The sequence below is a fragment of the Sceloporus occidentalis genome, unplaced genomic scaffold (genome assembly GCF_023333645.1).
Source record: "Sceloporus occidentalis isolate IW3139 unplaced genomic scaffold, rSceOcc1.0.p SCAF_2, whole genome shotgun sequence".
Lineage (NCBI taxonomy): Eukaryota > Metazoa > Chordata > Lepidosauria > Squamata > Phrynosomatidae > Sceloporus > Sceloporus occidentalis.
This window is the reverse complement of record NW_028316982.1, coordinates 29,347,070-29,633,106: the sequence shown is the minus strand read 5'-3', so window position 1 is coordinate 29,633,106 and position 286,037 is coordinate 29,347,070. Positions and strand designations below refer to the sequence as shown.

Sequence of the window (286,037 nt, the reverse complement as noted above, 5' to 3'; positions counted from 1 at the left end):
CGTACAACATTTGCTTTGGTATTACTTTTTAGAAACAGTGCCTGCAACATTTTGCAAACCTTTCCTCTCTCCCACCTCCTGTTTTAATTCTACTAAGAAATTATCACACAATGGAGGCTTTTTTGTCTGCAGTGCATCATTAAAGGGAGCTGTTAGGCCAGGTTAAAAGTGTTTCAGGATTTATGGGTGAGCATCTATCTTGGCACTATGCCCTGAGTGTACACAGGGGAAATGTGCTGACAGTACTATATAACCTCCAGAGGCATCATTCTTTTTCTTCACCTCAAATGCACCCAGCAATTTGATATTAGTTCTTGATAACAGTAGAACCTCGGCAAAGGACAGCACCAACTCCGGCTTGGTATCATGTCTCCAAGAACATATTGGGAGAGGGATACTAAGTTTGAAAATGCATGTAAACAACTTTTTGAGGTCTCTTTCCCTGCCTTAGTGCTATTTCCCTTTTTCTAAGGATTTGCTATCCCTTTGCAAAACATAGGACCCCACACTCAACCTACTAGTATTTCCTTCCTCAACTGTTGGACTGTATTCTTCCTTCTGTACTCTGCACTATTTTAATCATATAAGGAGTTGCAGTGGCACTCACTGAACTTAATTTTCTGTTCACACATACAACTGGGATATTCAAATTTGTTCCAATATGGATTGCCTGCTATTCAGATTTTCCATATTTTATTCCTCTTTTCTGGTTTTACAATCCTTTCCCCTGAACAGTCTATCCTTAGTGAGCATTCTCAAACCTAGATCTCTGAAAAGGTACTTTTGGGACAATGTTACAACTGATGTATGATGATGATGGTGATGATCGATGGTGGTGATGATGATGATATCCCACCTTTCTCCCAAAATAGAAACTCAAGGCAGCTAACAAATTTAAAACAGTACAATTTAAAAACAATACAAAAACCTTAAAAAGTATAAATATGAAGCTTAAAACAATTAAAGAATTTTATAAGTTAAAACAATTACACATTAAAGCAATCAAAAACTGTTACTATATACAAACATTAGAGTTTGACTTCCACAGCATTTGAAAACCCAACCCTTGTCAGTTTAAAAAGCCTGATGGCACAAAAAGTTTTTTATTTGCTGCTGAAAGGAAAGCAGGGATGCAGCCATCCTAGCCTCTCTAGGGAGGGAGTTCCAGAGCTTCGGAGCAGCCTCTGAGAAAGCCCTCTTCTTGTTCCCTCCAAACAAGCCTGAGAAGGTGGCGGGACAAAGAGAGAAGAACCTCTACGGGCAATCTTAATGTTCCAGTGGGCTCATAAAGGGCATTGTTGTTGTTGTTGTTGTTGTGTGCTTTCAAGTCATTTCCAGCTTATGGCAACCCTAAGGTGACCCTAAGGTATCATGGAGTTTTATTGGCAAGTTTCTTCAGAGGGGGTTTGCCATTGCCATCCTTTGTGGTGCAGCAGAGCCCTGGTAGCACAGTGATTAAATGCCAGTACTGCACCCAAAACATTGTGAGTTTGATCTTGCGGGACTCCAGGTTTACTCAGCCTTCCGTCCTTTCCTAGGTCAGTAAAATGAGTAACCAGCTTGTTGGGGGCAATTGGCTAACACATTTGTAAATTGCTTAGAGAGTGCTTAGCACTATAAAGTGATACAGAAATGTAAGTGCTATCTCTATTGCTATTGTTATCTTCTGAGGCTGAGAGAGTGTGACTTGCCCAAGATCACTCAGTAGGTTTCCATGGCCGAACCGGCATTTAAACTCTGGTGTCCCAAGTGTTAGTCCAAGGCCCAAACCACTGCACCACTCTGGCTCTCCCTAAAAGGAGACACAGGCCTTCAAATAACTTGGACAGAAGTTGTATAGATATATCTACCGAATCTGCTTTATCACCTTAAAAAAAATAAAGGGAACATCCTGAGGCTTATTTATTGTTTGTTTGTTTAAAGTGAGGCTTATTTAATCCTGCCTACCTTGGGGTTCTTTTAAGTCTGTGAATGCTTTCTTCATATGCAGAGACAGGTGTAAGTTTGGATGCATAAGGAAAAACACTTGTGTATTGCTTGGGCAAATAAGATGGCTTACCTCTTCCAGCTTCAATTCTGGATCCAGGATGTTCCCAGATGTTATCATACCTAAATCATCACTGATCTAGCTGAGATGCCACCATCCGGAGGCATCCCGGGTCGAAGCCTCGCTCAGGCAGGCAATTTTTGAAGTTGGAAACTCCCCAACGACAAAAAAAGTCCTGGTTGAGTGAGGCTTTGACCCGGAATGCACCTGGATGGCAGCATCTCAGGTAGATCGGTGGCAATTTAGGAATGATAACATCCGGGGGCATCACGGATCCAGAATTGAAGCCGGCTTATTTGCCCAAGCGATAAGCTCCTTGGAGAACTAAGGGTGTTGCTCTTTCTCTGTGCTTGTGTGCATGTATATACACACACAAAAGACAAGTTTATTTTTTTTATTATTTGTTTAGGTTTTGTTTACTTATTTTTTTTAACCTTTCGGTATTTACTGTGAAAACTTCCTTTAAGGATAGGCTATACATATCGTAAACAGATACACTAACTCAAATGCATAATTTTTCTGCAACTAATATGCCTGAATTATTCCATCACTAGAGAGAAATTTGTAGAACTATTCCCTCTCAAAGTAGATGCAATTTACACCTTGGAAGTAACTCAATTTTGAAGGAAATATCATTGGGGGACATTTTTATCTGGGGGACAATGTCCCCATTTTTCCCAAGAAGAACTGGGAGACCTCTGTATCTCCTTTTATAGTTTGCTGCATTTTCAATATTGGATTTCCTTCCTCTGGCAGCCCTCTTGATCTCTATTCTGTGCACAGCAGGGAATGGGTTGGGGAGATTCCAAGCCAAAGCTATCAGGGTAGTACTTAAATACAAGACTGTAGTAAGCCACACATCCAGAATTTAAATTTACATCTGATCTGTGTGTGCAGATGAAGGGATTATGCAGGGTTCCCCTGGAATCTAAGCAGTTACTGGAGGTCCATTAAAACTAAGACCTAGACAAGCTTTGTAGAGGGCTAGTACTTAGGGGTCAAATGACACATAGAAAGAGAATGTTTACAGTAGCCCCTCCCATTCATTGGTTTCCCTTTTGTAATTTCAATGATTTGCAGATTTCATTAATATAGTCTCTCTAAGGAAGCTGATTATAGATTCACTCTGGAGGACTTAAGGCCTCGACAGATGAGCGGCTCAACACCGCCCATTTTTGCTGCAGAAGGAGGCCGTGGCAACTACACACTGTGGCCTCCAGAGAGATGAAAAAGAACCTGCTTCTGGGTAGCTTCTTTTTGTGTTCTGGAAGGGGTACAATAGGCGCACTCACGTGCTATAATGATGCCTCTTGTGCGCAGCGCCTTTTAAGCATTGCGCACAGTGTGCGTCATCATGTCATGAGCCATGTAGACAAGCACATGCCAAGATGGTGCCCAGGTGGCATAACAAGGGCTCGGAGCATCTGTACGCTAAGCCCTAGTGAGCACGCAGGCCAGCACAAAGTGCTGGTCAGTACTGCCCTCTAGAGAGTCCTAAAAGAACATATTAATCAAATATGAATAATCAAATTTGTCAAAGGCTGACCATTGAATAGTGCTCTAGAGATACCTAGAGATTCCTGTGACTGTGGGGAGCTGTCTGTATTCCCTAAAATAAGCTGTTTTCCCTCCCACAATGGGATTTCCTCAGAGATTTCTGCCTCACCAGGAAAAGATCATATTCCAATTTAATTGCTACAGTCCATTCAGACAGAATCGAGTGTTAACTAATATAATCAACAAATATGAAAATAAAACAATGGCCAATGGAAATGATAATCCTCATTCACATAAAAGGAGACACAAAAGGCTGGAGCAACTATGGGACCACAGCATTAATTTCCCACACAAGCAAAACTATCCTCAAAATTTTGCAACATAGACTCCAGTCATACATGGAAAGAGAAATCCCAGAGGTGCAAGTGGTCAGGCAGGATGACATTCTATCATCCTTCTTCAACTTGTATGCAGAAAATACCATACCAACAGCAGGTGTAGACTCAGAAGAAGGAGGAGTGAAGATAGGAGGGAGGAATATCAGCAATCTAAAATATACAGAGGACATCATACTACTGGCAAAAAACATCACAGACTTGGAACAATTATTAAAGAAATTCAAAGAAGAAAGTGCCATGGCAAGATTACTGCTGAAAATAAAGAAAACAAAATAATGATCACAGAGGATCTACATAACTTTAGCCTAGACAATGAGGAAATCAAAAGAGTTAAAAGAGTTCCCAAACCTTGGATCAAACATCAATCACAACTGAGACTGCAGTCAAGAAATCAGGAGAAGACTAGGAATGGGAAGGGCAGCTATTAAAGAACTTGAAAAGATCCTACAGAGTAAAGATATGCAATTGAGCGTAGATATATGTCAGTGAATACTAAATTTAGAATTGTACAAGCCATTGTATTCTCCATCACCATGTACAGACGGGACAGCTGGACAGTAAAGAAAGTGGGTACGAAGAAAATCAATTCATTTGAGCTGTGGTGCCAGAGAAGAGTGCTGAACATATCATGGACAACCAAAATGACAAACATACGGGTCCTTGAGGAGATCAAGCCTGAAATCTCTAGAAGCAAAGATGATCAAATGGAGCTGTCAAACTTTGTCCACAATATGGCATGAGCGTTAGAAAAGACAATAATGCTAGGAAAAGTAGAAGGCAGTAGAAAGGGAGATCACATGTCAGATAGCTAGACTCAATCAGGGACGTCATGGTCTGAACATACAGAGCAGTGGGCAACAGAGGTCTTGGAGGTGTCTGCCATGAGTCGAGGTCCTCTGGAATGCAGTTCACAACAAATCTTCCTCAGCAGACAGTCTTTCAAATTTAGACTATGTTCACCTTTTAAATCGCCAAACAATTGGTAAATGCAAGATATACAGAAGAGCAAAATCATATACTGTGACAAACAGATGACTTGTGGGAAGAATCTTGAAGGTAGCATCTCTGAATGACAAAACCAATCAAAACAAAATGAACCACAACCCCATTCTAAATACAAACACTAAATGTGTCCCCTAGTTTGATTCATGGTCTAGCAGAGGTAAAACAGAACAATTACCAAGCCATTTATACGACAACTTTTTCTCCACTGTTGTCTTTTAGTGGAACAACATTAATTTGGTTACACTTGAGCAGAATAGAGCACAGCTGGCCATCATCATTGTGACAGACAATAAAGAAGATTGGGGCAATTCTTCAGGAAACTGGCTGCTTGAACAATAGGTATGTGCCTATTATCAATAAACCCTTAATCCTGACTCCCACCCCATCTCAATTTTAACAAGAAATTCACTCATTGTTTTCTCTCCAAAGAGTCTGCGTTGCAGCTGATTGCATTGGCCTTTCTGCGAAGCACAGAAATTCCACTGGGAGCTCCGGTACAACACACCGTAAATTGCTGTAATAATCAACTGAGTGGCTTTAATGAGCTTACTCTAGTTCTCTAATTCCATGGGCCATCAAGAGATTTATCTAGTAGCACTGCTGTTTGTTCCACAGTGTGATGTTCAGCCAAGGATCCATGCGGTTAATGACATGACAGCTAGTTTTCCCTCCCTTTCTACCCATGTGAATGGCTGTTATTATAAAGTGTAGGCAATGTCCTAGAAAATATTTCACTTGAAACAGCAGTATCAGCTTGTGGGAGGACCTGCTCCAGTTTTAACAAGGATCTGTGGCTGTCAAGATTTTAGGCTACTCTTTAATCTATAGCTATGGGAAAGGCAGTAAATGTAAGGCAAAATAAACTGAGAATCACAGCTGCACAGGGATAGCTCTGTTAGCAAAGAATGCCTCCTCCCACTCCCAAATACCATATAGGCAATGTAGTATTAAACTCTCCAGTGAACAAAAACAGTAATTCCAAGGACCTGATACAGAAAATTGCCTCAACTCACTGTATGATTCATGTAACACTGATCCCCTCACTGTCTCTTCAGATCTGGAGGGGAAATGTTCCTGTAGTTATTAGAAACCAAATCCAGGCATGAAGTATAACTGAAAAGTATCATTCAAAGGGTATAGAACTATGATACCTTCTTTGGCTCCTTAATTCTGGGCCGGGGCAACTGGTAGCTCCCATGACAGTGGGATGGTGAATTCAGGTTTTACACCAGAATTGAAAGGAACCATCAAAGATGCTGAGCCTATTTGGAGGATAGGATTCAGCATTTTGGATAGCTGCCTTAAAGTCTGACTATGGACATACATTTATATGAACTGATGGGACACTGTCAGGAATCTGGCAGATCCTGTCATAAAAGTGGTTTGCTATTGTGTGCTCTTTTCTCTTTCCTTGTGGGTGCTATACTCTATAGAGATGTTGACTTTGAATAGAATATGCTGGCAGTATCACAAAGCTGATATAAGAAAGAGTAGTTTGATGATGAAGCTAATGGGATTTGTAGTGTCTATACACAGAAAAATAATTGCCTGGCTGGGTAATGAAGAGATGTGTGAGGCCAGGGGAGAATGCTGGTATTGATATTCACCAAGGCCAGGCTTGTAGGAAGCCTGGAAAAATGGTGTGTGAGAGGGGTGGGAGGTAAATAAGATGAAGACAAAAATGTTTTGGTTTATGGGAGAATGAAATAAAAGCTTGTGCACCTACAATTGCTTACTATATGTTTGTAACTGGGGATTATGGTAGTCTGTCTACAGATGTCATGCTGCTAACTTCTTTGGTTACAGAAATAAGGTTTTGTTGTTAAAATACTGAAGACTAATTTGCTGAACTGAAGTGAGTGGGCAGATTGTGACAGACATAGGAAATGGCTATTTTAATTGCTCAGCTGCTGCTGTTGTTTTAATTGTTCCAAATAACAATGAGATAATGTGTCCACATTTGGATTTGTAGACAAACACTTTATCTTCTTCCAACTGAAAGATGCCACAATGCAAAAATATATATGTTAGGAAGTAGCATTGAGAAATATGGGCCACATTACATGGATCTGAGCAGTAAGAAACACTCAAGTCTTGCACCAAATAAACTCCCAGGCTGGCTGAAGATACATGGCTCATAAGCTCAACCAAACAAATGTTGAAAGCCCTCTAAGAAGAGAAGGACTAAACCCTTAAGTAAGGAGCATTGGCCTTCTCTCCTTCATCCTATGCGACACCACTTTAGGATTATTTTTAGTGACCAACTCAAAGATGCCCAAAATGAGCTTTCAGACTGATGACTGGAAAAGTAAATCATTCTTTAGAAAATGCCTCACCAGTACCTTCCCATGCCAGGAAATGAGTCAGGCTTGAGGTCAGTTTGATATATATCAAGCTTTTCATTTATAAATGTCTTGATCTAAACTAGACTCTGCAAATTAGTGAAGGGAGTTTATTTAATGGCCTCATGAACATAAATAAAGTGATAAATTGTACACTTGAGAAACTGCAGGAACTGTGAGGTGGTCTAGTGTGAAAACAGCATTGCAGTTCCTTTCTGGGCTGACGTAAAATTGTTCTCCTCTTCAGTGCCAATAATTCTGTATCCACCAGCAAGAGATCAACACTTGGTCATTGAAAGAAATCCTATAGATTACCATTGACATCAGAATGTGTCCCCAGTGGATTGTATTCTAATTATTTATTTAAGACCACTGGTTTGTTCTGTACAATAAAAATTCACCATGGGTGCTAACTAGCTCTGTTTTTCGACTCCAGTCCTAAGCATGTTATACAGAATAACTTTTACTCACTTTGGTGGGGTTTATGGACCAAGTAAAGATGTTAGACATCAGCTTAATTTAAATTTAAAGAACCAGACAACAAAATATTGACATGCTCTTGTGTGCCACTACCACAGTCTTCCCCATCTTCTGTATCACTGTCTCCACTCCATGCATAATTACATATGCCTCTATCTTGTCCCTCCTTATTTGACCTCCCCCCCCCACTAAAGCCCCCAAGATCTCCAAATTATATATTTCCACACAGTTGCTTCTCCTTCTTGATCATTTCGCTTGGCCTTTTCTGCATCTTTTCCAGCTCAACAATGGCTGAGATTGTGGACTGCACAGTCAAAACGATGAAATGTTTTCCCTCTCAGATTGTTTCCAAAAGGTCTTCCAGGATGATGTCAGTGCTGTGCATCTGGCTCTAGTAACGTAGCTGGCTGCTTTTCTGCCACTCCCCCACTCTCCCTCAGTCTATAAAATGCCATTTCTGGAGGGCTGCAGAAGTTCAAATGCAGATGGAGGGGGTTGGTTGGTTGCTGCACAAGGGCGGTAAAGAATTTCAACCTCATTAATGATTAAAAATGCTTTATACAGAGATAAGTTTGATTTCCCTCTTCTAAATCACTAACAGGATGCCATTCAACATCTTTTTTGAGATGTGGTCCCCAGAATAGCATCATCATCATCATCATCATCATCATCATCATCATCATCTAATGTGAAGCTATGTGAAGTCGAGGGCTTTTCCAGCAGATAATGATCACCAATTAGCAGACACTAATCCTCTTTTGCATTAGCCTCCCAGCCTGAGGCCTGCCATAAGTACAGACCAATACACATGCACATCACTCCTGCATTCCCAGGCTCACACAGTATAGTATATATATACCCACTTTTTCCAGGCAAGCATTCTCTGAAGATGCCAGCCACAGATGCTGGCGAAACATCAGGAAGAAACTCTTCTAGAACATGGCCACACAGCCGGAAAAACCCACAAAAAATTACATCAGCTATTTAGTTATGTATGCATAATACATACATGTATGCGTGTCAGTAATGTCTCTTGTCTGATCCCTTGCATCTGAACAGCCAGCAGGCGGACTGGGCATAGAAGGTCTGTTGAGCTAGTGATCAGAGTGCAAGGAGGATGTGCTTTCCAACCCTATCTAGCAAGTGAGGGTGTGACAAGGAATGTTCTGAGTGTGCGGGGCAGATTATGTAGGGAGAGGTGTTCCCGCAAGTAACTCGGGCCCAAGCCATGTAGGGCTTTAAAGGTAATAACCAACATCTTGTACTGCACCCAGAAGCTGATTATGTATGTCATGATGGTGGTCCCTGTGTGGATGGGAGGCCGCCATTATGGTGCCGCCATTATGTGCTAGGGTTCGGGAGCGTGTGGTAACTGTGAGCTCCCAAACTCTAGTTTCGGCCCGAGGATGGTGCTTCCTGCAGGTCTGTACTGGGCCACAGTTTGGGAGCAACATGTATCCAGACAGCATGGGGTTTTAGCTGGAGTTAGAATTGGAGGAACCTGCTATCTCACCATTAACACCAGTTATATTGTTAATTTTCTCCCCAATAAATTTAAAGAAAGAATTAGAGAAAGAGCTAAGGAATCAAGAAATATATAGGATAAAAGAATGGATGAAGATAATGAAGAAGAAAGGAAAGATAAAGGAGAAATTGCAAAGATTAAAATAAACCTGGTTTAATTGTATTCAATTGGAAAAATGGACAAAAAATTGGGACAGAAAAATTATAGAGTTTAGAGAATACATGAAATCTGAACAATTGATTAGGCAAAGAAATAGTATGGAGGCAAATGAAACTTTGAAAGGTGTTACAAGTGAAATATATAAATTATTATTAAAATATAATGAGAAAGAAGAATATCTTAGGGCAAGATGGGAGGAGGATTTAGCACAAACAATAAATGTTCATGAATGGGGGAAAATTTGGAATCCACGTCATTTAAAAAATTTATCTTATCTATATGGATAAAGGAGAATTATTACAAAATAATCTGGAAATGGTATTTAATGCCAGTAAGGTTAAATCACATAAGTAAGAATTATTCAAAGCTATGTTGGAGGGGGTGCCAAGAAATTGATAATTATATTCATATGTGGTGGGCTTGTAGATCCATAAAGAAATTTTGGCAAGTAGTACTTAAAGAGATAAAATAAATAAATAAATAAATAATAATAATAAATAAAAGCTTTATTTCTAGCCCGCCTTTCCAGAGATCAAGGCGGGTTACAATGGTGGATTTTGCAATCCAACAACATACAATTTACAATAAAAACATTGTCAGAAATTTACAATTACATTATATAAAACATTATATAAAACAACAACAATAACAATTCCAAGCTAGCAGTAATTGTAACAACGGTGAGGGAGAGAGAGATCACAACAGGGCTATTGGGGGCATGCCTGTTTGAAAAGATACGTTTTCAGCCGTTTTTTAAATTGGGCTAGGGAGGGGGGTCAAGCGGAGCTCATCAGGGATCGAGTTCCAGAGCTTAGGGGCCGAGGTGGAAAAGGCCCTTTGTGTAGTGATGGCTCGTCTAGCATCTGGAACTCTTAGGAGATGTTTATCACCCGATCTGAGAGTGCGGAGCGGATTATATGGAGAGAGGCGGTCCTCTAAGTACCCTGGGCCCAAGCCATTTAGGGCTTTATACGTGATAACCAACACCTTGTATTGCACCCGGAAGCGAACAGGCAGCCAATGTAGATCTTTAAGTACCGGTGTTATATGGCTGGCCCTGGAAGATCCAGTGACCAGCCTTGCTGCCATATTCTGGACCAGTTGAAGCTTCTGGGTTTGGTACAAGGGTTGCCCCATGTAAAGCACATTGCAGAAATCCAAACGAGAGGTTACCAGAGCGTGTACCACTGTTTCAAGGTCCCCCTGGCCCAGGTAGGGTCGCAGCTGGCATATCAACCGAAGCTGATAACAAGTACTCCTGACCGTCGCATCCACCTGAGATGTAAGGTGAAGCGACGAGTCCAGGAGCACCCCCAGACTGCGAACAGAGTCCTTCAGGGGAAGCGTGACCCCGTCTAGGACAGGTGGACAAATCTCCAAACCTGGACCTGGGGAACCTATCACAAGTACTTCCGTTTTCTCTGGATTCAGTCTGAGTCTGTTTTCCCTCATCCTCATAATCCCTCATAATAGAGATTGATTTAGAATTTTGTCCAAAGATAGCATTACTTTCTATATATGACAAGATTAATTGCACCCAGGTTATAAAGGATCTAATTACAAATCTATTAACAGCAGCAAGATTAATTATAGCAAAAAAGTGGAAAGATCAGGGAGATCTACAAATACAAGATTGGTACAAAGAGATATGGCAAATAGCAATTAATGGTGGGATACAGACCGCCAAAATGTAGCATGGCGGCGGTGACAGTAGGGTTAGGGAGCGCGCACCATTCAGACTCTCCCTAACCCTAGTACATATTAGGGTTAGCCTAGTACATACTGGCGGCAGCAAAATGGCGGCGCCCTATCTACATGGGCACTGCCATTTTGATGTGATGGACACTTAGCGTCCGCACGTCCTGGCACGTCTGTGACACCGCAAGTGCGCCATTGGCGCATTGCAGCATCACAAACGCACCGCAAGAAGAACCCGGTTTTTAAGAATTCTGTTTGCTCCACGAGGAAGCTCCACGGCCTGGAGACTGAGGCTTCCCCGCGGAGCAAACCAGGGCGACAGGAGACTGTCCTTTTTGGGCGGTCTGTATCCCACCAATGATAAGTTAACTTGCGGAATTAAGGTAAAAAAAGGAATAATGAGAAATGACTTTGAAGCAATATTGAAAATATCTGTACAAAAGGCTTTAGTAAAAGAAGGAGGTGTTTTAACCCCACAGGAAGAGTTACAATTTGGAGGGTAGAGTAATAAAAAGATGAATTAGTAATATAATTAATAGTATCATACCTTTGTGTAACTATGAAAAGTATATGGTGAAAAGAAGAATGAAGATATTAATAACAATTTTATGTGTGTTTTTTAAAATTAAAAGGTTTAATATGAATAGATTTAGATAAGGTAGTAAAGAATGAATAATATACCATATATATGTGGAGTATTTATTTATTTATTTATGGAGTATTATGTAAAAGTTTTCTTATATTATTGTTTGTAGGTTATAATACTAATAAAGATTTACTAAAAAGAATTGGAGGCATCTCTTCATCTATGAAGAATCTGATGCTGGATAAATGGCCACACTGCCTGCATAAACAAAATGAATTTCAACTGGGAAAAATGTAAGACACTTAGGCAGAAAAATGAAATGCACAGATCTAGGATAGGGGCACCTGGCTTGACAACAGCACATGTGAAAGGGATCTAAGATCATGAGTCAACAGTGTGATGCAGCAGCTAAAAAGCCAATGCAATTCTAGGCTATAACAATAGGAGTTTAGTGTCTAGATCATGGGATGTAATAGTACCACATGAGAGCCATTGTAGTATAGTGGTTTGAGCATTGTACTATGACTCTGGAGATAAGGGTTCAATTCCCCATGGAAACCCACTAGGTGACCTTGAGCAAGTCATATACTCTCAGCCCAGAAAACACTATAATAGATTCACCTTAGGGTTGCCGTAAGTTGGAAAAAACATGAAGGCACATAACAACAACAACAGTAACAACAACACAGTAACATTCTATATTGCTTTGGCCAGACTTTACATTGAATACTGTGTCCAGTTCTGGGCACCACAATTCAAGAAAAATGTTGACAGCCTGGAACATGTCTGGAGGAGGACAACTAAAATGGTAAAAGATCTGAAAACGATTCCCTTTGAGGAGCGGCTTAGGGACCTACTAGGTGTGCTTAGCCTGGGAAAGAGTAGGTTAAGAGGTGACTTGATAGCCATGTTTAAATATTTGAAAGGATATCATATTGAAGAAAACTCAAGCTTTTTATCTGCTGTTTCAGAGACTAGGACATGGAGCAATAGATTCAAACTACAGGAAAAAAGATTCCACCTCAACATTACGGAGAACTTCCTGACTGTAAGAGCTGTTCAATAGTGGAATGTGCTGCACTGAGAGTGGTGAAGTCTCTTTTTTTGGAGGTTTTTAAAGAGAAGCTGGATGGCCATCTGTCGGGAGTGCTTTGATTGTGTATTCCTGAATGGCAAGTGGTTGGCTTAGATACAGTATATTTACATATTTATATGCCACCTTTCTCCCATGATGGGACCCTAGGCACAGAAGAAATCAGTAAAAACCTTACAATGCAGCTTTAAAAACTGATGAAATCATCTCATTTAAAACTGTATAAAATTATTTTTAAAGGATACAATTTAAAAAAAAAATAACATGGCTCTTGTGGTCTCTTTCGACTCTATGATTTTTATAAAGAGCTGCCTCACTTCCAATATTCTCTGAGTATATGGTTGTGGGTACACAGGTATGACAAAAGGCATTACTGATCTCCAGTGCTTTCACTTTATAAGAAAATACAATTCTGTAAAGCAGAAGTGGGCAAATGTGGAAGGCATTAGCCCCAAGAAGGCCTTCGAGGGTTGCATCTCTCCACCACACTTGCTCCTGCCAAAGACATTTAAAAAAATCTTTTGGTTCCAAATGCACTCTAGCGAGTATGGGGGCATTTTCTTAATGTTTTGAGGCCTTCCAGGTTTATTTTAAGTCCAGAAGGGGCTTTCTTTTAAAAACAAAAGGATGTAAACAGAAACATTTTTTCCACTTTGTAAACTATTTAAACTTTTTTAAAAAACTTTTTTACTTCCATCACAAAATGTGGTGGAAATACATCCACAGTTTGTACAAAGCATTTGGGGTCATTTGTCAGGGGGGAAAAGATACTTTTTTCTGTGAAAATCTTTGCAAAAAAATTGTTTTTGCATCCAGGGGGTCTACAGACATGGTAGAAATGCCCTCGAAACCCCTAATGGTGCCATAAAGAGACCACCTTCTGAATTTCCTATCTCTTTTCGAACTAGGGTAAGACATCTCTTTTTTATAACACTAAACAAACTAGCCAACAAATCAATTGTTAGCCAATTATGAATGTGTCATTGGAATTCTAGCAAGGAGGGGTGACAGGAAAAGACTAACTTTTTTGTCCCGATTGCTGGAAGATGACTACAGACAGATGCGGTCTGTTTAGCTTACTCAACACTGCTTGTAGCAAGAAAAATACAGGTGTCTGATTTTCCCAAGGGAAAGGGAAAATACTTGTTCAAGCTGTCATAGTTAATAGCTGGTGCTCCTTTGGGACTGAGGCGGCAACACCAGCGCCCTGTTTGTTTCACCTTAACACTGGAACATACCACATTCTTCCCATCACCTGTGTTGTCTGTCCATATTATTATTTATGTTCTTCTGTAATAGTGGAAATCATAGGGGGGCATGGGAAGAAAGAAAAATGAATAGCTTATTATACTGAGCTTTGAATGGGCCGAATTCCTGGGTACTTTGTTTTTTGCTATAGCAAATGGACTTTGCTCCATCTGTATCACTGTCATTGAGGCAGCTTCTACTCTTGTTTATTCAGAATAACTGCTTATGATCTTGCTGTCATGGTTACTACCATGCTTTTGACAGGTTGGGTTTGTGTGGTGTAATTCCAGAGCTGCTACCCCAACCAGCTGCATTGCACGTAATCCCTTACTCACTATAGAACTGTTGCTTTGTTGCCAAAAAAATGGCTCTCTTCAGCAATTGAGTCCCTTGTGCCACCAAGCAGATTCCAGAACAGAAGTGAGCAGGCAGACCTTGAGCCCTCCATGTCTAGGCAAGGGAGGCCACCTTCCTCTTTCAAATGATCTGGCAAAACTGTACCATTAAGCAGTGGCATCACTAGTGAAGTGCTGGGGGTACAGATTGCACCGGATGACACTGAAGAGGTGGGTGTCATGTGGTGGGGTGGTATATTGGCATGGCTACCGGGCAAGCTGAAAAGAGCACTTTCCTAGCAGCCACACCAGACCCTAAATGGGACCTCCAAAGGCCACACCATTGCCTTTCCCAGTAGCAGCAGCTTTCAGAGTCCTGTGTGCACAGCAACTACCATGCAGGACTCTGAAGGCTGGGGGTGGTGGTGCAGAGGAGCCTTCAGACTCCCACACAACTGCGGATCCCAGATACCCTAAACAGCATTGCTGGGGATAAAGAATGCTGGAAGTTGCAGTCCAATGACTTCAGGAGCAGCCACATTATTCCTGTTGTACTACAACACACTAGCTCATTCAGTACCATACCAACCAACATTTCACAGATGAAAAGCGGGACACGTGGGGCCAAAAAATATCAGAATATGGTCAAGATGGCAAAAGTTATTATTGAGGAAGAACACACAAACTATGAAAGGTTATTACAGTTTGCTTTTGCCTCAGTGTGCAGTGAAGGGCAAGATTCCCCCTCCTCTCTTCTCCCCATGCTGAATTAATTGAATGCAAACTACTTTTGCTCTTTGAATTCAGTCTGGAGCAGTTGAAGTAAGCTGAGGATGAATCAGGAAAGTGAGAGGAGGAGAGAGAAAGTGGGACATTTTAAAAGCAGGGAGATCAGTCTCAGATCAATCTGTTACCTAATTGTAGGGGGTCCCAAGAGGGCACCCACTTTATTGTATCCAAAAGGGAAATTACTATAGCTCAATTGGGAGCAGTAAGAGGGATATGGTAATGATAGCTGAGATCTTAGCCTAGGTATAAAGGTTCTTGACTCAGAACTCCAGAGGTGAATTCCTAATTATTTAGTTTTATTTATAAACAACAAGGGGAAATCAATTTTTACTCCCAAACATTCACAGATATTCACTCATAAATACAACCAAGAACTAACGATCTTAAAGGTGGGAGCTTGATAGCAATTCAGAGGCTAAGGCATTACGTAACAGATTCAGAGGCCACACGGTTCAATTGTGTGTGTGTGTGTGTGTGGGCAGAGGTTGCAGAATGAGCAACCTGGAAATGGGGTGGCTTATTAATAATAAGGAGTCTAGGTGAAATCTGACAGAATGTCCGCCCGGTTTCAACTGAGACTGACTAGAATGGCCCAAACTGCAGTTTATATAAGTTGGTGCCCCGTATCCATGGATTTTAGCATCCATGGCTTGAAAATATTCACCAGAATATTTAAATTCTAATAAGCAAATCTAGATTTTGCCATTTTATATAAGAGGCACCATTTTACTGTGCCATTGTATATAATGGTACTAGAGCACCCTAGGATTTTGTTATCCAGGGGGGGGATCCTGGAACCAAACCCCAGCGGATACCAAGGGCCACTGCAGTGTAAAACATGACCAAAATTCAGATATTTTGAACAAATCTTTCCAGGAGGAAGAAAAGATAGAGAGATGGAAATGGCTGCACAATAAATGTAAGCATCCTAAACAAAGAGATGACAACTCCAGATGGCAATGTCCCTTTGATTTCCAGCTTTCTGACAAATGCCAGATGCACCTTCCCCATCATCAAACTCCCAATAATAAAAGGATTGTATTCAATTGCAAATGCCGTATCCTTCTGCCTATGTGCCTCTAGTGCTTCCCAGTTAAGTCTCCTGGATCTCTGTATGGGCAGACAATTTCCTCCCACTGGGGCACCCTTTCTGGGTTTGCATGACAAGGCATGCCTTTTAATACGGAGACTGATATCAAAGATTGACATGGGGAGATGCTTGGGTAGTAACAAATCAGTGTACTATCCAATTTGACTCACATTCCACTGCTTGTTAAGGGGAATGACATATTCTTTTGTTTTGTGTTAACTAGTGCTTTGAAGTAATTAGTTACAAATAACTACAGTAGTGGCCCAATTTGTGTTTTGTTTGTTTTGTAGATTGTATGCCATCTGGCAGGTTTTATGTTTATTTTATCTCCTTTTGTAAAGCACTGTGAAAAATTTTACAGCGCTATATAAATAAATGATAATAATAATAATGTAGTGGGTATTGTTGTCATTAAGACAAAGATGAGGAAAGATGAAATCAAAATATAATTTATAAATCAATATTACAAAGTTACATCATGACAGTAACTTAACAAGAGGGCAGTAACTGTAATTTAGAGGCATTTTAAAAAATAGCTGTAGGGTGCTAGCATCACTTCATAGTTGAGGGTGAATATCACATGATTCAAATGCTGGTTCATACTGGTACATCATGCTCTGGTTGGCCGGTTGTTAATGTCTTCCTTGTGTTTGTACCTTTTATATTGTCAGTATTTTGTTATATGATCCCTTAATTTTTAACTTTGTTTGTTTTGTAGATTGTATGCCATCTGGCAGGTTTTATGTTTATTTTATCTCCTTTTGTAAAGCACTGTGAAAAATTTTACAGCGCTATATAAATAATTGATAATAATAATAATGTAGTGGGTATTGTTGTAACCATAAAATGATGAGGGAGAGTATGTTTTTTTACCAGATGCCAGTGGCTGGTAGCATTTTAATTTTTTTAAAAAAAGGATTAACTAAAAAGTAATTATATTAGTTATTTTGGGGAGAGATGGGGGGGGGAGTGAAAAGGCTGCCTTTGCTTGTTTAATGGTAGGGTGAGTCATGTGTCCTTACCTTTGGCAGAGAATGCTATTTCTTGACAGTACTGCAACGAGATTCACACATTCCAGTTATCTGGATTTTGCAGGGATAGTGTTGAAAAATCCACTTGCTTAACTGCTCTAAAAATGTTTCACTTTCTCTGTCCTCCTCCCACTTTCTCCATTTCAACTGCTTCAGTTGCTGCAAACTGAGTGCAGAAGTAGTTTGCACTGAATTAACTCTGCAGCAGGGAGAGGAGAGGAGGGGATCTTGCCTAGTCCAGTAGGCTCAGTCAAAAACAAACTGCTGCAGCTTGCCCTAGCTTGTGTGCTCTCCCTATCTGTAACTTTCGCCATTCTCACCACACTCTGATGCTGCTTGGCCATACGTGTCCCAGTTTTAATCTGTGAAATGTTGGAGGATATGTAGAATCAATTTCCATTCTAGTTGGCTTCAGTATCCACAGTAAAATTTATGGCTGCAATGGCTGCTAGCCCAGGAGCTACACTGGTTGCAGTTACCAAAACAGCCATGCCAAAATTGTCAACTAGTTTTAAGAAGAGCAAGTAGTTTTCAACTTGAGATGTCAACTGGAGTGTTTTTATGTCTCTGTGCCAGCAGAGGGCCAGATAATCCTGAAGAAACTATTTCTCAGTCTGCATGACACATGCAGGGACATATTTCAAAGTACCCAAATCATCTTGGTTTGGATATCTATGTATTTACAACCAGTACTTTATTTGCATTCTTAGATGGGCCATATTTATAACTGGTGGAGAATCATAAATCTTAGATGAGGAAATGGTTTCAAAAAGGAGCACCAGATGTCATCAAACTGTTGACTGTGAGAAGGAGGCTATTAAAGCACCGAACTAATTTGTGTCTCACAGGGAAAGAGTGAGACTTCAAATGTCTTAGGAAGCATTTTACAGTTATGAGTTGTTTATTATTAAGTGTGAAAATCATAGAAAGTTGCACATTGTTGCTTTGTTTAAGTGGACTTTTAGCAGAGCTTGGAAAAATTGCTTTCTTTGGACAACAGCATGCCAGTGAGAGTGGTAGTCCAGAAAATAACTTTTTCAGAATCTGGCTTTTAGAGTTAATGGATAGCAGCAAGCTTGATGCAGTCTTAAAATGTGGCAAGGATAAGAGGTAATAAGAGGTAAGATGAGAGTCAGTTCACAACATAGTTCCACTGTAATTAAGGTCCTTGAGATTGTGTAACCAGACAACTACAAATACTGCATGACTTCTACAGTACAGTGATGCACCCTAGGTCTCTTCAGACATTATCAATCAGAAGTGTATCAAATGGTCAGGCACCTGCACACACACAAATATTAACACATCTCTTGTAGCTGCACCTTTCCATGGATAACAAAGACTCCATGCCATCTATCCCATACACACTGAACACATTATAGGACTTATAAGGGCATATTGTGCTTTGTATTTGTCTTTGTATTTAAGGATGTTTCATTGATAATGGATGGGAACAGTAATTTGCCCTCTTCCTGCAAGTAATAGCAACCTGCCTGGCAATGCTGAACTCCCCAATTAGAACAATTCTGGTGTTCCTCACTCATTTTTAATACTTCCACAGCAAGTAGATACCACAGGATCCTTTCTATACTAGGAACAGCTTGGACCTGCTGTTGTTAATGTATTGAAGTTAAAAATGTTCAGATGTGGCAATGGTTGCAGAAGCCTAAATTGGCTACAGCTGGAGTCCAGAGCAGCAGCTGGATGCTCAAGGTCAACTGAGCTGGACTAAATGTAAATATGCTATGTCTTCAGTCTCAAGAGGGATTGGTGTCTATGGTGCATAGCAACTTGTATAGGAGGAGGCTGGGCTTAGTGGTCACCTCATAGTAATACTGTATAGAAGCAAAAACGATGTGCTGTGGGATTTTGAGATAGTGTGGTGTGTTGGTTGGTAAGAGATTTTTGTATAGTGGTGATTAGCACGTGTTATTTGAAACAAAGCAATAAAGCCCTCTTAGGAGTGAACTGCTGGAGAGTGATTCTTTGATCTAGCAGCTGTTTCTCCAGGCACTCTTCCAAGCAAGCCGAAAGCTTGTGTTTGGAGCTTTGCTCTGTTCCTGTGTTGGCGAGATAGCCGACATCTTCATCCATTTGCCACCGGACCGGAATCACTGGCAAGATTCATCACCCAAATATCAACATGCTAAATTTAACCAGTGCAGATCACTGAGAATTTCATTTATTCTTAAAATTAGAATTTACAATATTCACAAGTTTATCCATAAATTAAACAAAAAGAATCTGGGATTTGACAAAATGAAGGCAGGAGAAAATAAAACTGTCAGATCATCATAAATACAGTCAACACTGGGCCCTTAGTATCAGAAGGTTTCTTATCCATGGATCTGAGTATCCATGAATTGCTACACCCAATATTCATTTTTGGTGCATGTACACAGATGTGCTGACAGGGGTGTATGAACGTTGCTATCCATTGGATAATATGAGACCTGAGCATCTGCATTTTTTCTGGATCTCAGAACTGAATCTCAGCAGATGGAAAGGACCCACTGTGCATAAATATGCCTCTTGCCTTTCTTTCAAATATGAATGATATCTAGAAAAATCCCATCAATTTTTGGTTTCCTTTCTTTCTCATAGGCAGCCAAATTCCCAATGAGATATCCTTACCAGTAGAGGGCAACGTATACATTACTTTCTCAAGTATTTCTCTGACAAAACCCCTAACAAATGACTCTGATAGCAAAGCAAAGCAAAACAAGCACAGCTGTTGTTTGTTCTGGGCCAATGCAAGTATTCACTCTGTTGTGTCAGATTATGCATAAACTTGGGGTTGATGAAACAGCATTGCCTCCATGAGAATGCAAAAGGGAGAGGATTCATGGATTGTACTTGCCAACTTAAAATACACATATCAAACTAGAAAAATAAGGTCTGGCTAAATCCAAGGCAGAGAACTTTAGCTCTTTTCCCCTTTAGACTCCAAGTAGTTTTTCTATGATAGGGCTTATACAGACAGGCCAAAATAAAGCTGCTTCGGGTCACTTTGGAGGTATGCTGTTTTAATGATGCATGCATCCTAAGAGGCTGGAAGCTGCACCAAAGCTATTCTGCACTACTTTGGATCGGAGTGTGGCTTTGGCGTGGCTTCCGGCCTCTTAGGATGCATACATCATTAAAACAGCATATCTCCAAAGTGACTTAAGCAGCTTTATTTTGGACTGTCTGTATGGGGCCTAAGATATTATTTTGGGCTCATGGAAGAAAGGGTGCTTCAGGAGGAGGAGGGGAAAGTAAAGGTGTACATTTCCCCATTTTCTTACCCTCCTAAAATCTTCTTCTCCACTTTGCTATATACTGGAATAGTAATCAGTCTAATTCTAATTTTGGTACTGTATTGTGGTCAGTTCAATTGGGAGTGGTACAAGGATGCCAGCCACAGATGCTGGCGAAACGTCAGGAAGAAACTCTTCTAGAACATGACCACATAGCCCGAAAAACCCATAAAAAACTATGGTACAAGGACATTTCTCAGGTTGCTGCCACACTACAAAAATAAAGCAGTCTAATACCACTTTGACTGCCATGACTCAATGCTATGGAATTCTGGGATTTGTAGTTTTGTGAGCTACTGAGCCATCCCTGTCAGGGCGCTCTGGTGCCCCACCAAAAAAAAAAAAAAAATCCCAGAATCACATAGCACTGAGCCATGGAAGTGAAAATGCTTTATTTCTGCAGTGTGGCAGCCCCAGTCATTACGCCCACTTCTCTCTCTCTCTCTCTCTCTCTCTCTCTATATATATATATATATATATATATATATAAAGATATAGCCATGTTAGTCTGTAGAATCAATATGTAGAGCGATCTTGTAGCACCTTTGGGACTAACTGAAAGAAAGACATTGGCAGCATAAGCTTTTGTAGGCTTAAGTCTCCTCCCTCAGATGCATTTGGGACCAAACACATCTGAGGAGGTAGACTTATGGGCCCTAAGGACTGGAGTGCAACTTTGGAGCAGCTTCTGGCCTCTTAAGATGTGTGTATCATTTAAACCACATACCTCCAAAATCCAAAGCAACTTTATTTTGGCCTGTCTGTTCAGGCCCTTAAGTCTATGAAAGTTCATGCTGCCAACTTCTTTCAGTTAGTCTCTAGGTGCTACAAGACCTCTCTACATACTTTTTTGCTTCATTTACACAGTAAATTGGGATCAGGCAACAATCTTTAAGCGGAAAATATACCCAAGCAACTGGTATCATGGTCTCCCAGAAAATTCTGTTCTAAAAGTACTGTATGAATTTTGAGGAATTAAAAATGGCTAATATCATAAAATTGTTTACCCTCCAACTGTCTTGATTTAGCAGGAATCATTCTGGCACCTCACTTTTTCAGTTGCTTTTAAGATGTCCCAGTCTCTCTCTCTCTTTCTCCCACTTTCTCTCCTAATCCTCAGCTTTCTTCAGTTGCTGCAAAAGGCAAAAGTGGTCTGCCCTTAATTAACTCAGTGAGGAGAAGAGGAGGTGGAAACTTGCCTTTCCCCATAGATTCAGGCAAAAACCATGTTGCTGCAGCATTTCCTAGCTTATGTGCTAGTCCCAGTTAATACCTTTATCATTTTGACCATACTCTGATTTTGCTTGGCCACATATATCCCAGTTTTTATCTAAAATGTTGGAAAGTATGAAAATAACTACCTCATTTCCTATTCAGTCACTATAGACCATCATTATAGGGCACAGTGGCTGACAATGTTCAGAAAAACACACATTTCTACAAAGTGAGAAGACTGGTCCTACAGCAGCTCATACATTTTAAGAAAGGCAACATTAATAATTAAATACCCATCCAAAGAAAGGGCAGTAACTGAACAGGCTTGTTAGAAACAAAGTCACTGTGCCTTTCCATGTAAATCCTGTTTTTAAATCTGAACTGTAAGAAAAACAATTGTAGTGCTGATATTTTTTTAATTTTAAAAAATGTTTTAAAATTTACACCCTTCAAAAGAGGAACCAAAGTTTTAAATGCTTACTCATATTAGGTTTTTAGTTTGCTTGTAGTAAACAGGAGCTCTCTGTTTAAGAGGTAAGCTTAGATTGTAATAGTATCTAACCTCTCATTTTTGAGCAGATGTGGTTTTCCTTGTAAATCCAGCTAGCACTGGTTGTGAGAAGGTAATCTGTTTGTATGTGTAGGCTGTCCCTGCTGAGCATATACAGTATGTTAAAATAAAGTTTTGAAGGCATCCTGTTTACTCTTCATTGCTGATCTCTTCCTCCATTCTCCAAAGAAGGTGGGAAGCAAATGCTACAGAGGCAATGCAATGTTTGCCTAAGCAAAGGTAAGCATTGAGTTCTTCACCCTTCAAAATGCTGAACAGTCAGCCAAATGATGGAGAGAAACCAAACTATGGAGGAGCCATTTCATAAACCTACATACATATCTCACTTAACAAAGCCTCTGATAACTAAGCTCTTTTTACAAAGGCTTTTTATGACCCTAAGGCCCCCTCCTCGTCCTCTGTATTTTGTTGTTAACTGCCCTCCAATCGAGCCCAACTTATGGCAGTCATGTGGATGAGACATCTTCAAGACCTCCTGTCCTTCACTGCTTTGCTCAGGTCTTGCAGGTTCAGGCCCATGGCCTCCCTGATTTGAGTCCAACCATCTAACATGTGGTCTCCCTCTCTTTTTACTGCCCTCTACTTTTCGTATAATTATTGTCTTTTCCAATGATTCCTAGATTCTCATGATGAAGCCAAAGTATGACAGTTATTTTGGCTTCCAGGGAGTGTTAAGACTTGATCTGTGCTAGGACTCACTTGTTTGTCTTCTTGGCTGTCCACAGTAGTCTAAGCACTTTTCTCCAGAACCACATCTCAAATGAGTTTATATAGCAGGATGTTATTCAACAGTACTGACACTGGGGTGGTGGTGAAGCAGGGCTGGACAAGTACAGACCCTCATTGTCAGGTTGCCGCACCATAACTGCAGTAAACAATGCAATGAAGCTAGGAAAGAATGGAAATATTAGCTGATCCTACTGTAGCTATGTTGTCTACAGGCAAGGTAAACAGCAGCTGCCTTCAAAATTCCTCACTGAGCACATGTGGACAGCAAAACAGAGACAAAGGGAAAGAGCAGACATGTTGGGGGTAGATGATGAAGCAGGCATATCATAAAATCATTGATCTATAAATTTGGCCACTAAAAGTGGGGCCTGGAGAAATAAAAAGCCATTTTTGGATGCATTTTGAAATAGGCCTTCTAGTAGTCTCTTGAAAATTAACTTTTCTGTTTTGTTATGCAAGGCATAAGTGATCTGACTCTTTCATTTCATATGTGCATATACTTAGTTTTGAATAAAGGTTTGCTGAAACATATTTAACTGCTTTCCTTCCTTCCTTCCTTCCTTCCTGGTGTCAGAGAATATCTCTATTCTTTTCATATTATATCTGCCTCCGGTACCAAATTTTCTGTAAAAGAAGTAATGCCCAGAAACACATCTACTTCACTAACTGAGGTAAAACTACGGCGGGTTACAAACGGCCCTCAAGGGGCCATTTTCCCGCCGCCGCCATTCGCTGTGTAGGGAAGCCCCAGCGGCCAGACCGCAAGGCTTCCCCGCGCAGTGAAAAAGGAGCACCAAAAAGGCGCTCCTTTTCGAAATGCGGAAGTGGCGCTGCGAGGGGCGGAGCGCGCCCTCGCAGCATCACTTCCGCTGCGACACATCTGGACACACAGCATCCAAGACGTCAAAATGGCGGTGCCCAAGTGGATGGGCGCCGCCATTTATGACGCGCTCCATGCGTACTGGGAGGAAGGGCCGTGAGGAAGGTAAGAACCTTCCTAACCCTAATATGGCCCTTCCTAACCGTAGTATGCACGGAGCGCATACTTTATGGGGTTTTGTAACCCACCTATATTTCCCTGGCTACTGCCACACTGCAGAATTAATGCAGTTTGACAGTGCTTTAACTGTCAGTGTCAGTTAAACAACCCCATGCTAGGGAATCCTGAGATTTGTAGTTTGTTGTGGCACTAGAGCACTCTCATAGAGAAGACTAAATATCTCACAAAACTACAAATCCCAGAATTCCATAGCATTGAGCCATGGCAGTTAAGCAGTGTCAAACTGCATTAATTCTGCAGTGTAGATACAGCCAATTTCATGGTGTTTGGGTGGCATTCAGAGATAATGGCCCATTAGATTTGCCTTTTCTCACAACTGGTTTTTAAAATCTCCCTGCCTCCCCAGCCATTCATGAACAAATTTCCCAGTTTGGGACATTTTCATCAAACCAATAATATCCTTACCAGGCAAACTCAATAGAAAGAAGCATAGAGGGGGAAATGTTGTACTTGTTTTCACATAGCTGTTTTCAAGAGTTGTTCAGAAAAAAGCTCAACACAGTCCCATTCACTCTTATGATTTTGTACCAAGGAGATGCAGGGTCTCATCGGCAATGCCATCCTGAATCGATCGGGTTCATAGTTCTCACTATGTTTGCCATGATTGAATTTTTTTTTTGCCCGTTCACACTTGCAGTCTGAACGGGCCCCATTCGTCCCCTTGGTGGGTAAGGGCTGAAAGGTCTGTGGGAGGGCTCCTTCTTGTTGTTATTGTTGTTGTTGTTGTTGTGTGCCTTCAAGTCATTCCTGAATTGGGTGACGAACTTATCATGGTTTTTTTTTGGCAAGTTTCTTCAGAGGGGGTTTACCATTGCTATCCTTTTGAGGCTGAGAGAGTGTGACTTGCCCAAGGTCACCCACTGGGTTTACATGGGCCAAGCCAGGATTCAAACCCTGGTCTCCAGAGTCATAGCTTGACACTCAAACCACTGCACCATGCTGTCTTTCTGGAGGAGGAAGACTGGGGGAGGAAGAAGGAGGAGGAAACTGTTCACACCATCCAGATTGATCTGGTAGTGCATTCTCACTACCGAAGATCCAGATGGTTGGGGGACCCAAAAAAAGAAGTGGTAAGGGACCCAGTGCCAAATGCATTGGGTTAAATAGGTATTCCCCCCCCCCCCCCCAATAAACTGCACCAAGTGCAGTTCGGGCCAATATGACCTCCAACAAAATAACCCGGGTTCCAGATACTAGGTTATTTCACATTGTGAATGGCCCCATGATTCTTTACAGTTCAGACCAGAAGAGAGCTTCTTAATCTCAGAGCATGCAGTTCCACAATCTAATGATCTGCTCTCTGTAAAATTTTCTACTTATCTTCCATATATAAACTACAGAGCTGCCCCTACATTAGGCAAAGTAGGGCAATTGCTCTAGGCAGCTATTTCTAGGAGGAGGCATAAAGCTGTTGGATGAGGGAACTCTGTGCTGTGAAGCTTATCCTTCACCCCCTAAACTAGCTTCTCCTATGAGGTATGGTAAGGGATGTTTTCCCATTGCCATTGTTAAAGAAAAATTCCACTGCAAGTCTAGTTGACTTTGGCATATGGGATAGGAAAGTGCACCATCTTGTCCTTCCCTTGAACAGCAACTTTCTTGGGTGGCCCTAATAACATAACATAAAAATAAATAAAAACCAAATGAGAGCTATTCATCAAGAATGTAGAGATTTTTTTATTTCTTTTGTTTTGTTTTGTTTTGGGCTTACATAATTTGGCCATAGCCGATAGACTGGCTGGGAGTAAACTGAACTGGTTATAGAAATACAGCAGAATTATTTTCTGATCAATATTTAAAGATCACTGGGTTGCTATTCTGGTAGCAAAGTCATTCTTTGTGCCTCAGTTCTACATTTTTCATTGGCTGGTTTGGGATTACCTGATCTGGCTGAAAGGGTATTGTCACCTGAATGATTATGCATCTGTGTGATAGTGTTACCAACCTAAATAGATGTATTAAGGGAACATCCACCATGACAATGACCTATTACAATGAGAACAAATAATGGATTAAATTATCTGTGCATTCTTACAGTACTTCCTTAACAATTTAAAGTGTTATCCTAACACCTGCTGAAGTCTTGGGGGGGGGGGGGGGAAGAGTATGGGGTGGAAGACTCCTTCTGCTGTCTAGATGACCTCTTTGTCCTCATGACTTCAGTATGTCTACAGAGATGACTGGAGAACCCTGACAGGCTTTCTCACGGAGGTAGAGGCCCAATGGGAGCATTTCAAGTATATACTGGGACAGATGGGTATGGCCTTGGATCTGCTGAATTCCAAGCTTCCTTTCATATCTAAAAGATCAGAAGATCAGCCTGGAGATGGAATGGTTATGAGTTTCATTGGGGAGTGGGGTTAAAAATATCACTGATGTGCCAGATGCTCCAATTATACATTCAAGGGTATGTCAGGGATGGTGGGAGTTGTAGCTCTTCACCTCTGGCTCGAACTCACCACCTTGTTACGCACCGGCGCTGACCAGTTTTGGCCAGTGGTTAAAGCTTTGTTCTAAAGCAGCAGAGTTACAGAGAATAGGCTGAAGACCCTGACAAACTCTCCAAGCCTTCTCACTCTTGCTTCCACAGAAGTCTTCACACTTCTTCAGGATCCAGCTGGCTCTTGTATCTTCACTCAAGACACCAGACAACTCAGTAGTCTTATACAAAAGATCTACTTTATTCTACTATATACAACTCCAACAATACTCCTCACTACTATCCACTACTACTACCCACAAAATACATTGGGATTCATAGCCATTATTATAGCCATTGGAAAACACCACCCACTCTTGTCAGTTTCCACCCAGTGGGCGTGTACATCCATTTTCATTGGTTCTCTTGTTTCAACCCACAATTAATGATTTCATCATTTCACCTTGTCCACTTTAACAATTCTCAGGTGTGTTCAATTATCCACTTTGCATTTCTGTCCTTGGCATTTAGGACTTGCTAATTACATTACCTTTTACACCTGTGTGGTTTCTAATTGCTTTTGCTGAGTCATCCTGACTCTCACATACATGTTTTATTTCTTACACTGTATATCCCATGTTGCATTTTCCTTAACATAACTGACTTCCCCACTCACCTCCACTTCCTAGCCTGCCAATCATTTGGAACTTTACTTCCTAGATGTGCAAAAACACACATACACACACATCTCTATTACAATCTTACCCTCATTCTCCCTGTCTGATCTGCATTTGGAAGCTAGCTATAGCTGCAGTTCTATACAAACTTACCTTGCATTTAAGGCCTATCCACACTAGAGAATTAAAGGAGTTTGACACCATTTAACTGCCATGACTCTGTCCTACAGAATCCTGGGATTTGTGGTTTGGACAGAAACAGTTTGGACAGAGACCAGTGTGGATGCACTCTCAGGAGCTTATCACATGCACATTTAACCCAACTGCACCCTAATGGTATGCAGTCAGGATGTGGGATGCAGGCGGGAATTATCTCACGTAATTCACCGCCGATTCTGCTGGCCAAGTAAAGCCTGCCTACATCCTGGCTCCCAGGTGTGCTTCGGCAGCCACTTTTCCAAGTTGGAATGCTTCCAGCTTTGAAAAGTGGCCTCTGAAGTGTGCCTGGGAGCCAGGATGCAGCTGGACAGTACTCAGCTGGTGGAATCGGTGGCAAATTACATGCAATAATTCCTGCCTTAAAAATACCTATCGGACATAATAGGAGTTATCTTAAAAACACACAGGTAGGAATAATGGGAATTGGTAACATATGTTTAGCCTGGAGAAGAGAAGGTTAAGAGGTGATAGGATACCCCTGTTTAAATACTTGACGGGATGTCATATTGAGGAGGGAGCAAGCTTGTTTTCTGCTGCTCCAGAGACTAGGACCCAGAGCAATGGATGCAAACTCCAGGAAAGGAGATTCCATCTCAACATCAGGAGGAACTTCCTGACAGTAAGTTCAACAGTGGAACAAACTCCCTCGGAGTGTAGTGGAGTCTCCTTCCTTAGAGGTCTTTAAACAGAGGCTGGATGGGCATCTGTTGGGGATGCTTTGATTTAGATTTCCTGCATGGCAGGGGGTTGGACTGGATGGCCTTTGCGGTCTCTTCCAACTCTATGATTCTATGCTCAAATAAATTCCTTCTATGACTGTGTATGTCACCCAAAGGATTTTAGCTCATGTTGTCAGTTTTCCATGTTTCAATTAGCACCTGACTGATAGAGCAAGAGGCACATTCCTTTGTTTTCAAAACTTTGAAATCAATAAGTCGACTGATACACAAACATTATTTATTCCCTATTTTTATTTCCATCATAAATGCTATTCTTGAATTTGACTATATTTGGATTGACCCAACAAATGTATTTAGAAACTGTCCAGCTGATGGCATCGGTCTCACCACCTCAATTTATACCCTGTTTTCTCCCAAAGTAAGACACAATATGCTTCCAATCTGTGTTGGGCCAGACTGCATGTGTATTTTTAAAAAGTTTATGGAAGTGGAAAAATCCCATTGGATTGCATTGATTTTTCAGTTATATTGACATAACCACCCTTCATGCATAAATTTCCACTCACATAATTTCCATTTATATGCAAATATAAGCAATGAGAATTATGTTGAAAATAATGACTTTTTAAAAAACAACTCATTGAAATCTATGGCCAGAACAATAAGTATGGCCCTAGAAAGCTCATGTTGCACTGAGAAATTATATCCAGTTTTTGACACAGGGAGAGAGGTGTGTTACTAAGAAGGACTGGAAAACTGAATTTGGACATTCACCTCTTCTTTTAATTCTTGTCAGTTAACTAAATGTCTGTGTGCAAAAGGATCTTGTAGCACCTTTGAGATTAACTGAGGTCCCATCGGCATAGAAATAATGTAGTTTGACACCACTTTAACTGTCGTGGCTCCTGCTATGGAATCCTGGGATTTGTAATTTATTGTGGCACCAGAGCTCTCTGACTGAGAAAACTAAATGTTTTACAAAACTATAAATCTCAGAATTCCACACCATTGAGCCATGGCTGTTAAAAGTGGTGTCAAGCTGCATTAATTCTGGAGTAAAGATGCAATCTGAGAGAAAGAAATAAGTTGGTAGTATAAGCTTTCAATGCATCTGAGAAAGCAGACTTAAGTCTACAAAAGCTCATACTATCAGCTTCTTTCTTTCAGTTAGTTTCAAAGGGGCTACAACATCCCTTTGCATGCAGGTCCAGACATACAGATCCATGGTTACGTCTTTTGAATTCTGCCAAATATCCTATGTGGGTTTTTTTTAACGTCCAGCTGTCAGATCTAGAAGTACTGAAATATTTAAATTCTCTATGCACCTTTAATGAAAACTCATTCAGTTTTAGAAAGGGGCTGGAAACCTGAATTGTTCTTATGCATTCTTAATGTATAGTTACAGATGTGTAACTGCTCTGTATGCTCTGTAGTCACAATTGTAAATAACTCACTTTAAACTCAAGGGACCTACTCCATATGGTGGAGATCTAAGATACAGGTGGCGGGGGTATTTCAGAGTAACATGGCCAGCCCCCTTCTGTCCCTGAGCGGCAGTGTAACTCCAGCAATGGGGGTTCCCAACTATCAGGCTACCTGTTTTTCAATCTGGGAATGAATATTTATGAACATTCTTTTCATCCCTATTGTGGTGTGACATTCTTGAAGTAAGAGAATATGTTACGTAGAGATGTCAGCAACACTGATCTCTTCTTAAGATCTGTTCTGTTTTTCCTGCTTCCTGTCTGACATAAAACGTAATAAAACTCTAATAGTACAATCCCAGTCCCTCACACAGAATGAAATGCTGGGTTAATTTATCTGTTGAATAAATAAAGCAAACTTGCATATTTCCCCCCACCTTTTGCTTTCAAATTTAGAATGTTTTGATATTTTTTGCAATGGGTCCTTTCACACTACACAATTATAGATCTATATCTATCTTTAAATTATAGATCCCATGGAATCTTGGGATGTGCAGTTTCGAGGGTGGTATTAAGAATTCACAGCCAAATAGTTCCAGTTCCTCCCCAGACTGCAGGTTCCATAGGCGTCATAGTAGTAGTCATAGTAGCTAAAGTGGGATCATAATACTATAATTGTGTACTTTGAAAGGGCCACTAGTTTCAATTTGTCTCCAGGCTCACTTGTTTCAGAATCCAGTTTCCTCCCCACAGCTGTGAACACTAGCCATGTGCCAGTGAGCATGTTCAGAATGCGTTCTTTCACCTCAACATAGAAAAGTCACATCCCGCTCTGCTTAGTATTATCAGCAGTTCCAAAACCCCTTCTCTTTTTAAAAATAAAAAGCACTGATACAGTCAAGCACATCCAAAAGTAGAAAGCGGCAACCAGATGTGCCTACTATGGAAAGGTTTCAGCTCTGCTTTCTACTTTAAGCCCTGTAGACGTGTATCTGATTACAGCTTTGTGACCAGGATAAGGTTGTAGAAGGATAAAAGTGCCAGCTGGGGAAAAAAAAATCAGTTTAGATGACTTTGGGCCAGAGACTTCAATGGTGTGTGCTTTTTGGACAGGTAAAGCACCGTGATGCTTGCCGCCCGCACAGGTGGGACAGTGAGGACCAAAACTCCAGAGTTAAAGAAGCCACCAAACTTTCCAAAGGTCTCCTCAGAAAAAGAGAAGCGACACAGCACCTTAGCTCAGATGAAGCAGAAGGCCCAAAGGCAGTTCCTTCTGCGCGAACTGGAAATGAACTGGTACCTCATGTCATGTGAATTATCGTACGAATACACTGTAGCCTATGTGACTGGCATGCCACACAGGTAAGCACTTTAAATATCTCCTTTGCATGCAACAAATACTGGAAATAATGACTTTCGAATCCACAAATGAATCATTGTTGTTATGTTCTGCAGTGATTTCTTAACACTTTCATGTTAGAAATGTTTAGGTTTTGCCTGGTATTACAGCTAGGTAATGGATCTTGTATTATTCATTAGCTTTGTTGGCTATTAATGTGACAGGGGGACTGTTCCTTCCCCAGTGTGATTGTGAGTGCTGCTAATTGGCCTGTGTGATTTGCAGAGACTACAATCCTATGCAAATTTACCTGAGAGTAAGGCCCACTGAACTCAAGATTTATTTCCGAGTACATGTATAGGACAGCCGTGTCAGAGAGGGTTCTAATATATGAGGGATCTGCAAACAATACAAACATATCGGCTTATGGGATTTGCTTTGCCCTTGTCATCATATTTTGAAGGAACTGGATGTTTTCATTTCTGGTTGCCTTTAAAATGCCAGGGCAACATATAGTCTATAGAGTTCCCAGTCTTTTTCATATGCCCCTCCAAAGGTCTAGGGCAGAGGTGGGGAAACTTTAGACTACCAGATCTTCTTGCCTACCGTTCTCTTTATTATTAGTTCTGCTGGCTAGGGATTCTGGGAGTTGAAGTTCAAAACATCTGGAGGTCCAGGGGCTGCTGAATTTTCTGCCCAGCAAAATTTCACCTTCCTCCCACAATACTGTACAAGCAGCAGCTACTCTACTATTCTAAATGTATCCTATGTTTTTAAACTGAATAGAAGTGCAGAGGATTGTGCTTAACAAATGGTATGGGCATCAGAGGTGCAATAAAAACTGATGGGTACCTAGCAAGCTTGACCTATGGATTTGTCCCACATAAGTCAGATAAGCATTGAATAGATTTAAAAAAAACCTGGGTCAACTGACTAGTCAGATATTTAAGGCACTAGTATATTAGAGCAGTAATAAGGAAGAGGATTGATAATAATTACCATTATTACTGTTAGCTAGTTCATCAGTGTGGCATAGTGGTTTAAGTGTTGGACTGTGACTCTGGAGACCAGGGTTCGATTCCCTGCTAGGCCACGAAATCCACTGGGTGAACTTGATCACCCTCTGAACTTGGTGGTCAGATGTCCTAACCACAAAGGAGGACAAGGCAATGTAGGCCATTCAAGAAAATGTAGGGCATTGCCAAAGAAAAGCTAAAAACATTCATATAAATGTAAATTCATGCTTCTTAATCATGCTCAAAATGGAGGACATTTTGAAATTCCTCCAGTACAGAAGGCTGAAATGTAGGGTATGTCCTAGAAAAGGAGGATGTTTGGTCACCCTGCCTCTGAAGAAATCTTGCCAAGACACCAACTTGAAGGCAACATTAACAACAACAACAACATTATTAACCATTATGAAACCAATTTCTAAATCAATGTAATTAGTTATTATCCATACTACCTATATTGTGCAAATATAAATGATGAAAATTATATTGAAAATAATGTTTTTTTTTAAAAAAAAAAATCATTGAAATCTATGGCCAGAACAATAAGTAGGCCATCTAGGCATTGCCCTAGAAAGCTCAGTTGGTATTAATGTTGCCACTCTGAAAAGTAGAGAAGGCCTCTGTCACTTACCAAGTGTATAGAAGAGAGAATTTCAGCAGGTGATGCATGTCATGAAACCAGGTAACAAGTGAAAATGGTGAAATTCCTTTTTATGTCCTACTCTTAAAGGTACAGAAAACCTTTCCAGTTTTCACTTTGGCAATCCTAACTGGCATAGCTGTCCTTTCTGCAATATCCTGTTTGTAGTGGTGTGTGCACACATATGTGTGAAAAGAAATGTATTCAGTGTGCATCAGAATTGGCCATTGGTCCTCAAAAGCCAAACCCTTCTCATTACCCCAACATACCTAAAAATTCTTAAAACTACATCATCTTCCCACAATCTCTCACCTATTGGAGTGTCCCTCCCCCAGCCAAGAAAAGCCAGCAAGATTGGCGGTGTGACAATTGTTCTGTCATTCAGTCTTGCTCTCCCCATATTCACGCCCACACATGGAAGAAGGACATTGTTCTGCTCTTCATCTCTATACTTCATTTTATTTCATTCATGCTTATGCTGAAAAAAGTCCTTTATCATGCATATTAGCACAAGGGCCAATCTAGAGTTTAAATTCCTGTTTTGCACTGATTAAACCAAAATTTAAGCTTTGCAGCAGAAAATAAAAGGAAACCAGAAGATTCACATGATGCCCAAGCACACTGCTTTGTCATGGAAGTTATTCTCCATTAGATGGTATCTAAAGCAGTCTGAAGAGCAGCTATTGACAGACTGCACACTTTTTGGGGTTTTGTTGTTGTTTTTACATCAACTGAGATCCGTGTACACTACTTGCAAAAACATCCTAGGAGCATGCAGCATTGTTCAAAAATAACATTTATTCCACATTTTGTCTGGTAACAAAAGGCAACTCCATTCATTTACAGAAAGCATATTTGTAGCAAACATGCAGGGATTTCTCCTCCCATGTTCACATTTCACTATCCTTAAAAAAAGAAATGGGGGAAAGGAGAAATTTCTCTTGCTAAATTATAAACTTGGAAACAATGGCTGTGGCCAAGAAATGCTTTGATCTTTCTATTGCTGTGGAATCCAGTTTAATCAAATATGGACATTAGAATGGTAGAATGGTGTTCTGATATCCACAGATCATTATAACCAACCTCTGCTAGAAAAGCAAGAATAATCCAAACATGCCTGGCAGAAATGACTTTCTCTCTCTGCTACACAGAATTATAATCTCTTTCAAAACATGTTTCTCTTTGGGAGATCAATCTTGACTGATCAGCTTTTGAAAGATTTAAGGATTAGGTGAGCCCATGAGACATCATCAAATTACTTGATTATCTAATCACATTCTGTTTGATGGATTAGTAACTGAAAGAAAGATTTAGGGTTAGGAACGGTTTGATTATTACCACAAAGCTTTCCAGAACTATCAGTTCTTGGAGTGAGGTTATTATAATACGTCTGTTTGGCTGTGCCTAGTGAAGAGAAGGGCATTAAAATATCCAATGTAATGTGAAGTCGAAGGCTTTCATGGCCAGCATCCATAGTTTTTTGTGGGTTTTTCAGGCTATGTGGCCATGTTCTGTCTTCTAGAACATGGCCACATAGCCCGAAAAACCCATAAAAAGCTATCCAATGTAATGTTTTTGCAGGGAGAAAGCTAGCTTAAAGTTATCTTAATAATAAAAGGGATACCAATGACCAGATATGGGATGCTTTATCCTAACATTTTTGATATAACTTAGGAGGTTTGCCATAGCAGGGTGTCCTTATTTCAAATAAAGAAAATTGCTTCTAAAAATGTCTGACAAATGGATGCAAGCATTTTGAAAATGCCAGAGAACCATTATATACACACTGTTACATTGTATCAGATTCTCTTGTAATTGGTGAAAGACAGCTCTTTGCATTTTAGTTATTTCAATATATATATAATGAGGCAGGAAGCTGCCTTATATAGAATCAGACCACTGGTTCTCTAGCACACTACAGACATGGCTCAGTTAAAATAGCTTCTGACAACATAGCTCTTTTTAACAAAGTCTTATTACAAATGCCCAGTCCTCCTCCTCTTTCCTGGAATTTTATTTTATTTTTTAACAGAATCAGCATTGGGAACATGATGAAGGAGGATTGGAGAAATACAGTCTTTTAGTGTAAGACTGCTTTAGAATATCTGCAGTAAACAATGCAATAAAACTTGAGCTGGGAAAGAGTGGGATTTTACTCTAGCTCATCCTACTGTAGGTGTATGTACCTTCCTACAACAGGCATCAAAATCCTTTACTAAGTATGTATGACCAACAAAAGGAGAGAAATGGGGAGAGCAGATAAGCTTGACTCACCAGCTACCAGAGCATGTTAATATCTTTATCTATTATAAAACAAACACATACACAGACAGAGAGATCTATAGGTTTGGCCACCAAAATGGAAATCATAAGAACAGTGAAGGCTAGTTAAAGAAAAATGCATTCGGAAGAAGCCTTGCATTCTCCGAAAGGTTCAACATGCTTTTGTTTACTAATGTAATGTTTATGGAGCTTATCACACAAGGCCAGCAATGTGCCAGATTAACAACATAACCACACATTTGAACCCCCCCCCCCCCGCATGACATTGTTGCCATTCTATTGTTGCACCATGGGAGACTGTAATAAACATGAGTCTTTTTACTTTTAGAAAATTGTTGCTTATAGCAAGGCATGTGTGCTAACAACTTTGTGAAATGATTGTGCTTGGTCCCTCATATCTTGGTAGGAGCCCTGGTGGTGCAGTGGTTAAATGCCTGTACTGCAGCCACTCACTCAAAACCATAAGGTTGTGAGTTCAATACCAGCAAAAGGCTGACTCTCGACTCAGGCTTGCATCCTTCTGAGGTCGCTAAAATGAGTACCCAGATTGTTGGTGGTAATTAGCTTACAGTTGTAAACCGCTGCTAGATCGGTATGAAGCTGTTTGTTTTGGTTTGCTTATACTTATTTGAGGGGTTTGCTCTGCAGCTCTAGTGTTTGAAGCATACAACAATCCTCTGATATTATTGCTTTTCAACTGATCACTGCACAACAATGTTTATTCTCAGAGTTCATGGGATCCTGAACTAAGAAACTTCAAGATGGGGAAATCTGAAAGTTTTACTCTCCTCCCCTTCCACATTTAGATTTTTCTTAAATTTCAAGTTCCTTATATCTTTAATACACAGTTTGGGAACATTAGTAAATTCATTAAAAACATACTTAAAACTCTCACTCATTTGCACCTGTCAAACTCAAGAGGTACTGCTGTTTGCTGCATGGAGAAAACCATGTTGAACCTGTCTAATATATGGATGTTAATGATAAGGAGACTTTCATGAAAAACAAAATCAATTCAGCATTATCATGATTGAATACACAGGAATGGAAGCTCAGATTTTCAGTAGCTAAAAGCCCCAAGCCTAAATGGATGCATTTGTCAATTTCTATTTCTATTACATTCAGGGTTGTTGTTTTTTTTTTTAAAAAAATCAAGACAATTTCTCTGGGGGGGGGGGAGGATAGAAACACATTGGCAATGAAAGATGAATGTTCTTTTCCTATGCAGCTGCTAACACTTTCTACTTTTTTGACATCAAACCTGTAGGTTGAAAATGACTCAGCAGGCACTTTTCTTCTAATTTTAAGCCTCTTAGGAGAACTATATGTTTTAGAATGTCATTTCAGAAGTGTAAATTTTAGCTCCCCACTGCCGCCCCAGCATCCACATCACTGCTTTTGTTTTTCTCACTAATTAGACAAATTAAACAAAAGGTTATTATGCCTTGGTCAGCTATCAGTACTTTATGAGGAATTGATTTTTTCTGTAATTGATAGCAGTTTTCTTAAAGCAATAAATTTCATAGGCACCCACACTGTGACCAAACAGTAGGACATTAAGTGATAAATATCAAATATATACATATATGTATCAATAAAGAGGCAGTTCTTGAGGGATTGTTAATTATCACAGCGCTGCCTTTTCTGGCACTAGACCTCTCTAACCAATATTGACATTGTAACCAGATCTGTATGCTGTTACTTTGCAACTGTCTGTGACACTGAATATTCAACGCAGCACCAAAACTTGTATTTCAGGGTTGAAGGTGCAAGCTTTGCACCACATGGTAGATTTCAGAAAAAGAAGGACATTCACCAATTCACTCAGCATTCCAACTTGCAGATCATGGCAGTGAGTAATGTGAGCTCAAGTACCAAGTACCAGCTACGAGGCCTGTTTTTCTTTTCTAGAGGCCCACACAGTTTTCCCAGGATTTTATATGGAGTGGGAAGGCAAGGCAACCAGTGTTTGCTTGGCTAGCTAGCAGGGAGTGGGACTCAGGGTTGAGTGGCAGGCAGCTCTATTCAAGTCCACTTCTAGTCCATAAGAGCAGCTTTCCCTCATAACACCAAAAGTCTTCAATTGTCCCAATTTAGAAAGGACAGTCCTGATTAATCTCTCATCCTACTTTTCCCAGCTGCTTTTAAAATGTCCCAGTTTCTCAGACCACAACAGCTCTGTATTTGAATCACTCACTTTTCCTCTGTGGGAACATTATGCAAATATAGGCTGTGCAAGTTGTTTATATCTATCAGCTAGAAGGCTTCCTTGTATTGTTGAACTTAAGTTGAAAGGGTAAATTTAAATGGTGGATGTGGCACCATATGCAACAGGTCTCCTTGCTCATGGTCTCTTCAATTCCTCCATGTCCCTCTGCCTTTGCAGCATTACACCAGGGGTAGGAAATAGATCTTCATGGACTGCCTCCAAGCTCCCTGTACTGAGGTACAGTTCTCACTGGTCCTGGTATAACTGGATCAGTGATAACTGCAAATGTTGGTTGTGTCTTCAGGCCAGTTGTAAAAAAAACACAGCTGGCATGATGCCATTCTACCTGATGTACCCCAGGCAAAAGCAAACATCTGTAGCCTTTTGACATCTTAATTACTCTGTTGTTGCTTGATGACACACATCCTATTTTTCATCTGTGAAATGTTGGAGGTTATGCAATTCCGGGGGGGGGGGGCAGTGTGGTGTAGTAGTTTGAGTGTTGGACTATGACTCTCGAGACCAGGGTTTGAATCCCTGCTTGAAAACAAACAGGATGGCCTTGGGCAAGTCATGCTCTCTCAGCCTCAGAGGAAGGCAATGGCAAACCCCCTCTGAAGAAACCTTGCCTTGGAAAATCTCATAATATGTTTGCCTTAAGGTTGCCATAAGTCAGAAATGACTTGAAGGTACACAACAACATACAGTTCCTCCAGCTCCATAAAATGCTAGACAGAAGGTGAGATACTTACAGATTCAACTGAATCTACAATCCCAGAAAAATGGGTAGAGTTAGATCCTGCATCCAACAAGAAGAGGAAAATATATAGTAATGATGGTGATGGCAGTCTGAATACTGCATGTGAAAAGGACTTGTCCTTCCCGTAATCACAAAGGCACAGCAATGGAGGAATGGGGAGATGGAATATTGTGTTTTGAACATACTGATGGAAGAGAAACAAGAAATCCAACAGATCTGAAACAGAAATCATTGTTAAAGTGAAAAGTTCTTTCCCCAAAAAGAGTTGTTATTCTGTGCTTCAGAATTTGTTGCCAAGGAAAATGAGAAATTTCAGAAATGTGTTTCTTGCCTCCCTCCCCAAGTCTTCCTACCTTGCAAGACATCATGCTAATACAAATTGTAATTGCTGCCAAGGAAACAGACTCCAAATGTAATAAAGAAAAATGAAAGGGAATAAGATTTGCTTTTGAGAAAATGTCATTGTGTGGTTGTTGCTTTTTCCAGGTTTATAATAGTTTTATACAGCAGTGTATTGGTTTTCATATTTATTTATTAGTTATTTTTGTATCACAGCTTTCTTCCACTATAGGCAGTGTACATAGTCCTCCTCCATCCTATCTTATCTTCATAACAATGTTGTGAAGCAGGTCAGGAGTAGTAGTAGTAGCAGTATATGTATGGATATGAGAGCTAGACAGTGAAAAAAGCAGATAAAAAGAAAACTCATTTGACACGTGGTGCTGGAGAAGAGTGCTGAGGATAACGTGGACAGCCAAAAAGGCAAGCACATGGGTCCTTGAACAGATCAAGCCTGAACTCTCTCCGAAAGCCAAGATGACTAAACAGAGGCTGTCATATTTTGGCCACATCACGAGAAGGCATAAGTCATTAGAATAGACAATAATGCTAGGAAAGGTTAAAGGTAGTAGAGAGGAAGACTGCATATCAGATGGCTAGATGCAATTAGTGAGGCCACAGGCATGAATCTACAAGACTTAAGCAAAGCAGTTGAAGAAAGGGGGTCTTGGAGATGTCTCATCCACACAGCTGAGGTCAACTCAAGGGCAATTATCAACAACAACAGTAGTAGTTATGATGCTTTACACCAGAGAATTAAGTTCTCTGGTTATCTCAGTAGTGGCTGATGGGCTCCATGTAAGCAGGTGGTGAATTCACTCCAGATTTTAATGTGAACCTGAACTTTCCAAGCAATCACCAAAATAGGTATTTAATAGTTTTTTGTGGGGTTTTCAGGCTATGTGGCCATGTTCTGGAAGACTTTATTCCTGATGTTTCATCAGCATCAGAGGATGCTGGCATGGGAGTGAGTGGGGTATATACTGTGTGACCCTTGGTTGAGATGAAGTGATTTACATGCTAATCTCTGTGTTGATATTTTGTTGAATGGCAAGGCCTCAGGGTGTCTATTTAATTAATCATCCATTGACTGCTGGGAAACATCAGGAATAAACTGTTCCAGAACACAGCCACATAGCCTAAAAACCTCACGAAAAATCATGGATTCCGGCCATGAAAGCCTTCACATAGGTCCTTTAAAATTCAGTCTAAAGCTGACTCCGGAGAAAATCAGTAAAATGTTTAATAATGGTAATAACTTATGTTGGAAATGCGAAAAAGTTCAGGGTTCACTTTTCCACATGTGGTGGACATGTGAAAAGGCAATACAATTTTGGAAGATGATATATTTTGAAATCAAAAAAATTGCAAATATCAAGCTCAAGTTTTCTCCTGATGTATTTCTACTTAATGTAATAGACTTTGAGTTGGAAAAAAAATGTGGTAAAATACTCTTTTACACGTTATCAGCTGCAAGAATAATATATGCCCAGAACTGGAAATCGAAGATAATCCCCTCCAAAGAAGAATGGATCTATAAACTCTTAGATATGATGGAGATGGACAAGCTTTCAAGAGGTCTTAAAAATGAAATACACAACATATTTAAAGAAGACTGGATTGATGTCATCAACTTCCTTAAAAAGGAATGGGGGAGAGATGTAGTGGTGGGAATAGAACCCCTGTAAGCATTGACTGTATTTGATATCTCTGTTAATCAATCATTGCCCGATTAGAACAAAAACTAGACTAACTCCGACGTCATTTTTGTTTAATTTTTAAGTGGGATCGACTGGCCTGGTGTACCCAAAAACAAAAGCTGTATAGAACTTGCTGGAGGTTAAGCATGGGTATAAACCCTTATTTTTTGCGTATTTGTTTAAAAGGTAATGTAAGATTCAAAAAGTGTATGATTAAAAATGGACTGCTAGCTAGGAAGTAATGAAGGAGGAAGGTAGGTATATCTTTAATGCATCAAGCATCTTAAGTTTGGAAACTGAATAATTATTTTTGCTTTTATTATATGTGTATATATGTTTTTATCTTTAAAAAACTCAATAAAGACTATATTAAAAACATAAAATTCAGTCTAAAGCTCAGTCAATTCCCTGCCTTACTGTTACAGAAACCAACCAGTCACCACTGTTTTAGGATTTCAACAGAAAAGAGCTTATTACCTGTTTGCACTGTAGCTGATTTATACAGCATGGAGAACCAGAGGTGGCTGTTGTCCTTTCTGCTAAAGGCAGAAGACAAGTCTGTTTCAAACAACAATTCTGCATGTAGGCATGCTTCTTGTCATTCTGCTCACAGTCTGTCACCTAGTGGGTGGATTCCCCTAGATGAGCTCCAATACAAAAGTGATCTGGAAGGGTAAAAATGCTTGGAGTAGCACTTTTAACCTTGCTGTTGTTTTGTTGTTAACTGCCCTCAAGTCGATCTTGACTCATGGTGACTCTATGGATGAGACATCTCCAAGACCCTCTGTCACCTACTGCTCTGCTTAATTCCTGCAACCTTATACCTGTGACTCCTTAATAGAGTCCATCCGTCTAGCATGTGGCCTTCCCCTCTTCCTACTTCTCTCCACCTTTCCCAGCATTATTGTCTTTTCCAATGAGTCCTTCCTTCTCATGATGTGTCCAAAATATGACAACCTCAGTTTGGCCATCTTGGCTTCCAGGGAGGTTTTTGTCTTGATCTGCTCTAGGACCCATTTGTTTGTGCTTTTGGCTGTCCATGTGATCCTCAGCATTCTTCTCCAGCACCACATCTCAAATGAATTGATTTTTTTTACTATCTTCTTTCTTAACTGTACAGCTCTCGCATCCATACTTGGTAATAGGGAATACAATGGTTTGTATGATTCTAACTTTTGTGTTAGAATTTTAGAATCTTTTCTAGTTCTTTCATAGCCACCCTCCCCATTCTTAATCTTCTTCTCATTTCCTGACTCCAGTCCCCATTTCTATCAATGTTTGATCCCAAGTATGGGGATTCTTTTACTATTTCTATTTCTTCATTGTCTAGGTTGAATTTGTGAAGATCCTCGGTGGTTATTATTTTCGTTTTCTTTATGTTCAACATTAAGCCTGCCTTTACACTTTCTTCTTTGAACTTCCTTAGTAGGTGTTCCAGATCTGTGAGATTTTCTGCTAGTACTATGGTGCCATCTACATATCTTAGATTGTTGATATTCTTTCCTCCTAGTTTCACTCCTCCTTCTTCTGCATCCAAGCCTTCTTTCCTTATCATATGTTCTGCATACAAGTTTAACAGATAGGGTGAAAGGATACAGCCTTGTTTGACTCCTTTGCCATTTGGGAACCATTGTGTTGCTCTGTGTTCTATTCTGACAGTAACCTCTTGTCCTGAGTACAGATTCCTCATCAGGACTATCAGATGTGTTGGCACTCCCATGTCTTTAAGGGCATTCCATAGCCTTTCATGATCTATACAATCAAAGGCTTTGCTATAATCTATAAAGCACATGCTGATGTTCTTTTGGAATTCCCTGGTGAGCTCCATTAGCCACCATATGTTTGCAATGTGGTCCCTAGTGCCTCTTCCTTTCCTGAATCCCACTTGAACATCTGGAATTTCTCTCCATGTATGGTTGGAGTCTATGCTGCAGAATTTTAAGCATGATTTTGCTTGCATGGGAGATCAGTGCTATGGTCCTATAGTTGCTGCAGTCTCTTGCGTCTCCCTTTTTGTGGATGGGGATGTGTATTGATCGCTTCCAATCTGTTGGGTTTAACCTGCCAGACCTGAATTATCACTGAAAGAAAAGAGCTAAAAGGTTTAAGGAGGCTGGAAAAGTTCAGCTGCTGCTTTTATGTCTCATCTCTTGGTTGTGATTGTTAAGTGTTTTATATTGCCTTATTATGATTTTATTGATTGCCTGGGTTTTATGGAGGATTTCATTTCCTATATATGCTGTAAGCTTCCTTCTGGGTCCTACAGGGTCCAAAGGTGTATTCAAGAGTGGCAGAAGGAGTTTTATGGAGTTATTTATTCTAGACCGCATTTAGTGAATGTTAGTGTATGTGCTTTAACTCAGGTTTTGTCTGCTGCTGCTTGTTTCATCTGCTGCATTTTTTCTAATTTTAATAATGTATATATGGAATAAAAACCCAAACCCAGTCAGAGTGGTTATTTAGAAAGAAGAAAAGAGTGCATGAAGGATTAGGGTTAAGACCATCAGTCTTAAGAGTCTGAATTAGCTAGGTATGGAATGTATAACAGAGTGAGTTGTGTTTTAAATGTATTAAATAATTATTCTGATTTGTTATGTTTGACTTGTGTTAATAAAGTACTATTTTTGTATTGATATGAATTTGACATCCTGAAACACTATATATTATAAAGCTTGGATTTAGACAAGATGTCTATGGTGGCAGCAATGAGTAAAGAAGGTTGGTAGCATAATATCTCACACATGTACCTTGAGGACATCTAGAAGTTCCCTGCACTTGGTGGATGCAGCAGTAGGACTGGAGGAAGTCTTCCTTATATTGGTAGCAGAGTTGAGACAAGGAAAACCCTTATTCTTGGTGGTAACCTTATGATTTGTGGAAGTCTTCACATCTGGTGGCAGGAGCAGTTTAAGCAGAGTCTCACGCCTGGTGAAAAAGTGTGAGTTAAGTTGTAACTCCACACAGTAGACAGCTTTCCTAATATGGAAATTATTTCTGGGTAGGGAAAAATGGCATCTTCACAGGGATCACTCATGCACAAACAGCAGTATACCTGAGAACAGCTTGGTTTTTATTCAGCAGTATTTCATCCTGCTATCTGAATTGCTTTAATAAAGTGAATTTACCAGGCTGCTATCTGAGACTCCCCATAGACTTTTAAATTAGTATAACTGGAGGACTGAATGCTTCCACATTATTATCTGCTCCAGGGTTGTCTCTTTTGTGATGATGTTTAATCCTTGCAAATTGACACATGGAAAGGCACAAAGATTTTTAAAAATATTAAATACTTACTCATCTTCTTTGCCAACCATCAGGTATACAAGTTTACCTTAATGTTTGTATTTCTGTTGTTGGAATAAATGCTAGGGAGGTTTGGCGTCAAATCTCAGCAAAAGTTGGATGAAGTGGCTGCAACCCAAATAATGACTCCTATGTTATAAATATTTTAATGCAGTCTAATCTTAAATAAAAATGAGGAGCATATTTATACTCAACATTACCAAACAAAGAAGAGCTTCTCAGATATATGATAATGTGGAGGGAGGCAGAGTAATCAAGCATATTCAGTCTCCATATATTAATTATTCCTGGAAATAACCAAAACCATAGCAATTTGTACCAATGGGGGTGGCAGTAGGCAGATTGCATTTGGTATTTTCCTCATTTGTCTATTTAGATCTATGTGTACACTGTTTTGCTTAATCTTTATTTCTTTCTTTTCTGAGGCCACAACCTGTTTCTTCTTCCCCCTACAAGAGAGGGGTAGACAGCACATAGAGAACTTTATTGCATTGGCCCTGGAACGTGCCTGTAGCATTCCAAAACGGAACGTTCTTGGGACGGGAGGAGGCAGGGAACACATTTTACTACACAGCGAGAATGCCACCACCACCAATCATCCCCATCCCGTTCCAGATGTGTTCCCCAGGGGGTGATTTCTGGGAACGCTTCTCAAGTGTTCCCGGAAATCACCCCCTCTGGGACACATCTGGAACGGGATGGGGATGCTCAGCGGTAGTGACAGTGTTCTCACTGTGCAATAAAATGTGTTCCCCGCTGCCTCCCATGCCCAGAACGTTCCGTTTGGGGATGCTACAGGCCCATTCCAGGGCCAATGCAATAAAGTTCATAGTGGTTTATCATACCGGCCTAAGAGGGCTTGTATGCACAGAAGCTGGCTGTAGGAACTTCTGTGACCAAATCCAGGTTCTATCTTATCTTTGGTGCCATTCCAGAAACAACACAAGTAGTCTTTCCTGTTTATTTCTTTGTTTACTTAACTGTAAACACACAGAGTAGTTACTTCTGTTTAACTGGCCATGAACCCATAGCACTACCCTAGTACTTGCATAAATACCAGTTAATCTTCCATTTTAGTGCCTGCAAGAGCCAACATATGAAGAATTCCACATGTTGGAGACTCATTATGAAGTATTGGGTAATGATGGCTCTTACAGCTGTTTTTGACCTACAATTCCCAGCAGCCATAGCCAGTGTATATATGTAATCGTGAGGAATTATGGGAGCAATGGAGGAGCAATTTTCCTTACCTCTGCTTATGCACGAAGAGGGACTATGCATGTGGTTATTCACTTGAAGCTCTTTCCATATCTTTCAACTATTCAAATATGACAGTCCCAATCAATCATCTGTCCTCCCAATTTTTCAGCTGTTTTTAAAATGTCCCAGTTGCTCTCTCCATTTCCCACTTTCCCCCTTTGACCTCAGTTGACCTCAGTTGCTGCAAACTGAGTTCAAAGTGCAAAAGTAGGTTGCATTCAATTAACTCAGCCAAGAAGGGGGTGTTGTCTTTCCCAACTGACAGACAAATGCAAACTGCTGCATCTTCTAGCTTGTGTGTCCTTCCTCATTTTGCCCTCTTACCACACTCTGATGTTGCTTGGCCACATATCTCCCAATTCTCATCTGTGAAATGAAGAATCACAAGCTTTAGTGAGACTTCTTACCCCCAGTGTGAGAACAAGAGCAAGGAGCCTCTCTCTCTCTCTCTTCTGGTCAAGGCTTCTGTAATTTGTGCAAGAATATCTTTGTGCAAAACTACTTTTCCCTTTGTGATGTAGGTCACACACACTGCAGAAAGCACTAGAAAGATTGAATAATTGAGAAAAAACATACAAACAGCCCCTCCAATGTTTCTGATTTTTTAAAAAAAGTTGAAACAATAAATGTTTTTGTCGCTGCTGCCGCTGTTGCTGTTAGCTTCCATCAAGGAGTATATATCACACTGAGCTTTTTGAAGATTTTCCGGCTCAGTTCTGATGTGACTGCACTTCCAACAATGCGCATTCATGTCGTAAAGTGAATGTGTTATCAGACGCCATTCCTTTCTATGGGAGCTCCTTGCGAGGTGCTTCCGCAGTGATTCCGAAGTGACCCCTCATTTTGGTAAAACTGAAAAAAAGTGACTTCACAGAATTCGCTTCCAGGCTCACTTCAATTGCACTGCGAATTGGTCTGGTGTGGAAAACCACTCCGATGTCACCCCCCTTGGCCCCCTGCGTCCTGCTCTGTCATCCCCCTCCTCCTCCTTCATGCCATCTCACCCCCTCTGCCACCCTGCAATCCATCCCATCATTCCCATCATCCCCTGCCTTCTCCTGCATCCCCAGGGACCCCCAGCGAGCTATCCCATCATCCCCTGCCTTCTCCTGCCTCCCAATCCTGGCCCCAGGGAGCCCAGAGAGCTATCACATCATCCCCTGCCTTCTCCTGCATCCCGATCCTGGCCCCAGTGACCCCCAGTGACCTATCCCATCATCCCCTGCCTTCTCCTGCATCCCGATCCTGGCCTCAGGGACCCCAGCGAGCTATCCCATCATCCCCTGCCTTCTCCTGCATCCCGATCCTGGCCCCAGGGACCCCAGTGAGCTATCCTATCATCCCCTGCCTTCTCCTGCATCCTGATCCTGGCCCCAGGGACCCCCAGAAAGCTATCCCATAATCCCCTCACTGCTTCTTCACCCCATGAAGGATGACAGCTAAGGAGGCGGCAGGGAAGGAGGACAGCATCCAGAGCCCCACTGAGCACGTGCAAGGGTGCCGATTTGAATCGGTGAACCCTCCGGTGTGGTAATACAATGTGCACTCACTCTGCTTTGCTTGAATCCGCATCACGTGGCTTGCTTGGAATAGAACTGACTTCGCTTCCCCCTCAATTTGGAAGGACAACAGAAAGGCAACCAGGTGTGGTAAAACATCACGTTTTAACATTAATTTGCATTGCTAGACAGGAGTGACTCTGGATCTAGTGTGAAAAAATATCACGCTTTGCACTGCTAGAACAGAAGTGACTGCGGATATGAGTCTTGCAGGCTCTGGGTCTTGGTTTCTTTGACTTAGATTATCCATTTGGAATGCAGTCTTCCTCTTTTCCTGCTGCCTTCTACCTTTCTAGTGAATCGTGTCTTCTCATGATATGGCCAAAGTATGCCAGTATCAGTTAAGTCATCTTGGCTTCTATGGAGCATTCAGGCTGGATTTGCTATAGGACCCATTGATTTGTTGTTGTTTTGCAGTTCATGGTATCTATAGAATTATTTTCCATAAGCAAATTTCAAATGAGTTTTCTTCCTGACAGCTTTCTTCTCATTCCATCTTTCACAACCATACACAGACAATGGCATGGGCACATCTAACTTTAATACTCAGTGATATATCTTTACACATCTGTATCTTGTCTAGCTCCTTCATAGCAGCTCTTCCAAGCCCTAGTTTTCTGATTTCTTGATTGCAGTCTCCATTATGATCAATGACTGAGTATTATTTATTGCTAGTTATGGACAGTCTTGAATTATTTCAATGTCATTATTATTTACCTTGATGCTATGTAAATCATTTGTGGTCATTATTTTTGTTTTCTTAAGCATTGTACTTTTGTGAAATTGCATTATAGTGCAATTTGTTGGCTCCCTTCTATGTACTGCAGGTGTGCAGTGACAAAAACAAACTAGGCCCAAACAGAGGAGCCAACATTCAGCACTGTCTGAGGTGCTTGACCTCAACAGCAGCTCACAAACAGCAGAGTGCAGAAGCACAATCCAGTGTGCAGTATTTGGCAACCAGGCACTGATCAACCTGAAATAAGGCACAGACATGGTTGACTTCTTTCAAAGTCTTTGGAGGCTTTTCCAGTTGCAATATGTACAACAAAAGCTCTGACATATACTGTCTGTTATATCTACAATCCACATTATCCAAACTCACCAAACCAACTCCAGTCTCCAATCCACTATCCTCAACCCACACCTGCTCTGGGTTTCAGGATTGGCAACTGGTGTTTCCCCCCACTTATAGCCATATAATTATTTTTATATTTCCTTAATGGGACATTTAATCTAACACAATTTGTGCAAGAATCACACTCATGAATTTTGTGAACTCTTGTAAAAAAGGAGAAGAAATATCTTGCCATCTCACAGACAAGGGGCAGGAGGGAGAAATCTGGTTTTTGATTCTTGAACACAAAATTGAGACAAGCAAGGATTTGTATCCCAACAAATAACAAATGTGTGATTAATCTTGCTCCCCATCCATGCTTGATTAATTAAATCTTAGCTGTTGAGCAATCCCGTGTGTGCCCATCTGCGCTACAAATTGTACTGTTACAATCCACAAGGATTCTAGATGTTGTGCTTCTTAAAGTAAACTGTTTCATCTGTTCTGTTTTGAGCTTGTGAGCCATCTATCTTTGGCACAGCAGGAGTGTTCTCCAACTCAACTGTTACTGTCAAGAGTACCCACCCCTCTCTACACTGCATAATCTTTGTAGAGTTCAGGGTCAATAGCTGAGCTGTTTTTGTGGCTGATAGCCAAAAATTTTGGGTTGGGAAATACACAATAAAAAGAACTTTAAAACATTTTAAAACAATTCAAAATAATCAAAACACTACAAAACAGCAGACTAAATGCAACAGGTCACAAAACCCAAAAAGTGTTATTGGATACTAGGTTTTAACTTGGTAATGAAAAGAAGCCTGACTTGTTGCCAGTTAGACCACCAAGAGAAGGATATCCTGCAACTGGAGTACCACAGCAGAGATTACATAGAGGAAATATTTTTCTAAGCCACTCCCTAAGAGAACAGGCTTCCATTATTTACTGTATATACTTGACTATAGGTTGACTTCATGTATAAATTGAGGGCAGATTTTGGAGCCCAAATTACAGATTTTGATATGACCCATGGGTAAGTCAAGGGTAAAACCTAGGGGACATGGGACAAAGGGTGTGAAGGACATAAAAGGGGAAACAATGCCAAAGAACTTACAAAATTCCAGCAGACATGACAGAGTAGACAGAAATCAGTGCTTCTAGGACAGATAATATTATCATCAGAGGATGGTTCCTTTTTTTAAAAAAAAGAGTTAATGTACAGTACTTACATTGACCCATGGATAAGTTGGCTCAAGTTTTTTGGGCCAAATTTTGACTAAAAATTCTAGAATTATACTCGAGTATATATAGTATATACTCGACTTCTGCACATATATCCCCATGCTCGTCCAATTATTTATTTGTTTGTTTATTTAATATCTTCCTGCCAACACAGAGGTTGAGGTGGTTTACAGGACAGATTAAAACTGCCTCGTAACCAAGGAAGGCTTCTGGGATCATCCAAATCCAGTTTTAAAACTGAACATGCAGATGATTTCTTTTTAAAAAGATCTGTGTGCAGTATAACTTAAAACATTACTTTTAATAGCTGCTCATTCCTGATAGGAAGTCTGGCAGAGAACTGTTCTTTGGAGATAATGTTTGCCATGCATTTTCTTTTTGATTCCCACCAATTCATATTATGCTCAAGAAAATGTAAATTTCATGGAACAATTTCAGCAATCTTCTGTAGTTCACATAACATTACATTAAAAGGCATTTCTTGAGGACTGTTTGTACTACATAACCATGTTCTTGAGGACATTTTGTTGCCTGTGGCAGAAGCATTAAATTGCACCCTCTCAAGTGAAAGTACACTTCACTTCAGTCTAACCAAGGTCTCCTTCAGATGACGCAAATACGTCAGGAGATTGTGACACTTGTTGCTGTAGATCTCTTGCTCTCACTTTCTCCCCCTCTTCCTGTAAATATCCAAAAATTTCTGTTGCCCTGGACTATTTTCTGGCAGAGTGTAATTCAAGAAGATTTGAGCAGACATTCCAAACATTGTTTTCTTCAGAGGATCTAGCGATTGTGAAGAAAGGAGACTGATTTAACATCATTACACTTGTTACACCAAACCAGCCTTGCAGACATTACAGCAGTTGTGGTTGTACAGCTGTACAGGTGCATTTGTTTGTTAAAAAAAAAGTCCATTCCTATTATTCTTAGCTGTGCGACTGTGGAGGTGTGCATTTAAAAATAGCATTAATTATGAATGGCTCACTATCCAGCTTGTTCTTCAGCACTCAAAAAATGGGGGACAGACATTTATTTTCTACCCACCGAGCTGCTTGCCCTCCTCTCTGTCCCATATGGAAGAAGAGAAGAAACGTTTTCAAACTTATGCTGCTGCAGTCTAAAGCTGCTCCCATTTGTTCCTGAAATCACTACTGCAGGGATATCACAATAAACAAAACAATTTGCAGGAGAAATTTCAGAACTACACTTGGTGAGTGTATCATACAGTATGCAAGTGAACCATATGCTGCAATATATGTGAGGGGTGGATGGGTGAAGGATACCCTTCCCTCAAATCAAGTCCTCAAGACAGTCATCTCACGTAATAGCAGGGCTGGGCTACATTTGTGTAGGTACAGCAAAAACTCCTTGATTTAAACTGAACTCAGCTACAATCTCTCTTCTGGCCTTTCTGTTTAATGTAGAGTGGTCAGGTGGTGAAGGGGCCACTCTTACAGTTTTGAATGGCAATGTTGTTGGAAAATATGACAGAGAGTACTAGATATCTCAAGCAGAGTAATCAAACTGACAAGGCAAAAGCTGAACAACAACCAGTCCTACACCCACATTCCCACACAGTGTCTAGCAGAGAAGAAGCAAGCTTAATCTTTGTTGGAAAAGATATACAAGTAGCTATACTTACAAAAATATTCATAATCAAATACATGGCCTTATGGAGGAGAGAGGCACAAGAGAAAAATGGCTGAGAGAGGCGGGTTATAGACCGCCGAAAAGCGGCGGTCTGGCTCCGCCGCCGCTTGCAGCGTCCGGGAGATGCAGCCTTTAAACGGCGCGACTCCTGGACGCTGCAGAGAAGGAGCACGGAAATCGCGCTCCTTCTCGGGCCCCGGAAGAGGCGCTGCAAATGCCAAAGGGCACACTCGCGGCGTCACTTCCGGTGCGCCACGTGCGGACGCAGAGCGTCCATTACGTCAATATGGCGGCCCCCATGTGGAAGGGGTGCTGCCATATTGTACGTATTCTATATGTACTAGGGTTAGGGGGGTGCGGAAGCACCGCCCCTTCCTAACCCTAATACATATGGAATACGTATTTTTTGGTGGTGTGTAACCCGCCTGAATAACCATTTTAAGTTCCAAGCCTGGGGGTGAGGGAGTGGGATGTAAATAATCCTCTCGATTGGATTTCTGTAATGCACTCTACATGGGGCAACCCTTGTACCAAACCCGGAAGCTGCAGATAGTGCAAAACATGGCAGCGAGTTTGGTCGCTGGTGGTTCCAGGTCAGACCATATAACACCTATTTTGAAATATCTCCATTGGCTGCCTATTTGCTTCCGAGCACAATACAAGGTGTTGGTTATTACCTATAAAGCCCTAAATGGCTTGGGCCCAGGGTACTTGGAGGACAGCCTCTCCCCATATAATCCGCCTCGCACACTCAGGTCTGCAGGGAAAAACTTGCTGGAGGTCCCAACTATGCATTATGTGAGGACCTCGCAATGGGCCTTTTCAATCTCGGCCCCGAGAATATGGAATAATCTCCCTGATGAGCTCCACTCCACCACATCTTTGGACTTGTTTAAGAAGAATCTCAAGACCTTCTTCTTTTCCCAAGCTTTCCCCCCATGAGATGTGACTTTGGTTTTCCCCCTCTATTTGGTAACGACTCTGGCTATGTTTTTCTGGATTCCCCTACTCAGCTACTCGAGTATTAGTTTTATATGCTGTTTTATATCTTGTTTTATCTGTTTTATTGATTATTGTAATTTTATCTGGATTTGTACGCTGCTTTGATCTGAATTGGAAAAGCGGGATAGAAATAAACTATTATTATTATTATTATTATTATTATTATAAATATAACAAATAAATAACAAAACACATAAAACGCAAAGTCCATAAGTAAGAAATAAACATACATGTTTTACCACTTGGGGGCATACCTCTGCAAAAACTCATTAAACCTATCATTGTGCCTGCCCCTGAGAAACAGAAAGATACCAGCAATGCTTGCATGCACCTTGAATGATGTAAAAGTACCATCTTTTAAAAAAGACAAAGCAGCTCAAATGAAAACATGCTAGTGGTGGCTGCATGTGTTCAGTGGCTTTGAGATGTCAGGATGTCAGTCAGAAAAGAAAATTGGAGCAAAGTGTGAATTAGCCTGCATCAGAACTTTGAAGCTTATAGTATCAGGTGAAGAACTGGCTGTTTTGAACCTCAAACAAGGGCATTTTGTTTAGGATACAGGGATACATTGCGATATTTTATTGCTGAGCCTACTTTTTAACATACAGCCCGCCCCATGGTGTAGATTTATTTTGCAGCAATATATCCCAGATTAAGTATGTCAGTCATGACTATGGTACAGTAGCAGAAACACTATCCATGGGATGTTACCAATGTTCCACAATAGCTTCTATTCTGGGAATGCTATGATTCTTTTTTTATATTGCTGCTGGCCTTGTATTGGTCCTGTAGAGCTTTATCATTCCAGCAGCAGGACTTGTGCTTTGAACACTGAAGTGCTAGCTCAGTAGGAATGCAAGAATTAGGTTATGACACTTGTTCCTCTGGCAGCATGGTATGTGAACTCTCTTTGTTATTTTCCATAAGCTTTTTTTGGCTTCCAGTAGAAAGAGGCAGAAATAACCATGAATTATTATCTTGAGTTAATTGTCCTCATTTATTTTTCTTTTGACTAACGCAGTGACTGCAGGTATAACATGGCATTAAAATATGTGTTAATAAATCATTACAACCATTTATTTATTCATTTAATCAGTAAATCATTCATTTAAAACATTTACATCATTTATTTTTATTATGTTTTTAAATGATTTTACATGTTTACAGTTTAATGTTGTATAAATATGATAAATTGTTTAATTGCATTTTAACTTTTTTTATCAGGTTTCTAGCTCCATCTTGTTCACCTTATGGAGTTTTCAATATTCACTGTTAATTTATAAAACAAGGTTCTATAAAATAACCATCTCTTTTGCTATTAATTTATTATTTATTATTCCTTGCCCCCAGTACAAAATGTGGCTATAACAACAAAGGCAACTTACGTTTAGTCAGACCATGAATGAGATAATGCTGCGACTGAAGGCTTGATGTGCCACGCAGCATAACAAATCATGATGTTCTGGTTTATGTTGTAGTTTCTGCAGTGATCAATTTGTTCAATTTATGCTTTTAATTAATTTTAAGCATCTGGTAGCCTTGAAACTGTGAAGTATCAGATGAGCAATAGCAAAAGACACTAATGGATGTTTCCTATATCTATCTAACAGGATTCTTAATTTCTTCATGCGTTTACTATAGCAGATGCTATTGTTCTGTTACAGGATGTAATTAGGATGCATGACAGATTTAATAAATTTGAAGTATGATCTGCACATATGATCAATAGCCATGAAATCCAAAAGTGTTTTCATGTATGATTTTTTTTTTTTTAAAAAAAAACAGCTTTGAAACATTCTTATACTAATTGGCCTAAATCCAATTGCTAGTCACAACTAGAGCAGGCCCACTTAGTCAGTAGGTTTTGCTGTTCAGCAATTGATTCAGTCAGTTTTCTGTAGCTAGAACTAGCAATTGGATTTAGGCTTTTGAGAGTCTTTTTAATACAGAACAGACAGCAAAAGAAAGGCACTTTTTGTCTTAACTGCATCAACAGCAGGAGGTGGTAGGCCAAGCTGCACACTGTATGCACTCACCATGATACGTTCACCTTAAGATTGCCAAAAGTTGGAAACAACTTGAAGACACACAACAATAACAAGCATATTTTCTCCATTTCCCATTTCCTTTTTTAAAACACACAAATAAAAAAAAAGCAACCTTTGAGGCTGCACATTTCAACAAAGCAATTATGACAGTGTGTATGTCACCCCATGAGCTAATTGGTTTAGCCCACTGGATGTAGAATCTTTAAAGAAGAGCTTGTTCTTGTAAAATTTTGTTAAAGAATGAGAGTGAAATAGGGCTAGAGCAAGAGTAATATGGAACAGCTGCTCCCCTAGGAGCTGGAATTTAGGCCTTTATCACTTTGATGTAGCAATGAAAATTCAATTTTATGTGTGGGGAATGAAATGGAAGAAGACACATTATTTGTAGTACTATTATGCTCTAATTTTTAATATTTTGTTTCAGGATGTTGAGGTTGTTTAAATCCTGTTGAAGTTGCTGTGCTTTGTATTGTGTTAGGCTCTTAAAGAAAAGGTTATGTGAGACAGAAATGTTTTGAAATGGATTATCTTACTTTGGGGAGACTTTGTAGGATGTGTCCTCAAGTGACTCCTGCACTAGGGTCTTGTTGGTACACCATATCCACATTCAATACATTGTGTTAAACATCACTAAACACGACCAGGGAAGCAGTGGCCCCAAGGTGGACAGGGAAATAGTGCCAAAGCAGTATTGGCCAGTCTGTCCATCTAGACAGCAAGGTGGCTTCATATCACTTTCATGCCAGGACTTGTGGTGTTTACAGAGTGAATCTGTGGCAGCTCTGGTGCAGAATACTTTGGACTACACCCAGATTATTTTGGTAGGTTTAGATGTACATTTAGGGGCTGTACAGACAGACAGCCCCTAAGGGCTAGCTGGATGCCACCCCTTTTCTAGCCAAGTTGAGGCTGCGGCAACCGCACACTGTGGCTCTGACCTGGCCTTTTTGTGCTGGAGAAAGGGCACCATAGCTGCTGGCACCGCAACTTTTCGGTGCTCCTTTGGTGCCGTGCATGTACATGCTGTGCCAAGGGAATGCTGTGTGGTGGGGTGCACAGCGTCACGTCGGCATGGGGCATGGGAGTGGAGTTGGGGATGCACAGCATGCAGCTCCCACACCCCCACTCCGCCCAATGCCAGCGTTTACCACCAGTCTGTACAGCCGCTTAGTTACCCAAATGCACAGTACTATGTGAGCAATAAATGCAGTAAAGGAGTACAGAGAGTTTATTTTCAGCTCACCCAAAATAATGATATATAAAACCCCTAAATAAAATAAATAAAAATTAGATGGCAAATGTCAAAAGACTCATAATCTCTCCGTGCCACCCAGAAAGACTCTGACAATTTCCATACAAGTCAAGAGGTGGTGATGAGGGAAATATTGGCCTTTGGGCCTAAAGAGTCTGATATTATGAAGTTACCTTGCCTGCATGAAAGCTGCATGAAAACATTTAGCTGAGCAAACAAATCACCTCTCTCCACCCCACCTCAAGTGTCGGTCCAGGCAAGGCTTCAGCCTTTTCTTATAACTACGTTGAGACAAACCAGCCGGAACAGAATCGTGTGATGCATTGTCTCCAAATCTAATCCTTCTCCTGAGCCCCCCCCCCTTTTTTATTGAATCTGGTATAGAGAGAATTATCCCACCACCTAAGAAATTCTAATGACCCAAAACAATTAACTCATTTAATTATGGAGGTTAACTTCAGTGTTAATCAAGAAATCTATGGATTTTGTCCACATTAGGGGAAATCTTATTATCAAGTTACTTTCAAGCTCTAACTAAAAAGTCCAATTTACCTTGATGAGAGTTAAATAATGAACATTTTGCCTGTATGGGATTGCACTGGTAGAATTTAAATCTGCTGTGATTATTGGTTAGTGTGGTTTCGGTCTGCAAGGCATCTCAGCTGAAAATATTCAGATTTCACATTGATGGATATACATTTTTCAATCCTTCCCTCAGTATTTATAATCCTGAATCAATCTGGTTAAAAATGCAGCCTAAAACAAGTCAAAACCTCTTGCAATGTTTCATCGTGTTAGCTACTTTGAAACATTAAAATGAAGTTCAGCTGCCTTTTCCCCCCTAGTTGACTTGTCAGCATTTTCCTCCTCTTTTTAGTTCTTCCATAGCACCAGGTGGTGATCTGTTTTGTGCCTATTATAATTTTAAAGTTTTCAATCTGCTTGTCACATCAAACATAGACACCCCTATTAGGGCTGCCAGTTACCAGTCCTTAAAGAGCATAGAGGAAACACCCCAAGGGCAAAAACAGAAAGTAAGGAACTTATTGCATGGCTTAATAAACCGATTTATCTCTACCTGTCTTAAATCTTAATTTGGGCAGCATCATGATATTATTGCAAGATTTTTGTTGCCTAATTTGCTGCCTGAATACAACTTGGATCCATCCCTGATCCAGGATAGCTCCAGCGGCCATTTTCTTAACTCAGAAAACTCCTGGATCTGAAAAGAGCAGTGAGGCATGCTCCTGGAAGCGGGGATGGACCCAGGATGTATTTGGGTGGCAAAAACCTTGTGATAATATCAGGATGCTACCTGAATTAAGATTTAAACCAGGTAGAGGCAAATCAATTTATTAAACCATGTGATAAGCTCCTAAATTTGTCTCTAGTGCTGTATATCAAAATAACATGATGTTGTGACATTTTTACTGATCTGCAGGAGGATTAAAGCACAAAGGTGCATTCTGCCACCCTCTCCCATCAAGACAACCACAAAATACATAACAGAGCCAGCGTGGTATAGTGCTTATACTATCAGACAAGACCTGGAGAGGCCCAGGTTCAGAACTCTGCAGGCTGGTGGGCTTGGGTTTGGCATAGATTCATAAAAATACAAAATTGGAACAGACCACAAATGTCGACCAGTCTCCTGACCAAACCTTCTTTAAAAAACTCACCTAGTGTGGTGTTCAGCACCTTCTCATGTAGCATAGTCCTTTGCTGAGTAGCTGTCATACTTTGGTCACATCATTGGAAAAGTCAATAATGCTGAGAAATATTGAGGGCAGAAGAAAGAGAGGAAGACCATACACCAGATGGCTAGATTTAACTAAGGAGCCCTGGTGGCACAGTGTTTAAATGCCAGTACTGCAGTCACTCACTCTCTGTCACAAGGTTGTGAGTTCGATACCAACCAGGGGCTTCAGGGTTGACTCAGCCTGGCATCCTTCCAAGGTCGCTAAAACAAGTATCCAGCTTGTTGGGGGCAATTAGCTTACACTTTGTAAAATGCTTAGAGACTGTTTAGCTCAGTATGAAGCGGTACAGAAATAGCTGCTATTGCTATTGCTAAACTAAGGGGGCTATGGGCATGAGTCTGCAAAACTTAAGCAAGGCATTAGAATAGCAATAGCAATAGCAAGTACATTTCTATACCACTTATCTATGAACTAGCACTCCCTAAGTGGTTTATAATGCATAAGCCAATTGCCCCCAACAAGCTGGGAACCTTGGAGATGTCGTAACCACAGGGTCAACATGAGTTGAGGTTACCTTAAGAGCAGCTAAGAACAACAATAAATGATTTAAATATCTTTGTCTGGTGAAGAAGCCAGTGAAGCTCTGAAAGGTTGCCTGATGAATCATTAGTTCTTAACTCTGATCTTCTGCTGTTGTGTGAACCAAACAATGAATAAATAGAACAAACAACCCAGATTGTGGCAGAAGACATGTTAGACTACACTTGTGTCTAGTACTCTATCAATTGCAGGCACAATCCTGACCTTGTCATAGAATTGCCTTGCAGCTGATTTACAAACAATTATAGTGCAACATAGATGTAAATATTCTACTATTTCTTCATTAATGCAAGGATGAATAAATTCCATAGTTTTCTTTCCACTGCAGGGGAAAATGAATATTTATGTGCAGTTCACACCAAGTGTTTGCTGGTCTCAAAGTGTTTTGAGAAATTATCCTGAATACAATACACATATGGATTGTTTATGTAAAAATAATGTGTGTATGTGTGTGCATGCAAAAACAGGTATTCCGACAAAACCTCCACAATTTTTGCACAAAACTCCCACATATATTTGTTCAGAACAGTTTCCGGAACCACTTCAGGACCTGAGAATTCCAGATGAAAAATAGGCAGAATTCTTCCCAACCTGGTTTCTGATGCATCAGGAAAACTGGTGTTTTTTTTAATTGAGGAAACAAAAAAATTAAAAATGTTCTTTCCATCTCTAATGCAATGTGCCTTCATCTAAGATACAGAGATATCCAATTTAGATGAATTTCAAACTGCACAGAATGAAACTATCTTCTTAATAAAATCAGACACAGAAAATCTTTCCTTCAACAGCCAAGAAAGTGGTTCAAATGTAGTCCTGTTTCATGTTAAGTTTAGCTGAGATAGTGGTATTATGATCACAATAACATGTTTAGCACAAAGTTTTAATTGTATACAGAATTTCAAAATGAGAATGTTATTTGCATGACTGAGATGTCAATGGTGAAGCAACAGTATAGCAGAACAACAAAATGTTGCTTGTGGACTTTGGAGGGTTACAGACCGCCGAAAAGCGGCGGTCTGCTGCCGCCGGCAGTTGCAGTGTCTGGGAACCGCAGCAGCCAAACGGCGCAGTTCCTGGATGCTGCAAAGAAGGAGCACGAAAATTGCACTCCTTCCTGTGCCCCGGAAGAGATGCAGCAAGTGCTGAAGCACGCACTCGTGGCATCATTTCTGGGGCGCGACGTGCGGACGCAGTGCGTCAGCTACGTCAAGATGGTGGCGGCTGTGTGGAACGGCCACCGCCATTTCGTATGGACTCAGTCCGTACTAGGGTTAGGGGGATCTGGAAGAGTGGCCCCTTTCTAACCCTAGTACGTGCTGAGCATGTACTTTCCTGCCCGTTTGTAACGGGCCTTTCTGTCTTAATGACCAGCTAATAACTACAAACAAATGGTAATGGTCAAGTCACAGTCAACAACTTTTCATTTAATACAGTTGCAGTTTATAGTTCTTTTCATAGACAGATGAACAATTGGACAAACAATTGAATGTGGAGGGAGGGAGAAAGGTAACTCCTATGTCCACCCTTAGCAAAGAACAGATCTAGAAAAAGTTACTTGTGGAAGCACAAGTGCCCCCAAAATTCCCTAGACAGCAGGGTCAGTAGCTTTTCCAAGCTTTGGTAAAGAATGCATTGCTTCTTTCTCTAAGTCTATTCCTTTGGATGCAAGAAGATGAAATTAAACTAACCTTTCTCACATGCCAGGCAGTGTTCCAAGACATAATGTGAGAAAACACTGTTTCTTCCTGCTTACAATCAAAAGGGCATGTAATCTCTTCAAGTTACAGTATTTACAGTTTGCTTGATCAACTGAGGAGTGGTATTAGTCACTGCTGGATCCTGGCTTTTCTTCTGAGGCTGTGCAGATATGCATTACCCCTTATTCAGGTGGAAGGAACCAATATGTCAGGAGATGGCTGGACCATACAGAGATAAATAACTTCGAATGCTTGAAGGTTAGCATGTGAACATTTCTCGGGGATTCAGTGCAACATTTTCAATTCTAGTTGTCAATCTATCAGTGTGCCAGTTCTCATTATCTTCTGCTACAGCAACTGTTATTGCACAACGGGTCACAATTTTCTGAAAGTACTACAATGGGCCCTCTATGTTTGTGGCTTTGACATTTGCAGATTTGGTTAATTGTGGATTTGATTAATCTGTTCTCTCTAGGTCCTCCAGTGCAACTCTGCCAGAAGTTGGCCATGGAGTTGTGCGGGAGAACCTAGAAGTTCCTAGAGAAAACACTTCTCTAGGCATTTGTAGAGCATGATCTGTCATCAACTTCTGGCAGACGTTGAACATAGGCTTTCACTGGAGGACCTGGAGATTCCTAGAGATGTGTTCTCTCAGGCAAAAAGAACAGTGTTTTTTTCATTTGCAGGTTTTCAACATTCATGGGGATCCTTCACGGCTAACCCTAGTGAATATGGAGGGACCACTGTATTTGAAGATCAAGTATACCTGGATGGTTAAGAAGATAAATTGTACACATCTGGCCTCTTACACGAAACAATTTTAGCACTGATTCCACTTTAAACATCATGGTTCCTGTCTATGGAATCCTGAGACCTGTCATTTAGGGAGGGGGATTTAGGATTCTTAGCCTAAGAGTACTAGTGTCTCGCCAAATTACAAACAGCGTGATTCTAAAACAGAGTTGAAATTATCTCTGAAGGTTTCTGTGGGCTTCCCCTTTCTCCTCTTGCCTTTTCCACCCCTGGGACTCAAGGCAGTTTATGAGTGTTGAACAAACATAGCTAAAAGTACATATCATGCAAAATTAAAAAATATAATTAAACTATCAAAAGAATTAAAAGCAATTAAATACCCATTAAAAAGAAGAAACAACAAATATAGACAACACTGTGCATCATTAAAGGCCCTTTCCCACAAGCAAAGACCTATCAAAACAAAACAAAAAAAAACACCTACCTACTAAAGGGTAACAACTAGAGTGTCAATCTAGTCTCTATAGGAAAATGATTATTTTTAGAGTAAATTTCTTTTCATAACAAAGACTCAGGGGTCCTCTGGCAACCACATTGGAGACTAGTGATTCCCACCCGTTTAAAATTTCTCCTTTGAGCCTACCTTATAGGGTTGAAGTAAGGAGTAATACATACTTTACAAAGCATTCAGTTCTCTCTTTTAGCATGCTTTATAAGAGCTAGGTTTAGTGTTACTGCCCCACTCAGTTGCTCACTCATGAGTAGTTCCAGTCTGAGAAACATCCTATTGTACTATATTCTTAGAAGCCACCTGCTGCATAGTTGCCTCTTAATAACTGTATTTTCTGCTTAGTATGTGTTGTTTATCTAAAGAACCTTGTTTGTTTTTGTTCATGCTGCCAAATCTGAACAGAGGATAAACTGAATTAAAAGCATGTAGAGTCAATTGTCATCATGAGTAATGTAATATTCATGTAAAAGTCATTTTGACATAAAAAGACTAGCAATTTTATTAAACAGCAATGATAAATTTCCTTTCACAGCATGTTTTGTTTACTACTTCAGATGTATCTTACTAACTATCAGATATAATGCCTGCTTGCTGAAGATCAGAGCTGGGAATTATGCAGCCCTCCAGCTATTCTTAAACTGAGGACAAAGGGTGAATGTGGGAAGAGAAGAGAAAAACTGGAACTTTTTAATAGCAAGGAGAGAAAAAGAGAGAGAGGCCAAAGGATTAATTGGGACTGTCCCTGCCATATTAGCACAGCTGGATTTTGTGGTATCAAGTCTAGAGCAAACCCAAACCAAATCAGAATGATGGAAGATAAGGCATGCAAGCATACATGAAGCCCAGGGGATCCACGTTCCAATTCTATCTGCTAGATGCAACTGCTATTAAATTGAGTGCAACCATTTAAATGGTAAGCTATGCCAAATATGGAATGTGTCATGAAGATGCTGGTTTAGAGTAACTTGTCTTTTCATATCGTGATGTCACCACTATGTAATGGCTTTTCAGTTTGGCAGTGAAAGTCAGAACTTGGACACATTTCTAAAAGTAATTAATTTCTATTATTCCTTACAACAGTTGATGAGTAACTTCTTGTCATTACTTGCTGTAGGGCTGAATTTTTTTCTTTCTTGCTTGTTGCAAGGCAGAGGGAGGCTTAAGAACAAAAAGGAAATGGCATAAAACATGGGGGGGAGAACTTCTCAGAAATGCATCTAAAATGCATTATAATGCCCATTAAAATATGTTTGTGAGTAACAAGTAAACATTACTTGTTATACCAGTGGTATAGTTCTCCTCCTACTCTTTATGTTACTTTTAAAATGTGACTTTATCACATTCTTGTTGCCAAAAAGTAAATAGCTACAGGTAAACTGTGTAATGGATTTACCCAGTATGATGTAGTATTTCGAGTGCTAGACTAAGGCTGCTGCCACACTGCAACTGAACAGGATGCCCATGAAGATAGCTGCTGCAGCATGGGAACAGAGGGCTTCCAGATCTTACCTCTTCTATGGATGATCCAGAGAAGAGATACGTTTTTAAAAACTGTTTGAAGAATGTTATTCTCTAGTTCTAGTGTGGTTCATGTGTGGTGCAAATCTGGATTAGGTCTGGTTCTAGTGTGGTACAGATCTTCCTGGATGATCCAGTGAAGAAGTACGTTTTTAAAAACTGTTTTAAGGGTGTTATCCCCTGACACATGCCAAACATTGTCTGGACTGCTTGCACCAGAACCAGGGTTTGGGACATGTGTTTTCTTTCTGAACAGGATGACACCAGAATGGGGTTGGAGGATGTACCTTTTGGCCCATACAAATTGGGGCCCAGTCTAAAACATTGAATCTTCACAGCCTCTGATTCTAAATCTGCGGATATAATTATTTCTCTCTATAACTGGTTTTTTTCAAGTGAATGCTATTTAAATTCTTTATTACTCAAATAAAGGGACAGGAGGGTTAGGGAAAATGGCAAAGGAAACATGAACAAATCTTAAGCTGAAACTCGCTGTCTGAAAAGCTCAATTCATGGATGAGTTGTTTGTGTCTTTAAGCACTGCAGGTGGTTTTGAGATCCTGCTTTGACTTAACATACAGTAAGCTGCATTTTCAAGGATCCATGGATGTCTGTAGCCAAGGGTGCAACAATTTACTTGTTTCTTTTAAGACATTCTTGCTCTGGTGAGCCTGAATTAGATGATTTTCATGTGAATAGTTGGGGGCATGTTGAGAGGAAGAGGGATTAGTGGTGCAGGCATAATCTTAGGAAAATGAGGTCTGTATCTGAATTTCATCACGCTACATGCACTCAGAAAAGCATGTGTAGCATAGTGTGCCTTCCTTAAGATTTATAGGTTTATTAAAGATAATTGTATGTTTGGGATCAAGATGTATTGTATCTCAATTGCAAAGGTGTATATATACATTGCCCATTTTTCATGAAAACATCACAGACTTTCTACTAAGAAAGATCAAGGAGCTAATTGCAAAGGCAGACTTATTGTTGAACATAAAGAAAACAAAAATAATGACCACAGATAATTTACACAGATTCAACCTAGACAATGAGGAAATAGAAGTAGTAAAAGAATTTTCACATGTGGGATCAAATACAGTCGGCCCTTCTTATACACGGATTTGTTATACACGGATTCAAGCATACACGGTTTGAAAATGTTTAAAAAAGTATAAGTTTCCAATATCAAACCTTGATTTTCCATTTTTTATTAGGGACACCATTTTGCTTTGTCATTATGTCTTATGGGACTTGAGCATACACGGATTTTGTTATACACAGGGGATCTTGGAACCAAACCCCAGCGTATAACAAGGGTCCACTGTATTGATCAGAGCAGTGACTGCAGTCAAGAAATCATAAAAAGTCTAAGAATGGGGAGGGCAACTATGAAAGGACTAGAAAATACCCTAAAATGTAAAGGCATACAACTGAGTACGAAGTTAGAATCATACAACCCATTGTATTCCCTATTACCATGTTTGGATGTGAGAGCTGAATAGTTAAGAAAGCAGATAGGAAGATAATTAATTCATTTGAGATGTGATGCTGGAGAAGAGTGCTGAGTTTACCATGGACAGCCAAGAAGTCAAACAAGTGGGTCCTAGAGCAGATTAAACCAGAAATCTCTCTGGAAGTCAAGAAGACAAGACTGAGGCTGTCGTACTTTGACCACATCAGGAGGAGGCACGACTCTCTGGAACAAACAATAATGCTAGGAAAGGTAGAAGGAAGCAGAAAGAGAGGAAGGCCATGTGCTAGATGGATGAACTCTATTAAGTAGGTCATGGGTATGAATTTGCAGGACCTGAGCAGAGCAGTGGAGAATAGGGAGTCCTGGAGATGTCTTATCTACAGGGTCGCTGTGGGTTGAGACTCGAGGGTGGATAACAACAACAACAAAAAAATTTAATGTTGGATAAACTGAATTTATGTTTAAAAACAGTACACTGCATTCAGTCTATGGTAATGATCTTTGAAGCATTCTGTGTTTCTCTGAATATCATGTCTCTTAGTTACACTTTTAAAGATTTAGAAGGACATGTGATTATCACATCTAGTTCATAATGCAGTGTCCCAACCAGCCCTTTTGGTTTAGTGACCCCAGACACTGAAAAGGGAGATTTCTGAATAATAATAATAGTAATAATAATAATAATGCAACTGCAGGGGGGAAATATACAGTAGAATGTGGTACTATGATTCAGAATCACAGCTCAACCCCCCCCCCCGACCCACCCACCCACTTAGCTTTTAAAATCAAATCTCTAATGCCTAAAGCCGTGACACTATGTAAGAAAAGTCTGGTGAAAGTTTTGAAGCAAGAGATTTGTCATTTAGGATTTCCAGTGGGGAAATGTTCAGTGACTTGCATTGCTCTTTCCTCCATGATCAGAAAGTCAGTAAGTGATATAAAATGTAAATCTCCTTGTAATTTGCATAATAAACACAGGTTGTAGATTTCTTGTTCTTTCCTTTCTGCCATGCATCTAATCTTTTTTCTAGCTTTAAAAATTTCACCAAAGTGCTGATATACAGTCCTAGCCTTAAGGACTATTGAAACTTGTCATCCTATAAGTTGTGTGTGTGTGTGTGTGCAAGTATGTTAAAGTTGCCTGTTGACCTACAGTAACCTCATTAATTTCATAGGGTTTTCTAAGGCAAGAGGTGGTTTTGCCAGATCCTACCACTGAAATAGAGCACCTGGTATTAATTGGCAGTCTCCCATCCAAGTATTAGCCAAGGCTGCCCTTCCTTTGCTTCCAAGATCAGACATGTTCTGGTGCCTTTAGGATATTTAGGTCCTGCTCACCACAGGTTATCTTACAGTATTTTAATTTAAAAAGCACAAATCACACATACAACAGTCATTTAGGAGCCAGACATATTCTGAGCCTGCCTGTTCCAGTGCCCATTAGCACTTCTTTCAGTGATCTTTCTGTTTTGTCCTCCAAGTCCTTCTGCACATTTGCCTTTTTTCATTTATGACCTTTTCCTGCAATTATTTGCAGGATGGAGGAAAACCAGACAAGCGGTATAGTCATACCCCAGAGGGTAGGACAGGAGACATCACACTTCCTTTTTGGCAGTCAAGATGACACACTCCTTTTGTTTATTTCCCAGCATGAACTGTAGTTTTTTTTAATGCCACAGTAAACCCAACAATTTAAAAGAAAATTGCTTGGTGCAGTGCCCTTCATTGGTGTGCCAGTTCCTGTTGACAACATGATGGCATGGCAACTCCCAGCCTTAAAACATGTGACTTTCAACTGACTAAATCTGTGACCATAGCACCACCTGAGATATAATACAGATGATGCAGCAGAAAACTAATGAAGAAATGGGTTCTTCCAGATCAATTTGTTTGGTGGCAATAATGTGACTGGAAAATCATGAATCAAAACTTTGAAATGTGAATGTAGAGTAAGGACTGAATATGAGTTGTTGTTGTTGTTGTTGTTGTTGGTAGTGCTGTGTGCCTTCAAGTCATTTCTGACTTATAGTGATTGTAAGATAATTCGCTTAGTTACTCTGAGTCCCGGTTCTGGGAAAAGAGCAGAATATTACTACTACACCTACTACTAATACTAATAATAAACAATGCTATTGTCATCATAAGAGGGTGACCTGTGTTGCAGAGCAGTTTCGGGAATACTGAAGTTTAGAAGGAGCCTGTCTAGGAACCAGTTGCACACATTACTCCTCCACTCCAGGAGTACCTGCCATTTCCTTTCCTACAACTGAAGGTGCATCTACACTGTAGAAATAATGCAGTTTGATGTCACATTAACTGCTGTGGCCCAGTCTTACAGAATCCTAGGATTTGTAGTTTTGTGAGACACCAGCACTCTTTGCCAGAGAATGCTAAAGACCTTGCAAAACTACCCATCCCAGGATTCCAAAGAATGGAGCTACAGAACTTAAAGTGGTGTCAAACTGCATTATTTCTACAGTAGATGCACCCTTAGATCTAGCAATCCACTACAAAGCTTGTTGTGAACTTCAGCAATTGCTCTGAGCAGTGTGAACTATAGGAAGTGCTCTTATCCTGTCATAGCATATCTTAAAATGCCACCAATCTTGAAAGTGTTCAAGAAGAATGACAAGCTCTTTATCCAAATACCTTTTCTATCTGTCTGTCTGTCTGTCTGTCAAAAAGCAATTTAGTGTCTGTTCACAGATTGTGGTGTGGATATGTTCTCTGCCTTTGGCCGGTTAACATGTGCTTTTCACACACCATAGCGAGCATGTGAGGTGCATTGGGAATAGGGAGCAGGGGCATTGGCAGTGGTGTACCAGAAGCTTAATCCTGGTCACAGTGGGAGCTGCATGTGAACATCAAAAAGCCAGTGCATGCTGAGTTTTCCCATGCTCTCCCTGCAAGCTCCCATGTGCTCAACTGTCACACAAATCGGCACCTAATTTACCAGTCTTGTCCCAATCCTTTGGGATTATCTGTTTTTGCTGCCAGTTGTGCAATTTAGATCAAAGGGCATGCCCGGGGTATCTATTTTAACTGGGCACGAATTTCTGCTGGGAAGAGATTAACCCTGGTGCAACTGCTGGCAACACATCGGTTTCAGGCAGGGTCTTAGTATGCCAGATGCAAGGGATTAATGAGTTAATTCGCCTGCGCACAGATGGATAGTAATGCTCTTCCCCGCCCACAACACATCAAGACGTTAGCATGCTTTCACATCCATTTGTTCAAGTCAGGTGGAGGGGCTCTTACTAGGCACTGAGAAGGGCTGTCACTGATTCAGGCAGTCCAACTCCCTTGAAAGTCTCTGCCTTTAGACTGCACACAAAGGAAAGAATGCCAGCCAACCTCTCTCGCTTTCTGCAAGCTTCTTAAAGGGGTCTCTTCACATTCCAGCAACACAGCTGCATCTCCGGTACCCTCAGTGCATCAGAGTCTATAGCTTCTCCTCCTTCACCGGGCTTTTGAGCTGTCAGGGAGAAAGCCAGGGGGATCCTGATGAAGTGCAGTGTTGTGCAGGAGCTGACAAAGAGCTAGATGGATATCCTTGGTCTCCTGAGATTTGCCTGTGATTAGATGTTCCTTGAGCTCCCCAGCTTTTCATCATCAGCATTTCATGGTCCAGGGGGTGCTCCAGACGCATCTTGCAGTATGCCTGCATTGATTTAAATCCAGCAACTAGAGGCAAGCCAGCACTGAAACGGAGTGGATACTGCTGCTTTGGGTTAACCATGAAGATGCAGGCTCAGTATTTCTGAAAGCAACTGACCTCATGGAGAGTTCTTTGTAAGCACTAGGAAATTTCTTTGCAGAAGAAGGGGAAAAATTGGGGAAACAGGCTTCCATTCTTTTCATTAATACTAGAGCAACTTCAGACCTTGGCTTGACTCCTGGCATATCAGAGGCAGCTGTGCTCACTTCCAACCTGCATCGAGATCCAGGTACTTGAGTTGGAGTGCACCTTTAAGGACTCCTGGGCTAAGAACTGACATCTTCAGCTCCTTGTGGTTCTCCTTTCTGGTCCAAAGGAAGTTTTCTCTGTTCTATAAAGGAAACCTTGGCAAGGCAGAAATGCAAGTCTCCATAGCATGCACAGAGCACAACCTCAAGAACCGGAATGGGGAGGACAGACTCATCAGCAAACAGAACACCAGTAACCCAAATGCTGTCAATGCTGCCCGGGCAAAATTCCGGACAGTGGCAATCATTGCTCGCAGTTTGGGAACCTTTACCCCTCAGCACCATATATCTTTAAAAGAGTCCACTGCCAAGCAGACTGGCATGAAATATAGGTATGGACATACTATTTATTCTCTATCATGTTTTGGTGTCTCTCTTGACTCTCCCCCTGCATGCCTTTGAAAGTTCAGCTGCTGACAAAGTTCCCCTTTGCTAAAGTCTCATCCAAATCTAAACGTTTGAACCCTTTAGAAAGAAATGTGAGTGTGAAAGGTTGCACTGGGGGGAGGGGGTATTCCAAGTTTTGCTATTCATGTGAGTCTTGCTAAACAAGTATTTGTATTAGCATTTAGAAAAGATCCAGTTGTATTCAGGATTTTGAATTAATAGATGACACTTCAGGCTCTGCTTGGGATAAAGTTTGCTTCTCAAAGCACCTGCTTGGGAGAAGAAGATGAAGAAGAAGAAGAAGAAACAAAGGAGTTTATCAGACAAGGGAAACTGGAAGTATAATCCAATGGCAATCTGAACGCAATCATGGGGTTTAATGTTATTGCATGATAACCCACTACACGCAAATTTGGGCAATGGGAAGTCAATCCGCATGCAATCATGTGGTTTCACATTATTGCGTGATAGACTGCCACACGCAAATTCAGGCAATGGCATGCTATTTTCGGGCAATGGGAAGCCAGTTCGAACGCAATGCGCATTCATGTAATTGTGCTAAACTAGCAACTTTAAGTGAATACGTTCTGGCCCCACTTTCTTTTCATTCGAATTTAAGAGAAATTCCTCCTGTTTGATAAACTCCAAATCCAGCATCTGGCAGCCTTAGTTAGATACTCTTTTGTATTCTAATTACTATTCAAAGGCCTGTGATTGACTTGCTATCTAAGGACAGGGAGGAATTTGCTTCGAGTGAAAGGCAGCATGTGATGCAGACAAAATAATAAGCACACTGCTAGAAAATATCATGTGTTAAATAATTATTTCCTTCACCAAGGAGAATGAGGCAGAATAACAACGATCCTTGCTAATGTCTCATTCAGAGTTTATTTATGTTAAGAAAGTATTTAAGAGGATGTTTTGTTTGATAAATCAGTCAATTACAATTAATTTCAAGCACTCCATGTATAATTTATCAGTTCTGTCAAACATTGGACATCTCATGTGATTCATGTCAGAATGGCTTTTTCTCTTAAAGAGGAGATGGTAAGAGACACATTCTGGTACTTTTACAAGCAAGAATTGCAATGGACTCATCAACTAAGCTGCTCAATTTGCTGCAGCAATGTAGTGGGAAATTGTTGTATTTTAGACCCAAGAGGCATGGGTTAAAATTTCAGGGCTCATGTAAGTATTTAGGAAATCCATTCCTGTAGTGCATTCCCATATGTTTGTGTGTGCTTAGAACTAAATCTCACTTTCTTCAATGGGGCTCACTCCCAAGTTATATTGCAGCTGTGATCTCAGTCAACTCTCAGGTATTGCTACCTGAGAGGATGGCCATTGCTGTTGATGAACAAGATAAAGATAGTGAAAGCATTTTCTTTGCTTAAAATGTGACTTTTGTTAGTAGGTTTCCTATGGGTGGTGAATGCTAAAATGTGCCATCAAGGTTTGTGGCAGCTTGGAGCTTTCCATAGATATGTCATGAGTGTCACATTAAGCGGTCTTAGAGGTAAACCTTATTCTTGTTCTCATTCTTGTTATTAAAATATTCATGTCCCACCCTTCACCACGGGATTTCAGGGTGGCAGAAACTTAAAGCAACAGACAGTGTAAAACAATTCTGAATTCAAATAATAAATAGGATAAAGCTTATTGAGCATGACAAGTTAATTCTTCTTACAAGTAAAATATGTACATGTACAGTTAAATTAAATTAAAACCCCAAAGCCAGATCTTGATTTGGCACCAGAAAGAAACCAGCATAAAATCAAAACTCTAATGGGAAGGAGTTCCACAACTGGGGTGCAACAGCCAAAAAAGTAGAATGCTGATCATGACAGGTAGGTAATTCATTAGGTTCACATTTCATTACACATATCCACTTAATCCTCCTTGAGACTAGCAACAGAGCCAGGTGCATCTTGCCTTGACTATATAAATATTTTCCAGACTTGTGATGCATTTTGACAAAAAAAAAGGGGGGGCGATATATATAACCACGTGTATATTTGTAGTTACAGCTACAAATGCATACTGTATATACCAGTGGTGACAAGCCTATGGCACGAGTGCCAGAAGTGGCACTCAGAGCCCTCTCTGTGGGCACACATGCCATCACCTCAGCACAGAGTTCCCCAGAGTTTGTTACTAGAAAGTCAGAGGGACATGGCACTTTGCAATAAATAAGTGGGTTTTGGGTCGCAGTTTGGGCACTCAGTCTCTAAAACGTTTGCCATCACTGGTATATACTCATGTATAGGTCTAGAAATTTTAGTCAAAAAATTTACCCCAAAAAGCTGGATTGACTTATCCACAGGTCAATGTAAGTACTATACTCCAAGTCTTATATATATTAAAAAAGAACCATCCACTTTCTCTGAATAGAGTGATGAAAGGCGAGAGCTTAGTCCATCCCGGGAGCTCCAAAAAGAAGCATGGATCCCCTCTACTTTATCATCCATTCAGCCTTTAGGATAAGCACAAACACTTATGCCTGCCAGAGTTTTCTAAGTTCTCTGGCATCATTTTCCTTTGCATCATCCTTTACAGCAGTTGTTACATGCCCCTAAGTTTTACTCTCGACTTATCCATAATTTTGGCCCCCAAACCTACCCATGAGGTAGACAAATAGTCGGTATATTTGAAAAATGTCCACAACCATACTTTAGATAATTGGGAAAAGTATGCATGTATTTCCATGTGGAAAGGGAAAAAAAGGCAATCTTGGAACCCAATAAATAGATTTAACAGGACAGGAATGCCAGATTCTGAGAAAAGCAACAAAAATGTATGGAAAGAGTTTCACTCCCTAACCCGAGAACATATTATCAGAATTGGGAGAAAAAGATAATGTCTATGGAACAGCAAAGAATACTTTAGCTTGGAAATTTTACTTTTTTGGGAATTCATTTCCCAGAATCCCCTGCTTATCATGGTCAATGAATAGGATAGGAGGCAACAGTGTTAAACTTTTATAGCAGAAATGGTCTAGGAGTCCACCATTGGAAGTAAGGGCTAAACCAATACCCTTCCATGGATGGAAGAACATTTTGCTTTCCTCCAACACTTTAACCAATTTGAATCCATTTACTTTATCCTTAGAACTCAGTGGGAGATGTTGAAAACTCAACTTGCCACAGTTTGCAGAGGTCTGACTCTTCAGCTGTCTAGTACTGCTCAGGACTATATTTGCAGCATAGACAGATGTTAAGAAGTCTCTGTGTGTATATGTGTATAACACAGACTGTATTGGATATCACTTTAATTTTAATAAATTTCTTGCTAAGGGCGGCCTGGCTAGCCCCATTTCCCTTGATAACCCTCTTGCAACAGGCAAAATATTTTACTACAGTGGGTCTTTTTATTACATTGGTGCCCCTTATACAAAATGGAAAATCATGGTTTACTATTTGGAATTTTTACTTTTTAAAAATATTTGCAAGCCATGGATGCTTGAATCCATGGATAAAAAAATCTGTGGATAAGGAGGGCCAAATGTATTTCATTACTAATATGTATTCCAAACAAGAACTATCATTTGTCATATGGTTAACAACAACAAAGTCAATGCCAGAAAGATTTTAAAAGGTGATTTGTTTAAAAAGTGATCAGAATGTAGGTCCAAATAAACCAAAGCAGCAACTACTAGTATTAAAATGGTAGAGGTAATGGTACCTGCAAAAATTAAAAGTTCCTGCACGTGCATGAAAGGACTGCAACAAATATGCCAGGTAAAACTCTCTGAGGATACCCAGCACTTGGGAAACTTTAAGTTTTATGAATTATGGTTCTCAGAACCCCTAGCTATCATGGCTTCCACTGTCCAAAAAGGTAACTTTCCCAGACTTTGGGGCTAGTTGGACTTTGGCTCCCTTGCTGTTTTTAAATATCTTCAAATTGGTTTAATCTGGCAGACTTTTAAAATGTTAAACACCTAAATATAAATTGTATTGATATCTTGCTTTATTATATTTTCAAAATTTTATTTTTATTGCTACTTTATTGTGATTTATTCCATTTTTATATTGTTTATGCTACTTTTCTTAGCTGTCTTCAGCACCATTTGGTTGAAAAACTGGACAGAAATTAAACAGGGAAAAATAGAATGAGAATATACACTTGGTTATACAACTGGTCTCTGTAGAAACTGCAGAGCCAGACAATTTTTAATCGATACCTTGCAAAGAAAAGAATGCATAGCTGACCAGGGGCTGTGGTGAGTTTGTTTGGCTCTGCAAGGAAACTGCGGGGGCAGACAGGCTAACTGGGGTATAGAGACTGCAAAGTATCAAAGATTCAAAATACTCAATTCTTTCATTCTGTTCACCTATCCACCTACCATCTTAGGTTGTTGTTGTGTGCCTTCATTTCTGACTTATGGCGACCTAAGGGTTTTATCACAGGATTTTGTTGGCAAGATTTGTTCAGAAGAGGTTTGCCTTTTCCTTCCTTTGAAGCTGAGAGAGTGTAACTTGCCCAAGGTCACCCAGTGGGTTTCTATGACTGAGTGAGGATTCACATTCCTTATGTTGCCTTGTCTTATCCTAAGCAGCCTATATGTATTTAAATCTCTTTCCTGGCTTTGGCTAAAATAGGTATAGCACTCTGGATTATATTTCTGGTGGAGTGAATAACAGGACAGAAGGAGATTTGCTCTCTCCAAGGGTAAAGCACCCATTGATATCGTGCATACTAGTAATTAAATTTCCTGATGGCCAGAGAAGATACCAAGGCACACAGAGATGGGGGGTCAGTTCCGAGAAGTAGGGAAACCAGTCAAATGCTTGTAAAGTGGAGAGAGACCTTTGGCAACCAGCAGATGGTGGAAAGCAAAGGGTAGGCTGGTTATGCTTAGGTACATTCAGAAGGGACCTCTTATTAGAGCAGGAGAACTATGCCAGAGACTGGCTTTTCTCAATGAACTCATATCATGTAGCAATGTCGTTGAGATACAATAGCACGATTCTACCCACGATTCTTCTCAGAGACAGTCCCTGTCTGTATGATAGTGGCCACCATTTGCATTTAGTGAATTGAGTCATGCAGTATGAAGCATGAGTGTAAGAAAATACTACCTCTTCAGCACAGACCTTGGACAAATGACAGCCATTCTGGCAGAGGGAGTCTGAGAGCTGTCATCCAAAACAAGCCAACAAATGAAAAAGGAACTTTATCAGCCTCTGCTTCGTCAAGGGGTAGAGGCTTATAACTGCTATTGCCCCAAGTCTAGGGAATACATTTCCTGGTGGACTGAGCACAGCCCTTTCTTTCACGAGGCATTCCCATTTTGAAGAGGATTTGATTATTGCCTTTCGAGGATTATTGTGAACATCTTGCTCCTAGGGTTCACTGCATTCAGTTTGCCTTCTGAAGTCTATTCTTTCTTTTTGTAAGCTGCTTCAGGGATTTGAGAAGAGGGTAAACGTATTTCAAATAAATCTCCAATGGAAGGATTTGTTTACAGTGTTGTCTCTAGGCTTTTGCTATGGCTTTTGTCTCTATGCATGTGTCTTTTGTATATGGTCCTATGCCAGTTGGTTTCAACAGGTACCACTGAGGGCAGAGTGAACTAGAGGAATCTTGGTCACTTAAAGTTTCTGGAGTTGTAAGCCAGCTGGGGCTTTGCCTCTCCTACAGCTACTTAGCAAATCAAGGATTCGATCACTTTATGTGTTTGGATTTTCTCTGCAATATGCTGCATCAGTGTCAGCCTTGTGCTATAGAATGTGTAACAGTTACAATAACATATTTACAGAGCTGAAAGTATAATTTAAAACAAAAAGAAAAAGAAAACCCTCTTGATCTTTCCAAAGACCAATTTCATTTGGCTGCAAATGCATCACTGATGATTCTCTTACTCCAGCTGTAACTGACAGTGACATGACATTTGCTCTTTGAAGGTCATCTCTGAGTGTTTTGTCATGTTCCCCCTATAAATTCCCAATACCTGGGGGGAGGGGATTTCCATTCTTTCTTAGAAAAATAGATATCAACTTCTGCCAGTGACTTCCTTTTACCAAATGATTAAAAACAGATGAGTACTGAAGTATTGTTATCATTCTGTATTCTTTTCTGGTGTTGTGTACATCCATACAGAAAACATTACCATAACTTAAACCTCTGTTGTTCAGTGACCAGATATCTGGCTCTAGATGAGAAGAGATCTGTCCATTTCACTTTTTACTGCATTCATTTTTTTTAATTCTAAGGACTTTTCATCCTGAATACAAAGATATCTGTGAATTTTGGTAAATTCTTCAAAAACAGATTGAAGCAAAATGAGTCACAATTTGAACTGGTCCAGCTTAACAAGTGCAGCTCTTCTCAGCATGAATAGGATCATGTTGTACCAGTCTGTCATCCAGATTTTAGGAGTAAGGAGCTTCTCTGAAAAAGAAGTGCCAGTTTAGTATCAGTGTGGGAATTATGTTATTTATTTATTTAGAACATTTATACCCTGCCCTTTAGCCAAAAAGCCCCCAAGACCAACTTACAAATTGTTGTATAATAAAACATACATGAAGAAAACCAGGTTCCTCTTAGGAATGTAGTACTGCAGGTGGATGATGAACCAGCCAAGGAAGGAGCTTACTTAAAATTAAAAAATACTGTACCATTCATCTTGGGAGTATCCTCCCAAGAAAAGCATGGACACGCCAGAGCTTGTCATTTGTAAAAGGAACCACTTTATTGATTACAGCAAAGTTTTTATAAATTTCATTCAGTATGAGATCATAGTCATCAACAGTACATGATTATGAAAAGTTTTTGATTGACAATCAGTATGACTACAGTCAGTATTCTGGTCAGCAGAAAGAACAGAAAAGCAAGCTAGAAATGTTGCAGTTTTCAACAGTGAGGTTCTGTAGAACTAGTATATGGGAAGGCAACAAGGCAAGAAACACCTGCCTCCTGCAAAACGTATTCTTTTTGTCTCAGGGTTTTAGGTAGAGAAGCAGGGAGGGAATGTGGATGAGGGCAATCTTAGAGATAGCTACACTATAGTCCATCAAGCCCTGCTTGGGTTTGGATGTAAATACTGTAAAACAAATTTAAAGTAAACAAGTAGATTTAACTCTAGATTTCATTTTTGCTGTCCAGGGTTCTGATTTATGGCCATTGATTAACATGAGAAGAAACTGACTCAGCTCTCCTTTCTGTTCGTCTCCCTTTGCCATTCACAACATGTTGTAAGTGTAATAATTTTTAAAGCACTTTAACAATTAAAGACAAATTAGAGAGTGACAGTGATAGGGCTATGTATCCACTTATCCTAATCTTTCTAGGATATAATCTGATACTATTAGGCTTCTTTCACCTCTTCTCTTCCTGCTCCCTTAGTCTCTTTGTTCTATCAGAAGTGGCTTAATTCAGAATTAACTTATTCTTTTATACAGTCATCCTATCTTTAATGGAGTTCTTACAATAAAGGCTTTATTTCTTTAGCCATTGATGTCTTTGCTCCTTAATCACAATTGCTAGCCATTGAACACAGGCACTCTTCAGACTTTTAAGGGATTTAAACCCAGGCTTTGAAGAGTAAAACACCAAAAGTCCTCTATCTAGGTGGGCCAATCTATTAGTTATCAGAAGAAACTGGAAAGAAATTCTCACCTATACCCGGTTGAGTCCTCAGGTGTAAGAAAGAGCTCCATACTCACACTAGGCTTACTGACTTCATCTGTGACAAATACAGTTACCCGTACCATTCCCAAATGTGTTCCTCCAGCTTAGCAGTAGACTGGTAGGCATCTCTGATGTAATACCACCGGGGTGAGGATTGTGTGGCTTTCCAGAAATTGTTGGACTACTGTCCCACCATCCTTCATCATTGTTTATGTTGGCTAAGACTGATGAGAGTTGCAGTCCAACAATATCAGGAGGTCTGCACAATTCCTATCTCTCCATTTCAAAGATGTGTGAAGGTGGGAAAGGATCCCATTATAAAGGAGCATTCTGAAATCCTTAGGCGTCCTTAACGTGTAGAAATATGGCTTAGTAGCAGAGCTCAGAAGTTCCTTTTGGGGCCACACTGGCTGAGGTATCCTGGGAGTTGTAGTACAAAAAGTACATTTTAAATATCTGCTTAGGAATAGGGCATACAAGAAGTTCAGTCTATTTGATCTGTAGTTTAAAGGGTATCTTGACTAGGGCTGAAGCTGCTTCCAGTCAGAATAGAAGTTAGACGATCGATTGTCTGGATCAGTATATGACAAATTCTTATGCTTGTATGGAATCATTGTTGATACCTCTAATAGTAATTTTGTTACCTCTTAACAGAAATGGCCCTTAGGCAGAAATGGCCTTTCTCACTGGTGGAATCCAGTGGGAAGTTGAGGAACACAATTCCTTGTATCGTGGCATACCATCTAACTGTCCCAAAGACAGACCTGATTAATCTTCTGTCTTCCCACTATTTCAGCTGTTTCTAAAATGTCCCCATTTCTCTCTTCCTATCCCACTTCCCCCTTTTGTCCTCAGCTTACTTCAGTTGCTGCAAACTGAGTTCAAAGTGCAAATATAGTTTGCACTCAGTTAATGCAGTAGGGGGGAGGATAGGAGGGGGCATAATTATGCTTCCCTGTAGACTCAGGCAAAAGAAAATGGATGCAGCCTCTCCTAGCTTGTCTGTTCTTCCTCATTTATGATTTTTATCATCTTGACCACACCAGGGCATGTTGTTTGGCCATACATGCCCTGGTTTTCATCTGTGAAAGTTGGAGGACAAGGCATGGAAAAATCCATAGGAATCTAATTCACATGATCTGATGTATTCTTACCCAAGGTATAAATGGTAACATGCAAACATCTCCCCATCTTAAGTCTTCCAATACTCCAAAGAGCTAATAGGAACTAAGATGGGCTTCATACAGGAGTGTGTATATAGGGCAGTGTACTGTAATGGTTAGAATACTGGACATAATAATAATAATAATAATAATAATAATAATAATAATAATAGGATTTATTTATATACCGCCCAATCACTGGGAATCCAAGCGGTTTACAACAGAGGGGATAATAGACGGTTCCCTGCCCTCAGACTTACAATCTAAAAAACTGCAGAGATCCCACTTCTTACAGAGGCACAACAATCATTAGGTAATCTTGGTCCGGTTGTTGTCCCTCAGCCTAACCTACATTAGTGCAAGCAAAAAAGAAAAGAAAAGGGGGGGGGGGTGTTCTGTACTTCCAAGAGCTCTTTAAATAACTTTTTAAAAGTAAAGAATAATAAACACATGCAAATTTGGCTTAGAGATTACAATTTGATATTCTAACAGTCTCATTTAAAGATAAAATAATGTTTCAATCCCTTAAGATTGTGGTGATTGTGTTGGAAGTGTGTAGCCTGTCACTTGTGAATTATCAGCAGTCTAGAAGGAGATGGAGCTTGAATAGACTTCAAGGTGGTCAAGAGTGAGGGGCCTTATGTATCTTACACAATTCAACTAGCAAAAGATGAATAAATTATGCAGAATATACAAAAATAAATCATGGAGTCAGTGGAGGTTCTGATGTGTACTGTGTTCAAATAAACAAGGTACAGGTTTTAGATTCTTCCATCCTTTGATATTGAAAGTTCTTGCTAATCCTGTATTTTCTCTTCAAGGTTTGTGTTGTCACTACCTACATGATGTATGTGCTATTTAGAGTAATGTCTTACAGACTGGGTCTTTTGGTTCCTGCTAACGATAAAACCCTACTTCTCCTCTTAAAAGTCTTTGCATACCTCCTGTATTATTATTATTATTATTATTATTATTATTAACCTTTATTTATGAAGCGCTGTAAATTTACACAGCGCTGTACATACAATCTTTTTAATTAGACAGTTCCCTGCCCTCGGGCTTACAATCTAAAAAGACATGACACAAAAGGAGAAGGGAGTGGTGGAGGGAAAGGGGATGAGGTCCAGCAGTTCCTCTCTACCTCCGAGGCCTAGACCAAGGCAGATGGACTAGAGGGAGGGCTGCTGTATAATATCTAGGTAAAGCTGCCATTAATAAAAATCTTTTATTGCTTTATTATTTTTATCTTTCATTTTCTTGCACAGTACTTTGCCTCCTACAGCAGTAGGAGCTTTTGAACTGTTTCAGCTGAAAGGAGCAGCCCTGTCAGTAGTTTTATATAAAGGCACTGGGAGGGAATTAAAGTGTGATGCAAAGCTTTGAGTAGAGATGGAAAGTAGGGACAGAAAGCATCATGTGTATAACAAATTTGGGGGAATTGTTCCAGACCATAGATCAGGTTCAGATGCAAAAGAGAAAAGATATCACTAATAAGAAGGGGCACAGTTCCAACTCCACTGAAGTAAATGGCAAATCATTTGTAGATTTTAATAGATTTGGACTGGGCCATTGGTTTATTCAACTTCCTCAAGCATATTTCTTCTCTTGTAGAATACCAGATGTTTACTTACCATTGGAAATATGCACCTGAGAGCTCATGAATTTGCAAGCCACATTATGTGGCTGTGTGCTCTTGGTTAGAGGGGGAAAGCCAGTGGGGAAAGGGTCAAACATACATGTAGGGTATAAAGACAACCTAAGGACATTGGAAACTCTTTTAAAATGTGTCCATAGCCACAGATTATGAAATCTGTGCAATTCTAGGAGAGTGATAACACTTTTAGGGGATTGCAATGGTAGCCAATGGCATTCTGAGTGGTGCTGCATCCTGGGATCTTTTGTGGTGTCTTAGAAGATTGTGTACCCAGCCCTTGGAAAGCATGATACAGCAAACGATCTGATCTTCCCTTATGCTATTACAAAGATATCCTGGGATGTGCTTCTTGTATTGTGAACTGTAGCTATTTGGGGCATGAGAATATCTTGTACAACCCCTCTCTGCAGAGGTAAATACTATGTGGGAACTGGCTCACAGGCTCCTTTCTTGGACAGGTGCACTCACTTCTTGGCTGCACAGACAGATTGAGCTAGAGAGTAAATCAGTTCTGTGCACAGTTGCTTTCTCTAAGAGCACCACATGTTACCTTGTTGAAAGTGGCATGAAAGTCTGCAGGAGCCAATTTCTCTCTGTGTGAGATGGCAGCAATCCGATAAGCTAGTGAAAATATTTCCAGTCCTTCTGGCTCTCTGCATAGTATGGTTCATTAATTCAGTGGCCCATAAATGGTCCATATGCTCAAGTGCTGTTCTACCAAGTGCTGGAAATCTTTGGAAAGATTTTCATTGAAATGCTTGGCTGGGAGGGAAAAGTCTCTAATCGTCTACTTTAAATGGGGTGGGGTTAACAATGAATTCAGTATTTTCCTTCCTTAAACCATTCCCAGCATCTATGTCCAATTAACTTTTCATTTCATAAACTCATATGCTTGGAGGGGACTCTTTTCTCAGCTTGACCTATTTCATGGGATTGTTGTAAGGGTCAAGTTGGGAGAAGTGATGTATGCTAGTTTGATTTCATTGGGGAAAAGGTGAAGTATAAATCAAAGTAATAAATAACAGTGCTGGAAGAGACCATAAGGACCATCTACATTAAGAGGCTAGCAGTGAAGGAACCCACCATTAAAGCATCCCTGACAGGTGGTTGTCTTACCTGTGTTGAAAGCTCGCCAGTGGAGTCGACCATCTTCCAAGGGAGTCTATTCCAGTGTTGAACAATTCTTATCACCACACGGTTTCCCCATATGTTTTGTCATAATTTTCTTTTCTGTAATTTGAATCCATTGGTTCAGCTCATGTAGAGCAGCAGAAAATGACTTTACTCCATCTTCTTTGCAACAGACAATTATTTAGATATTTGAAGATGGCTATCACATCTCCTTGCTGTCTTCTTTTTTCTACATGAAATATATCGAGCTCTCCCAATTGTTCCTCATCAAGTTTGGCTTCCAGATCCCTTACCATCTTGGTCACTCTTTTCTGGACCTGGTCCATATTGTCAATATGCTTCCTAAACAGTGGTGCCCAAAAATGGGCACAGTATTCCAGGTGAGTTTTAATGAAAGCAGAATAAAGCACTACTATTATCTTCCTTAATGTATGCACACTGCACTTTTATTCTTTTATCCTAGAAATAATAAGGCCCATGATGAGAAATTCAACTGCTTTATCCTAGGAGGAATAATATCCTCATAGGATATTAAGCATTCTACTGAGGTAGATGAAAGCCTAGCAGCGCCAAATCTAATAGTTAGAGTGAGGCTGCATACACTGCATGGAGTACAAGCAGCAATGGGACATTGGAGAGATTCAGAGAAAGACATACTGAGACTGTCAACTTTCAAAAATACCATAGCATTAGATAAAATGTGTGTTATTCTAATTGAAAGGTAAAGGAAAATCTAAATAATAAACAGAAAATCTAAAAATTAAACATTGTTTCAATATAAATGAAATTCCAGGGTTCCCTCTCGGGTGACAGCCAGCCTTCCCTTCATTTGTCTTCCTTTCGGTTTCTTCCTGAAGAGAAGACAATTGAAGAGAAGGTCGGCCATTTGGGAGAGAGCCATGGCCTATTCGGGGGGGGGGGGGGGATTTGTGCACGTATGTGTATGTGTGAATGCAGTGTGCTTCCACGTGCCCGTACATACAGTATATGCATGGAGAAGAAGAAATGCAAAGCAATCATTCACGTGAGGCTAGCATTCATGTGAAACAGAAACCAGGAAGTGGGCCCATTCTTCACCTTGGAAGTGCAAAGTTTCACAATGCATTCAGAGCCCCACTGAGCATGTGCAAGGGTGCCAGTTCAAATTGGTGAATCTGCATGGTATGTACTGTTGTGATAATTTATTTTGCACTCGCTCCACTTTGCCTTTGGAATGACCACAATTTTGCTCTTCAAGTGTGATAATTAATCACATGTATTGGGTCTACTTTCCCTTTCCTTCAGGATGGGGGTATATTTCTCTTGTATGATAACAGACTATGTAGGCAGGCCAGTCCCCCTTCTGGCCATTTACTGGGAGAGAAAGCATTTTAAAATCCAGGAAATAAAATTGAAATTCCACTTACAAAACAAAAAAGATACTTCCTTTGAGATCCAGAATTCCCCTTTCCTTTGTGAGGCTACGAATCCCTTTGTTAGGTAGAGCACACTGAATTTCTCAAGCAGCACCCCTGGCCTGTCCCAGTATCTATGTAGGCAAGCCATTCTGCCTTCTGGCTATGTGGTGCTGGAACTGACAACTCAGAGATCATGGATATCTCTTTAAATTATTTTCTTCTTCTCAAATACCTTCCAAGACTTATTGAACACAGATTCTCTTCTCTCTTTTATGTTCTCCAGAATTTATGGGAAACGGCTTGTATTCCTGGTACTCTTGTCCTATGTTGCACACGCTGAACAGCTGGGAAATAGCTGTGTCATATGTTAATGCCAAAGGTGGAAGCCTAGAACATGAACTAGTGTGTACCACTATTGTGTAGCATCTGCTGTAGCTGTCTTTATTTCATTGTATGGGAATTGCAAAGTACTTGGGGAAATCATTGGCTGGCATCATCAGATCTAAAAGGTACAAATAAGTAATTCAAATGATGTGTCATGGGAATAATATGTGTGTTTTTCTGATTCTTCTAAATCAGAATTACTGTTTGCAAGAGTTTGTCAGGTCTAATTTTAGAGGAGTCTTTGCCTCTTTGGACCAACTAAAAAGGCATTAGAATCAGCTAGCAGTATTAGAAATGAACGACCAATCCACTCCTCAGCTCCAAAGTATTACATTTTGAGTTGTTGTTTGCTTCAGACTGAGCTGCATCTACAAAGCTTGTAACACTGAATATATCTTGGGTTCAGAGTACATTCTGCATAGTGAAGTCAAAGGCTTTCAGGGCTGGTGTTCATAGTTTTCTGTGGATTTTCTGGGCTATGTGGCTGAATTCTGGAAGAGTTTATTCCTGACGTTTCGCCTGTATCTTTGACTCTCTGAAGACGCCAGCCACAAATGCAGGTGAAACTTCAGGAATAGTCTTCCACAAGCCTGGAAACCCCACAGAAAACTACATTCTGCATATTTTGTATGTTCAGTGTGCTTATCGGCATCAAGTTTTTACTCTCTCTTGCATATGTGCTGATGTAGCTCAATATGACAAGTCCTTTTGTCACATTGCATCCAAAACAAACACAACCAAAACCTGGGGTTACAAGATTTCTACTCCCTGGAGACACAAGACCAGCTGGCATCATAACCAAATCTTTTAAAAGAGAAACACCCCATCAAAGAGGCTGGAATGTTATTATTTTTATGCAATGGCTGGAGACAGTTATTTGTGCTTTTGTCCAAAGTAGTATTGTTTCTCACTAGATGTTTCCTAGAAGCAGCTTTTTACAGTGTCACTTTCCTCCCATTCCATCCCATACCCACACTAAGTCAAAATACAGAGTAGAATCATAGAATTGTAGAGTTGGAAGAGACCACAAGGGCCATCCAGTCCAACCCCATTCTGCCATGCAGGAACTCTCAATCAAAGCAACCCCGACAGATGGCCATTCAGCCTCTGTTTAAAGATCTCCAAGGAGGGAGACTCCACTACACTCCAAGGGAGAGTGTTCCACTGTCGAACAGACCTTACTGTCAGAAAGTTCCTCCTAATACTGAAGTGGAATCTCTTTTCCTGTAGCTTGCATCCATTGTTCCGGGTCCTGTTCTCTGGAGCAGCAGAAAACAAGCTTGCTCCCTCCTCAATATGACATCCCTTCAAATATTTAAACAGGGCTATCATATCACCTCTTAACCTTCTCTTCTCCAGGTTAAACATCCCCAGTTCCTTAAGTCATTCTTCATAGGACATGTTTCCAGACCCTTCACCATGTTACTCGCCCTCCTTTGGACATGCTCCAATTTCTCAATGTCCTTTTTGAATTGTGGTGCCCAGAACTGGACACAATATTCCAGGTGGGCCTGATCAAAGCAGGAATACAGTGGCACTATTACTTCTCTTGATCTAGACACTATACTTTTATTGATGCAGCCTAAAATTGCATTGACCTTTTTAGATGCCGCATCGCACTGTTGACTCATGTTCAACTTGTAGTCTACTTGGACTCCCAGATCCCTTTCACACACAGTTTCATTCAGCCAGGTGTCCCCCATCCTATATTGGTTCATTTTATGTTTCTGCCCTATGTCCACTACCTTACATTTCTCCATGTTGAATTTCATTTTGTTAGCTTTGGCCCAGCTTTCTAATCTATTAAGCTAAATTTTGAATGTTCATCCTGTCCTCTGGGGTATTAGCTTCTCCTCCTAATTTGGTGTCATCTGCAAATTTGATGAGTATGCCCCAATTCTGTCATCCTGGTCACTGATAAAAATGTTGAATAGCACTGGGCCCAGGACAGAGCCCTGTGGGACCCCACTGCTCTCTAGGATGAAAAGGAGCCATTGTTGAGCACCCTTTGGCTTTGGCCAGTCAACCAATTACAAATCCATGGCGGGATACAAACGGGCAGGGGAAGACGTCTTGGAGGTGTATTCTGCTGAATACGGAGCCTCCAGACCGCCCACCCCAGGGGCGTGGCTCAGGTGATGGGGCTTCCACATGGGGGGCAGTGAAGACGCCTCACCTGGGGCCGTTTCTGACTCGCAGTTTCTAAACCGCCACCTCGGAGGACGCTGCAAAGAGAGAGGCAGCTTCCTCACGGGCGGCCAAAAACGGGGCTTTTTTTTTTCCTTTGCCGGCTGGCGGATGCGCAGCTGCAGCGCTAAGCAGCGGCGGCAGAAAGCCTATGGGCACATTTAAAGTGCCCAAGCCCCTTTAAAACTTTTTTCCCCACTCTGCCCAAGAACAATGGTGGTCTCCTGCCAGCTGGTGATCAGCTGGTGTTGGCATCCTTGCCCGCTTGCACTTTGCCAGTGTCACCAGCATCATGGATGCCTCCTCTCCTTTGGTCCCCGCGCTCTTGCTGAATCTGCAATGCACAGCCACAGCTGTCGCCGCTGCCACCGCTGTCCCCCTGCCATCCCCCATCAACTCCCTTGTACATATGTAAATATTTACAGTTTTAGCGGTTTTTATTGTTAGGTGAAAATGGCACAGGAATGTGTGTAGGGGCTCACTTTAAAGTCCAAACTTTCCAAGCAGCGCATGCGTACATGTTGCTCTAGGGTTAGGGTTAGGGTTAGGGTTAGGGTTAGGGTTACGAGTCTTAAAATGCGCTGCAGCTGTGCTGCAGCTTCCACACCTGCATGGCAGCTGACGCTGCAATTAAAGCCTGACTGCAAACTGCGCATGTTCCAGGACCCCGACTCATTATGCGACGCAGCAGACACGGAGCTTTTAAATGGGCAACTTAAATTAGTGGCGTAGCAATTCTGGCGTACTGGTGCAGCAGCTTACAGACGGAGCTGCGCAGCTGCGCATCAAACGGAAAAGAAGCGGAGAAAAGCAGCACCTTTTTAATGCCGCCTCTTCCCGCTTGGGGCATGCGGGGGGCGTGTTCATGGCGGTATTCAGGTAAGGCCCGTCTGAAGGTTCTACCTTCATGACGTCATGAATACACCCCTTTTTGCCTGTCTGTATCCCGCCCATGTAACAGTTGCCTTGTCTAGCCCACATTTTACAAGCTTGTTTGCAAGAATGTCATGGGAAATCTTGTCAAAGGCCCTGCTGAAATCAAGATATACTATATCCACAGCATTCCCTTCATCTACCAAGTTGGTAATTTTATCAAAGAAAGAGATAAGATTTGTCTGCCATGACTTGTTTCTCTGAAACCCATGTTGACTTTTTCTGATTATGGAATTGCCATCTAGATGTTCACAGAGTGTCTGTTTAATGATCTGCTCCAGAATCTTTCCTAGTATTGAAGTCAGACTAACTGGACGATCATTGTTGGGATCCTCTTTTTTTCCCCTTTTTGAAGATGGGAACGTTTGCCCTCCTCCAGTCTGCTAGGACTTCTCCTGTTCTCTAGGAGTTCCCAAAGATTAGTGCCAATGGCTCCAATATTACATTTGCCAATTCTTTTAATACTCTTGGATGTAGTTCATCTGGTCCTGGAGACTTAAATTCATTTAGATTAACAAGGTATTCCTGCACTATCTCTTTACTTATTCTGTACTGAAATTCCCCTAATCTGTCCTCTGCGCCATTATCCTCATGTTGAGCACCCTTTTACTTTTCTGAGAAGACTGAGGCAAAGAAGATGTTGAGTAATTCTGCCTTTTCTCTGTCTTCTGTTAGCATTTTGCCATCTTCTCCATGTAGTGGCCCTACCATTTCCTTCTTCTTCCTTTTGCTGCAGACATATCCAAAAAAGCCCTTTTTATTGTTTTTAACCTCTCTAGCAAGTCTGAGTTCATTCTGCGCTTTAGCTTTTCTGACTTTACCCCTACACATGCCTGCTATTTCTTTGAATTTTTTTGTGATTTCCCCCCTTTTCCATTTCTTATACATATTCTGTTTCAAACTTAGCTCAGTTGAAAGTTCCTTAGTCATCCATCCTGGTTTCTTGAGACACCTCCTATTTTTCTTTCTCACTGGAACTGTTTGAAATTGTGCCTTCAGTATCTCCCTTTTGAGAAAGTCCCATCCGTCCTGAACTCCTTTATCTTTTAGTATTTCTGACCATGGAATCGCCCTCAATACTTCTCTAAGTTTACTGAAATCCGCTCTCCTAAAGTCTAGAATGCGTGTCTGACTATGCCTGGCTTCTCTTTTCCATTGTATAACAAACTCCAGGAGAACATGGTCACTTCCACCTAATGATCCCCCACTTGCACCCCATTAACCAAGTCATCCTTGTTGATTAGCATCAGATCTAAAATAGCTGACCCACTTGTTGCCTCTTCCACCTTTTGGACCATGAAATTGTCTTTGAGGCAAGTGAGGAATTTGCTAGACCTTGAGGATTTGGCTGAGTTTGAATTCCAGCAAATATGAGGATAGTTGAAGTCACCCATCACTACTACATTTCTCTTTTCTGACTGTGTGGTCATCTGTTCTAGAAAGCCATAATCTAACTCCTCCATCTGACTGGGGGGTCTGCAGTAGACTCCCACCATAATATCCTTGTTGTTTCCCTCTCCTTTCATTTTTATCCAGATGCTCTCCACCTGGCTTCCAGGATTGATGTCGTGGATCTCTTCACTGGTGTAAATATCTCTGACATATAGTGCTATTCCTCTCCTTTCCTGTTTGGCCTGTTTCTCTTGAAAAGGTTATACCCCTGTATTCCTACATTCCAATTATGAGACTCATCCCACCAGGTTTCAGTGATGCCTATTATATCATATTTGCTTTATTGTACTAGGAGTTCAAGTTCATCTTTCTTATTTCCCATGCTCTGTGCATTAGTGTAGAGACATCACAGACCAAAGGTCCCCTTTACTTGCTGCCTGTGCAAGATATTTTGCCTCCCACTGCTGGGTCCTTGAACTATTTGTCTTGTTTCCTCTATGTCGGTTTGACTATTTTCGCCATCCCTTTCGCCTTCCTTAATATTGTCTCTCCTCCACGAAACTCAGTTTAACCCTCTTGATCAAATTCTTGAGACTGTTGGCAAAAACATTTCTTCCAACTGGTGTGAGATGCAAACTGTCCCTTGCAAGAACTCCCTCCTCATGGAACCACAGCCCATGATCAAAGAATCCAAATTGTTCTTGGCAGCACCATCTGCGGAAAAGAGTTGTTCACATCCGCTATTTTCCTCTCCCCTCCTGGACTGTGCCCTTCAACTGGCAGAAGAGACGACAACTTGACATCCATTTCTTTCAGCTTCCTACCAAGAGCCTCGTAATCCCTTCTGATGTTCTGAAGGCTGTGTCTTGCAGTATCATTGGTTCCCATGTGGACCAAAAGGAAGGGGGTATTGGTCAGTAGGCTTGACCAGTCTTGTCAGCCTCTCTGTCACATCATGGATCTTTGCCCCAGGGAGAAAACACACCTCTCAAGACATCTTGTCAGGCCTACGAATCACTGCTTCTGTACCCCTCAGCAAGGAGTCCCCCACTACGACCACATGCCTGCTCCAAGGCTTAGCAGTGACTGTTCTCTTGGGTGGGACTCTCAGGCTTGCCTGCTCTGTCCCTGAAGTCTGTCCATGCTGCTCTTCCTCATCCTCCTTGATAAGGGAAAGAGCTTTGAATCGATTCTCTAGCTGCAAGCTCCCAGAACAATCCCTTCTTGGCCTACTTCTCTGTGTGACATGGCCTTCTACTTGGCCTACTTCTCTGAGTACCCAAGGCCAACCATGTTATCCTGGCATCAGAAACAGAAAATCTCACAGACACTACTACTTGTCCTTGGCAGTAACTATAGAACAGGGATGGGCAACTTATGCTCCTCCAGATCTTGTTGGACTATGACTTCCAGCATTGGTTGGCTAGGTCTGATGGGTGTTGTAGTGTGGTTCAATTTTGCCCATTGTCCCAATATACAATAATAGTGCATTTCCAAAAACAAAGCACAACCATTTTCAGTTGTATTACATGTAAAGTACTATACATCCATGGTGCTATCTGAATAAATGAACAACAGCAACAACAATAACAACACAAAAGCCTGGCGAGTGACCCAGTCAGCTTCATGGCAGAGCAGAATTTGGGTCTTCCTGTTCCTAATCCAAGACACTAATCTCTATACCACATTGTCTCATGTTTCTTTCAGCCTGAATTGGCTCTCAGCAACTCTTTTGAAGCCCCTGTTGTCTTACATCATTGCCTGTTATTACAGGCTAAACACAATGAGGGTAGTTCAATATTTGATGGATGAGACCTATGTTCTGACCTGCCAAGGAAAGCAGTGCCTCAGCACATTAAAAGAAGAAGCTTTACTCATGCCTTCCAGATGAGATGCAAACAAGAGATCTCCCTGCCCACTTGCAATATTGAGTGCTCCCCTGGGCACTTCTTTTGTGTCAGCAGAGATGTAAAAGCTGTAGGTTTGGCTAGTTTCCAACCTTGATAATTAGATTCTTTTGCCTCCTTATATTACACTGATGCTTTAAATGACTACTGTCTCCTTTCTTCATTGCTTGCCCTTAACTGTTGGACAACTCCAATGTTATCCTCTAAACAGATGCTTCGTTCTACCTCACAGTCAGCTGCATCTTGCTAATGGCTGGAAACAATTTCTCTGTGAGGTTTCATGAAGTATTTTGGCTTCATTGGCTTTGTAACTATCCCAATGCACCTGTTTTATACAAAAAAGTGGCCTTAGAAACTGGGTTCAGAGGGACAGAGAAAAATCAGGCAGTGAGAACGGATGCTTATTCCACTTTGGTGTACTAAATAAAATATTCATATTTTATTCAAAATATTCATCAGCACAATATAATGATATTAACACAATTATAACTGCATGTAGTAAAACCACTTCTCAAGCATGCCTCTGCCAGCCTGGAGAGTGAAAGTGTGCCTCTGCCACTGACACACCACAAGCCTCAGAAAGGTATGGTTTTTTGAGGGAAGATACAATTTTATTCTGTTGCTTGTCTTGGAATGTTCAAAATAGATATTTCCATATAGAAATGCAAACCCAACAGATTTCTTTTTCATCTGTGCTTAAAAGTAAATCCCACTGAGTTCAAAGAGTCAGTAAGCAGAGGATTGCAGCCTTAAAGAAGGAAGGGCACAGTTCTTACTTCTAGGTCATGCAATTATTATAATTTAAAAAAACCAGGGAAACGTGTCGTGCATATGATGAAGAGGGATCTGGATTAGATGGATTCTGGAAGTGATGAATTATGGTGTCATTGTGTTGGTCAATATATGTAAAACAAAGATTATATAAAAATACAGCAAGATGTTCAGCATCTCACTGAAATCAAATAAATATTCTATGTCTTGGGGATTTGTTTTGTTTTTGTTATAAATTAGGTCTTTCTTGTCTGGTTTGACATAAATCATTATTGTTCCTCCACTGGTAATGGCATTGTTTTTATGATTCTGGGAAAGGAATTGGCTTTATTGGCCTCATAGTTTTGCAGATACCTCAAATATCCTTTAATGCTGATTTGTTTTCCATATTGTTATTACTAGGCCATGTGTATGGCTTGTTCTCATTCACTGATTTATGGGGGGAGCTTACTTGGCTGGCATCCTGTTAGTGATATACACATGCATATGCCATGCTGTGTATGCAGGGTGAATTATTCACCTAGTGTAGTGGTTCTCAAACTGTGGGGTAGGATCCTTGAGGGGGCATTAGACTTGGAGTCAGTGCTGCCCTCCATCCTCCTTCTCCTCCTTCCATACTTTTTTTTTCCTGGAGGAGGAAGAGAAAGGTGAGGAGAGTACTTGGAGCAGCCACCTCTGCCTTAAGGAAGAGGAAGAGTAGAGCAGGAAAGCTCATTGGTCTTTGGCTGGGCCCATTCTGAGCCACAACTACTTCTTCCCCCACCCATGAATGTGTGAATTAAAATACACACATTAAACAAACAAAATACTTGTATACATATATTACATTGAGCAGGGTGGCACAACATCAGCATGTAGATGTAAAGGGGGTCACAAGGATAAAAAGCTTGACATGCAACTGATGTATTTTGCTGATGGCAGTAGAAGTGGAATTCTGATTCCAGCAACAATGTGCATAGCAGTTGCACATTGTGAATTCCACGGGTGCATAGCAAATTGCATTTTATGTGTTGTGCAGTGTACTCCAGCATCCAATTAGTGTTGCACAGTGTTGTTCTTCTGCATGTGAATTGTGTAGTGTTGGCATAGTGCCTCTCTGCATGTGGATATTTGCACCACTCTGGGGGATGGGTGTTCAGTTGCAGTCTTTGTCTGAAAATGAATCAGGGATCATGGCACATGAGAATCTTTGCTTTCTTTCCTTCTTAATTTTCTTTATTTTATTTTCTTTCTAAATGCAACTTCCTCAACAAAATTATGGACCTAAAAAAATTAAAACAGTAAAGGACACATGAAAGTAACTATTTGTAGAATAGAAACACTGCATCTTTAGAATTTTTGTACGTACTGGCTCTCAGATAATTTCTTGCCATTTTTTGACATATTAAATGTTTACTTGGAATTAAGCCCCACTTACATTCACCAAGAGCTGCAGGCCTATGAGAATTTGCTTGAGAACAAGAAAAAAAATACTTACTTAAGCTCACATACTTGAGCTCACTGCATGCATGCATAGGATTACATCCAGGAATATGGAATGGCTATGGAATGGAATATACTGGAAAAGGGCACTGCTGGCCAGCTGGAATAACAAACACGGAGAATTTCAAACTATAACATTTTGTTTCAGGTATGTAAAGGGGGGGGGGGGGATAAGAAGAAAAAAGGAAGAAAGAAGGCACACCTTGGATTGCAGAACTTGGTCTCTCAAGTGGATGATGGAGAGTGGGATCCCCAGCCCTGCTTTGGAGACCCAGCAACTGCTGGCCGGGTGAAAACTTCTCTTCGGGCAAGGAATGAATACTCAGAGGTGATTTTGCCAGTTTCTTACTCTGAAGAATATAGCTACACCACCCAGGGACATAGCCAGGATTTTAGGAAAGGGGGGTCCAGACTAAGTGCCACCATTATATTGGGGCTTGGGTGCGGCGGTGCAGCAGCACGCACCATTCATTTTTCTAACGGAAGGGGGCTCCGGACACCAAGAACCCCCCCCCCCCCTTTGGCTATGTCCCTGCACCACCTGGTATTTGTTGGCCATCTTTCATCCAAGTACTAACCAGGGCTAACCCTGCTTTGGTTCCAAGATCAGAGGAAATCTAGTACCTTTAAAGTACCTACCTGCAGTGGAACCCTCCTCAGGAAAAGAGAACCAGTCACAGTTTCAACTGCCTCTACAGTCGACGCCATCCTCCCTGCCTTCAGTGGAACCTTCCTCAGAAGGAAAGAGTCAGCAATAGCTTCAAAAGCTGCTTCAACAACTTAGAAAAAGAAAACCAGCTACAGCTTTTTCTTTTTTCTTTTCTGTTTTTGTCATTGTCACATCTTCTCCTGTTGATCACTGGGTAGTGAATCCATTCCTTCCCATGGTCCCACACATTTCTCCTAACATCATCCCCATTTGGCCTCTTCCTATCTTCCAGCTTCCATTCTTCTGTTCATTCTGGAACTGTCGCTCTGCTGCCCCTAAAGCAGCGGCAATTTACAACCTTTTTCTCCCTAGATCATTTAATCTTCTTGCTCTTACTGAAACCTGGCTCCAGGCCCATGATACTGCTACCTTTCTTTTGGTGGTCTCTCTTTCACCCACACTAGCTGCCCTGAGGGTCGAGGAGGGGGGGGTTGATATCTTATTGTATAATTCCTGCCAATTTCAAGTTCTGTCTCCCACCCCCACCCCCACCCATTGTTTCTCTTCGTTTGAGTTTCATTCTATTAGACTATTTTTTTCCTTTACAGCTCTGGGTTGCAGTAATCTATCACCCTCCTGGTTCTGCTACCCAATTCCTCTCAGACTTTGAGTCATGGCTGACATTTTTTCTTTCAGATTCAGTCCCTACTTTGATCCTGGGTGACTTTAATATTCACTTTGGGGATTCCAAGAATCCTATAACATCTCACTTTAGGTCTCTCTTAGCTTCTTTTGGCATTCAGTCACATTCCAACTCTTCAACTCATTCTCTCAGTCATAGAATCATAGAATCATAGAGTTGGAAGAGACCGCAAGGGCCATCCAGTCCAATCCCCTGCCATGCAGGAAATCCAAATCAAAGCATCCCCGACAGATGGCCATCCAGCCTCTGTTTGAAGACCTCCAAGGAGGGAGGCTCCACTACACTCCGAGGGAGTGTGTTCCACTGTCGAACAGCCCTTACTGTCAGGACGTTCCTCCTAATGTTGAGGTGGAATCTCTTTTCCTGCAGCTTGCAACCATTGCTCCGGGTCCTAGTCTCTGGAGCAGCAGAAAACAAGCTTGCTCCCTCCTCAATATGACATCCCTTCAAATATTTAAACAGGGCTATCATATCACCTCTTAACCTTCTTTTCTCCAGGCTAAACATACCCAGCTCCCTAAGGCGTTCCTCATAGGGCATGGTTTCCAGACCCTTCACAATTTTAGTTGCCCTCCTTTGGACACGCTCCAGTTTCTCTGTGACCTTTTTGAATTGTGGCGCCCAGAACTGGACACAATATTCCAGGTGGGGCCTGGCCAGAGCAGAATATAGTGGCATTATTACTTCCCTTGATCTAGACACTATACTTATATTGATGCAGCCTAAAATCGCATTGGCCTTGTTAGCTGCCGCATCGCACTGTTGACTCATGTTCAACTTGTGGTCTACTTGGACTCCTAGATCCCTTTCACATGTTGTCTCCTTAAGTCAGGTGTCCCCCATCCTATATCTGTGCATTTCATTTTTCCGCCCTAAGTGCAGTACCTTACATTTCTCCCTGTTGAAGTTCATTTTGTTAGCTGTGGCCCAGTTTTCTAGTCTGTTCAGGTCATTTTGAATCTTGATACTGTCCTCTGGGTTATTAGCTACTACTCCTAATTTGGTGTCATCTGCAAATTTGATAAGTATACCCCCAATTTTGTCCTCCAAGTCACTGATAAAGATGTTGAACAGTACTGGCCCTAGGACAGAGCCCTGTGGGACCCCACTGGTCACTTCTCTCCAGGATGAAAAGGTGCCATTGTATTTTATTGTTTGTATGTACAGCGCTGTGTAAATCTACAATGCTATATAAATAAAGCATAATGATAAATATAATAACTTTGCCCAATGGGCACTTTGGCCTCCCCAGGAGCTGAATCCTGGTGGGATCCCCATAAGAGACATCTGTTTTTCTATGTTTTTTTCCTCTCAGAATGTGCATAAATTAGTGTCATGATAGTCATCTTACTGAAAATTTCTGGACAATTTTTGAGAAATGTGAATGTGATGGGGTGGTCATGTAGAAGGAAGGTATAAAATGAATATTGATTGCTTTGTTCATTTACCCCTCTCCTGGCACAGGCTTGACTTTGTGCTAGTGTGGAGCAAACAAAGAGGAGACATGTTCCACGTGCTAAAAGATGGTCAACTGTTTATTAGTGTTTAGAGATATCTCTATAGAGATATCTATGGTCCTGTATTTTGGAGAGTGTTGACAACTCCAGTGAATTCTTTTGAAGGCACCTGAGGAAGGCCTAGTGTGGCCGAAACACACTGGGCTTTTTAAACATTAATTCAGTGGACCCTTGTTATATGCTGGGGTTTGGTTCCAAGATCCCCTGTGTATAATAATAATAATAATAATAATAATAATAGAGTTTATTTATATTTCCCGCCTCTCCAAAGATCGAGGCGGGATTACAATAAAATAATACAAGGTAATAAGAACAATACAGAATACTAATACAATCAATAAAACACTAATATTGAATTTTCCATTTCCTATTAGGTCTCTAAAATCAGTTTATCAGTAGTCAGTGATCGCAGTCGAGAGTGGGATACTGTCATCAGCTTTTATATAACAAAATCTGTGTATGCTGAAGTCCCATTAAATATTATGACATAGCAAAATGGTGTCCCTTATAAAAAATGGAAAATCAAGGTTTGATATTTGAAATTTATACTTTTTTGGAACATTTTCAAACCGTGGATGCTTGAATCTGTGTATAAAAAATCCATATATAAGAAGGGCGACTGTAAACAGTTGACCATCTTTGAACATGTAGAGCTTGTCTCCTTTTTGTTTGCTACTTGGCTATATGCTTTCAGTTCCTTAACTATTCTGTGCTGGTGTGGACCACAAACATGTAATAAAGCTTTGGCTTTGTCCAATCTTGCACTGTGTCCTGAGTCTTGTTGGGGTCCCACCAGAATATCTTGGGGAAATCATAGAGGCCATTGGGCATCAGAGAAGGTGTAGCTTCTTTCTTCATTTTCCTTCTCCCTACATGCAGTTTTATTTCTCCTGGAGCATCTTTTAAAATCAGCAGCTTTATCGTGGCAGAAGATTTTTGTGGGCGAGAGCTGACTCCATCAGGTGCATGAAGTGTTGCAGAGTGACGCATAGATGCATTCTCAGATGTGAACTCTTTATTGGAAGTTTTTCTCTGAGCTGAATATAGGCATCTGTGTGGTGTTTGTCCTTTCGTTGAATAAAGCATTTGCAATGACAACCCAGCTGGGAATAGGGTGAAGGATGTTGCAATGCATCTCTTTGTGCTTGCACTTTCTTAAGATGAAGATCTTGGGATAGAAAGCAAGGGAGACTCGTGTAAGTGCATTTTATTTAGCTTTAAGAGGCAAATTGTGGCATTATTCATCCTTCTGCAACTCCCACACCTTTCAAATCACAGCCTAGGCCCTGCTGCCACTCATCAGCTGTGTATACGTGACACATCCCATGGTACTTAGGAGCATTTAGAATATTCTGAGCCAAAAGATTTCCAGCAGATTAGGCTTTTGCAATACCTCTGCCAAACTAGTTTAACTATATAGTCCCAGGATGTGATAATCTTCAAGGTAATATAGAACAGTGTTAAGCGATACAATTAATATTAAGCATGTACTATGCAAAGGCAGGATTAATTCTGCACATAAAGAAAACAAAAATTATGACCAAAGAAGAGATACATAAATTCAATCTAGACAATGAGGAAATCAAAATAGTTAAAGAATTTCCATACTTAGGATCAAATAGTTACCAAAATAGTGACTGCAGAAGATTAGAAGAAGATTATGAATAGGAAAGGCAGCTATGAAAGAACTAGAAAAGCTGCTGAAAAATAAAGATATACAACTGAGCACAAAAGTTAGAATCGTCCAAGACATCGTATTCCCCATCACCATGTATGGATGTAAGAGTTGGACAGTAAAGGAAGCAGACAGAAGGAAAATCAACTCATTTGAGATGTGGAGAAGAGTGCTTAGGATACTGTGGAAAGCCAAAAATACAAACATATGGGTCTTGTAACAGATCAAGCCAGGGTTCTCCTTAGAAGCCAAGATGATTAAATTGAGGCTGATGTACTTTGGCCATATAATGAGAAGGCATGGATTACTAGAAAAGACAATAATACGCGGCAAGGTAGAGGGTAGGAGAAGGAGACAAAGACCACATTCCAGATGGATGGACTTGGGGGTGGGGGGACACAGACATGGGCTTGCAGGAACTAAGCAGAGAAGATAGGGGTTCTTGGAGGTGTCTCATGTGCAGAGTCGCTATGAGTTGAGATCAACTCGAAGACAGATAACAAAAACAAATATCAGAAGGTTAGGGTGGGTTTTTTATATCTGCCAGAGCATCCAGAACTTCAGAAAATGGAAGGCAATATTAGAAGAGAAATTTGTAAACTATTTCTAGGAAGGTCATGGCTCCATCCCTGCTGTCCTTCTGGTGGCAAGTAAGGATGTTTCTATGCCACCAGGCTTTCGCATGACATGGATGCTGTTTTGTTTTGTTTTTTGTTTTACAGAGTTTTAAACTTTAAATTTTAATAATGTAATGTTTTTAATTGTTTGTATTGTTTAATTGTTTTTTAAACTTGTATTTTGTATATTTATAGTGTTTTAACTGGGCCTATTTTAGATTTAATAATAATAATAATAATAATAATAATAATAATAATATTTATTTGTATTCTGATTAATCTCAGGGAATCCAAGCAGATTACAGCAGTAAAATAAGATACAAAATAGAAATTATTAAAAATTCAAAAAGTATAAAATAAATAAAGTGTGAAGCATATTTTTGTATGAAGAATGTGCTATAATTTGTATTGTAAAATTTAAAAATGCTAATAATTTTTTTCCAAAATCCCCAACCCTCCCCTCTAACATAAAACATAAATGAGTCCTAAAAAAAGATTAAACCAAAAAAAGAAAAATTAGAAACATTAGTATACAAACACACCAAAATGATATATGAATTTCAAGCGAAGTCCAGGTAGGGTAAAAGATAAAAGATGGAGGATGAAGGGAGAAAGGGGGGAGGCAGGTCAGCAAGTGTGTTCTAGTCTGGTAAGGCCTGGAAATATTCGTAAGCCACCTTGAGTCCCCCATACTGGGAGGAAGGTGGGGTATAAATAAACATAATAATAATACTAATAATTTTCTGGCTTCTGCTAGGATCAGACAGCATTTTAGTGCATTGCTGGGGAGCTGGTTGAACTTACTTGATGCTATAGTTTTGTTGAAGTTCTTCTTACTTGTAAACTGCAGAGGAACTAAGTGATGTTATGTCACATCCATTAAATTGCATAAAATATGAGCTCCATTTAAACAAACAAGATGGGAATAAAACAGTTTTTTAAAAAAAAATTAATGCTGGTATATTGGATAAATATGGATCTTTCGCTCTTGGTGGTTGAACTGAGTGGCTAGATTTTGTTTAGACAGAATACTTAAACAGGTATAAGTAAGTTTCTTTTACAGCTATTTTACCAGTTGGTGTTGTTTTATATGGTGATATGTTTTGTATTTGATTTGTTTTTGTTCTTATTCATTATTGTAGGCTACCCTTTGAGGGTGTGCACCCTAAAGAGTGAAGTATTACATTAAAAATAAATAAGTAACATGCATGCCTCCACTTCATAGCCTCAGCACCATCCCTGTCTATGATGTGGAGTAATGATAATAGATTTCCTTATGGGTTTATTGTAAGAGTTACTGAGTTAATGTGAATAAAGTGCTTCGATCAATTTGGAAGCCTACTATGTATGCATCCTGGAGTGGGAGTGGGAGTGCAGGCCATTGAAAGGGATCAGGAAGCCTGCTGACTGAAAAAAGGTTCCACACTCCCTAGGTCTTACGATTTTATGATAAATTGCTCAGAGGTTTCCAGGATTTTCTTGCATCTATTATGGATGGCTGCATGGTGAACAGCACAATTATTCCTAAATTGTGCTCTGTACCTGACATTAGAACAAGCTCCAAGGAGGGGTGGTCTAAATAACTGCATTGCACCTCAATTTTCTTGTACTTGGGTCAGAACTCATGCAGGCTTCTTCTCAGCCTGGCTCAGAAATCTCAGCATACTAAACCTAGCTGTGTGTGTGTGTATTGCTTTATGCTTACTGCACAGCTTTGCCTTCTTTCTTGAGTCACCAGCTGCTTCTGGGTCTTAATCAGATATTTGGATTGTTCTCCACGTCTCCATGTTACTTAGTGACATTAATGCTTCATGTAGCAGACCTCAGGAGTAACTTATTTTTAAAAGCTAGTTGCTTATAATGAAGGTGTTTTCCAAATAAAATTACACTTGTAATTGTTTGGCAGTACAATATTAGCAATGTAACATTTTAGTTAAGTTTGTAGCTACTTTAGATTTAGGACGTACTTGTGATCTTAGAAAGCCAACGTGGTATATTGATCTGAGTGCTGGTTTAGGACTCTGGGAAACCAGGGTTCAAATCCTCACTCAGCCATGGAAACCCACTGGATGATCTTGGGCAACACACTCTCTCCATTCACGAGGTAGAGTGGCAAACTTCCTCTGAATAAATCTTGCCAAGAAAATCCTAGGATAGAGTCACCATAAGTCAGAGTTGACATGAACACAACAACAATGTGATCTTTACTTATGATCTGCTTGAATACTGGAATACTGAAATATGCTTCTAAAGGCACTCAGACCATTTGAATCATTGTCCTCTGCAATATAGAGGTAGAACAGTTGGATGCACCTGTAAAGGAGCTTTTTTTGTTACTGTGGATCAGTCATGGTCATCATCATGACCATCACCAAAGCAGTTGCTACTACAGGCAGGGGGGTAAATTTTGGATGCTCTCACAATTTGCTGCCCAAGCTTGCTCCTGAGTAAGCACATCCTTTTTACTCATGATCAAATTGTATGAGATTAATTATTGCACTTTGCTGAGTTTCACTGTTTCTTCTGAATACAGTATACATGCAAAGAAATTGTCGGCAACATGTTTTTGATGTGCTATTTTGGTACAGTGCCTCACTTTTGAATAAAATATAAAAGATTGCCAAAAAAAGACCACCTAGGAATAACAAAAACAATAAGAGTAGTAATAATGTCTTGAGTATTCTTGCTTGAAGGTCTAGGGCAAGTCTAGGCATAGGGCAACACCATTTTCTTCTTAACAGAATGGGTTCCCCTCCTTCCCGGGGCCAAACTCTCCTCTACAATGAGGAGGACGTACTCCATCGTTGCCCCGACCCTTTGGAACACGCTGCCCACAGAGTTCCGCTCGGCCACCTCCCTGGCCCAGTTTAGAAGGGATTTAAAAACCCTTCTATTTCAAACTGCATTCCCCGAGTGAAGTCCTAGATGGCCTCCCTCTCCCTGCTGACGGCAAGACGGATGGCTGACCGGGGGTTTTTATATTGTTTTTAACTTGATTAATGTATGTATCGTATTTACTATGTTGTTCACCGCCCTGATCAATGGAAGGGCGGTATATAAATAAAAGTTTTATTTATTATTATTATTTATTCCTTTTAAAAAAGTAAAACTATCCTCTGACCATTCTTATTGGGAAATTCTAGGAATTAGCCTTTTCCAAACTGTTCTGCAGCTCCCCCAGAGCTCTGTTCTGATCAGTCAATACCGAGAGAAATAAATAAATTGAAACACTGCTGTATGAATTCATTGCCACATTCCCCTGTCCCTCCAAGTTTTCTCATTACATAAATTATAATCTGGATTGGTTAGGCCCAGCTTGCTTCAGATGTTTTAATAAAAGGTAAAATGCCTGAATGACTTGGTTGAGCATTTTTAATAGGTCAATTTTTTACCAAAAAAAAATTAAATAAAAATAAATCTATTTTCCAATTAACTCTTAATTCAATTTAAAGGTCAAGCTAGAACCTTTTGCTTCTCTCTCTTTCTGCTCTCTCTTTCCTGGTTTATGCCTCTTGAACAAAAAGGCTTTAATTTCACACTACAATGCTAAGAGCCATTCATTAACTCTTTGTCCTTATTTCCCAAGAAGTCTGGAGTAGCATACTTACACTTTTCTAAATAATTTTTTTTTATCAAAGTGCTGTTTAGTTCCCAGATCAGTTTTGGGTCAGAATCAGAACTACCCAAAATACCTCCAGATTGTTCAGCCATAAAGTGTCAGAACCGAGGCTCAAACCAGGCTAAATCAATCAAGAGATGACTAAGTACAGAACTTGAAAAAATTAGTGCTAGTACCTTACTTCTTTCTTATTTGCTGCTGCATCTGGATTGAGGTGGGGAATGACAGATTAAAATACAGCAACAAATAGGCACACAACACAGTTAAAAACATGAACACCAATTAAAAATACATAATCAGTTAAAAGAGCATTAACATCAGTTTTAAAAGCATACATATGAAAAACAATCCATTCATAATTTTAAAACTTTTAAATTTAGATAGCATACCCAGCTGTCTAATCTCTTGTGGCAGGTCATTCCACAGTTTGTGGGTGGCTGAAGAAAAAAATCACCTGGTTAGCAATTGCCGGCCTAGTTCTGGCTTTTCAGACCACAGCTACCAGAATTGGAGATTCTGGAAGCTGTGCTCCAAAACCAACTTTTCCAAGATCTGACTAGAAGACAGCATACAAGTACAGTCCCTGAGCACAGTTCACACAGTGGTAAATAAGATGTGAAACTCTAGTACTGTTGTGTCCCCCCCCAAAAAACAACAACAAAAAAAAAAACAACAACTATGAGACAGTGGGAGGAGAGGAGTCAAAGGGATAAGCTTGTTGGTTGCTATAAGGACACCCTAGCCTTTTTTGCTATAGTTGTTGGAGACAGTGGGCCCATTGACACTAAACAAATATAGTTATATTTCAACAGCCATGGCAAAATCCTATGGATTCCTGCGTCTGTAGTTTGGTGAGTTCCATTGCTGAGAATTCTACTATCCCCAACTTAAGTTGTCCCTTCATTAGGATTCCATGGGATGTTGCCATGGCAGCTATAGTGGAATACAGTGGTACAACTGTGTGGTGTGGATAGGGTTGCCATATCCCGCTGGGGGGGCGGGACAATCCCAGTTTGGGCGGTGCCAACCCGGTCCCGGTCCGGTTTGGTGCCCAAACCGGGACGACCCCGGCCACCGCGCCCACCTCAGGCCCTGCGGCGGCTCCAAGGCCTTGCTGAGGCCTGGGAAGGCTCTCCGCGGTTGGAGCTCCAGCTGCGGAGACGCTCCCTCCCGGGCCCCAGCGAGGCCTTGGAGGCGGCTCCGCGGTCGGAGCTCCGGCCGCGGGGTCCTCAAGGCCTCCACGAGGCCAAGGAGGAGGAGGAGGCCGCTTCCCACCATGGCGATCGCCGCGATGAGGAGTGGCCCCTGCCTCTTTCCCGGCCTGGGAGCCTGCTGAGGCTTCCTCCCAGACCGGGAGGAGGAGGAGGATGCTTCCCTCCGCGGCGATCGCCGCGATGAGGGGCGGCCCCCGCCTCCTTCCCGGCCTGGGAGCCGGCCTAGGCTCCCTCCCAGGCTGGGAGGAGGAGGAGGAAGCCTGGCACCGCAGCGATCGCCGCGATGCCAAGCTTCCCCCCGCCCTTCCCGGCCTGGGAGCCGGCCTAGGCTCCCTCCCAGGCCGGGAGGAGGAGGACAAGGTTTAAAAATCTAGGACTTTTTTTTTAATTTCCTAGCCAGGAAATTTAAAAAAAAAATGTCCTACATTTTCAAACCTTGTCCTACATTTGTCCCGGTTTGGAGGTCCTCCATTATGGCAACCCTAGGTGTGGATAGATCTGGTAGCAGGACCTGGTTCCTTTGTGGATGAAACTGTCTTAAACACGTTGGGCACAATTTTATATTATGATCTAGACTGGATAGCTTTACACATACTTGAACTCTTATAGTGAATTGAAAAGTGTGTGGAATGTATAGTAGAGAAAAGAAATTAACATTCTCTTCTGTAAGAGATAGGAAACTAGCTTTACTTATAAGCATTTCGTATTTAAACACATGGTCTAATGGAGGTCTGTGAGGAAAGAAAATAATGACTGCAGACTAGGGTAAACTAGGAAAACAGAAAGTGTGGGCAAGCAAACCAAGAGGAAGTCACTATAAACATATGCTTTCTTTAACTCCTGTAAATTATAAACAAACTCCTATAAAGTAGTATGCACATTAATAAGTAGTGAGTACAGGCATGCAAAGTTGCTAACTCTAATGTTTATAGTGAGTCACTTTTGCCAAATTCTGCTGTGGAAAAGCAACACAACAGATTTCCCTATTAGAAAAATTATGTGGTAGGTAGGGATTCTGGAAGCTGTAGTATAGCAATAGCAAGTACATTTCTATACCACTTATCAGTGCACCTAAGCACTCCCTAAACGGTTTACAATGTGTAAGCTAATTGCCCCCAACAAGCTGGGTACTCATTTTAGCGATCTTGAAGGATGCCAGGCTGAGTCAACCCTGGAGCCCCTGGCTGGTATTGAACTCACAACCTTGTGGTTTGTGAGTGAATGGCTGTAATACAGGCATTAACCACTACATCACCAGGATAAAAAAAGTTTTCCCAAACTCTGCTTGTTCCTGTGGCCCCCAACCAATAGCAGTACATTGCTAAAGAATTAAATTTGCTGCATGCAAAAACAGTCTCGGATAGATAAAATAATAGAATCTTAGAGTTGGAAGGGGCTGCAAAGGCCATTTAATCCAATCCTCTGCCATGTAGGAATAAAGTACTCCTGAAAGATGCCCTTTCAACCTCTGCTAAAGACACTCAGACCATTTGAATCACTGTCCTCTGTGATATAGAGATAGAACCGTTGGATGACTTTTTTTTGTTACTGTGGATCAGTCATGGTCATCATCATGAACATCACCAAAGCAGCTGCTACTACAGGGGGGTAAATTTTGGATGCTCTCACAATTTGCTGCCAAAAGGAGGAGAGTGCACCACCCTCTAAGGCAGTTGACTGCACTGTCAAACACTTTTAATCATAAGAGGTTCGTCTTGATGCTTAGGTGGAATCTCCTTTCTTGTACAGTGCACCCGTGCTATACGCGGCTTTGAGCTTATGTGCAAAGCTGTTTAGAGCCATGCAGGAGTGCACGGGGCGCAAGGGGTGGTGCACGCGCACCACCACCATGCCACCGCATGCACAAACCCCATTCACTTGAATGGGGCTCGAGCATATGCGATATTTGGCTTATGCGGGGGGGGGGGGGGGTCCGGAACGGATCCCCCGAGTAAGCCAAGGGTGCACTGTAATTAGATTCCATTGATTTCTATTCCAGGAACAGCAGAAAACAAGCTCATTCTTTCATCTACATGACATCTCTTCAAATATTTAAAGATAGCTGCCATGTCACCTCTCAGTCTTTTCTTCTACAAGTTAAATTTATTCAGCTCCCTAAGTCATTCCTCATAAGGCTTGTTTCCACGCCTTTGATGATCTTGATCACTCTTCTCTGGACACATTCCAACCTATCAGTATCCTTCTTGAACTGTGGTGCCGAGAGATCACATAGTATTCCAGATGAAGTTTGACCAAAACAAAACAGAGTGGCACTCCCACTTCCCTTGATTTGAACACTATGCCCCTCTTGATGCACCCTAGAATTGCATTGGCTTTTTTGCTTCACATCTCACTACTGATTTACATTTTGTTTGTGGTCTACTAAGTCCCCTAGATCTTTTTTAGATGTGCTGATTTCAACTCAGCTGCCACCCATCCTGTATTTGTGCATCTCATGTTTCTTGCCTAGATAACTGGAACAATTAATACATCAGTCTTAACTAACTGACATTGCTGAGAATAATTTTATATTTGTTGCAATAGCACTTCAGTTAAATAATGTTTTGGGCAGAAGCCTTAAGATTTCAAGAATACATGCCCACGTATATGCTTTTCAGCTTCCCAGTTGCTTATCATTTGGTAAATGACCATCTGTACCTTAGTTACTCATGCCTAAGCCTGAAGCTGAAATGCTTGGTAAAATGTGTGGTGAAAGTGGAAGCATTTTTCTAAAACTGCATGGTTATACAAGTTGCTAAAAATTCCCAGTTCAAGGCTAATCTCTTCCTTAATTCTCTGTTTTATACCTGATTATCTTTCTTCCTTCTGAGTTTACGGCTGCAGCAATACAACTTTATTTGAAATGCTTAAATAAGTGGAAACTCTGCTAATTTGATAACTGGAGCAGTCACAGTTTTTGGTATATGCCAAGTATATTTTTGCTCTATTAACACATCTGCTCATGCCTCCATTTTGTGCACATTAATTTCCCCCCACTGGCAGCTGGCGCCATTTAAACAAATTAAAAAGCAATTCTGGGAAGGTAAGATTAATATTTTGCAGGGAGGGTAATAGTCTGATGTGAAACTTCAGATGAGGCCCCCATACACTTTGCTTGTAAAAGAGCAGAACATATTGTATAGAGTATTGAAAGTAAGGTATTATCCCCCTATTCCATTTTGTAAAAGGTGAACTGTAGTTCTTGATCTTCAGAAGCATGCATCCTCTTATGGGTTAAATCAAGGGTGCCAAATTTCACAGTTCTGAGGGCCTCATTTATGCCTTGAGACCCTCCAACAGCTGCATGGATTGCCAACCCCCCCCCCCAAAAAAAACCCCTCCATATCCAGTTCTCAAAAATGAGTGTTCTATAAATATATTAAACAGTATAGAGAGGCTTTGTTAAATATTTAGAAATTAGATTGCAGCACCTGTAAGCTTCCAGGAACAGCAAATCACCCTTTTCTTTTGGCCAGAAAAACGTCATTCTGGGAATTCTGGAGATGCGGATGGCCACAAAAACATCTTTGAAGGCTGCATGTGGCCCCAGGGCCACACTTTGTCCACCCTGACATTATTTTTCCTTTCTTGCTTGGATTTTGAAAATTATATTTTGTTTTACTTTTTGTTTTGTTTTTAAAAAATAAATTTTGATACAATGTATGCAAAAGGGGGGGCATCCTTTGGAATTCAAAGAAAACCTTATGTCACTTCTTCAAGTGAGATTCCAGCTTCTACCTATGTGTAGGGTTGCCATAAGTGAGGACCTCCAAACCGGGACAAATGTAGGACAAATGCAGGACAATATTTTCAAATGTAGGACACATTTTATAAAAATGGAGGACACGCAAAAAAATTGAGGCTTTTTTAGAAATGTTCATATAAATGCATGTTTCTTAGGCATGATCAAAATGGAGGACATTTTGACATTATTCGTAGACAGATCACGGAAATGTACTTCCCTTTCTGGCCACCCCCCTCTCCCCATTCCAAACAGCACATTTGGGCATTGAACATGGCTTTATTTTAACATTGCCTCTTGCATATTTCAGAGGCTTATTCCACAACCAAACCCTTTGGTCAAGGGACTTTGGTTTTTCTTCCTTTTGACTTGTTTTGTCTGTATTCCTCCCCACTAAATAAAGGAGACATGAAATGGAGTTAATGGGTACAAGTTGTTAAACAAAAAAGTCTTGTGAGACTCTGTAGGCAAGAGGTGCACCATGTTAAGAACTGCATTAAGCACACTTAGGCTGCTGCCACACTGCTTTCACTCTCATCACTCCATCCTATGGAATCCTGGGATTTGTAGTTTGTTGTGGTGCCAAGGCTGGGCTTTGAAATCTCAGGCATAAGAGAGGCAAAAGGCTTGGGCTGCATCTACACTGGAGAAATAATCTGGTTTGAGACCACATTAACTGTCTTGGCTGAATGCTATGGAATTCTGGGAATGGTGGTTTGTTCCAGCACCACAGCAGAATGGCAGTTAACCCCTGGAAAGCTCTCTGACCAAGGTGACCAATGCCCTCACCCCAAAATGTAGGGCACCCAAGCAAAAAAATGTAAATAAAAGCTAAAAACACCCATGTAATTATAAATCCATGCTTCTTAGCCATGATCCAAATGGAGGACATTTTGAAATTTGACAGAAGAGGACATGTCCTGGAAAAGGAGGAGGATGCCTGGTCACCTTGTCTCTGGTCCAAAATACACTGCAGAAATAAAACATAGCTGGACTGAAATGCCCAGAGTTCCTCACCAAAGCTGCATCCACACTGAGGAAATAATCCAGTTTGAGAGTGACTTAACTGTCCTGGGTTAGTGCTGGGGAATGCTGGGAACTGTAGTACATTGTGGCCCCAGAGCTATCTCTGACAGGGAGTCCCATAACCCTCCAAACGTAGTTGAACTGCAGTGCCCAGAATTCCTCCCCAGGTTCATCCACACTGAGGAAATGGTCCAGTTTGAGACTGCTCAGTGCTGGGGAATCCTGGGAATTGTAGTCTATTGTGGCCTCAGAGCCATGACTGACAGAGAAGTCTCAATGTCTCCCAAACACTCGCATTCCCAGGATTCCCTAGCAGTGGGTTATTATTCCTGCAGTGTGTGTGAGAGATATAAAAGCTAGGGACTGGATTCATTTGGAGGATCTCTGTGTCCAAAACACACTGCTTGGACTGCCAGGGCTCAGTGCTATGGAATCCTGGGAATTGTAGTTTATTGTGGCACCAGAGCTCTCTGACAGAGAAGGCCAAATGCCTCACAGACCCCAGAATTCCAGAGCATTGAGCTTTGGCAGTTAAAGGGGTCTCAAAGTGCAGAGGGGGGGGGGGGGGGAGAGAAAAGCCAGGGAGTGTGAATGAGCTCTGAGAGGAGGAGGAGGAGGAGGAGGGAGGGAGCCAAGGGAAGTGGCCAGGACCACCAGAGGAGCCCCTGCTTTTCCTCATCATCGCAGCCTTCTCACTGCTGGCAAGAGGCTCTGCCCCCAGGCAACGCCTCCTCTGTGGACCATTCAACTTCCTTTTGTCAAAAGAGCTCTGGTGCCACAAGAAACTACAATTCCCAGAATCCCATAGCACTGAGCCATGGATGTTTAAGGGGGGGGGTCAAACTATTTCTGCAGCCTTTTGCTACCCCAAAGCCTTCTATTATTTACCAGCAACTTGCAAGGCAAAATCTCTTCCTTCCAAGCCCTTGAAAACCAACCCAAGGGGAGGGCTGATTGCTTCTTTCCCATTGGTCAGCTTCGGGAGAAATTTGCATATTACAAGGAAAGGTGTTTAGGGCCTCAAAAACGATCCTGTGATAAAGAATTACAACAATACTGAGTGGTAGACATTTAAAAGATGAGGCATTTAGACTCCCAGGGAAACAGGAACGATTGATGGCCTTTTTTTCTTTGCTCACTGTAACCTGAAAGTAATGCCTTTTGCAGGGTATATATACCAAGTGGGCTGGCAATAGCTTTGAGTGGCAGATGTCTTTAAGACCTGCTCTCTAGGCTTAAGTCAGGCAGGGAGGCGGGGAGGGTGGCACACAGCCATGGGGAGGGCTGGAGCTGCCTCCAGGGCCTTGCTGGGGGGGGAGGTCCTGGGGGAGGGGCCAAACTGGGGTGGGACTGTGTGGCCCCGCCCCAAACCAGGAAAGTCCCGCCCCCAGGCGGGATATGGCAAGCCTTCCTATGTGCTAAAAGTGGTAGTAAAAGCAGCTCATATACCTATGAGCCCACCTGAGTTTTGAGATCCATGAAGGAAAGCTTTTTTCTTGATCCCACCAATTGGTTCGTAGAACAGCCTGAACTGTGCCTGGATGCCATGATGACTAAATTTGAGGCTGTCATACATCAGACAATGATGCTGGGAATGGTAGAGCACAGTAGAAAGAGAGGAAGACTGATGGATAGACTCAATCAGGGAGATTATGGGCCTGAGCCTACAGGACCTGAGCAGGGAGGTAGAGGACAGGGGTGCTTGGAGGTGTCTCATTCACAGGATCACCATGAGTGAAAGTCAACTCAAAGACAGCTAACAACAACAAACCGTTGTCAAACATGAAGACATGTGAGAGGACCTAGTAGGTGGCTGCTCCCAGGCTGTGGAACTCTCATGCTCTGGAGCCTAGGCCATATCCCTGTCTCTATTCTTCTTCTACTACCAGGCAAAGAACTTTTGAAGTCTTAACAAGCTAGTCTATTCACTGGTTTTTAAACTGTTTCTTCAGTACTGTATTACAATTGTTTTTTAGCTGTATTTTGCTCCAGTCTATGCTATGAGTTGCAGGAGGTCATAGTTCCAGATGAAAAATAGAGGCAGAAAGTAACTTTCCTTAGTATTTGTTTGGGAATTTCTCTTTTTCCAAGTCACTGAAGTTGCTCCAGCTAAATCAAGTAGCCAAGCAAAAGTGGTGTGGCAGCATACACCAACATGCTTGCTCAAGAAGGATAAAACTAGGATTCTTCAGATTTACCATTGTCAGTAAATGTGGTAAATGACACATAATTTCTGTGCATAAATTAAAGCCACAATACATAATTACTAATAGTAAATGACACAATAGTAAATGACACAATCTTCTGACCCAGTGTGTTTAATATTGGACTATAAAAGGGTATGGTTCTTTATGGACTTCTTTAAAAAATTAGAATTGCTATATCTGTTGGGAGTTCATAGTCGTTACAACTGCCCTCCTGTAAGACTTAGGCCTCATTCCCACTTACTGAAAGATCCGAATCTCAATCCGGCTCTGCTCCACTATGCCAAATCGATTTCAAAACGTCCCTCGTCCACATATGAATGGGGACCTTTTGGCACAGTCCTTCGGCCCCACCTGCTCCCCAGCTTGGTCTTGGCCCCTTCCCTGGCCTCTGTGCTCCTTCCCCCCAGCCTGCTCATGGCCCTTTCTGCACTTGCCTTGGCTCCTTCCCCAGTTGGGTCTAAGGCTGAGAGGGTGTGACTTGCCCAAGGGAGGTGGGTGGCTCAGAGGAGGATGAGTCGCCCTGGAGGGCAGAGATGGCACCCGCCACCAGCTCTCCCGGTCCTTCCCTCCATTCCTCCCCCTAACGGAGAGGAAAAAGAGGAGGAGGAGGATGGAGGCAAGGCCAGGTGGGAGGAGTATGGACATCAGGGAATGGAGCGGGGGAGGGGGAGGAGGATGGGGAGATTGGGTTTTTTAAAAAAAAACTAATTGCAAAATCTCTAGAATGGCTTAGCAGCTACTTAATAATAATAATAATAATAATAATAATAATAATTTATTATTTCTGTTTCCTGCCTCTCCCTACAGATTGAGGTGGGATTAGAACCGCAAGTAGTTGCTTTATCAATCTATTGCTTTTGCACTTAGTTGATTTTTTTAAAAAAAATACCCAAAAAAGTGGTACGCGTTTGCCCCACGTTTTTTCCACTGGAATTGATCCAATGAGGATTGGGATCGATTTCCAGTGGGAACTAGGAGCATATACATCGAATCAGGATTCGAAGCTTTTCCTAGTGGGAACAACCCCTTAGTTTAGCATAGTGGTTTGAGGGCTGGGCAGTAATTTTGGAGACCAGGGTTTGATTCACAGCTTGGCCATGAAACCCAATGGGTGACCTCAGCCTCAAAGAATGCCAAAGGCAAACCTGCACTGAACAAATCTTGCCAAGAAAAACCCATAAAAAGTTTGCCTTAGGGTTGCCATAAGTCAGAAAGACAGCGCATGGCTTACTTACATGGGAGTAATCCCCAATAAAGAGAGCCAGCATGCTGCAGTGGTTTAAGCATTGGACTACAACTCTGGAGACCAGGGCGGGGTACAGACGGGCAGGGGAAGACGTCTTGGAGGTGTATTCTGCTGAATACGGAGCCTCCAGACCGCCCGCCCCGGGGGCGTGGCTCAGGTGTATGGGGTTCCACATGGGGGGCAGTGAAGACGCCTCACCTGGGGCCGTTTCTGAATCGCAGTTTCCATACCGCCGCCTCGGAGGACGCTGCAAAGAGAGAGGCAGCTTCTGCACGGGCGGCCAAAAACGGGGCTTTTTTTTTCTTTTGCCGGCTGGCGGATGCGCAGCTGCGGCGGTCAGCACCGGCGGCAGAAAGCCTATGTGCACATTTAAAGCACCCAGGCCCCTTTAAACTTTTTCCCTCGCCCTGCCCAAGAACAATGGTGGTCTCCTGCCAGCTGGTGATCAGCTGGTGTTGGCATCCTTGTCCGCTTGCACGTTGGTAGTGTCACCAGCATCATGGATGCCTCCTCTCCTTTGGTCCCCACACTCTTACTGAATCTGCAATGCACAGCCACAGTTGTCGCCGCTGCCACCGCTGTCCCCCTGCCATCCCCCATCACCTCCCTTGTACATATGTAAATATTTAAAGTTTTAGGGGTTTTTTATTGTTAGGTGAAAATGGCACAGGAATGTGTGTAGGGGTTCACTTTAAATTCCAAACTTTCCCCAATTCTAGCAGCGCATGCGTACATGTTGCTCTAGGGTTAGGGTTAGGGTTAGGGTTTGGGTTACGAGCATTAAAATAGAGTGCAGCTGTACTGCAGCTTCCACATCTGCATGGCATCTGACGCTCTAATTAGAGCCTCGGTGCAAACTGCGCATGTTCCAGGACCCCGACTCATTATGAGACGCAGCAGATACGGAGCTTTTAAATGGGCAACTTAAATTAGCGGCGTAACAATTCTGGCGTACCAGTGCAGCAGCTTATAGACGGAGCTGCGCAGTTGCGCAGTATATAGAAAAGAAGCGGGGAAAAGCAGCACCTTTTTAATGCCGCTTCTTCCCACTTGGGGCGTGCGGGCGGCGTGTTCATGGCGGCATTCAGGTAAGGGCCGTCTGAAGGCTATACCTTCATGACATCATGAACACACCCCTTTTTGCCCGTCTGTATCCCGCCCAGGATTCTAATCCCCACTCAAGCACAAACACCTTGGGGAAATCACCCTTTATCAGCCTCAGTTGATGGCAATGGCAAACCCCCTCTGAAGAAACCTGCCAAGAAAACGCTATCATAGGTTTGCCTTAGAGTCATCAAAATTAAAAAATGACTTGCAGGTACACAACAATAAAGCTCCAGTAAATATGCTACGTCTTGTTTCTGTGAGTAAAAAGCCCATAGGATCAAGCTATACTTATTTCCCACAAAGAACCTAGACAACCTATGTGTTTGTCTAGTTTGTTGCCATGAGAACAAAAAGAACTTAATTTGGGGGTTCTTTCTTGAAAGGCAAACTTTAAATATGCATGCATCCTGCTGTGAGGTGTCGTTTTTTAGATTACTTGACAGTTTCTTTTGTATTAAAGTGACAGACCTATTGATTAAAGAATAAAGTATGGCAATTATTTGCCTGCCTTTTAACCAAAAGACTGAGCAGGATTTGGGTTTGAAAGTCTTCTTGTGAAACAACACATATTCCAGTGATCCTTAATAGATGAAGGTATTTACCCAAAATCAGATATCTCAGGAATCTGAGGGATATTTCTAGTTTCCAGAAATGTGGAAATATGGCAAAGTGTTCATTGCTCTGTCAAGAATTCAGAAAACTACTTTGTTTAAATAAAAAAGGGATAGAGTTTAAATAAAAGGGAGATAGTAACTGAACTGTGACTTGATTTGTGTAGTTCCAGTGCTGTCTGGATGTTTCTATCCAAATTTTCAACATGCAGCTGGTCCTGATGGTGTGAAAATTACATATCAAATAGGTTATAGGGCTGTCCTCTTTGGATAGCATCCTGTTGCCAGATATGGAGGGAGAAGTAGTATATGGCATTTGGAATCTTTCATTACACAACATCTGTATCTAATGGATGAGAATGGAAGTAGAACACATAATAATAAGAATCTGGCAGGCTGTATGTTACCTGCAATGGGCCACTGCTCATTCTGTAATGAGGCATGTTGCCCTACCGAAAAGGATGCAGATGCCCAGTGTGAAGCATAAAATTTGATGCATCATATTGGGCATTACAATTGCACAAAGATGTGTCATCCAAAACCTGAGACAAGTCCCTCAGAGTGAGAATTCATGCCCTGCACGCTAGGGATTACATGCCGAGAGAGTGTCTTCATGGCACTTTATTGAATCTTGCAAGATTGAGTACATGCAGCTTGGTGGTAATTCACATGCTCCCCCACCCGACAACTGCTGGTGAGCCCAGTATTCTTACTGTTGTTGCTGTGTGCCTTCAAATCATTTCCAACTTATAGTGACCCTAAAGTGAACCAATCATGGGGTTTTCTTGGCAAGATTTGTTCAGAGGAGGTTTGCCCTTGTTTTTCTTTGAGACTGAGAGTATGTGATTTGCCCAATTTACAATTATATCTATGACATCAGAATAAGCAGAGATTGGAAATCTGTATTCTACATACAAACATAGCCTAAGCAATGAACACTGAATGGTTTACTAACTCTTGATTGCTCAAGTTTCACTTACTACATCACATATGTTTTTTTGCTTCTGCATAGCAAAACTGAATTCATCTATTGTCTATTCACCCCTCAGTAACAAGTTGTCTATTGTACCAGTGCTCCCTTCAGTTCCCAGGGGAAGGAATATTAGTTTGCCGCTTTAAAGAACCAATCCTCAAGGCTAAACCCTGCTTGCTTTCCAAAATCATACTGTGAGGCTTGGAGTCTACTTTCTGTCCAGGCTTAGGTCCTTTGGCTGTTAGTGGTGTCAAGCCATGCACATGTCCAATGATCCATATAAATTGCACTATGGTGGTATCCAGTCCAGGGGTTGTGTAACTTAAATGAATTGTAACCCCACTGTTATGTTTGCTACTGTGTGGGCTGTTCACCTTTCTCACCACTGCCACCAACTGTGAGGGCTTCCTTTGTCCCACCAATATGGAGATTATTGCACAGGACTTGGATGCAAGTGTCCCCAATGAGATAGGCGTGTGTTTAACCCTCAGTGACGGATTTTACCGCATTCTCCCGTGGTCGGGCCATAGGCAGCCAGTATGCAATCTGGGCTTATCTCATAGCTTTTCAAGAACGAGAAAATTCTAAAACTAATCTCTGTCTCTGATCCTGTCTATTCTAACATCTCTTCTCATATTCCTTACAGTCCTACACACCAGCTTTTAAAAATCCTATTCAAACACTTGGCCAGCATTCCATACTCTGTCTCTTCCCAATAGATCACTTCTCTTACTACATATACTATGCATTACATAAAATACGTAGCCACACCTTATTCGAATTTCTCTAATAAACACAACATTGTTTATGTAAATCCAGAGCATCACAGCTATACTGCAGCAATGTAGGATCTTGGTTCTAGTGTTCTAGTATTGCAATGCCTGTTCCCCCAGTGTCTCTCCTCATTCCCCATCAAAGACTCCAAAGGTGGGGGTGGCGAAAATATGTGATGTAAGGAGGAAACAAGGTCAGTGATATGGCTCACATACAGCCTCCAAAGCTGTTCTTGCCACCCCCACTGCTTCCATTTATGGCTGCGAGCACTAAAGCTAAAGTGTTGAACTTGACAACACTGCTGCCACCACCAATAAACTGCATTGCTGAAAACGGGCAAAACCATGACAGGAAAAAAGATAATTGAAACTACAAGTTTTTGTCTTTGCTTCCAGAAAGAAAAGAGAAACTCAGCCCTACAAACTGGCAGGGCTCTGTGGTATACGAAGCTGACCAGGCACCATAGATAGTCATTGTAGTTTCCATTGAACTTTGATAGCAACTACAGTCACAGGAGCAAATGAATTGGCAATGTGGGCTGCAGGGAGTTCTGGGGGGAGATCTAATACTACTTCTAGTGCCAGAAAGTTGTCCACATTTACATGAGACATTGCAGAGGATGGGGAAAGAGTATAGGATAGCCATTTTTGTCAGCAAGTTTATAGAGCTGGGCAGCTTAAAATTGTGATAGGATGTCCATTGTGTTCTCACTTGTATAGACATGATTGACTAAATGTACTGAAGGATAGTTTCCTCCATAGTCGTTCTGTCCCTCCATAACCACAATGCTAATATTCCTTGGAAATACCAAACTCACTTTTGGCAGATTGTCAAAATCTCGACTGAAAATTTATTGAACAGTTGCTTCAGAAAAGTAAAGGCCAGTCGCTATGAAATGCTATTTTCTTGGCTATTCTTAGAGAGCAATGGTATGCTTTCATTTTGATCTGTCCCCAAGAGATACTTCTGTTTAGCTTTCTGCTCCTTCTATAGAACTTTTATTTAGTACTTGTTAAGTGCTATAAAAATAACTTAATCCCTGACAGAGAGGGCTTGCAGGCTACAGGATTTTGCATACAATTTTAATGTCCCCTTTCTCCTTGTGTTAACAAGTACAAAATACATGAATCCATACAGTGGAAAAGTCAGAGATAAATGTCATCAAGTGTGCATTTGCAATAGAAACATGGGCAATCCACATCTGCATTTATCTAAGTAAGAAAACAACAACCCATGAGTACATTTTTGGAAATGTGTGTAGCTGCTGCTATTATCTGGCATAACATTTATTTCTGTATGGCCCTGTTCATTGATCATGAAACCTTTTGTTAAACTCTTCCAAGCATTTCAGTGATGACTTGCAGCCATAATATTTGTTTTCATGGCACCGATGTGACACATGTTTCTAAAAGTTTGCAAATTTTCATGATATTTGTAATTGACAAATTAGCCTCATGGAGGCTGATGAGCTTTCCATCTTGATAACCTACTTTTTCTTAGCCTGCCTTCACTGTTCCATTTGAGCTATTCTCCAGTGTTCATAAAATCTTGGTTCCCTAAAATCTTTTCAAATTGGTTACTCATTTCTTCAGTTTCTGCCATAATATCTGCCCTAAAAATGTCTGCATTTCAAAATGTCTACCTTCAAAAGCACCAATGCAGACATATTGAATTGTCTTGCATGTATTCAGAGATTTGCATGTATACTTGATTTTTGTTGTTGTTGTGTTAATGTGCTTCTGTTATGTAACCCACCAGCTTTCCAGGATTTTCAGTTTCTTACAGAAACAAATGCATCCCAGATCTTCAGAGATTAAACTCAAAGAGAGTTTATGAGTTTAGATTATTTTTGTATCTGTATTGAACAAATTACACAAAGGTCAAACAGTATGAATCAGTACCCTGCATAGGGAGCTAACTAGTAGTTTAATGTTGGTGCTGCTGACAGTTTAATACTTGCACAGAAATAGAAAACGTAGTTGCCGCAGCAACCAAACTAATCAGCAATCTCCAGTGAAAATCTAATGATCTTACAAATCTTTCATGGATATCTACTTTTCAAGACGTTTCTATGACACCACTGGGAGGTCCCTCTTGTGTGGCACACTGAGAACTGAGTTCTTTTGCAAATATTCTGTTTCCTAGATCTTAATTAAAACCTTCATTACAGAGAAGTTGGGAAGATCAAAACAAAGCCACAGTTTGAAAACATTGCTTTTGTGGACTACAACCCTAAGAACCCCTGAAAGGGTTTGCTGGCTGGGGTAGCTGTGCTCCACAAAAGTAATTCTTACCAAATCTGACTTTGGTAAGAAGTTATACAAGTTGACCTCACCCAGTCTGGAAACAGTGTCTGCTTTCATGAAGAACAACCGGGAAGTTTTATATATCTAACAAGCTCTGTTCAGTTGATGGACAGTATTTACATTCTGTCATAAAACTGGCTTCTTTGTAAATGGCTCCAGTCAATGACATAAAGTATATGTACAGAGTTGCCTTCCACTGAAATAACAAAAACACAATCTTAAATGAATAAGGGCGGTCCACCCAAGGTGACCAAATGTTCTCCTTTTCCAGGACATATTTTACGGTACATTTCAACCTTCTGTCTAGGAGGAATTTCAAAATGTCCTCCATTTTGAGCATGAGAAGAAGCATGAATTTACATTTATATGGGTGTTTTTAGCTTTTATTTGGTAATGTCCTACATTTTCCTTGAATGTCCTATTTTTTACAGTGCCTTATCCTCCTTTGCAGTTATGACATCTGGTCACCCTGGTTCCACCTCAAGCAAAACAGCTAAAGAATTTTGTGAGCAGTTCCAAAGCATTTAAAATTAAATGGTATATAATTTTAATTGTCAGTATTGTAATGCCCTTATACAAATGTGTGGGGCAACAATACTGAGAACACTGTGTACAGTTCTGATTGTCCCATCATAAAAAAGGGATATTGCACAGCTGGAAAAAGTAAAGCAGAATAGGGCAGTGAGAATGACCAGGGCATTGGGACATCTTTCCTGATAGGAAATAGTTTAAGTATTTTTATATTTTATTTTAAGAAAAAAGATGACTGTGTTGCTTGGCAGGCATGTTATAAAATTGTGCATGATGTGAAGAAAGTGAATACCAGATGTTTCCCCCCCTCTTTCTCATAACACTAGAAACTGAGGCCATTTGATCAAATTGATTGGCAATATATTCAAGACAGATAGACCTAATTACTTTTTCAAACAATGCATAATTCCTTTATGGAATTTTTTGCCAAAAGTTATGATGTCTCAGATGGTTTTAAGCAAGATGAGAAAAATAAATGGAAAAAACTATCAATCCATAGCCATTAGCCATAATGATTATAGCTATATATCTCCTCTATGGTCAGAGCCACTATACTTCTAAATACCAATTTCTCATGAGCATCAGTCGGAGAAAGTTATTTCTTCCTTCCCTCTTGTGGGCTTCTTGATGGCATCTGTTTAGCTACTGTAAAAAGCAGATTTCTGGACTACAGTATATGGATCTTTGGTCTGATCCATCAGGGCTCTTTTTGTGTTCTTACAACAAAATGTGAAAACTGCAATAATATCAGGTAGTTGTGGCTATGAAAACATTTGAGGAATGGCTAATAGTCACGACTCTATGCTCCTTCTAGCAGCAAACCCACAATTTTTCTGAATGCTGGTTTCTGGAAAAAGGCGCTATTTTGTTTGTGAGCTTCCTGTAGGCATTTGATTGATTACTGTGAGAACAGAACAGTTCACTATGCAGTGTTTTAGCCTGATCTGGCTATGTGTCCAGCTTACGTCTACTGAGGGCAGCACAGCAGGGGAATATACCAATGAATAGTCCAGAGTCCAGTCCAAAGATCACACAATACCAGTCAGTCAGTCACAGCAAAATCATAGAATCATAGAATCGTAGAGTTGGAAGAGACCACAAGGGCCATCCAATCCAACCCCTGCCATTCAGGAATTCTCAATCAAAGCATAACTGACAGATGGCCATCCAGCCTCTGCTTAAAGACTTCCAAGGAGGGAGATTCTACCTCACTCCGAGGGAGTGTGTTCCACTGTCGAACAGCCCTTACTGTCAGGAAGTTCCTCCTAATGTTGAGGTGGAATCTCTTTTCCTGGAGCTTGCAAACATTGCTCCAGGTCCTGTTCTCTGGAGCAGCAGACTAGCTCCCTCATCAATATGACATCCCTTGAAATATTTAAACATGGCTATCATATCACCTCTTAACATTCTCTTCTCCAGGCTAAACATCACCAGCAGAAGCAAGAGCAAAGTCAGATAACCAAAGAACTACAAAGCTGGTTGTTGGCTGCAAAGAACCTCTGCAGCTTTTAAAAGGCCTCTGCTTCTCTCAGCTGAAACCTATTAGCTGTCCTCTTGGCTTCTAGCCTGAAAGAACACCTCAAAGACTCCTTGACCTTTCTTGGCCTGTTACAGACTGCCAAAATAAAGCTGCTTCGGGTCTCTTTGGAGATATGCTATTTAAATTATGCATGGGTCCTAAGAGTCTGGAGGTCGCACCAAAGCCACACTCCATTCCTAAGCACTGGAGTGCAGCTTTGGTGCAGCTTCCAGATTCTTAGGACCCATGCATAATTTAAATAGCATATCTCCAAAGAGATCCGAAGCAGCTTTATTTTGGCAGTCTGTAACAGGCCTTTGCTTCACAGGTCCTAGCACCTGCAGCCTAAAGTCCATAGAGTGTTTCCTCTGCAGCTTCCTGAGCCTGCTCTTGGACTGCTGATCCAGGCAGCCCCAGATCTGACCCTGTCTCTGCTTCCTACATGTCTTCCGAGTCTGAGTCTTCTGACTGTGCCTCTAAGTCAGGCCCAGGGCAGTCCATGACACTGGATCCTGCTGATATTCTTAGGAATTTTAAAAGAAGTGAACAGAATTCTGGTAAGGCTATTTTGTAATTTTCTTGTTGTGTGCCTCCAAGTCATTTCCAAGTTATTTCAACTCTACAGTGGGGTTTTCTTGGCAATATTTTTTCCTAGGAGGTTTGTCTTTGCCTTCCTCTGAGGCTGTGAGAATGTTATTTGCCCAAGGTCACCCAGTGGGTTTGCATGTCTGAGGAGGGATTTGAACCCTGGCCTCCCAGAACCATATCCCTGGAATGCTCCAGCATCACTGCTGAGACCGGCTCTGATGCTTAGGTGGAACACTATACCAGCAGCATCATAAGCAGTTATTTGAAGAGTATGTCAACAGCATCCTGGTTTGGTCACTTGGTCCCATCACCAAGTACAAACCATAAAACTGGTGCAAGGATTGATAGGTTTCCTTGTGAGGGGGACAGAATCATTATGGAAGCCAGGGACACCCCTAAGGGAATTTTTCAAGTTTTATGCCATTCTCTGATCAGCCTCAAGCCAAATCATCATCATCATCATCATCATCATCATCATCATCATGGCTCCAGCTATTCCCCAAAATTGGGATTGAAGGTGGTTTATAAATTAAAACAAGTAAATATATAGCTAAAAACATTCAGAATATGGTTCTGGTCAAGGCTATCTGTCGGATAATATTTTCCTGTATCAGCTGGCCAGGGCTCTGAAATCATCAGTACAAGCCCTTCTCTCAATCCCACCACCATCACAAACACAATAGATGGGGACATGAGCAAGAGCCTTCTTGGTGGCTCTCCTTAGACTCTAGAACTTTCTTCCCTGGCTATGACATCACCAGTGTAACTTACCTGACAGGGTTGTTGTAAGGTTAATAATGCCAGGTAGGGCCATGTATATTATTATTATTATTATTATTATTATTATTATTATTATTAACCTTTATTTATAAAGCGCTGTAAATTTACACAGCACTGTACATACAATCTTTTTAATTGGACGGTTCCCTGCCCTCAGGCTTACAATCTAAAAAGACACGACACAAAGGGAGTGATGGTGGGGAAGGGGCCTCTCTAGTAGGATAATACATATAAAATACATAGCAATATAGGAAATGATTCAATAAAACAGGCAACAAAAGAACATCAAATAGCAAGTGACAATTATGCAATGCCTGGGAACGCTGCCCTGAAAAAGGATGGTCTTCAACTCCGTTTTGAAGCTGGTTAAAGAAGTGATGGCTCTTGCTCGCGGGGGAAGAAGGTTCCAGGAGTGAGGGGCAGCGAGTGAAAGGGGGCGAATCCAAGATGGGGCAGAGGAAATCCTGGGCTGGGACAGCAGACCTTGACTACCAGAATGGAGGGCCCTAGTAGGAAGGTGAGGAGAAAGAAGGTCTGATAAGTAGGGAGGGGCCAGTCCATGGAGGGCTTTAAACGTCGACAGCAGGAGCTTATACTGAATGCGGAAAGGGAGGGGGAGCCAGTGAAGGGATGCCAACACAGGAGAGATATGGTCATATGTATATGCCATTGAGCCCTTCAGAGAAAAGGCAGATATAACAAACAAATAAATACAGTGCAGTATAGGACAGCTACTGTAATAAGTTGCCTGGGATATATGGGAACTAATGCCTACTTTAGAAAATGTTTTGTTCATAAATCCAAAACCATGTGCACAAACATCTATGCATATTTGGAAGCTGCTCTATGATCATATTGATTGATTGATTGATTGATGGATATTCATATTTGAGAATATGAGTCCCAGCAAACATGTGACTTGCATGTGTGGAGGTTGGAAATGACTTCAGTCAGCATCCTGTATGCTCCATATTAACAACTAGGGAATCCTCTGTAATTTGGAGAGAACAAGTGAGTGTAGGAAAAGAGAAAAGATGCAAAAAGGTGACTATCACCTGTGCTTTTCCAGAATCTCATCCATGAAATGTAACTCATAGGTAATAACTGGATAAAGGTATATTTCCCTGTGGATATTGCTTTGAATATATTTGTAGCAAGTACTGTAGTTTTGTCTGTTTTCCTGCCCACGCAAATGTCAAAATTAGTTCTTGCTGGATGTATAATATAGCAATAGCAAGTAGCATTTATGTGCATTTTTACCTGAAGCTAAAGAAGTAAATAAAGATAGAAGCTACTTTTCAAAAGTTTTATATTACTATTAATGGGTCATCAACATTTTCAGTCCAAACTAATATATCAGCTTGTGTTTATTTCAAAATACTACTTTTAACCCATTGCGATTGTGCAGAGCTATTAGCATTTTTTGAAATAGAGATCCTTCACCATTATCCAGAAAGGGAGAGCTATGTATAAAATAAAGCAGAGATTTGAATGGGTATTCTTGATGAAAACACAGATGCGTATTTTGCTGGCCCTGCAACTATCCCCAACATGACATTCTGCTGATTTCTATTAAGTTGCTAGATATATTTGTTGATGTGGATAAGTATCAAGAGGTTCACAAGTGATGCTAGATCATGCACCTGTTGTTGAGAAAGATCTCACATAAAACGTCTGGCCATGTGTGCTCTGCAGTTCTGTTTTTTAGCCTCTGTTCTCCATTACTGCATCCTTGGGATCATTTCACACTATAAGTTACAGTGCTATGATTCCACTTTAGCCACCATGGCAATATTCTATTCAATCCTAGGATTTGCAGTTTTGAAAGCAATATTTAGAATACTTAGGCAAAAAGCTCTAATGCCTCACTAAATTACATATCCTGCTTAATTACATATCCCGCATAAAACATGACTTTTAAAGTGGAACCATATTGCCACAACTGCTTAGTGTTCAATGAGCCACAGTGTCCACATTAGAGCCTTATCACATCATGACATTATAGAGTTATAGCAACACATTACTTCCACTGTTACAAAGGTGTGATAGGGATAGAGAAAAGTTGCATAGCACTTTTGAAAACTATGCTGCTTTAGCGGGAAAAGAGCCTAGTGCAATAAGACCCTTGGCCAAACATTTTGACCTTGGAACAACACTGTTAACTTATTTACATAACTGGCCCTATTTACATACAGGAATTATAATTGAGCAAACAACTTCTCTGAGAGTCAGTGTGGTGTAGAGGTTTAAGCATTGGGCTGAGACTCTGGGTTTTATTCCCAACTAGGCCATGGAAGCCCACTGTGTCACGTCACACACTCTGAGCCCTAGAATACCCCATGATAGTTTTGTCTTAGGGTCACCATCGGAAATGACTTGAAGGCACACACACACACACACACACACACACACACCCCTTCTCCACATTCTCTGTTGGAGTACTTCACCCAATTCAACCATGAGACTCTTTCCCACAGTTATACCACTATGATTCCACTTTAACTGTTGTGTTTCCATCCAAGGGAATTTTGGGATTTCAATTTAGAGAGGGATATTTAGAATTCTCAGCCACAGAGCTCTCATGCCCTTGGCAGTGGCAGTAGCTATGCCAAACGACTGAAAGATTATAACTTTCCTTCTCTTGCTGTCATTTTGCTTCGTGAAGAAAACGTAAGATTCTGTCTTGCAATGACAGAATCTCATTGGTGTTAGAGGATGTTCTACCAACTTCCTGCACCACAGAGACCTACTACGGTTGCCACTGAATTTTGGCAGCAAGTGCAGTGGTGGCAGCAAATTTAGTAGCAATCACCAGGTATAGGAACCACTGGCATTTCTAGAAGTGGTGCAATCTTCAGAGGTGTCTAGGGGAATCTGATGCAAATGCCTGACACCAGAAATTGTCTACCCCATCTTACTGTATCATGGATTGATTTAGCTATTTTGTTTTAATTTACAGTGTAAACCACTTTGGCTCCCATGATGGGAGGAATGTGGGATATAAATTTAATTAATTAAATAATGTATTAAATGCTGTATACATATTCTCTGTTCTACAGAGGATGTAACATTGTTTTTCTACCCTGGCTTCAGTGAACGTTTCCATATTAATTCTCAGGATCAAATGTGAAACAAACCACATCAGAGGCATGAAATAGTTAATCGCCACAATACAATGATGTCCAACAGAGTTCTTGCATGGCAGGGGATTGGACTGGATGGCCTTTGTGGTCTCTTCCAACTCTACGATTCTATGATTCTATGAACAGGTTTAGGTTTTCCAGAAGCGATTGCCTCAATCACATTTGAAAGTCTCAGATATGCCAGCAGGTATTACATTCCCTCTGTAGATGAACTGCAGCTCAGTGGTAGAATGTATACCTCATATGTAAAAGGTCTCCGGTTTAGTGCCATTTATTTCTAGTTCTTTTTAAAAATACAGACAATGTGGAGCAGGTGATGTGAAAAACCTCAGTTTCATCATCCTTGCTTCCAGGGAGAGTTCAGGTTTAATCTGTTCAATGACCAATTTGCCATCCACTGTATCCTCAGAACTCTCTTCCAGCACCACATTTCAAATGAATTTATTTTCTTTCTTTCAGCTTTCTTCAATGTCCAAGCTCTTGTGTTCGTACATGGAGATGGGGGATATAATAGTTTGGACAATCCTCACTTTAGTGCTCAATGGTATATCTTTGCACTTTAGGATCTTATCTAGTTCTTTCTTGGCTGCCCTTCCCACTCCTGGGAGTTTATCGCACAGCTATTTTTGCCTGATCCGGGCACAGGATGGGATTGGGAATGAATGGAGGAAAATGGGTGTCATTGCATGGAAAAATATGTATCTTGTTGCAGGGCGACCACAAGCTGTACCTCAACCACACCTATCCCGCTGTTTTTGGTAGTATGGAAGCTTTCCATCCCTCAAAATCTGCCTGCTAAGCATTGCTGAGAGGCAGTTTGTGGTCACCCTGTGACAAAGTATGTATTTTTCTGTGCGATAGCAGCCATTTTTCCCTGTTCACTCCCGATCCCGCCCCTTTCCCGGATCAGGCAAAAATGGCTGTGCGATAAACTCCCTAGTCTTCTTCTTGTTTCTTGACTGCAGTCTCTATTCTGATCAGTGTTTGATCTATTTCAATTTCCTCATTGTCTATGTTGAATTTGTGTAGATGCTCCATGGTCATTATTTTTGTGTTCTTTGTGTTCAGAAGTAAGCCTGTTTTTGCATTTTCTATAAGCTGATTTAGTATAAGTCAGCTTTCTATGTTCCTGGACAACATAATAATTTTAGCTCATGGCTTGGGGAATTCACTGTTTTCCATCAGACCATACAATGATAGCACTTTGGTACCACTTTAACTGTCTACATCCTGTGGAATCCTAGGATTTTTCATTTCATGAGGTATATGTAATTTTCTGCCAGACTACAAATCTGAGGATTCTGTTAGGATAGTCATGGCAGTTAAAGTGGCATCAAAGTGCTATAACTGCATAGTGCAAAAGAGACCTACATCTCCCAGGGAGTTTTAATGATAATCTAAAACAAAGTAAACTCTTGAATCCAGGCCAATGACTCTTAAAAGGTTTCTTATGACTTGCATTGCACCTTAATATACTGTTCTCACAGCACCACTGAAGTCTCCTCACTGCTTTGTTAAACTTCTGCCTCCCTTTCTTTTCTGCCACATTAGTTCAAAACCATTCAGATTATGTTTTTTTAAAAAAATAAACTACAATGGAACTTTATTTTCACCAAAAGAAGAACGAGAGAAAGCATGCACTTTATTGTATTCAGCCTAAGCAATATGTATGCTACCTCTATACTTGTATTTCACAAAAGCATCAATTGTATAGATATCTGTTCCATACTAGAAAATTATGAAAGCTTCAAGTATGTTTGGATAAAACTGCAATTGGAAAGTTTAAAGAACTGAATGCACTAGTAATGACTGCGAGACTAAACTCTGTACTCTTTCCAGATTTCAAAGAAAAACTCTCAGCATTTGTGTTCTTTTGAAGCAATTTGTTTGAACATTTTCCAGCAAAAGGGAACATCATTGTACAATAATCTTAGGTAAGGGGTGAAAATAGCACAAGGCTGAAAGTACTAAAGAAAAATGGTAAATGGACTATAGTAAATCAGCACCTTGTGATCACATCATTATTTATACGCTCATTTATTTTAAATGGCCTAAATTCTACATGCATTTGTTAGTCATGTAACCACCCTAGTTGTGGAGCTATGTAGTGTCTCTTGGGCAGCAACCATTGTGAACAACAGGGGTCTGTTTTCCTGTCACTTGGGATGCAGCAGACTGATGTGTCCATCCCTCTCCCATGAGCGATCTCTGATTTGGCAGTCCAAACAGGAGCCCTGTTGCACAACAGAGTGGAAAACTCAGGTGCGTTACAGACCGCCGCTTTGTGGTGGACTGCCAGCACTGCTGTTTGTTCCGTGAGGGAGCCGCAGCAGCCAAACCGCACGACTCCCGCGCAGAGCAAAAAAGAAGCTCCAAAATGTTATGATGCCGCGAGGCACCAATGGCGCACTCGTGACGTCATAAGCGCTGTGTGACGTGCGGACGCACAGCGTCCGCTACGTCAATATGGCGGCGGACGTGTGGAACGGCCACCGCCATATTGTACGTATTCACTACGTACTAGGGTTAGGGGGGTGCAGAAGCACTGCCCCTTCCTAACCCTAATACGTAGTGAATACATACAAAATGGCGGTTTGTAACCCGCCTATGTCTGTAACATTCTGATCAATAGAACAGACCCTGCTACAGGGCCAGCACAGCTACACTTAAATAGTTCTGTCTGGCTTTGGGGTCTATGCACCTTAGTATCAACATTTACTCTGCCTAGAAAATTACTTTATCCATTTTAGGGATGAGTGAATCTGCCAATTCAGTTTATTTCAGTTTTACATTTTTGTGGTTGATTCATACAGAACTTTGAGATTCTCTTGTTAAAGTTCACAAGAAAATTTGTATGAATTTCTGTGCCCAGTTCTTAGCACTGGGCTGTTGTTGTTGTTGTTGTTGTTGTTGTTGTTGTTGTTGTTGTTATAATATTCATTTCCAGCTTTTTCTGCAAAGTTAGGACTCAGAGTGGCTCACAATTTTAAAAAAGGATATAGTTAAAAGCATACAAGAGATAAACATTAAAATAGAATGAAACTAATTAGAGTATTAAAACAATTTACCCTCAAGTTAAAAGAATAGAATGCAATTAAAAAGATAAAAAGCTCTTTTTAAAAAATGGTTCTTTGGGCAAAACAACAGCCAGGAAAGAAAAAAGAAAAAAACAATCCAGGTGTTTACATTTTTGCTTTCTTGGGCTATCTTGAATAAAATGAGCCTTCCTCACCTTGCTGGATGGAAGGAAAGAGTCCAGTAGCATGCAAAGAAATTCTAAACCATAGAGGACCTTGGTTGCAGGAAATGTAAGATGCACATAAAAATCTCAGTTAAATTTGTAGAAATGGAGAATCACCAGGCTAGCCCAAGATATTCCTGAAGCTGCGCAGCAAACAGTATCAGCTCTACTATCAGACTTACTCCTGTCAAGGTGCATAGAACCCAAAACCGACAAGTTAATTTGGTGCATGAACCAAAAAAATCTCACATGTCACCTCCTCTCATTCCTAGTAGTAGAAATAAAGTAAAAACAAAATAAAGGCCTAACAAATTGTTTTCCCTTTTGTGACATTTAAAATCTGATATCTGAAGCAGCAGTCTGTGGCTATATCTGTACAGCAAAATTAGTAAAGCTTGACACCACTTTAACTGCTATGGCTCAATGCTTTGGAATTCTGGGATTTGTCATTTTGTGGGAGGTTTAGCTTTCTTGATCCTAGTGCTCTGGTGCAACAACAAACTACAAATTCCAGGATTCCATAGGATGGAGCCATGATATTTAAAGTGGTGTGAAACTGCATTATTTCTGCAGTGTGGGAGCAGCTTTACTCTGTCTAATAGTTGGGCTGGTGTTAAAAAATTACAACCCAGTTTGACCATTGCTTACATACGTGCTCTCAGCAATCAGGATCCTGATTAAAACACAGCATCCTTTTGCTTGCAGTTTATGAGGAAGCCATTTGAAAAGTACTGTATAACAGTGCAAGCCATTCCTCATTCCAACAGACTGGATGAAGCACTCTATCAATTGCTTGACAATCCTCATCTCATTTGGCTTTACAACAGCCCTGTCTGTTTGGTAAGGCAAAGACATAGTGAGACTACACCAGCTGTTCATTCAGTCTTGCTCTAATTTCTGTGTGGAGTTATTACTGCTGCTGGAGAGGGGAAGGGAGTCTCTTGTCCAACAACTGCAGAAGGATGAAAACACAAGCCAGCCTGCAGGCAGCAAGGGAGAAACAACTGTCTTCTGGGGATTTTAGAATGTAATATCCATCACAACATTCACACTAGGGAAGCTTGTAGCCTGGTCATCTCCCTGTAAGGGATATATCTGTCAAGCACTGAGGGATTTCCATCAGTCCTAGGCAGATCAGTGCAGAATACAAACAAAATTTGAGTCATTTTTTAGGCATGCTTGGCAGGCCTGAGAAGCTGGAAAGATATCAGCTTTTTAGTGTGTATATTGCTTATATCTGTAAGTCTTTGTCCACACCAAGTCCTTAGGGTGACTTAGGCTGGGATCCTGTGTTGCTTCAGTGTACCAGAAGTATCCACCGGCCAAATTACATTGTACAACTCTTGTGCTGAATACCACATAGCGCAACATGAGGGTCAGTGTTCAGTGTGCATGGTTAACAACCCATTGTATAATTGCAATACTCGGTACATGAAGACAATGCATATTCATATGCTATTCTGTTTACTTTAATGCACTATTGTATGCACAACAGTCCCATATGTGCAACACTGCTTACATCATTGTCAACCAGATAAAACCTTTGCACATCATCAAAAAAACCCACTCTGTATGAACAGTGCAATTTACAACTGCATAGGTCACTAACAGGATGCCATCCAATGTGTTTCACATTAGAAAGGGCTGTCTACTTTTGGGAGAATCTGTCAAAAGACTGACTTGTTTCAGACCTGTCGCTCCTTATCTTGTTGGAGTTTTAACTCCCACCAATCCCTGGCAGCCTGACCTGTGATGAGGAATGATGGGAACACTAATTCATCAAGATCTACTACCCATCTATTAGAATGGAAGTTCAATCCATTAAAGCCTGGTTTAAAGACAAAGTATCAAAAAAAGAAGAATGAGGACTGTGAGATTTATTGCCAAATGAACAGTAAATTGAATAAGCATACTAATATTCTGATCATAATCTTGCCCAATATGGTGGTTTCTATTGCATTTTTATATAAAGTACATTAATAATGTCTAAGCTTGCATCTGTGCATATACGATATATACTCAACTATAAATTGACATCATGTATAAGTCAAGGGCAGATTTTGGGGCCAAAATTATGGATTTTGTCGTGACTCATGGACAGGTCGAGGGTAAAACTTGGAGGCTCCTTCAGTGAGTGTATGTGTGCGTGCAGCAAGAGGGACTCTCAGAGGCTTTTTGCTTCAACGTTCAGCTTTTATTTCAGCCTTCACTCCCTAGACAGCAGGGACTCTTAACAAACAGCAATATCAGTCAATCACCCAGTACAGTGGTACCCCGGGTTACGAAATTAATTCGTTCCGCCGCCGCTTTCGTAACCCGGAAACTTTCGCTAGCCGAAATGCCCTTAGGCGCTAATAGCGAAAGCCGCGATTCCGTGTGAAATCGCGCCGAAAAGCACCAAATTTTTTTTCGTAACCCGAAATAACCTTCGTAACCCGGAAAAATGTTTTTAAATGGATTTTTTTCGTAACCCGGAAATTTCGTAAGGCGGCGCATTCGTATCCCGGGGTACCACTGTACTCTTTTCAAGAGAGAAAGAAACAGCATGGAGAAATCTGAAAGTGTTGCTATCCCATTAGCAATAATAGTAAATAAGTTGACTTGGGATTTGGGGGTCAATTTTTGGGCATAAATTTTTAGGCTTATAGATGAATATATACGATGGTAGGTTAGTCCATATAAATTTGATCTGTGTCCCTCTTCATCCCCTCCCACTTTCTCTTTTGGTGATGCATTTCCTCTTTTCTTTTCTTTTCTTTTCTTTTCTTTTCTTTTCTTTTCTGGTATTGTAAGGGCTCATAGCTGTAGCAGTCAGGATTTGTCTTTAAGATCAGCTAGTGCAGATGTACATGATTTTAATTTTGATTCTCACCAGACACCACTTGCACTGGGCATGAATGTGTTTCTAAGCAAGTGAGTGCTAATAGAGTAGAGCATTTGCACTTGGGCAATTCCTAGACTGCTTTTTGAGCAAACCATCAAAGAAAATTATGGGAGAAGTAATGAAAAGAGGACCAGGAGACATAAACTATTATTATTTATGGGTGACTGGCTCAGTAAAACACTTGCTTTGTATAAAGAGGGTTGCAGGCTTATTACTTGGTCAAAATGGGCCAGGTAGTAGGGGTCAGGAAAAGACCTACTATCTGAAACCCTGAAACGTTGCTGCCAGTCAACATAGATAAAAAACTAGATGAAGAATGTTTAACTTTATTTAACGCCATTTCTTTTTCTCTTATGTCTGTTCTGACTAGCAGTAACTCTCTGGGGGTATTGACAGGGCTATTTCCCAGTCATATCTGGGGTACAGCCACACTACATAGATATAGCACTTTGATACTGTTTTAACTGCCATAGCTTCTTTCTATGGAAACCTGGGATTTTTAGTTTCAAGAGGTGCCTAGAATTCTCAAGTGCATTCATTTGAAATGCAGTATGGGAGCTCTCCAGTAGAAAATTCAATTTATCTCATTAAAACTACCAATCCAAAGACTCCATAGAATGGATCCATGGCAGTTAAAGTGGTGTCAAACTGATCTAATTTTGCAGCGTGAATACACCCCTGGATTGCACCTGGAACCTGAAGCATGGGCTATCTCACTGAACTATGCCCCCTCCTTATAGTGGGGTGCATGGATCATTACCATGACTCAAGATAAGATAGCTTGATATAATGTCCTAATGTTAAAGCAAAGGGTAAAGGTATAAATTAACTGATTTCCACATTTTCCTAATTACCAGTTCATTCCAGCTTGTGTTTGCATCTCTTTCCAAACACAGCCATATTTTTAAAGGCTGCATGAAAATTCATGCACATTTTTATGCTCACTTTTCTAAGTATGCTCACTTTTTGCCAGAGCTTTCTCACCCAGTATGCCTTTTTGTGCATTTCCAAAATATGAGCATTTTTCCTCAATCTACACATTTGGGTACATATTTTGGACCTGATTCTTAATCCAAGCATGAAGGACAATTTTCCCCCACTACTTCAATTCATGAATTTGCCCTGCAGATTACCTAAAGATATACAATAATTGTAGTATGAGGTTTCAAGAGGTCATACTCACTGGCACTTCCTACCCCGACAGCCACACACATGCTCCCCTCCAAAATATTTTCCTGATACTGCAGTGTTTTCATTTATATATTTTGTATAAAGGGCGAGAAAATTAAATGAGCAGATGGCTTACAATTACTATGCTCCTGGATGATGCTTATGACATGTTGTAACCAGAAGCTGTTTGTGTGTGTGTTTTAAAGGCTATGAAAATATGAATTTCAATAATGTTATTTTATGTCTGTGTGTGCACTGATTTTTTCTTTAAATCTCAACAAGGTCAAGTTAACAATGGGAAATGAAGTTCCATCTGTTTACCCACACAAAAATTAGAGTACCCAGCCAATGTGGTATAGCTCTGACCTTGTATTTTCAGCATCATTTGCATTTGTTTCTGTTTTTGTCAGTGCAATTCACTGAGTACTCAATGAATTGCAAGCATGGCAGTCAAAGGTGGTGACCTATGTGTGTACACTGTCAATGTCTATCCAGGTGCTTTGTATATCAGGAGAGTAGCCGTGTATTAAGCACAAGGTGGGAACCTAGTAATGCTACATTCTCTGAAGCAGGGAAAGCTAATACCACTATCATCCAATCATTGCAAAGGAGAAGAGCAAAAGGTTCGGCTAAATTCAAAGGCCCACGTGCATGGAAATTAGATTCAATGGCATTGAATATATTAAATTAAAAAAGAGGTGTATGTTTACAGAGGACTATTGTGGCTATTCTTTTTGCTATAATTATATGTGTGTGTGTGTGTGTGTGTGTGTGTGTGTGTGTGTGTGTGTGTAGTGGGTTGGGGCTAATAATGGATGTGTCTGTAATGTGATAAGCATAATAGTTTGGGCTTAAATTTGCCACAACCCAATCTCATTGAAATCCATGAGGCACAAGTTGTTTTGTGCCTTCAAGTTGTTTGCAACTTGTGACAACTGTGAGATGAAACTATTATGGCATTTCTGGGGCCAAGAGTGTGTGACTCACCCAAGGTCATCCAGTGGCTTTCCAAGCAGGGAGTTGAACCCTGATCTCCAGAGTCGTAGTCCTATGCTCAAATCACTACATGATGCTGGTTTTTGGGACACAAGTTGGCCATGCCTAATTTAAGTCTCACTGATTTTTGATGGGATTGCCCTGAACAGACCAGCGATAAACCCCGGCATCGAGGCAGATGGGGGCATGGCGACTGCATGCCGTGTGCCCCGACACTGCCCCATGCTGGCGTGATGCTGTGTGCTCCACCTCACAGCGGAAGGCATCATGTTGCTCCCTTGGCACAGCATGTATACGCGCTGTGCCAAAGGTGTGCCAAAAAGCCAGTGGCTATGGTGCCCTTTCCACAGCACAAAAAGAAGCCGCAGACCCTGCCACATCCCAGATCCAGCAGGGAAAGGGGCGGCATTCCACTGACCCTTAGGAGCCATCTGTAAAGCCCCATATATAACTAAAATAATCTGGATCTGCCACCAATAGTTCTACCTATTCTGAGAAGGGTAGCTCGGTTGGTTGGTTGTAGGGAAAACATCCAAGAGTCCTGTGTTACTTTATAGACTTTTTGAAAAACACAATGTTATCTAACATAAACCAGGCACACTTTAAAGCAAATAAGAGGATTTTGTGGTTCAGCATATGAACTGAGTAATGATGATGTTTTATAACAACAACCACCGAGAGAATGAAATCAATGAACTGAAGTTTAATCTGACACAGGCTACAAGTAATTTGATGTACAGACAGAAGCATGGGAGACAACAGCTTATATTATGACCAGCTAAAATTCACCCAAGTGGCATTTGATAGCAACCATATCAGTGGGCCAATGAATCTATTTTGGATTTTAGCCTGAACTTTTGGATTTTAGCTGAACCTTTCTGAGAAGTAATGATCAGTGTCTTGTCTAGGTTCTTTGAAGTTTAGTCTACTATATAGAGCAAATTAACTGTCCTACAGAAGTGGAGGCCACCAGCCACAATGGGTTCCTCCCCTTTATAGGTAGAGCTTGGAAAAGTTGCTTTTTAGAATATAACTCCCAGAATACTGCAAGCACTGTTTTGCCAAAAAAAAAAAAAAAACCCCTCACAAAAACAGTTTTGTTTGGTTGCTCATTTGTTTTGATTTTTCTGAATTATTTTTAAATTGTTAAAACGAGTATATAAATGATGTGATAGTGAAACCATTTTTGTTGACTGTACCATGTCCTGAGATCTACAGATGTACAGTGGAATAGAAACTGTGTAATACAACATGACTAGGTAATAAATGTATATTACTCAAGCAAAATTATATTGGATTTGATATGAGGATGAAAACAGGCTTGCTGTCAAAGGTAGAAGCTTTGTATTAGGACACCACTGTTACTCTACTATGTCAGAGGAATCATTTGGACGTCAAATGTTGTTGGACTGCAACTCTTTGCAGCCTTATCTAGCATGGCCAATGGTGAGGAATGCTGAGGATTGCAATCCAATCACATCTGGGGGGCGCTGGATCACTCCTCTGATCATGGGTGGTTTTGAATGTTAGTGGATACAACCTACCATCTATGGCTATTACTGTTCTTGTCAATTTGAACTGCCTGCTTCAGCTGGGTTCTTGCTTGTGCTACTTCTCTCTGGCTTTACTTCGCGAACGAAGATTCAGGAAGGACTACTTAGTTGCAAAAGAAATCAATATATGCTGCTATCTGGAAAGGAATATGTACCTAAATTAGGAGTGGGAATCATACAGCTGTTTGACTGCAACTCCAAGCATGTTTCAGTATAGGCTGACTAAGGGCTGCAGTTATTAGATTCTGTGATAGAGCAGATCCACACAATGAGGTTAACTTGATGCTGTTGGCTTACCATCTAGTAATAGTTTCAGTGGGTCTTCTTTGGTTGAGACTAGCAATGAGATTTGCCCCTTAGTAACTTAAACAGGATGTTGTTGTTATATTTAATTTTATCCCTCCTTTTTCTCAAGCTGGTTTATGTGCCTTTATGTCCCTTCAAACTGAGTGTTCCATGTGGCTTTCTTGACAAGATTTATTCAATGAAGATTTCCCATTTCCTTCCTCTGAGGCTGAGAAAGTATGACTAGTGGATTTCCATGGCTGAGCAGGATTCAAATTCTGGCCTCCAGAAGTCCTAGGCAGCACCTGCACTGAAGAAATAATGCAGTTTGACAATGCTTTTACTGCCATGGCTCAATGACATGGAATTCTGGGATCTGTAGTGTTCTGAGATATTTAGCTGTTTCTGTCAGAGAGCTCTGGTGCCTCAACAAACTAGAAATCCCAGGACTGCATGACAGTTAAAGTGATGTCAAATTGCACTATTTCTACAGTGCAGATGCAGCCCTAGTCCAAGGTTCTGCTAATGCTCCTACATCTTAATGTTAAGTCATCCTACTCTCTTTTCTTCTTGTAGCCTTCGCCTTCTCTCTCTGTGAAAGTCAAATATGTCAAAATCTGTTTATACCTCCTCCACAACTTTCACTCCCGTTGAAGCCAGCAGCAGCTTAACTGTAGGCTGGCTTCTCTCACATGCTCTATCTCCGTGTGCTCAGGGTGCATATGTGATACTGTCACTGTGAGGCAAACAATGACTCGAATGAGTCAGTGGACATCACAGGGGCCTTGGTTGTAGTGTCTTCTGTATGTGGGCATTTTCTCATGCAGAGAGATTTCGTTTTAGTTATTTACACATGGCCTCCATTCCTAATGTGAACTTTCAGCCTTATTCTTCAAAGCCAGTTGCCCCATGGAATAGCTTCTAAGGACTTGCAGGATTGTGTTTGGGATTGCCAAGTGACAGAATTTGCAGCCAAACATTTGGAGTGATTTACAGACAGTTCCTTTTAACAGCATTGGCAATTTTCTTTCCAGTGTTTGCTGGTCTTGCTGTTATTTGTTGTCATGTTGATGACCCTGTGAATGAGATACTTCCAAGACCCACAGCCCTTCTCAGGTTTTGCAAACTCTGGGCCATGGCTTCTTTGATTAAATCAATCCATCTGTAATCTGTTCTTCCTCTTTTCTTGCTGCCATCTATCTTACAAAGCATCATCATATCCCACCTATCTGCCAATAATGGGACTCAAGGCAGCTAACAAAACATTTAAAAACAATATAGCCGATACAAATTCAGTAATAAAAATATAAATATAGGAGTCATTTAATTTATTTATTTTTATATAAATTTTATTTAGAATATTATAATACAGAAAAAAGTAGGAAAGAGAAAAGGGAGAAACAAACACTGAACAGTACAACATAAAACAAATATCAAACTAACATACATTGTGTCAACAACTAGCTAACACACATAAACTATCTACATATTTACATGATTCTTGATATCAGTATTTCCTATTTTTTTTTCTTCCCATACAGTCGGATAATCCAGCATTTTGTAGATCAACTGTCATTCCTATTATTTAACTTATATTTATCCTGTTCACGTGGTTGTATTCTAATCATTCCTATACAAATAAATTTATCAACTTATTATTTTTACCTTTTCTTCATATATCTTTAAACAATTCCATTCTTTTTCTGATTTTTCTTTGGATTTCCCTTGTAGTAAAGTTGCCAGTACATCCATATTTCTAGCTTCGTACATTTTAATTATCCATTCTTCTACTAATGGTATATTTGCCTCTTTCCAGTATTGTGCGTACAAAATTCTTGCACATGTAATCATATATAGTAAGATTTTATGAGATTTTATATTTTTTATGTTGAGAGTTATGTTTAATAAGAATATTTTTGGGTCAAGAGCTATTTTAATGCAAAGAATGTTTTGAATTGTTTCATGTATCTTTTCCCAGTATTCCTTAGCTTTATTACATGACCACCATATATGAATAAATTTTCCCTCTGGTTTACCGCATTTCCAGCATTTGTTGTTACCTGTTTTATATATATAATTGATTTGTTGCGGTGTTATATACCATCTGTACAACATTTTTAGGTAATTTTCTTTATAGTTTTGACATAAAGTAAATCTATTTGTTTCTTTCCATGATCTTTCCCACTCTTCTAGTGTAATATTATTTTTTATGTCTTGTGCCCATTTTACCATGGTGTGTTTGATGGTCTCACTCTCTAGATCTCTTTCTTTCAACACTTTGTAATATTTGGATATATGCTTCCCTTGATTATCTATTATTATTTTGTCAATTTCATTGTTAGTCATAGTTAATCCATAAATTTTTTTGTCTTGATTGAGCCGACTCTTTAATTGATTGTATAGAAACCAGTCTTTTATATATCCTTTTTTCCCATTTCTTCCATTGTTTTCATAGTATATTCTCCGTCCGCTCTTTTTCTTATTATATCTCCATATCTGATCCAACCTATTTGTTTGTTTTTTGTTTTGCTGCAGTAGGCTTCTTGTATTGATAACCAGGGGGGTATGTTTCTATAGAATTGATTTTTCACTTTGTACCATGTTTTAAGTAATGTTTTTCTAATCACATGTTGATTAAAATTACTGTTTTCTTTTGGCTTTAGATACCATAGATATCCATGAATGCCTAGATTTAGATTATATCCTTCTATATTCATCAAATCTTCATCATTAAGTTTAAACCATTCCTCTAGCCATTTCAGGCAAGCTGCGTAGAAATATAATTTAAAATTCGGAAGATTACATCCTCCTCTTAATTTCCTATCAGTTAATATTTTCCATCTGATTCTTGTTTTTTTCCCTTGCCATAAAAATTTGTTCAAATCTTTTTGCCAGATGTTGAAATATTTGTCATTTGATATGATTGGTATATTTGAGAACAGATATATCATTCTAGGCAGAACATTCATTTTAATTATTTCCATTCTCCCTAAAAGGGATAGATTATATTTTGTCCACTTTTTTAGGTCATTTTTAATTTGTAACCATGTTTTAACATAATTATTTTGAAATAATTCAATATTTCCTTTAGTGAAAAAAATACCTAGTTATTTAATTTTGTTTTCTATACAGAATCCTGATAAATCTTTAAGTTCATTTTCTTCTTCTTTTCTGAGATTTTTAGTAAGTATAGTGGAACCTCGCCATAGGCGGGCGCGCCATACACGGCCTTGAGCTCCGCGCCGCCATGCACAAGCCCCATTGTTTACAATGGGGCTCGAACATAGGCGGAAATCGCCATACGCGGCGGGATCCGGAACGGATCCCCTGCGTATGGCGAGGTTCCACTGTATCACCGTTTTTTCATAGTTAACTTTGAATCCTGCTAATGAACCAAATTCTTCTATATCTTTTTTTTTATTATTATTAAATTTTATTGATGCTATACATTCGTACAAATACACAAACAACAAATATACAACATACATACATATATATTTTCGATAAAATCCCTTCATCCTGTTCCCCCCATCTTTCTTCTTTACTATCCTTCTGTCTTTCTAGAAAACCTTCTATCTTCACAATCCAAGTCCTTCTAACTACTCTAAATCCCTACTTCCTTATCCTTCTTTATCCTTCTACTCACTTCTACTCACATCTAATTACTTTCTTCTCTAATCTGCCCTAATCTAATTACTTTCTCCTCTTCCTCCTTCACATACTCTCACCTTCTTCAACATACTCAAACCTTTCTTTCTTCCTCATTCACTCGACTTCCCTCGCTCTTAAATACTGGTGTTTATTTTCAGTTCTTATCTGTGGCTTTCCTTTATCATTTCTTTACACCTCCGTTTACAGTTTCCAAAATCAATATCAAACATATTAAAATGTGGAAATTGGACAAACTTAGCACTGCATTTCAAAACCTATTTAGATCCATTGTCTCTTCAAAAATACCAGTTACCTGTATCCATTAAAGCGTAAATATAGGAAACTAAGAGTGATAAATATTATACACATCAGATACTCTATCGTATATCCCAGGATTTTTCTAGATATGATAGTACTTTTTCCCATGTATGATTAACTTCATTTAATTCTCCTCCCCTCAATATACAAGTTAATTTATCCATCCCCATAGCTTCGTACAAACTCAACAACCATTCTTTTTTGTCACGGATTTCATCTGTCTTCCACTTTTTAGCTAGGGATATTCTTGCCAAAGTGATTGCATAATACAATATTTTCCCAAATTTCTTCTCAATAACCTCGTTAAACATGTTCAGTAGGTACATTTCTGGCGATTTTTGTATAGTATAGTCTAATATATCTGATAATGTCCTGTTCACCATATCCCAATATTTCTGAATCACTTTGCAAGACCACCAGCAGTGGAAAAAGGTGCCCTCCTCCTTCTTACACTTCCAACATATCTATATCTTGAATCAGATTTACAATGCTCTTGTTTGGATCGTCTAGGAAGAAAATTATGTCATCAGCAAAACATTTTAATTTATATTCTGTATTTTTTATTTTTACTCCTTGAATTCTCTCATCTTCCCTTATTTGATTGTTTTGAACCTCCAATACTAAAATAAACAATAGTGGGGATAGAGGACATCCCTGTCTTGTACCTCTTCTTATCGCAAAAGTTTTTGATTTTTCACCATTGATCAGTAGGTATGCTCTTTGTTCTTCATAAATTGTCTTGATCCATTTTATAAAATTATCTCCCATATCCATCCTCTTTAAAGTCTCAAATAGGAATTTCCAGTTTATTCGGTCGAAGGCCTTTTCTGCATCTAGTGATATGCATGCTAATTTCTTCTCGTTATGTTGTTCGTAGTACTCTAGAATGATGATAAATGTTCTTATATTATTTTGGCCTTGTCTTCCCGGAAGAAATCCATTTTGATCCTTGTGTATGTATTCAGTTAGAATTTTTTTAAGCCTTTCTGCCAATATTGATGAGAAAATTTTATAGTCCACATTTGTTAATGAAATGGGTCTATAATTTTTTATTTCTGTGTGATCTTTTGTTCCTAAATATAGGAGTCATTTTAAAAGTGATTAAACAATTCATGAAGTTAGAACGTTAAACACTAAAAAATAAAATACAAACCTTAAAACCCCATCCTAGTCAGTTTTAAAAACCTGAAAGCATAAAAATCTTTGACTTGCTGATGGAAGGAAAGCAAAGATGCAGCCATCCTGGCCTTCCTAGGGAGGGAGTTCCAAAACTTGGTGGAGGAGACTCGATTGAGAATTGAGGCCTAATTCATTATTTTTTGGCAGTCCATGATATCCATAGAACTCTTGTCCAGCATCACATTTCAAATGAGTTGATTCCTATCACCTTTCCTCACTTTCCAGCTTTCACAGCAATATAGAGAAATCAGAAATGCTTTAATATGGATGATTCCAGTGTGCTCTCAATATCACCAGGGTTTGTTTCCAGGATCCCATGGATATCAAAATCCATGGATGCTCATGCCCCATTAAATAGTGCCCCTTATATAAAATGGCAGAATCAAGGTTTGCTTTTTTAGAATACACACACACACACACACACACATATATATATATATATATATATATACACACACACAGAATATTTTCAAGCCATGGATGTTTGAATCCATGGATTAAAAATCTGCAGATATGGAGGCCTAACTGTATTTAATAATATTTAATAATATTGAATGAAACTAGCATTCTCAAATGTGCTAGTAGTCATTATGACCAGAATCCTATGGATCAGGATTGGGAATTATATGAATCCGTCTCAGCCTAGGAGAAACCCTGTGAGAGGCAAAAAGAAAGATCTGACAAGGAAGAATCCTTATGAACCCATTCTGTGAATCTTCCAAATGTATTGCAAGTCCCAGCAGTTCTAGTCAGTATAGCCAATGGTGAGGAATGCTAGGAGATGTACCCCAACATGATGCCTACACTTGCTATTGGTCGACCCAACTGGAATGGACCCATTGACTCAATGAAGTTTACTTAAGTATTGATTTTCAGCAATTACTGTAATCATGGGTCTGTTCTGGCTGGGATTACCAATAAAATCTGACCTGTTTTCCCAAACAAAGCAAGTTGCAATTCTGATAGAGAATGAGAAAAACAACTTTTAAACTATAAAAACAAAGCACTCTGTGGTGAAATTGGCTTTCTCTTCAGTTCTTTGAAAATACAATGGTTTTCACTCTATGGGCACCTACATATAAAACCATGGTTTAAATGCCACTTAATTCAGCATGGTTGATTCCATTCACCATCTCTGAAGAAATTTCACTTTATAACTGACTTACTATATTTTTTGAAAAGCATTTACCATAATACCACCTTTCCTTTGAAGAGCTCAGAGCAGTGGCATTCTAGCTTCATAATAATCCTACAGTGTGGGCTGAGAATGTATTTATGTATTCATCCCGTATATTTACAGTTGTCCTCTGAGGAGTTCAGGATGAAAAACATGCATGAGGGCCATCCAAGATCTGCTGTTGCCTGAAGCAGAGCAGCAAATGGCAAACGTCACTCACCCAAATCAATGTTGACGGTACCTAAAATTTACCAGGTTGTTTACTCATATGAGTCAGAAAATCCCATACATATCTCCCCCCCTCCTTGGCATAAAAATAGCATGACAAGAAATTAAATCATTATTTGGCACCCATTCATGTCATTCACAATCAGCCTGAGGCTGACACCTCACTTACCTTAATGGCAAGGCTGGGTCTTCATGCATTTGTCTTATTTTATCGTCACAACAAGGGAGCTTTGTAGCTAGAAATTTATTTGGATTTGGATTTGGCCATTGCTAGTCCTAAAGCCTTGGCCAGAGCTATCCAAGAAATTTGTGGCTGAGCTGGGCCTTGACCCTGGGTTTCCACCTTAGTGCCTTATTCACCAGCCCACATTGGCCTCCTTACCATTAAGGTATATTTAGTTGCCTCTTAAACAGTTAACAAAACTAACCAACTAGATCATATTACATCTATGCCCTTACCTAATGGGATTAATTGTGTTGTTCATTTTTCCTTTGGTTATGTAGCTATTTCAAAAACTTTTTCCAATATACTTGGTAACCCATTTACATGCACACCAGCATAGACTGGCTGAGTCTTCCAGCCAAAAGGTTAATTCTAACTTTACATCACCCCCTAGTTGTCATAGAAACTGTGTTATTACCAACCTTTCCACATGAATTGCTGGAGTTAACTTCACAAGCTTCATCCTAGTTACCATGGTATTTGTCTCATCCTAAGTGGATTTCATGTTGTTGTTGTTTTCATTTAGGAAATCATATATATTGTGTTATTGTTTTTCTCTGTATCTAATAGAATATTAGGTTCATTTCTTTTTTAGCATCTGTCAGATATCTCATTTTAAACCACCACAACCATGGAGAACATGTATCTGCTTCTGGTCAGGTTGCTAAAGATTAATCCCTGCATTGTGGTTGTTGTGGGCCCTCGAGTCATTTCCAACTTATGGCGAACCTATCATGGAGTTTTCTTGGCCAGATTCGTTCAAAGGAGGTTTGTCATTGCCTTCCTCTGAGGCTGAGAGCATGCAACTGGCCCAAGGTTACCCAGTGGGTTTCATGGCCAAGCAGGGATTCGAATCCTGGTCTCCAGAGTCATAGTCCAGCACTCAAACCACTACATCATGTTGCCTCTCAAACCTTTATGCTTTCTTTTTCATTTAACATATATTTATATATTGAGAGCCAGTGTGGCATAGTGGTTTGAGTGTTGGACTACAACTCTGGAGAGCATGGTTTGATTTCCCACTCAAACATAAAAACCCACTGGGTGACCTTAGGCAAGTTACACTCTCTCATCTCTATGATAGGTTTGCCTTAGGGTTGCCATAAGTCAAAAATGACTTGGAGACACACAACAACATCAAGAACAAATATATCTTTCCATTAGTTTGAGGTGTTAAAGGCAGTATACATGGTTCTCCCCATATATTATAACTATCCAGGTCTCTCAGGCAACATGATCAGGAGCTATGTTGGCTGGGGCATTCTTTGAGCTCTAGTTCAAATCATTTTTGTAAAATCTCTGTAGAGAACCATGCAGGCTGGCCTAAAGATCTCAGAGTAAAGGACAGGTATAATAAGTGTTAAATGAAAAGCAAAGCATAAAAATATATAGGGATAAATCGTTTTGTCTCAGGCATGGTGTTCTCTGAAGAAAATGGAGAGCATGTGCTCTATGGAGAGAAAGTGGTTGATGTACAGCTATGGTAGCCACACAAAGTAGCAAGGCCCAAAAGCGAGTGGCACAGATGATTTATCAGGTCACTGCACCCATAACACCTGGCATGGAGGGCCTCTCAGAGCCAGATGCTTTGGCTCTGGGGAGCAACTCTCTTGGAAACAGAAGCAGCAGTAGAGACCTTTCAAGATGGAGGTCACAAGGTGATGTGATGCACCTGGTACATCCCTACTTGAGGCAGGTGCCTCACTCTTCCTAAAAAGATGGCCAAGCCTTAAATTTTACTTCTATTTTATCCTGTCATGGCAATCCACTGAGATAGGCTCACAGTGAGGTCCCTTACTGAGCTTGACAGCTGAAGGGCAATTTGAACCAGAGTCTTGACATTCCTGGCCATTTGTCTCTAACCACTAGATTAGTATAATCCATTCTTTGAGCTAAGGTTTATGCTGCCTATCTATTTTTTGTTGTTGTTTCTTACCCACCTCTCCCCCATGGTTTGGGATGGGGAACAATGACTATTAACAAACAACATCGTTTAAAACACATCTGTTAAAACACGTACAATGAAAGCTCTTCTTTTCTCCCCATGCCTTCCTTTTTGGCACCACCACTTTTCCACCGGTGAAAAATGAATTCCTAAGTTTCCTAGGCCAGCAGGATGTGGCTGCAATTGCCATGGTACAGGATTTTGATTTTTTTTATTTGTTCTGTTAAAAAACTCTCTTCTAAATAAGAAGGGTGGAGACAATGGAGATCGAAACCTTCTTGCCTAAGAGGATTAAACTTCTCACTTAAATGGAGTTTCTGGGGACTGACTAGCCTAATATATGGACAGCCCATGCTCTACTGGTGAACTGTGGTCATTCTAGTGGGTGGATGCAGGAGTTCCTCCTCTGAGTGAGACCCCTCTCTATAATATTTGTGGTGGTGGTGGTGGTGCACCTTCAAGTCATTTCTGACTTATGGTGACCCTAAGGCAACCCTATCATGGGGTTTTCTTGGCAAGATTTTTCTGATGAGGTTTGCCGTTGCATTCCCCTGCGGCTGAGAGCATGTGATGTGCCCAAAGTCACCCATTGGGTCTACATGGATGAACAGGGAATCGAATCCTGGTCTCCAGAGTCATAGCCTAACACTCAAACTATCTTTTGCATTGCATTAATTCTAGAGATGAGTCCATGTTTGCATGTCTAGATCTGTTGCTTGTCCACTGCCACTTAAAGAGGCAGGGGACAACATTTTCACTTGTGCATTCCATATATGTTTAATATATTGTGATTGCGTTCAGTATCCCTGACAAGCATCTCCGAATCACCAGCCCACAGTGTCACCTATGTTCACTTCCTCAGGCATCATCATCATACCCTTAAAATAACTATACTATGCTGGCTACAGAGTTTGATGCATCACTGTTACCTGGATACGGCTCTAAATTTAAAGTGCAGTCATTTGCAAGTTGTTTTACTGATTCAGATACTTTAGAATTAATTAAAAAATGAATAATTACCACCGTTTTCTAACCCAGAATCTTTGGAGATAAATTTTGTGTCTTCTGCCATAAAATGAAACCTGGGCTAGGCACGTGCATTGTTAGTTTATTTTAGGTGCAAGTCCTGCTAACCAATCACAGTGAGTAACTACAGATATCCATAGTCTGGCCTTATTATTATTATTATTATTATTATTATTATTATTATGCTTTATTTATATAGCGCTGTAAATTTACACAGCACTGTACATAAAATCTTTTAATTAGACGGTTCCTTGCCTTCAGGCTTACACTCTAAGTAGGGATGCCTTAACCCGACTGCACCCGTGCTTGTAACGTTTTTTGCGGTTTGGCACGGTCATGGTCTGGTTCACTCTAAATCTTCAGTTTGGGCCCGGCCGGCAGCCATCGCACCTAAAGGGAACACTCGTCCCCTTGAGGCTGGCTGGCCAATGGCACAGCAGCTGGAGCAGAGCTGTTTCCAGCCCCACTCTGCCATTGGCCAGCCTCAAGGAGGAGGTGGACCCTTGGAGGAGGAGGAGGAGGAGGAGGAGGAGGAGGAGGAGGAGGGAGACTCTGGGCCAGCCAGGGGGAGGGAAAAGCGCTCTTTCTTAGTGCATGGCGAGGAGGAGGAGGAGGGGGAAACAGGAGGAGGAGGTGGTGGGTGCCCATTTTCAAAGATTCCTCCCCCCCAAAGTGCACTTTCTGTGTACAATAGAGCTTCGGTGAAGAAGCATGGGATGTCAGATTGGGGACAAAAGTCCCTCGCCTTGCCTCCTCTCTCCCCTCCCTCCCTTCCTAGTTCCCTACTTACCTTCCCTGCTTGGGTCAGGCTTCTCCCTTTGGCCTGAGGAAAATGAAGCCTCCAAGGAGAGGCCTGGGGCTGTCCTCCGCAGCCACCAAGTCCTTGCCTTCCCTGCTCCCTTCCCTTCCCTTCAAAGGGCTCCAAAAAGAGCCCTTTGGAGGAAAGGGGAGGTCTGGGAAGAGCAGGACCGGGCTAGTGCCCAGGTCTCTCCTCTCCTTTCCTGCCTCTCCTCCCTTCCCTTCAAAGGGCTCCCAAGAGCCCTTTGGAGGAAAGGGGAGGTCTGAGGAGGGTGGCCTCGGAGGACAGGCCTGTGCCGAGCACACAAGCCCCTCAGGAGCCTGCATCCTCGATCTAGGCTTGTCCTCTACTGCCCAGGCTTCTCCTTTCTGGTAGGGTTGCAATAGGTCCGGACCTCCAAAACGGGACAAAAGTAGGACAAAATTTTCAAATGTAGGACACAATTTTTTTGTGCCCTACATTTGAATAGGAGTCCTGGACCTGGGCCCCGCCCTCACTGTTGTGGAGACGGGGGCGGGGCGAAGGCCGGAAGGGAATACTCCCCTCAGCCCGGGGGCGGGCAAAATCCTGGGGGCGGGGCCAAACCGGGGCGGGACCGTGCGGCCCCGCCCAAAACCGGAAAAGTCCCGCCCACCAGCGGGATATGGCAACCCTACTTTCTGGGGATTTCCTCTCCCCCGAAGGGGTTGGGGGGAAGGAAAGTGAAGCTGGGAGGGAGAGGCTTGGATCTGCTAAAAAAAAGTGTCCTACATTTGAAAATGTTGTCCTACATCCCTCCCCCCCCCCCCCCGGTTTGGAGGTCCTGATTTATGGCAACCCTAACTCTAAGAAGTCACGACACAAAAGAAGAATGGAATGGTGGGGGGGGGGGAGAGAATCAGGTCCAGCATTCTTCTCTCCCTCAGAGGTCTAGACCAAAGCAGATGGACAGATGGAGGGCTCTGTATCTTAAGGATAGGCCTGATGGCATTGGCCCACCCTCTCTCCTCCTCAGAGGCCAGGATGGAGTCAGATGCCTTGTGGGAAGGGTTCAGTTCCTTTAGGGAGGCTCGATGGCAAGGCCTAACTTTCTCTTAACTACTGAAGAGAGCTGTGCATGGGTCTACCCCTGAAAACTCCTCAGCCACTTCTGCTGACTCAGAATAAGGCAACCAGATTATTAACCAGAACTTGGAACCAGTGATAACAACAAATTAATTAAAATAAATTTAGTTGTCAATTAAGTTAGACATTTCCTAGTGAAATGGAGCAACTTAATTACATTTATTTCAAATGTAATTGATTGACTTAAGTCAGAATTTCAACATTCATTTAATTCTAGAATTAAGCTATTAAGTTATTGATTAACTAAATGAGAAGCCATACTAAAGAGGTAACAACATTTAAATTTCATAGTCAGTTCTTTACCTACATTTTTGAGAATTTTTGGATAACCTTTTCTTTCTTTTTGTCCACCTTAGTGGACAGTGTTGTGTCACACCTTACATCTGAGCTCTCAGCTGTGGGGGAGATTTTCTATTGAAATAAGGTTTAACACGCCAGGCCAGTCAGCTTCTGTAGACAGAATGGAAGAGGCACCATCCTGTTCTTTGCCTTGAGTCAGCCTTATATAGATAGCTGATTTCCAATTAAATTTAAGCTGCATCAGAAGTTCTGAAATATGCTACCTTAGACCAAACCTTAGATTAGATCAGCCCATAATATGTGTAGGACCAGATCAACCATTTCATTGATGTCCTAATTCAGGATATAATGCAACTGTAACACCATTAACCTCAATTGCAATATCCTGGATTTACCTTGGTGTAATTAAGAACTGTGTCATACAATCTGCTTCAGGGCACAAAACTGTCACATCATCCCTTGACATTTCATTCATCCATTTCTGCCTCGTCAGCACTTTGTCCTGAGTATTTAATCCATAATTTAAATGAGAGTAATCATGTTGAAAAAGTAGGCAGCTATTAGTTTTGTGGAATGGTCCTGAGTATCATTTTTCAGATCATAAGAGAATTTCAGATAGATAAATGAGGCTTCTATGGGTTGCCAGAATAAAAAAGCCTTTCATTTGCATTAACTGCAGCATATTCTTCATGTCATGGATACACTGCTACTTATAAAAACTTGTTCTTACTACATACTCTGTGAAGCATTTTAATAAATTGTAGATTAAACTCTTCTATGCTCACCAGTGGAAACAGGTATTAGAGGGTAAAGGTAGCAGAGGTTTATCAGAAATAAATGACCCAAGAAGATCATCACTGTGATCAATGTGTCTTCTAACATCTTGTCAGTAGTAGATTATCTCAGAAGAAAATCATCAGTTTTTGTTGTTGTTTTTTAATGATGATGCACTGCTACAAGCTCAGATTGGTTGCTGATCACCATATTTTAAGCTAGGGATGAGCAAACTGAAACCTTCCAGATGTTGTTGGACTGCAAATCTTTCACACCTCATACAGTGGGGCCTTGGTATAAACTGGGGTTTGGTTCCAGGACCTCCCATGGATATCAAAATCTGTAGATACTCAAGTCCAGTTATCTACAATGGTGTAGTTAAATGGTATCAAAATCAAGGTTTGCTTTTGGGAAGCTTTAAAAAATATTTTCAAGCTGTGGATGCAGAATCTGCGGGTATGAAGGATCAACTGAAATTAGCTATGCTGAATAGGACTGATGGGTGCTGGTGTCCAACAGCATCTAGCCAGACTGCATAACCGAGTAAAAGACCATATTGTTTAGGGAAGCATTCCCAAGGAGTCTGTGATTGTGACCTGGTTGTTTTGATGCTTGACTCAGTATTGGATATTTGCTGTTTTAACTTTTTTTTTAAATGATGTTTCTAACTTGTTGTTTTAACTTCTAGATTGTATTCCATAGGCAGGCTTTTTATATATTCTTGATTTTATTTGGTTTTGTACAGTGCCGTGTACATTTACGGCGCTTTATAAATAAAGCTAATAATAATTTTACTTTTGTTTTTAACATAAGCATATATTAAGCACCCGAGGCCCATTCACACTACATTCAACTTTACAATTATTCCACTTTAATTGTCATGGTTCTGTCCTATGGGATTCTGGGTGATAGATTGACAGTTTAGGGAGAATGCTCCGTCAGAGTGTTCCAGTGCCTTGCCATACTACCAGTTCCAGGATTCCCTTGGATGGCACTATGTCAGTTACAGTGGAATGATAGGGCTATAACTTGTGTAGTAATAGACCTCAGTTGTTGTTGTTATATGCAGTTACCTCATGGCATGAATACATGTGCATTGCCATTTGATCCATTTATAGCCAGGACCATGATGATGGCAAGCAAATAATGCAAACAAAATAATTTCTCTTGTTTTACTAATGTTGATTCCATCTGTTTTTATTGTTTTGTGGTAGTTGCTGTTTTGCATGCTAGTCCCAAATTGGCAAAAGGAAAGAGATTGGTTATAGTTTAGGTGGTCCTTACAGTTCCGGACCTGATAGTTCCATTTCTAATACTGTACACACAAAATTAAACATTTAAAAAGTTAGTACAATTTGTAACTATTTCATGAAGAACTGTACTTATAATATTTTTTGATACTTTCATGGCAAGCCAAAAGATATGTAGTTCTTCTTAAATTCCTTATGGTCTAAAACACACTGCAGACGTAATCCAGTTTGAGACTGCTTCAACTGCCCTGGCTCAGTGTTAGGGAGTCCTGGGAATTGTTATTTCTTGTGACACCAGAGCTCTCTGACAGAGAAGAATAAATGTCTCACAAACTTCAGTTCCCAGAATTCCCTACCATTGACCCAGGGCAGTTAAAGCGGACTCAAACTGGATTATTTCTGCAGTGTGTTTTGGACCCATGTTCTCTTACCCATCCACCCCTTTTCAAATAGCAGAGTATTTCCTTCTTTTTGCAAATACATAAATGCTCCTCCAGTCCATGCCTGGATTGGATTCACCATTGAAGTCTAATAGCATTTTTGGCTGGGTTTAGTAATGGTTTCCAAACCCTGCAATTTTTCCAGTCTCTTACACTATTCTATCAGTATTTTTCATTCTATTTTGCTTTGTAAAGACAATGAAAGGAAACAAGACTTTTCTTTAAAAAAAATGCATAGGGCAACTATACAGCGTTGGCTTCTAAACATCAAAATGTAAAGGGATTTTATTTTATTGAATTAATCTCTTTAGAGCCATAGAATAGCACTTCACAGGCAAACTGTCACATGGCAAAAGGGCACACATTATTTCAGTACATGATTATATACTTTACACTGTAAAAGGCAAAGCTTCAACAATGCCTGGATTTTCATTAAATGCCTGCTTGGATTTCTTTTCTTTTTCCTTCTGTTAATTGTGTGTGCATATGTGTGTGTGCATAAGGGATACCTAATGTACTGATATGGGGTACCTAATAACAACTTCCCCTAAATGGCTGAGAATTTGATCCTCCAACCTCAGGTTGAAAAATAATAATGAGACATAATAATTTGAAAATACAAAATAATAAAAAAAAATAGCACAGGAAGGACTGCCCTATTGATTATCCCTGCTATTCTTGCTAGGAAAGGCTCTCCTTGTTGGAAATCCTATCAGGAGTATTTTTCTCTGGCCTTTTGTTATTAGTAAATTAAAGACAGTTTTACTGGTATTTTGTACAAGACTGCTACAGTGGGACCTCAGTATCTGCAGATTTGTCATCCACAGATTTAAGTATCTGTGGACTTGCCATCCACGGACTTAAGTATCGGTGGACTGGTCATCCGCAGATTTAAGTATCTGTGGATGGCAAGCCCCCATTGTCCTCATGGTGGTGTGTCCACATGGCCACGCCACTATTAGAGGCAGCCCCCATTGAAATCTCAGGTGACCAAGCCTGTGGACTCCTAGCAGATGCAGATTAACTGACAAATGGCCACAAACATGGAAATCTCTCAAATAAGGAAATGGGTGGAGTAACCATGCTTGGAGTAGATGATACTGAGCTAAATGGATCAATATTTTGACTTAGGATAAAGCAGCTTCTTTTATTCTTTGTGCTTCTGAATTAATCCATGAAGTTCAAGTAAAAAACCTGAAATGTTGAATGGGCCTCCAAAAAATAATACTTAACAAAATGAGAATGAAAAAATGAAGGGGTTATATAAAGACCCAGAAACTAAGCAAAATCATAGGATGAGAACTTTACTGGGGCACTCAACTGATTTGTTCCAAAGGATGACTGTTTCCTTAATACAGGAATTCTTCTCCAGATGCAACAAAAACCTTCTTCTCTTCTGGTTCACACTGTGGAAACTGAGCAACTAGCTTGCAGTCAGTGATGCGGCACTGATAGAAACCCAGCATGACAAAGTGAAAGATGAATTTATTTGTCAGATGTTCTGCTAACAGGGCAATGGCAGTAGGTAAAGGTTTTGTTTTCAAAGGGGAAGAAATGGCCACTTGAGTAACAGGGATTTTTTCCTTCTTGCATATTCAACGACTTTTTTTTTTTAAAGCCTCTGAAATTCCTTCTGTTGAATTTATGAAGAACTTTTGGGAGATTATTATCAGAAAGATCCACATGAAATTCTCAGTCATCTGCACTGGTGAAATGCTATAGTTGTGTAGTGGTTTCCAGGAGCTAAGTGCTGGAATTTTTTGATTAGCTGGGACAATGGCATTACCTCATATAACGTCTTTGTTTGAAACTTGTTTATTTAAAACTTACTTTAATTGTAAGCTGCTTTGAGTCCCAGTTCTGGGGGAAATGTGGACTGTAAGTTAGGAGGTGGGGGTCAGTGTGATGAAGATCCAAAACTCTAGTCAGTAACATCTGGTTGACTGTGAAATCAAGATAATAAAGATTATGACAATTATGATTATGATGATACTGATGATGCTACACCTCATTGCAGGTTCCATCTTAGTTGCAATACCCACAGATGCAACTGGTGGTAGGGATGGTTGAGTGGATTTTTCCAGTAATTACAGATAGTTTGTATCAGCCCATGTTGCAATGCAAATTATGTATGTATGGCATGGCCTTTCATGTACACTAGCTACAAAAACAAAAGAAGGACTACTACTAGAATTGGTTTGAGAATACTGATCAATGTTGCTGCCTACATTTCTTTTACTTTCCTGGAGGGCTTAGCTATGGAGAACTGTCGTCATGAACAGCAGCCCTCCAAAATGTAATATTGCATCGCCAGATCAGACTCAGTGAGAGGTACTCCTGGCACACTCTGCATGCACATGCCATGTAGCTTATAAAGTGAGGGGGTAAACATCATAAATGTAGCTGGATATAGAAAGTTTTAAATGGAGGCTCTGAATTATTTCACTTTCTTCCACATTCTTAAAAAAAACTTAATTTAAAGAGGAAAGTATGAATTTTGAGAAAATCTTGTCAAAAAAAATGAACCAAACATCCCGTGCATTTCCATTTAGTAATACTTACAAGGCCATATTGGCTTGGTAAGGTCATGGCTCTTTGGAGGGTTGTCCAATTGACTCTAAGAGAAGACAGGAGCTGGTGTTCATCCTGCCTCAAAGAATCAGATTTGCTGACTTCCTTTATCATTTGTTTTGCCTATTACTCTTTTCTACCAGTGATCCATAAGACAACTCACATTTGCAACCAAAAGAGATCACACTTGCTTTGTGCATGAATTTCTGTTTAAACCATAAGATTTCACATGTCTAAATAAACAGGCTATCTGAGTTGAGATCTCGAGACATTTAACAGCAGAGTTTCAAAAATGTTTCTTCTCCTGTAACCATCTGCTGACTTCTTTACCAGATTATCACTTTCTGGACCTTACGTGGAATCATTTTAAAATTTGACACAAGCCAATATGCATACATCTTCTTTAAAAAACTAGAATCATAGAATCATAGAGCTGGAAGAGACCACAAGGGCCATCCAGTCCAACCCCCTGCCATGCAGGAAGTCCAAATCAAAGCATCCCCGGCAGATGGCCATCCAGCCTCTGCTTAAAGACCCCTAAGGAAGAAGACTCCACTACACTCTGAGGGAGTTTGTTCCACTGTCGAACAGCCCTTACTGTCAGGAAGTTCCTCCTAATGTTGGGGTGGAATCTCTTTTCCTGTAGCTTGCATCCATTGTTCCAGGTCCTAGTCTCTGGAGCAGCTGAAAACAAGCTTACTCCCTCCTCAATATGACATCCCTTCAAATATTTAAACAGGGCTGTCATATCACCTCTTAACCTTCTCTTCTCCAGGCTGAACATCCCCAGCTCCCTAAGGCTTTCCTCATAGGGCATGGTTTTCAGATCCTTCACCATTTTAGTTGCTCTCCTTTAGACACGCTCCAGTTTCTCAATGTCCTTTTTCAATTGTGGTGCCCAGAACTGGACACAGTATTCCAGGTGGGGCCTGACCAAAGCAGAATATAGTGGCACTATTACTTCTTTTGATCTAGACACTATACTACTATTGATGCAGCCTAAAATCGTATTGGCCTTCTTAGCTGCCGCACCGCACTGTTGACTCATGTTCAACTTGTGGTCTACCTGGACTCCTAGATCCCTTTCACATGTAGTCTCATTCAGCCAGCTGTTCCCCATCCTATATCTGTGGGTTTCATTTTTCCGCCCTGGAAAAATGATGTTATGTCTCTGTAATAATTTCTCCCTGTTGAAGTTCATTTTGTTAGCTGTGGACCAGCTTTCTAGTCTATTCAGGTCATTTTGAATCTTGATCCTGTCCTCTGGGGTATTAGCTACTCCTCCTAATTTGGTGTCATCTGCAGATTTGATGAGTATGCTCCCAATTCTGTCATCCAAGTCATTGATGAAGATGTTGAATAGCACTGGTTTCAGAAAGTGATGTGTGAGCAGTTTGTAAGGGGGAAGAGATTCATCATTTTACCTAGTTGCCATTATTGAATCAAGAACAGAGGTAGATGCATTTGAATGCCATAAATCCATACATTTCCAAGCTTGTGATATATTCCATGAAAGAAAAGAATGCTGAAAATATGGAATACACACACACAAATACTGCATACATTTCTAAAAAGGACACAAACACACTTTAGTCAAGGTGGCAGGCATACATTAATGCATCCATATGGGGAAATATGCAGAGAGAGAGAGAGCATTGCACAGAGCCAACCCTTAAGGAACCAAAGGTGAGAAAGGTAGTACATCCATTGAAACTGACTGGACAGACCTGCCCATTCCTATTTGCAGTCAGATCATTTTGCACCAGCGTTTGTATCATTACAGATGTACCTCAGTTAATGATATAGGTATGTGCCATGTGCCTGGGCTTTAACAGAAAATTTGGTACCAGAAGCAGAAATAACATTGGGGGGGGGGGGGAGAATGGGGATATGTTCCCATGCCGCAGAAAAGTATGATTCAGTATGTTACAGGATACGTCTTGAAATGGATGTGTGAAATGACACAACCGGGTCAGATGAATCTTGCATAAGTAAACACTACCATTTTGAACATTCTAGAGACCAAACAAATTCTCCTTCCAAGGTATATCCAGGGATGACGTTTTTCTTTCAACAGCCTCCACTTTTCATTTTATATCCTCATAGCTATAGCAGAATTGGCTAGAATAGAATCCCACTCTTTCTTAACTCAAGCTTTGCTTATTCCATTGTTTACTACAGACACCTTGCTGCAATCCGGCACAAAATGTCAGTATTTCTCCAGGCTTTGCACAATCCTCCAATGGTGATCCTACTTAAAAAAAACAAAACACTTTCACCAGAGGCTTGAGGATGAGGAAGAAAAGGAGAGGTTGGAGGACATGGAAAATAGACTTTCACTATCAAAGACTTTATTAATTGATTTACTTACTTACTTATTATATTGTTATTTCCAATCAGGGGGCTCTTTCTACCTATTGGAACATCTATAAGGGAATATGCAAACAGCCTTCCCCATTTTGGTGCCTTCTAAATATGCTGGACTACAAGTCCCATCAATACCCCAGCTGTAATACAACAGATATGGAGACGTGCAATACATACCTGACAGGGATTTCTTTGTTCACATCATGGCTGTAAAATTCCCCCTACCCAGAAAAGTCAGGCTGGCTCCACTCCTTTTTGGATTTCCAGCATGTAGCTTATTTTGGATCATAAAACCAGGGGTGGCTGCTTTGAGTGTTTTAACAATCTGTGGGTTTAAAAGTATTTTTAAGTAATTGGTTTAGTCTGTTTTTAAATACTTTTATTTCTGTTTCATATTTTTGATCAATCATATCTCACCTTGGAGGCCCTGGCAGGCTGAGAGGTGATAGATAAACATTTTAAATAAAATAAAATCAGTCGGTGGAGGACAGCAAGTTGCTGTTGGTTGACACAGGCTAATCTCTTGGGCTTTTTATCATATTAGATTTGACACATTCTAGGTACTTCCAAGAAATGATTTTGTAACCTGAGGAAAAGTCCATTAGACTGTAACTCCCTATCCATATATTCAGAAGTCATTTAAGTGAGGTGAATGTGATAGATTTGGGAGGAAAATAACTAGAAAATCATAGCCTTATTCCTCTCCAACACCTCGTGCCCATCCCTGGAAACTGTTCAGTTTTCCAAAGATGCATATCACTCCTACCAAGGCATCCAGCATATTGTAAAAGGTATTAAATTTACATCTTTCCCTCCTTTCATATCTATTTGTATCTCATTAACACAAAGGAGTCCTGGTTAATTCTAATACATTGCAATAGCATAACTGGATACAGAACAAGCAGAAATGAAAAACACTGAGGGAAAAATGTGCTATATGTGTGTGATTGAAGTGGTGACTTTCAAGCTAGTTATAACTAGAAGTTCCTTTGAGGCTAGAAGCATTTAGAAGCAGATTTGATAGTAATAATCCCTCTCTGTGTATGAATAATAATCACCTTCTTGCATCTTTCCTGTTTGGGAAGAAACCTCCTTGAATGGGTTTTTATTACACCTGATTAATTTCTCAGACTATTTCAGCCTAACACTGTGTCACTTCTCACCACATACAGTGTTGTTCAGGAAACTTTCACTTGCGTTTCAAAAGTGTTGCCTTCCCTCTCCTCCTTTGCCATTGCAATTCAGTTGAAGGGCTGTTTCATGTGGTCATATGTTTTATTTGGCTTTAGCAAATGCATATTTATTTAAAATTTTAATTAAGATATTTACAATATTTTATAATGGGATGTTAGGGTGATATACAAATAAAAAAAATTAAAAGAATTCCAGGTTCAAACAAAAACATGACATAGCTCCATATTGTCAAGAGTGACTAGGAGTATATCTACACTGTAGAAATAATGCAGTTTGGCACCACTTTAAGTGCTGTAGCTCCATCCTATGGAATCCTAGGATTTGTAGTTTTACAAGGCCTTTAGCCTACTCTGCCAGAGTCCTGGTGTCTCACAAAACAACAAAGAGAAGAAATATTTTAGAGCAAGTTATTAAACAGACATTCTATAAGCACTTAGACAGAAATGTCATGATTACTAAAAGTCAACCTGAATTCCTGAAAAACAAATAATGCCAAAATAATCTTATCTCTCTCTTTTTTTAGTAGAGTCGCAAGTTTAGCAGATGAAGGGAATGCTGTGGATATAGTGTATCTTGATTCAAGTGAAGACTTTGACAAGGTCCCCTGTGATATTGTTCCAAAAAAGCTAGTAAAATGTGGGTTAGACAATGAAACTGTTAGGTGGATTTGTAATTGGTTGACTGGACAAACCAAAGGGTGCTCAGAAATGGCTCCTCTTCATCCTGGAGGGAAGTGACCAGTGGGGTGCCACAGGGTTCTCTCCTGGGCCCAGTGCTCTTCAACATCTTTATCAGTGATTTGAATGATGGAATAGAGGGCATACAGATGACACTAAATTAGAAGGGGTTACTAATACCTCATAGAAGCTCAGGATTCAAAATGACCTTAACAGATTAGAAAGCTTGACCAAAATTAACAAAATGAATTTCAACAGGGAGAAATATAGGATGCTACACATGGGCAATAAAAATGAAATGCACAAATGTAAGATGGGTGACACCTGGTTTGACAGCAGTACATGTGAAAGGGATCTAGGAGTCTTAATGGCAGCTAAGAAAGCCAATGCAGTACTAGGATGCATAGTGGCTAGGTCACAGGAAGTAACAGTGCCACTCTATTCCTCTTTGGTCAGTCCTGGCATGGAATATTGTGTCCAATTCTGGGCACCACAATTCAAGAAAGATGTTGACAAGCTGAAATGTTTCTAGAGAAAGGTGACCAAAATGGTGAAGGGTCTATGAGAAGCGGCATAGGGCACTGCATGTTTAGCCTGGAGAAGAAAAGGTTAATGGGTGACATGATAGCCATGTTTAAACATTTGAATGGATGTCATACTGAGGATAGAGCAAGCTTATTTTCTGCAGCTCAGAGAGTAGGACACAGAGCAATAGCTTCAATCTACAAGAAAAAAGATCCCACCTAAACATGAGGAAGAACTTCCTGACAGTAAGAGCTGTTCGACAGTGGAGTCTCCTTCTTTGGAGGTTTTTAAACAGAGACTGGATGGCCATCTGTCAGGAGTGCTTTGATTGTGAGTTCCTACATGGCAGTGGGTTGGACTGGATGGCCCTTATGGTCTCTTTCAACTCTGTGATTCTGTAAAACATCCAGGCTTCTAATATCCTTTCTTATCATTCCTTATTTTAAAACTTGACTTGGACTTTCAAATGGAAGACCACCGTTTCATCTCACAGCCCTTTAAACAGTGATCAGTCACCTGACCTGATTGCTGTAAAGATTTGTAACTTTTCACATTCCTGGGGCTTTCTTCCTCTTCCACATCCTGCCTGTGTGATGGTGGCAGGAGAAATCTGCAAGTGCCATTGCGTGCTGTTGGTTCTAGTGAACACTTTGCCATACCTGGAGAAAAACTGGGAGCTAGAGTAAGCATGAGTTTATTTTTACTGACACAGTGAACAGTCTCTTAATAATTTACACATATGTCACACATTTTGCCCAGAGGTGCCTTGTAATCTACTCCTACAGAGGCATATTTTTAACAGCTATGCCATAAATGGCAATTAAACCTCCAGGGACATTTGCTACTGTTGACAGAAGTGTTTCTGCAGACTTTTCAGTAACTTCTGCAGTTTAAGGTAGCCTTTGTGAATCTGCCTTGAGATTCACAGTTCACTTTATTAGGAAAATGGGATTTGATTAGTATGTGATGCATTCTAGATATGTGTCCAAGCATTCACAGATCTCACTCATCATATAATAACCCTTTTAAAAAACTAGTTTCATTTCATTAGGGGGAATGAAGGGGGGGGGGGGAATTGCTTGTTTGAATTAGCTCTTATGCTGCGAACCTAAATTAGTTACTATCAAGTAAGTAGTTTGTGGTTTAGGGATAAAATCATATTACCTTGTCAGCAGCCACAACCTTGCAGAGAGTAAAGGTTACAGACATAAAGAAGTTGTCCCTCTTACTATCAGGCTGTGCAAACCATTTTTAAAATCATCATTGGAAAACTGTAATTTCTTTGCTGTTGTTGTTGGGTGGCTTCAAGTCATTTCTGACTTATGGCAATCCTAAGGCAAATTTATCATGGGGTTTTCTTGACAAGATTTGTTCAGGAGTTTTGCCTTTGCCTTCCTCTGAGGCTGAGAGAGTGCCTCCATGGGTTTCCATGGTATTCAAGCCTTGGTCTCTCAAGTCCTACTTCAACGCTCAAATTACTACACCACACTGGTTGTGATGTCTTAGTTGCCTTAGTTGTAACTAAAAGAGGATTGGAGCCCACATATTTATTTTTACCTGGTATTATAATTTTTTACAGAAATATAGTAATTAAGCACATTTGGATGAACTGAAAACATTTGCAAATGATATTGTCTGCTGATCTTGTGTATTTATATTTATATTTTTGTATTTATTATATACAGTTAGATGTTCACATAAAATCTTCCCCCGTTCAAACTGATTATTGAGCTTCATGTCTCTAGGCAACAGACAGCTTGTCTGCTATTCCTAGGAGTGGGCACAGGACATTTCAACTAGCCTGAAAGCACTCTAGGCATAGGTTACACTCTACAAAGATTCTTGAACTGTTTGCTCTGTTTCTATGAATTAGGGTCAAATCATATGTAAGGTTATGTGTGATTTCCAGCTCTTATATTTTTCCTCCAGGCATGCTGTTGTTTCAAAGTATCATGATTGCTCAGTCATACTTGCAAATGAAGCCCATATTTATTTCCTGGTGACCATTTACAAAACAAAAGCAAGCTAATTTGCAACTTTCAGAGTGAAACAATTCATGTTAATTAAAACAAATCTGAAGTCGAAGGCTCTCATGGCCAGCATCCATATTTTTAATGGTTTTTTTGGGCTATGTGGCCATGTTCTAGAAGAGTTTCTTCCTGACATTTCGCCAGCCACAGATGCTTCTTCTAGGAAGAAACTCTACTAGAACATGGCCACATAGCCCAAAAAACCATAAAAAACTATAAAACAAATCTCTCTTAAGGGAATTCTGCTTGTAATGGCATACTAACTCATGCCACACTGCTGGTATTATTGTTATTGGTGTTGCTGGTGTTGTGTTTGTTGTTGCTGCTGTTACAACAATATTGTTGTGTTGTCTAGATCTACCCAGCAGAAAGATAAATGAATCTTTAGCATTAGCAAAAACTGCAAGGTGTTGAAAATAAAAATTCAGGTTTCGGCTATATATGTATTAGTTTTGGCAGTCATATATTTCTTATAGTAATAATCTGCTAAAGTTTGGGAGATGACTTAAAGTCATTTACTTTCTTTATCTCTGTACACTCTGACATAACACTGATGTGTTATCTGCTTGCAGACTAATAAATTGTTTAACTATAGAAGGTTCAAGAAACAATTATAGTTTTTTTAACTTTCTGTTTTGTTTTGCAACACAAAACACCGTTTTCTTTAAAAGTGCTAGTCTTTAAAGTTGCTAGCTTAAAATAACTTCCAACTTGCACTGTGAATGTGTGTTAGCTTCAGCACTACACAGATGCTTAGAACAATTTATGGACAGTGGTAAAGAAGATGGTTTTCAGCAGGAAATGGAGCCAGCATGCCATAGTGGTTTTGGCATTGCACTATTCTTCTGGAGACCGGGGTTCAAATCCCTGCTAGGCCATGGGAACCCAATGGGCAAATTGCATGTGAACAAATCTTGCCAAGAAAATCCCACGATAGGTTCACCCTAGGATAGCCATAAGTCAGAAACACCTTGAAGACACACAACAACAACAATTTCTTACTTACATGTGCATCTTACAAATATCTAAAGGCAGGGTCAAATTATGATGTAACTGGGAGCAATGATTTTACTTTATGGGGGTTAGACAGGTGTAACTCTAAATTTTGGAGCCAATGTGTACTTTAGGGAGAGCAGTCTTCCCCCCACCAGGCTTCCACATTTGCTTTCTGTCACATAGACATACAGAGAGAACAGGAATACTGTTATCTAAATGAGTATGACTGCAATAGCAATACCATATAAGCTTTCTTCTGGAGCAAAAATTAGAAGCATTGACTTAGATCCTACACTTGGGGATGTAGCTATGACAACAAAGCTTTGTCATCATAGCTGCATCACCCACCACCGTTCCCAAGCAGTTCCTGCAGCCTACCATAGATTCCAAGGAGTCCCACCTATGGGAAGGGTTTCTCAAGTGCTGGACAGCAGGGTGGTGAGTGAAGAAATGTCCAGCTCTCTCTTGGCAATTAGATGCTGCACCTTGCTTTTGCAAAGTCTCTCGCTGCCAAAGAGGGCTGGATAATTATTTTCTCACTGCTCTACTCCCCAGTGCCTTGAAATCTCTCCATGGATAAGGCTGCCTAGCTTCTGTGACAGGTATTGGGGACCATTGTCAGTTGTTTCAATGGCACAACTGTACATGGGAATTCCAAAATATATGGTGTCATAAATTGGGCTTATGACATTGTAAACACTTCTTCCAGCTTGCAAAATCCCCTAGCTAGAATTGCTAGGGGGAACTCTGGGAATTGTATTCCAAAGATACTTTTTCCAAGCTCAGTTATTCAATAATGAAGCACCGCCATTGAGAAGGCCCATATACAAGATAAAGGAGAGAATCTGGCTGTTGGATCAGTCTTGCTGCCAGGAGGTGATTAGGATAGGGGCAGATGAAATCTCAGCCCTGGTAGAGGCCTGTCAGGGCCCCAGTAAATGCCCCTTTATGCAAATCAAAAAAGTTATTCACTTTGCGCAAAAAACCTAATCAATCTAGTGTAGGCCTGTGCCCCATTGTTCGGGAGAGGACGTTCCATAAATCGAGTCCAACCACTTCCTGTTAGGCACCTGAGAAGTTTTGTTTTATAGATACACCTAAAAAAAAAAGATGGATACACCCCCCCCCCCCCCGCCCTCACTAGTTTATATCTGCTCTTGGAGACCAGCTGGCAGAAAGAACATGGGAGGTAAGAGGGAGACAGTTGGGACTCACTTCACTTTTACTTTGTTGTTGTGTGCCTTCAAGTCATTTCTAACTTAGGGCGACCCTAAGGAAAACCTATCATGGGGTTTTTCTTGGCATGATTTGTTCAGAGGAAGTTTGCCATTGCCTTCCCCTGAAGCTAAGAGCATGTGACTTTCCCTAGGTCACCCAGTGGGTTTCATAGACAAGCAGAGAATCAAACCCTGATCTCCAGAATCACAATCCAACACTCATACTACTATGCCATGCTGGCTCTCATTTACTACATCAATTAAAATCACTCTTCCAGTCTTCTGGTCATACTTATTTGATATAACAACTCCTTTCCTAATACATGGGGCCATAGTTGTAACATCTTGCTTGGCCTTTTTTGCCTAGTGGGTAGGAAAAGACAATACTGCTTCGGTCCAGGGCACCTACACCTTCATAATAGGACTTTCTGTCACCTTGCCTGAAATAATTGACTTCGATGGGACTGTGTGTCAGTTTCAGTGGAGTCAGTAAAAGATCTCTTGACAGTTTTCAGTTTATGAAAAACAAGCATTGCTTCTTAATGTTTAATATATGGTAAATAATATTTTAATATTTAGATTTTGTTGCATATTTAAAATGAGTATAGATGGGTTTTTCTGTTGCTGTCAAGGCAACACTAATCTTCTTCACCTGCAAAGATATTCTGCTACTAACTGCATTATAATAATAATAAAATTTTATTTATATACCGCCTTTCCAAAGATCAAGGCGGTTTAACAACATAGTTAAAAACATCCACAATACAATAAAATCAACAATAAAAACAGGATAAAACACAGTTACATTATCACCCAAAAAATAAAAAATCTCAAGCCAGCTTCCAATGCTGTTGAGAGGGGAGGAGGGAGTACTTCAGGGGTCAGGGGTAAGCCTGATGGAACAAATATGTCTTCAACCCCTTCTTGAATTGGTCCAGCGAGGCGGCCGAGCGGAGCTCGCCGGGGAGCGAGTTCCAGAGCTTGGGGGCCGAGGTAGAATAGGCCCTCTGGGTGGTGGTAGTATATCTAGCTTCTGGAACCCTTAACAGTTGCTTCCCGGCTGACCTGAGTGTGCAAGGCGGATTGTATGGAGAGAGGCGGTCCTCCAAGTACCCTGGGCCCAAGCCATTTAGGGCTTTATAGGTAATAACCAACACCTTGTATTGCACCTGGAAGCGAATAGGCAGCCAATGGAGGTCTTTAAGGACCGGTGTTATATGACTGGCCCTGGAAGTACCAGTGACCAGTCTTGCCGCCATATTCTGCACCAATTGCAGCTTCCGGGTATGGTACAAGGGTTGCCCCATGTAGAGCGCATTGCAGAAGTCCAAACGAGAGGTTACCAGAGCATGTACTACCGTTTCAAGGTCCTCCCGGCCCAGGTAGGGACGCAGCTGGCGTATCAACCGAAGCTGATAACATGTGCTCCTGACCGTCGCATCCACCTGTGGTGTAAGGTGGAGCGACAAGTCAAGGAGCACCCCCAGACTGCGAACAGAGTCTTTCACAGGAAGCGTGATCCCGTTCAGGACAGGTGGAAACACCGCCATCCCCGGGCCCGGAGAACCTATCACGAGCACTTCCGTTTTCTCTGGATTCAAACTGAGTCTGTTTTCCCTCATCCAGCCCATTACCGACTCCAGACAGGCAACAAGAGGAGAGATGCCATCCCTGGTCACTGAGTCAGTCGGAGACATAGAGAAGATTATTTGAGTGTCATCAGCGTACTGATAACCCCGTGCCCCATGTCTCCGGATGATCTCTCCCAGCGGTTTCATGTAGATGTTAAAAAGCATGGGGGACAGAATGGCTCCTTGAGGGACACCAGATGTAAGGGCCCTCTTATCGGAGCACACATCCCCCAGCTGCACCATCGGGAACCTTCCCGAGAGGTAGGAGCGGAACAACTGGAGTGCAGTGCCCCCGATTCCTAACTCTCTCAGGCGCTCCAGAAGGATACCATGGTCAATGGTATCAAAAGCCTCCGAGATGTCCAAGAGCACTAACAGGGACACGCTACCCCTGTCCATGCCCAGACGAAGATCATCGACCAAGGAGACCATGGCAGTCTCAACCCCGTAGCTCGCCCGAAAGCCGGTTTGAAATGGATCTAGATAATCCGTCTCATCCAAGATCGATTGAAGCTGGATTGCAACTGCCCTCTCGATCACCTTCCCCAAGAATGGCAGTAGCGATACTGGCCGATAATTATTATGCATCAGGGGGTCGAGGGAGGGCTTTTTTAGCAATGGTTTTACAGTGGCCAATTTTAAGCTAGATGGAAATTGCCCATCCCTCAGTGATGTATTAATTATACGGTGTAACATGGAAGTTACTACCGTTCCCCCCTGAGCCGCTAGCCACGAGGGACAGGGATCGAGAGAGCAGGTTGTCTTCCTAACACTTCTAAGGATCTTGTCCACTTCCTCGGTACTAACAGACTCAAAATGATCCAGTACAATCGAGTCCACGGACGATCTGGAGACCTCTACTCTGGTATCTGCACTAATACTAGCGTCAAGATCAGCCCTTATCCGAGAGATTGTATCCGCGAAGAAGTTGTTAAATTGGTCACAGCAGGCTTTAGATGGTTCTAAAATAGGGTTCGGGGCAGGGGGGAGCTGAGTAAGCTCCCTCACTACCCTGAACAGCTCTGCTGGACGCGACTCCACGGACGCAATACGTGCAGCACAGAACGAATTCTTTGCTGCATCTATCGCCTCTCCATAGTCCTTCAGTAGGAGGTCTAGGAGAGCCTTGTCGGATAAGCGCTGGTGTCTACGCCAGTCACGCTCTAGACGTCGCAGCACCCGCTTCCTTGCCCGGAGATCTTCCGTATACCAGGGCTGTTTTTTGGAAGCAGGCCTGAGAGGACGCTTGGGAGCGATACTGTGTATAGCCCTGGAGAGATCAGAGTCCCAGATGTTAGTCAGGGCATCAACAGAATCGCCGTCATTTCAAACCATATACCCCTCTAGGGGTTCTTGGAACCTTTTGGGTTCCATCAGCCTTCGAGGGTGGACCATCCTAATAGGTCCGCCAGCCCCGGGGGGGATCTGGGTAGATGCCTTGATTTTAGCCTCTACCAGGAAATGATCCGTCCATGACAAGGCGGAAATATTAGTTATTTCCGCCCACGGAATTTCCATGTCCGTACAAAAGACCACATCAAGTGTATTACCCGCAGAATGCGTAGGCCCCGTGACCAGTTGTGACAGGCCCATGGCTGTCATGGTTTCCATGAACTCCCGAGCCGCACCTGATGGAATTTTGTTGGCCGCGAAGGGGATGTTGAGGTCCCCCAGGACCAAAAGCCTGGGGGACTCCAGCACCAGCTCCGAGACCAACTGTGTCAGCTCGGTAAGGGAGTCTGTTAGCGCACAGGGTGGCTGGTAGACCAACAGAATCCCTAAACTGTCTCTGGCCTTCAGGGTCAGGTAAATACACTCAATATAGGAAGTTTGTTGGACATGATTCCTGGATAGGGACAAGGTGTTCTTATGGATCAAGGCAACACCCCCCCCCCCCGCCCACCTAATCTGGTCTGGTCCTTCACTGAGTACCCGGCAGGTAGGGCCTGAGCCCACACAGCTTCCCCTTCAGGCCCAAGCCAGGTCTCAGTAATGCAAGCAAGGTCACAGTTGTTATCCTCCAGCAGATCGTAAATAATGTGGGACTTGTTTTTAATGGACCTGGCATTGCACAGGAGCAGAGACAGGGTTTGTGGTACGGTTGGAATGACCCTCAGATCTCTTTGGTTAGGAGAGGGGCTGGAAGGAGAGATAGATATTAAGCATCGATCTCGCCTTCCCCTGTAACGCCAGCCTGCTCTCCTACCGCCATACCTCCCCCTGCCCCACACTACTCCAATAGGAGCCCCACTCGTACCAGAGGAATTACCCCCGCCTCCCCAACCAAAGCACTTCCCACTTCCATACCCTCCCCCTCCCCCCACAGTACAGCAGTGATAGCAGAGGGAAGATACGCCAATCATCCTCTGCCTTAATGCTAGCATGGGTTCGCCTCTCCTGCCTCCCGCGCGGTCACATATATGCGCAACTGCGCAGCTGCGAAGATGCAGTCCGAAGGCGGCTCCTGGGCCGGTGCGCTGTTGCGCACCTCTAACAACCCAGGAAGCTGCCCGGCAAACTCACAGCTCACAGTCAGCAGTCCTTGGAGGCAAGGGGGGCGGGACGGAGGAGGGAACCAAGCAAGCTGGCTTTTATACACGCCCCTGCCACCGGCGTGCTCCTCCCTCCGCCTTCCCCCAGGTGTTGCTGCTTTCTCCCTTGGTCTGCTGGCTGGAAACGCTGGCAGTGAACTCCGGAGGAGATGGCAAAAGATGCAGTCCGAAGGCGGCTCCTGGGCCGGTGCGCTGTTGCGCACCTCTAACAACCCAGGAAGCCGCCTGGCAAACTCACAGCTCACAGTCAGCAGTCCTTGGAGGCAAGGGGGGCGGGACGGAGGAGGGAACCAAGCAAGCTGGCTTTTATGCACGCCCCTGCCACCGGCGTGCTCCTCCCTCCGCCTTCCCCCAGGTGTTGCTGCTTTCTCCCTTGGTCCGCTGGCTGGAAACGCTGGCGGTGAACTCCGGAGGAGATGGCAAACGATGCGGTCCAAAGGCGGCTCCTGGGCCGGTGCGCTGTTGCGCACCTCTAACAACCCAGGAAGCTGCCCGGCAAACTCACAGCTCACAGTCAGCAGTCCTTGGAGGCAAGGGGGGGCGGGACGCATTAACTGCATTGCACTCATTCTATCACTGATGATGTTATTTATATTTTTATTAGGAGTTTATCATCTTCCAATGTTGTGTTTGATGGCATGCCGAGAGCCTGGCAAAGATTGGAAATCAAGTGTGTCTTCTCCTTTGGGCATCTAAAAGCTGAATTGGATTCTCAAAAGCGGTTTTGTATGCAGAAAGTGATGTTATTTCCATGCTTTCTAACCACAAATGTTCAAAGTGGGATGTTCACACTTGTCAAGCCTGTGGTTCAGGGGAAAACTGGTGTGGCACCTGCATTTCCAGTGGTATGAATCTTGCTGGAAGAAGTTAGAAGTAATGTGTTATAAATAATGTCTTCATTGTACTTTCAAAGGTAATGAAAGCATAATATTGTTATTTTTATAAAGTAACATGGCAGACATTAACATTAATTTTGTGTACTAAATGCCATTTATAAGCAACATTAAAATGTTTCATGGACAATTTGGGGGGATTTGAGACATTTTTAGTGATTTTTTTTCTATTTAAGTTATCCAGAAGGGAAAAATAACATATCATTAATATGTAGCTCTCATGATAATGTAATGACTATCTCAAAATATATTATTTGAGGATGGGAAACCAAGTAATTCCAAACAAGTAGCATCCTGTATGCTTTCCATTGGTTCCAATGGGAGACTCATTCAGTTTTGAGTCTTCCATATCATTTGCATTAATATTTATGAGATTGTAGAACCCTCTGAAGACCCAAACATGCCAAATTTTATATTGTAGAAAGACTCAATTTCATGGGCAACTAGCACACCCTTAGGGTTTCTCAAATCCCCCTGTAATCTTTCTGCCATTTGGACAGACAATTCCACCTTCCTCCCTAGTTATAATGAGAAATGAACAGATTTTCATTCAGAATTTCTATTGTTTCTGTAACCAAAACTCATGGATGTTGATCACTTCATTTTTACCCCTTCTGACATGGCCATCTTGCAAATGACTGCCATACTCCCCATCCACAGAGAGGATAGTTGATAAACAAAAATGCTCTAATAAAAGCAATGTGATATAATATGAAGATGATAACTGGTCCTGTTCAGATGTTTGGTATTGTATCTCCTCCTGACAGCAAGGTCAGTGGTTCAGGGTTATGCAAGTCATAGTTGAAGACATCTGTAAGGCACTAGATTGCTTATCCCTGTTGATATTGCAGTGATTTTCAAACTATATTCCTAGAAAATCTAGGAATTTCCCCAGAATTTTTTTCTGTGAGTTGATCAATAATGGCTGACAGGCGTCCTTGAAAGACAGCTTTCCCATAGAGCAGCAAGGAGTCATGGAAAATGGAGAATCTTCATCTCCAATTCTGCAGGGCTCTAATGCAGGTGCTCATTCCTTCATTTCAGCACCAGGGACAGCTATATATACATGCTGAGCTCTTTGTGCTACGCAATTATGGCACTTAGGTCCAAGACACACTGCAGAAATAATCCAGTTTGAGACCACTTTAACTGCCCTGGCTCAGTGCTAGAGAATCCTGGGAATTGTAGTTTATTGTGGGACTAGCGATGGGAGCTCACTTCGTCATGCAGCACTTGGGCCTCAAATTGCTAGCCTTCCAACCTTCTGATTGTCTTAACCACTAAGACAATGGTTAAGACAATCAGAAGGTTGGAAGGTTAGCAATTTGAGGCCCAAGTGCTGCATGACGAAGTGAGCTCCCATCGCTAGTCCCAGCTTCTGCCAACCTAGCAATTTGAAAGCATGTAAAAGTACAATTAGATAAATACCACTTCAGTGGGAAGGTAACAGTGTTCCATGAAGTCATGCTGGCCATATGACTACCAGAGTCATCTTTGGACAATCCTGGTTTTTCGGGTCAGTAACGGAGGTGATCACTGCCCCTACAGTCAGTTACAACCAGACATTCATGTCAAAGGGAAACCTTTGCCTTTACCTTTAGAGCTCTCTGACAGAGAAGGCTAAATGTCTACAATTCCCAGAATTCCCTAGCACTGAGTCAGGGCTGTTAAAGTGGTATCAAACTGGATTATTTCTGCAGTGTGTTTTGGATCTTAGATACCACTTTATCTGGTCTGGCTGCATCCTGTGGAATCCTGTAGTTTGTAGTCCCATTTGTAGTTCCATGTGAGATTTAGCATTCCCTGACAAAATGCCTTAGTGGCTCACCAAACTACAAATTCCAGGTTTCTATCAGATGCAGCTATTGCAGTTAAAGTGATATCAAATTTCTATAATGCTGCAATATTCAAAGATAGGCTTTGATTTCAATCCTCTTTGGGCACTGGAAGGCTGCCTTTAGGTGCAGTGGAGGCAGGTTGCTGTCTTGTGGAACAAACCAAAATGGAGATGGAGGTGTCCGGGAAAGCAGCCAAAGGGCTGATAAGGCAGCTAGTTCCCAAACAAACAAACCCCCTCCCAGCACAGCAAAGTCAGTGTAAGCTACACAGTCCTGGAGATTCACAGTAGTTCTACCAAAAGGGATTACCAAGAGAATTGTCAGACGGTCCGAGGTTCAGGGCAACAGATAGGCAGGTCGATAAAGCAGTCCAAGGTCAAGGTTTCCGGGTAGTCAAGACAAAAAGCCAAAGGAGCCAGAGACAGAGTCTTTCCTCTAAAAGAGTCAGATATCCACTGGCAAAGAACCACACATGCTCTAGGTGCTTAAGAAGGCAAGGAGCCGGCCTTCAGCTGTGTCTGATTACGAAGACGCTTCTGATAAAGCCTCCGAGATCTTCGAAGGCCCTCTCTTTCTGCTCGACGCTCATTGAAGGTAGGCACACTGCCCAGATCCTCCTCTGTGTCCACAGCCTCGGCACCAGGCAAACTTGACTGCTGAATCTCTGGAGGGGCCATAGACTCTGCTCCAGCAGAACTAGGGCCAGCCTCTGGCTCTTCCGTTACAGGTTCAAGCCCCAGGGGCTCTGGCTCCTCCATTACAGGTTCAGGTCCCAGGGGCTCTAGCTCATCCTCTGAGTCCTCCAAGCCATCCTCCAGGCTGGGCATGACAGGAGGAGAGAAACAACTTTAATGAGTATCTGTAAATACCTGATGCATTTCAAAGTGGGCCACTTTTCTTCATGTACTAAATATTTTTTTAAAAACTGAACCACCGAACATGCAAGAAGTTCTTGCTCTCTTTGTTGAAGAAACCCTCAGTCCAACAGCCCTGTGCTGAAGCTGAGATTCAACCACCATTCCGTTTAATTTTTATTTTTTTAAAAATAGACAGCAAAATGCCTTGGCTCAGCCCCTACTTTCTATACTTCTTGAATTTAAGAACTGTTCTTTTTCTCTATAACTGTAAATCTTTGGAAAGATACATTACCTATCACATTTGTTAGCCGCCTCACATTTTAAGGAAAACAATAGAGCCTGAGCCATGTTATGTAGCTGTCATTGTTCAGTCTTATGTTAAGACAATTCAGAAAAGCACTAAAAAATTTAGGTAAATAAATAGAACAGGTTCAGGAAGCTAAATCTGACATTAAATTGCCAATAGAATTTCCAGCAATGCACAATTAAGAGGTATGGCAGGAAATAATCAGTGTCCCCACTCAGTACATTTCTTTCGCAATCCTATTACAAACTGCCTAAACCAGGGGTCGGCAACCTACAGCCCGCGGGCTGCATCTGGCCCGCCGAATCCTTGGCACCGGCCCCAGCCCGGCCCTGCTGCCGATTGCTGCCAATTGGTGGGCCGCCGTCCTGGCCTCCCTGGGGGCCTTTCCTCCACCAGACCTCTCTCTTTGGAGGGAGGTCTAACAGAGGAAGGGCCCCTGAGGGAGCCCAGGGCCTGGCGGGCTGCCCTCCGGCCTCCCTGGGGGCCTTTCCTCTGCCAGACCTCTCTCTCCGGAGGGAGGTCTGGCAGAGGAAGGGCCCCTGAGGGAGCCCAGGGCCTGGCGGGCCACCCCCCTGGCCTCCCTGGGGGCCTTTCCTCTGCCAGACCTCTCTCTCTGGAGGGAGGTCTGGCAGAAGAAGGGCCCCTGAGGGAGCCCAGGGCCTGGCGGGCCACCCCCCTGGCCTCCCTGGGGGCCTTTCCTCTGCCAGACCTCTCTCTCCAGAGGGAGGTCTGGCAGAGGAAGGGCCCCTGAGGGAGCCCAGGGCCTGGCAGGCCACCGTCCTGGGCTCCCTGGGGGCCTTTCCTCCGCCAGACCTCTCTCTCCGGAGGGAGGTCCTTTTTAAAAAATTATTTAATTATTTATTTTTTTGCTTTGGCCCCCCAGTTGTCTGAGGGACAGCAATCCGGCCCCCGGCTCAAAAAGGTTGCCTACCCCTGGCCTAAACAATTAAATTTGGAGCACTTACCATTACATCAGATTGGATCAGGTCACAAGAAGTGGAAAACAAGGACCTAACTGCTGTCCAGTTGGACCATAAATCCAGTTAATTTCAGCAAACTTTGCTAGCAGGGATTAGACTTCCTGTAGTGACCACCTGGCCACTGTGTGAACTCAGGTCCTTTTACACTACACAATAGCAACAGTTTCATTTTGCCATGGCGTCATCCTGTGGAATTCTAGGACTTTTTGTTTCAGGAAGGGTAGTTAGAATTCTCAGCCAGGGAGCTCTACTCCCTCATCAAACTACAAATCCCAGGATTCCATAGGATGCAGGCATGGCCGTTAAAATGGGATCATACTGCTATAACTGCATAGTCTCAAGAGACTACAGGAGTCTGAAGCAGGTGGCACTTAAGCCTGATCTACCATAGTTTCTCTTACGTTCTGAATATTTATACTCCTCCACCATACCAACTTTAACACAGTGATTCTGTTCCAGGTGGATACCAAACTCCAGTGGATACCAAGGGCCCACTGTATATAAATTCCAAAGATGAAACCTTAATTTTTACATTTTATATGTGGGACACCATTTTACTATGCCATTGCATTTAATGGGACCTGAGCATCCATGGATTTTGGTATCCACAGGGATCCTGGAACCAAACCCCAGTGGATACCAAGGGCTTTCTATATAGTGTCACTGACAATTTTTATGGGATGAGGAGTGAGGGAAAGAGAAATAGAAAGAGGAGGAGGGTGGACTCACTCTCTGCCTGTCTTTGTCTCTCATACACATATTTTAGTTGTGCTAAGTTTAGAATAGCCTCAAGCTAAGTGTAGCCAGAGAAAGTAGCATGTTTGTTTCTTTTATTACCAAGTGTCTGTTCTGTATTTTGATCCTTCTTTCTATCTGAAAATCTTGCCTTTTTTGCCCATGCTAAAACACGCTTCATTTTGAATATTCTTGTAGTGGAATGTTAGAGGCTTCTTCCTCACAGACCTCCCCCACAACGCCTTATCCTTGACCTTGTCTACTGTGTCTGGATTGATAAAGATCAAGCGTGGGCCTGGCCCTCTAAGCAAATGTGGCAAAAAGTTAGTGGCAGTGGCATGAGCAGAGCAGACCTTGGATATAATTAATTAGTCATCTGTTAATACTGGAGAGCCTAGCAAGTCTAAGGAAGGTGGTAAGCATCACGAAAACAGAGTGACAATTCAAATCAGTGTTTAAGCCAGCTGCAACTAAAAGCTGGAGAATTAAAAAGAAAAGAAAAGAAGCTGAGATAGCTGTATTGATCTACAGGAGGAAAAATCCATAATCTACAGAAAAGCAGTACTTTTATTAAGCTCAGTCCAAATATCTCTAAATAGTGAACAAGATTTTGAGTCATAAGACTGAATAGTGACCAAGGCCCATTACAGACGGGCCTTTTAGTACGGAGTCAGTCCGTACTAGGGTTAGGAAGGTGCGGTGCTTCCGCACCCCCCTAACCCTAGTACGGACTGAGTCCGTACAAAATGGCGGCGCCCCATCTACATGAGGGCCGCCATGACGACGTCACGACCGCACCGCCTCTATACGGGGCGGCGCAGACGTGATGTCGTCACTCCATGCGAGGGCGCTTAGTGCGCCCTTTGCGCGGAGCAGGAAGGAGCTCCGTTTCGGAGCTCCTTCCTGGTTTGCGGCACTGCTTTGCGTCGCTGGGCGCAGCCTTCAGACGGCTGCGCCCAGCAACGCAAGGGAGAAAGGGGCCAAGCGGCCCCTTTCTCCTCCTCCTCGCCGCCGCGGGGTGTCCTTGGGGCTTGAAGCCCCAAGGACACCCCTTTCCAGGCTGCGGGGAAGTGGCCTTTTGCTGCTTCCCCGCGGCCTAGAAAGTGGCGGATCGGGGCCTCAGTGGCTGCCGTTCTGACCGCTGAGGTCCCGATACCCCGGGGAAAGGGGCGGGTACAGGCCGCCGCTTTTCGGCGGTCTGTAACTCACCTATGGCTGCATCGATGCTGCAGAAATAATAGAGGTTGACACCAATTTAACTGCCATGGCTCAATGCTGTGGACTCCTAGGATTTGTAGTTTGTTGTAGCACAAGAGGTCTCTGACAAAGAAAGCTAAACATCTCACAAAACTACAAATTCCACAATCCCATACCATTGAACCATGGCAGTTAAAGCAGTGTCAACTTGGATTGTTTCTGCAGTGCAGATGCAACCTTAAACAGAATGGTGGAAAGCAGCATGATATTAAAGCAAGAGTGGACAACTATAGGATATATGGGGGGGGGGGGGGGCACACTGACTATCCAGAGGCCCTGAAGCAGTCATACCCAATGCCCCATCCCTGAAAAGAAAAATTACCCAACCTTTTTTCACCAGAATGCTTCCCCTGTGCTCATGGTGGCAAACCTATGGCATGTGTGCCCTCTTGGGCATGCAAAGCCATTTTGGAGGGCACACAGAGTAGTCTGTGGAAGCCTTCCACTGAGCCTGTAATGATCAGCAAATTTCTACCATTTTTCTCTCTGACACACATGCGTGCACGCTAAGCAGCAAGTAGCATTCTTTTTGTTTATATCATGCCTTTTTTCTAGACTCAAACTCAAGGCAGCAAAAAGTATGATCATGAGCGGGAGAGCAACAAGCAATGATGACTCCCCATATCGTTTTGTCCCCATTATAACTGTTCACAATTCAGCCTACCCAACAGCTGTTTGGTCTGGTGTGTGGAGTGTAACTTAAATGTGGCATGAAGAGACAATAAACCCTGCCTATCTTCTTCCTTATACAAATTGTACACTGCCCTCCATGGGCCTTGAGAAGAGGTGTTCCCAGAATAAAACAACAGGCAGGGAGAGATCTCAGCATGCATGCAGAAGAGAAGGATGTCTGAAGGTAGAGGAGGAATGTGTATGTAGTCCGAAAGGTTATCCGTTGTTGCATGTGGCCTTTGAGTGGCAAAGAGAAAATTTGTTTCTCACTGGCTAAGGCAGAGGTGGAGAAACACACAGCCCATGGGCCACTTTTTGCCCATTCTTTCTGAACCTAGGGGACTCCCACTCCTGAGTAGAAGTTGTTCAGAAAAGGGGAGTTGACTCTCCTCCACATTTCTATATGCAGTGATCCTCCTCTTTAGTGTGTGCACTTTGGGGGCTTTTTCTCCCAAAACTGAACATAGATTTTCAATTACTTTTACTTTTGTGTTCACAGTCTGGGGGCGCTCCTAGATCCATCGCTTCACATGACAAACCAGGTGAATGCGATGGTCAGGAGTGCCTTTTATCAGCTTCGGCTGATACGCTAGCTGCGCCCTTTCCTGGAAGTCAGGGACCTTGAGACCGTAGTACCTGTGCTGGTGACCTCATGCCTTGATTTCTGTAATGCACTCTACATGGGGCTACCCTCATGCTTAGTCCAGAAACTTCAATTAGTTCAAAACATGGCAGCCAGGCTGGTCTCTGGTACATCCAGAAGAGACCATATAACACCAATCTTAAAATCACTTCACTGGTTTCCCATTAGTTTCTGGGCTCAGTACAAGGTGTTGGTTATCACCTTTAAAGCCCTAAATGGCTTGGGTCCAACCTATCTTCGGGACCGTCTCCTTCCATATAACCCTCCCCACACACTTAGAGCCTCAGGAAGGAATTTGCTACAGCCTTATAAAACAAGGCTGTCCACAACCTCCCAAAGGACTTTCTCAGCTGTCGCACCCAGATTGTGGAATGGTCTGCCAGATGAGATCTGTCAAATTACCACCCTAAACAGCTTTTAAAAAGCTATAAAGATGGATCTCTTCCAACAGGCCTTTCCCGAATAGTTTCTCTGGCTATCAGAAGAACTCTAAGATCTCTGACTGCACTTTAGTCATGGTCTATAGTTATATATATATATATATATATATATATATATATATAAATTTATTTTATTTTTATGTATTTTTTTTAAAACTCTTACATTGTTTAATTGTATTTTAAGAGGGGGGTTTGAGGGTTTTGGAATACATGTTTTTTTAAATTCTTTGTAAGTCACCCCAATTGCATCTTGGGGCGGAATATAAATAAATATTATTATTATTAATATTATTAAAGAAATCTTCAAGTGAATATAGGAGATAATCACAGTCTGATCTGGGCTCTTGTTCAAATTATTTATAAGCAAGTGGATTGTGCAGTTATAAAGACAAACAAACAGTGGGAGAGATTTTGTCTCTGTACACTAAAACAAGATGAACAACATTAATACCACCTGGCAATATGCTCCCCATATGGTGGAAATATATATGGAGTATTTAAGCTCTTTGATGTTCACCTCTATTATAACTACGTGCAATTTTTTGTACTCTTGCTTCTGAGCCATTGGTAGTGAAGCCTACAGGATCTATCTCTGTGAAATCTATTAGGCTTCATCTCCAATCCCATCTGAAACCTCTGAAACTCCATTCTCTGTCTCCAACTATGGATACATTCTCAGTTTATGTTGTCAGGGATGATGGGAGTTGTAGCTCTTCACCTCTGGCTCGAACTCACCACCTTGTTTCGCACCGGCGCTGACCAGTTTTGGTCAGTGGTTAAAGCTTTGCTTCAAAAGCATCAGAGTTACAGAGAATAGGCTGAAGACCCTGACAAACTCTCCAAGCCTTCTCACTCTTGCTTCCACAGAAGTCTTCCCACTTCTTCAGGATCCAGCTGGCTCTTGTATCTTCACCCAAGGCACCAGACAACTCAGTAGTCTTATATAAAAGATCTACTTTATTCTACTATATACAGCTCCAAAACTATCCAACACAACTCCAATATAACAATACTCCTCACTACTATCCACTATTACCCAACTACTACCCACAAAATACATTAGGATTCATAGCCATTATTATAGTCCTTGGATAATACCACCCACTCTTGTCAGTATCCACCCAGTGGGCGTGTACATCCATTCTCATTGGTTCACTTGTTTCTACCCAGAATTAATGATTTCATCATCTCAGCCTTGACCACTTGACAATTTTCAGGTGTGTTCAATTATCCACTTTACATTTCTGTCCTTGGCATTCAGGACTTGTTAATTCCATTACCTTCTACACCTGTGTGGTTCTTAATTGCTTCTGATGAGTCATCCTGACTCTCACATACATGTTTTATTTCAATCACTGTATGTCCCATGTTGCTTTTTCCTTAACATATGTCCCTTTGCCTAAGAATTCTGCCCACATATCACAGTGTTTTAGTTAAAGATTTGACAACCTTCATCCAAATACAGAGAATGAAATCTAGAATTCAATAAACAGCTGAGTCTCACTATGTAGTATTAATCTGCTACTTCGTATATATGAACAAACAATGTTTTTCCTGAGTTGGATACCTCTCTTTTCAACTTTAAGGCTAGTTTCTGGTTAGATGAACAACAACCCCCTTCCATGTGCTACATCCAGTCTTTTTAAAAGCTACAACCCCAAAGAGAACGTTTTTTACTCTTCCCACCCATGCAAATGTTGGCTAGATAGTTCAGTATTGTGTTTACACTGAAACATAGGGCTTCCCCCTCAAACTGATTAACTTGTCAAAAAACATGCTTTGGACTAAGTATCTAAATGAACTTCCTATGAACAGGAATCAGTGCACTTAAATGTGGAGTGGAGAAATTGGGTTGATATAGCTAGGTTTGACTTGCAAGTGCTTTTTGTGACATCGGAAATTAATTATTGTTTTCTCAGAGAATATAGGACCTGAGTTCTCATTTGATGTATTTTATGGACAGTATAACTCCAATACTACTTGGTTGGTTTTAAAATTTTAAGCAGTATATAAAAAGTCAAAGGCTTTCATGGCTGACATCTATAGTCTTTTGTGGTTTTTTGGGCTATGTGGCCATGTTCTAGAAGAGTTGATTCCTGACGTTTCACCTGCATCTGTAGCTGGCATCTTTAGAAAAGGCTGGCATGGAAGAGAGGTGTGTGTGTGTGTACACACACATATACACACACACACATATTGTGTGACCCTGGGTAGGGAGGAGTGATCTCCATGTTAATCTGTGTATTGTTCTGTTGTTGATGGCTAGGCCTCAGGGTGAGAGGATATGCAAAGAAGATTAGTGTCTGCTTAATTAGTGATCATTGTCTGCTGGGAAAGGCCCTGACCCTGGGTAGTTTCTCATTTGCATTTGCTGAGTCCTCATTTTGCTATTCTTCAGGACTGATAGCCAAGCTTTGTTCACTTTATATTTATATTTATTTATTTATTTATTTATTTGTATCCCGCCTCTCCCTGTATTGGATCGAGGAAGGTAACAACAAACAAAAGAACAATAAAAATGCTACACAGCAAGTCACAAGTAAAAACATAGCAAAAATACCCTAAAACTCCCTCCCATCCTAAAATAACATTAAAACAACAATTCCCAATAAAATGCTCCCAATAAAATCAATCACGATCACAGTCCGGTGGGAACGGCTATGCAACTGGAGAGTAAACATTCCAAGGAGGTTAGGGAATGCCTACCGGAAGAGATCCATTTTTATTGCCTTCTTAAAGGCCTCCAAAGATGTTATGTGGTGGATCTCCTCTGGCAGGTCATTCCAGATTTTTGGAGCGGCAACAGAAAACGTCCTCTGGGTAGTCGTTACCAGTCTGGTTTTCTTAGACTGCAAGAGGTTCTTCCCAGAGGACCTGAGAGTGCGGGAAGGATTGTATGGGAGGAGGCGTTGCCTCACGTAAGCTGGACCCAAGCCATGTAGGGCTTTGTAGGTAATGACCAACACCTTATACTGTGCCCGGAAGCTAATAGGCAGCCAGTGTAGGGATTTTAAGATCGGTGTAATAGGATCAAATTTAGAACTCCCTGTATCCAATCTGGCTGCCATATTTTGAACCAGTTGCAGCTTCCGAACAAGACATGAGGGTTGCCCCATGTAGAGCACATTGCAGAAATCGAAACGAGAGGTTACCAGTGAATGTACAACCGTTTCTCGGTTTTCCCATTCCAGGAAGGATAGTAGCTGGCGTATCAGCCGAAGCTGATAACAGGCACTCCTGGCCGTCGCATCCACCTGAGATGACAGCTGAAGCGATGAGTCCAGGAGTACCCCCAAGCTATGAACACAGTCCTTTAGGGGAAGTGTGACCCCGCCCAGAACTGGAGAGCTTATCACCATTCCCAGATTAGGATTGCCTACAGCGACTACCTCCATTTTATTTGGATTCAGTTTAAGCCTATTTTCCCTCATCCAATCCATTACTGACCTCAGACAGTCATTCAGAGAGGAGATGCCATCCTTGGTCACTGAAGCAGTCCAAGACATGGAGTAGTAAATTTGGGTGTCTTCAGCGTACAGATAACACCCTGCCCCATGACTCCAGATGATCTCACCTAGCGGCTTCATGTAAATGTTGAATAGCATTGGAGACAGGATCGCTCCTTGAGGGACACCCGATTTGAGCTCCTTCTTGGCCGAACATCTGTCCCCAAGTGACACCATCTGGAACCTACCCAAGAGATAGGACTGGAACCACTGCAAAGCAGTGCTCCTGATTCCTAACCCTCTTAGGCGTTCCAGAAGGATACCATGGTCTATGGTATCAAAGGCTGCTGAGAGGTCCAAGAGCACCAACAGGGCCACACTTCCCCTCTCAATGCACAGACAGAGATCATCGACCAAGGTGACCATGGTGGTCTTGACTCCGTATCCTGACCTGAAGCCAGTTTGAAATGGATCAAGATAATTGGTGTCATCCAAGACTGCTTTAAGGGTTTCTTCTTTCCTGTTGAAGTTGTCCAGGTGTTGGTGGATTTCAATGGCTTCCCTTTGCATTCTTACCTGATAGTTGTTGGCATAGTCCAGACTTTTCAAACATCATTTTATGCCCAGGATGGTTTATAACATATTCTGCTACTGCTGATTTTTCTGGCTGACCCAGTCTGCAGTGTCTCTTGTGTTCCTTGATTTGTGTTTGAACACTGCATTTGGCCGTCCCTATGTAGACTTGTCCGCAGCTGCATGGTATCCGGTAAACTCCTGCGGTCGTGAAAGGGTCTCTATTGTCCTTCGCTAAGCACAGCATTTGCTGGATTTTCTTGGTTGGTTTGTAAACCATTTGGAGGTTGTATTTCCTCACTAGTTTCCCTATTCTGTCTGTGACTTTTGACCATACATCAAAGGAGTTGATGTGATTGGGGGGGGGATACTTTTTTTAACTATGATTCCCAGAATCCCCCAGCTAGCATGGCCAGTTGGATTGTATGGAATATATCTAACAGGAACATACTTGGAGGATACTACAACATATAGTCCTTTATTCTGATATATTTACATCCTGTCAGAAATAATGAATTAAAGTTTAGCTCTCCGATTATTGATGTGGGATTAACAAAAAGCACCTCACAAACATGATCCATAAATGTTTTAAAAGGCAAAGTGAATATGAGTTCCCTAATAAGCTTGCTGAAATGAATGAAACATTTCACAAAAGCAGTATAGAGCTCTGAACGATCCCATGAGACCCCCCTTGATATCTCTTGACAGATATATTACATCTCTATTTCTAAGTTATCCAGACAGCTGTAGTCATTCTGTACTGAAGTGCTTCAAATATTTTATTATTTAATATTTATTGCCCTTGGTAATTGATGAGGAATACAAACTAAGGGAGGGAGCAGTTCTGTCTCCAGAGTTCACAGTCGCTCTGGGTTTGAATTTGTAGTTTTAAAATCTCTCCTAACCAAATTGCCTTAAGGAAACTACAGTGTCAGGTATAAAAGTGGATTTTCCTCCATCTTGACAAGGTTCTTAAAAGAAGCATTTCTGGCTAGGGAGATAAGTGCTAACATTTCTAGCATCATAGTGACTTAAAACTTCAGGTGAGTATTTAAACATACAGGCTGGATTTCACAATGACCCTTATGAATGCATAACCTGAAGTTATGCATCTGGAACTGATTCATATTTATAATCCCTGGACAATCATGGAAATAGTGTAGATTGTTGTTGTTGTTGTTGTTGTTGAGTGCCTTCAAGTAATTTACAAGTTATGGTTACCCTAAAGAGAACCTATCATGAGGGTTTCTTGTCAGAATTTGTCCAGAGTGGGTTTGCCCTTGCCATCCTCTGAGGATGAGAAAGTGTGACCTGCCCAAGGTGAACAAGATATTTCTATGGCTGAATGGGAATTTGAACTTTGGAGTCCCAGTGTCTTAGTCCAACACTCAAATCTCTACACCATGCTGGCTCTTAGGGAATACATCAATATCATAAAAGTTTCTCATTGGGCAACAGCCACTTGGAATGATGGGATCTGTTCTCCTATTGATCAGGATACAGCAGACTGATATTTGCATCCCTTCCTACAATCAATCTCTAGTATGAGGTGGAGTTGCAACAGGGCCAACTTCTGAATGTCGCACCAGAGATAGCTAGTGGGAGGGGGTGGAAACGCCAGTCTGCTACATACAGATCAATAGGAGAACAGGCCCCCACCATTTGCAGATAAGACTGGGCTGGAGGAACTGGGCCAGGAGCCACTACTTAGATAAGTACCTAGAACTCTTCTATTTGCTGAGCTCACATTCCTTTTTCCTTTTCAATGAAATACTGAAAACTGCTCACACCTAGAACTTTTTTTATTTGTTGTGCTCTTGGTAACTTTGCCTATCTTATCTTCAGATGCCTAAGTGATGGCTGAGATTCTAAGCTGATCTAGAATCTTGGCCATTTTCTAGGCATCTGAAGAAAAAGGACAGGTTAAATGACCAAGGAGCTATGAACATAGCAAATAGAAAAATTCCAGGTATGAACAATTTACAGTGTCTCACTCTCTGCAATGCTAGAAATTTGGGGACTGAAAGAAAAATTTACAGGGGACAGAATTCGTTTTGAGCAGGACAATGCCTTTATATTTACCATTAAAATAATAGAATCATGGAATCATAAAGTTGAAAGAGACCACAAGAGCCATTCAGTCCAACCCCTGTCATGCAGGAACTCACAATGAAACTTTTTAATGTGTGAAATTAGTACATGGGTTGAGTTAAATATTGAATTTACCTAAATAAAACTGTTCTAATTTGAAAAATGTTAATTCCTTATATAACGTTAAAATATGAATATACATGAATATGCAAATGACAATACACATACTAAATAAACACAATATTTTTATTCATATACTGTACTGTGTAGAGAGGGAGAGAGCAATGTGTGCTTGTAGATGTAAAGGGGGGTCCCAAGGGTAAAAAGTTTGAGTACCACTGATCTAGTATATAACAAGGTAGGTGTGTGTGTGCATGCAGACATACATATGTGTGTGATTAGGTATATACACAAAGTATATATAGTGGGTTACAAGATGGCATTACATAAAAAGCTATTACATACAAGATGATTTGTGGGATTCCAAGGTCCTAAGTCCATCTTTCTTTTTCTTTTAAGGAAGTATGACAGTCACAGAACAAACATCCATGGACTTTGCTTGTTGGTGTAATTAGCAGTCTGCCTCATGAAAAAAACCACTGTTGTTTTTATTTTATTTTTAAAACAAACAGGGTTGCCATCTGCTAATACAGAATCAGATCCTATTCTTTTAAAAGCATAGAGGCATTATGCCAGAAGATTCTCCTCTGGCTCCCTCTGCTTCGCTCAGTCTCTTTCAACAGTCTGTGTTGTGGAGAGAAATCAGCAGATGAAGCTTTTTCCATCACTTCCTCGTCTGTAGCTGTTAAAGCATAGTCATTGATTATAGACCATGGTCAAGGATCTTATATGACCTTTTCCTCAACGTAAATTTGTGTGCAGTTAACTAAGTAGCAGAGTTGCTAAGCAACCCAGTTATTGAATTGTGAAGATGCATAACAGGACACTGGCAAGAGTGCCTGATACACATTCGGGCCCAATGCACATCAAGAACATTGATGCACATTGGTCCTAATTCACTCCATTCCCCTTGCACATCAGTCTCTTTGCTGACTCTCCTATGTAGTTATGTAAAAGCAGCCCTTTATTGGATGTGGACATTGTGCATCTTTGCCATTTTATTTCGCACAGATACAAGTTCACTTACTAGTGTACAACACCCCAACAGGATTCCAGCCCATGTTCTAATCTGGGCCACTTCAGTTACTCATGCTCCTTTCCCACATACTGTTGTCTCACTAGAAACCTGCTCATCTCAGCAGAAGGAAACAGAATGTGGGTGGCAGAACCACGCAGTGGAGGTCAACCAACACAGAGGAAACCACAGGGCATCTGAAGAGTCTACTCTGCTCCAGAATTACTGGGAGGGGGGGCTATTCTGAGAAGTGGAACCAACTACATTACTTAGGAAAATGTAACATAATTGTTGAGAAGAATACATTCTGGCTCGTATGAGAGAACGGCACCAAAACAAATACTTTCCATACAGAAGGTCCCAGATTCAGTCACCAGTCAAAAGCATGTCAGGACTTGAGCCCCTAGAGAACTTTTGCCAGTCAGGAAAAAGAATAGTGGACTAGGTGAACCAAAGTTTTGATTTAATGTTATTCAGTTCCAAATATTTACATGAATGACAAATAATTAACAGCAAGAATATCTAAAAGACTACATCCTCCCCTATGAATCTGCCTGTAGCTTGAGATGATCTTGGGAGGCTCTGTTATATCTTTTAACAGTGCAGAAACTATAGGAACCTAGAAAGCTGCCATATACTGTCTCAGATCATTAATCCCTCTAGCCATATATTGTTGGCATTGCTTGAAAACAGCTGTCCAGGATTTCAGGTAGGCCCCTATTCCTGCCTGGAGATGCCAGAGATTGAACCAAGAACCTCCTGCGTCCTCCAGTACTTTATTACTATACTCCAGTGCTGTCCTCCATTGCTTTACTACTGATTTGTAAATAAAGCCATTTAATTGGTAGAAATGTGGGCCTTTCTGTGTCAAAACCCCAGTGATCAGATTCCATATCAAAGCAGAGACTGTTCCCACTGAGGTGGGTACTGAAAACTTCTCTGATCTTTTAATGTCTTTTTCTCCCCTTTTTGATTCTAAGACCTTAGTTTTAAAATTTGTTTTTATGATGTTTGCTCAGTTTTGTTCAGTTCTGTAAACTGTTGTGTGTATTTTAAGAGGGCCAAAAAGGAGTATAAAATCTATATAAATAAAATTAGTTGTGGGTGATTAAATAACTGGCAGCTGAAAGGAGCTGAGTGAGGAAGATCACACAGCACCAGGTATGGTAGCTGGCAATGGATAAGACTTTTGCTTGGCTATTCCTTCAGCCCTCCTCCCACCAACCATTGTATAGCAGGGGGGGCAGGAAAGAGGTGATTCTTAGATATGACATTCTGATTTCCCCAGTTTTTACCATACAGAGAGGTTGAAGAACAATACTAGACAGAATTTCCTTTCCTTGTTCTTACAAAAATCTCTGCTCACACTCAAGATCCCTGTGTTTGTAATAAACAGCCTACCTATGGTACTCATGTGTTTATTAAAACACTGGCATTCAACTTACCTGTGTCATTCTTTGCCCATTGCCTAAGCTCTGTGGGCCACTAAGTTGAGTTCCAATAAAATTAAGTCATGTGGGACAAGAACTGCTTTAATGTTAGTGACTCTCTCATAAATGTTCCAAGTAATTGTTAAAAGGTTAGAGGTACTGAAGAATTCTTAAATGAAATGGATAGATTATCAGCAAATTATAATTTTGGATTAAGCAAAATGGATTGGGGAGCTGCTATTAGTGAAACTGATCATTTAAGTGTTTGTTCCAAAAGATGTAATTCAGTTGCGATTATGTACTCCAGTGATCACTTTGAGCTAACATCCATGTTTAGTATGACATGTTTCTTAGTATTACAGATCATGCTCTTTTCTTGCTTTTGTAATTCTATGATTTGATGAGTAATTTCTCACACATTGACAGAGATCTGACCACATTACACATACACTTAGACTAGGTTTTTCCTGTTACCTTGCCTTTGAAAAGTGCCCAGAAAAGTCAGCTGGTACAGAATGCAGTAGTTAAATTGCTGTCTGAATCTGACCATCACCACCAAGTTACACTAATATTAAATAGGGTAATAGCCTATGCATCACTGAAAGGAGGAAATGAAAATACATTAACCCTCCCTCCAAAAAAAGACAAAAGACAGTGTTACCCTAAATGGTGGGAGGAATGTTGGGGGATTCCCAAAGCAGTGTCAGCATCTTCTTGAAATTTGGAGGAAATTACAGCTCAAAAGGACACCTGCAAGAGAAGGGTAACATTAGGGATCTTTTCACCTGTGTATACTAGTGCTATCCACAGAGAGCACTCCATTTTCAGTGAATAGAAGAATTTTACTTAGAAATGCACATGCGAACACACAAGCGTACAAAATCCAATGCAACTTTATACATGGCTATCAGAAGGAAAGGTGTGGAAGGTGGGATAGAGAGGGACTGGGAGTTAAAGAGGGTGATCATCCTGAAAGAGGTCCACAGAAAATGAAGAGTGGCTCCAGCAATGTCTGAGGATTACATAGAGAGAGAGAGAGCATGAAACGGAGCCCTGGTCTGGAAACAGAGCTCTTATCTGTGCCCACAGGATCAAGTGAACAAAATGGCTATGGCCAGGATGGATATTAATATCCTCAAGGGGTGCTTGATGTTACCACCCAATATAACAAAGGCATTGATGGTCACACAGTGTCAAAAATATTTATTAGATTTGAGACAATCCCTGGATGGTCAGACAGAAAGAGTGAATAGGAATACAACATGAGGTGACATAATGGGTATGGCCTCTGACTACTTTGCCTCCACTGTGGGATGAAATGCAAAGATCCTGTGGTGGAATGGAGTGATCAGCTAACTCATTTATTGCTTACTTTAGGTCCACATGAATCCTAAAGTTACACATGTAACCTTTTAGTTCTCATAGGTTATTTTGACCTCTCTAAACATGCTCAATGCTAGATATTAATTATGAAGCCCCATATTCAGTGGGAGGGGTGTAGGGTATGCTAACAGGGCAGAAATCTTAGTAAAGTATGCACAATTGCACTTTGTATATATTTATGGAAGCAATTAACAAAGAGAACCAAAATTATATAACATTAGCAAAATATCACATAAGCAGAAGCTGAAACATTTTGCTTATGCCATATTTTTCAGTTCTGTTTAGTGTGTGTGTGTGTGTGTGTGTAGAGTGATTAACTGCATCCATCTGGGATCCAGGACAGACTTGGGAGAAGTGTTGTTAGTTTGCTTTTTAATCAGCTCTTTGTGTTATGTATAGATGCACATGAAGCAATTAGGAAAGACTGCGCTTTGGTGATCTATGGGCATGCCCATCTTCCTGAGACCAGGTGTTAACTGTCGCTAGATAACTTCATAGCCCCTATTTTCCCACCTTCCTGTTCTTTCTCTTTGTACCACACTTGGAACAGATAACCCTTTAAGTGGAAGAATCTCCTTACTCTATAAAGCAGGACTTGTGCTCATTCTAACATGAAAATACTGATTGCCATGTTGCATTCAGAATCACTTTAAACCACTGGTCCTAACTTTCAAAGCTCTAAATGCAGACATTGCAAATGTCAGGGACATTTTGTTGCATCAAAACTCCCAGAATTCCACTGCCAGCGCATCAGTGGAGTAGTGAATCCACTGTGGGCTTTAGTCCAAACAATAAATGTACCTTCTACGAAGCTGGACATATTTGGGGAATTGTGTCAGTACTTTGGGTAGCTCCTTAAAGGTTCAAAGTAAAATTCAGAGTGCATTCACTTGCCCATCTGACACTGAAGTCACCAGCCAGTGCTACTAGCATCCACTGTATCAGATTCAGTCCTGCATCCAGAGTACAATAGAAAAGAAGAAAAATTGCCACTGTGTAACTTCATTTTTTAAAAAAATGTATTCCTTATTTGCTATTATGATGTATCTCTGTTTGCTATTATGATCTATCTGTATATCTTGATCAGCCAGTGAATACATTTTGTTGCAAGTACTGCACAAATTCTTGCATCAGTGTTACTACAGTAATGCTAAACGATGGCAGGGACAGCTTAAAAGGAAGATATGTCACACTCCACACTTCACGACACACACCTCTAAATATATCCACTTTATTTTTATTCCCACTACAAAATGTTACTTCTTGAATAGCTTGTCTTGTAACAAGAGATAATATATCTTTGCTGAAAGTGTCTCACTCAACAAATCTGTGCAGTGGCATGCCAAATTACAACATCATCTGAACAAATGGAGCTGTATAATTCTCCTTTGGCTAGCCAACACATTCCAGTATTCTTTTATGTACAGACACTGAAGGCGCAGGGGCAATACTGCTTTCTGATAAGTCTTTAACACTTCGGACATCAAGGTCCTACTTCGAATAATTTTTAAAAACTACTTGACCAGGAGACCCTTCTGTTTCTCAAAATGGTATCAAAATGTTGACATTAAAAAAGGTGGGCTCAAAACCCTGCAGGAGGAAGGTTTCACTCTTAAGCCAAAGTAGATGTTACAGTATTTTAGAGATCAAAAAAGTTACTGCTTTAGACTACAATTGTAAGTATTCCCCAGTCAGTGGCCATGGTGGCTGGGAGATTCTGGGAGTCGTTGTGCAGAAAAGAAAATGTTATAAATTCTACAAATTTGGTGGATGCATTTTACTTCTGTTGTGCTGTGTGTGGTAAATGTTTTATGGTTTTAAGTGGTTCTAACTATGTGTTTTAATTTATGTTTTAATATTAATAATATTTAATTATTTTTTAACTTTTGTAATCAATGTTTTTACTTCTGTCCTTTTAAATTATTGTAACCTGTCTTGGATCCCATTGTAGGAGAAAAGTGAGATATAAATCCTTGAAATAAAATAAATAAATGTGTGTGTGTTTAAAAATGACAAGAAGCTTCAGAAAGATCAGAATCAGGACCTCAGTGTATAGAGAGTTAAACCTTTTATCTCATCCTGTCCTTCTGTCCAAGACCATTTAGTAGCTGTTATTATGGAAGCATATAATGAATACTCGTATAAGCCCTCCCACCCTCCAACAAGAATTTAAACCAGGATGGGCAACTACCTAAGCCCCAATGGACAATTTTTGCCCCTGGTAGGCTTCACTGATGCATCCAGGCATGCTGAAAATGATATTACACTTCCAGTCACCATTATTTTACTGAGTTTGGGTTGAAAAATGGTGCTGGGGGGTCGTGGAGAGTGGGGAAGTTAAACTACCATATTTACAAGTGGTTTGGAGGGAATTTTGGACCATTTTGAGATGGAAAATCACTTTAAAACCAGCCCTACAAAATTGGGTAGGGCTGGGGTCTGCTAGGGATACAAAAGTTCAGTACCTGATGGAATTGTTGTTAATACAGTATAGTTATAGTTTTTTCTAAGCTACCAAGAAAACTTTTTAGCAGGTGGCATATAAATGCAGTTAGTGACTAAGTGCCATCTCTCTCTCCCTCTCTCTCTCTGAAATGTGTGTGCAGATTGTGATGTATGATGACCCTGCATATTGTCACACAGTCACACATTATACATAATCTTGGAATGCATATATCTAACTAATCACAGCTTTCCAATATATGTGCAAAGAATATGTGGTAAACATGTATATGATTGCCATGCAGTACTATGGGCACACAGATAAATCTGATAACAAGTTTTGATAACAGTTTGGTTTGTTATTGATGTGTGCCTTCACATTGTTTCTGACTTATGGTGACCCTAAGGTGGCTCTGTCATAAGGGTTTTCTTGGCAAGATTTGTTCAGAGGTTGGGGTTGCCTTTGATTTCCTCTGAGGCTGAATATAACTTGCCCAAGGGCACCCAGTGGCATGCTGGTACTTGATACTAATTGTGTTCTTATTTTTTAATTCTAGAAACCTTGGGAAATCTGGATTAAGAGTTTCATGTCTGGGACTAGGTAAGTATTATATATTCTTTATGGAAAGGTGAGGGAGATATATTAACCAAGTTTATTTTGCATTGTTTTGTTCACTTTAGCTGATAAACATGAGATTCAAAGTATGTTTTCTTTGGTCTCAAAGAGCTGTTTGTTTGGTATGAATACATGACATATGCATTTATTTGACCTCCTTTTATATGAAGCCATATCTATGTTGCATCCAGTTCTTACTGCCTCCTTTAGTGGCACCCCAGTTTTTAGAACATTTTCCTCCTGGAGGCCCAATTGATGGCAACTCTGCTGTTGTTCAGGCACCAAGTGAAAACATAGAGGAAATGATCCTTAAGTTACCCAGCTTCTCATAAGCCTCCTTGAGCTAAGCAATAACTCCAACATTTAAAGGAGATGGTAACACAGTAGGTGGGAGCTCCTACATCTTTTGGGGTAACAAAGTCCACTGGGGTGAACTTTGGGAGGTCACACTCTCTTGGCTTCAGAAGAAGGCAATGGCAAACCTCCTCTGAAGAAATCTTACAAGAAAAACGTATGATAGAGTTGCCATGAGTCAGAGTTGACTTGAGGTCACAGATTAACTTCATCCTACTGCAGCAGTGTGATTTGCACTGCAAATCATGTGGGGTACATTTTATTCTAGATATACCTTCATTAATTTAAAAATAATATTATTGTGCAGTACATATACATGGGATAGATATGAAACTTTCTGAAATGTTCTTTTCAGAAGAGGTTTGGGCTTTATAATTCCATGTAACTATTTTGGGTGAAGCAGGAAGGGTAGTTTCATTTGCCATTTCAAAAAATCCCAGTGACATGCATGGCCACTTAGTCATGCATTCTGTCTGCATCATTCACTCAGTCACAATTTATTCATTCCATCTAAGACTGTGCACTTGTTTATAAAATACTTGATTGTGTGGAATCTGGCACAGCTTCTACGTACCTGTGTTGCTATGAAACATAAGCTTTTCAACACTGTGGGATCCACAAACGAGAGTGCCAAACTAATAATCAAATATGACAGTTCTCAAGGCTTTGTACATCCTGAAATTGGATTAATCCCAAGGAGAACAAAATGTATCAATTTGTTGATATGAGGAGAGATATCCAAAAGCCTACAGGAATAATGAGAACATATTTGCTCCCATTTTTACTGATTGCTTATTCATTATAGTTTTAATGTGCCCAATTATGTAAGTTCTCTGTGCAGATTACAACACACTAAAAGAATAATGTATAATGATTTCCCCACAAAGACTTCATTTAGTTAAATGATATTCCATTCATTAAAAATCCCAGGGCAGGTAATTGCACATGATGGCCAGTTGTTATCCTTACAATGAACCTATACAGTATTTTAAGAGGAGAAAGCCATTTGACAAAGCACAGGCCTGAGTTAGTTCTATATACCTGGTAAAACTCTAGCAAATCACTACCCATTTTCACCTGATTTTATCCCTTTGGGAAAATATCTTAGTAGAACACTGCTAGTGTGAATTCCTTGATCTGAAAACCAACATTCAGGGAGAAATTTCAATGAATTCATATTTCTAGTGGTATGTGTGCATGCATACATCACTCATATATCACATTCCATTCAGATATTTGAATTCCCTAAAATGTGTGTGTGTGTGTGTGTTTGCATACACAGGGTGAGTGTGAATGTGCACACACAAAAAATATGGAAGTTGGTCTGCTCTTCCTTCCTCTGCAGTGACCAAATATGTCCCTGAAAGGATTCACTGTATCACTGTGATAGCGCCAATGGCCTCCAATGGCCATTCCATTGCCGCTGGAAAACAGAGAGTATTGGAGAAACATCTATGTTCCCATAAGCAAATGCTTCTTCAATTGCAACCTCTTTGTTTTTTCTACCAGCCACAGAATGGCCGTGGAGGGTGTTATTGCAGCAACATATTAAGTCATGGGGCTGATAAGAGGAATTTGTTATGCAGAACTCTGCTGCGGTACACAAGTAGGAGAAAAAAGAAGATGTAAGTTAGCTTAAATCTGCATATAATAACTTATATGGAAATGGAAATAATAATTATAATTTCAATAAAAATATAATACATCTAAGAAGATTGCAATTATAACTTTTAAAAAATGCTTGATGTTAGTAGACTCGGGGAATTGAAAATGTATATGCCTTGGTCAAATATGTCAGTCAAGAAAGATATGGACAGAAATCCCAGTAGTCCAAAGCATGGCTTGGAAAGGTTTTTTTTAACTACAACAGCCCAAATCCCCAGCCATGCTAGCTAGGGGTGGGTTCTGGATACTGCAGTCCAAGCTCTGGGTCCTATATGGGAGAAAAGTGGGATATTAATCCACAACTCCTGTAAGCCTTTGGGAGCATCAGTTGACCTTTTGGAAGCAATTTCCCCTCAATTTAGAATAGAGGAGGACAAGGGAGGCACATTTTCTCCAGCCCTTCTGTAGACTTTCATTTTAAGCATCTAAGGATTTTAGAATTTTACGGGTTTAAGGTGGGTTTTTTTTTTAGTTTTTTTAAAAGGTTTGTATTTATTTAATATTGCTGCATAAATGATGAGGCCTATTTTGCTTAATATAAGCTTTGAAAATGAAACAAATGGCTCTTTGCCATACAGTTACTAAAAATAACCATCCAAAAAAAGATCTATTGGTCCAGCAGTAGGAAATGCAGAGAAAGGATGCATCAGCAAGGAGGATATAAATGTGAATGTGCTACTTTCCTTTTCTGCACCAGTCTTTCACCCTTTTACACTCTGTTAATACATTTAACTGCTTTCTGAGTTCCCTTTAAGTAGCAACCAATTGACAGTGTCAAATATTTATATTTAATATTTAAAGCCAGAGGCATTTTTGTAACAACATAAAACAGTCTGCAACTATCTGATATTTGGAAACAGCCTGCTACATTTCTTGTTCGAAGAAGGAAATGCCCAATTTATTAATCATTCCAAAGAAGCTTAGGATATGAACTGCTCTTATCATGTTCTCCACCCACAGATCCTGAGTCATCCACTTTGATTGTTTGGGCTACAGCTAACATAGGCCTAAGCAGAACACATAGTGGGAAATTTCAGTGCCTCTTTGGAATAGTGCTGTTACTGAGTGCTTAGCTGGCACCAGGCAACCTATGTAAACCATCATATCAAATAGTTATGTTGCATCATTTACATGCAGAGCCTGGAAAGCTACTGCTTTTTAGAATACAGCCCCCCAAATCTTCCAACTATCAACTTTCCTAAGAACTAGCTTTATAGCATTTTTGTCCATAGCAACTGCTGATAGAAAACACTTAACCCAGTGCTGTTTAAAGTTATATTCCATGGATAACTGACAGTCCATGAGCCATTAGCTGCTGCATGCCCTCCAACATTTCACAGGTGCAAACTGGGACTTTTGTTCCAAGCAACCAGAGTGTGGTCAAAATGGCAAAAGTTATTAATGAGGGAAAACATACAAGATGAGAGATACTGCAGCAGTTTGCGTTTGTCTGACCCTACTGGGAGGGGCAAGATTTCTCTCCCCCCCCCCCTCCTCTCCCCCTGCTGAGTTAAGTGAGTGCAAACTACTTTTACACTTTCCACTCAGTTTGCAGCAATGAAAGGGGGAAAGTAGAGGAGGTGAAAGAGAAACAGGGATATTTCAGGGGCATCACAGAGGAGGTATAAATTTATAAATCATACATTTCTTTTATAAACATCACATCTTACCAAATTTTCATTTTAACTACATGAAACTATGTGCATGTAAATATTAAAGGGATGCAATGGCTTAGTTGTTTTAGTTGTTAAGATGCCAGTTCTGATGATCGGAAGATCAGAAGATTGACAGTTTAAGGCCCAAGTGCTGCATGATGGTGTGAGCTCTTGACACTAGACCCAGCTTCTGCCAACCTAGCAGTTCGAAAGCATGTAAAAATGCAAGTAGATAAATAGGTACCACTTTGGTGGGAAGGTAACAGCATTCGTTGCAGTCATGCTGGCCACATGACCACCAGAGCAGTCCTCAAACAACACTGGCTCTTTGGCTTAGTAACAAAAATGAGCACTTCTCCCTACATTAAGTTATGACATACATGTCAAGAGACTACCTTTACCTTTACCTACTCAGTTTGTGGTAATGGAAGGGGGAATGTAGAGGAAGCAGGAGAAAAACAGGGACATTTCATCAAGGGTACAAACTGCACCAGGTAATATGCTGGGGGAGGGGGTGATACCACTGCTCCCAAAATATTTGATTTTTGGCAGAAATGGGCTGTGGTATTTTCCGGTGACCCTTTAAAATTCTGGAGCTTAGAGGAAGAGATGTTGTGAGTGGGTTGAGGCTCACTGATAAGAGAGAGATGCCTCAGGTTTTTTAAAAATATATATATTCTTTTTACATTTCTTTATAAACATCACATCTTACCAAATTTTCATTTTAACCACATGAAACTATTTATTATTATTATAGTTTATTTCTATAGTGCTGTAAATGTACACAGCACTTTACATGCAAATAATCAAATCAATAAAAATGTAAAACCTGCCAATGGCGTACAATCTACAAAATGCATATAAACAATAGGTAGTAATATAAAATAGAATTAGTTTAAAAAGTAGGCAGCATCAACATCCACTATCTAAACTATGTGTATATAAATACATTTAGGCTGTGCGTATGATATCATAATTTAAAGGTATAATTTTGCTAGTTATTTATGTCAAAACTACTGCCATTACATGGTATATGGTGTCACAAGGGGTGCATGACATATGGGAATTGCAACTATGAGTAACATTGGTACAACATTTTTTTACTAAAGATTCCAAATGGTGTGGTATAAGAGGAAGCCAATGGGAGGTGACACCATGAGTTACCACACCAGGTGACACCAACCCTAGTGACATTTTAAAAGCACTTGAAAAAGTAGAGAAATCAAGACATCCTTCCAAATTGGGACAGTTGGAAGGTATGCTGCTGGTCTGTGGCAATTTTCCAGGAAAGAAAGAAGCAGTTGTAACCAGTGGACAAAAATACTATATCAGTCCCTGGCACATTAGAGGATAAAATCCCACATCAGATAACCTGAGAAGCACTGAGCCACATCATGAGAAAGATATGAAGGCTGTTGAAGCAGTGTGATGATGTGCAGTGTGGTTCTTTGATATATTTGCATGTGGAGTTTATAAGCTTGCCACAGGTAGGAATTCTTGAGTGTTTTCATCAGTTCACATTTCAAAGGAAACTTACCTGCATCTTTTGTAGTAAAGCGGAGATCAGAATACAGGTATCCTTTGGTCTGTGTGATTCTTCGGTTTTTGCAATGCTTTAAAAAAAAAAGGACAAAAATAATTTTTAAAACCCTTTGTATGTTTGCAGAGACCACATTTATAAATGTGTATTTTGTAAAAATAAAATAAAATAAAATAAAATACAGTCATCTCTCCTAGTTCATGGACTTCCTGTTTGTGGTCTCGAATTTCTGTGGATGAGAAGCCAGGAAGGACAAAATGGTGCATGCGCCCACAGGAGCACACAACAATTATATCCAATGAGACTTGGATATTTGTGGTTTTTCCAATTTGTGGAAAAATTGCATATTTAAATACAAAAGTACAGATTAGAGCACAAAAAGTGGGGAGATGCAAACTTTTGAGCGAAACAGATTCTTCAAGAATGTTCAGCAGTGCATTGTAAGTAACTCCAGTCATCTTGAGGCTTTCAGAATATAGAGCAGAGGAAAGAATGCTTTCATTAGCAAAAAGGGTGCAGTTTTATAAACAATAGTTGATGTTATGATTAATGTAGGAACCAAGAGACAAGATTAGAGGTGACATCAGCACCACAGGGTGGTCTCTACAGTGCTAGGAATAAAGCATTCAAGAATAGTGAAATGACCTTGTTCTGTCTCCTTCCCTATATGCCCTTAGGAATGTCTGCTGTGTGAAAAACAATATCCTTAATCCATTAATATTTGTAGCATTTCCTTTGATTTATAAATTGCTCTTTTATCTCTGGCCCTGGTTTTTAAAGCTGGCTGTTTTCAGTTTGTGGTGTAATTCTAGGGTAGCTTTGTTTTTTATTCCACTGAATTCACAGCAGTGAAATTTAGCTGCGACTTTATCTCCAAATCATACAAATTTCCATGCAATGTAAAATCCTTGCAAGTACACAGATAATTCAGCTTTGAACATAATTTGGCTAACCAATATTCAAGCAACTTTAGCATCAGAGGATTATACAGGCAACATTCATTTCATTCTCACTGGAAAATCCCATTTACTCCAGACATATTTTATAAGACTGCATTTCCAGATACCAGAGAAACACTCTGGGATTATTCACATAACACTAAATCATAAATCAAACCATGACTGGCAGCCCTGATTTTTCACAAACAATAGTTTGCAGAAACCACAATTCAGACAAAATGATGAGATCAGACATTTTAAATCTTTCCTAATGAGGAGAGGTAGAAATGCTTAATCTCAAGGCTTCTGCTACATTTTGTGTTATGTTTGACCGTGTCATTATCCATATAGTGGATAATGAGATGGAAATTCTATTAAAGCCTTTGTTCTTTGTTGTTATGTGCCTTCTGAACTTATGGTGATCCTAAGGCAAACCTATCATGGGGTTTTCTTGGCATGATTTGTTCACAGCACATTTACCATTGCCTCCCTTGAGGCTTAGAGCATGTGACTACTTGATATGAAATACAATTGCAGAGTGATGTCCTGTCCCTTTGATTTTCCAACATGCATGTAACTTTATGTACTGTGTGCTGTCCATCTATCTATTTGTCCCTGTGTACACACAAACATATGCCCCTTGAATACCATGAAAATCTATTATTTCATCAGTCTGGGTAGTCTTTGCAGTGATGAAAATTGCAACTATTTTACACTGTCACTGTATTTGCCATTGCTATGGCCAATTTGTTACCTTTTGGTGATGAGCCTTTCCTTGCTTAGTGCCCTTTCATGCTACACAAATATAGCACTGTGATGCTATTTTAACTGCCATTCTATAAAAACCTAAGATTTGTAATGTGGTGAAGCATGAGAAATCTGAATACCTCTTCCTAAACTGCCAATCTCAGGATTCCATACGATATTCATGGCAGTTAAAATGGCATCACAGCAATAAAATTACATCAATAGGAGCATAGCTCAGATGCATCAATAGGAGTAGTGTAGATCAAGGAAAGTAATAGTACCCTTCTATTCTGCTTTGCTCAGACCTCATCTGGAATATTGTGTCCTGTTCTGGACATCACAATTCAAGAAGGATGTGGATAAGCTGGAATGTGTCCAGAGAAGGGTGACCAAAATGGTGAAAGGTCTTGAAACTGAGCCCTATGAAGAGCGGCTTAGAGAGCTGGTTTTGTTTAGCATGGGGAAGAGAAGGTTAAGAGATGACCAGCTAAGCTGGTTCTTGGACAACATACATTCCATTACTGGGGCTGTACTTGAAACCTGCCAGGGTTTGTACTCCAGAACTCTGGGTAGGATACATTGCATAAGAGAGATAAGCTTGCTTTTTCATTTTTGACACTATTACCTTCCCAAAGATCTGGAGTTGTTTAGAAGTTGTCATGTCAACCACAAACTCATTTGTTTTAGATTACTTCTGGGAGAACCTCACCCTTCAGCAACAAAACAAGAAACTGTGTGATTCAATACTCCATTTCCCTGATTAGGTTGTGTTAAGTGTAGCTTGTAATTTGTTCCCTTCTGGGGCTGCAGAAGTGAGGCTGCACATATTTTTGGGACTGCACCAAGACAGGCATGAAGTTTCACTGTTTGTAACTGAATAACAAGGATAGGTTTAAAGGAAAAGAGGGAAAGAAATCAAGAACATGTTCCAGGAAAAGCAGAAATAACGAGTTACTTGTTTAAAGCTGCTTGAATCCCATCTTTGGAGAAAGATGGGATATAAATTCAATAAATAAATGAATAGGGCTGCATATTACCATCTTTTTTCTGCTTTCCCTCCTAGAACATGATTTCCTCAGAGAGATATCACTCAACAATCAGAATTTCCAATTATTTTGTGTTTACCTTACAATGAGAAATCACAAAACAGAGCATCCTAATGGAAGGGAAGGAAAAACATGTACTACAACAAACAAATATATTTTACCACTTAAGGGAGAAATCATCTTTTAAAATGTGCTAAATACATAGTGGGCCCTTAGTATCCATGGAGGGTTGGTTCCAGGACCCCTTGTGGATAACCAAATCTGTTGATTCTCAAGTCCAATGAAAGACTATGACATAGTATAATGTTGTCCCTTATATAAAATGTTTTTTAAAATGATTCTTCTGTTCTACTGTTTGGCTTCAGATGTAACAGGATTTCTAGATTTTGAATTTGGAGGCTGTTCTTCTCTGTCTTGTATTGAGTGGCCCTGGCAATGTATTTTGTGTGTTGTATAGCTTTGAGGAACACCCAGATCCAACAGCTCCCCATCCTACATATAGTAATAAAATAATATTGGCTTTGAAGCAGTCCAAAAGGCACATCTTTAATAGCATATGGATTTAGAAATAAATATGCTGGAAAAGGTCAGAAGGAAAGGTCTTAAAATGAGCGTGTCAGGAAAGAGCAGAGATTGAAAAACCTAGGCTTGGCAGATATATTTTGAAATGGAAACATGTGAACTCTCTGGACACACTTTTTGCTACTATCACAACTTAGTCTTTAGGCTACTATAACCCACATTTGGCCGGGTTTATTGGGTGTCTTCCACTAAAAACACTCTAGCTGATTTCCCGGCTGTTTCATTAACTCTAGATGTACAGATAATCTGGAGATTTTATTATACAGTGGAGCTTTGGTATTTGCTACAATTTGGTACCAGGATCACCCCCCTGGTGGATACCAAAATCTGTAGATGTTCAAGTCCCATTATATATAATGGCATCATAAAATGGCACCTCTTATATAAAATGGCAAAAGCAAGGTTTACTGTTTTGATTTTTTATATATATTTTTTCAAGCCGTGGATGGTTGAATCCATGGATGAAGGATCCGTAGATACAAAGTAGGAGATAGAGATCAGTTAACATTTATCTATCACTTTGCATTTCCCCTATTTACATAATCTCCGTAATCTCAACAAATCATTTGGAATATTATACTTGAGTGACAAAGGTTAACAGATGCAGATCTGAGATCACCAATGCAGGCCATGGTAGAGATGAGATTTGAACCCTGGTTCTTTGCGGTTTGCACTTTAGTTTTTTAGCCCCAGCCTGCCACACTGGCTCTCACATAAAGAGTAGCTTGCTGTCATATTGAGGAAGGAGCTTACTTGCTTTCTGCTGCTCCAGAGACTAGGACCCAGAGCAATGGATGCAAGCTACAGGAAAAGAGATTCCAGCTCAACATTAGGAGAAACTTCCTGGCAGTAAGGGCTGTTCGACAGTGGAACGCACTCCCTCGGAGTGTAGTGGAGTCTCCTTCCTTAGAGGTCTTTAAACAGAGGCTGGATGGCCATCTGTCGGGGATGCTTTGATTTAGATTTCCTGCATGGCAGGGGGTTGGACTGGATGGCCCTTGCGGTTTCTTCCAACTCTATGATTCTATGATTCTAATACTAATACATTTCAGCAAATAAATGCATAAATGTATGTGAATCTAAGTAAAGGCTAAAGGGGGTTATTTCAAGGTGAGGAATTAGTGCAATTCATGAACAAATTTATGGAACACGGGACAGAGGGATTCATTTCAGTCAAAAATGTAACTACAGATCAAGCCCACTTCCTTATACTGCAAAGCTAGCTCTGAAGCAAAATATTGGAATAAGCAGAGCGTATCATATTAATACTGTGAATTTGCCTTGAAGCTATTGGCCATGGCTAGAGTAAATAGCAGACATCAGTCAGACTGTGTGCATCAGGCAAATGAAATATTTCAGCATTCATGCAAATCTCCATATGTGTTCATCTTTTGGCACAACTTTTCTCCTGTCCTATATGTGTCAAGGGTATATACGTATTCTTGCATATATATATGCATTGGTATCTTAAATTCAGAAGGGAAAAAGTATACTTTACAAGGTAGACCCATTATTTCATTGTAGCTTTTATCTTCTGTGACTTGTTATCCAAACTATAAATCACACTGGGCCTTTTTAAAGAAGGTCAAAATGTTTCAGGACTTTAGTCAGAAGGTTTTGATTAACAACACAATTTTAATCCATCCATTTAGTAATAAAACCAGTGAAGCTTTGAAATCTGACTTGGTTGGGTTGATATTTTTGTTCAATTGCACTTGGGATGACTTGATCTTCCAAATTTATTCCATTGATCTTTTCCTTTTGTCTTCTTTCAGTTTTCATTTTTTCCAGGCAAAAGTCAAAGCAGCAAATGTGGAGGGATGAGTGTATATGTGATGAAAAAATACAAAAGGAAACCATTATTTGACAGTGAAAACAGAAATATATTTATTGGACTAATATTCTCTGAAAGTGTACTGTGGAAATAAGTTCAAACAAGACAGAAACTGAATTTGGATGTACAACATCCCAGCTAGGTGGTGCATTAAATAATGTAGAAGAGGGTGCCTTTGGGTACATGTTCCATATTGTTCACTATCATATATACTAACAATTATCTCAGTTCTCCAAATACTGGGTCTTATAGTGTTAAAATAGTACCATTCATGCCAGCTACAAGATTATTTTTTATTATTATTTATATCCTGCCTTTCTCCTAAATGGGATTCAAATAAAACTGAAATAGTTTAACCTGTAAACCTTTGCTCAGCAGAAATGGGTTACATTTGTCACAGGATACACACAAATCAGTGCTCAAATTATGGGGGCAGGTGACGTCCAGCCCCCTAACTTGTTGTGACAGCTCCCCTAGATACTGTTCTATAAGGCTCAAGGGAGCATGAATTGGCTAAAGTTGGGGGTGTAGGATCAAATGGTGGGACTTATTTTAATAAACTTTCCTCATCTCTACCCCACTATTGAAGCCCTGTCAGCTCTCACACGCACATTAACATATTCACTTTTCTGAGTGTGGTATGCTTGAGGTTCTTTGTAACTGTGACTGAATCAAAATGACATGGTAACTAGGTAACAAAGAACAAAGGCCAATGTTTTATATAATTCCCATTTTTCACACTTCACCACCCTGCTTTTCCACATCATGATGTGTAAACTCAAATGTTCAGAATAGAAAAGTTTATTTAAGCTTCTTTTCACCAAACTCATTGAAGTTATCACATAAAGAGCAGCCCTTTTTAGCCTCATGGAGGCAGCATGGCCTAGTGGTTTGAGTGTTGGACCACAACTCTGGACAGGGTTCAAATCCCCACTCAGCCATGGAAACCCACTGGATGACCTTGGGCAAGTCACACATTCTCAGCCTCAGAAACATCTGTGATAGGGTCACACTAGGGGTCGCCATAAGTCAGAAATGATTTGACAGCGCACAGCACCAAATATAAACTTGCATATTGCAAATCTGTAGTTTGAAAAAAAGGAAGGGATATCTGCTAGCAAATGGATAGAGCAGCTTTCCCCAATTTGGTGCCCTCCAGGTGGGCTGGACTACAATTCCAATAGTTCTTATTTCAGAAGATGATGGAGGTTGTTGTCTAACACATTTAGAAGTCACCAATTTGGGAAAGGCTGGACCAGGATATTGGCCATCCAGCTACTAACTCATAGTTTTGGAAATGTGCCCTGAATGTCAAAACCCAGAAAGATACATTCCTGGGGAATGATATCTTTGTGTAACAGAATATAAACAAATATGGATTTTATGTATAATCAGAATATTTTCATATTGTACAAGTGTTCATTTTAATACTGACTACTTCTTCTTCTGCTGCTGCTGCTGCTGCTGCTGTTGTTAGTAGTAGTAGTAGCAGTTATTGTTATTATTATTATTAACCTTTATTTATAAAGTACTGTAAATTTACACAGCGCTGTACATACAATCTTTTTAATTGGACGGTTTCCTGCCCTCAGGCTTACAATCTAAGAAGAAACGACACAAAAGGAGAAGGGAGTGGTGGTGGGGAAGGGGATGAGGGCCAGCAGTTCTTCTCTACCTCCGAGGCCTGGATCAGGGGAGATGGACTAGAGGGAGGGCTTGGTTTCTTAATGGATGGTTAATCTTCTTCCAGGGAGGCCTGTTGGAGCTAGCCTGCCTCACTAGTAGGGGTACTAGCAGTACTAGTAGTACTGGGTTACAACAATTAAAAACATTGCTAAAAATCCACAAAATAATTAAACAATCAGAAAAAAATTAAAACATATATTAAAACTCACACATACACCAAGACACAAATTAGCACAATATCCAGTGCTAATTGTGTCCAAGTAGAAAAGTCTTTGCTTGTCTTTGAAAAGAAAGCAGGAATGGTGCTAGCTGCAACTGGCATAGCATGATAGTGAGAAATTGAAAATTGACTGCAGGGTACTAGTTTGAAATCCAGTTCTTAAGCATTTGGCAGAAATAGAAAACATCACAGCAGACTAATTAGAGAAACAGTAAAGGGGAGTTTATTTTTTGGTTGCATGGTTTTCAGTGTCCTGGTTTCATTCATCTGCCACTCATTCTTCTTTATAGAAAGATTGCCAGCCATGGTCTAAGTGGTCTTAGTTTGAAACTCAATAGAACAATTGACATTAGTCACTATTATTATCATCCTTGATATTATAAGATAGGTGATAGGAACAGAAATTACTGACTTTTGAGCAAAAAGAGTTCTTAAAATCTGCAGCAATAATGGTAACTAATTATGTTGGCAAGCCTCTGAACTACAATTGTAACTAACTGCTATTATATATATATATATATATATAGAGAGAGAGAGAGAGAGAGAGAGAGGGGGGGGGGGGGAGAGAGAATGCTTTTCCTACATGGATTTGTCTGATCGCTCTTTACGGATATCTACTATATTTTATGTCAGCAAATTCCACAGTTTTAAGAGTGTGTTACGTAAAGAGGTACTTCCTTTTGTCTCTCAGGATCCTTGGACCATTCAGCTTCACTGGGCACCAAAGCAGAAGTTACTTTAAAGACAGCAAAATGTCCTGAAGCTAGCAAAACTGCCCAACTGGAAAATTTAATTTAAAGATATTGCTAGTACTATTCAATGTGCTAGTTCTGACCTATAAAGCCCTCTATGATGTAGGTCAAAACTGTTTGAAAGACTGCATCTCCCTTTGAATCTACCCAAATTTTGGGGTACGTCTAGACTATAGAAATAATGCAGTTTGATACCACTAAGTGCTGTAGCTCCATCCTTTGGAATCCTGGGATTTGTAGTTTTATGGGGCCATTAGCCTTCTGTGCCAAAGAGTGCTGGTGCCTCATAAAACTACAAATCCAAAATTCTGTTGGATAGAGCCATGGCAGTCAAAGTGGTGTAAAACTGTGTTATGTCTACAGTGTAGATGCACCCTTAAAAGTCTTGGAGGATAGCTTTCCTTTGGTCCCATCACTATCACAAGTCCATCTGATGAAGGCACAGGAGACAGCCTTCTTGGTGGCTGCTCCACCAAGATGTAGAATTAACTTTCATAGGGGGCTACTAGACTGCCCCCTGTCGGGTTTCCTTTTGTGGCAGGCAAATACAGTGCTACCTCGGGTTACGAAATTAATTCGTTCCGCGGCGCCGTTCGTAACCCGATACATTTCGCAACCCGAAAAGGCGCTGGAAAGCCGCTAGCCGCGCTTCCGATTTGAATTTCGCGCCGAAATTAATTTCGTAACCCGAAAAATCTTTCGTAACCCGGAACAGTTTTTTTAAATCTAACTTTTTCGTACCCCGGAAATTTCGTAACGCGGTCAATTCGTATCCCGGGGTACCACTGTACCTTTATATTTCAACAAGCATGTGATGATTAAGTGGTTATGGGGAGTTTTTTTATGGCACATATGTGTGTACTGTATATTTATCTTTAAGGTTATATATTTATTTATAGAGCTATTTGGGCCCCATTCCCACTTGGCAGATAAAACAGCTTATATTGGCATGATTCTGACTCGGATTATTTTCTAAGTCTATTTCAAATTATTTCCATCATTTCCATTAGGAAAGGGGGCAAATTACGTTGATTTATTTAGACCCTGTTTTCATTCCCATTTATTTTAAATCGCTGTATTTTAAAGTGGAGTCATTTGCTCCCCGTTCCCATTTGTGTCCGCAAGCTGTCAATCAAGCGCGTAGGCTTCAGACGTCACAAGTGTCGTCACCTGATTCAAAACACTTTGACATGGTTTATTTTGCTCCCCGTTTCCATTTCTGTTTGTATGTTGTTGTTGTTTGGGGGGCGGCCAATGAATAGCAGCTGCATCTGAGGCTCATCTGTGTCTCCCCAGATTCCCTTGGGAAAGAGAGAAGAGAAGCCTCTATTCTCCCTCAGATCCCTGGGCGTCCAGGCTCTTCTGTGTCTTACCAGATTCCCTTTCGGAAAGAGAGAAGAGGAGCCTCTATCCCCCCTCAGATCCCTGGGCGTCCAGGCTCTTCTATGTCTCCCCAGATTCCTTTTCAGAAAGAGAGAAGAGGAGCTTCTATTCCCCCTCAAATCCCTTTGCCTCCCCCATTGCTCCCTGGGCTGTGTGGGGAGCAATCAAGCAGGCATGTACTGCAAAGCCCATCTGCTGCTCAGGCGCTCAGACAGAGGCAAAAAAAAAAAAAAGAAAGAAAGAAAGAAAAAAGAAAGAAAGAAAGAAAGAAAGAAAAAATAATAGTTTAAAATGGTGTTCAATGGCTCTTCTCACACGCCGGTCTATAAATGTGGAGCAGGGGGGAGGTTGCAGGAGGAGTAATGTGTTTACTGCGTTTGGATCTCAATAATAATAATAATAATAATAATAATAATAAGCTTTATTTGTATACCGCTTTTCCGTGGACGATCAAAGCGGTTTCCAATATCAAATTAACAAAACATAACAAATCACGACTCAGCTTCTCTCCCCCTCAAGATGGTGGTCGGGAGGAGGGCTTTACTTCTTAGCAGGCGGAGGCCTGTTGTTGCTGGCCTGCTTCTCTCCCCCTCAAGATGGTGGTCGGGAGGAGGGCTCGTCTTCTTAGCAGGCAGAGGCCTGTTGTTGCTGGCCTGCTTCTCTCCCCCTCAAGATGGTGGTCGGGAGGAGGGCTTTACTTCTTTGCAGGCAGAGGCCTGTTGTTGCTGGCCTGCTTCTCTCCCCCTCAAGATGGTGGTCGGGAGGAGGGCTTTACTTCTTTGCAGGCAGAGGCCTGTTGTTGCTGGCCTGCTTCTCTCCCCCTCAAGATGGTGGTCGGGAGGAGGGCTTTACTTCTTTGCAGGCGGAGGCCTGTTGCTGCTGGCCTGCTTCTCTCCCCCTCAAGATGGTGGTCGGGAGGAGGGCTTTACTTCTTTGCAGGCGGAGGCCTGTTGCTGCTGGCCTGCTTCTCTCCCCCTCAAGATGGTGGTCGGGAGGAGGGCTTTACTTCTTTGCAGGCGGAGGCCTGTTGCTGCTGGCCTGCTTCTCTCCCCCTCAAGATGGTGGTCGGGAGGAGGGCTTTACTTCTTTGCAGGCGGAGGCCTGTTGCTGCTGGCCTGCTTCTCTCCCCCTCAAGATGGTGGTCGGGAGGAGGGCTTTACTTCTTTGCAGGCGGAGGCCTGTTGTTGCTGGCCTGCTTCTCTCCCCCTCAAGATGGTGGTCGGGAGGAGGGCTTTACTTCTTTGCAGGCGGAGGCCTGTTGTTGCTGGCCTGCTTCTCTCCCCCTCAAGATGGTGGTCGGGAGGAGGGCTCGTCTTCTTAGCAGGCAGAGGCCTGTTGTTGCTGGCCTGCTTCTCTCCCCCTCAAGATGGTGGTCGGGAGGAGGGCTTTACTTCTTTGGAGGCAGAGGCCTGTTGTTGCTGGCCTGCTTCTCTCCCCCTCAAGATGGTGGTCAGGAGGAGGGCTTTACTTCTTTGGAGGTAGAGGCCTGTTGTTGCTGGCCTGCTTCTCTCCCCCTCAAGATGGTGGTCGGGAGGAGGGCTTTACTTCTTTGCAGGCAGAGGCCTGTTGTTGCTGGCCTGCTTCTCTCCCCCTCAAGATGGTGGTCGGGAGGAGGGCTTTACTTCTTAGCAGGCGGAGGCCTGTTGTTGCTGGCCTGCTTCTCTCCCCCTCAAGATGGTGGTCGGGAGGAGGGCTTTACTTCTTTGCAGGCGGAGGCCTGTTGCTGCTGGCCTGCTTCTCTCCCCCTCAAGATGGTGGTCGGGAGGAGGGCTTTACTTCTTTGCAGGCGGAGGCCTGTTGCTGCTGGCCTGCTTCTCTCCCCCTCAAGATGGTGGTCGGGAGGAGGGCTTTACTTCTTTGCAGGCGGAGGCCTGTTGCTGCTGGCCTGTTTCTCTCCCCCTCAAGATGGTGGTCGGGAGGAGGGCTTTACGTCTTTGCAGGCGGAGGCCTGTTGTTGCTGGCCTGCTTCTCTCCCCCTCAAGATGGTGGTCGGGAGGAGGGCTTTACTTCTTTGCAGGCGGAGGCCTGTTGTTGCTGGCCTGCTTCTCTCCCCCTCAAGATGGTGGTCGGGAGGAGGGCTCGTCTTCTTAGCAGGCAGAGGCCTGTTGTTGCTGGCCTGCTTCTCTCCCCCTCAAGATGGTGGTCGGGAGGAGGGCTTTACTTCTTTGGAGGCAGAGGCCTGTTGTTGCTGGCCTGCTTCTCTCCCCCTCAAGATGGTGGTCGGGAGGAGGGCTTTACTTCTTTGCAGGCGGAGGCCTGTTGTTGCTGGCCTGCTTCTCTCCCCCTCAAGATGGTGGTCGGGAGGAGGGCTTTACTTCTTTGCAGGCGGAGGCCTGTTGTTGCTGGCCTGCTTCTCTCCCCCTCAAGATGGTGGTCGGGAGGAGGGCTTTACTTCTTTGCAGGCAGAGGCCTGTTGTTGCTGGCCTGCTTCTCTCCCCCTCAAGATGGTGGTCGGGAGGAGGGCTCGTCTTCTTTGCAGGCAGAGGCCTGTTGTTGCTGGCCTGCTTCTCTCCCCCTCAAGATGGTGGTCGGGAGGAGGGCTTTACTTCTTTGCAGGCAGAGGCCTGTTGTTGCTGGCCTGCTTCTCTCCCCCTCAAGATGGTGGTCGGGAGGAGGGCTTTACTTCTTTGCAGGCAGAGGCCTGTTGTTGCTGGCCTGCTTCTCTCCCCCTCAAGATGGTGGTCGGGAGGAGGGCTTTACTTCTTTGCAGGCGGAGGCCTGTTGTTGCTGGCCTGCTTCTCTCCCCCTCAAGATGGTGGTCGGGAGGAGGGCTTTACTTCTTTGCAGGCGGAGGCCTGTTGTTGCTGGCCTGCTTCTCTCCCCCTCAAGATGGTGGTCGGGAGGAGGGCTTTACTTCTTTGCAGGCGGAGGCCTGTTGCTGCTGGCCTGCTTCTCTCCCCCTCAAGATGGTGGTCGGGAGGAGGGCTTTACTTCTTTGCAGGCGGAGGCCTGTTGCTGCTGGCCTGCTTCTCTCCCCCTCAAGATGGTGGTCGGGAGGAGGGCTTTACTTCTTTGCAGGCAGAGGCCTGTTGCTGCTGGCCTGCTTCTCTCCCCCTCAAGATGGTGGTCGGGAGGAGGGCTTTACTTCTTTGCAGGCGGAGGCCTGTTGCTGCTGGCCTGCTTCTCTCCCCCTCAAGATGGTGGTCGGGAGGAGGGCTTTACTTCTTTGCAGGCGGAGGCCTGTTGCTGCTGGCCTGCTTCTCTCCCCCTCAAGATGGTGGTCGGGAGGAGGGCTTTACTTCTTTGCAGGCGGAGGCCTGTTGTTGCTGGCCTGCTTCTCTCCCCCTCAAGATGGTGGTCGGGAGGAGGGCTTTACTTCTTTGCAGGCGGAGGCCTGTTGCTGCTGGCCTGCTTCTCTCCCCCTCAAGATGGTGGTCGGGAGGAGGGCTTTACTTCTTTGCAGGCGGAGGCCTGTTGCTGCTGGCCTGCTTCTCTCCCCCTCAAGATGGTGGTCGGGAGGAGGGCTTTACTTCTTTGCAGGCGGAGGCCTGTTGTTGCTGGCCTGCTTCTCTCCCCCTCAAGATGGTGGTCGGGAGGAGGGCTTGTCTTCTTAGCAGGCGGAGGCCTGTTGTTGCTGGCCTGCTTCTCTCCCCCTCAAGATGGTGGTCGGGAGGAGGGCTTGTCTTCTTAGCAGGCGGAGGCCTGTTGTTGCTGGCCTGCTTCTCTCCCCCTCAAGATGGTGGTCGGGAGGAGGGCTTGTCTTCTTAGCAGGCGGAGGCCTGTTGTTGCTGGCCTGCTTCTCTCCCCCTCAAGATGGTGGTCGGGAGGAGGGCTTGTCTTCTTAGCAGGCGGAGGCCTGTTGTTGCTGGCCTGCTTCTCTCCCCCTCAAGATGGTGGTCGGGAGGAGGGCTTTACTTCTTTGCAGGCGGAGGCCTGTTGTTGCTGGCCTGCTTCTCTCCCCCTCAAGATGGTGGTCGGGAGGAGGGCTTTACTTCTTTGCAGGCGGAGGCCTGTTGTTGCTGGCCTGCTTCTCTCCCCCTCAAGATGGTGGTCGGGAGGAGGGCTTGTCTTCTTTGCAGGCGGAGGCCTGTTGTTGCTGGCCTGCTTCTCTCCCCCTCAAGATGGTGGTCGGGAGGAGGGCTTGTCTTCTTTGCAGGCGGAGGCCTGTTGTTGCTGGCCTGCTTCTCTCCCCCTCAAGATGGTGGTCGGGAGGAGGGCTTTACTTCTTTGCAGGCGGAGGCCTGTTGTTGCTGGCCTGCTTCTCTCCCCCTCAAGATGGTGGTCGGGAGGAGGGCTTTACTTCTTTGCAGGCGGAGGCCTGTTGTTGCTAGCCTGCTTCTCTCCCCCTCAAGATGGTGGTCGGGAGGAGGGCTCGCGATCCCCTTACCTTGCTTCCCAATCCACTGGGGGAAAGGCTATGCGAATGAAAGAAAATGGTGCTGGCAATGCAGAAAGAGAACAAAGAGGGTGACACCTCCAGGCCAGCCCCATGAGCACTGCTGCTCCCATCTCCAGGTTCCCGAATTAGACACCCTTTTATTCCCATTCATTTGCCCTGAATCAGACTCCGGAGGCACAGGAAAATTCACTGGAAAACCACTATTTTTTAAAACCGGTTTATTGACCTAAAATTCGGATTCGATTCAGATTCGAATCTCAATGGAAACAATATTGGAGCAATGTGGATTGAATGTGCGCTCTAATGCAAACGGTGCACCCATGATTCACATCCTGATCCACGTTATAGGCCAGTGGGAATGGCATCTTAGTCTTTTCTTTCAGAGCTCTAGGCCCACAACAATCTACAAATCCTGGGATTTCATAACAGTGAGCCATGGCAGTTAAAGTGGTGTCAAACTGCAATAATTCTCCAGTGTAGATGCAGCCCAGGATGAATCCATGGCACTTAAAGTGGAATCATGGAGCTATAATTGTGTTGTGGGAACTGCCACCAGTGATCATGTCAGTAAAGCAGGGTTTAGGATTGCCAGATTAAAAAATGGAGAGGGTTCCTCTCCATTTTAGAAGAAGGAATTTCAGCAGGGGTTGCTTGTGAGGCAACCAAGTAACAAGCAATACCTACTCAAAGTTAAAAGTTCATTCTGACAACCCTGCCTACAGTGGATATTAGACCTTGTGGCAGGTTTGGATTTGCCAGATTCAAAGCTTCTTTACTCCTCCCACATGGTTTACATCAAGTACACAGAATAGTTCCTCTTCCATTGGTTTAAAGTGAAAGTAATAAATAAATTGGTTTCAACTGAAAGGAAGAAACAACAGAGTCGAAAGCTCTGTGGACTGGTTATATCATCCCCATCCCACCATCCCTCTATCCATCCACAGGAATGGGTCACAAAAAGAAAAAACACTGTACATCCCAACCTGCTGACCTGTGCACAGCAATCTGGCAAGACTTTGGAAGAAGCAGATTGTTTTGTCCTGTACCAGTCCTGTACCACTTGTTGTAATGTGCCTCCAAGTTGTTTTTGACCTATGGCCACCCTAAAGTGAATCTATCACAGGGTTTTCTTGGCAAGATTTGTTCAGAAGGAGGTTTGCCTTTGTCTTCCTGTGAAGCTCAGGGAAGCTCCGTGGTCATGTAGAGATTCGAACCCTGTTCTCCAGAGTATGATAACATCTAAAATCCACCAAACAGTGATATTTCTAGTAGGCCAACCAAATGCAAAAATATACATTTTGAAGCTTTTGAATCTTCAATCGCTTTTTCATCAGGCACAGATGTTAAAAAATCATACAGGAGCGGGGGGGGGGGGGGGATGAAGTCCCAAGCCTGCATTTGTCAAAATGTGATTGTTCTCAGTTCAGATGGTTTTGGAGGGAAATTCATGCAGGTGTGCCCCTCCTCCTTCTGGCTGTGTGGGTACTCCAGGAAGTAAAGAATTTTTAAGTTCAATTCACAAGACAGAAAGAGGTGTTCCTTTTGATTTGGACTAACATCATCTTAATTCCCCCTCCCCTCGCTCCTGTATGATTTATTAACATCTTTGCCTGATCGAAAAGCCAATGAAGCTTTGAAAGCTTGCAACATGTATTTTTTGCATTTGGTTGGCCTAATGAAAGTATCACTGTTTGGTGGATTTGGGGTGTTATTGTACTTTGCTACATGGCCAGCATGGTTACCCCTGGATATGTTTCTAGTTCTCCAGAGGCATAGTTCAATGCTCAAACCATCACACCATGCTGACTCCCACTTACCTGGGAGCAAACCCCAAGAAGACTTACTCCTGAATAGACATGCTAAGGATGCTGCTGCTAACTGAAATAAGGTGACTTTTGATGGTTCCACCACAGATATTCTCCATGAAACAGCTAATGTGGGAACTGTTGTGGGAGGGCAGAAGGAGAGGGGAGGCAGTATGCTGTCTGACCAAATCTAGCTCCAAGGTCTTCCAGTGCGCTTGGCTGTTATCATACTGATTTAACTATGGGTAAGTGCTAACAAAAGTAGCAGAAGCACACCCACTTGTAGTACTCAGTTCCTATTGAGGCATTTCATCCATGTCTTACTCAGATGAGAGAAATCCCAAGCCTTAGTTATGACAAAGTTAAGCAATGAAAAGCAGGGGCTGCTGTAGCTTGTCAGCCAATTAAACTGAAAGCGTTCCGAGTCCTTGGAGTACATTCTCATTAGAAAAGGACTCATCGAACAAATCAACTTCAGGAGAGTCCCTGAAGGGGAAGTATCCTAATTATAATGTGTTTTGTATATCAAAGGAAAGCCCTAAAGAGTAACAGATCATTGTGTTTCTTTCTAGGAACATGGGTCACATTTGGAGGTCAGGTTTCTGATGAGGTAAGTGATTTACAATCTATAAAACATCATTTGAGTGCTACACATATATTGGTGGCGTTAATTAAAAGTCAAGTCACAGAAAGTCTGAATAAATTGGTTCTATTCCTGTCACAGGAAATAGGAGAGAACGATCATTCATAGAGGCAGGGAAAGCTTGAGCTTCTTGTGTATTTCAGAGCACTGGCGCTCTCCATAGAACCTGAAATTTAATGGAGATCTCTTTTCCTGTATAAACCAATTAAAATACTTCAAAAAGTGACAGGCTTGGTTACAAAAAGAAAGACACACACAAATGCCATTGACACAATCATAATTGTGAACTAAGGAGTCTTTTTTCAAATGTTAGCCTAGTGATGAGTGCTATACATGGCCTTAGACCCAGATGACATATTATTATGGACATTTGGTTACTGTACCCTAGAGTTTCCAAATACAAGGCATTCTGTATTCTTTGCAGAATAATATACAGGACATCCAGGTTTTTTTTGGGGGGGGGGGGTTCAGGCCCAATGCTGTATAAGAGCCATATGGGACACCCCAAAATCCCATATTCCTTAACTTGTTGTCAGCAGGAGCCAACTGCATTCCCAACAGACCAATGCCTGAGAATTTCATAGAATCACAGAATTGGATGATACATCAAGGGCCACCAAGTTTAACCCTGCCATGCAGGAATACACAATCAAAGCCACCCTCAACAGATGGACACCCAGCCTCTGTTTAAAAACTTCCAAAGAAACCTCCACTACACTCCAGGGGAGTATGTTCCACTGTCGAACAGTTCTTACTGTCAGGAAGTTCCTCTTAATGTTGAGGTAGAATTTCTTTCCCTGTATGCAGCGAATGCTGGGCATCTGCCTGTTGGGATCACAACTAGCATATTACCACAATTTCTTTCTCCCTGACAGACAGTTCCAAATCATGCCTCGTGTATGACTGTCTCCACTATCTGCATTGCTGAGAGTAGGAAGAGTGGGTGTCAGTTGTCCTTGCAACAGACAGACCCCTATCTGAGGCCATTTTGCAGTGTACACAATGGTTCTGGGGTCAACAACTGTTGTGAACATGGCTGGCATCTATTCTTCCAAAAAGCAGATGCCAGCTATGCTCACAACAGACCAGTTTATTGCTGGGAGATGTGATGTTTACCAAGGCTGCAGTATTTGGATGTGTGGTGCTATGTTTTTCATCATCATCTGCCACTTAATAATAATAATAATAATAATAATAATAATAATAATAATGTTTATTTATATACCGCTTTTCCAAGCGGTGTACAACAGGAAGTACAATACAAAGTAAAACAAACAAACAAACAAACATAACAGGCCTCTCTCCCCTCAAGATGGTGGCTGAAGGGAGGGCTTTGTCTTCTTGCAGGCAGGCAGTTGGAGCTAGCCTGCCTCTCTCCCCCCAAGATGGTGGCTGAAGGGAGGGCTTTTCTTCTTCAGGCAGGCAGTTGGAGCTCGCCTGCCTCTCTCCCCCCAAGATGGTGGCTGAAGGGAGGGCTTTTCTTCTTCAGGCAGGCAGTTGGAGCTCGCCTGCCTCTCTCCCCCCAAGATGGTGGCTGAAGGGAGGGCTTTTCTTCTTCAGGCAGGCAGTTGGAGCTCGCCTGCCTCTCTCCCCCCAAGATGGTGGCTGAAGGGAGGGCTTTTCTTCTTGCAGGCAGGCAGTTGGAGCTCGCCTGCCTCTCTCCCCCCAAGATGGTGGCTGAAGGGAGGGCTTGTCTTCTTGCAGGCAGGCAGTTGGAGCTCGCCTGCCTCTCTCCCCCCAAGATGGTGGCTGAAGGGAGGGCTTGTCTTCTTGCAGGCAGGCAGTTGGAGCTCGCCTGCCTCTCTCCCCCCAAGATGGTGGCTGAAGGGAGGGCTTGTCTTCTTGCAGGCAGGCAGTTGGAGCTCGCCTGCCTCTCTCCCCCCAAGATGGTGGCTGAAGGGAGGGCTTGTCTTCTTGCAGGCAGGCAGTTGGAGCTCGCCTGCCTCTCTCCCCCCAAGATGGTGGCTGAAGGGAGGGCTTGTCTTCTTGCAGGCAGGCAGTTGGAGCTCGCCTGCCTCTCTCCCCCCAAGATGGTGGCTGAAGGGAGGGCTTGTCTTCTTGCAGGCAGGCAGTTGGAGCTCACCTGCCTCTCTCCCCCCAAGATGGTGGCTGAAGGGAGGGCTTGTCTTCTTGCAGGCACTTGAGACAGCTACCTCCCTCTGCCAAATAACAGGGCTGGCACTGCTAACTAAACTACTTAACACAGTAGCAACCCTCATTTGGATTCTTTTATGAGGTGAACCTTGTTATAATTCCAAGCCTTCCCAAAACTTCCCAAACACTGAGACATATTATAAGTTTTACTGAGGGAACCAGCATTTCAGGGAGAGGACTGCCATCACTACTGCTCTACAGGGAAGAAAAGTTGGAGCTGTGTCTATCATCCCTCTCTTCCCTAGCAATTGCTTCCTGCCTACTGACTTTGAGGAGAACACCAGCTACTTACCATCAGGAGTAGGCTCCAGGCTTCCCAGGCACTAAGCCAGCAATATTGCCTCCAGCTGCTCCTCTGCCTGTCAGGATATAAGGGGCTGGGATTCCTGAAAAAGGACTGCCATCACCAGTTCTGCTCAGCCATGGAAACCCATTGGGTGACCTTGGACAAGCCACACACTCTCAGCTTCAGAAAAAGGCAAAGGCAAAGCCCACTCTAAACAAATCTTGCTAAGAAACATGATAGGTTTGCCTTAGGGTCACTATAAGTCCGAAGTAACTTGAAGAAGCACATCAACAGCAACAACAACAGTGCAAATGTGAAAGGAGTGACTATAGGTGTAATAGAAATACATCTCATCATAGTAGGGAAATTGACTAGGTAACTTGTGTGTCTGTTCAGGCTGCCATATAGCTGTTAATTGTTGTGGAGCGCCTCCACCTAATGGTTCTTTATTTTTAGCCAAATGTATGCTGGACAGCTCTTCAGCCAGAAGACATCTAAGCGATTCCCTTCAAACCCCTAAAAATACACCTGTATTAAGGTTTGACAATTTTCAGGTGCATTTCATTAAAGGAATAAAAGACTGACAATCAGTTAAAAAGAATACTAAGTTGAGCCCAATTTTTAACATTAAATGGAGAGAGGGAGGAGGGAAGGAGGGATGAATAGTTTGAATTATTCTGAAAAAGTATGAATAAATGTATCCAGTGATATAGGAGAAGAATGTTTAAATACAGGAGAATGACAATGAAATATCACTGCATGAAGATGTTTTTGTCTTCACAATTTGAACAAGGTCAGCCTTGTTTTATACACCTGTGATATAATGAGGATGGAGAAGTTACCAACACCATGAAAGTGGAGAAAGACATGATTGATTACAGAGCTAACCTAGTAAGCTGAAAGGTACAACAATTCACCAGTGTACGCAATAATAAATGCCAAAGTCTTGGACAGCTGTCAGTGTATCTTAAGAGCACTTCATGGCCTGGAGGACAGTCAATCTCAAGTTTTAGGAAGTAGCCATTAAGGACAGGCCCTTTCTTTATAGCTTTTGCCTGCTCAAACATCAGCTGCAGCCTGGAGGCAAGTATGATTCAACTGGAAAGTTCCCTAATGGATTCAAAATGACTGCTGAAGACACTTTGAAGTCTTTATCATGATAATAAAAGCACAATAATAAATGAAATAACTTGTTGTGCTTTTTAATGATATATCAGAGTCTGTCTTCTGCAGTTAGTTAACTCAACCTGCTTACTAGGTACAGAAAGCCCTACAACTAGGTTTCAACCTCAACAAGTCAAATGCAGCCCATGAGCCTGGTGCCTGATGGTTTCTATATCAGTGATATGTGCATGTTTGTCAGTGAATCTACTTCATGTTTTATTTGAAGGTATTATCCAAAGGGCTAAACTTTATCACCAAAATAAGTGCAGTGCCTTGGATTTGTTGCTGTGTGCCTTCAAGTTGTTTTTCCGACTTATGGTGACCTTAAAGCAAACCTTTCGAGGGGTTTCTTGGCATGATTCATTCAGGGGGGTTTGCCTTTGCCTTCCTCTGAAGCTGAGAGAGTGTGACTTGCCCAAGGTCACCCACTGAGCTTCCATGGCCAACTGGGGATTCAGATCTTGCTCTCCAGAGTTGTAGTCCAGCGATCAGACCACTACACTGCACTGGCTCTCAGAGCCTTGGAAAGTTGCTTTAAAATTCTGACAGGTCCATTACACTTCATGGTGGGAGAAGAATGGGATAAGCATGTGGATGTGATAATCTCCCCTGATTGCACGAATGAGACGGGATAAGGACAAGAACAATCTGCTTTGCTCCCGTCCTTACCCTCCATGTGATAATCTCCTCAGTCTGATCACAGGGCTGTTGTAATGATAAAAGGAGAAAGATGGCATCTGAGCTACATTGAGCTCTTTGGAGAAAATATGGGATATATATTTAATAAATAAATACACGTGGAAACATTGTGCAAAGCTGTGTCCCTTTTTATCCTCTGCTTTGCCTATACATTTCTCCTTTTTCACAATGCACATGTACCTGCCCTACACCACCCTTCCTCAGACCTTACCAAGGCCATCCCTGCCGCTCCCGGCCCTCAAAAACACTCTCCTCCTATTCTTTCTTTTCCTTGTTATTTCTGGCAATGCAGCAGCAGCAGAATTACAGAAGAGGCTGTTGAGCAGTTGAGGGTTGTGGCTCCTGTTTCTGTTGAGCAGTGACTCAACAGACTTTAGGACCTATCAAAGCTACCAGATGCTTTCACCTAAATAGGTTCAACACTTTGCAAAGTTCCTATAAAACCCAGATTAGCTTCACAGCTCCACTGACATCTGATCCACCATCAGATATGGCCCTTCAAATAACCTGGACCCAAGCCATGTGGGGCTTTATAGGTCAACAGCAGAACTTTGAATTGTACCCTGGAGTGGACTGGCAGCCAGTGGAGCTGGCTTTGGGCCAACTGAAGTTTCTGACCACTTTTTAAAGGCAGTCCCACATAGAGTGCATTACAGTAATCCAAATGGGATGTAACAAAGGCATGTACCACCATGACCAGATCCAATTTCTCCAGAAATGGACAACAGTTTGTGGACTAGCTTTAACTATGCAGAGGTATTCCTGGTCACTGCTGAAACCTGGGCCTCCATGCTCAAAGCTGAATCCAGGAGTACCACCCAAACTGCAAACCTTCATTTTTAGGTGGAGCATAACCCCATCTAATCTGACTGGATCTCTATTCAGTTGACAAGGAGCACCTCTGCCTTGCCTAGCTTAAGCTTCAATTTGCTTGCCCCCATCCATTCCATTACACCTGAAAGGCACATGTTTAGCACAGGAATAGCTTCCTGGGAACTGGATGAAAAGAAGTAATAGAGCTAGGCATCATCAACATACAGGTCAGACCCCCAGACTCCAGACAACTTCTCCTATAGATGTTAAATAGCATAGGGGTCATCATAAGGTACACTTAAGGCATGGTAACTGCCTAACAGAATGCTAGACCTCCCCTCTTATTCTGAGATTTTCCAATCCCTGACATTTCTATCAATAATGTCTTAGCCTTCTGCCAAAGGGGTTCATGCTTGGCTGGTGGGTCACCTTTGTCTTGGTGGCTCAGGATCCATACAGGCTAATTCTAATATAGGACCAAACCCAGACAAAGCTAGCTTTCCTTATTAAGTGCTTCAAATATTGTATGTTTATGTGAACCTGTGCCTTACAATTGCTCTGCCTACACACACACACACACACACACATACACACACACATTTTTCATTGTTTCAAATAGTCATTTATTTTTGTCTTTGCTACTGCTAAAATAAGGCCCCATTTTGTTGTAGCTGTAAAACAAGCAGGTCTATTTCTATAGCTTCCCTCTTGCCAAATCTTCTGCCCCACATTAAAATAATGGTCAAGTTATTACAATCTGATGCACATTGTATTTCATACAATAGCAGAGCCGATTCAGCAGCACTGGGCAGCATCACAACTAGGCACAAATTCACTTCCAAAATTAATCATGTAGCCATTTCTGATATCTGTCATTAACTGCTGTGAACACTTATCATTGATTTTTTTCTGAATGTGTTGGTCATCAGAAGTAGTTGGGTTATTTCTCAAAGGAATCCTGGCTGTGGCATATAAAAATGATTTTTATCTATGTTATTAGAGAAGCCAGAAAATCTGGTAATTTTGTTCCAAGTTAAGAGCCATACAGTCAAAATCTTACCTTTCATCTTGTATCCATGGCTCATAGCCAAACTGCATGACAACTATAGACAAAATCCATAGCTTAACTGTATAATATGCACTAAGAAAAGATAATGAAAGAAAATCTAATTTTCATTATCCGATTTTCAGCAGTTTTATAATGAGGCAAATAACAATGCTGGACCAAAGCAGCGTTTAGATATAACCCTTGCTTATCTGTTATCTACTGTCCAAATGCCCCCTTACGAACTTTCTGTAGACAAAGAAGCAGTGAATACAGTCAGCAGTGGATTCTCGAGTCACTGAGAAGTGATGATGAGGATAAATTCCATCTCAGTTGAATGGGAATAGTAATAATAATAGTAATAAATAACCACTAATAAACAGAGTGGTAGTGAGGCTTAGGGAGAGCCAGCATGGATTCTAGAGATCAGGGTTTGATTCCCAGCTTGGCCATAAAACCCACTGGATGACCTTGGGCAAGTTGCACACTCTCAACCTCAAAGGAAGAGAATGGAAAACCTCCTCTGAACAAAACTTGCCAAGAAATCCCCTTGAGAGGTTTGTCTTAAGGTCGCCATAAGTCATAAATTTCTTGAAGGCCCACAAAAACAAAAACAAATGAGGCTTAGGAAGCTACTTTTTTGGAATACAACTTCCAAAAACCCCTAGCTTGTATGGCCAGTGGGAGCTGAACCTTAATAAATTAATAGCTCTGATGATATCACAAAAATCCTGGCATCAGTGAGCTGATTAAAAAAAATGTGGTGTGCTAATGAGCCATTTTCTCTATTCATGTCACAGGAGATAGATTCAAACCTCCACATGGATTTGTTTTTAAGTTGTTCATAGTGAAATGTTTTTGAAGCACAACTGATCCTACTTTATTTATTTTATTTTTTTTAAAAAAATTAAAGCCGTTAAATTAAAGCCATTTACAATAAAAACAGGTCCAACAGTAATAAATAACAAAAGCAAAAACAAAAACACACATAGTAAAACAATTAAAAACCATTCATTTAAAACCATTAATATTAGCATAAAATAATGCTAGCACTAAAAAATGTGGCCATTCAGGAAAATAACCAGGAAGTAATCCTTTGGCAGAGTGAGGCAGCTGGCTTAGACAGAAGATTTTCAGTACCATGAAGGGAAAATAAATTGTTAGGTATTCATTTACATTGTTATTATTGGCCAGGATCCTAAGTTTTGAGCAGAGCAGAATGCCCTGCTGGCATTGCTGGTGTGTGCCTCCCGCCAGAGACTGGCTCTTTCTGGAGGAGCCCATTTCTTCAACACTTAGCTCTAAGGGATTCTCAGAGACAAGTGGCTTGGGAATTTCCTTATGCCTTTAGAATCATAGAGTTGGAAGAGACCTTTCTATTTCCCAAACCATCCAACCCATAGTGCCTCATCTCCATGGACCCCCATGAGGCACATGCTGAATAAGACAGTCTGCAAACAGTCAGCATCTGAGTTACATGCTGGCTAACTCTTTTCACCACCATCTTTGGCCATTTCTGGTCATTTATTATTGCCACTCTTACACTTGCACAAGAGGTCTTGAATATATCCCTGTTCAAGAGGCCAAACTGTCAAACTGCTCCTAGAAAGATGTGTTCCATGAATAATTTGACACTATAGGGTTCAGCCCATAATCACAGAATCACAGGGGTTATGTGACTATGCAAATAATCTGTTTTAGTACTACTATGAATAATCTCACTCATCCATTCTGGTTTGTTGTTCACAGTTCTTTTTATTGGTATTGCATCTCTGCAAGTTCTGTTGCTCACATGTGAATAAAGATGGAGTTGATACTGCAGATGTATTCGAAACACATTCAAGGCATGCAGAGTTTTATTCCTGGGTCTGTTCACGTCAGTTATTCACACAGCCAACGATGCAAATCTTTTAGGATAACTTGGGGAAAGCCCCCAAGATGGATTAACCTGGGTCAAGTGTGGGTTTTGGCACAAACACACCCAAATTTACTCGGGTGCATTTGAAATGCATGTGAACAACAAAAATTCAACCCACATTCTGCCAGTATTATTTTCACTCTCTGAATAACCCCATAGAGAGACCACAAGGGCTATTCAATCAAAGTTACTGCCATTTAGGAATGTTGTTGTAGTTGTGTGCCTTCAAGTCATTTCTAACTTACAGCAACCCTAAGGCCATGGGGTTTTCTTGGCAAAATTTGTTCAGAGGAGGTTTGCTATTGCCTTCCCCTAAGGTTGAGAGCATGTGACTTGCCCAAGGTCACCCAGTGGATTTCATGGCCAAGCAGGGAATCGAACCATGGTCTCCAAAGTTGTAGTGAGTCCAACACTCATACCACTTGCCACACTGACTCTCATCCAGTATTCCTCATTAGGAATACACATTCAAAATCTTGGCTGCCAGGAGTGGGAAACGGTACTTGTGGAATTTTTTGCCTTATGTGTCAAAATAACTTGGCTGTCTTTATGAAGTATGCACCTTGACCTGAATGGTGGAAAGAGGAACATCATTTACTCCTCTGCCTCCATATAATGGAGAGTCTCAATTTTCTGTCACGCCTGCTGATGAGGGACAGGATATATGCAATTAATGGTAAGTGAAATTACATTGTGAAGAGAGGGAGACGAAACAACATTAGGCTATTCCCTAATTCTACAATACTGTGTAGTTTCACCCTTCCAACCTGTGTCATCTACACTGAAAAAGCCCTGGGGATCAATGCAGATACAGTGTGACACAAGGTTACCATATTGACATGCTTGTTTGGGGGAAAGTTATGTGTCTACACACATCAATTTATCTTGCTATAGAAATGAGCACAGGCATTGCAGAAATTGGACTTCATCATCATTTCTTTAGTCTGTCCTTCTTGTCCTAGAAGCCTTTTGGCAATGAATTAAATCCAAAATGCTGCTCATAGTAGCAGTTATCTTTCTTGTATTTCCAAGTACGTTGTCCACTCTTTGTGACCTTAACAAATTTGATTTGGGACTGACTTCCTTGATTCTTCTCTTTACAGCTCTTCTAGAGCATGGAAGGCAAAGGTAAACCCACTCTGAACAAATCTTGCCAAGAAAACACCATGATAGGTTTCTTAGAGTCGCCATAGGTCAGAAACAATTGGTCAGAAAGCACAGAACAACACAGGAAATCAAGGAAGGTTATGTTTGGGGAAATTTCTTATTCCTTGGACTAATTTCATGTCTCTGTTTCCCAAAGATTGCTGAACAGCTAATGACGATTGCCTATGAGAGTGGAGTAAATCTGTTTGACACAGCAGAGGTATATGCAGCTGGAAAGTAAGTATCTACATTTGTATGGAATCCAATTTTAAAAAACTTTAACCCTAGTGTACTGAAATGTGGAGTGTGAACCCTTGCGATTCACAGGAATATGAATGAGTAAATTTTGCCTAGTTTGGCACAACTGAGGCCATTTTAAACTCAAAAAAGGAAATAGTAGTGTAGCAGCTCCTTGGTATTGAACAACTTTGCTTAGCCCTTGTAGGCGACATTTCTAATTTTCCTATCACGGGATGATGTGGGGGCGGGTTCTCTCCCCAGGTGAATATTCCAGTTTGACCAAATGTTACTTAGCTAAAAACTTTAGGTGAATGTGGGTGCAAAGGAGAAGAAATATGCCCCCCCCCAACATCATAAAGTTTCCCTAGTTCCATTCTACAGAAGTAGAGAGGGAGGTGAAGGGTAAATGGTTGGCATTATAGGGCACATTACAGATAGAGTGAGAAGATGTCATAACCACAAAAGACAAGGCACTGCAAAAAGTAGGACATCTAAAAATGTAGGACATTACACAATAAAAGATAAAAACACTAATATAAATATAAATTCATTTCATATCCTTTATTTACAGCTAGATTACATATAGTGTGTTTTATTATGTACTCAGCCATATATTTTTGGTGAACTTTTATTTGTTAAAATGCCTTGCTGGCTTGTAATATGCTTCTAGAACTCCGAGCAAAAAAAGAAAATGTTTAAAATTGTGCTTTATGAGCAACAGCCCCTTGACATTTACATTATTCCTTTCATTTGTTCATTGTGCTGAAATTAAGGGAATAAAACCCTTTCAGCATTTGCATTGCCCCCTGAAGCAACCTATTTCCTAACAACTTTGCTGTCCTTTTTCCCTCCAAGAAACAAATGCTCCTGTACTCTGGGGCCAAGTCTTGTCTGCTGCTAATGCTCCTAAGAAAAAAGAACTTTAGAAGGGTCCATCCGATCCCTCTATTTGCAGAGAGGACAGGCTGCCAAGCAGATGCATTTCTTTAAAGGGAATAGCAAACATGGTGTTTTTCAATGGGTGTCTTAGTAATGCTCAAAATGGAGGATATTTTGGAATTCATCCTGGACAGAAGGTTGAAATGTAGACATGTTCTGGAAAAGAAGGACATTTGGTCACTACAGAGAAATTCTTACCAATTTCCACTCTCTGCTGTCATGTCTTTTAAACATCAGTACCCACCCGTCACTGCAACAACACAAAAATCCCTTCCAAACCATTCTTAGGATGGACCAATGTTCAGCAAAAGAACCCTTAGGTCATGTTGTAGTCTTACGTTCCTGCATCTGATGAATCCCAAGTGGCTCTGTGCCTCCAGGTCCATATGTTATTGTGATTCATCACTACTAATAGAATTCTTCTGGGTGTCCCTCTTCCAAGAAAGCATTTTGCAGCTGATATCTGTTTCATAGGACAGGAGAGCACACAGATTACTTTACTGGGTTCATGGTAACCCTTTTCCAAAGCCTGCTCATGCTGCAGTAGACCTCAAGCATCAGAAATGGCTCAAAAATATCTCCAAAAATAATCATTTTGAATGTTCTCTCCAGGTCTTCTAGCAGATGGTTACGATGGCTGGGCCATTGCATGGGGCTGACAGTTCGGGAATGTGAGGGAAGCAACACCAGTCAGGGCAAAAGCAGCAGATGAGAAGCTCACTTGGTGCCTTTGACCTTGCCGATGTCTGTACAAAAGGGGACTCTGTGCTAGATTTCACAGCAATAGCTCAGAGGTTTCTGGCTGCACTCTCAGTTTTCATGTCCTAAGCTAACCCACCATTCCTCTTTCTCACCCAGACTCCCATCCATCCACACACACATATGTCTGCTGGGGGGGGAGGCGGGGGCAAGATCAGGTCCACAAAATTAGTCTACTGTTTATCTGGATTTCCAATTTCCTTGGATCACGGTTCAGACATGGTCCTGCCATGCTTAACTGTTGCCATGCTCAAATGTTATGTTGGACATATGTGTGTTAATACAGGATGATAGGTTATGTTATCATATTGGAGAAGATGGAAAAGGAAAATACTGTGTATTGGTGTTGGCCTGGGACAATGAGCAAATGTTTGGGGAGGAAATATGAGCTGTAAATTACCATTTTGGTGAGAAAGCTAGAGCTTGGGGTGAGGGGAGAAGGAGGGATGAGACACGGGAAGAGGACATGTTTTGATTTGCTGATAAATTGGGTGAAATGTCTGCACTAAGTATACTGTGCAGCTGAAGAAATTCCTCAGTCCTGACAATATCCATGTACTGTGATCTACTGTTCTTGCTGAATCAAACTTTTCTGTCACTGCTGAAGGCTTATGTTCCTGGGAGTGCAGTTAGCCTGTACATTACCCTGGATCTCCATAGGTACTCTTTTTGCAACTCCATGTGTGTGCAGAGGTTTGGTTTCTAATGCAACCAGGGTTGTACAGTGTATAATATGAGTCACAACCAAAAAATAATTTTGCAGTTCTAGAATTTGTCACTAGAATCAAAGCTTGGGGAAGTTATTTTGTTGTCTGTGGCTCCCATAGCCCCCCAGACACTACAGCTAGTTGAAGAATTATGTCAGTTGTTATCCAAAACAGGATTGTTTCTTTTTAAAAAAAAAAACTTAACATGAACCAACAAAAATGGTAAACATAACAAAAATGCATAATCTACAAAACATTATATCTTTCTTGGGCCAACTAAAAAAGCAGAAATATGTTTGCGTTTGTTTTAGTGTTAGAAAATGTGAAGAATGAATGTGATATATGTAGTTTTATGTGTTAAGTGATGTTATGTGATGTGTTTTTATATGTTTGTATTAAAAATAAAATAAAAAATAAAAAAGCAGAAATGACATCTTGAAAGCTTTTGAAGCTTCACTGGCTTCTTGATCAAACAAAAGTGTTAAATGTTAGAGTCACAGGCCTACATTGTGTTTTAAGGTGTTGCTTTTGTTGCCAGTCAAGATGATCTGGAGGCAGAGGCCCTTCTTTGACCATGTGGGGAATGGGAAACAAAGAGCCGTAAAATCCAGGAAATCAAACTCCAGCTCTATTAGCAATAGAAAAGTAACTTCCCGTGAGATCCAAGCTGCACCTATTCTGTGGAGGTTACTAGTGTGATTATTTTAATATTTAGCCTCCTTGGATTCAGCAGTTACATTAAGATAATCATATCTTGGCTTATGATTCTTCTTTGCACCTCTTTTTGTTCAAACGAATAACAAAAATCAAGAAGTCTTGCATTAACTATACTTTCCTATTTGTGGCAAAATATTTTGGGAAACTATGGGGCTGTACAGACCAGCCAGAAAGGGGCAGGTCTGTGCTGCCCCTGGAAGCGCAGGTTTGGGGCTATAGTAACTGCTCAGGCAGCCCTATGGCCCCAATCCGGCATTTTTCTGGGCCAAAGAGAAGCAGCAAAATGCCCTTGTGGCTTCATGCCCACCGGCACCCTGACCCTAAAGAGGAGAAAGGGGCGGTCCCTTTCTCCTCTGCATCGTTGGCACGGCTGTGTGGTTGGCATGCCAGCAATGCACTGTGCAGAAAGGAGCACCTTTTTGAAGTTTGGACACTTCACACAGGACATGTCAAGGATGCATGCCCCATGTGGACTGGGCCACGCAATCATGGTGGCACCCACACATACTAGGGTTAGGGAGCATGCGGTTACTGCATGCTCCCTAACCCTAGTATCAGCAGCAGCACGGCGCTTTTGGCCCATCTGTCTTGGGCCTGTGACTTTGAAACAAGCGAGGATATAAAACCAATTTCAAACCATAATTTAATATCCTGGCAGACTCTGGAACCATTAATCATAGTTTTTGAGTATGACAAAAGAACAGAGAACTTTCTTGGGCCAGGGGAAGATCGCATTAGATGCTACTAGAGCCCATGAGGGGGAGCCAGATTCCTTCTGCTGTGGACATTTAATGACAGCTGTCAAGATTCCTTCTGCAAAAATTGGATGGTAAGTTCTACATCTCTCATGGTGTAGAAGGAGGTGTGTGTGTGTAAAATTAATGCACACTTGTTTGCACACTTATTCAAAAGGATGAGTGAAGAGATGGCATACACAGCCAAAAGACTAATTCATCTAGAAGCTTATTTAAGCCAAGACATGACCATCTGCACTACTATTATTGCTTCCCAATAACATAGGAATATATGTAAATAAAAAGACTTGGTATGTGTGATTCATTCAGGCTGACTTCAATACTGTCTTGCTATGCAGTTGTGCAAATAACTAAAATACTGATATTTGAAACCACAAACCAGTAAAATAGGCACTTGTAAACCAGACTGCCTGCCAGTGATCAACATGCCTTACTCCCATGTTGCCATACTCCTATGTTAAAACATTTATTCTGATCATGATATAGTTGTTTTTGTTGTCTCTGCAGAGCGGAGGTGATTTTGGGAAACATAATAAAAAAGAAAGGCTGGAGGTAATGTAAAGATTTAAACATTCAGTTCTCTTGATACCAGGTTTGTGTTCATAGTAGAATTCAGAATATTTAATTCAGACTCACAGATTTCCCATGAAACTCTTGCCTTTCCTCATCAAGGCTTTGCAGAATTGATCTCAAATCCAGGCCCAGTGCCAGGCTCTCATTCAGATTCTTTTGGCTTTCAGACCAAAGACAGGAAAAACTATTTGGCATCAGCTGAATTGACCTTTCCTGATGTTGCATAGAAGAAAATGATCTGGGGATACCTTGCATAATAGGGGCAATTAGGGACCCTGTATACTCACTGCCTTAGTCTATTGTCTCCATGTCTGGTTCTAATTGTAAGACACCAGAGGACAATATTTTATGGCTGATAATTTTGTTACGCCCCATCAGTGATTAGAAAGTTTTTTTTTTCTTTTTTAACTACAGCTCCTAGAATCCACATACAGTGTGGGCCCTGCACTTGTCCCTGTACATTTTGCAGTTACTGGAGTATTTGCTGCATAATCTTCTGCGCAACAAAATTGAAATTTTAATATATTTTGTTTGTTTAGGAGGTCCAGTCTGGTCATTACAACAAAACTCTACTGGGGAGGAAAGTAAGTTTATTTTTTAATCATTATGTTCTACAAAATAATTGTGTGTGTGTGTGTTGCCCTGGGCTCTTACATAAAAAAGCGTCTTATTTCGCTGCGATTCTGACTCGGATTGTGACTCAAATCTGACCCATCGTTCCAATTAAAAACAGGTGCAAACAGACCCGTTTTTTTTTTTACCCCTGTTTTCGTTCCCATTGGTATTTTCCTTATGGTAATTTGAAGCGGGTTATTTTGCTCCCCGTTCCCATTGCAGTTCTGGACCCTCTTTTTTTTTAAAAAAAAAGGAGCTGTCAGTCAAGTGCTTAAGCGCTTGGTGCCACAGCCAATCAGTCGCTGAGGTGCTTTTCCTCTCCGGGAAAGGGAAAAGGGAGCCTCTATTCACCCCAGATCCCTTTGGGTCCCAGGCTCGTCTGTGTCTTCCCATAGTTCCTCTGGGAAAGAGAGAAGAGGAGCCTCTCTTTGCCCTCAATCCCTTGGTGTCCAGCCTCTTCTGTGTCTCCCCATAGTTCCTCTGGGAAAGAGTGAATGAGCCTCTATTCATCTTAAACCCCTTGCATCCAAGGCTCTTCTGTGTCTCCTCAGACTCTCTCTAGGAAAGAGAGAAGAGGAGCCTCTATTCCCCTCAAATCCCTTGGTGTCCAGGCTCTTCTGTGTCTTCCCATTGTTTCTCTGGGAAAGAGAGAAGGAGCCTCTATTCCCCCCCCCACCAAATCCCTTTACCTCCCCCATTGCTCCCTGGACTGTCTGGGGGGCAATCATGCAGGCATGTACTGCAAAGCCCATCTGCTGCTCAGGCACTCAGGCAGAGGCAAAAAAAGAAAAAATAATAATAGTTAAAAATGGTGTTCAATGGGTCTTTTCACACAACGGTCTATGAATGTGGAGCAGGGGGGAGGTTGCAGGAGGAGTAATGTTTTTACTGCGTTTGGAGCTCAATGTAGCGCGATTGCCTTACCCTGCTTCCCAATCCACTGGGGGAAAGGCTATGCAAACTGAAGAAAATGGTGCCGGTGATGCAGAAAGAGAACAAAGAGGGTGACACCCCCAGGCCAGCCCCTTGAGCGCTGCTCCTCCCATCTCCAGGTTCCCAAATCAGACACCCTTGTCGTTCCCATTCGTATGCCCCGAATCAGACTCAGGAGGCACAGGAAAACTCACTAAAAAGCTGCTGTTTTTTAAAACCGGTTTATCGACCTATAATTTGGGTTTTTCAGGATAATTTGATTCAGATTTGAATTTCAATGGGAATGATATCGGAGCAATGCGGGTCGAATGTGTGCTCAAATGGAAATGATGCACCCATGATTCGCGTCCCGATCCACGTTATAGGCCAGTGGGAATGGGGCCAAAGCGTGTCATATTAACACTGAGAAATCCTTCTGTCAAACTGTAGAGGAAGTGGGAGGTGGGCATTTGGTCCTTTTGTGTTTGCATGTGCCTTCATGTCACCAGTCAACTTACAGCAAACCCATGAATTTCATAGAGTTTTTTTTAGGCAAGGATACGCAGAGGTGGTTTTGCCAGTTCCTTCCTCTGAAATATAGCCTACAGCACCTGGTATTCATTGGTGGTCTCTCATCTATCAAATACTGACCCTGCTTAGTTTCTAGGATCATCATACAGGATCTGGTGCCTTCAGGATATTTAGACCTTATGGTGTTTTAAATGTCCCCAGGGTTCATTTGCAAGGGGAAAAGGAAAATACAGAACATACAATCACATAAAGTGTGCCTTGAAGATAGAGAGATATTAATTACATTTGGCATATTTAGGCCCAAATAGCGTGATTTTAAATTCAATCCTCATCCTTACCTCTTTGACAAGAGGGCCAGGAATGCTGGAAAATTCAATGCAATGCAAGACATATCTTGATCACAGAGAGCACTCAATAAAACCTGGTATGTAGCTTTTTGACATAATTCTCAAACTGAAGCACAAGCAGGTACTCGATATACACCTACCCACACACACACACACACCATAGCTCTTTATGAAAGTGTACACACTATATTACAATGAGATAGCTGAAGTGAGGCATTTACTAATTAATGTCTATTTTGTGGCACATTGTCGTAGGAAGGCTGGGCTGAACACCATGTCTCTTCCTCTGATTTTTCTACATCATTTCCTTGGGAGGAGAGACATGCCTATATTCTCTGCACAAACCAAACATGCCATCCTTTCCACAGTTAGGTTATTCATTGTTGTTGTTGTGTGCCTTTAAGTTGTTTTTGATTTATGGCAATTCTAAGGTGAACCTAACTAATCATGGGGTGGGGTTTTCTGGAGCTGAGTGTGTGACTCACCCAAGGTCACTCAGTGGGTTTCCCTGGCCAAGTGGGGATTTGAACCCTTATCTCCAGAGTTCTAGTCCAACATTCAAACCACTGTACCATGCTGGTTCATTGTATCTGTTCATATACCATTCAAATCAATGGGGCTTAAACAATGGGGTTTAAGAAATGCAGCCTGTTTATGACCGTTTCCAGACCCTGAGGTTTCCAGGCCAAAACCTGAGACCTAGTGTTGGCCCCTGGTGATCTTGTTAAGTGTTATGCATTAAATATCAACATCATGTCTTTCAAACACACGAACATATATAAAGAAAACATATTTTTTCTGTTTGAAAATTAAGACAGAAATCTTAACTAAAGTGGCTGCTCCCAGATAAAGTTAAAATGAGGGCATGGTTCCTTCTCACTTGGGGAGTGAGGATAAGGACCCTTTAATCTAGCCTATTTTTACTAGCTAGAAGTTGGATGTAGAAAAAAGTGGGGGGTGAGCTCTGGTACCACAACAACTGGGAGGTAAGGAGGAAGCTAACTAAATAAATACATAGATGCCCTGGAGAGTCTTTGCACGTTGCAGCAACAAGCCTTACAATGTACAGGAAGCTACTGCTCTACCAGCTGAGCTAGAGATTTCCACACAACCCTTTACTCTTGACTAGAGCTGAAGTCATCAAAACTGTAGAATCTGTATCCTCATCTACTGCCTGGAGATGATCCACAAAAATTGCAGATGCAGGGACAGGCCCTTAGATCTGGCAAGCCTAATACAACCCAAATTGTAAAATACCTACAAATAAAATTTGTTTCTTTTAACTCTTTAGATATTGTTGGATGGCAATCTTCATTGCAACAGGTGATGGATGAGGCATGTTCCTGCTTTAAATTACTGATTCCATCAAATTAAACTAGTTTTGTGTTACCTGCATAATATTGAGCAACAGGAGGGGGAGGGAATCACAATACTCAGTCATTGCCTAATTGACAGATTTTTATTAAGTATTAGAGAGTGTTTAGAACTTACATATCTGCCTGACCCATGGGCATGAGCTCAGATGGCCTGCTACAGTGAGATCAGATCAAAAAGATCAGCTTGTTTAAAGTAAAATGAGGCCACCATGCTCACTCACTTGCTCACTCACCACCACCCCTGCCAAGTTGGCTAAATGAAGGAGAATTTTTCTCTCTCCCGTCTCCCTTGGTCACGGAACAGCTATACACATTTTGCTGGCTAAAATTACCTCTGATGTGCTGAATCAAGCCTTTGAACTGGAGGCTAAATTATTCAAAGTTGAACAGGCCCCGCTGAAGAAAATTCTTCACTCATCTTAAACAAAAGAAAACAATGGCCTAGTATATGTAGTTGTGCAAAATAAATGAGTACCTATTGTTGGAAGAATACTGAGCATGGAACTCAGATGAATATAATTTGGTCACACACCCTTTAAGATGTCCAGAGGAAAACCTGAACACATCTGACAGAGCAACTTCAGAGTGTAGTCAAGGTGGCAAGAGATATTAATAAGGAAGAAGATACAGGCTATGAGAGGCTTAAGCAGTTTGCTTTTGCCTGAGCCTACTGGGATTCCTCTGTGATCCTGCTTTTAAAATGTCACAGATTCTGTTTTGTCCTCCCCTTTCCCCCTTCATCCTCAGCTTATTTCAATTACTAATTGAGTTCAAAATACAGAAGTAGTTTGCACTCAGTTAACTCAGCAGGAAGGAGAAGAGAGGAGGGAGCAGAATATTATGGCTAAGGCAAAAGCAAACGGCTACAGCCTCCCCTAGTTGTTTCTTCTTCTTCAATAATCTTTGCCGTCATGTCCACACTCTCATGTGTCCCTGTTGTCAGCTGTGAACTGCTGGGGGAAAACATGCATGGACCACAGAAATAATCAGAATAACTAAGATGAGGAGAGGGAGCTTTCTTTGTAGTGGTCTGGGGCAAGCCAACCCAATTGCCTTCTTCCTCTGGTCAGTTCTGCAAACCCAGGGTGACTAGATGTCATAACCACAAAGGAGGACAAGGCACCACAAAATGGGCATTTAAGAAAAATGTAGGACATTACAAAATAAAAACTAAAAACACTAATATAAATATAAATTTATTTCATATAGTTTATTTACAGATAGATTACATATAGTGTATATTATTATGTGCTCAGCCATATTTTTCTTTTCTTTTTTTTTTGCAAAAAGAAATTCTTTATTAGATAATTTAATACCTTTTACATATAAAGAGAAAAGAAAGTAACATATTACATACATTAAATATAACATACATAGATACAATCTAATCAAATACAATTAAAACTATCACAATAAGTATAAGAACTACATTACCTACAAAAAAAATTAAAATAAAGGCTTCCAAAACCTGTAGTCCTGGGCAATTTTCCTCTGCTTATCTGTATATTAACTCTTTTTTTATATACCCGTTTTGCTGAATTCTGTAAAAATCATCTCATCTTAACTTTAACCCTTAAAGGGGGTTTCATAAAAAACAGGAACGGTTGAAAAGTAAAATTTACACCTTTTTCTATTTGTATATTCAATTAGATAATTTCACCTGACTTTGTATTTTTGGTCTCTTATCTGTTACCATTTTACTCTGAGCAAAGCTAAGTATATACCTATAAGTTCATAGACACCTCTAGAGTCATTTGCTGTTTCTAGCTAACTAAACGAGGAAAAAGAAAAGGCAAAGAGAAATCGGAGCAAGAGTAATCTTTCAATGTTTCTATACTTCCTGAAAATCATATGAAAACGTCGCGTATCATGAGGCAAAATCATCACAATTTTGACCATATTTTATAATGGTCTTTTGAGTACAAAACTTATCAAGAAATCTCAATACGGGGTTCCACTCTTCTTCAAATTTTCCTAAAGAGTCAAATTTAAGTAAATAAGTTAATTTATCAATTTCTAACAAATCATATACTTTCCAAATGCAATCCATTATTGATGGGGTATGTTCTCCTTTCCAATATTTGCTCAGCCATATTTTTCTGATCACTTTAACTTCATTAAATTCCTTGTTGGCTTGCAGTATATTTACAGAACTCTCACAGGACAAATGGTTAAAATTGTACTTTACTAGCAACAAACCCTTGACTGAACCTATATTTAAATTATTCCTTTCATTTTTTCATTGTGCTGAAATTAAAGAAAAACCCTTTCACCATTTGCATTGTATCCTCAAGCAGCCCATTGCATAACATGTTTGCTGTCCTTTTCCTCTCCAAGAAACAAATGTCCGTGAGCTCTGGGGGCAAGTCTTGGCTGCTGCTGCTCCTAGAAAAAAGTAACTTTAAAATAATCCATCCTGTCCCCCTAATTGCAATGAAGACAGGTTGCCAAGTAGACACATTTCCCAAAGGGAGATAGCAAATGTGATGTTATTCAATGGGCTTCTTAGCCATGCTCAAAATGGAGGGCATTTTGAAATTCTTCCTGGACAGAAGGATGAAATGGAGGACACATTCTGGAAAAGGAGGACATCTAGTCATCCTGTCCAAACCTCTCTGAAGAGGAATGATGAGAAGGCTCTGTGTTCACACTCTGCTCTTCCCTTTATTTCTTGGAGAGCAGTGCTAGTAAAGCTTGAGAAGATGTGTTGAATCTGGGCCAACAGAAACAGGACAAATGGGAGAATGAGGAGGATGTGCTTGACTTGAAAGGAACAGAAATTCCCATGCCTATTCCCTCTCTCTCTATAGTACTCATAGTCCCTGAGGCATCTGGCAAAGCCCAAAATAATCCCAATTATTTCCTGCTTGGAGTGCAGTCCACAAATAAGACCATACCATTTTTCTGCTGCTATAGGGCTGGGGAAGAAAATGAGCAGAAATAGGAGTAGCAACAACAACCACCACCACAATAATAAAGCACTGGGTGAGAAGCATGCTAATGAAGTCAAAGTGCTCAAATAAATGTACTTTTTTTTCTTCAAATGGCCAACTGGAGAATAAAAGAATAACACTTGTGTTCTTTTACTTTTAGGAGAGGATGTCATTTCAGAAACCAGCTCCTTTAATACCACCCCCTAGCTATGTAGACAAGAAAGTGGTTTCTTTGAGTTGTAAGAATGCAGCTAATTAGTTTGAAGATTTTTGTCTGATAAAGCAAGGGGAAATTTAGCTTTGAACACAGCCAACATGCCAAATATCCTTTGAAATCTTTTCTGTTAAGTTGCTTCTCAAGCTTTATGGCTCCCAGTTTACAATCTTGATTCCCATTTAACTTTCCACTCACTTCCAGAATGGAAGACCTAGAGGTGGCTGGCAAAAAAACCACAATTTTATTTTATTTTAAACCACCAGGCTGAAGGAAACCATTGTTTATTTTCAGCATTAGGGAGTTTATCACACAAAGGTGATTGGGAATTCATCCCGTGAATATCCCAGAAAAATTGTGTAATTATGTGAAATAATTTAACAGGCCAGTGCACAAACCCCGCCATAAAAGTGGTCACAAAGAAGCATTAACACACATATTTTTTACTTTCGGGATTTCAGCAACAATGTATTTCTGATATCACTTTATTTGTGCATTTGTGTGTAATCATCATTAGCACAATTACTCGCCATTTTTGCTTTATTTGCGAGATGCTTTAAATGCTCTTTAATCTCTCTTTCATGGTGAAATTAGCCCCAGTGTGATAAACTCCTAGCTCAAAATCAGTGACAGTAGAGCTGGAGGGAGAGCCAGTGTAGTGTAGTGGTTTGAGTCCTGGGCTGCACTCCACTGCAGAAAATCATTGAGTTACCTTGGATAAATCACATTCTCCCAGCCTCAGAGGAAGGTAAAGATAAACCCTCTATGAACACATCTTGCCAAGACAACCCCATGATAGGTCATCATTTAGGTTCCCATAAGTCGGAAACAACTTGAAGGCACACAAAACCTACAAAGCAGAGAAGAAAAGTTGCACTGAAGCCAGGAGGAATGAAAGTTGTATTAATCTGACCCACAAGACTCCTGTTAAATGTTATATATATAAGCCCATTCATTTGCAATGGGTCTAGGGATTCAGAATTTGGTTCCCGGCCCTTTCAAAATTGCCTACTCCTGCCCCAAATGTATGTCAGACTAGATACTAATATAAACCATATCTTTGTCAGTGAGTTAATGTTCACATGGCTGTTCCTTTCAGTAGAAGCCTTTTGTTGGATGTTCCACAGGTACAGGGTGACCAGATATCACAACTGCAAAGAAGGACAAGGCACTGCAGAATGCAGGATATTCAAGAAAAAATAGGACATCATAAAATAAAAGCAAAAAAAATAATATAAATATAATTTCATGCTTCCTCGTCATGCTGAAAATGAAGGACATTTTGAAATTCCTCCTGGACAGCAGGTTGAAATGAAGGCCATGTCCTGAAAGAGGAGGATGTCTGGTCACCCTGTACATGTATGAGAATTTTTACATCCAAGCTATGGAAGGAGCCTGTTGCAGGCAAGGAGATTTTGATCAATAGACACTACAAATCTGTTCCAATGGAGCCTGTCAGTTCTAATTCTCTGCTCTGCTTGACCTGCATTCCAGTGCAAGTGGTGAACTGAATTATGAAAAATTGATTGTTTCAAATGAAGGTTAACCATTTCTTAGTAGTTTATTGTCACAGCCAAAAAGGTTATTTTTAAAAGAACTAAAGCAAGTCAATATGCCACTAGATGGTCCTGAATATGTGTTAGTATGTCTTGTTTAGTGCTTTACTAAGTTAAATTTGTTTGTAAAGTGTTGCATGATAGTATATTTTACAAGTAAATAAACTTGTAAGTCTAAGGAGCCCTGGTGGCGCAGTGGTTAAATGCCTGTACTGCAGCCATTCACTCGAAACCACAAGGTTGCGAGTTCAAGACCAGCAAAAGGGCCCAAGCTCGACTCAGGCTTGCATCCTTCCGAGGTCGCTAAAATGAGTACCCAGACTGTTGGGGGCAAATTAGCTTACTTGCTAATTAGCTTACTTGCTGTTCACCGCTATGATCTTTGGAATAGCGGTATATAAATAAAACAAATTATTAAATTATTAAAAACATGAATACAGCATCTGTCATGTTAAAAAAAAGTGTGCACTTTTTTCTCTTTTCAGAGCTGAAACAGAAAGAGGACTTTCAAGAAAACACATTATTGAAGGTATTTAACTATAACAGCTTATACTTAACTAATTACTTAACTTATGTAAATTCTCCTGGCCTGGCCCCTCCAGACATGACAGAAATTCAGACATGCTCTGATTGTCAACAGAATGGACCTCTTTCTCCCCATGCAGCTGATGCTCAGTAAAGTAGGTTGCGGGTGACTTATGATCATGGCAATCAGGATCAGGGCACGGTTGAATGACATTTCTGTCAGGTTTGGAGGGGTCTTCCCAGGAGAAGTTACCAATTAAGTACTTAGTTAAGTATCAGCTGATGCCAAATTCCAGTCGTTAATAATGTTTGTGCTCACCAATGTAATTTACACTGTTTATTATGTACTTTATATAAATTTAACATATAATCCAGTATTTGGTACAGTTAATCTAGGACCCCTTCACAATACACAATTATAACAGTATATGTTGAGTCTCCTGTATCTAGAATTCCAAAATCCAAAATACTTCAAATTTGTCCACATAGGTGGCTGAGATAGTAACACCTTTGTTTTCTGATGTTTCAGTATGCACAAACTTTTTATCATACAGAAAATAATTACAAATATTATGTATAGAATTACTGTCAGGCTATGTGTATAAAGTATATATAAAACATAAATGAATGTTTACACTGAGGTGTCTCTAAGATGTATATGCATATTCCATTATCTATATGTAAATATTCTAAAATACAAAATCCAGAACACTTCTGGTACCATGCATTTCTGATAAGGGAGACTCAACCTGTATTATTCCAGGTATTCTAGTTTTGTTATGATGGCTGCATGCTGTACAATCCTGGGGTTTGTAGTTTGGTGAAGCACCAGAAGTCTAAACGCCCCATAGGATTGGAGCCCTGGCAGAAATAGTGGAATCATGATACTATAATTCTGCAGTATAGAAGGGCCTCTAGTAATGTTATTTATCTGCAATATATAAACTATAGTTGGCCCTTGGAACTCAGGGGGATCTGTTCCAGACCCCTCCCCTCCCGCGAGTTCCAAAACTTGTGCATATGCAAGCCCATAGGCTTGAATGGGATGTGTGCATGCAGGGTGCATGCCATGGGTGTACACCCCATTGGTGTCAATGGTGGTCACTCCTCTGTGGATTTTTAAGTCTGCAGATCTCAATTCTGCAGACTTGGAGGGGTGACTGTATATTGCAGTTGAGTAACTCATGTTGAGATATCATTGGTTAAACTGTAATGAGTTCAGAATTAAAACAATATTTATAGGAAGGTGCTATGTACAGTATCAGTCTAAGGATGGGTGAGAATCTTCTTTGATTGGTTTTGTTTTAAATAAAAGTTTTCAACAATGTACCAATTTATTGTGACCATCATGGAAGAAACTACAGATCTAAAACATTCAAGTGTGGTGCAGAGTGAAAAAGACAAATTTGACTATCAAATCTGACATTCAGAGTGTTTTGAATGCTTAAATTTCAAAGGTCTGGGTTCAACTCTCTGTACATTCGCTCATGTGTGTACTGTTGAATTAAGGGTGCCATCTCCCCACCCCCATCATGCTCTTTAGCTGTGCCATAGCAGGCAGTTAGAACATGGGAATAGTTGTACCTGTAACATATGGTCAGCAAAGATGGCTGAGAGTTTCATTTGTTTTGTTTGCAATACAAATGTACCAACATGGTACAGCTTAATTATGTGGAACAATACCAACACAGCACACCGTGGGCGGCTGTGGGGAAAGAAATTATTCATACACATAAAAATTCACCCTGATATAATTTTGATTAGATGTATTCCAAAAGAAAATCTGTGCTCTGAATGTTGTCCCCTGAAGCTGTGATTTGACAGAGGCAATAAGATACCACTGATAATGGTTTGTCTACTGTAATCCAAATTTCAATGTAATTAAACAACATCATCAGCCTGTGCTTGATTAATTTTAATAGACAATATAGCTTCTCCCCTCTTCTGTACATTTTGAAAATTATGCAGCCCTGTTACATTTCTGAGCTCTCAATTCCCGGCCATGTGCTTCATGCTTCCTTTTGAATCTTTCTAATGCTGCCATATTTTACTTCCAGGATTAAAAGCTTCTCTCCAGAGGCTGCAACTTGAGTATGTAGATGTCGTCTTTGCAAATCGACCTGACAATAATACTCCGATGGAAGGTGAGTGAGAGAGCTAATAAAAGCTTTCTTGTTTGATTGACCCTGGCTCATAAGCTCATAGCAAAAGATACCAGGAGAGAAAACAGATTCTCTTCAATTATCCCAGGTAGAGAAAATGATATGAAAAACACCTTGCAGTATTGATCCTTTGGTGTCTTTCATATCTGCACCCTTTGTATGAATGTCTGGATGTGCTCAGAGCCACAGAGAAATGTCTATGCAGTATGCATATAACTCCATGCTTATGATTATGAACTTCCCCAAAGGGGCTTTGACACTGTTCACTCCCTGGATCTAAATGTTTCCTTTTCTTTATTTATTCAGACAAATGTATATTGACTTTGAGCTTGATATCCCCCTTTCTCTGCCACTTCAGTCATCATAACATCCCCAGCCATGGAGACTGGAACAAGACAGCACAGATGGGGAATGAATGACCCTCCACCTGTTGTTGAACTGCTGCTCCAGGATGGAGAAAGTTGCAGTCGAAGAATACCTGTTCCCCACTCTTATGTTAACAGAGGTCATGTGGCTTCAATTCTTTCCACCACGACCACCACCAGCACCACCTAAATATCAAAGTGTATGAAGCAGTATGGCAGTATTTTCTCCATCAGGGTCAGAACCACTGTACTCCACTAGTGACAGTGGGAGAGTCAACATAATCAGATTGTTCCCATGGAATTCAATTCTAAGTGGCATGGCCACAATTATCCATGATGGGGAGTGGGAATTTGGCAGCATCCAACTAGGGTGAGTGCATCTGTCTTGTTTGGCTCTCATGGCTCTGAACCTTCTGGTGCTGACTGGCTAAACTGGTATGAAGATTTCAGCTCATGAACCCACCAACTGTCTAGGGAACAAGGCTATCAGTTTGCTCACAAAAGAGAAAGAGAACTGGTACAAGGAGAAGCTCAAAAAGCTTAATGTCTTGGAGGCAAGAGAAAGGAGATCAAAATATTTTTCAAGTGCAACCAGGAGATACTTTCACTAAAATAAGAAATCATTGAGGTCTTGGGAGTAGGAAGTAAACTATGGAGTGCATCATAAAGATTTGCTGAGGCTGCAAGCAAGTTGGTTTTACTAAGGTGCCAGGATCTATGGGTAGAATAGCAAACACCTTTTGTGAACTTTGCCTGGGGGTCTCTCTCTCTCTCTCTCTCTCTCTCTCTCTCTCTCTCTCTCTCTCTCACACACACACACACACACACACACACACACACTTCCAGTTATTAACTGTACTGCCCAGAAGATCAAGATTGACATGAATAGGGATTTGAAATTTGTCAGTCTCATTCTTGATCACATTTTTCAGTTTCCAGCTAGGATTCTCCTTCCATCCCCATTGCATATCAGGTTGTCAGACTCTTCAGAACTACATTTATTGCCTACCTTCTAAAGAAAAGTCAGGGTAAAAACTTCTCTCTGGCGTTCTGTAGATGAGAGAAAGGGGCATTGGACAAGTGCTCAGTTGTGCTCTGTGATGGATGTGGAGCCCAGAAACATAGCCCAAAAAACCCACAAAAAAACCCCCTGTGGATCATATTCTTTGGGATTGCCTACCATATAGGAATGAAAGGGTGTCCTACATACAGGAATATAAGCCTGATAGGCATTTCTGCTGGTGATTTTGGAGTTTTTCTTAAGTATTGTAGTTTGGGGAATCCAATATTGTCTGACATGTGGATTTTGTTTTTGGTGTGCCTGTAATTGGGTTGATCATTTATATAATTTAGGAATGATGTGTCTTGGGGATGTTATCATAAGCAGTCTGTAGTACCAGAATCTTTTTGGCCTTGCTTAAGAAGTAAATGGCCACATAGGGGATTATAAGTAACTGAGTTTTAACTTTGGCTTTTAAAGTTATTTTTAATCTGTTATTACATAATATTTTGTATCTATTTTATTATACAATGCTTTGGCTGTCCTAGTAGGTAGAAGAACAATTACGTAACAAATTATTTTACTACCTAACCAATAAATAATACTTCTGCTTTGTCCAATAACCAGCCACCCATTGAGTTCATGACACACAAGATTTCCTGATAGACAAAACTTTCCTAGTAGCTCTGTCATACATTAGATTGCTATCTGTAATGAATATACTACCTCCAGAAATTAATAGTTGGCACATAGACATTTCTGTTAGCAGCATTAACCTTGAAGACAACAGGTTGTGCAGCCTCGTTGCTTAGTGACAGAATAAACCAATTTATCCATAGATTATTTGCCTGTGAACTTCCCTGGGTCATTTGGCTGTCTGCTATTGGAAGATCATATTCAAAGCTAGGTGGACAATTTGTCCAATGCACCTTGTTTTGTAAATATCCAAGGATGGTGGCATAGCTTGTAGATTAATAGACATCACAGCAGTTCTGCAATGGCTAGTTTACCCTTGGTATGTATATAATTTAACTGCTAATTGGCTTCACTCATTTCCTCAAAATGATCCTTAAACTAACAACCGCTTCATTGTGCCAGAACAAGAACTTTGGGAAAACAAAAGCCTGCAACCATTTTTGTTATTCATGTTTTCCAGGGCTGTTGTTACATCTGCGGTAGCTCTACTTTTAAGATACTGTTAATTCATAGATATTTTCAAAGGCCAGGAGGAATATTTATTTCCTACAGCCTCTATTAACATTTCTCATGTAGAGACTAATATGTTTTAGAAGCACTGTGTTATATGTAGAGTGTGACTCTTTACCCTCCTCTGAGTCCCCAGATTAGTCATGATCCTTCCTATATGTAGCTTAATCTTTGTGTAGCTTAATCTTGATGTAATAAATTGTTGAGCATGTTACAGCCGTTCAGTGTAATTTGGAACAGATAACAGTATCAGTTTCTGAAAGACTGCAGTGATGTGAGGCTCACTGACAGTGCCCTACGGTCAAGAGCTTTTGATAGCGGTATAAACTAGAGCCTATAAGGTCAAGAGCTTTTGATAGAGATGGAGACTAGAGCAAATTTGCCAGCTATTGATGAGGTCACAGAGCATAACATGCCATGTCTCTTAGAGGGAGACAAAACCTCTCTGACCACTCAAAGTTGTAATGAAGAGAAAAATAATAAATTGGGCTTCCAAACTAGTACATAGTAAAGACTGAAGTCCGAAATTAATTATAAGAAAACAAAGTCAGTGAGATTTAAGCTCACTTTACACAGGACTAGAGCCAGGATACATATCCCCCACATGTCCATATACACAGATAATCCTTATGGCTTCTACTGGAAAAATACTTGGTCTAATGCAATGTGAGCTTATGATAAAAGCAGAAGTAATTATTCTGATTGCTTGTAAAAAAAAACGGGGAAGAAATATGTTTTTGTCTTAGGAAATCCATCCCCTAAAGCTGACTGTTTTCATGGAAGTAAAGGAACAGCCATTGCTGGGGATGAAACCTCACATGGCTGCTCCCTTCTCAAAACAATGTTATGAAGGAAACAAAAAGATCTAAGGACACAGATCTTAGGAGATTACTACATGCAGCTTTTAAGCTGCAATTAGACCTGGGAAAAAAAGCAGCTTTGGCTGCCTTGATTGCATTTTGTAGAGAGGCAGGATATTATTATTATTATTATTATTATTATTATTATTATTATTATTATTATTATTATTCTGATCACACAGCGTCACCTTCAGCCTCTAGCTTCTGCATCCCCCAAGTGCAATTAGGGCATCCCTTTTCATAGACAGGGGTGACCCTTCAATAAGCTCACTGGCCCTTTCCCTGCTTTCCTTTTGCTAGCAAGCAAATACATTTCTATTTAAGTAAACGTTTAATGGCTAGGCAGGGGAGGTTCTTATTTAGATGTATGTTTTATCTGTTTTTAAATAATAATAAATAAATAAACTTTTTATTTATATCCCACTTGTTGACTAGACAATCAAAGCGGCATACAAGTTAAAATGAAAACAGTACATACTTTTGTATGATTTTATAGTCTTCTAATGTGGGGATTTTAAGCTTTCTAAATTATATTTCCCTTTTGCTCACTGTACTGAAGTAAGCATGTAGAGATAGCCCATATGTTGTCAGACTCAGATAACATTATTCAATATCAAAAATAACAGTTGGTGTTCTGGCTGATCTCTCTGCTATTCCCTCTGTTGAACAGAGTTACTGTAGATTTTGTTCATGTATTGGGGAGCCAGCATGAGGTAGTGGTTTGAGTGCTGGACTATGACTCTGGAGGCCAGGGTTCAATTCCTGCTTAACCATGAAATCCTCTGGGTGACCATGGGCAAGTCACACTCTCTCAGCCTCAGAAAAATGCAATGGCAACCTCCTCTGAACAAATCCTGCCAAGAAAACACTATGATAGGGTCACCTTAGGGTTGCCAGAAATGACTTGAAGACACACAACACACAACACACACACACACACACAACTTCCACCATTGCACTTTTCTTATTTCTGTTGTCTCTTAATCCTAATATATGTATCTTTTAAAATGTTGCCTTCTGTCTCTAAAAAATGGGGAGTGTGGTACAATCAGGTGAAACATTATTAATCAAGTGACAACACTAATAGCGCTTTTTAGCCTACATCTCAGACAACATAGCTTGTGAATAAAGATACCCACAGTTGCTCCGAAGGAAAAATACTTTTAAAATAAACATGTTTGAATGTTACTTGGCTATTATATAAACACTGTGTTTTCCCCTGCCCATCATAACCCACAGGCATATAGCCCATTTTCAATGTGTGCTGCTCTCTTTGCTCCTACAGACATACAGGTGATTATACAATCTTGTGTAAGTCCACAGTGACTCATCCCGTTACTCCTTGGGAGGGATAATAAATAGCACATCAGGGAACAGATGATTGATCAAGAATCTTTGTCAGCCTATCCTACACATACTTGCAGCTCCTCCTTTTGGTTATAGTGACAAGTGTTTACTCCTTGAGCTTCCAAGAGTCTCTGTGGAGACAGTTTGAAATATTACCAACAGAACTGCAGCCCCTTCTAATGGTCTTCTGTGTAATCTGTAAGGTGAAAATAATTCAAAGAATGGTTGACAGCACAAGTTTAGTTGCTATGGGTTTATTTGGGTTTAGCAAGGAAGTGGGCATAGAATTTCATTCTCATGGACAGTTCCTTCCTTTAACCCTAATTTGCAGTGCACTTGGTAAACATTTCTTCCTATTGTGAAGAACAATATTTAGCACCAGCAAAGCAGGTATTACATTTGCTATTAGTTGTCCATGTGGTAAGCACAGTGATGAATTTAAGAGTTAAAATGAAAGTGACTGAGGTAGTCTATTTTTCAGCAGCTGTTTGAATCAGAGAATCAATGTTGCATATGAACTATGCAAAAATATGGCTGTTGCTCCAAGAAGTTCAAGGCCTTCCCTCATTTGTCCTCACATTGTCAGTTCAGGATCATCTGAAGTTTCTGGGATGAAACGTGAAAGCTACAGATGGCCTCTGATAAACACTATGGATTAGATACTAACCACAGCTGCTTACAACTTGTCATTCAAAAACAAACACACTCATAACATATTCTCTTGTTTGGAAATTAGGAAAGAAATCTTACCTAAATAGCCAATTCCCAGAACAAGGTGATATGAGGATATTATTCCTTCTCCCATATTTGGGGATGTAAGATAAAATATATTTAAAATACTTGCTTCTATCCAGAAGTGGGATGTAGAGCAGAGTGGAGGGTGAGTCCTGGTACTACAAAGATTGGGAGGAAAGGTGGAAGCTAAGTAAGGTGAAAGGGATGGTGAAAATAGTCAAACTGACATAGAGGAAACAAGAAAAAAAGTGCAAGGTCCCAACAGTTGGAGGCAAAAAAACTTGCACAAGCAGCAAGTAAATGGGACCCGTGATCTGCGATGTCTCCACACTAATGCACAGAGCATGGGAAATAAGCAAGATGAACTCGAACTCCTAGTACAACAAAGCAAATATGATATAATAGGCATCACCGAAACATGGTGGGATGAGTCTTATAATTGGAATGTGGAAATAGAGGGGTATAACCTTTTCAAGAGAAATAGGCCAAACAGGAAAGGAGGAGGAATAGCACTATATGCCAGAGATATTTACACCAGTGAAGAGATCCAGGACATCAATACTGGCAGCCAGGTGGAGAGCATGTGGATAAAAATTAAAGGGGAGGGAAACAACAAGGATATTATTGTGGGAGTCTACTACAGACCCCCAAGTCAGACTGAGGAATTGGATGATGCCTTTCTAGAACAGATGACCACACACTCAGAAAGGAGAGATGCAGTAGTGATGGGCAACTTCAATTATCCTGATATTTGCTGGAAGTCAAACTCAGCAAAATCCTCAAGGTCTAGCAAATTCCTCACTTGCCTGGAAGACAATTTCATTGTCCAAAAGGTGGAAGAGGCAACAAGGGGGTCAGCTATTTTAGATCTGATCCTAACCAACAAGGATGACTTGGTTAATGGGGTGGAAATGGTGGGATCATTAGGTGGAAGTGACCATGTTCTCCTGGAGTTTGTAATACAGTGGAAAGGAGAAGCCAGGCAGAGTCAGACACGCATCCTAGACTTTAGGAGAGCGAATTTCAGCAAACTTAGAGAAGTATTGAGGGCGATTCCATGGTCAGAGGTACTAAAAGATAAAGGAGTTCAGGACGGATGGGAATTTCTCAAAAGGGAGATACTGAAGGCACAATTTCAAACAGTTCCAGTGAGAAAGAAAAACGGGAGAAGTCTCAAGAAACCAGGATGGATGACTAATGAACTTTCAACTGAGCTAAGTTTGAAACGGAACATGTATAAGAAATGGAAAAATGGGGAAATCACGAAAAAGGAATTCAAAGAAATAGCAGGCATGTGTAGGGGTAAAGTCAGAAAAGCTAAAGCACAGAATGAACTCAGGCTTGCTAGAGAGGTTAAAGACAACAAAAAGGGCTTTTTTGGATATGTCCGCAGCAAAAGTAAGAAGAAGGAAATGGTAGGGCCACTGCGTCGAGAGGATGGCAAAATGTTAACAGGGGACAGAGAAAAGGCAGAATTAGTCAACACCTTCTTTGCCTCAGTCTTCTCAGAAAAGGAAAAGGGTGCTCAACCTGATGATAATGGAGCAGAGGACAGAATAGGGGAATTTCAGCACAGAATAAGTAAAGAGATAGTAGAGGAACACCTTGTTAATCTAAATGAATTTAAGTCTCCGGGACCAGATGAACTCCATCCAAGGGTATTAAAAGAACTGGCAAAAGTAATATCGGAGCCATTGGCAATCATATTTGAAAACTCCTGGAGAACAGGAGAGATCCCAGCTGACTGGAGGAGGGCAAACGTTGTCCCCATCTTCAAAAAGGGGAAAAAAGCGGATCCCAACAATTATCGTCCAGTTAGTCTGACATCAGTTCTAGGAAAGATTCTGGAGCAGATCATTAAACAGAGAGTTTGTGAACATCTAGAAGGCAATGCCATAATCACAAAAAGTCAACATGGGTTTCAGAGAAACAAGTCATGCCAGACAAATCTAATCTCTTTCTTTGACAAAATTACCAGCATGGTAGATGAAGGGAATGCTGTGGATATAGTATATCTTGATTTCAGTAAGGCCTTTGACAAGGTTTCCCATGACATTCTTGCAAACAAGCTTGTAAAATGTGGGCTAGACAAAGGAACTGTTAAATGGATCTGTAATTGGTTGACCGGCCGAACCCAAAGGGTGCTCAACAATGGCTCCTTTTCATCCTGGAGAGAAGTGACCAGTGGGGTCCCACAGGGCTCTGTCCTGGGCCCAGTGCTATTCAACATCTTTATCAATGACCTGGATGACAGAATTGGGAGCATACTTATCAAATTTGCAGATGACACCAAATTAGGGGGAATAGCTAATACCCCAGAGGACAGGATCAAGATTCAAAATGACCTGAATAGACTAGAAAGCTGGGCCAAAGCTAACAAAATGAAATTCAACACAGAGAAATGTAAGGTATTGCACTTAGGGCGGAAAAATAAAATGCACAGATATAGGATGGGTGACACCTGGCTGAATGAAACTACGTGTGAAAGGGATCTAGGAGTCCAAGTAGACCACAAGTTGAACATGAGTGAACAGTGTGATGCGGCAGCTAAAAAGGCCAATGTAATTTTAGGCTGCATCAATAAAAGTATAGTGTCTAGATCAAGAGAAGTAATAGTGCCACTGTATTCTGCTTTGGTCAGGCCCCACCTAGAATATTGTGTCCAGTTCTGGGCGCCACAATTCAGAAAGGACATTGAGAAACTGGAGCGTGTCCAGAGGAGGGCGACTAAAATGGTGAAAGGTCTGGAAACCTTGCCCTATGAGGAACAACTGAGGGAGCTGGGGATGTTTAGCCTGGAGAAAAGAAGGTCAAGAGGTGATATGATAGCGCTATTTAAATATTTGAAGGGATGTCATATTGAGGAGGGAACAAGCTTGTTTTCTTCTGCTCCAGAGAACAGAACCCGGAACAATGGATGCAAGCTACAGGAAAAGAGATTCCACCTCAAATTAGGAGGAACGTCCTGACAGTAAGGGCTGTTCGACAGTGGAATGCACTCCCTCGGAGGGTGATAGAGTCTCCTTCCTTGGAGGTCTTTAAACAGAGGCTGGATGGCCATCTGTCAGGGATGCTTTGATTTGGATTTCCTGCATGGCAGGGGGTTGGACTGGATGGCCCTAGTGGTCTCTTCCAACTCTATGATTCTATGATTCTATGATTCTAAATTCAAAGATACCTCGGGAGAATCTTTGCACATTCTAGCAACAAATAGATGAAGCTTTGCAAATTGTATCAAGCTGTCACTTTACTGGCTAAGATGGAAATTTGCATGCAGTCCTTTCCTCTTGCCTGGAGCTAAGCCCCTCAGAACTGGAGAATTTGCACCCTTGTCTCCTGCCTGGAGATGACCCATGAAAATGGAAGACTCAGGCCCAGGTCCTCAGATCTGGCAACCCAATGTGGGTGAAGTTTTGTTGCCTTTCCAAGACGTGGTTCCAGTCCCTAGTGAAAGCTTGGGTTGTGCTGGTAAAAGAGCCACTTTTCAGTTCTTCCTCCTTAATCATAATCATAATCATAATCATAATGACCACAGTTTCCCCCTTTGCAGCATTACTAGCTGCTCCACAAATCAGCACCACACTCCTTTCTGTGTCATTCTTGACAAACAGAGAAATCCTTTGAACAAATAACAAAGCCCAGTGGGGTGAGGCAGAGAGCATTTTTATGTTACATAGTTATAAAATGTTCACACTCATGGCAGTGAGAAGCATTACTAAATTCACAGTATTTTGTCAGGGCACCAGTACTGTCAATAAATACACAAAAACAGAGAACAGGAAAGTGGGGAATGTAATAGAAATGCAAAAGGTGTTGGTATGGTGATGGGGTGACAAATACAATCTTAAAAGAGGTCATTAAAAGGGGGAAAAGTGTGTGAGGGGTGCTGCATAGAAGCATGGATAAGCAGATAAACATGATAGAGCAAAGTCTGTCTTGTAATCCAAACATTGTCACAAAAAAGAAGAGAGATGTGTCCCAGAGAAGACCAATTGTGTGCATATAACTATAATGCAAACAAGCATATTAATATGTAAGAAATACTGCTAAGAAACCAGTATCTCTGTTCAAACATTGGCTGATAGAGTGGAATTTGTAAATATAGCCTACTCATCATTATTATTATTCTCTTGAAGTTCGTTTGTTCCACAGCATCCACTTTGAGATCAGTGACAGAGTGTCCTAGAAAAATGAAGTGTTCTGGTGCTTGTTTTTTATCTGTTGCCCTTTGTAATGTCCCTTTATTCTTCTAAATGAAAACTGTCCCATTTATCCAAAGTACAATGCATAAAATGTATTGCTGGCAGCAGATGGCGTATATTGTATTAGAAGATGAGCGAGTAAATGTGCCCCTGAAGTTTTGGATGATATTATTAGGATCCTTGTGATGTCGCCAGAGTAGATGTTTACCATCTAGGTTTGTACTCACATCTTATCCCTGTATTTATGTCCATGTATGGCCTGTTACAGTTGAACATTATTGAGGGCTGAGAGAATAATCTGTAGTCAAGTATAGTTCCTCCACCTAAAGTCCACGAAAAGGCAAAATTTGTCCAGAAAGGGTTGCTGGTCATTCATGATGTGCTTGGGTGCTCTCAGTTTTGTAGGGATGGAAAGAACATTAGGTAATTTTTTTTAATGGTCAAAAATGTGTTTCTCAAGTAATGGGAAATTCTGGTGAGGAGACACCCAAGCTGATGAGAATCTTTGCAGTTGAGAATTTAGTCTGCTCAAAATTCACACTTTTTACAAATAAAACAGCATTTTATGAGCAGACAATAGACATTTCTGTGCAGAAAAATGCTGTTTTCTGTGCACCAAATTGGGTGAATTTTACACAGACATTCTAGCTGCAAATAGTCTTCAAAAACTAAGCAGATTTTGAAGACTTCCATGCAATGGGAAAAATTGCTAAAAATTACCTCTGAAAAGGTAATTAGCAAAGAATTGTATACCTAGTTGTAGATAACCATTAGAGGTATTCTGCTATTTTCTGTTTGGCACCTGGACTGTAGCACAATGTCCCTAGATACCAGTCCTGTCTCACCATTTTTGCCTTCCTGGGCTTTAAAAATCTGTCATGCACACAGATGCATACCCAGCAACACCAAGCAATTTAATGTACTTGTTGTTTTAGTTGTTGTTTAAAAAAACAAAAATTAATTATTACTTTCGGGAAAGCAACATAGGCTTTTGACATTCTCAACCCTTCACCCTCCTTTTTCCAGGTTTGATTTATTGTCATGCAGCCCACTCTTTCCATCTCACCTTATTATTCATGACTTATGAACTGAGCAAAGGTAGCGGAGGGTACCCTGAGAGTATGTTTGAAAGGTTCTTATTGAAAAGAGACTTCATTGTGAGTGAGTGGGGTGATGGAAGAGTATAGCTGAAGAAAGAAAGAATAAGAGGACTACCCCTTTTCTGTTCACATCCAAGATGGATAGCACGAGGTTGAGCAGTTGTGGGAGTCTGTTCCCTTCTCCTGCCAACCCCTGCACAACACCACTAGGCATACGAACATATATATTAGAAAGATACAAAAGATAATACAAAAAGCTCCACGTGGTGTTGGTGATAATTATAGCACTCACACTGTTGCCTTTTGGAAATACTCTTACTGCGTGATTGCTCATGTGCTTTTTGGGTGCCATGGAGAAAGCAATGTTGCTATGATTCTTTGGCAGCAGAAAGGAACGTCTGTTCAAGCTCTCATTTTCTATTATGCAAGGAAAATATTCATGGAACCATAATTGATTCAGGACTTTTGTGGAGGGAGTATTGGTGTGTATTGTTGTTGTTGCTGAAAGCCCATTTACAACAGCAATTGCATTATGTGGTGCAGCTGATGATAATAAGACCCCAAAGAATAACTTTTATGTGCATTCCACATGCCCCTCTACCTCAGGGACTGTTCCACAACTTGGAACATTTACTTCTTTGTTACAACTCCCTTGCTTCCTCATCAGTGTTGCCATGCTGATAAGGGATTACAGGAGCTGTTGTCCAGAAAAGTAAGTTTTCCAAGTTCTAGCAAAGTCCTTGTTTTCTTAACCTTGTCTCAGGGTACGTAGGTTTCCCAAGTTATATCTGTGTGCGTGTTTCTTTGTTTCGATTCCACAATGAACTGCTTGATGTGAGTTTGGTGTTATCAGCTTTTTGTTCTTGTGGGTTCCACATCCTTCCTGAGGTCTCTGTAGAAATTAAAATCCTAGAGTGGGAAGTGAATGCATTATGATTCATGTAGGGTTGCCATATTTCAGCTCCTCATATCTGGGAACCTAATTTGCATGTTATGCAAATTATTATAAATATGCATATTGATTTGCATATTAATATTATTAATTTGCATTTTGCATATGCAATCTCAATACATTAATCATTGCACTTTTTTCTACGATTATGTTTCAACCTCAGTACCAGTACCAATACTAAGAGAGCCAGTATGGCATAGTAGCTTGAGTGCTGGAATATGACTCTGAAGACCATGGTTCGATTGGCTGTTTGACCATGAAACCCACTTGACCTTGGGCAAGTAACGCTCTCAGCCTCAGAGGAAAGCAAAGGCAGATCTCCTCTGAACAAATCTTGCCAAGAAAAGCCCATGATAGGGTCACCTTAGGGTGTCATAAGTCGAAACGACTTGAAGGCACGTGACACATACAACACATACACACACAGAACCCATTGTTCAACAGCCATGCTGGGCAGCCAGAAATCATCATGGTGGGAAGAAAAACTTTCTTAATATGTGCAGAGTGTTTTTCCTGTTGCCTAAATAAACATACTTAGCATGTCAAAGCATGAAGATGAAAGGCCAAGAAGCACATAGAATTATTAGTCATTTGTCAGAAATGATAGCCATCTCTCGGACATACTTTAACTATCTATTCCTACATATCCATCAACTTTTAATAGATAAAAACTGGGACATTTATGGCTAAGCAACATCAGTGTGTGTCAAGATGACAAAAGTTATTACAGTCAACCCTCTGAATCCACAGATTTTTTTTATCCATGGATTCATCTATCCACAGCTTGAAAATATTAAAAAAATAATATACCGTATGTACTTGACTATAAGTCAATCTCATGTATAAATCGAGGGCAGGTTTTGGAGCCAAATTATGGATTTTGATATGACCCATGGATATGTTGAGGGTAAAATTTAAGGCCATGTAGCAAAGGATGTAAAGGATATATATGTGTTAAAGTACAATACTTACATTGACCCATGAATAAGTCGACTCAGGTTTTGGGGGTCACTTTTTTGACTAATATTTCTATACTTATACATGAATATATACAGTAAATTCCAAAAACAAAGCTTGTTTTTTGCCATTTTATATAAGAGACACTGTGCCATTGTGTTTGATTTTGGTATCCACAGGGAGTCCTGGAACCAAACCTTAGCAGATACCAAGAGCCCACTGTAATAAAGAAAAACAAACAAGATAGGAGAGACAGCAGCAGTTTGCTTTTGACTAAGCCTACTGGGAAGATCATGGTTCTCCTCTTCTTTCCCCTGCAGAGTTTTGAGTGCAAATTACTTTTGCACTTTGCACTTACTTTGCAGCAATTGGAATCCACTGAGAACAAAGAGAGAAAGTGAAAGGAGAGAAAAAGTGGGGAAGGGCGTTTTAAAAATAGCTGAAAGACTGGGATGAAAGAGGATTAACTGGGACAATACCTGCCAGATCAGGAGACTTGGGAGTGGGGTATGTTCCTGCATGATAGGAGCTTAGACTGAATGGCTCTTGCAATCACTTCCAGCTCTATGAGTCTCTGATTAAATTAAAAGATATTTTGGGAGCTGCTTAGTACAAATTCTTTGTTTATTACAATGCAGCAATCAACTACAGCAAGGTAGGTAATTGTGTGATCCTTGAAATATTGTTGGATTGCAAGTGCCAAAAGCCTTTGGCAGCACAGTCAATAGTGAGGAATTCTGAGAATTGTAGTCAATGACAGCTGGAGGACCTCATGATTCCCAGCTCTGAATTGTGTCATTCCAACCACCAATCCCAATGGTTATTCAGTCTCTGTTAAAATATTACCCGCAAAGAAAAATCCTAACCTACTGTGCCAGTCTGTTCTACAGTCAAACAGCAATTACAGTAGGGAAAGCAATTTCTTCTAGGCAAAATCTCCTTTGCTGTAATTCCCAACCATTGGTTTTCACACTGTACTGATGTGTCACACTAGGGGTGTGTGCTGACATGCTGAAATGTCATTCAAGGGTGTAAATATTTGACAATTGAATTTTCACAATTTTCCCCCAACAGTGGAGAATATGAGTATTTCTTTGCAGTTCTCACCCAGTGTTTGCATGTCCCTAAATGTCTCAGGAATTTTTGATTCACAGAAAGATACATAGGTGTGGGTGTGTATGAGGAAGCATCATAGCTTTTTGCACACAAAAAAACCTCCCACTGTTTCCACATTCATATTTTGTGCAATGTTGCTGTTCTTGCACAAAACCCAGCAATCGTGCACGCGCATGCACACGCACACATGCACATACACACACACACAGAAAACACCTTCGCATGGCTATCTGGAACTTGTATTCTAGACTTTATCTACACTGCAGAAATAATGCTGTTTGACACTGCTTTAACTGTCACAGTTCAATGCTATGGAATCCTGGGATTTGTAGTTTGGTGGAGCACCAAAACTCTCTGAGAGGGAAGGCTAAATATCTCACAGAACTACAAATTGTTAATTGTCAGGATTCCTTGATTGGGCAGGTCATACTCTCTCAGCCTCAGGGGAAGGCAATGGCAAATCTCCTCTGAACAAATCTTGCCAAGAAAACCCTACGATAGATTCGCCTTAGGGTCACCATAATTCAGAAATGACTTGAAGGCACACAACAAGGACTGGATGGCCCTAGTGGTCTCTTCCAACTCTATGATTCTATGAACAAACAAACAAAACCTGATTGTTACTCTCATTTTTATTTAAAAGCATTATCTTTACCTTTCCTGCTACAATTTCATAATTATCTTTTTTTTAAAAATCCTTCTTTTTACAAGGAAATAAACCCTACCTTCTCCTGCTGTGGATATCAGTTTAGTTTCTCCATTCTATTATCCCATAATGTCAATGATAGTCGGCAGTAGTTTATTATTATAGTGGAAGATTAGAGTTTAAGATTACTACCATATGTACTTTTGCTCTGGAACCAATATGGAAATGTTTCCAGAGCACTGGGCATAGGATCAGGCTATTCAGAACAACAGTGATAAATCATTTGCAACCCTACAATGTCAGGAGTTTCTGCGGCAACCATGCACTTTATCTCATTCTGAACTACTCATTTGCCCACACACAGATTTCTGGCATTATAATGGATGTAATGGATAAAACTGCCTTTCTGTTTGCTTTTAGTTTTCTTCTGTCTAAATTAATAAAAGTCTCTTGTTTTTGTGTATGTGTGTGCCAGAGCTCCAAGATCTTGGAAGAATTGGCATATGGAACTTGGCATAGACATGGTGGGAACCCTGAGGGTGTGCCTCTTGGGGCTATTTTGTTTTAAAATGAATCAGTTATAATCTGTCTGTGCTCTTCAGTACCACACTGAGCTGACCACAGGTTTGGTTCTGATGCTTTCAGGGGTTTCAAGTGGCGTTTTGGTGGTCCAGACCATTTAGGCCTTTCCACTGCTAGAACAACACTGATCCTATTTATGTGTAACACATCTACTTATATATAACTGCATGATGAATCTTGCCTGTACCTGACTTCAATAGTAGCTGGAATTCTGTTAGAGACATGCGCACTCGATGTATTAATGTGCACATGCCTAGATTAATTGGTCTTGTGTCTTGTCTATGAGCCATTAGCACCTGTTGAACTGAGAATCAACTCTTGTGACTGTGTTTGCTTACTCAGGATGGCACTACCAGCCTTGTATCACTTTCTCAGTTCTTCCTTCCCCTATCTTTAACAGATATATCTTATCTGTTAGTCTCTTGGCAGCAAGCCCAGCTGGGCTTGGCTGAACGAAGGGGTGTGGTTGCAACTGCCTTCTAAAGGATTTGCTACTATCAGCAAACTGGGCAATATTTGCCACACCAAACCCTCCAATATTTTTTTTTAAAAAAAATGCCTATCTGGGGGTTAATTTATACCCCCAATCCACCCACAACTGGCCATTGCCGTGGTTTATTTTCCCAAAGCCCTCCAGGCCACCTCCCATGGCCAGAAATTAGCAAAAGGGGTGTCCAGAGGTGAAATGGCATCACTTCTCATTTGCCAAAATGGGATGATGCAACCTGCTGGGAGTATAGGAGGAAAACCTATACTTCCACGGTTGCCCACCTTTGGATTAGAGGAATTCAGCACAGACTGGCCTCTTCTCACTCTCTCATCCCAACACATTGAATTAATTATGAGAACAGAACCCAAGCTGTGTCACAATTTTCAAATAATTTGCCAGCACATCAGTTGTGTCCTGATTAATGGCCACCAAAATCACCTAATGGTTGTGTGAATTGACCCATTGGGATTCATGCATGCTTTATTGATCTTCTGACTCTTTTGGAGATTGAGGTGGTTTATGTGGTGTTCTTCTGCAGTCTTCCATCCAAGTACTAGCCCAAGTGATACACATTGCTTCAGCAAAGTTGCTTCATACACTTTTATACCATGCCCTTGTTACAGCTAAACAGGAATTTCACAAGGGCACAACTACACAGCCCTTGCACAGCTTGCCTCAAGTCAGTTATGTATGTTACACTGGGGTAGTTGTTTCAGCACACTTAGAACTCCCATATATCTCTTTCTACAAGTTTGCCTCTTGTGTTTTAATTTTTTTTAACCTCATGTTGCCATACGTGTATGATTTACTTTTGTTGCCATACGTGTATGATTTACTTCATAGAAATGCTCTCAACTCATTAAAAATGCGTGTTGATTCTGTTCTAGTGTATATAAGTTAACTTCTCGTGCACAAAATATGAGAAAATACAGTTTATCATAATTACTTTCACAACAAAGTTAGAAAGGATAAACAAATCCGAGGCCCACAAATAAGAAATCACCATATTAAAATAAGGGCTTTTGCAGATGATGTAGCAATAGTCTTAGAAAACCCCTCCAACTGTATACAAAAATTATGGTCAACATTAGAAGAGGTCTGCAGCCTGGCAGGTTTCAAAATTAATAAACAAAAAGTGGAATATTGCTGAAAAACTTTTCAAAACTAGAAGAGAAGAATTTGGCAAGAAAATCAGAACTAACAATAGTACAAAAAATAAAATATTTGGGTATCATCATTACAAATCAAAATTCCGCTCTCCTGGAAAACAACTATACTAAAACCTGGAATAAAATCAAAGAAGATCTGAAAAAGTGGCGGACTTTACAATTTTATTACTATTGGGAAGAATAGCACTGATACAAATGCAGGTGCTTCCTAAAATGATATTTTTATTTCAAACCATTCCCATTATTACAACAAACAAGCTCTTTGAAATCTGGACAAAAGACATTAGAAAATTAATTTGGCAAGGGAAAAACCCAGGATAAAAACATCGGTGTTACAAGACAGCAAAAGAAAGGGGGGATTGGGTTTGCCAAATCTTCAGGTTTATTATAATGCATGCACCTTCACATGGATAAAGGACTGGATTAATTTAAAAAATGAAGGATTGTTAGCTTTGGAAAGCGTAAATCTAGATAAAGAGTGGCATGCTTTTTTATGTTATGATGGCAGAGTATCACTTAAAGAATTTAATAATCATATAATAAGGAAAGCACTTTTAAAAATATGGCAGAAATATAAGAGATGTTTCTATTTAAAAATCCCAAGATGAACGTCCACTTAGGAAGCCTTCCACAAAACAGAAGGACAACATAAAGGAAAATGGGTTACTTATAAGGACATATTATGCAAAACTAATAAAGGAGAGGATTTAAAAATGTTAGATACCCTTCAGAACAGGGATACAGTGGTTACAATATTTTCAATTAAAAGAATGATTTTAAAAAGATATTAAACTTAAGGGAATTGAAAGTGAAACAAAGGAAATAGAGACGATTCTATCAAAGGGCAAGAAACAGATGTTATCCAAGATGTAAAAGAATCTTATTGGATACTGAACTAAAAGAAGAAACAATTAAAGACAGCATGATAAAATGGATGCAGGACTTTGGGGAACAAATATCCCTTGACAGCTATTAGCTAAATTGAAAAATAGTAAGGATAATAATTGTTGGAAATGTGGACATAAAGATGCCTCTCTCTTTCATATGTGGTGGTTATGCAACGATGCAAGAGAATTTTGGAAGACAATACATATAGAAATACAGACTATACTACAAATTAGCTTTGAGCCCAACTCAAAAATATACCTACTTAACATCATACATCAGTGGTTCCCAACCTGTGGGTCAGGACCCCTTTGGGGGTTGAACGACCCTTTCACAGGGGTCGCCTAAGACCATTGGAAAACACATATTTGCATGTAGCAATGAAAATAATTGTATGTTTGGGGGTCACCATAACATGAGGAACTGTATTAAAGGGTTGCGGCATTAGGAAGGTTGAGAACCACTGTCATAGATTATCTCGAAGGGAAATTAAATCAAGAAGAAATAGGTGTTACCTTATATATGATTGCAGCTGCCCACCTTGTTTATGCAAGACATTGGAAGGGGAAATAAGATCAATTTTCACTCTGTCCCACAACCATCGCAGGTGTTTTTGGTCAGCCCACTGGAACCTTCTTGATGGCTACCCCCAAGTTGTGGAATTCCTTCCCATGCTGCAGAATTAATGCAGTTTGACAAGGCTTTAACTGTCATGGAATTCTGGGATTTGTAGTTTGTTGTGGCAACAGAGCACGCTGACAGAGAAGGCTAAATATTTCACAAAACTACAAATCCCAGAATACTATAGCATTGAGCCATGATAAATCCATCAGTGGCTAAACTTGGAGCAGTCAGATTTAAGCTTGCCTTCTCACGCACAATATTGTGTATCCTTAAACATGCATATGCCTTTTTATTTGGTATATGGTTCAGAAGTATAATTCATTTTCCCCAGTATAGCCAATGTCACTGATTGGTACCTTGTACAAACTCTTGCTAGACAAATTGTCTGCAATTACCTGAGCTTCTGTTGTTGTTTTCTCATTTAGAAATTGTCCGAGCGATGACACACGTGATAAACCAAGGAATGGCTATGTACTGGGGAACCTCTCGTTGGAGTGCTATGGAGATCATGGTAAAGTATCTTACAACACACACACACACACACTCACACACACACACACCAATAGTTGCTAGACTGCAGTGTTTAATCAATTAATTATGTAGTGCCAAAACATAAAATCAAGGGTGCTCCCATACTACCAATCAAAAATTCTAGTGCAATCGCACAGTGCCATCAGTCAAAACTGTTCCATCTTTCCTTTCTTTATAGACTTTTTGAGGAAAGACAAAAAGATGGGGAAAGCAATGAGAAAGAAGATACAAGAGGAAGATGTTATATCCTGGACCCTCTGTAAAATTTTATGAATGAAACGAGGTCATTGATTGCACTGACAACAAACCCTGAAAGCCCATTGTCATCCTGGATTTTTCTTGTGGTTCTTTAATCCTTTCTCAGAGCCTTTCCACACTATACAGTTATATCCCTATGATTCCACTTTAACTTCCATGACAACATCCTATGACATCCTGGTGTTCCTAGTTTGGTGAAGTACTAGAACTGCTCTCTATCTGAGAACTCTAAATATTCTACTTTATATAACACCATTTTACTACACCATTGTATATAATGGGATTTGAACATCCACAGATTTTGGTATGCATGAGGGTGATACTCCTGGAACCAAATCCTAGTGGATACTAAGGGTACAACTGTATTTTATAATAAAAAGTCTGGCAATTCCAATAGCAATTCCAAATCAGTGTAAATTTCACTTGTAGTCTATCATGGAAGAGCAATGACTGGTGCCACTAAGAGCTGCTTATCTGGAAGTAGACAGTTCACTCCCCTTTCATCAAAACATAAGAAGAGCCTTGCTACATTAGACTAAAAGTGTATCTACACTGTTGAAATAATACAGTTTGACACCATTTTAACTTCCATGGCTCAGTGCTTTGGAATTTGGGGTTTGTAGTCTGTTGTGGCACAGAGCTCTCTGACTTTGCATTATTGCATTATTTCTGCAGAGCAGATGCAGCCTAAGATCCCAGCTAGTCCAGTGTAGTGTTCACACAGCAGCCACTCAGTTGCCTATGGGAAGCCAAGAATGTGAATTCAATAGCACCTTCCTACTTGTTTTTTTCCAGCAATTTTTAAACAGAAGCATCTGGCTCTCATCATGGAACTTATATACTAATAATTTTTATTGATGTGTATAAAGAACTCTAAAATTAATTTACTACTCTTTTAACTGTGATCTTTATTGTATATGCACATGAGAAAGAACTGTGAAACTCTGGGAAAATATAAGTAAGTGCTTCTGTGCTATCAGTTTTTCACAGAAGGCAGAGTCCCTCAAATTGGTCCAATTATTAAACTGCTTGCTTTGTTACCTAGGCCAGTTAGATAACAACAATGACATCTGTAGAGGGATCAATTATATATCAGTGCAATACAAAATTATTTGAAAGACATTTGAGTCTGCCTGGTTGAGCACTCTGGGATAGCTTTCCCTGATAGCCACTGTCTAGTTATTTCTTTAGTAAGAACTATCTTTTGGCCTTATACTGTTGATATGATCAGCCCCACAACATAATAAGCTATGTGTGTTTGTGAGCTGATCCTAACAACATGTGGACCAACTCATGGGCTGCAATATAAGGTCAGAAAAGGTCATCAGTGAAGATTGCAACAACTGGTTCAGACAAAAAGTTTATTTTTTGAAAGCAGTTGACTATAGGAGGACGTGGACTTCAGCACAATAGTACCTTCCTACTATTGTTTCCCAGTCACTGCTACTCAGAGTCATACTGTATCTCACACCAGAGGGAATATATAGCAATCATGACTAATATGCAGCACACAGCACTGAAGAATTGTTCTCCACAGATGGAGCTGCTGAGGGAAATCCTTCTCCAATATTGCATTTGCATTCTACTGCTAGTGGTCTGTTTATCAAACCGGCTCTAGCAATGCAGGAGCTGGCATTTTCAAGTAGTGTTTTTCAAATTGTGTTTAGAAATCCCATGGCTTCCTTGGGTATCATAATACCCTAGCCAATATAGCCAGTGACTGTGTTGCTGGGGGGATGTGGAACACCGTAGTCCTGAAGACAATATCCTCAGTCTCTGATAATTCTTTCTATATTAAGGAATTATCAGAGCTTAAGTATGTTACCTTTTGGGCTGCAAGGTATAGTATTGGTACTGCATGTGCAAATCCTTCACACCCCTTGTTTTGCTTCTGAGATTCATTACTCAGTGTGTGACAGCCCTAAGCTAGAGGCTAGATTTTTTTTAAAGAGGTGCTGATCCCTAACTTGTTAATGTAGTTGTTGGATGTTATTTTAATTGAGACTGAAATTCCCAAAGCAGGCAACAAAAACAGTAATATGAAAGAGGTAATTTTAAACAGAATACTGAAAACTGAAAACTTTAAAAAATCAGTAAATTTAAATACAAGTTGAGGACCCTTATCCAAAATGCTTGGGACCAGAAGTGTTTTGGATTTTGGAATTTTTTTTCAGATTTGGGAATATTTGCATATACATAATAAGATATGTTGCAGAAGGGACACAAATATAATGTAAAATTAATTTATGTTTCATATATATCTTATACACATAGTCTGAAGGTAGTTTTATACAATGTTTTTAATAGTTTTGTGCATGAAACAAAGTTTGTGTACACTGAACCATCAGAAAGCAAAGGTGTCACTATCTCAGTCACCCATTAAAAAACATTTTGACTTTTGGAGCATTTCAGATTTCGGATTTTCAGATAAGGAAGACTTAACCTGTAGCTAAAACCTGTTTAAAATTTCCACATAAAATCAGCAATAGATTGAATCTAATTTAAAACAATTCAGAATTAAAAGCCTCCAAGTCATATTTTCAATGAAAACCACTACTGGGCAAATAAAATAGCCTTCATTTGGCATATAAGATGTAATAGCAAGATGCCAAGTGATTTTCTCTTGGGCAGACATTCTACCACAGAAAAGGCCCTTTCCCCTGTCTCACAGTTTCTGAAGGTGGGAGCACACAGAGAAAGGTTTCTGGTAGAGATCTTGCTTCTTGGGAATGTTCATGTGGGAAAACCTCATAGAGTTCATTTCAGATCCTTAAGATGTCAAGAGTTTATCAAACTAGTTATGTAACCCAGTGCACTAGAGTGTAAAATGAATAAAATCAGAGATTTGTCATCACCCAGTTTTGTCAATGCCCAGTTCATAATTATGTTCTGTACCAAGTGGATAGGTGATTTTTTGTTTTGTTTTGTTTTACAAAGACAAAATAAAATGTCTCAAAATCAGAGATGAGTGCAGACTCTTGCTTTAGAAGAAAGTGTGGAAGCATCTCTCTATCTATCAGATTCTCATCCAATTAAAAAAGTCAATTAATCTACAGTTTTAGACTATTAATCACTTAATGAATCAATTAAATCGCATAAATCAGAGCTATTAGAGGAATAGCTCTAAGGAAAATGCTTTCTTGCTTTCTCTGTTTTTTACATGATGGAAGTAGATGTTTTTGAGTGATGCTGTGTCAGTCAGAAGAGAATGCTTATTCTGTGATGCCATTTGTCATCTACAGTCTTTACAAGTACTTGTATTTTTAAAAAATCATCACGTTTAAAAAGACTGCTGCCCAATTAATCAGGGGTGTTATTTTGGTTAATAAAATATTTGTCATCAGTGAATCACCAAGATTAAAGATCACAGCCTTAATAAGTGACTCTGAAATACACAGGGAAAGGGGAAGGAGGAGAGGTTGATTTGATTAATGTGTTGTTATATTCCCCAGCAGAAATCTCCACTAATGTGCTATTCTTTTGCTGCTGGCTCTCCACAGGAAGCCTATTCTGTCGCAAGACAGTTTAATATGATCCCACCTGTATGTGAACAAGCAGAATATCATCTTTTCCAAAGAGAGAAAGTTGAAGTTCAGTTGCCGGAATTATACCACAAGATAGGTAATGTCTGAAGACTGCATGGTTCAGGAGAAACCCATCATTTTTATGCAAAGAGTGTATACTCAGAGACATTTCATAGCCCCTGCTGTTCAATAATTATCAGTGGTGCAATTAGTTTCTTGCCAGGAGCAATTATCCCTGTGCAAAGAGGTAAGTGACAGCATGCAGTCTTGGCTGCAATCATAGTTTTCTTCTATAATTTATTATTACTATACAATCAGTAGCCTATGGCAAGACAGGAACATAGTGATGCATGGTAAGTGATTTAGGGTTGAAGCAGAGCTGGCCCAAGACATATTACTGCCTGAAGTGAAGGAGCCCTCCATCTTTCTCTGTATAGAAGCTGACTGGAGATGTGTTAGCAACCCACCTGAAGGCACCAGGATAGTTTTGGGAGTACATAACAGGTTGTGTGTTACATAGAGCTCTAATACACACACACCAAACAGAGAAGAATGTCTGGTGGATACAGAAAGAACAGGCAGGGAGCTGCTATCAGTGTCTTTCAGCAGCAATGGCTGATGACTACAATAGCAGTGAATCCACGCTGATGGTGGTGGTGGGGCTAGGTTCAAACGTTAAGGGAGCTACCCAAGGTGATGAACCTATTTGGATACCTCTCTTAAAGTTCAAACTTATTATTATTGGTTGGAATCCTGTATGAAACTTATGTCTACATATATGGGAATTTGGCAGTTCCTCAACATCTATATCCAGCCAGGGGCTACTTCTATGGCTCAGGTCCAGGCTATTTGGCAGACCATATCTCCCTATACAAGCCAGACCGGACTCTGAGATCCTCAGGGGAGGCCTGTCTCTCCGTCCCACCACCATCACAGGCATGGTTGTTGGGGACATGAGAGAGGGCCTTTTCCGTGGCTGTCCCTACACTCTGGAACTCCCTACCCAGGGAGACCAGAATATAATAATAATAATAATAATAAAATTTTATTTCTATACCACTATTCCAGCGATCACAGCGGTGTACATCAAAGAGTAAGACAATTAAAACATCAGCGTGACAATAATACAAAGTTAACAATTAAGAACAGTAAAAACCAACAACACCCTATACAAGTGGCTGTGTAGAATGGAATACACAAAAACATTGCCAAGGGGAAGAGAATGACCACAAGGCTCACGGGGGGAAAGCCTGGCAGAACAAAAAAGTCTTCAAGTTCTTCTTGAAAGCATCGAGGGAGGTGGAAGTACGGAGCTCATTGGGGAGGGAGTTCCAGAGCTGAGGGGCTGAAATAGAGAAAGCCCTCTGAGCTGATACATATCGAGCGTCTGGAACTCTTAAAAGATGTCTTTCACCCGACCTGAGAGTGCGGGGCGGATTGTATGGGGAGAGGCGGTCCTCCAAGTACCCTGGGCCCAAGCCATTTAGGGTTTTATAGGCGATAACCAACACCTTGTATTCAGCCCGGAAGCGAATAGGCAGCCAATGGAGATCTTTTAGGACTGGTGTTATATGGCTGGCCCTGGAACATCCAATAACCAGCCAAGCAGCCATATTCTGCACTAATTGAAGCTTCCGGGTTTGGTACAAGGGTTGCCCCATGTAAAGCGCATTACAGAAATCTAATCGAGAGGTTACCAGAGCATGTATAACGGTTTCAAGGTCCTCCCGGCCAAGGAAGGGTCGCAGTTGGCGTATCAGCTGAAGCCAATAACAGGTGCTCCTGACCGTCGCATCCACCTGAGCAGTAAGGTGAAGCGACGAGTCCAGAAGCACCCCCAAACTGCAAACAGAGTCCTTCACAGGGAGCGTGACCCCATTTAGGACAGGTGGAAAAATTTCCTTACCCGGGCCAGGAGAGCCAATCACCAGTACTTCCGTTTTCTCTGGATTCAGGCTGAGTCTGTTTTCCCTCATCCAGCCCATTACCGACTCCAAGCAAGCATTAAGAGGAGAGATGCCATCCCTAGTTACTGCATCAGTCGGAGACACAGAGAAAACTATTTGGGTGTCATCAGCGTACTGATAACACTGCGCCCCGTATCTCCGGATGATCTCTCCCAGTGGCTTCATGTAAATGTTAAAAAGCATAGGGGACAAAATCGCTCCCTGAGGGACCCCAGATGTCAGGGCCCTCCTATCAGAGCGACAGTCCCCCAGCTCCACCATCTGGAATCTGCCCGAGAGGTAGGAACGGAACCACTGCAAAGCAGAGCCCCCTATACCCAACTCCCTCAGGCGACCCAGAAGGATACCATGGTCTTTGGTATCGAAGGCCGCTGCGATGTCCAAGAGCACTAACAGGGACACGCTCCCCCTGTCCATACCCAGACGGAGATCATCAACTAAGGCGACCATAGTAGTCTCAACTCCATAGCCCGCCCGGAAGCCGGTTTGAAATGGGTCCAGATAATCCGTCTCATCCAAGATTCCTTGAAGCTGAAAGGCAACTGCCCTCTCGATCACCTTCCCTAAAAATGGCAGCAGCGAGACAGGCCGATAATTGTTCCGAATTAGGGGGTCAAGGGAGGGCTTTTTCAACAAAAGTTTAACAATGGCCGTCATCAAAGTAGATGGAAACTGCCCATCCCTGAAGGATGTATTGATAATACGGTGCAACATATTAGTCACAACCGTTCCCCCTTGAGCTGTCAGCCATGAAGGACAGGGATCGAGAGAGCAAGTCGTCTTCCTAACACTTCGAAGAATCTTGTCCACATCCTCAGTACAGACAGACTCAAAGTGATCCAGTTTAACCAAGTCCACAGAGGCTCTGGACACCTCTACTCTAGATTCTGAACTAATAATGGAGTCGAGATCAACCCTTATCCGAGAGATTTTATCCGCGAAGAAGTTGTTAAACTCCTCTCAGCAGGCTTTCGATGGTTCCAAAATAGGGTTCAGGGGAGGAGGGAGTTGAGTAAGCTCCCTCACTACCCTGAACAGCTCTGCCGGACGCGACTCCGCGGATGCGATACGCGCAGAAAAGAACGAGTTCTTCGCTGTGATTATCGCCACTCCATAGTCCTTCAAAAGAGAGTCCAGGAGTGTCTTGTCGGCTAAGGCCTGATGTCTCTACCATTTGCGCTCTAGTCATCGCAAAACCTGCTTCCTGGCCCGAAGATCTTCTGTATACCAAGGCCGTTTTTTGGAAGCAGGTCTGAGAGGACGCTTGGGAGCGATACTGTATATAGCCCTGGAGAGATCAATATCCCAGATGTTAGTTAGGGCCCCTTCCTTGATAGCCTTCTGCCAGCAGATGAAAACTTTCCTTTTCAGACAGGCATTTAAAACATTCAAAACAGAAAGCTTTTAAAGAATGACCTGGGGTGTTTTATTGTTTTAATGTAATTTACACATGTTGATCTTTTTAAAGATTTTAATATTTTAGCTTGGAATCTGTTTTAATTATTTTACTAATTTAGTTCAGGTTTAATGTACTATTTATGTATGTTTTTAATTGTATTGTTTTTAATCTTATAAGCCGCCCTGAGTCCCAGTCCTGGGAGAAGGGTGGGATATAAATAAATATAATAATAATAATAATAATAATAATAATAATAATAATAATATACACCTGTCCCTCCACATTCGCTGGGGTTAGGGGCACAGGGCCTCCGTGAATATGGGAAAACCGCAAATAATAAAAACACTATGTTTTTACCTGAGAGAATACCTCTCTAGGAATCTAGGTCCTCCAGTGCACCTCTGTGTCAACATCTGCCAAACATTGACCACAGAATTGTGCTGGTGCTGCTGCAAATGCCTAGTGGGGTGTTCTCTCTAAGAATCTCTAGGTCCGATATGTGACTTTTAGATAACGTTGACCATAGACTTGTGCTGGAAGAACTAGAGATTTTTAGACAGATCATACTAATAAAATCCGTCAATAATCAAATCTACAAAAGTCAAATCTGCAAATGTGGAGGGACAAGGGTAATAATAAATAATAATGCTTTTATGTTACTATATAGGGGAGCCAGTAAAGTGGTCATTGTGCATTGGGACCCAGTGCATAATGGGACCTGACATACTGGTGTCCCATTACACATCTTTGCAATTCATTAACACCTTTGCTATATAGCTAAGTATGTGTAAAGTTATATAATATAGAACACAATAGAGAATTCTGGCCAAGATGATGGTGGTGGTGGTGGTGGTGGTGGTGGTGGTGATTATTTATATCTTGTCTTTCTTCCAATAATCAGTCTTAAGGTGGCTGACTACATCTTTAAAATAATACAGATTAAAAACTATACAAAGGGATCAATAAAAGTACAAATGTAAGTTATTTTAAAAACAATTACACCATTTATAAAGTTAAAACATTAAATCTTAAAAACACTCAAATCTGGAGTGGAGTGAATGCTTTACAGATTTGGAAGCCACCAACCACCCATACCACATTGCATCTTCCGCTAAGCCATCACCTCCCCTTACTTAATGGTAGGGCTGGCCCTGGGCCAACACAGCAGCATGTGTAAATACAATATTTTACTATGTTCATTTCTCTACCCCAAAACATCTATCTCTAATAAATTCAAGAGGAGATCAGCCTCATTGTAGCAGTAGGCTTTACTTCCAAACAAATATGCATACAATTGCACTGAGCACTACCTTAGCCATTTCCTATTATTATTATTGCTGCTACTAGTACTATTACCATTACTTCCACCACCACCACCACCACCATCATCATCATCAATTCCCCATCTTTTCCCTAAAATTGGGACTCAAGGCAACTGACTAATTATATTATTACAATATCCCATAATTAAAAACATACAAAAGGTCAACGTGAACATAGGATTATTAAACTATTAACAATATTAAAACAATTTGAAATATGCACTTAAAAAATAAAAAGCGGCTTAACAAACAGCACAATTTAAAACAATGCAGAACATTCTTAAAAGCCCTTTCCATTTAAAAACAATAGTTCTAAAGGCATGTCAGACTAAAGAAGTCAATGGCCTGTTACAGACTACCAAAATAAAGCTGCTTCAGGTCTCTTTGGAGGTATGCTGTTTAAATGATGCATGCGTCCTAAGAATCTGGAAGCTGCACCAAAGCTGCACTGCAGTGCTTAGGAATGGAGTGTGGCTTTGGCGCGACCTCCGGACTCTTAGGACCCATGCATCATTTAAATAGCATACCTCCAAAGAGACCCGAAGCAGCTTTATTTTGGCAGTCTGTAACAGGCCTATGATTCTATATTGTTGAATCTCCGCTAACCTCACCATTGGCTAGTCTGGCTGTGGCTCCAGGAGTTGGAGTCTGACAACATTTGGAGTGCCATACAATTCTCAGCCTGGTAGTCAGGAAGTAACATTTACAATGTTTGGTTCAGACTATTTCTGTGTCATTTTGTCTGGTTGGTTGTTCTATAGGAGTTGGAGCAATGACATGGTCTCCGCTGGCCTGTGGGATTATCTCAGGGAAATACGCCAATGGAATTCCAGAAAGCTCAAGGGCTTCTCTAAAGGTATTTTTCCCATGCTTAAGAGGAAAGGATTTTCTGAGTTCATTATGGTGGCAAAAAGTGTGGAAGAGAAGAATACTCTTGTTTCCTCTGAAATGGAGAGTCTTTCTACCTGAAATTTCTCAGGGAGATTTATTTTAAAAAAAGAAACTGTAGTGGAAGACCTGTATTGCAAGGACATTATTGCCATGGTTGATGAGGGCTTTTCTACCTGGATGATTTACCCCAAATTCCCCTCAGGTTCCCTGCATCCAAATCGAGTCCAGACTGTACTTACAATGCCAACACTGGATTTGGGGCTTTCACCTCCTAATCCACATTTAAAACAACTCACCTTTGCTGTGGGTTTTGGGCTCTCTTTGCAGTGGTGACGGCAAATACTTTTCATTTGTGAAAAATGGGCAGCCCAGAGTATTCTGGCAAGTGAAGACCCACCTTGAGACCCTGCACCCCAGCTGCTTAACACGGACATCCAATTCAGACAGATTAGCAATGTTCTGTTGTGTCAAGACAGGTGAACAGGCTGTTTTGTTCCTTACAAGCAGGCAAAGTGATCCTCAAGTTTAAAAAAAAGAGAAAAAATAATAGAATCATCGAGTTGGAAGAGGCCATAAGGGCTATCCTGTCCACCCCACTGTCTTGCAAGAACACATAACCAAAGCACTCCTGACAGATGGCCATCCAGCCTCTGTTTGAAACTCCCAAAGGAAACACACTCTCCTTCTTTGGGAGTTTGTTCTATTGTCAAATGGCTCTTACTGTCAGGAAGTTCTTCCTAATGCTGAGCTGAAATTTCTTTTCCTATAATTTGAATCAATTGCTTTGGCTCCTATTCTCTGGAGCAGAAGAAAACAAGCTTACTCCCTCCTCAATATGACATCCTTTCAAATATTTCAACGGGGCTATCAAATCACCACTCAACCATCCCTTCTCCAGGCTAAACATACCCAGCTCCCTGAGTCTTTTCTCATAGGGCATGGTTTCCAGACCTTACACCATTTTGGTTGCCCTCCTTTACATATGCTGTCCATCAGGACATGTTTTTGACAACAACTCTCATGCTAGTTGGGATATCTGGGAGTTTTAGTCCAAAAATTAACTTTTCCAAGCTCAGCTTTGGACTTCAGGCCATGTAGGAAAATTTGTGTTAGGATGGTTCTTTGCTGCATACAGGAAGAGAGTTGTACAGTATATAGGAAAAGTCAGGGAAGGAGAGTGGATGGATCTCATTATAGGATTATTATTTTTTAAGTAATGCTTTGTGGAAACCCTTGAAGGCACAAATAGCATTGTTTGGAAACTACTGGGTAAATGAATGTTCTTTCAGTCTTGTGGGAAAAAAATACTTTTGAAGTAATAGGCTTCAAATTTATTGCAGGCTTGTGTATGAAATAAAAACCTAAATACATCCTGTTAGTAACAGGCATCCAGATTTCCTTGCAGCTGAAAAGCCATTTTTCATTTGAGTGCAGAGCGCTTTACTAACAAAATCCTGAGATTACTTACAGGGCAAAGTTGAACTTTGACATGTTTTTGGAGAAACAGGGCTCAATATATTCTAAAGTAGCCAGAAAACATCACTGAAGAATTAGGTAATTCAAGGGAAAACAATCTGCAGCAAAGAATACAGAAACAAATAAAGGTTTTGTACAACTAACTGAAATGGAAAGAAAACATGCCTGCTGACAGAGCTTAGTATTAACTTCTAAACTATAGATGATGTTGAAACAGCAAAAAGATTCCTAGTTTTTCTCTGGAGCAGTGCTTCGCACGTTATCTGATGTAGGAGACCAACATTATTATTTTTTCCAGTGATTGATATCATATTTTTGCCCATTAGCTATAGTGTTTTCTTTCTCATCTGGAAACTCCAGGTCTAGCAACTGATGGCTCATGAACTGGCACCAGTCCATGGGCCACCATTTTGAGTAACATTGCTTTAGAAAATAAAATGGAGGGCATTACAGGAGGAGTAGCATGTTCAATCTGGTGAAGCAAAAACAACATAGTATGGTAGCATCTTGCCAACTCACAGATGTATTTTGGCATAATCTTTTGTGAACTATAACCCACTTGATTGGGTGCATGAATGTTGTACAGTATTTCAGATATGTATACAAGAGGGATAAAAAGAATATCCACATACCTTCTTATCCTCAATGAGGAAGGATATCTTGATATGTTGAGACACCTTGATTCTCATCATCCCCTTTTCACCTCTGCATGAAAACCAAAAAAGGGTATTTTGTGCAAAAATCCAGTTTTTTCCAAACTTCACATTTCATACAAAAAAGTATATTGCACAATAATGTATTTCACACAAAAAGTCCTCTGTAAAAATGTCATTAAAAGTCTTAAAATGTGAACAGTCATTGAAAAGCATTAAAAAATCATAGTCTCTGCCAGTGGGGGGAAATTGATGACATTTTTCATTCTTACTAAGAGTAAAATAAGCTTAGGTTTGTGTCACTATATGTGTGCAGAAGAGTGGGTGGGTTGCACATAAATTAAATGCAGAAAATACTTATCATGACAATTGCAGATTTTCCTTTCATTAGTATGTGCCTTCAAGTTGCCTGTCAGAGGTACTTTGATTGTGTATTCCTCCTGGGCAGGGGGTTGGATTTGATGGCCCATGAGGTCTCTTCCAACTCTATGATTCTGTGATTCATAGGCGGTTTACAGACCACCCCTTTGGGGCAGCCTGTATCCACCCCTTTCCCCGATGGGGCAGCCCTGAGGCCCTCATCCGCTGCTTTTCCAGGCGGTGGGGAAGCGGCAAAAGGCCGCTTCCCTACAGCCTGGAAAGGGGGTGTCCTTGGGGCTTCATGCCCCAAGGACACCCGACAGCGGCAGAGAAAGGAGCCGCTCGGCCCCTTTCTCCTTTGTATCGCTGGCGCAGCCATGTAAAGGCTGCACCAGTGACACAAACCCAGGAAGGAGCTCCATTTCGGAGCTCCTTCCAGTGCCATGGAAAGGGTGCCACAGGTGCCCTTCCACAGCGCCAGGACATCACATCCGCGCCGCTCCGTTTGGAGGCAGCACAGCCGTGACGTCCTAATGGCAGCGCCCATGTAGAATGGGCGCCACCATTTTGTACATACCCTGTACGTACTAGGGTTGGGGGCGTCTAGAATAGACACCCCCGGGCAACCCTGGTATGTACAGGGTACGTACTAATAGGCCCGTCTGTAAAAGGCCATAGTTTCCTTAGGTAAGGAATACATAGATGTGCCTTGCCATTGCCTTCTTCTGAAATATAGCTTATAGCACCTAGTATTGCTTGGCAGTCTGCCATCTAAGTACTAAGTAGTGCTGGCCTTGCTTAACTCCCAAGTTCTGACAAAATCTTGTGCCTTTAGGATATTTAGGCCTGACATTGTAATAATTCCAGTTCACACATACAGTCATTGTAGAATTGCAACAACCAAAAGTGCACCCCAAGTCCTATCTTTGAAGCTTGCAGCCCCCCTCAACATAGTCATTTCTGAGGTGCTGGAGATCAAGGTGGTGAGTAAATGATGTGCCCAGAGCTCTCCCAGTTGTGGGAGATGCTGAGATAGCAGACCCAGGATTCTGACAGGACCCTGGAGGAGTCTCTGCAGCTGTATGTCTCAATATGATCCATAACTAAAAGAGGACTGAAGACATCATTACTATCCACCTCCCCAGCATTTTGGAATGGCTATGTTGGAGAAGAGGGCTGTGAGGCTTCAAAGACAGGATTTTGAAGGGTAACATAGCTACATCTTCCCAATTACGAATCTCAGCCACTATTTTTAAAAAACTCTTTTTTGTTGTTCTATTCTGTTGATTAGATTCAAGGTTTTAGGTCAAAGGAGAGTACATGATGGGTTTGGGGGATGGAAAAAGCAAGTGTGGCAGAAAGTCTAGAGACATTCCACATTTTACAGGTGTCTATCATTACACTAGACCTTGAAAAACAATACTGCTGTGTGTTTTAGAGTAATTAGCTACTACTAAACTAGCTATCCAGATTAGTCAGTGTCATCTTCTTTTGTGCCTTCAAATAGTGTCTGATTTATGGTGACCCTATCATTCTTTGCCAGACTTGTTCAGAAGGGGTTTGCCTTTGCCTCCCTGTAAGGCTGAGAGATTATGACTTGCTCAAAGTCTCTTGGTGGGTTTCCATGGTCGAGTGGGGATTCAAACCCTGGTCTTCAGGTTGTAGTCCAACGCTCAAACCACTACACATATTAACTCTTAGTTATTATCTATCATTCTCTTAAGACTACCATTTTCACATCTCCCTCCCCATCTAAGGGATTCCTGTAAAGCAGTAGTTCCCAACCTTTGGTCTACCATTTGTTTTGGACCGTGGATCCCAGAAGTTTTCGCCAACTTGGCCAACAGTCAGGAATTATGATAGCTGAAGTCCAAAACATCTGGAGAACCAAAGGTTAGGAACCACTGTTCTAAAGAATTCCTAGGTAATCACCAAGTTTTTATGGCAAAAGCTTGAATATCTACCCTGCTTTCACCTTCTCTGGATTCAGCAAAGAACCAAATCAGCTCCACCTGTAATAAAATGTCCATTATACCAGAGGACTCTCATGCCATAGACTGTTCATAGGCTATCTAATGCAAAGGAACTGGCCCAGCCTACTTCTTAAATATCTTAATTGTGTTTTGTTCTGCTAGTGCTACCAGTGGCTGAAGGAGAAGATTGTGAGTGAGGATGGGAGAAAGCAGCAAACAAAGCTGAAAGATCTCTTTCCTATTGCAGAGCGCCTTGGATGCACACTACCTCAGCTAGCAGTTGGTGAGAAATTCTGCAGTTCTCTCTTTGTCCATTCCTTATTTTTCTGGTCTTGATTGCTCTTGATGCCATACTGGGCAAGTATTGTGAGCCTATTCTCTTGTGGAAACTATTTCATCTGAATTTGTATGGAAATTTTAAAAAACAAAGCAATTATCTGGTACTGGGCCCTCACTGATTCTTCACAGATGGAGAAGGAAGGGGAAAATGAGAGGATCATCACTCTGCTCTCCAATAATATTTTCCTTCAGTCCTCAAATTTCCAGCATTGCAATAACTTAAAAATTTCAGTTGAGCATTTAGAAATATAGTTCAGGCATCCAAAGCAGGCAAAAAATAGCAAGAGAATGGAAACACAACAAATATAAGAGTTGTAAGTGTTGTAATATAGGTGTTGTAAGTGTGAGAGATTTATAATGTCTCACTCTTGGGGGTTGTGGACCACAATGGGTGACACCTCAGAGGGAGGTGTCTTTCCTTTCCCACCTGGTCTGCAGCTCTGTCTGACCTAGAAAAGGCTGTTGAAGAGAGAAGGAAGGTATTAAAAAATGATCTGCCCTGGGTGTCAAACATACTAGGTAAGCCACTGCTCACTTTGCAATGATAGAAATTTGGGGGCTGAAGAAAATTTCATTGGGGGGGCACAGACTTCATATTTGGAGGCATCCGTATTTTGCTTATGCCCCATAGTTACACCCCTGCTCTCCATGCAATAGGTCCACACAGCTGTGGTGAGTTTGTACTCTTCTTGGACCATTGCAATATGAATACTATACAAACAAAATCTTTGACTCACCTTCCAAAGCACAGAGTAATATTTTTATGCCCCAAATGAAACATAACTTGAACTTCCATTAAGTCCCTGAATGAAAAATAAAAGTACATTCTCCTGAGGGAATATTGTGTGTTGCAGTGGGTACATCCAAAGTGACAGTTCACTCTAGAGTAATTTTCTACTTTCGGCAGCTATGACGTAAAATTAAATAATTTCTGCCTAGTTGAAAACAAGTAATCATCAAGATAATAAAACAGGAAATGCAGACAGCCAGGAATGCTCCAAAATATAATTTGGGGGGGGGGGGGGGGGGGACACACAGAAAGCATGCTCAGGCACATCACAATATTAAGGTAAATTTAAAAAGAAATTCAGAATAAATTCTAAAGCACCAGGCAATGAAGAGGCATCTTTCATAGTGGGGAATATTGCCAGAAATTGCAGGATATAGTTTAGTACAACATTAGTTCCATCTGTTCCCCAAACTAGACAAAAAAAATGTTCCCAGTGCTAGAAGCCTTGCAGGGAAGGAGCAGTGTTCTAAGCTGTTTTAGAGACTACAGATATCCACAGTCACCCCTAGAAATGTAATATTTGAAAGAACCCAGAGAAAGTGTTAAAATCCTGAAAGAGGATAACTAGCGCCGAGACAAATTTTCTCAGAAATTCTTTTTCCCCTCTTAAAAATGTCATGAGATTTTCCCCCTTTTCTTAGGCAACTTTGCAGTTTTCTTCATAATTTTGAGAATATGGCCACCTGAGTCCCCCACATACTAATCCTTAAAGAAACAATAGGTGTGGGGGCACTTTGGAAAATGCAAAATGTTGGTGGCTGCCAGCGCACTTGTGGCTATTGCCACATATAGGGATAGCGTGCACACGCACACACACACACACCCCAGCTTGATTTATAAAAAGAAAAAAATGTTTGGTCTACAAAACATATTTTGAAGGCTACAACTGGCATTCTATTAGTTTACAGAGGCACAAATTGCACAACACATATGGAGTATTTTTAGAGTCCTTGTACATTGGTCATATCCAGGTGAAAATTGCATACATGGAGTGGTACTAGTATGTGTAAAGTAGCACATTAAAGGACACAATGTAGCATGCTAATATATATTGCCTCTGTACTGCCAATGAATACCAGGTGCTGTAGGCTAGATTTCAGAGGAAGGAACTGGCAAAATCACTTCTGCATATTCCTTGCCCAAGAAAACCCTATAAAATTGAGGGAGTTGCTGTAATCTGACAGGCGACTTGAAGGCACATGCACACACACATACACATTATCTTTGCACATTGTTCATTGCAACAGCATAATGGATTGTCAGTCATGTGCATTAACTATTGATCCGCATACATTGTACTACATTGGTATTCGTATAGCGATTGCATAATATAACTCTGCCAGCAGACACTTAGATTGCACTGTTCTTGGCCATTGTCTCCCAAAATCCCCCAGCCAGCATGTCTGTGCTGCCTGGAAGAGGGTGGTTTTCTGGATAGTGTACTCAAAAATAAAAAAGGTAAAAATTCTGAAGCTATGCAAGCAACCAAAATCTCTTACAAATAAAGGAAGAGGCTGTGTGCCAAAGGTGAGACTCACTTCTGAGAAACTGTGGCAGAGTTTCTCTTTCACCAGGCAAAGTGAAATGATTCTTCCAAATTTTCTGCCAAAATTTTTAAAATTTTGTTCCTTATTTATCTCACTTTTTTTTCTTTCAAACATTGGACTCAAGGAAGCTGGTGGTAAAATCAAATAAGCCAAATATTACTGAGCCATGAAAGATTTATTAAAACTTGAAACAAATTAAAAATCAGTTTAAATGGATCAATAAAGGCAATAAAACCAAACTGCATTCACACAGTGTGGTTGAGAGGCTCTTGGCACACAGGTGCAACTCAAAGTCATCCAACTACCATGCAGCATCCTAGAGGCAACTATTTTCAGCCTCTTTAGGTGATAACCATCTTCATTTCTACGAATAACAGCCACAAAGCTGGCAATCTCTATAAAATAATCATGAGCAGGACAGCTATTTTTCTTGAACGCCTCTTCTGGTTGCTTGCTTCCTTCTCAACAGCTGTGTGGCTCTGATTGACTCAGGCTGCTGAAATATAGCTAACACAGCACCAAAATTCAAGAGAAGCCATTTGTCATTTTTAACTGTGCTGTCTTTTCTTGCCTTGCAAAAGACACCATTTAAATGTTTCATATAAATGATAGGGTAGAGGATGATAAATCATCTTATGAAGTTCAGGTAGACTTGGGGATATAATTTCTGGCCCTGACAATTCCCCCCCCCCCCCCCATCCCCTAATGCAGTTATTGTAGAAATATTTTTTTAAAAAACAGATGATGATAAACTGGGAAACTGATTTTATAATTTTGCAAACCAGCAGAGGAAAAAATATCTTATAATCTACAATTGGGCCAAAAATGAAGGCCATTTCTTGATTACACCAAATATTTCCATGAATAAAGCAAGCCACAGGATGCAAATAAAGCTAATAAAATAAGATACAGTACACAAAACAGGATTCAATTCACCTATCATCCATTACTGCATGGAAATAATTTTGATGGCTGAAATCCTTTGGATTATGTTGCTACATAACAATGTAGTGAATCCTGACCCAATCCCCATTGCCATTCCCACTTAGAAGTCAGCAGCAGCTGCAGTTGATATGGGTCTGTTTCCCAGTTGCTTGGGAAGCAGCTGATTTAATATTCCCCCCTCCTCTCATGTGTGATCTCCATCATGACAGCCAGAAACAGGATACCCGCCACAATCCTCCTTGCTGCAGAGATTGCTCACATGGCGAGTGAAAACATAAGTCAGCTACTGCCTTGTGACAAGGGAACAGACCCCCCCCCCCCATTGATTACAGTGGATGTTTGTCAGTAAGTGGGTATTGGGAAATTTTCACAGTCCTGAAGTAGCCCCTAAAGTAGGAGCTATGGAGGGATTGTGAATACGAAACAGTAATGAGTGTGAAGTCAAAGGCTTTCATGGCCAGCATCCATAATTGTTTGTGGGTTTGGGGGGTTATGTGGCCATGTTCTAGAAGAGTTTGTTACTGACATTTCCCCTGCATCTGTGGCTGGCAACTTCAGAGAATACTGGCATGGAAGTGAGTGGGGTATAGATATACTGTGTGAACCTGGGTTGGGAGGAGTGATTTCCATGTTAATCTGTGTATTGTTCTGTTGCTGGATTGCAAGGCCTCAGGGTGGGAGGATATGCAAAGAGGATTTGTGTCTGTTTAATTAGACCAATTGTCTGTTGGGAAACTCTGACCCAGGGTGGTTTTCATTTGCATTTGCTGGCTCTTTATTTTAGTGTTTTTCAGGAGTGCTTGCCAAATTTTGCTAACTTTAAGGATTTCTTCATTCCTGTTGAAGTTGTCTAGGTGCTTGTGTATTTCAATGGCTTCCCTGTGCATTCTGACCAGATAGTTGTTGGCATGGCCCAGAATTTCAGCATTTTCAAACAGTATTTTATGTCCAGGATGGTTTATAATGTGTCCTGCTACTGCTGATTTTTCTGGCTGACCCAGTCTGCAGTGTCCCCTTGATTTGTGTTTGAGCACTGCATTTGGTGGTCCCTATGTAGACTTGTCTGCAGCTGCATGGTATGCAGTAAATTCCTGCAGACATGAGAGGGTCTCTCCTGTCCTTCAGTGAGTGCAGCATTTGCAGGATTTTCTTGGTCAGTTTGTAAACCATTTGGAGGTTGTTTTTCCTCACCAGTTTCCCTATTCTGTCTGTGACTTCTTTGATGTATGGTAAAAATACCTTACCTTTGGGTGGTTGTTTGTGTTCACTCCTCTGGGTTTTTCTGGGTCTGGCAGCCCTTCTGATGTCTGAGCTGGAATAACCATTAGCCTTTGGAGTGCATAACTCCAGGTTATGCATTTGTAACTGCCATAGTGAATTCTAGCCAATATTAGAAAATGACATTTCAGTTGTCCTGAATCTGCATCAAATTGTTAGTTACTGAATTTGCTCCCCCCCCCCCCCGCTTTATTACTTACTTATTTCTTCTATTGATGAGGAGAAAGGTTTGAGGATTTTTTAAAAAAAACTTGCTCTCTTTGGATCTTATGCAGTTTAATATATATTATTAGATGGCACTGCTTGCTACTTCAGTAAAATCAGCAATGTGTGTGTGTGTGCGTGTTTTGTTTTATTTCCATCTTACCTTTCTCCCATCACGGGGTGCAAAGCAGCTTACAAAATTTAAAATAAAAGCTTACCGTATATACTCATGTATAAGTCAAAAAAATTAGGTCAAAAATTTGACACCACAAAACCCTGGGTCAATTTATACATGGGTCAATGCAATAGGAGGAAAGGCAGGCCTTCATCCCCTGAGCCTCTTCCCAGCCAAGCTGCCTCCAGAAGGGACAACCCAGTGGGGAAGAGACAGGGAAGGCAATCCATCACCCCTGCAGCCTCTTCCCAGTTGGTTTGCCTCTGGAGGGGGCAACCCAGCTGGGAAGAGGCAGTGAAGGCAAATGATTGCCCCTCAGCCTCTTCCCAGCTGGGCTGCCTCCTTAAATCTGACCCTCGACCAGGGAGGTAGCCAAGGGAGGGGATCTTGGTGTCCGGACCCCTCCCTCCCATTAGAAAAATGAATGGTTTGTGCTGCTGCACCACTGCACCCAAGCCCCATTATAATGGGAGCACTTAGTCTGGACCCCCCCTTCCTAAAATCCTGGCTACGTCCCTGCCTCGACTTACCCACCGGTCTTGTAAAAATCAACAATTTTGGCCTCAAAAGTTGACCTCGACTTGTACATGAGGTCAACTTATAGTCGAGTATATACGGTAGTTAAAAACACTTTTTACAGCAGTGAAAAGCAATTACATTACAATTCTGTCTAGAGGACAAATTACTGAAATGGTTTAAAATAGATGTAAATCATAACTGGGCCCTGGATTATGTTGCTTGCTATGGATACCAGCCAGTATCCTGAACAGCCATATGCTTTCTGTATTTTTAGCATGGTGTCTACGTAATGAAGGTGTGAGTTCTGTTCTCCTTGGCTCTTCCAACCCAGAGCAACTAATAGAGAATCTTGGTGCCATACAGGCAAGTATAAAACTTCTCTCCATTCAGAAGCAGTGATTGATCAAGTGTCTATACAATTTAATTTTGTAAACCACATGTAATAGAATCCAATTTTTCTTGCTCTTCTTTGGAGAGGTTCTTTTTCTTAATTGAGACCGCATAATAACCTTGAATAAAACATATGTGTGCTTCTTACATCCACAGGTTCTTCCGAAGATGACGTCCCACATTGTGAATGAGATTGATAATATTTTGGGCAACAAACCTTACAGCAAGAAAGACTACAGATCCTAAAGCATTGCATGGTTAAACTGGACTGCATGATTAAAATAGTGCTCTGTACCTTGTACAGTACTGAGTCAATACTATCAAGTTACAATTAGAATTACTCAGCAGTCTCTATGATTTACTAGATTCTTCAAGGTGGTGTGCTCCACTGAGATTCAAAAGCACAGCTGATCTCTCTGACAGCTGAGATCAACTTTGCTCTCTCCCCCACAACTGGAGAATTTGAATTCACTTTTGACTCCATTCAATGAGCACAATCGAACGGGACCTTCTCAGGTTCAAGCATCATTGAAATGAGTAAGATGTGCACAGCAGGCACTAACATTGGACTCTGGACAACAATGTACCAAATGACAGGACTTTCTTCTTGTCCTCTGCAACCCTCCCATCCACGACCCCCTCCTTGTAACCCTCAGGGGCACCACAATCTTCTAGCTTTCTAGAGTAGGTTTTAAGCATGAGGGGGGCTGTAGGAAGGAGTGTGGACCCCCTCTTCCGCTGGCGGAAGCAGTTCTTTGACTATTTATTGGCCTTTAAAGTCCTCTGGACCTATGTAGAATTTACCAGTGGATTATGCCCCCATTAAGGTTCCTTTTTCTCAGTACTTCTTTATGCAGTGAAAATATACATGTAAAGAAACAATAAAAGATTTCTAAGCTTTAGATACTTGGAAATTAAAAGAGGGATGTACAGATATATTTTTTCAGTGAACAAAAAGTCAGAAACAGTTAAAAAGCTTAGGGTAAAGAAACATAATTTCAAGTGTAAAGAATTTCCAAAGCTGTATGTCAAGGATGTGTACGTTCAGATTTTGCTTTTCCCATTTGCATTTTGATGCTGAACTGAGTTCTAGTTAGCTACCCTCGTTTGTGCTCTGGCAGCAAAAGGGCTTTCCATTTAAAGGCACCCCCTCCCCAATAGATTAGATAGGATGGATGGATAGATAGATAGATAGATAGATAGATAGATAGATAGATAGATAGATAGATAGATAGATAGTGAAGGAATTACAGAGATTGGAGCCTATGTCTGTAAATTATTTCAGGATTTTACAGACAAACTATACTGGTCAGTTGCACATTCATAAAAATCGAAAGAGAGGTGTAGCCAAAGATAAACCTACTTAGGCTGGTATCCTATACAAACATAGTAGATCTGGAAGAAAGCCTTGTTGGATATAGCAGGACTTACTTCCAAAAATATATACATACAATTGTACTGCCAAGCAAAATTTACAAAGCAATTATATGTGTGTTTGCTCAAAAGGAAATCCTGTTGATTTCAATGGAGATATTAGGGGAAACAAGAGCTGTCTTTTCTTGATCAAATGTGATCTCTTTGGGGAGGTTTTCCAGCAGAATAAATTAAACAACATGCATTGTACTCCCATTAAAATAACAGAAACCTTGGCTGGATTGCATCCAGTATCTATTGTGCTTTTTTTTTTTTTTTTTTTTTAAAAAGACAAGTCTGCAGTCTCATTATTTTTTTAAATGCTAATCACCAACAAATAAACAGCTCCTCTCTGCAACAAAATAATATCAGACTGAAACAGTTAACAAAACTTTGCTTGGTAGGCCAAATTCAGATAAAAATTATTCCTATCATCTTTAAATGTTCTTTTATTACAACATGCTTTTCCCTTGGCAGTTTATAGGCAGAGCTAGTGCACCTCGGATTACTTAACTTTAACTAATATAATGTATTATAAATGTACATAATGTGCAGAGTTGTACAATTTTCTGAAGAGCAGATATTCATAAGGATGAGAAACAGTTTCATTCTTCTTTTCTCATCTTTGTGCCAGTATCAATTGTATACTGCAATTGTGTGGGTTTTCAGAAAGCCAAATTGTGAACAGTTCATCATAAATGAATGAAATCCCCAACAGTTCTTTACCCATTCTTTCTACTCCTCTTCGGTAGTAAACTTTTGTGATGGCTTCAGCAGGGGGCTCTGTTCTGCCCCAACTCTCAGCATGTGACTGCTGTAGTTTTCAGCCACCCTTTCCCAGTTCCCAGGAATTTCCCACTATTGAGCCCAACATGTCCATAACAGTGGTGGGTGATAAAGTCTCCTGTTGGCTTCTTGCATGCATCTACAGTAGCATGCCAAAAGCTTCAATCTTCCATTTGCAGATTACAAGTGGATGTAACCATGAGTGTTGTGAAGTGCAAGTGCTCCTCTCAGCTGTCCCGACAAACCACACACCCCAAACTGAATCCAAAGTTGCAAGCACATTTGGTTCATCCACATCAGTTCTATCAGCATTCATCTCTCCTAGGAGTAGCCTCTTTGTAAAATTAGTAAGCCTTTGTTGTTTAAGAACGAGCCGTGTTCCCGACCCCCATATCTTGCAATACAGGCAAGAATACATTGCAGCTGGGAAAATCCATCCCTCTCCTGGTAAGAATTAGGAGTTAAATTCACAACCACAAAATTTGGAGAGGGAGCATTGTCTGTTAATTTTGTCCCTGTAAATCTTGCCTCCTTTACAGCATTGCCCATTCTTTTCCTTTTGTAGCAGCAGGGTCAGAAGCCAGTCAAGGCTGAATGAAAACAGCTGGTTCTCTATGCTATGGATTTGGAAACAGCAGTGTATATGATGCACTTGAGTTTCTATAGTTCTGCACAGTCAGTCCTGATTAAAAATTGTCATATGCGGAGCAGAAGCACAGTGAAGACAGCCCTCTAGATATTTGGAACTTCAGCTCCCATCAGCTACCACTATCATGGTCAATAGTTAGGAAGCTGTAGTTCAAAACAGAGGGCAAACCATTAAGGAAGGCTGCTGTATTTGTGATTAGCCCAATATGGTATACTCACATGGGAATCTCTCTCTCTTCACATGGGAGTCTACCATTACAGGTTTATAACCACATATAACCTGCATTTCATGAGCCAGTGTGGTGTAGTCGATTGAGCATTGGGATGGCGACTCTGGAGATCAGAGTTTGAATCTCCACTCGACTACGGAAGCCCACTGGGTGACCTTAGGCAAGTCTCTCTGCTTCAAAAGACGGCAAAGCTTGCCAATAAAAGAGGTTCACTTTAGGATCACCATAAATCTGAAACAACTGGAAGGCAAACACCAACAACATGCATTTTATACAACTTTGTTATTTAAGGTGTGGAAATGATGTCCTTCTCCCTTTTTTTGTTCTTGTGATTTACAAAGACCATTTTTCAGAACTTTTCTCTGAACACTGTGAACTCCCCATTAACTCAACAGCCTTCATAGCATCCTTCTCCCTATTTTTCTGTGGGGAGAATCCATTTTAATAGTACTGTATACCGTGGGAGCCTGCTATGCCAGCTTAAAAACCACTATTCTAAAACTAAGGTGGGAATTAGGTGTCCCTCCAGATGTTGAACTTCCAAGTCCCAATAATCCTAAACCAGCATAGTGAATTGTAAGGAATGCTAGGAGTTGAAATCTAGCAATCTCTGGAGGGCTGCATGTTTCCCAGTGCTTTCGATACAACTGCACACAACTTTGGCTGAGAAATGTCTGTTTCTACAAAAATTTAACAAATGCCCTTTCACTTGATTCCACTTAGTTTCCATAGCCAGAAAGCTAAAAAAAACAATGCAATTATATGCATTTTTATTTTGAAATAAGTTTTCCTGTGTCCAATGGAACTTTGTTCAGGTAATTAAGCATAGAATTACAGTAAAAGGTTCAGATCAGACTAGTCAAGTGCTGTTGCATGTTGAAAACTTTCTGCTGCACAAAAATTAGCCTCTTCTTGATGTTGTACATTACCAGCACTGGAGTACCTGGGAGGGGAAACAAACAAGCAAGCACACAGTGGACCAGCACATCTGTTTTTGGCAGATAGAAAAATGTGACCTGGACATAGAAACCTGCTTGCATGCATCTGTCCCCTTACTGGCTAAGTCAAATAGCTGAGCTCCATGTGCTCAAAGGTTACTAGTTCCCCCTTCTGGGGGAAAACCCATTTCATCATTGTTTTATGAACATACTCATTTCATTCATCAGGCCTTAGGACAGCCCGTGTTTCCTTCCCATCTTCCTCTGTTCATTTCAATGGCAGTAGTAACACTATGTGAATGCTTTACCAAAGATTTGTTCAGCCAGTGGAATAAGAGTAACACAAACATGGAGCTCTATACAAGAAATGTTTTCTCTCTTTCTACAAAGCAAGAGAGCAGCACCTGTATATACAGGACTCATCTGGTGATTCTGAATCCCAACCCCTCCATTCCACCTATTCCCTACAGTTGCAGTTTTCATTTGAGAATCCCTATGAACAGAGCTAAACTACAGAAGCCACTGGAATTTTAAGGAATTGATATATTTTTTCTGCTTTTAATGTGTTTAATCAAATCAATGGTCTGTATAAACGAATTCAACAGCTGTATACTAGATTCTGCTTTCTATCTGCTTAGACATAATAAAGGCAATTTGTGCACCTAAACTATGATGTCAGATGCATTATTTCAGAGCAGGGAGTCACATTATTCTGATTAGAAAGGCACACTGCCATTTCAATTAATTACCATGAAAATGAATTCATATTATCCCCCCCCCCCACAGCACACAATCACATTAAACAGAGCACATTTACAGAAAATAAAGGTATCCATCCTGAAGTATTTGGGAGCAGAGGAAGAAATTTTAAAAGTACATATTCTGTAGCCACCATTTCATCGGTGGCTATAAAACATACTTCTACTTCAAGTAATTAACTAATGGCAGAATTTAATTGCTTTCTTCAAATACCATTTTTTAAATTTAAATGTTCCTTCTGAAGTGTCTAATGTCCCAAATTTCTAAAAACTGAAATGGAATGGTTACTCAAATATATAAAAATGACTTAATGAACTTACAGTATTATCTTTTATATCACACGCAAAGGCGGGTTACAAACCGCCGCTTTGCAGTGGTCTCCTGGCGCTGCTCTTTGCTGTGCGAGGGAGCCGCTGCTTGCAAACTGCGCGACTCCCTCGCAGAGCAAAAAAGGAGCTCCAAAATGGAGCTCCTTCTCGCAGCGTGGCTATGATGCCGCGAAGCGCCACTGGAGCACTCGCGGCATCATAGCCGCCGCGACACATGCGGAAGCACAGCGTCCGCTACGTAAAAATGGTGGCAGCCGTCTGGAACAGCCGCCATCATTTTTTACGCGCAGAGCGCGTATTAGGGTTAGGGAGATGCGGAAGCACCGCACTTCCCTAACCCTAGTACGCGCTCTGTGCATACTTTAATGGCGGTGTGTAACCCGCCGAAGAAACAACCAGATGTGTATGTACACAAAGATACAGTATCACGGAATCTAATGTCTTAAAGCTATATACTATGCTACAAGATATACTTTTCCAAAATGCATAATGTCAGCTCTGATGTTGCACTATTACACTGTTACTTCTATCAAATTTCAATTCAGCTGTCAGGATTACTGCTGCTTTTATCACTCACACTCTCTCTCACACATGCATGTATTTTAAGAGAATGAATACAAGGCAAGAATGCTACTATTCATATGCTCCTCTTCCTCCATGGCAGGCAAATATAGCACATCTTCAGCAAATCATGTTTCCCTTTTATTATCATCTCATTACTATAACTTTATCCCTTGTTTCTTCATATCATAAAAAGAAGATAGTAATGGGAGGGGGGAGAAGGATTAGCTTGTTAAAGAAGTATATGCAGCAAATCTTGCTTCATTACATTTATCAGATAGACCTAGAGGCACACAGAGTTCCATTAAAAACAAAATCATCTGACTAACACAGGATATTTAAAATAAACTTGCTTTAGTTTAAATCTGCACTCACCATATAACAAAGACATTCTTGCTTTTAGCATCTTCAGTGCATTTTCAGAGTACAAAGGCTGGAAAACTTTTCAGTAATAAGAACAGGACCCCAAGACATTCCTTACCAGTAAACATGAAGTTACTCAACGCAGGACTAAGGTTACAATCCCAGTTACACTTAAGAACATAACAGCCATGCTGAATACTCATAACTAATTCTGCATTCTGTTCTTGTTATGGCCACTACAATGCCTGCAGACCAAGAGAGCAACCACACCCATCCACCCAAGTACTCTAGTAATAATGCTGCAACTTACTAGTGAGTAAGCACAACTGAGCGGGGGGGGGGGGGGCACTGCTGAATAACCCACAAGATTGCACTGTAGGGGACAAAAGTAAAAAAGTATATTATATCCAGAAGGAAACAGAAAGACTATTTTTGACGCTTTTATTCAAACATGGTTACAAAATACTATAAAATACAGTCACTGCTTGCTGCCAACAAGGTGTGTTTTCCTGACAGATTACAAAGGACAAAACATTTCTCCTCAAGGGTGCCAGACACAAATGACATTCCTCTCAATTGATGTTCCTGCAATCCAATGTCTGACAGAGGCTTTAACTGTCAAAAATATTTTAAGTATATTTTGGGTCGACACTGGAAGATCTGATGTGCTCGGCTCTGTTCTGACAAGAGTATAGTATTTTTCCCCATCTAATCTTCTTGGGGGGAGGGGGGTAGAGAAAAGTAATCATCATGCTATCAAACTATAAACAAGGCAATACCCTCCCCACTTTCTTTCCAGCTGTGCACAACTAAATAGGGCCCATCTTCCGAAACAATTCCATTTACTTGGAGCCTGTCGATAGCAAAGCAATCAATCCAGACGAAGCACTGATGGAAAGGATGTAGTTTCTGAAAAAGGATTGCGTCAAGGATAAAAGAAAGAGACCAGAGAAGTATGCTTGTAAAAAGTTATTAACTATGACACCGACAACCTGAAGGATATTTTTAAAAAGAAGTCGAAAACATACCACAGTCTTAGAATCAAATCCAGACCTGAGAGGTATTACCCACCTCACTGTGTAATCAAGAAGCTGTAGGTGGTAGTAAATATACTAGCCTAAATCCAACTGCTACTCTCACTTTCAAGTAGACTCACTGAATCAACTGCTGATTGGAAAATCAATACTTATGTACATCCCACTGATTCAATGCATCTACCCTAGTTAGGACTAGCAACCAAATTTTAGCCACATACTGAAGCAAGCATAGTCTAATCATAGGCTAGTTAGCAATGCACAATGGAAAATTAGACCAGACTCCAGACATCCACTCATCACCCCCCTATTGTGAAGTAATCTGTTCCTTTTGCAACCTCCCACTACAGAACTGGTTAAGTAAATATGTCATTGAAAATGAAAAGCTAATCTCCTCTGTACCAGGAAATTTATATACTGCCTCCCATGTTAATAATATTAAACTAATGAAAATACTGACTAAGGAGCCCAATGAGAAGCCACATCTATAGTAAGAGACCCTGTATCCACACCCTACCCCCAATACAAGTCACACAAGGGTTTGGGCTAAGCAACAGTTTATCCAAAAATAGCTGTTGGGTTCAGCTCTGGCTGCTATCTGAAGACAAATCCTGGCCTCTTGCAGTAGGTTTATGACAGTTATAGGGGTTTGACCAAACCTGCCTTAGCACCTCTTCATTTTACAGAATACTGCTGGCTGTCCAAAGGCAGAAAAACTGCCCCCAAAAAGCCTGCACACACACTTCAGCAGTTATAACAAGAATAATTTTTCAGAATGACTGTATCTATGGGATGGTGAAGAGCAGAATATATGTGGACATGGAACTTTTAGCAGAGAGACAATCTCTTAAGTAATTTCATTTGTACTTAAAGTTTTTGGTCTCCAACATGGTAACTGGCTTCCAGCAAAACAGCAGCACAGTCCTGTCTCTGCATGATGTTCCTATTAATGGTGGACTAAAGTGTAAGACTAAAAACTTACAGTGAAGCAAATAAAATGCAATTTTATTTATTTTTGTTTCATTGTAGTGATACTGGTGATCTGAAACTATTTTCTGTACAGCTTCTGTAGTATTTATACCATACTGGCCCAGCAGCTCAATTCCTTTAGACTACAGATATTATAAGTGGCTTATCTGACCATCCACCCAGAATTACCTGAAATTTTGGGGAAGAAAGGATACACGGTGGGATTGAAATTCTTCAGTACAAAAAAGGAAGCAATAATGACCAGAACTAAGAAGAGGGTATTGTTGTAGAAAATAGAAAATGTTGTTGCTTCATAGTCTGCCACTTCATTCTTCTTCCACAAAATTCTGTAAAGCCAAAACACATTTCCAGATTAATATATATTTGGAACACACAATGGAACACTTCCCTAAATGAAGTTATTTTTTTCTCCAAATTCCAGTGCCATACATAAATATGTATATATAATAGCTGGGGGAAATCAAGTAACAACACTGTTTCCAGGTAAATCTAGTTTCCAAAAGTACAGTATAATAATGAAGTTAAATTTAATAAAAATTAGTAAAATTATTGAAAACAGACATTCATGAAAAGCATCATTTTCATTTCTATATTCCCCAATGATGTCTTTTGGAATTGGAGAGACATATAGCATCCAGTGGCAGTTACAGTATTCCCAATCTAAGAGAGGAATTCAGTGGATGGTGCTGGAGGCAGTGCTTTCCTCCTCTAAATTAAGGCATACAGCATCAAAGAACAAAAATTCTCTTTTCACAAGAACAGTTGGGCTACAGCATACCAATAGTGGAAATATGGCCATGCTGGAAAGGTTGTGTCCATCAGCAACAGACTGTTCCAACTTATTGGTGGTGATTATTATTTTACGGGTCTGCAGAATGGCATGACCAGCCTACTCCTGCCAGCAAGTGACTCTGGGGGCAGCAGAAGGTCCCTGTGGGACCTATCACAACTCTTCATCACAGCCTGACTTGTTGGCAGGAATGGGATGGACAAATTATCCTGCAGTGCCCCACTTGGAATCAACGCAGGCAACCTGCTTCTCAGGACAGCTGACTGGTTTTGAGGGTGGGTTTCAGAGGTCAAATGGGAACCTAATGTGATAGTGCAACATACTGGCCATGTGTTTGATACAAGGTCTCAGCCACATATTGGATTTTTTTGTATAACCCAGATGCAAGTAATAAGCTGTAAAGAAGAAAAATGTAGAATTGCTCTGAAAAATTTGCCATGTAGTTGCCATGTACATATATCAAAGATACAAGTCTCACATCACATAATTTATACCAGCTGCTGTGTGCTTAAAAGCTGGCTAGTGGCCAAGGTAAGTTTCCCAATGTAACCTCTTAAGAGGATTTAGTTCCTAGCTGTTAGGTCCACAGCCATCTTTCAACTGAGCTTTAATAAGGCAAGATAAAATCTCCTGCTATAATTAAAAGACATGGCCATGTTAGTCTGGAAAATCAGTATCTTGTGGCACCTTTGAGACTCAGTGAAAGACAGAAGTTGGTAGTATGAGGTTTTGTAGACTTTAGCCTACAAACGCTCATGCTACCAATTTCTATCTTCCAGTTAGTCTCAAAGGTGCTGCAAGATTCCTCTGTGTCCTGCTATGAGTTATATTATGAAGAACAAAAGTTTATTTTGTAGAATACTAGTCTCAAGAGTCGGAGGGTACTTCTAAGCATTCATGTCAGCCTCCAATGAAAAACATGGGAGGAGGAAGACTTTAAAAAGCATATCTGATGCACCAAGTTAAATATAATGCAAGTGAATTTTAAGTATAGTTCTGACCTTCCCACAAAAATAGGGGGGAGGGAGGGGAATCTAAGCTCCTTTAAAAAAACATGCTATGGTTACATCTGAAATACTGATGGCTAAAACTAGCAAGTTGCAGGCTGCCAATCCCAATACTCATAAAATGGCAGGAAGACTCAAACCACAGAGACAAAAAAAATTATAAAAGGGAAGCAATTCAGATGTCTTGCAGAGGAGGCTGCCTTACATGTTTGACAGTCGCATAGTATTACCTCTCATCCTTCTCCTTACGTGACATCTTCCTATTGTCTGCTTCAGAAAGTTTGCGAGTTACTTCTTTGGAAACAGCATCTTCCCTTTTCTGGGCTACCCTGAAAAGGAAAGCATTTATATTGTAGTCTGAGGGTTTTGTTTTAATGAAGAGATGAAAATAAACTGAAGGTTAACCATGAATTTCATAAAACACCTTTCCACTAAGCATCATGCCATGCCAGTAGGCATGGACTGCAGTGTGTTGTGAAAGTCCCACCACCAATACTGCAAAATACAAAGCTAGTAAGATTAATCACATGCAATTCCAGTTAATTCCTCACTGAGCAGCACACATAACATCTCAATAGCTAGGAGCATCCAACAGGTAGCAGGATGCGCCAACAACACGTACTATGCTCCATTCTGGTTATTATTCTGTGGGTTTTGTTTATTTTTGTTTCAACCTTAATTAATAAAATCTTTGGTATTTTTTAAAAAAAGCATTTAAGGCACACACACAAGTATCTTCCAAAAGAAAGAACAGCTACTTAAAATATTTCAAATACAGATTAAAAGTACAGTGGGTCCCTGTTATTCGCTCGGATTTGGTTCCAGGATCTCCCGTGAATAACAAAATCTATGGATGCTTAAGTCCCGTTAAATATAATGGCATAGCAAAATGGTATCTTTTATACAAAACGGGAAATAATGGTTTGCTATTTGGAATGTATACTTTTTAAAAATATTTTCAAGTTGTGGATGCTTGAATCCGTGGATAAAATATCTGTGGATGAGGAGGGCCGACTGTAGTCATAAGACATCACCCTTGTTGGCTTATTTCTGGAACCATTGTACTTCAGCATGGTACAACAAGCTGACCTGAAATGACTTTTAACAGCCACCATGAAATAGGCTGAGGGATCCAACAGGTTGCATTAGCTCAGTATCTTTTAGATGAGCAGTATACTTTTCGTGGTCATTAGTAAGTAAGGAAACAAAACTATCCAAATGCTTACTTGTGTTTAAGAACAAATTTTACATTCTTGTAGGCAAAAGCAACCAGATATGTACTGACAAGTGTCATCACACTGTAGAGGACTGCAGATTTAACAAGATCCATGTGCCATATCCGCCAGTAGAGCCCTGAGGAAAAAAGATTTTGAAGACGGTTAATGTTTTCAAAACTTCTTCTGTAAATGGCACAGCTAGCCAAACATTACATCTTCAATACGCTAATACTGAATGTCAAAAATATTATCAATATGTGTTAATCTCAAGATGTCTTCATTCATTTGAAGCGGGAAAGATACAACATTAATGTAGGCACAGTTATATTTTGGCTTCTTTCTTGGTAAACACGATAGATTTTATACTATTATGACTTAGTAAAATAGTGGGAATTGTTTAAATCCCAGCAGGATGGTCAACGGTAAAGAATGCTGGGAGTAGTGGTCAAACATCTGGAAGGATACAGAATTCCAACTCCATTTGCCTTCATTTAACATGAATAAGGAAGAGTAAAGAAAGGGGACTGTTCAGCTGAACAACTGCTTTCTAAGACTGGCCAATGATCATGTCTCAACTACTGACATAATGCCACATTCAAGGCAAAGTAGTCTACAAATCTATTCTTTTGCATCCTGGTTTCTATAGTCAAAGTTTTCTTCTTTATGGAGTACAATATGTGAGCTTGGCTTATCCAGATTCAGCCATGAGAAACCAGCACAATACCTAGAGTCACAATACCTGAAGATAGCCCCACTTTAATCATGTTCCCAGGATGACAGAGTTCACACATTACAGTTTTCACACACTGGCTTTGAAAAATTGTGCAGAATGAACAAATAATGCTTGAAAGAAAGAAAAGCTTGCAATATTCATTCAATAGTCAAGGCCACTTATATGCTGAACTCTGGGAAAGTGTAATAATGCCACCTAGAGGTTCATTTATTAAACTAATACCAACTTATTTTCCCTGTTCTTTGCATGGGCTACACTTCTAATCCACTTTTCTTGCATGACTGAATCCTACTGCCAGTTTCAGGCAAACATGGAATTAGTTGTCTTCAGCAACCTTGTGATTTTCTATATGCCTTTTGTATATAACAAATGTTCCCCTTTTCCTCCATTCTCAATCAATACTGAGCTGGAGAAGAGCCTTACCTACAAAACTTTCCAGAGAATACAATTATTCATAACAACACATTTTCTGAGGAAGGAAAAGGAAAGGTATAGAAAGTATATAGCTCAATGTTGCTACTCCATCAGCCTAAAGTAATCTATCAACTACAACAGATAATCTAAATTTCAGTTCCAGAGAACCAGGGTCACAGATTCTCCACTCATTGTGAAAAATCCACACTAAACTGTTCCGTTTAAAACTCAAACACAGCTTCTATAAGACAAATGCTTCCAATGCCTGGCTGCATCCGCACTGCAGAAATAAAGCAGTTTGAAATTGTCTTAACAGCCATGGCTCCATCCTATGTAATCCTGAGATCTGTAGTTTGTTGAGGCACCAGAACTCTCTCACAGAGCAGGCTAAATACCTCACAAAACTACAAATCCCATGGCACTCAACCACGGCAGTCAAAGCGGTGTCAAACTGCGTTATTTCTGCAAGTGCAGATGCAACCCACGTTAGCCTCATCTTATTCAAAGGAAGGACCAAACCCTACAGCACATTAGGCATGCTTAAGCTCCCCATGCATCACCCTGCCATCTCAGGTCTAAAAAGCTGTATCTATTCAGGGTGTGCACCTAAAACTAGTTTACGTGGGCATATTGCTTGCCTATATGTAAAGCAAAAGCATGCTTGAGGATATTCAGACATTATTAAACAGAAACAGCTGAAGGGTGGAGAAGGGGCAGTTAAGAGCTGGTATGACAGCCCTGTTTAAATAACTGAGCAGAACTCTCAACCAAAGCAGCCCTGGCAGATGGCCATCCAGCCTCTGTTTAAAGGCCCCAAGGAAGGAGACGCCATCAGAGCGGAGTCAGTGGAACAGCTCTTATTGCCAGGTTCCTACTAAGGTTTAGGGTGAATGTCTTTTCCTGTGGCTTGCATCCATTCCTGTGTCCTGTTCTCTGGAGGAGCAGAAAACAAGCTTGCTCCTTCCTCAACATCTCCTTCTTTGCAGGCTTTTAAACAGAGGACGCTGGATGGCCATCTTTGATTGTGAGTCCCTGCATGGCAGAATGGGACTGGACTGGATGGCCCTTTGGGGCCTCTCTTCCAACTCTACGATGAGGCCCTTCAAAGCAGTGGGCGCCAAACCTTTGGTCCTCCAGGAGTTTTAGACTTCACTCCAGCTGGTCAGGAATTGTGGCTTTTGGACTACAACTCCCAGAATTCCTGGCCACTGACCAAGCTGTCAGGGGCTGATGGGAGTTGGAGTCCAAAAGAAGGCCCGGAGGACTGGGGAGCACTAAAAGGGACTCACAGATGGGGATGGCGGAGACGATGAAGGCGTTGCCGAAGAAGAGCGCCGAGGACTTGGCTGAGAGGTTGCGGCTGAAGTCCTGCAGGAGCAGCTCCTCCTCGGACTGCTGCCGGGACCCCCCTCCTCCGCCGCTGCCGCCTTTGGGAGCCATCGCCGCTTCCTTCTTTCCCTCGAACTCAAAGAACGAAAAGGACAGACCCTTCCCGGCTTCCGTACTCGCCTACAATTGTCCACGCAGCCCAAGCTCGGAAGGCGGGACTTCCTCCCGCCAATCACACACACACAAGTACTTCCGGTGCCACGTAGCCGCTCGTGTTTTATTTCATCTTTAATCCCTCTTCCTAGAAGGAACAGCTGCAGGTTATTATAATGTCACTAGAAAAGTAAATAATAAAAGTGAGGAAATGTAAGTTTATTTTTTTTAGAATTCCTGAGGGAAAGAAAGGAAGACAGCCATTGAGGGAATGAATGATACAACATCCGGGTCCTTTTTGTCTCCGTCGCTGACGTGTCTTTGGATTTGCTCGGGGGCGGGGCCTAAGGGGGCGGAGCTTGGCGGCAGACTGATCGGGGTTTTCTCCAATGGGGGAGCGACTGACTGAGGAGTGGGCGGGGCTTCCAAGCAACTCCTTTTGTCTGGGGCGGTTGGTCTGAGAGAGAAAGGTTGTGGCTGTATCTACACTGCAGAATTAACGCAGTTTGACATCGCTTTATTAATTTATTATATTTGTTATATATTTATTATTTATTATATTATCTATTATATTATTATTTATATATGTGTATATATTATGTTATTTATTATATTATTGTTGTTTATATTTATTATATATTTATTACCTGTTTTATTAATAATAATATTTACTTATTATATTATTTATTTATTATTATTATTTATATATTATTTATTATATTTATATATCATGTTATTATATATTTATTATCTATATTGTTAATATTTATTTATTTTATTATTTATATATTATTTATTATATTTATATATGTTATTTATTATATTTATATTTATTATATATTAATAATAATATTTATTTATTATATTATTTATTTACTTTTTATTATTATTTATATATTATGTTATTTATTATATATTTATTATCTTTTACATTATTAATAATAATATTTATATATTATATTTATTTACTTTTTATTATTTATATATTATTTATTATATTTATGTATTATGTTATTTATATTATTATTTATATTTATTATATATTATATAATATATGTATATATATATATATTATTAACATTATTATTGCATTTATACCCCTCTCTTCAGAGATGCTCTCAGCTAACTGCCATGGAACTCTGGGATTTGTAGTTTTTGTGAGAGTGCAGTCATCACATCAGAAGACTAGGAATGGGAACGGCAGCTATGAAATTTACAGCGCTTCATAAATAAAGGTTAATAATAATAATAATAATAACTAGATAAGCTCCTAAAGCAGTGGTCCCCAATGTTAGCCCTTTAAGGGAATTTTGGACTTCACCTCCCAGAATCCCATGCTATTGGCCAACATGGCTGAGGCTTCTGGGAACTGAAGTCCAGTTTGGGGGACCACTGCTTCAGGATCTTGTCTTGTTCTTCCATAGCTGCCTTTCTCATTCCTAGTCGCCTTCTGATTTCTCGACTGCAGTATTAAGCCTGACTTTACACTTTCGTCTTTCACCTTCCTTAGTAAGCCTGTGATGTTTTCTGCTGGTAGTATGGTGTTATCCGCATATGTAAGACTGTTGATGTTCCTTCCTCTTATCTTCAAAGGCTAAACCTGCTATTCTTATGATGTTTTCTGCTTGTGAGTTGAATAAATACAGTATTTTCATAATACTGTGGAAAGAAATTATGCAATACCCTCTAGTGGGCGAACTAAACATATAGACCAGTGATGGGGAACCACTTTCAGTTCGCGTGGTGGGGGTGGGGCTCCTACCCCCAGGATGGGGGCTGGGTGCCGGGGCAGGGTTTCTGCCCCCCAGGGGGTGAGGCTTCCATCCCCTTTTCGGAGGGAGGGAGCCTCTGGCTCCTCCCCCGGCGTTTGCCGGCCCCTGAGGGTCCCTTCTGGGGCCGTCAGAGGCTGGCAAAAGGGCCCTCGCCCTTCTCTGTGGAGCCCTTTCTCGGCGAGCGAAGGGAAGCCGGGAGGAGGAGGAGGCTGGGCACGCGTCCCAGCCCCCTCCTTCTCGGCCTTCACTCTGCGCAAAAGGGCTCCATGGAGCCCTTTCGAGCGGAGCGAAGGGAAGCCGGGAGGGAAGAGGGCTGGGAAGAGGAGACAGACGCGTACGCGCCTCTGTCTCCTCCTCCCAGGCGCCATTTTCTGGCTTCCCGCTGTCTCAGATAGACAGCGGGAGGCCCGAAAATGGTAGGGAGGAGGTGGAAGAGGCACACGCCCGTTCCGCCTTCTCCCTCGCCCTGTGCCTGGCGAAATCGCACCGCGTGCCACCCGTGGCACGCGTGCAACGCATTCGCCATCATGGATATAGACATACAAATGCGAATAGGTGTGTGTCTTCAAGGCACCTGTCATGTTTATGATGATCTCATGAATTTCACGCATCACACATACAGGAGTGTATGCACATGCAAGAGCCTACCCACCATCAGCATCCACTTACCAATATTTTTTTCCTATCTGTCCACATATTTATTAAAAATTAATGCTTAGCATTCTAGGCGATGCTGGGAGATCAAGCCTTTCTCATAGTTTTGCTGTTATATAATCATGGTTGCAGTTCCCTTTTCAGTGCTCATAGGAAAGAGTGGATAGCTTTCCCGTGAGTAAGAATGCCTTATTGCAAAGAGATAATAGACCTGGTGGACGCTGTCTTCTTTAAACAAACTGTGAAGTCTAGGCATGAAGATGTGTACTTCCTGTGTTCAAAAAAATACAGTATTGTCACAACTTAAGTACAGTTTACTTACATAAGTAAGTAGAACCATAAAGACCACAAATGAGACATATGAGTAAATGAGCAGGTATTCCACAAAAATCTAATCCTGGTTACAACACTTACAGTAGATTTACCATATTCTTCAGCAGTTCACAGATGACAACCAGGATGCATGTGAGCAAGCAACATCAATGTGTGGTCAAGGAAAAGGCACATGTTGGAGAGATGTTAGCATTTTGCTTTTGCCTGAGTCCACTGGGAAGGGAAGGATTCTGCCTTGTTCCCCTTGCTGAGTTGAGTGCAAACTACTTTTGCACTTTGAACCTAGTTTTCAGCAACTGAAGTAACCCAAGGGAGCAGGTAGGAGGAGGAGAGAAAAACTGGAATATTTTTTAAACAGCTGAAAATGTGGGATAACAGGATAAATTGGGACTGCCCCTACCAAATTGGAACAGCTGGAAGTAATGCATTTACACAGCCGTGGTTTCAAGCCTTGAAAGTAACATTTTGCTCTCATATTATGGTCAGGTCCTGTAAATGATAAAATTAATGTTAAGTGACTTAAGCAGGATTTACTTACTCCTATGTACGTGGGTATGGCCATCAGTAGACATTACTGCCAGACTCTGGGGACCAAAGTTCACTTCCCAGCTTTGCCATGAAACCCACTGGGTAACCTTGGGCAAGTCACATGCTCTCAGCCTCAGGGGAAGGTGATGGCAAACCTCCTCTGAACAAACCTTGCCAAGAAAACCCCATGGCCTGTTACAGACAGCCAAATTAAAGCTGCTTCGAGTCACTTTGGAGGTATGGTATTTCAATGATACATGTGTCCTAAGAGTCCAAAGGCCACAGCAAAGCCACACTCCAGTCCTAAAGACTGGAGTGCAGCTTTGGTGAAGCTTCCAGACTCTTAGGACTCATGCATCATTGAAATACCATACCTCCAAAGTGACTCAAAGCAGCTTTATTTTGGCTGTCTGTAACAGGCCCATGATAGGTTCACCTTAGGGTTGCCATACGTCAGAAGCAACTTGAAAGCACAGAACAACAACAAAACTGTTTATCAATAGCCCAGATGGTACATGTATATGACAGATGTACCACTAGGCAATAACCTGCAACATTTTGGAGGAATAAGCTTATTAGCTAGGGAGCTATGATAATGAGTTTACAGTTTTGCTTCTTTTCAACTCAGTTGGCACCAATTCTTTCATGTGTTGCTTCTTTCAAAGCACTGGAATCGGACAGCCTGGAAAAATCATTCTGATTGGAAGCTGGAATTGGCAATCACAAAACACCATCTCTGCTCCCTTTCCCTTCTTTCTACTCTGTTGTTTTCCTTTTATGAATTGTATAAGGGGAAATGTATTGCTTTTTGGAGGTAAACTCACTGTGTCCCACCAAACCCAACATTGCTACTGAATCTTAAGGTGTGTTTAGGTTCAAATTTGCTCCTCTTTAGAGCAGTCCAGTTTTGATTTGAACACCTCCTGGATCTGTCCAAATCAGCCTCTTAAGTTCAGACACTGTTGGAATATGAAATGTACATTTAGTCATACAATGTTTACCGTTGTTTTTTCATCTCTTGAGCATTAGTTTCAAGTTTTGTCGCACCTTTTTTCTTTTTCTGATTCTCCCCTCTAGACTGCCTGGCCAATAAGTCCTTCATCCTTTCCTCTGCCCATCACAATTTTAGGCCACAAACGTTGATCGTGCTGACACGTGATCTTCAGTGTATAAATAATAACAATAATAATAATAATAATTTTTATTTATAGACCGCTATTCCGCAATGATCGTAGCGGTGTACAGTAAAATTGCAACACAATACAAAAAAATTGCAAGGCCTCTCTCCCCCTCAAGATGGTGGTTGGAGGAGGGCTCATTTTCTTCAGCCCTGGCCTCTTTCCCCCTCAAGATGGTGGTTGGAGGAGGGCTCTTTGTCTTCCAGGCCAGGCCTCTCTCCCCCTCAAGATGTTGGTTGGAGGAGGGCTCTGTTTCTTCAGGCCTGGCCTCTCTCCCCCTCAAGATGGTGGTTGGAGGAGGGCTCTTTGTATTCCAGGCCAGGCCTCTCTCCCCCTCAAGATGGTGGTTGGAGGAGGGCTCTTTTTCTTCAGGCCTGGCCTCTCTCCCCCTCAAGATGGTGGTTGGAGGAGGGCTCTTTGTCTTCCAGGCCAGGCCTCTCTCCCCCTCAAGATGGTGGTTGGAGGAGGGCTCTTTTTCTTCAAGCCTGGCCTCTCTCCCCCTCAAGATGTTGGTTGGAGGAGGGCTCTTTGTCTTCCAGGCCAGGCCTCTCTCCCCCTCAAGATGGTGGTTGGAGGAGGGCTCTTTTTCTTCAGGCCTGGCCTCTCTCCCCCCTCAAGATGGTGGTTGGAGGAGGGCTCATTTTCTTCAGGCCTGGCCTCTCTCCCCCTCAAGATGTTGGTTGGAGGAGGGCTCATTTTCTTCAGGCCTGGTCTCTCTCCCCCTCAAGATGTTGGTTGGAGGAGGGCTCTTTTTCTTCAGGCCTGGCCTCTCTCCCCCTCAAGATGGTGGTTGGAGGAGGGCTCATTTTCTTCAGCCCTGGCCTCTCCCCCCCTCAAGATGGTGGTTGGAGGAGGGCTCATTTTCTTCAGGCCTGGCCTCTCTCCCCCTCAAGATGGTGCTTGGAGGAGGGCTCTTTTTCTTCAGGCCTGGCCTCTCTCCCCCCTCAAGATGGTGGTTGGAGGAGGGCTCTTTTTCTTCAGGCCTGGCCTCTCTCCCCCTCAAGATGGTGGTTGGAGGAGGGCTCATTTTCTTCAGCCCTGGCCTCTCTCCCCCTCAAGATGGTGCTTGGAGGAGGGCTCTTTTTCTTCAGGCCTGGCCTCTCTCCCCCTCAAGATGGTGGTTGGAGGAGGGCTCTTTTTCTTCAGGCCTGGCCTCTCCCCCCCTCAAGATGGTGGTTGGAGGAGGGCTCTTTGTCTTCCAGGCCTGGCCTCTCTCCCCCTCAAGATGGTGCTTGGAGGAGGGCTCTTTTTCTTCAGCCCTGGCCTCTCTCCCCCTCAAGATGTTGGTTGGAGGAGGGCTCTTTGTCTTCCAGGCCTGGCCTCTCTCCCC

General features: G+C 41.1%; 2 protein-coding genes across 2 annotated transcripts; one reads left to right on the top strand and one right to left on the bottom strand.

Moving 5' to 3' along the window:
* Nucleotides 1–65,759: 65,759 nt before the first annotated feature.
* On the top strand, nt 65,760–267,719 carry KCNAB1 (potassium voltage-gated channel subfamily A regulatory beta subunit 1). Its single transcript, XM_089508985.1, has 14 exons — nt 65,760–66,820; nt 181,438–181,481; nt 202,615–202,652; nt 212,068–212,147; nt 216,535–216,579; nt 217,140–217,184; nt 225,570–225,613; nt 227,667–227,753; nt 246,433–246,518; nt 250,297–250,417; nt 255,770–255,864; nt 260,524–260,644; nt 266,433–266,521; nt 266,705–267,719. The coding sequence occupies exons 1-14, from the start codon at nt 66,600–66,602 to the stop codon at nt 266,792–266,794; spliced, it is 1,206 nt and encodes a 401-aa protein (XP_089365111.1). The 5' UTR covers nt 65,760–66,599; the 3' UTR covers nt 266,795–267,719.
* A 5,283-nt stretch (nt 267,720–273,002) lies between these two features.
* LOC149318089 (translocon-associated protein subunit gamma-like) lies at nt 273,003–280,304 on the bottom strand. The gene is made up of 5 exons (XM_089508986.1): nt 280,050–280,304; nt 277,623–277,749; nt 276,627–276,725; nt 274,794–274,925; nt 273,003–273,484 (listed from the first exon to the last, which is right to left on the bottom strand). The coding sequence occupies exons 1-5, from the start codon at nt 280,198–280,200 to the stop codon at nt 273,418–273,420; spliced, it is 576 nt and encodes a 191-aa protein (XP_089365112.1). The 5' UTR covers nt 280,201–280,304; the 3' UTR covers nt 273,003–273,417.
* Between the last annotated feature and the right edge of the window lie 5,733 nt (nt 280,305–286,037).

Coding starts and splice junctions, on each gene's coding strand:
- KCNAB1 (XM_089508985.1), top strand. CDS start 66,600: ATGCAAGTCTCCATAGCATGCACAGAGCACAACCTCAAGAACCGGAAT. Junction 246,519..250,296: donor GGAGTGCTATGGAGATCATG/GTAAAGTATCTT, acceptor GGCTCTCCACAG/GAAGCCTATTCTGTCGCAAG. Junction 260,645..266,432: donor ACTACCTCAGCTAGCAGTTG/GTGAGAAATTCT, acceptor CTGTATTTTTAG/CATGGTGTCTACGTAATGAA.
- LOC149318089 (XM_089508986.1), bottom strand. CDS start 280,200: ATGGCTCCCAAAGGCGGCAGCGGCGGAGGAGGGGGGTCCCGGCAGCAG. Junction 276,726..277,622: donor AAATTTGTTCTTAAACACAA/GTAAGCATTTGG, acceptor TTTCCTTTTCAG/GGTAGCCCAGAAAAGGGAAG. Junction 274,926..276,626: donor CGTAAGGAGAAGGATGAGAG/GTAATACTATGC, acceptor TTGGCTTTACAG/AATTTTGTGGAAGAAGAATG.